At 46.9% G+C, this 205,505-nt stretch overlaps 2 protein-coding genes and 1 long non-coding RNA gene across 4 annotated transcripts; 1 reads left to right on the forward strand and 2 right to left on the reverse strand.

The window, feature by feature from the left end:
- The first annotated feature begins 310 nt into the window (after positions 1-310).
- TBXAS1 (thromboxane A synthase 1) lies at positions 311-158,097 on the forward strand. 2 transcript variants are annotated; one of them, XM_036123789.2, is made up of 14 exons: positions 311-444; positions 9,001-9,252; positions 45,430-45,523; positions 48,141-48,193; positions 78,750-78,846; positions 89,451-89,567; positions 104,257-104,345; positions 106,084-106,232; positions 108,379-108,509; positions 112,287-112,601; positions 150,131-150,222; positions 153,911-154,048; positions 155,443-155,605; positions 157,854-158,097. In XM_036123789.2, exons 2-14 carry the CDS (start codon positions 9,164-9,166, stop codon positions 157,926-157,928), a joined length of 1,602 nt encoding a protein of 533 aa, XP_035979682.1. In that variant the 5' UTR covers positions 311-444; positions 9,001-9,163; the 3' UTR covers positions 157,929-158,097. The 2 variants fall into 2 exon arrangements, with proteins under 2 accessions (XP_035979682.1, XP_035921062.1); XM_036065169.2 differs by lacking the exons at positions 150,131-150,222; positions 153,911-154,048; positions 155,443-155,605; positions 157,854-158,097 and adding an exon at positions 129,539-130,727.
- On the reverse strand, positions 99,088-134,672 carry LOC118521277 (uncharacterized). The gene is made up of 3 exons (XR_013442897.1): positions 130,975-134,672; positions 102,754-102,956; positions 99,088-99,992 (listed from the first exon to the last, which is right to left on the reverse strand). It is a non-coding gene; the product is annotated as an uncharacterized LOC118521277 (long non-coding RNA).
- Positions 158,098-160,996: 2,899 nt separating the features above from the next.
- PARP12 (poly(ADP-ribose) polymerase family member 12) lies at positions 160,997-198,797 on the reverse strand. Its single transcript, XM_036122776.2, has 12 exons — positions 198,454-198,797; positions 194,741-194,876; positions 191,731-192,031; positions 190,001-190,102; positions 183,706-183,829; positions 179,277-179,472; positions 175,528-175,669; positions 172,642-172,738; positions 166,256-166,331; positions 164,295-164,425; positions 163,317-163,468; positions 160,997-162,108 (listed from the first exon to the last, which is right to left on the reverse strand). Exons 1-12 carry the CDS (start codon positions 198,780-198,782, stop codon positions 161,786-161,788), a joined length of 2,109 nt encoding a protein of 702 aa, XP_035978669.1. The 5' UTR covers positions 198,783-198,797; the 3' UTR covers positions 160,997-161,785.
- Between the last annotated feature and the right edge of the window lie 6,708 nt (positions 198,798-205,505).

Raw genomic sequence — 205,505 nt, forward strand, 5'->3', positions numbered from 1 at the left:
CCCTGATCCTGAACTGACTTTGGCTTTTTGCGGGGGCCTCAAGCAGGCCACCTCCCACCCTGTTCTAGTAGCGGGCTTCCTATGCAGGAATCACTGGACTGAGAACATACCCAAGATGGGACCTACCTGTGGCAGGAATGCTATGTGCTCGCCAGACTTCTTTTTCTCCATTTCCAGCCTCCTCTGCAGGTAGGTGTGGCCGCGTCTGAATTCTGGCCAAGGGTATCAGGATGGCTGATAAACATGCCACTCCCAGGCCTGACCTGTAAAAACCTTCCTAACGCCCTTTCTTTTTCCTTTTCCCCTTCACCAGCTGGCTGCAGGATGATCCAGCAGAGGCATCTGCAGGGGAGTGGATGGCGGGGCCCCAAAACTAAAGGAGCCTGATTCCCCAGATCACTGCGTGGAAGGCTACCTACTGAAAGCCCACATTTGGACTGTCCGGTGAGTGAGAAATAGAATTCTGTAGTGTTAAGCCCTTGAGATGCAGGGGCTCCTTGTTACAGTCCCTATTTGATCCATTCTCTTTCCATCCCCACCCCCACCAGGACTCAGATCTTATTTCTGTATTGCTATTCTGGGGCCTGGGCTCCTACAACTAGCTCATGTATGTATTTCCTTGAAAGCACTGTTGCCCAAACTTCTGATTATCTTTTGCTTTGGGATCCCCATTATTAGGCCCGTGCATATGTCCCAGTGCCCTCTTTCCTCCGTATGGGGACTTCACAGTACTGACTTGCCCCGAATACCATTGCGGTTGGCTGTCAAACTCTGGATTCTGGATTCTGCTTGCTGGGCATGCATTCTGCCTCCACAAGGCCTGCCCCACCTCCAGGGATAAGAGGTGGAAAATGGCGCATCTGGGCACTGGCTTGCCTGGAAGCTCCAAGGCTCGCCTTAAGGCAGTCAAGCCATCTGCTGACTCTCCACGTTCACAGACAGAGCACTGCGAAACCATCAACATGTAGCCACATTCAGCCACGTGGCGTGCCAGGAGAGAGAGATTCGATGATAATTTAGAAAGTGCTAACATCTGACAAGCTGAGATCATGGGTGACATAAATTGATAGAGAAGCTGAGATGTGAAGGACATAGGGTGGGTCATGTCTGATTAGCAATATCAAGAGCAGCCTATGGTCAAGTGCATCTCCCGCCTTCTGATGAAAGGCACAGTCACGGTCTGAATGGTAGCCCGGCTTCAGGGCCCCCACTGTGTGACTGGGGCATCTGGTGACCTGTGGATGTTAGACTGTCATCTGATGAGCTCCACACTCATTTTAATAGTGAAACCAGATGGGAAGAGTCGGCCCGAATAGCATTATGTCACTTCCCTGCTTGAAGCCTTTCCTTCAATGGCTCCCTGTTCCTTTTGGAAAGAAAGAGTACATTTTTTACAGGGCCCAGCAGATCTTAGGTGTTCTGACTGCTAGCTAGCCTCCTACATCAGCCAGCCTTCCATTGCCCCTTGCTCGATGCCTCCCAGTCACGCTGGCCTTTACGCTCTTCGGGCATACCCAGCACGGTGACAGGCAGCTCGTGCAGACTCGACAAATAAATGCTGATGGATGAACGAGAGGCATGGTGCCCCTGAGAAGACTACTGCAGTCTAGTGGGCGATCAAAGAGCTGCGACTGGGGTGGATCCCTCTCTAGATACAAGCTCTATGAGATCGGAGACCTAGCTTGTTTGCCGCACCAACGCATTCCCATTGCCTAATGCCGGCTAGCTGCCGGTGCGTTCACCGAGCCAGGGAAATGAATGTAAGAATGAACAGATAGGGCGCCTGGGTGGCTCAGTCGGATAAGCGGCTGACTTTTGATTTTGGCTCAGGTCATGATCTCAGTGTCCTGGGATCAAGCCCCGCCTGGGACTCTGCCATCAGTGGGGAGTCTGCTTGAGGATTCTCTCTCTCCCTCTCCCTCTGCCCTCCCACTGCTCGCTCTCTCTCTCTCAAATAAATGAATCTTAAAAAAAAAAATGGATAAAGGGAGTAGTGACCGGAATGAGAGAGACTTCACAGGTGGAAACAACAGGGCTTGGTGATTAACTGGACGTGCGGGCGGTGGGGGGCTAGGAGAGAAGGAAGAGTCAAGGATGAGCCCCAGTTTCTGACTTGGGAGCTGAGTGGAAGGAGGCATGATTTACTGACACGGGGAACACGGGACGAGGGTGAAGAGTTTAATGGAGGAAGGAGGCTGTGACCATGAGTCCAGTTTTAGACGTTTTGAGTCCGTTAGCATCCGTGGGCTACCCGTGAGAAGAGAAGCAGCAGGCCGCTGGATATACGTCTGACCCTCAGGAATGAGAACTGGGCTGGGGAGAATAGATCTGGGAGTGACTGGCTCATGGATGTTAATTAGAGCCGAGCGAGCATATGAGATCGCAGTGTGACAGACGGGGCGGTGGTGTAATGATATATAAAACACGGTCCCTGCCCTCACAACCAGTACAAAGTCAAGATGTGACATAGACCTGAAAACTGGTCACGAACCCCTCCATGTCTCCATAGCAACCTTGAAGAGAGGAGAGAGTTCTGTCCCCATCGCGGGAGGGGGACACACCCAGATGGTTGCTGTCCCCCACACATCTCTGAATGCGGGAGGTGGGTCCCCCTGGAGCGGCACCGGGAGAGTCTGCTCTAGCCAGTGCAAGCCTGCATCTTCTCCCACCTCTCAGCCAAGGGGCCGGAGAGATGACGGAGAAGGCTGAATCAGCCCGTTCCAAACCTCCTTTTCCCTGGTTCTGCCTCTCCACGCTCACCGCTCCGCCACAGCCATTCTGGGGGTGGCCATAATGACCCACGTGCCGAATCCAAGGATGCTTCGGTAACCACCTCACTTGACCTTTCGGCAGCATTCACACCCTTGGCCGCTTCCTGCTCCTTACAAGTGTTCTCCTGTGGCTTCGGTGAAAACATTCCCAGACCGCATACCCGAGTGTTTACTGGGTGTCAAGAGCTCTGCTAAGCAGCCACATGGGCACCCTGTTTTTCTTACAACAACCTTGTGAAGTGCGTACCGCTATCCCCACATCACAGATGACAGACTGCTGCTCGGAGGGGTTAAGTAATTCCCAAGCTAGAGAGCTAAGGGAGCCAGGTCATTTGAAAACAAAAAGCTGCATCCTCATGCAGGAACATAGGGTCCCTCTGCGGGTTTTCCTGCTCTCTCAGACCATTCCTCCTCAATTTCTTTTTAAGCTCCATTTGGCACAACCCACCCACCCCCCCTCGCCGCCCCCATGTCCCCTCTTCCCCCAAAGCTGCTGTTCTTGGTGTTCTTCCCATGACCCGCTTTTAAACACTCCACTTTTTCTCTGTGGCCAGTTTATCCTATGGCGTCACCCCCTCCATATACAAATGGCTCTCAAAACCAAAAGACTTCCCCGCTTCAGATTTCTCTCCTGACCTGGCTGCCTTCTAAGGACCTTCACCTGTATGGCCACTAGGGGCTCAGCATGCTCACCCCAAGCCGCACTAATTCTCCGATACTCATTCCTCCTCCCAAGTCCTTCTTGTGGTGCATAGCACACATGGGCTCAATCAGTGGAGCTAGAGATTGGGGCGTTATCCTCAACAACCCTTCTTCTTCATTCCCATACTCAATCAATGACCAAATACGGTTGATCCTGCCTTCCCAGTAATCCCAAAGCGCAGTCTTCTCTTCCCCATTTCCAGCTCTATGGCTTTATTCAGGCCATAATCTCTTGTTTAGATGGCCAAGCAACCTCTTCACTGGTCTCCCCATCTCAGGTCTGACCCATCCAATCTGTCTCCTGAGGGAAATTTCTAAAAGCAAATCTAATCATGTTATTGCTCAATTTAGGTCCTCCTCTGGCTTCCCATGGATCCTAGAATAATGTTTAAACTTTTTGGCATGGCCCACAATGGCTTGCATGACCTGGCCTCTGAGTATCTGCCCATTCTCCCTTCTTCCTGCCAGCTTCTGATGCCTTGGAGCAAGAGTGAACTGTGTTCTCTCGGCTAAGCACATCTGTCCCATTCTCATCTGCTCAGTGACATCATCTGTCCAGTCTAAGCTCACGTGTCATCTGTTCAAACTTTTTACCAATCCTCTCCCTCCTGTTTTTGCTCCCTCTGTGCCCTGTACATATTTGTTGTCATGGTACCTATCACACTGAGGGCACTTAGGTTCTTACATTTCTGCTTCCCTATCCTCGGAGGAGAGTGTGTTGGTGGCGAGACCTAGGTCTTATACGTTGGGATTCAATCCCTGGTGCTTAGGGCTTAGCAATTGTTCAATAAACGTTTGTTGAAGGAATGGACGAGCCCTCATCATCTGACCTCAGTCTCAGAAAGTGGACAGAGAATCTCTTAAGATATTGGATGGTGTTGAGGAGCTTGTTGTTTTCCCCTTCCAAAAGAGGCCCTAGTATCTTCTGCAAAGAGATAAAAGCAGCTCACAGGCCAACACCATCCCTCCATCTTCCCTAACTATAGCAACTCTGTGCCCCAGGGGGGAAACCTAAAGATAAAGTGTATCACAACCATGGGCTGGCTTGGTGAACTATGCATTTTTAAGCCAAAATGTGACTTTAGATTTAATGGGGAAAACACTAGGTTTCAAACCAGAAGATTGGGGCCTGAGCCTGGCTTCCGGAAATTATTAATGCATGATTTTTGTCATGTTACATCTCTGAGCTCCAGCTTCCTCCTCTCAGAGCCCAGGAATGAAAGGTCCTGCTCACCTACTCCTCAGGGTTGCTCTAGGCTGAAAGGAGGTTCTGTGTAAATGTTCTCTGAACTTCTGTGGTGCTGGGTAAGCCCCATTGTCCTTTCACTTGGGGCCCTACTTGGCAGGGAGAATGTGCCCAGTGCCTCAAACCTCCCTGAGACATCAGGCTTCGGGCAGGCCAGCTGGGAGCCTTCAGCAGAGAAGGAAGGCACCACTTAGACGTCTGCATAGGCAGTTTTTAAACACAGAGAACATGGAGGAAATACCACAGAATTTATGGAGTGAAAGCTTTAAAAAGAAACACAAGACTTAAGTCAAAACAGTTGACTCAAGTCTGGGGGAGGTATCTGCCTGGATGTAGGAGAAAAAAGGGATGGACTTGGGGTGGGTTGAGACAGAAGGAGCAAAGCTCTGTGGGGTGTCCTACCAGGTGGGGTAAGTGGGCACCTCGACACATAGCTCGAGGGAGGGAAAACTGAAACTGCCTTTAGGGATGGAAGCACCCACCAGCCTTTTTGGAGTGCATATCTTTGGGTGCCCCACTCCCATTTCTAAGACTTTCACTTGGGATGTCCTTCCCCAAGGCCATAGTGATATGTACAAGGATGTTCACTGCAGCCTCATTTGTGGATGGGAACGCTTGGAAGCAATTCAGATGCCATCCGGTGAAGGACAGGCTAAATGGGTCACAACACATCTGTACCATGGGATTCTAGGAAGCCAATGACGTACCTCTCTAGGTGTGGCGTAGAAGGATATGCACGCTACAGTAAGTGAAAAAGACCGGTTGTGGAAGGGCATGGGTAGGATGATCTTGTTTTTATAAAAACTGAGAATATACCTACTACATTTGTATTTGCAAAGAAAAGAATGTGAGAGGATATATGCTAGTTTGTTGACAGAGTTTATCTCTGGGAGTTGGAATTATAGAATGTTTGTTATAAAGTTCTAAAAATTTGGTTTTTTGAAAAGAAAATATTCAGGGGCGCCTGGGTGGCTCAGATGGTTAAGCGTCTGCCTTCGGCTCAGGTCATGATCTCCAGGTCCTGGGATCGAGCCCCACGTCGGGCTCCCAGCTCAGCGGGGAGTCTGCTTCTGCCTCTCCCTCTGCCTCTCCCCATGCTTGTGTGCTCCCTCTCTCTCTAAATTATAAATAAAATCTTTAAAAAAAAGAAAATATTCAGAGAGTAAAAGCCTGATGTTTAATTATGATAAACATCATGGCGACAGTCTGTCCTCCATTGTGGAAAAACCCCAAAATGTCCCTATATTGCATCATAGATTTCAAGATTGTGATACATTCCTAATCATGTTACTCCCTGATAAAAATCCTTAATATCTTTCATATCTGACCCTCCCACTCCATCTTGGTTAATTTACTCTCTACAACTCACTGAGTGTTATCTCTGCTTTGATGCTAGTGTGGGAAGGGTGTGATGATCTCTCCACAGCATTCGCAGCTCCTCCAAATCACAAATCACATAGAAAGGGCTCCAAAAATATTAGTCAGAGGAATGTATGAGTGAACTCAGTCACTTGGGGAGCTGGCAACCCCTCAAGGAAGTCAGACCTCTCAGAACTGGCCGCTAACATTCAGAGGTGCTCTGTGAACAGGGCAGGCCTGTGCCAGGCACAGGCAGCGACATGAGGAGCGTGTTCTAGATGAAGAGCCTGAGGCGGGAGATGGGAGACCCAGGTTCTATCACTAGGCAGCAGTGGGACTTTGTACCAGTCACTTTCCCTTTCTGGGTTTTTATTCCCTCCTCTGTAAATCAGAGTTGGGTTCAGTCAACATTTCTCAAAGCACATTCCTAAGAACACTACATCTGGGATGTGTTCATAAATGACCCTTAACAAGAATTCTGTGGTCAAATACGATGCTGCTCTCTGCATGCCACTCTCTGAGCTTCACAACGCACATTAGCAAGTTCAAGTCTCCGAGGGGTCTTTCAGGAAATAAGCTTACTTATCGATGCTTACACCAGCATTTTCTTGTATTTATTTCACCTTGGAGTCTTTAAAAAAAAAAAAAAGTTTTTTTCATGAGCATCTCTCTGATACGTCCACCGGCCTTAGTAATAGCTGAGGTCCTTCCAACTTTCTGAATCCGTGGCCATGATGATTTGCTTCCTCCCCACCTGGTAGCTCTGCCCCCAGGCCCCATCCTGTGGCTCCTGTGATTGAAAGCATTGTATTTCAGATGACCCTTGATGAAGCATAGCTCTGTTTTGTAAGCAGGGAATACACAGATCCCTTACCATCTCAGCACAGTCCTGGTCGCATGGGACAGGGGAGATACAGAATATGGAGAAGGGAGGGGACATCCAAAAGGGCTGGGCTGGAGTGTGGGGCACTTGGGGTGCAGCTGTTGGGGGCACCTAAGTAGGAATGAAAAACAGGGAGGCAGGGCAGATGGTCAGAGAAAAGGGAAGTATTGAGAAGGTACTTGGTCCTTGTGTGGTTTGCTATCCTATTTGTGGCTGTGGTTCATCTCTTCCTCTGGATTTAAATACCATTTGTATATTGATGCCGTCCATATTTTAATATAACCTATTGATTAGGAAAATGGACTTTGGAATCATACATCCCATGTCTGAGTTTCTTTTATAAAAGGGGGTTACTATAAAGCTTGGCCACATAGTGTTGTTTATGAGGATTGAATGAGTTAACACATATCAATGCCTTTAGAATAGTAATTGGCCCGTAGTTAGTACTCCATTAATGGCATTGTTGTTATTAATTATTATTTATGTTTTCAGCCAAGATCCCTCTCCAACTTGACAGTTCCACTCAGATGTCTCCCAGGCATTTCAGACTAAACAGGACCCAAACTGAACTCTTGATTTTTCCCACCAATACCCCATCTTCCTCATCTCAATAAATGTCACCTCTATACATCAACCCACAGCTCAAGTCAGGAGCCCAGGAGTCAGACTTGTTTCCTCCTTCCCCTTCCCTGTCACATCCCATCCACTGGGAAATTCTGCGGTCTACTCCTAAATATCGTTCAAATTCATCTATTTCCTTCTACTTCCATCCCTGCTCCATCCGAGCAGGCTCATCTTGGGACAAATGAATAGTCTTCTAAGTGGCATCCCTGCTCTTCCTCTTGCTCCTTTCCAACAAATTCTCCACACACAGCCAGAATGCTTTTACCAAGCATAAATACGAGCATGTTAAAACCCTAAGTGGCACGTAAAATGAAGCCCACGCCTCTCATTGTGGTTTTGTGCTGTCTAGTCTCTGGTGATGGTATCCCTCTCTTAGGGAAGAGAGGCCTCCCCAAGCTGGTCCGCTCTACTCCAGTAGGACTGGCCTCTTTCCAGTTCCCACCATGGGAATTCTTTCCCACCTTAGAGCCTCTGTCTGTGTCACCCTTTTTGCCCATGGCTCTTTACATGATGGACTCCTCTTCAACAGAGAATCTCAGCTTCAAGCTTTCCCTTTCCAGACATATTTCCCCTGCTACACTCCCTTAGTGGGTCTCCCCAGTTCTTAGTCCTAGCCCTGTGTCCGTGACCTTCACAGTACGTCTCTCAACTTGCAATTACTTATTTATTTGTCTACCTGTTTATTGTCCTTCTCTCCCCCGAGACATTTTCCCAAAGCCTGGTACAACTTCTATTTTTCAGACACTGTCAACTCAGCACAGAGCCTGGTCCCCCATATATATTGCATGAATGGATGAATATCATGATGAGTGAATGACTCACTCTCTGATACATCCTTCCTATTACTAAAAGTGTAATACGCTAATAAGCAAAAAATGATTCAGTCTACTTCAGTCAGATAAGCTCAGAGCTGGAACAAAGGACCCATGCATGAGCCTGCGGATGCACTTTTAGACATGGGAGAAATCCTTCAACCCATGATGAGAATGCTGATGCAAGGCAAGATCTTTGGTCTGTTCCATCAGCCAGTTACCAAGGAGCCCTCAGACCCCAGGAACCAATGAACTTTGTGGGATGGGTGTCCTCAATGCCACCAGCATTTTCCATCAGGCTGGTATCTGACCCCAATTTTTTCTGGGACATTCAGAGTCTCCGGACCCCATATCTTCATTGAGTTATGAATTTATTTTTTTTTGAAGGGGAGTCTTTCTCCAAAGACAACTGGTTGGAGTAGAAATCTATGGTTGCAACTATTTAGTGCCTCAGCAGACATGGGACCCGTCCTTCTGCTAATTCCCTGGGGAGGTAACATAAATGTTTATTGACAGTGCAATCCTCAAGAAAATAAAGTTGCTGATTCATCGCCTTACGTTGAAACCCTGTGTTTTTTCCCTCCCTTCCTTCCTCTTTATAAGGAGACACTCTGACGCAGAGCACATTTTGGGGACCCACTTGACGTGTCGTGGTCTTGGTTGCCTGATCCTTCTTCCATCTGCGGATCGTGGTCCCTGTAACAGCAGGGGGATCAGCCTCCCTCTTTCCTCTGGAGGATCGCCCTTCTAGAGACTCTGAGGAACAATGGAAGTCTTGGGGTTTCTCAAACTGGAAGTGAATGGCCCCATGCTGACAGTGGCCCTCTCAGTGATCCTCTTGGCCTTCCTGAAATGGTAAGTCAGCCAGCAAGTTCCCATGACCGTGACATTGTCGGTAACAGCAGCCCTGGAGCTTTGCTGGAGCCAGGGTGGGGGATGTGGGAGTGTGTTTTTCTTCTCTTCTAATCTAGAGGGAGTTGAGTATTAACACAGCTTCAGAATTAAAAGCAAACAGCCAGGTTAATCTTTTGCTAAAATGCATGAGATCGAGGTGTCAGGAAAGGCTGGTGATTCAGTGACTGAGAACGCTACACATAATTAAGTTTGAAAGATGGAAAAAGAAAAATATTGGAAAGGTTTGGGGAGAAGTTATTTCCTCGTACGTGTAGTATCTTCTCACCTCGCTTTTCTGAGATCCGCTCCCCGTGGTGGATGTACTGTGGATTCAGCCTCTTGGTTCATATGACATTAAAAACAAGAAGGACGTAGGAGCTGTCTGGCATCGTGGGCCCCTTTGCAGGAGGCCACTGGCAGGGATTTCTGTAGGTTTAAGGACAAAGTGGTGGAACTAATTTCCTAGATTTCTGCTATTTGATAGAAAGGAATGGATTCTGATGAACAGAGTGCATGAGACCTTGAAAGGATGTCAGATTTGAACTGAGAGTAGCTCCCTGTTATCTGGTTAATTCCACAGGAGGCTTTTCAAAGTTTGGCTCTGCCCAAGGCCTGTGTCTGTAGATGGAAGGACCCACAAGATGCTCCATTTATGCATATTCACCTGGCTGGTTAAACTTACTATAGTCACCCACTCGATCCAAAGCACCTGGATTTATGTTGGCTCCAGTTTTTGAGGGGAAAGTGGAAAAATTAATGGAGAACTCGAGTTTGAACAGAATTTCAATTTATGTTTCCGGTGGTAATAAATCCTCCCCTAGATTAATAACTGGGAAAGCACTTTGAAAAGCATCAAGCATTATGCAAATGTGAGGTATTATTCTTTTGGAATTTGCATAGCTGAAAATGGAGTTCACGTTTGATGTTCTATGATGATGAAATGACTTCTTGGAAATTGGCTCTGAAACTCAGCTTCAGTCCCATTGCTGTTTTTGCTTTTTAACTGGTTTAATTATCTTTTGAACTTTTCTCAGTATAGCTTATCTTGCCTTGAAACCAGCCATATACAAAACCAGGAGCCACGAGTAGCTCTCTTCCCTGCCCCACCCCATTCACCCATCTCAAAGTGTTCCTATGCTCAGGGATGTACACACCACAGTGCCTACACATAGTAGGTGCTCAGTAGATGGCAGCCACTATCATTAACTGCCATCTATGTAAGCTAACTGCAGAGGAAAATAAGTCTTTAGTGCTTCAGGTATATTTTAAATTTCTTCATATGGTTATGAATCTATTTTCCCATTGATAGCTATGCTCTGACCATGGTTCTCAAAGCGTGTCCCACCTGAATCCTCCAGACCGTTTCACAGCATTAATGTTGGTATTAGACACTTCTCTACACGTTTCTGTCTTTGTTTTGTTTTTTTTTCATTTCTGTGTTCTCAGCTCCCAGCCCAGTGCCTGACTTATAGCATGGCCTCGATAAATGTTTGATGAACGAATGAATGAATGACATACGCTAATGTTGCTCTGGTTGTGGAAAGGGGCATGTGTCCTGATTGGATGGTTATAATCAGTGTAGATCAGGAAGTAGCCGACAATAACACCGCACCATTCAGCAAGGCAGCTGTGCATCTGTAATCCACTCCCAGGGCCATATTAATAACCTGGGTCAAAGACACAGAGATTAGATAAAGGCATGAAGCAGAGGTGGTAAATAGGAAGTGAAAGCTGACTTCCATTTGTTATCTCAAAAATATTTGTTGATCTGTTAATGTATGCCAGGCATGGAGTGGAGGCTCTCTGGTACAAGGTCAGGAAACAGGAGGTCGGGATCAGATGCCCAAGGCAGGGGGATACATGGAGGCTCTGGGGTAAGCATGGTATCTGGAGGGAACCATGCTGAAGGAGAGCAGGCAGCAGAAGACGGTGGCTGTGGCCGTGGCTCTGGAGCTCCTGGGTCTATCCCTTGATCCAGCTCAAGGTAACCATTCTCGGGCTCTCAACCCTCCTCTTCCAGGCAAGGCTCTAGGTAGCCTCTGAGCAACAGACTCCTGCTTGAATGAGGTTGGGCCTCCCCTCCTGCTTCATTCTTTTGAGAGGACTTGTGGGAGAGAGAGGGGTGCTCAGGGAAAGCTGGAGGTGGACAGATCCCCATAGCCATCTTTCTCCTAAGAAGAAACTGTGGAGGGCGGCATGTCCTCACCATTCAAATTCCTTTGTCTTTCCTTTGAGAGTCATCTTGGCCATTGGGCCAGGTAAGATTGTCATGGAGAGCCTAAACTCTGAGAAAGTAAAATTAGGAGGACTGCTTCTTGCCTCCTCAACTGGCCTGAGAGTTCCTGCCAGGGAGGGGTGAAGTCTCATGTCTCATGGCAATTCCAGAAATCTCTATCCATGGCACAGATGTCCTTCTAGCATTTGGTTTAATGGGGGTAAAGGTGAGAAGTACACATTCATCAGCCCAGCACCCAGGACTTAGGGTTTGGCTCCTGCCTCTTTCGGCAGACTCCTCTCCCCCATCCTTCCCCCATATCCTGTTCTCAAAGTGGTCATGTTGCTGCATGCGTCCTTTCTTTGCCCTTCCATGCTTGCAATTCCCTTCCTCTTCTCTTTCCTTCAGTGCTCAGCTCAGGGGCATCTCCTCATGGAAGCTTCTCCTGTTTGTCTAGGGCACTTACGAGCCCCCACTCAGTGCTGCTTTTATCATATCTCTCACCAAGCCCCCACCCTCCCAATGCCCAGCATGTGGCATTGGTGCATAGTAAATGTTAGCTGAAGGCTAATTCCAGCCTCTGATCTCTGCTGGTATTTTTCTTGCTGGTTCTTCTCTTACCCCTCACAGATCAGTACAGATCTTAACAGTTGTGCCTACTCGAGTCACCCCTTTTCCTGAAAGCCTGTTGTGTTTTCAGTTTGTACCAACTCGGTGACCCCTTTTTAAATTGTTGCAGGCTTGCTGTTTCTGTCGCCCCAGCCACGTTGTAGAAGAGACCATGACGTGTACTCAATAAAGGCTTCTGAATTATGACGTGTATATGTGAATTTGGAAAGAAGACAAAAGAGTCAGTTTCATTTAAAAAGAGACCGTTATAAAATAGGCATAGCATCTTGCAATAGTTTTCCTCAAGGTGCATTTGACACAATTTTCAACAACACTTATTTAAATCTACCGTTGATGGGGTATCAGGAGATCAGAGCTGCTCCACCGGGGCTGGAGATGGAGCAGGCATATAGAACATATTAGCCAGAAGTACGTGGAGCACATACAAAGGTGATTAACACACATGGCAAGACATTTTCAAAGCTCATTTTTCTGGGTAAAATTGTTTGAAAGTCTTACTTCTGGAAGAGACTTGATATACAAGAAATAAGTTGTATGAACTCAATATTGCTAGAGGCAACCTTAACTTCTAGTGTATTTAAACTTTCAAGCACACCTAATACTTGGCAGCTGGATTCCCGTTGGCAAAGATTGCTTGATTCTTTAAAAGAGTATAAGGAAGTGGCCCAAATATTAACAGTGGTTTTTCTTCCTTGGTGGGATTACGGATGATTTTATTTCTTTTTTTAGTCTTTCAACAGCTTCCACATTTCTTTCATGAGTATGAATTACTGAGCAAAAAATACAAAATAAAAAAAGAGAGAAACTTTATTAAAAAGAGGGGGAAATTGCTCTTCTCTACTAGTGAAGAGGAAACCAGTTTTATGCTTTGGGTGTGGCATTTTTAGGACTATAATCTCATTATTTCTACCAATAGAGTAGAATGTACAAGGGGAATTTGGAGTAATGGGAGAACTTCTTGGCTAATGAGGCAGTGCAAAAAGTACTCCATTAAGTAGCTAAACAGTCAAAGAAGGTAAATATATGAATACACTGGAAGTTGAGAACTGCTATCTTGGAAAGATGCAAGGGCTTTTAATGCCAGGCTGCATTTAAAGGTCAGGAGCCTAAGACTCAGAGGGTAAGAATCAACTGGTTGTTAAAATAGGAATCAGGCTGCTTTAGGGCTCTGATCAAGTCTCATTCTAAGACCAGGCTAAGATTGGTTAAGACCAATAAAGTGTTATTGGTGATTATTAAGACTTATGACTATAATGAAAATCACTGTACCTGGAAGTGTCTTTCTCAGAGAGCTTGCTTTATGTATGGGAGGACTAATTCTAAGCCCAGACCATGTCTAGCAATCTAGATAATCTAGTCCTAAACTATATTCAAAAGAAACCATTGCTCTCTGGGAGGCAAGGAAGGCTTAATATCCACCAATCACTCAACATGATACACCGCACTAATAGAATGGAGCAAAAAACTATATAATCATCTCAATAGATGCAGAAAAAGCACTTGACAAAATTCAACTTCCTTTCCTGATAAAAATTCTCAATGGATTAGATATAAAAGGAATATAACTCAATATGATAAAGACTGTATATGACAAGCCCACAGATAACTTTATACTTGACAGTGAAAAGATGAAAACTTTTTCTCTAGGATCAGAATAAGACAAGGATGCCCACTCTCACCACTGCTATTCAATATAAAGCCAGAAGTCTTAGCCAGAGCAATTAGGCAAGAAAAAGAAATAATAGGCATCCAAATTGGAAAGAAGAAAGTAAAACTGTTTGTAGATGACATGATCTTGTGTATAGAAAATGCTAAAGACTCCATTAAAAAGCTGCTAGAGCTAATAAATGAATTCCATAAAGTTGCAGAATATGAAATCAAACATACAAAAATCAGTTACATTGCTTTATACCAGGAACAAACTATGTGAAAAGAAATAAAACAATCCCAGTTACAACAGCATCAAAAAGAATAAAATACTTAGGAATAAATTTAACCATGCAGGTAAAAGATCTGTACACTGAAAATTATGACATTGATGAAAGAAACTGAAAAAGATACGAATAAATGGAAAGATAGCCTGTGTTCATGGATCAGAAGAATTAATATTGTTAAAATGTCCTTGCAACCCAGAGTAATCTATAGATTCAATGTAATCCCTATCAAAATTCCAATAGCATTTTCCATAGAAATAGGAAAAAAATCCTGACATTTTTATGGAGCCACAAAAGCAATCTTGAGAAAGAAGAACAAAGCTGGAAGCATCACACTTCTGGATTTCAAACTATATGACAAAGCTATAGTAGTCAAAATAGTATGGTTCTGGCATAAAAACAGACATATAGACCAATGGAATAGAATAAAACATCCAGAAATAAACTCATGCATATATGGTCAATTAATTTTTGACAAAGGAACCAAAAACACAATGAAAAATGGATAGTCTCTTCAATAAACAATGTTGGGGAAAGTGGATAATAACATGCAAAAGAATGAAACTGGACCCTTATCTTATATCATATGCAAAAAATAGCTCAAAATGGATTAACAACTTAAATGTAATACCTGACACTGTAACACTCCTAAAAGAAAACATAGGGGATAGCCTTTTGATATTGGTCTTGGCAATGATTTTTTTGGATATGATACTAAAAGCACAAGCAACAAAAGCAGAAATAAACAAGTAAGACCACATCCAACTAGAAAGCTTTTGCACAACAAGGAAAACAATCAACAAAATGAAAAGACAACCTACAGAATGGGTGAAAATATTTGCAAACAGTATATCTTAGAAAGGCTTAATATCCAAAATATATAAGAAACTCACACAACTCAATGGCAACAAAACCAAACCAAAATAACCCGGTCAAAAAATGGGCAAAGGAATGCAAGAGACTTTTTTTTTTTTTTTAAAGATTTTATTTATTTATTTGACAGAGAGAGAGACACAGCGAGAGAGGGAACACAAGCAGGGGGAATGGGAGAGGGAGAAGCAGGCTTCCCGTGGAGCAGGGAGCCCGATGCAGGGCTCGATCCCAGGAGCCTGGGATCATGACCTGAGCCAAAGGCAGACAACGACTGAGCCACCCAGGTGCTCCAAGAGACGTTTTTTCAGGGAAGACATACTAATGGTTAACAGGTATAGGAAAAAGTGATTAACATCACTAATTATCACGGGAATGCAAAGCCAAGCCAAGAGCAATCACCTCACACTTGTTAGGATGATGATCATCAAGAAGACAAGAGATGACAAGAGTTGGCAAGGATATGGAGAAAAGGGAGCTCTCATGCACTGTTGGTAGGAACATACACTGGTGCAGCCACTATGAAAATAGTAGGGAAGTTCCTCAAAAAACTAAAAATAGAACTACCACATGATCCAGCACTCCCACTCCTGAGTATATATCCAAAGGAAATGAAATCAGCATCTTGAAAGGACATCTGCACTCCTGTGTTTGTTGCAGCATTATCCACAATAGCCAAAAGATGGAAACAATTTAAATGTTATTGTCCATGAATGGATAAATTGTGGGTCTATATGGACAATACTATATTATTCAGCTTTAAAAAAAGAAGGAAACCCACCATTTATGAGAACGTGGATGAACTTGGAGGCCATTATGCTACATGAAATAAGCCAGGCACAGAAAGACAAATATGGCATGATCTCACATAGATGTGGAATCTAAAGAGTTGACTCATGGAAGTAGCGAGTAGAATGGTGGTTGCCAGGGGCTGGAGAGTGGGGGGCCTGGGGAGATGTTGGTCAGAGGATACAAACCTTCAGTTATAAGATGAACAAGTTCTAGAGATCTAATGTACAGCATGGTAACTGTAGTTAGTAATAATGTCGAATATGTGAAATTTGCTAAGAGGGTAATCTTAAGTGTTCTCACCCCCACAAATGGTAACTATGTGAGGTGATGGATATGTTAGTTAGCTTAATTGTGGTAATCATTATACAAGGTATACTTATCTCAAACACCCCAAGTTGTATACATTAAATATATACAATTTTCATTTTGTCAGTCATACCTCAATAAGCAAAAAAAAAAAAAAAAAAAAGCAAACACCACTGGGCTGGTATAGAGCCCAGCTGAGACATCTTGAGTTTGTCAGAGCAAGGAAGCCACATAGGTGTTCCCTGGTATAATCAGAAGGAGAGGGAGAGGTATCTAGCTGCAGAATGAGGGTATTTGAAGATCAGTTTGGCCACCATTTCCCAAGTTCTGTTCCTAAAAGTGTTTGGGACATTAAGTAGAAGGCAAGCCTTCTTAGAAATAAATAGCATATCAAAGGTCCATAATGTTCTGCAGTAAAGAAATCTGTTTAACTTCATTTAACCCAGTTTTTCCTGAGCTTACTGGATTAAGAAATGCAGCGTATGGACGTAGTGAGAAGGGCGATCTCAACCAGCTGAGACATTCCCTTGAAAAGAGTGGTCAGACGTGTTGGTGGTGGTCAGGCAGCTGCGTAGCCTGGTGGAAACAGAGGGGCTGCTGAACAGAGGAATAAAACATGCGGAAGATCCTTTTGCAAGCTTTGAGGCTCCAGGGTTGATGATGGTTACTTCAGGGCACAGAGGGTGTGGAGCCTAGAGGGTAAAGGAGGGCCAATGTGCAGGCTGGTTCCAGTTCAACATTGAAGTAAACGAATAACCCCAGCTGTCTGACAATGGCAGGAATTCCGCCCTGGGAGGTGGTGAGCATCCCTCCACATCCACCAGGAATGCCACCAAAGCACTTCCTGCATGGTGTGGGTGCTTGGCCCATGTGACCACTGAGTGCCTTCTGGATCTAGACTCTGTGCAGGGGCCAGTCTGTACGGAACCAGCCACTGCTGGTGAAAAGCAAGTCAGATGAAATTCAAGTGGTCCACTAGGAACTGCTCCCTCTTCTGCCCAGACACCCTACTCATCCTCAGCAGTAGTGCCAGGGGAGAGGAGACAGTGTCCCAGGAGCCGGGAAACACTCTCACAAAGCAGCCTTTTGGGGCCTCATTATGGCTTCCTGAACGACTCTATTCTTGCCTTCCGGCCATCGCTCCTCAGACTTTCTGGGTCGCCAGCTTATCAGAGGTGGCTTTGGGAAGCAGAAGGGTCTGGGGCTGGGGCGGGAAATATAAGGAAGAATTTACGTGGCAGAGGAAAGGAGGGAGAAAATTCCGAGGGAGGAAGTGTCACAATGTCAGGGTTTGTAACATTTGGTGGAACAAAACATTAAGGGTGTGAATAATGGACACATTTTAGAAATACATCTTAAAGGCCATGGACAATTTCCAGTGCCCCAGAGCGTCTAGAGAAGGATGCGTGCTATTTCCCTTTTTAATTTTTTGTACTTTTTGTTTAGGATATGATGGGCACTTTGGTTTAATAACTCAGTGATGAGCTTGGAGATAAAATTGAACCTGCTTAGGAAAACTAGGTCTGTGCTTCCTCAAGGACCATTTTCACAGAATATTATTTTTTTGTATTCTCTCTTTTAAATAGTTATACACAATATCCCTAGCCTTCCCCTCACTTTATTGATTTTCCAGAACGAGAGTACGAGGCGTGACTATAAAGTAACGTGACTGATTATTTTAGCATACGCACCAGAACTTAGATAGCCAAATGAATTTTATGACCCTCAGAGGCATTTTCCTGATAGGCTAAACCTTTGCTGCAGATACGCAGCTATCAGAAAACACCTGCTTAGCACTTTTCTTTAGGAGTGGTTCTTGGTGTCTAGAAGCAGTCTTTTGACAGCCTCAAGGCAACCAATTGTTATCTTTTTGAGAATGGATTGATTTTTTTAAAACAGTCCAAATTTTGGCGGGTAAGTGATTAGATTGGGCAATATTATTTTTGACTCAAAATAAAGTGTGATTATAAAACAATAAGGCTTCTTGTTGTTCACTCGAGAGGTTTTTGAACCAGGAAGCCCGGGGATTCTGTGGAGGGGCCACACTCATGGGGCATATGCATTGTTCTTAGCTTTTTGGTTTGTTTTGTTTTAAAGAAAACAACAGCAATCATCTTAATACTTGTGGTCATACTTCCTCTTATCTTGCGAGGAGTTCAGACTTCTTGTAGCATCTACTCTTTGGGCAGAGATGAAAGAAGAATCTCATTCATTCTATAGACAAAGCAAATAATCAGATTAATGTTAGCGCCTTACTGGGGTGCTTGAGTATATGCTTGGTGCTGCTTGCCCTGGGAGAACAGTGGCTCTTCCAGAAATAAAGTTACTGAATGAACCCTTCCCTCCACCCCTGGATGCATAATAACAGCCATCTTCATAGGCTGCCATTTGCCACTGAGGGTAAGTGTCCTGTCTTTAGGAACCTGAGCAGTATTGCAGGGATTTATATGTATAATGTATATCTGAACATGGGGACAGAACTTTGGGGAGAGAAGGAACAGGGGACAGTTGTTCATGCTGCTGTGCATTGGTGCTTCCGTTATTAAGAGCCACCTCATTCCTGGTTTGCCAGAAATATGTGATGTTGCACAATTTCTCTGGGGTGGAGTGTTGGCTGAGTGGGGAGATGCCGGAGCCCTGGGCTCTTGGCTGTCTTTGGTCTCCTGGCAGAGTCTGGCACGGGGCCACACTGCCGGGCCATCCTCAACTTCCATATGTCCTTGCAAAGGTATGTCTTAGGTTTCACCTTAACAGACAGCAATTCCTGAACATGGTCCCAGAAGGAGGACAGCCCTTTCTTTGCTCAAAAGTGTCTGGAAAAAAGGTGTCAGAGATGCCCTGAATGCAAAATCAACCTCAACAAATAGTGGCTTCAACCAAAACCCTCTTTTCTGAGCACCCCTCATAGACACCCTGGGGAGAGCCAGTGCTGTGCACGAAAACCAGCCTCTGCCCCCACATGTCAACCCAAAGGTGCCCTCAAATCCTCCCCCACATTTCCCTCCTGCCTGCACATAATATGCCCGTTCTTCTCTCTACTCTTGTTCACTCATCAGTCCCTGCTGTCTGAATGTCCTCCTCTCTCTGCTTAAATCCTAGCCATCCTTCCAAACCGTGCCAAATGTCATTCTTCTTGAAGGTGACCTTAACCAAGCCAGCCCTCAGGAGCCCTGCCCACCTTGAACTTCCGTAGCGCCCCCCTGTGTCTATAGCCATCTTGGCATTTACCGTATTATCTTATTGTGTATGCATGTGTCCTATCTTCCTAGCCTGACTCTAAGCCCCTGAGCGCAGGGCTGAATCTTAAGCCAGTGAGTGCCTTGTGCACAGTAGCTGCTCAATAAACGTTAATGACCGTCACCATGCCTCAGGTCACAGAGATGCACGTGTGGGCATGTGAGCACCGGGGATGGCAGGATCAATCTCCCTCTGACTTGCTTGCACGCTAGTGGCCATGTGTTCCCAACACCTAGCAGAATGCCTTGCACATGGCTCACTGAAAGAGTAAATAAATGACTTCTTAGTTCACACGCTCATTGAATGCTGAAGGTTTTCAAGGCAGTGTGCTGGTTCTCCCTCATTGATGTGCAGTGGCTCACAGTCTCATGAATGCAGATAGATAAAGTAATTGTCACACGAGAAATTGAAGAGCAGGGCTCTGAAGCGAAAGCAGAGGATAGGACAGAATACAGGACACAGCCATGTAGAGGTGACATATGGGGCATCATAGAGCTCTTGGGGTCTGAGTGGGGTACCCTGACAATAGTGTAGGGGGACAGGAGGCATCCAGCCCTCAGAAGAGAGGCATCAAAGGACAAACACCTCCTCTTTCACTGTTCTATTGAACACTAATCCCCACAGTTTGAAGCAATGCTATCTAAACTCTTTACCAACGTCCACTGTTTATATTATTTCCCCATAGGTCCCATTGTCTAAATAACAATGCATATTTAAGTAATGATTGATTGATTTTCCCATTTTAATCATTCTAAGACAATGATAGAAGTTCTGCCAATGAGAATAGCTGATCAATGAGATAACCAGCATTAGCGTACCAAGTTATAATTCCACTCCAAAGCAAAGAAACTTGACATTTTCGTTAACCTGCACCATTTTATTGTCAGTAACTGCACGATTTACATTAGACTCTTTGAAATGTTGAAAATATCTCATGTGCCCCCTTCCTACCTTTGCAAATCAATAGGCATCTGGGGAACCCAGGCTATAAGCATTGTAAAGCATAGTCAGTTTATACATTTCGGGGTTTGAACTCTACTCGTAAACAGAGAGTGACCAAAATTGGGAGCATCATCTCATGACAAAAGGGATGATAAAGGAAGGTAACTGGGAAATTCTCAGGAGAAATATGGTACCATGGAAATCAGCTAGGCCTTTACAGTTTAGGACAGATACACTTTTTCCACCAGAAAAAGTTGCTCCATCCTTGCTAGTTTCCTCATTAATAAGAGAGGGCTGAGAGTCCCTGCCTCTCGGCATATGGCACCTTGCCACCTGGCCACCTAGGCCAGCTCTCACTTACCCCTAACGGCCAGCCCATCCGCATTCTTGCCAGTCTTGTTTCCTAAGTGGTCTTTGAATTGTTCTTTCCTCCCTCTCTGCTCTTTTACTACTGTAGGCCAGGATTTCAAGAGCATCCCTTGGCTGGAAATGGCCTCCCAACTGGTTTCCCTGCCTCCTGCCTGTGTCCCTCAACTTTGTCCTGCAACTCTGTAGCCAGAATCACACCACAGGAGCTCACCATTGTTCTGCAGAAAACCCTTCCATGGTGCCCTCCCACCTAGGGAATGAAGTCTCCCTGGCCTGCCACCACCCCAGCCCCCTCTCTGACCTGGTCCCTTCCCCCTCTGCATGTTCAGCTCCCATTGCTTCTCGCCTGACACTCTCCTCTCTGGTGCTCACAGTTCCTTCCAGACTCCATGCTGTGTACCACCCATTTCCTTCCCTCTATTGGGGTACCCTCCCCACCTTGGTTCAGGTGAGAGCCTCTGCATTCCCTGTGCTCCTGGCCCCGCTGCATCTGGTCCCTTCTCTCGCTTTCTTTCCACTTATCTAAGGTGAGCTCCCCAAAGGCAGGACTTGGCCTTACACACCTTCCATCTCAAGTGCCCAGCATTGTGCCTGGGTCACTTAGTACACTTCTATTGGGTAAATAGGCACTCAATTTCTTGTTGAGCCAAACTGAATTGGGAGATAATATATATAGAATTCTGTGTGGCATGGGTTTGGCATATGGGGACTCCCAATACATGCTAGTTGTTCTTTGCTGTCAGGAATATTATCACAGAGAATTTCCATTCATTTCTGGCTGCGTACCACTGCAACCAGCTACCACTCTCATTTGTTATATAACAAAATGTCATTGACCTGAACTCTGGATCTTGGTAAAACATTCTCTCTTTATAATTCAGGCGAGCCTGGGGTGTGGGTGAAGTTCATCTCTGCACTATTGATAAGGGAAGGGTTGCTAAACAAAATCACCGTGCAAAGGTGACCGCGGCACCCATCTGGGAAAGCCAAGGACCCTCAAGCACTTGAGCAGTGTGTCGGTTCTTCAACACCGTCTTTGAAAACTCACTAAAACTCACTTCACTTTTGGCTGCCTTTCTGCACTTGTGCAATGGTCCAGAGCGTGAGCTTTGGAACCAGATTGCCTGGATTCAAACCCTGGCTAGCCTTGCAAACTTAAGCAAGTTGGTCAGGTCTCTGCATCTCAGTGTCCCCATTTATAAACTAGGGACAGTAACCATGCTTGCCTCCTAGTGTGTTTGGAAGAGTCAATGAGTTAAGACATGGAGTAGACTGGCCAGTCTCAGTAACGTTCGATAAGTGATAGCTAGTTATTATCTGATCGCTGCAGGCTTATACTCAACAATAATTATGTAGATCTGGGTGAGATAGCTCACGATTTTGTTTTCAAGCTCAGTCATTATTAATTAATTTTAACACCATTTGGAATTGTCCCATGCTCTTCAGGAATGCACTGAAGTGAAAAGTGAGGAGAGCTGTATTTCAAACAAGTGGCCTTGTTTTGAATAATCTTGGGCTTATATGATGAGGTTGCAAAATACTTGTTGGATTTAGTGACTAAGAAGTCTTAGGTGCTGTTGGAGATGGCCACTGATGGAGTGGTGGGGACAGGAGCCAGAAAATGCAGCAGGCTTAGAAGCAACTGGGAAGGAAGGCAATGGAGAGGAGATGGACTTCTCCTTCAAGAAGGTCTGAGATGTCAGCTGCCTTCCTGAGCTTCAGTTTCCAATGATAAAGTAGAGACAGAAACAACCTTCTCTTGTCTCCTTAAAAGGGAGTAGGAGTACATTGTGATTGATAAATCTTATATCCACATATATTATTATTAGCCTATTGATGGCAGTGTGTACCTCTTAGTTGTAGGTGTTTAAGAAGAAAGGAAAATCTATTTCTTGAAAAGTGCTTTATAAATCACACTTTAAACCCAATTCACTTTCCAGAAAAATGTAAAATTTTCCTATGACAAAATTTACATTTCTCCTCCAATTTGAACCGTAACTGCACAATTCTCTTTGCCATTTGGTCACTGTTTCATTGGTTGACACATTCCTCGCCCATGGGTTTGAGAACTGGAAGTGTAAATGAGGCATATCAAATCAGTACATAAATCCCGGGAAGGCTTCCTCTACTCTCTCTCATAGACCAGACCTTTCGTTTCCTGCATACTCCTGTCTCAGCCCTTACCTCCATTACTCCTTCACTATGACAGCATAAATATTCCTTTGAAGATTCTAATCCCTCTCATCTTTTTTTTTTTTTAAAGATTTTATTTATTTATTTGACAGAGACAGAGACAGCGAGAGCAGGAACACAAGCAGGGGGAGTGGGAGAGGGAGAAGCAGGCTTCCCGCTGAGCAGGGAGCCCAATGCGGGGCTCAATACCAGGACCCTGGGATTATGACCTGAGCCGAAGGCAGACGCTCAACGACTGAGCCACCCAGGCGCCCCTAATCCCTCTCATCTTAAAACATCCACATAAGCCAGCCAGCCCACCAACTAATCGACTAACCACCTCTTCTTTGTCTGTGTGCTCCACTCAGCTGCCATTTCACTCATCCTTCTCTTTCCAGCCAAGAGGTCAGAAAGGGGATCCCTCACTTTCTTACATTCTCATCTCCCATTTACCCTTCAGCCCCACTGAAATGACTCTCTCCGAGGCCACTCCTAAATGGAATTAACATCTCCCCATCCTTCTCTTTCTTTAGTGATTTGTAATATTTGACTCTGGTATGTTTAAGCTCTATTACTGTTGGGTGTGTTCCAGAGACCTCAGTAGCGTAGGTGTAGAAAAGAGGTAGAGTATCTTGATTATAATCCAATGGCCTCATTTTACAGATGAGGAAATGAATGTGCAGAGAAGTCAAGTGAATTGACCTGTATTAGCTACTGCTGCAATGTTGTGTAACAAATCACCCTAAACTCATTGGCAAACAATGTTATTTATTTTTCTCACAGTCTGTGGGTTTGCGGGGGTAGCTCTACTCTAGGCTGTGGATGGGGTTCAGATCTGCTTCATATGTATTTGTAATGGGGCCCAGGCTGAAGAGGATACTTGGGGAAAAAGCTCTATTCCTGACAGATCACAAAAATGCAAAAGATACCAGAGGAAATAATGTCTCTTGAGGCCTCAGCCTGGAAGTGGTTTAACGTCACTTCTGCCCATATTTCTTTGGACAAGGCAAGTGACATGCCCAAGTGTAACATTCATGGGATGGGGGTAGGGAAGAGAAGACTCCACCCACCATAATGGGAGGTACTTGAAAGTCATCAAATAAAGGGCGATGATGTAGAATTTTGATACAGGGAGGGCATGAAGAATTGCAAGCAATGATTCAATCTACCATATGCTCCAAGATTTCACATCTGGGTTCTGATCTCTTGCAAAGCAGAAAGAGGCCATGAATGACAAAACAAAATAAAAACAAAAATATAAACAAACAAAGAACCAACAAACAAAACCTTAAAGCTATTAGACACCTGGATTTTTACTGTAAATGAAAACAGTGATCGCTGAAAAAAAGAACAGACATTGATGGGGAATTTGGCAGCTGAGACACTGACAAGGAGGATCTCAGCAGGTCTTGGCTGTGGGGTGACGAGTGAGCACCAAGAGTACTAACATGGGGTCACGAGCTCAGGGGAGGAGCTCAGGTGGACCTGAACTGAGCCCGGGGATGTGCCCGGGAATTTCTAGCTGAATAAGCAATGGAGGCCAGGGGCTGACTGATGACAGTACTGGAGCATACTCTGAGAAGAGCAAATATTGATTCAGGACATCGATGAGGCGGGAAAGGGAGTAGCTGACTCCTCGAGGACCCAACTCCTGTCTGGAAAAGCAGGATGGAAGGGAGGCATTGCTGAAGTCCAGAAGACCCGAAAAAGCCTGAGAGCAGAAAACCAAGTGTGTCCACCCTATCCTGAAATATATTACAACCAGGGGACATCCTTGTAGATTGTGAGCTGGATTGTTCAGGATAAATTTATTGTTCTACACTGGGCAGTAAATTTATGGATGCTGTTATGCCAAGAAATGGCTATGGCTGAAAACATAAATAGCTCCAGAATTGTTTTAAATATTCTCATGGGTGCTAAGGCCTACTGTGTTATTAAAAATATATATATGTTTTAGGATTATCTCTTGCCCTTCAAGAAACTACCCTTTGGTGCTGGCTGGTGGTTATAAGATGAAAGGGCGTATCCCAGTATCACGGGGCCTGTTACACAGGGTGAATTTCACTTAGGTTTTCAAAAACAAAAAGAGACTTTTAACTCACTTCCATGCTCCTCCCTGTCATATACTTGTGTACACTGTCTTCTACAAAGTTGCTGGCAGATCTGAACAGGGGCCTGCTCTTGCAATCCAAAAGCAGCCACAAGATTTCATTTCCTTTTTCCCTATAAACCGGGCGTGCTGAATAAAACAACTAAACATAGATGAGTTCACATAATGATAAATACGAAAAGAGCCAGGGTGCCTGGGTGGCTCAGTTGGTTAAGCATCGGACAGTTGGTTTCGGCTCAGGTCATGATCTCAATGTCATGAGATCAGCTGCATGGGGCTCCCTGCTCAGCAGGGAGTCTGCTTCCCCTTTCCCTCTGCCCCTCCCCCCACTTACATCCTCTCTGTCTCTCTCTCTCTAATAAATAAACAAATCTTTAAAAAACTACCAAAAGAGCCCCCACACCCCAGCAGGCAAACAACAAAGCCTAGCATTCAGAATGAGCTGGGAAAAAATTGTTTTTGAATTAGCGTCTTCTTTCATTAGGGTCAGTTTCTTTCTGTCTCCTCTTTTCTGTCCCCAGAGTGGCCAGGAAGACCCCTCCCCACCAATCCACACATACCGGGTTACTCCCTTCAGGTTTTTTTTCAGGGCTCCTCACAGCTCTGATGGTCTTTGCCCTGGGTTGAGTAGTGTCCCCCCAAAATTCATGTCCACCGGGGACCTCAGCATGTGGCCTTAGTTGGAAATAGGGTCTTTGCAGATGCAAGCAAGTTCAGATGAGGTCACAGTGGATTCCAGTGGGCCCTAATCCATGAGTGACATGCTTATAAGAAGAGGGATACTGGAGGCAGACACAGGCAAAGCAAAGATGATCTGAGGTCACAGACACACAGAGGGGATGCCATGTGACAACGGAGGCAGGGTTGGAGGGACGTGGCTGCAAGCCAAGGACTCTAGGGATTGCCAGCAACCCCAGAAGCTAGGAAGAGCAGGAAGGGTCCTTTTCTAGAGCCTCAGAGAGCATGGCCCTGCTGACACCTTGATGTCAGACTCTGGCCTCCAGAATGGCAAGAGAATACATTTCTGTGGTTATAATCCTTCAGTTTGGGGTGCTTTTCTTTTCTTTTGTTCCTAGGAGACTCTTATAGTCTCCTTTTTCTCATCGGCCTTGCTGAGCCAGAGCAGACCCATCAGAGGCCTGGCTGGAGGCCAGGCCCTTCCGTCAGTCAGACCAGGCCTGGGCTGTGCCCCTGGGGCCAGCCTCTAAGCTTCAGTTTCCCCATCTACATGGTGGACATAAGAAAGATGTGGATGGAGAGGAAAGGGCACAGTGTTTACAAAGCATTTGGTACAGTGCCTGACCCATAGCAAGAGTTTAGGAGATGTTCGCTATCATTAGCCATGTCTTTCTGATGGCTCTACATCCATTTTCATCCTCCTTAGCTGGAAATTTCCCTTGATTTTACTCTTCAGTAAAAACCAAGAAGGTCCTATGTATTCTCTTGGTGAGGTACAAGGGCATCTGGCCCAGTGCCCAGCACAGAGGCAATACTAACTACATCTTTATGGAATGAAGAATAGAACAACCAAATCTTGTTTCAGTACCTCATCATAGGAAGGAACAGCTTACAGACAGCCTTTACAAGCACAGTAACCAGCTTGAAAAACCCAAGGTGAAACTTTGGAAGAAGGATATACCTTAATTAAACTGGCTCACACTGGGGCAAGGGCAGATGTGGTAGCCAGCTCCCAATATGGCCCCTAATGGAAATCCCTGTTCCCCCAGTTTTCAAAGCCTTGCATAGTCCTCTCCCCCACTGTATCAGGGTCAGCCATGTGACCAATAAAATACAGCCGAGGTGACGATCTATCACTTTCCAGATTAGGTTGTAAAAGATTGAGGCTGCTATCTTGGGCTCTCCCTTCCTCCCTTAGACTGCTTGTTTAGGGGGGAGTCAGATGTCCCATTGAAGAGCCCTACAGAGAGGCCCGTGTGGTGAAGCCTGCCAACAGCTACATAAGTGAGCACGGAAGCAGATTCTCCAGGCCCAGGCAAGCCTTAGACCACTGCTGCCTCAGTGGACAGCTTGACTGTAACCTAATGGGAGACCCTGAGCCAACGCCACTGGGGGAGCCCGCTCCCAGATTCTTGACGGTCACACAGAGTCTGTGTGAGATAATAAATATTTGTTGTTTTAAGCCACTTAGGTTTTGGAGTGATTTGTTACACAGCAACAAATGGCTAGTACAAATGATGAGCTAAGAACGGCCAGGATGAGCCAAGGCTAGGGCAGGAGGCAGTAATTATACAAGAGATAGTAAGGTGCAGGAGGCAGGCAAGAGGCCAAACCCAGATGGGTCGACCATGGGGAAGGTCAGGCTGGTTCTGTAGGTCTGCACATCTGAACCAGGGCCCAGAGGCATAAACGCCGGAACCAACCACACTGATGAGCAAAGGGCATCAGGACTCTCGGCGATCTTAGACTGGAGCTATTATTGCCTTTTGACCTTTTCCATACAGTTTCCAGTTGGTCCTGCAGTTGATCACTGTAGCTAGGAGATGAGCAAAGGCCACAGGGTCAACTTGCTAAGAGTTAGGTCAATGCAGAGATTTGGGGATTACAGTAACAAACAAGATGCAATGGGATTATAAATATTTTGAAACACTCACAGTATCCTTTTGTTATTTCGATTGCCTAAGCATTTTAAGCCATCTGCTAAGCTGGGAGACAGAACTGGGTTTCCCTGGCCTGTTCCAGGCTATTGGGCAGCTCACAGTTCAATAGAAAGATGGCAATATTGGCTGGGTTTATGAAGACATAACCTCAAATACAATTGGCAGATATTTTTTGAATGCCTACTAGGCAAGATACAAAAGAACAGAATCATTCTGTGCACCATTACCCAATGCCCCTGCGTACCAACCTTGGCTACTTAGAGATATTGAAATTCGGCTGGCCAAAGAACTCATGTACCCTGCACAGGCCAGGCTTCATCGAACTCACCTGTCCTTATTTCAAGTCTTGTGGCCCTGCTGACTCAGTGGCCAGTCTGATCGATTGATTTGATCCTGGGGGATAACGGAGTCCTGTGAATGGCATCTGCCTTTTCACAGGGGTCTCAGAGTCCTTAACCCACTCTGTGCATCTCCCATCTGGTAGACGGGTTGGGTTGTAGGCAATCGGCTGCTCCGCAAACATAAAAGGAGAGACAGCAGAGGCTGCTGGCTAAGAGCACAGACTCCAGAACCAGACAGCTCAGCTACTTACTAGCTGTGTGACCTTAGGTGAATTACTTAATCATTCTGAGCCTCAGTTTTCACATCTCCAAAACGAAAAGGATCATAATAACACCACTTGCACAGAGCGTGGAGAGGAATAAATGAGTTAACATGTGTGAAACACTTAGACCAGCTCCTGGCTCGCAAGAAACATTCTGTAAGTGTTCGCTATAATTATGCAGGACACAGAGACAAGAGTAGCCCCCTCTGTCCTCTCTGGGCTCTCATTTAATTGTCTGTTAGGGTTTACCCAAGGCAGATGTCTCTCTCAACAACATCTAAAGGGTTCTTTAAGGACTTCATAAAAACAAAAGGATTAACTACAGATGACTAAGCCCACATGATGGAAACAGAACCAGGTACAGTAAATAATGAACTTAGACAGGATTATATTCCTACAAACAATACACGGAGCTTTCCTGCTCTTCATTTGCATTCCTTCCGCATTAGGGAGCTGGTGGCCAAGGAGAATGTGTCTGTGTGCCGAGGACAGTCTGGGCTGGCTCCTGGAGGATCTAGCCCTCTGGCAGAAACCTGGAGAATGATCAGGACTTTCCAAGTGGAGAAAGAGGGCAGACACACCAGGCAGGGAAGAGTGTGCTGGGACCAGGGTGAGGTAAGCAGGCCTCTGGGACACAAGATTTAAGAAGGCACTCACTCTCAGGTTTGCACATCCATGAGAGTGAGTGCCTCCTTAAATGTTGCACCCTAGATCCCTAACTTGTGTCATCTTAGTCCTGGCCCTGAAGAAGAGCATGGGGAAAAGCCTAGAAGGGTAAAACAAGTCAGCATAACTAGAAATGTTCTAAGTCATGCAAGATTGCTGGAGTCTAAAGGCAGGGGAGAAGAGACCAGTTGGAGTGGCACTGAAGAGTCAGGCCAGGGCCTGATCATCCAAGGCCCTATGTGCCAGATAAAGGAGTTGAGTGTGTCTTGACAGGGAGCCAACAGAGAATTCTGAACTGGGCTACAACATGGTCAGATTTGCGCGTTAGCAAGATTCTTCTGGCACTGGTGTGGACGGCAGATTGTTGGATGAAGGGAGAAACCAGAGGCTGGGAGGCCAGGTCAGGACATGAATGAAGAGCCCATGCCCCAGGGAGAAAGTGAGGGCTGAAATAGGGCAGTGCCAGTTAGAAGAAAGGAGAACACGCCCGAGATGTTTTGAAAGCAGAACTGACAGTACTTGAGGATTGATTGCAGATGAAGATTGATGGAAAGAGTCAAAAATGACACTGAGGATTCTAATTGGGGAGTTATTAGGTAAGATAAGAAGTACTTGGAAGGCTGTTAGTTATCAGGGCTTCCCTGAGTCCAGGGGAAATCCCCCATTCCCCCATTTGTTTTCCATAGGATATACTCTCTGGAGGCTAGGATGTCTTACTCATCCTTTGTATGGTATCTACGCTCTGTAAGGATTGCTGAACTGGACCCGGGGGGCTTCTGGACCCCATCCCCTCACCCTGCTCATTGGCTTACAAGTAGCCTTGGGGGTGTCTCTGTTCTTTTAAAGATGGGTGTGCAGCTGGGATCAGGCCAACCCAGCAATGGGTCCAGCCTCCCATTCTGGAGCTGCAGGATCTCGGGGCTCTGATCTTGGCCTGCATGATCTTGAGTTGGGGCTGCAGTGTGACTGGATGCCAGGGCTGGACCTGGGCTGGTCTGGGGCTCTGGGAGGTAGGGGGAGAAGGAGGTGAGGCAAAAGGCAGTGGGGCCTGTGGGGAGGCTGGGGAAGCTTGAGCTTCAGGTGGAGAGAGCCATTTTGAGGTCGGAAAGTTGGCCAGAGGGCAGACTGAAGGGCAGCTGGGTTGAGGAGAGCCCAGAGAGGCCGAAGCAGCTGAGCTGGGGGGAAGGGGGAGGTGTTCAGTGGCACCCCAGAAGCCAAGCCTGGGCAGGAGGAAGTGCTGAGGCCACAGGGCAGCGTTCGGAGGCAGACACTGGGACTGACTTCCTCTGACCCAGGCTCAGCCCCACACATTGACCCTGCGGTTAACAAAAGCCCCCAGATCCTTTTCTAAGAAGCCAGTGAGGCCAGGCCTCACTCTTCCTGCTCTGCATGCAGTTCACCCCATTCTCATAAACATAAAGTGAGTAAAAAAAGCCAGTCTGAGCTCTTTGAAATATTAATTAAAGACACCACAGTTTCCTTATTTAACTGAGGGTTGCTACCTCATTTGGGATTATTAGCAAAGCAAGACAGCCTTTGTTGTGCTTGACAAAGTGATTAATTCAGACTCTAGGTGAATTTTGGCTTTCTCAACATCTTTTGATGTGCTAAGATTCCCTAGTGAGGACAAACATCATCAATTACTTAAACAAGCCATTACCTTGAGAGCACAATTAACAGTGAGGCCCAGTCTCCTAATTGGCAGATGGAGAGATAAAAATAAACTCTGGGCTCTGGCTGGACCCTTACCTGTCCATGAGGAGCAAGAGTTCTTTTTCCACCTCTGCAAAAATACATCATCTCGGGTGACTTGTGTCTCTAGATCTAGAAGCTGCCTGTGTCTCTCTGATGAGAACCTCATTCTTGTGGTCGGGGCTGCAGAACTCAGCAGGAGGGCCACTCAGAAGACTTGAGTTCCCAGGAGCAAAATTCTTTCATGACGGGAGTTTGGAAGAAATGTGGGGGGCTTGCTTTTTTTTCTCTCTCAAGAGCCATATATCCTCCAGCTTCTGGGTGAAGCAGGATGAGGCAGGGGCTTTTGTAGGATGCCACATCTGGGCCTACGATCCCCTGACACATAAGGAATTCAAGGCCCAAATACAGGAGGCAGCATTTCATTTTCAAATGTGTAAACATATGAAGTTATATGTGAAGCGCTCTGTATTTAAAATTTATAAATTTAAATATGTCATAATAAATTTAAATGTTGTATTTAAAAATATTTACTATAAATATTTTTTAAATGCATTAAGCCATTAGTCTTTTTTTTTTCCTCCTTCACACTGGAAGAGAAGTTTGAGGGGAAGATTTTATGCCTGCATTTATATATGTCATTGTTTTTTCTTGTGTGTGTGTGGGGGGGGGGGGCTCAGACCAGTTAAATTCAGTCAAATAACCAACACTTAAAAAAAAATCCGGATATGTTTAATAAATATCAGTCACTTAACTGGTTTTATGACATAATTCAATTGCTTTGCACTATTTTTAAAACAGAAAGCTAGGTTGTGTGTGTTTTCATCTTGTGAAACTTCTCTGCGCTACCTCATCATTCTCCTTAATTCTCGCTGGCGCCCAGAAGGGCAAGGCCCGCTCCCAGAATCTCTCCGTGGCCACCCGCGTGGCCTGGGGGACAATCGTGGAACAGAAGCTGAGGTGGCTTCACTGAGCCCCTCCCTTCCTGACTGCCAACCCCAACTCCCTGCCCTTTGCTGCCTCAGCCCCAGAGGTGCCGACTAGTCCCTGCCAGTTGGTTTTCTTGGGGCAGGATGGGCATCGGAAAGCCTGAGAAAGCAGGACCCCCTCAGTGCTCCCGGACCTCCTGGTTGACCAGCCCTTCCAAAGCAGCACTCTCTTCCCACGCCTTCTCCAGCTTTGACTCCTCTGTCCTCAGTTTAATGGTTTTCGAGAGACTGGTCCTCTTTGGAGGGCCCTGTTGTCTGAAAACTAGCCCTGAGGGGAAGTAATAAGCATAATGACCGCTTGTCATTTGTTTTCAGCTTCGACAAATACCATCCAGTAGTCAGACAGAGGAAGAGCTCTTAAGTTATCAAAATAACAAAGCGTACGTTTCAACTGGCACAGGGTGCTTCTTCGCTGTGAGGATCAGAACATAAATGCTTAATTAACTGCTTGTCATGAGCCACTGAAGTCTGTCTGGTCCACTAGGCTGTAAGTGCCACGTCCCTGCAGCCTCCCTGGCACCCAGCACCGGGTCTGCTATGAGACATGCAGTGAATGTGTATTGACCCAGTGATACTCTTCATTTGTAACATGTCAGTTCACATTAGCCCTAACAGTGATAAAGCACTTCACTACGAGGACCTCTCCCCTTCGGGAGGGTAAACTACTATCATAGTTTAGAAGAAATGCAATGGCAGAAGCAGACCAGCTCTCTTCGGTTCTGAGAAAGGGAAATACAGGACGATGATATTCATTCCCTCTAATTCCGCATGTGTGCCCTGAGAAACGGGCTTCAGCATCCTCTGGCCGTGCTGTTAAGCTATCAGCTGAGTTGGGGCAAACTTGACAGAGCACATTAAAAAAATGTGACCTGCTTGGACCATCCTCGAGAGCCGGATCTTTCCAGCAGTGGCCTATGGACCGTCCGCGGCATGACAATCCTTCTAAGGGGTTCACAGACTTCAAAAGTTTTCCCTGCTAAGGTGTTGATTTTTACCATTACTTTTTCTTTATGGAAGTGGTAATGGTTTTCATTTATGGTCACAACATAAAGTTTCCTTTTAAATAAATTTATTATTATATTTTACATTATTATACAATTTTAAATAAATGCATTTAAGCTTATTTAAAGGAAATTGGGAAGCAAGTAATAGCAGAGGAAATTTGCAGCTATGACAAAAATTGTAAACATGTTATACAAATGACTGAATTTAGAAGATTAATGTCTTCATGCCGATTGAGATTTATTGACTCAATTGACTCTCCTGTTCTGAAAAGTTGGGATAAAAATGGAAAAGTTAGCTCTGTGTGCTATAATAGTCATCAACTGGACGACTTATTCTTTGTTAAAAAAAAATTGTAGCAGTTTCTTTAAAATATTTATCTGTTGGCTGTTGAGGTGGTAGGGCCAGCAAAGCCTAATTCAGTGATGCCTGAGGCAGAGGCTGAGTGTCACATGAGCTTTGAGCTTGCCTCTGCCCCATCCCCAAGCAGCTGTACCACCCAGTTCTCTCTAAACAGGAAGCCCTGATGATCTCATAGTCCCCACACAGACATTTCCCCTTTTCAGGCACACTCCAAAATAAAGTCAGGATGTATACACAATATAAGGTGGTGTGGTAACTGAATAATGACTCCCAAAGACGTCCATGTCCTAATCCCTGGAACCTGTGAATGCCACTGTAGATGGCAAAAGGGACTCTGAGGATGTGATTAAGGCTCTTGAGATGGGGAGGGTGTTCTGAATTCCCTGCGTGGGCCCTAAATGTAATCACAAGGGCCCTTATGAGAGGGATGCAGGATGAGTGAGAATCAGAGAAGTTAATATGGTTACTGAAAGTAGAGATTGGAGTGATGTGGCCATCAGCCAAGGAAGCAAAGAACCAGTATTCCCCTGGACAGAAAGAATGGGCCCTGTTGACATCTTAACTTTAGACTAGCAAGATTGATTTTGGACTGCTGACCTCCAGAACTGTAAGATGATACATTGTTTTGTTTTAAACCATTAACTTTGTGGTTATTTGTCATAGCAACAACAGCAAACTAATACAGCTGGGAAAGCTTACTTTAAAAATTTCCTTCACTTATTTTATTTTATTTTAAAATTTATTTTTATTTATTATTTATTTATTTTATTTATATTATTATTAGTTTCAGAGGTAGAGTTCAATTCCTTAGTCTCATATAATACCCAGTGCTCATTACATCAGGTGCCCTCTTTAATGCCCATCACCCAGTCACTCCACCCCCCACTGCCTCCCCTCCAGCAATCCTCAGTTCATTTCCTATGATTAAGAGTCTCTTATGGTTTGTCTCCCTCTCTGATTTTGTCTTGTGTTATTTTTCCCTCCGTTCCCCTATGATCCTGTTTTGCTTCTTAAATGCCACGTATCAGTGAGATCATATGATAATTCTCTTTTTCTGATTGACTTATTTCACTTAGCATAATACCCTCTAGTTCTATCCACAACATTGCAAATGCCAAGATTTCATTTTTTTGATGGCTGAGTAGTATTCCATTATTTATATATACCACATCTTCTTTATCCATTCATCTGTCAGTGGACATCTGGGCTCCTTCCATAGTTTGGCTACTGTACTATTGTGGAGATTGCTGCTATAAACATTGGGGAGCAGGTGCCCCTTCGGATCACTACATTTGTATCTTTGGGGTAGATGCCTTGTAGCGCAATTGCTGGGTCATAGGGTAGCTCTATTTTCAACTTTTTGAGGAACCTCCATACTGTTTTCCAGAGTGGTTGCACCAGCTTGCATTCCCACCAAAAGTGTAAGAGGATTCCCCTTTCTCCGCATCTTTGCCAACATCTGTCATTTCCTGACTTGCTCATTTTAGCCATTCTGACTGGTGTGAGGTGGAAAAATTCCTTCATTGAAGAAATCCTGATAGGATTCACCATATTGATCTTTTATGTAAAGTACCACTATACATTTAAAATAACACTAATTACAGAGGATTCAATTAAAACGTTTCAAGATCTGTTTAAGTTTTTGACTAGGCATCCATGTGATTGAAGTATCAAAATGGTATCATGAAGTATCACCAAGAAGTACAGTGAAAAGTCTTTCTCCTCTAATGATCCCTAGATATCACTTTCCACTAAACAGAACCATGGCTTCTTGGGAAAGTGGCTAATCTAGGTCTGGGGCAAGAAATGCAAATGAACCTGGAATATCTTGTCATTTCAGAAAGCAAGAAAGACATTCTATCAAAAATACTCGGGAGCAAACTTATACATGCTCCCACTAGCCAAAGATGGGACAATTTGATGAATAAAATGATCATTGCAGTGGATCAAAACACATCAAATATATTTAAATCCATGAATTCATAAGGATACAAAAATATCATGATACAGAAGCTATAAGATGATACAGAACCAACTCATTATTTTGAAAACTAACAATAAAAGGAAAGAATTGAGCACTGATCCTACTTTTCTTATATGAACTGTTCCTCAGAGTAATCATAGCAGACGAGGGTAAATTCAGAATTATTCCAGCTAATAAGTGCAGAAGGAATATCACTGTTTTGCATCCTAATAAATTAATAGATGTCGGTGATAATCCTCCCAGCTGCTAAGATCATAATAAAAGCAAAAAATAGACATTATCAATCTCCTCAAAAGCAGTCTTGCAGAAAAAGCCTCTGGATCAGTGTTTTTCAAACTTGGAACACTGCAATCACCTGAGGATCTTTTTAAAATTCCAAAGCCCAAGCCACACCCTAAATAATTAAGTCACCATCTGGGGGTGGGGGTGGAACACAAACATGAGAATATTCTGAAGGTCCTCGGTGCGCAAATTCAAGAACCAGTGGTTAAGATCTCACTACCAGATTGGGACTGAAGAACACGTTGAACTACACCTGGGGATGCAACCAGTGAAATTCAGAGTTTGGGAAACCCTACAAGACACAACCTGTTTTGTTTATAAAAAATGCAAGAGGGAAAAAGGTGGCTGGGGGGAAGTTGAGGGGAATTTAGAGACTTAGAGATACTTAAAAGGCATCTGACCCAATTACAACATATAGAATTTATTTAGATCTTCATTCAACAAACATACTGTAAAATTATGAGACAATTGGAGAAATTTAAATGCTGACTATGTGTAATATTGTATCTTGATGACTTTCTTTGTTGCATAGTATATTATTCAATGGATGCATAATGATTTATTTAAACAGCCCCAAACTGACAGGCATCTAGGCTGTTTCCAATCTTTTGATGTTGTAAAAATGCTGAAATGAATACCCCTGTACATATGTATATGTTCAAGTATATGGGTAGAACAAATTTCTAGATGTGAATTTACTGTGTCAAAGGGTAAATGCATATGCTAGATACTAGCAAATCGCCCTCCTAGGGCTTGTACCAGGGTAGAAGCAGTGGAGATGGAGAGAAGTGGGCAGATAGGGAGAAGGAGCTAATTTGAAGATGGAACTAAAAGGATTTGCTGAGAGAGTGTATGTAAAGTCTGAAAAATGAAAGAGAAGGCTAAATCAGGTCTAATATCAGTCAGCTTCAGGTAAGTTTCACATGGATAGCAACTGCCTCCAATCTCAGTGATTTACATCAACAAATATTTATTTCTTGCTCATACTAAATGTCCAGCATGGATCACTTCCAGCTCTGCTCCTCATCATCTTCATTACAGGACCCAGGCTTCAGGAACAGCTCTCACCTGGGAGACTAGTGGTCTCATGACAGAGGGAAAAATATCAAATGGCTCACCATGTGCTGCTCTCTTGGCTTTTGCTTGGACATGGTACACATCGTGCCTGTTCATGCTCAGTTGGCCAAAAAAAGTCACATAACCAAGCCTATTGTAAATGGGCTGGAGATGTATAATCCTCCAACTAAAAGGGGTAGTCATATTTTAAACAATCACACACTCGACCACGTCTCAAATTTTCTGGCTTGAGCAATTGGTGGATTGTGGTTGCAACAGTGACATAGAGATGACTAGGCAGGATGAAATTTAGGGGGGAAACTGAATTCAGGTTTAGATGTGTTAAGTTTAAAGAGTCTAATAGACATTAAAAGGGTGCAGCCAATTTGGCAGTGGGATAAAGATGAGTTCAGTGGAGAGAATAGAACTAGAGATAGAAATGTGGAAATTATTGATGTATAGGTGGTATGCAAAGTGATGAGACTATTAGAAGGAAAGGAGCCAACAAAGACACCGAGGAGCAGCCTCTGAGGTAGGAGGAGTGCTGACAGGGAGCACAAGGAGGAGAGTGTTTCAGGAAGAAGAAAGTGTTCATCTGTGCCAAATGCTACTGAGAGGTCAAGTACAAAGATGGGCAAGAAATCACTGATTGACAAGGTCAGGATCATGGACGACCTTGACAAAGGCAGTCCCAGTGAAGTGGCGGGTACACAAAACATAGTTGGAACAGGTGGAGAGGAGACTAGGGGTGTAGAAGGGGAGAGAACAAGTCTAGATAATGCTTTCAAAGGATGTTACTGGCAAGGAAGGAAGAAAAATAAGGCAATAACTGGAACTAAAGGAGTTTGCCTTTTTCCTTTAAGATGAAAGACACTGCAACATGTCTGTATGTAGACAGGAATGATCCAGTAGAAAAGGAGAAAGCAACACAACAAAAAGAAGAAATAGTTGAGAATTCTGAGTAAGAAACAGAAGTGAGGGGGATGGCTTTTAGAAAAACAAAAGCTCTCTCATCATGATCATCAGTTAATTAGTATCTGTTATTATTATACCTTTGGTTTCTAATAAGCTTGCCTTTGTTCTCAGCCTATTCACTGTGTGTTCTCATGTGGTAGCTTATCCACAACATCCTAGCCTAGAGGACAAGAAGGAACAGGTTGGTGGAGTTGGTGCCTACCAGCACTTGTTTGAAATGTGGCAGACCTGGTTTCCACTCTGACTCAGTTACTTAGCAGCATCACCTTGGGTACATTCCTTAGCCTCTTAAGATTTAATTTCCTGATCAGTAATATGAAGATAATATTGATTTCTATCTTTATATGATTGTTGGAAGGCTCATGTAAGACAACGTATAAAAAGTTCTTAGCATGGTGCCTGGTACATAGGAAACATTAAAAATTATTATAAATTATAATAATAGTAATGACTGTATAACTCTCTTTGCATGTCTTTATAAATGTATTTTTCTTGTGTTGTGACAAGGCTGTCATCAGGTTAATGATTACAGTGACTAGGCTTTTGTGGTTTTTACATTTTGGGGAAAGAAGTGCACATCAGTCAGATACTTAGGTATTTATTCAGTACTCCTTCATTTTTTTCTCCTAGAGGAGTGAAGATTATAAGCAGTTCCCTTTTCTGGGTCTTTGGATTCAAATTATAATGAATTTTACTTACTATGTCTTGTGAATAAGGCTGGGCAGAATTGGAAAACAATAGGAAGTTCTTATAATTCTAAAATATCTCCCTCATAGTTTTGCTTGTGTGCATTTTCTAGCACATTTTATATTATATTCAGAAGTTTCCTATTAGAATGTTATTAGATAATAGCCAAACTATGGAAAGAGCCTAGATGTCCATCAACAGATGAACGGATAAAGAAGATGTGGTATATATATACAATGGAATATTTTGCAGCCATCAAAAAAAAAAAATGAAATCTTGCCATTTGCAATGACGTGGATGGAACTAGAGGGTATTATGCTAAGTGAAATAAGTCAATCAGAGAAAGATAAGTATCATATGATCTCACTGATATGAGAATTTGAGAAACAAGACAGAGGATCATAGGGGAAGGGAGGGAAAAATGAAACAATGCGAAACCAGAGAGGGAGACAAACCATAAGAGACTCTTAAACTCAAGAAACAACCTGAGGGTTGCTTGAGTGGAGGGGGGAGGGAGGGATGGGGTGGCTGGGTCATGGACATTGGGGAGGGTATGTACTATGGTGAGCACTGTGAGTTGTATAAGACTGATGAATCACAGACCTGTACCCCTGAAACAAATAGTACATATGTTAATAAAAAAAATTTTTTTTAAAGAATGTTATTAGACAATGAAAGCACTACATTTCAAAATGTGTGGGATGCAGGTAAAGAAGTACTTAGAGGGGGGAAAAAGGAGTACTTAGAGGGGGATTTACATCCTTAACTGCATTTATTTTTTTAAAATATTGAAAATAAGTGAATTAAATTGTTAACTTAAAAAACTAAAAACAAAGAACAAAGAGTAAACCCAAAGAAAGTAGAAGGAAGACCATATGAAAAAAATGAGTATAAAATAATGAAATAGAAAACGAACAAACAAAAAACCTAGAAATGATCAACAAAAGCAAAACTTGGTGCTTTGAGAAGATTAATAAAATAGATAAGCTTATAGCAAGACTAATCAAGAAAAACTTCTCTAAGCAAACTAGGAATAGAAGAAATGTCCTTAACCCAATAAAGTGTATCTATAAAAAATCTGCAGCAAGATCTCACACTCGATTTTGAAACGTTAGATACACTCCCACAGTCAGGAATATGAAAAGGATGCTCTCTTTTATTGCTTCTTTTAAACATTGTACTAGAGGTCCTAACCAATGTAATAAGGGAAGAAAATGAAAAGTGAGAGAAAAGGATTAGAAAGAAAAGAACTGGGACACCTGGGTGGCTCAGTCGGTTAAATGTCTGCCTTTGGCTCAGGTCATGATCCCAGGGTCCTGGGATCGAGTCCCACATCAGGCTCCCTGCTCAGCAGGGAGTCTGCTTCTCCCTCTGCCTGCCGCTCCCCCACTTCTGTGCTCTCTCTCTCTCTCTTTCTGTCAAATAAATAAATAAATAAATAAATCCAAAAAAAAGAGAAAGAAATAGAACTGATGTTATTTGCATAAAATACGACTGTCTGCATAAGAAATCAGATATTCCACATGTGAATCAGTAGAACTAACAAGAATGTTTAGAAGGATCCTTGCTTATAAGACTGGCATAAAAAACAAATGGTGAAATCATATGGTATTTGTCTTTCTCTGACATATGTGGATTTTAAGAAACAAAACAGATTAAACATAGGGGAAGGGAAGGAAAAATAAAATAAGATGAAAGCAGAGAGGGGAAAAAAACTATAAGAGACTCTTAAGTGTAGGAAACAAACTGAGGGTTGCTGGAGGGGAGGTGGGTGGGGGGGAGGGGTAACTTAGTGATGGGCATTAAGGAGGGCACTTGCAGTGATGAGAACTGGGTGTTCTAGGCAACTGATGAATCACTAAACTCTACCTCTGAAACTAATAATACACTATATGTTAATTTAAAAAAAACCCAAATGGTGTTTCTACACATGAGCGATACCAATAACAAATATATGTAGATGGCAAAAAGATACTCTTCTGTGCATAAAATTAGAAAATGTTATTGAAGGACAGAGATAAAGGAATCATTGGAGAGATATAATACATTCCTAGGTTGAGAATACTCAATGTGGTGATAATGTTGGTACTCTAATTTATAAATTTAATGCAATTCCAGTAAAAATATCTCAACAGAATTTTTGATCAAACTAGACTAATGAATTCTAAAATATGAGAAAGTAAGATATGAAAAAGTATTACAGAATTATAATAGTTAAAATAGTGAGGTATTTCCATAAGCCAGACAAATGGATCAGAATAGACCCAAGCACCTCTATTACTAAGATGTGTGATAGAGGCAGCACAACAAATCAGTGGGGAAAGAGGAGTGAGACAGCAAACACACTGTCTCTTTGCTAACTCGTTATAGGGGTATGCTTGGCTTTAGGGCAGGATTATTTTACCAGGGTCCCAGTGACATACTTGTTCTGATGAGCCACCTCTCATTATAGAACCTGGCTCAACACATTACCCTCTGAGGATTGATTTGGTTTCTCAAGTACTTGGAAAGGAGGGGCTCTGAGTAGGGACATCAGATTTTTGTTCCTGGAAAATGACATCTACTCTTATAGGTTAGTGAATGAACATTCTGGTTTACAGGTTATCTTGGTAGATAATCTAACTACTACTAATTGAGACACGAATTAATGTACACTAGATATTTCCAGCCCTGAGGGCAAGCTGAGAGCAAGGTCTTGAGGGAATGGGCTCCAGGAAAGGGGACTGAACATGAGGATTAGGATGCTGAGACAGAGATGAGGTGCTAACAGGGGAACTGGGATGACCTCATCTAGAAACTCAGTATTTCTAAGGAGCTCCTGCCTGGAGGCATGACTGATGCAACTGCTATGCTTACAGTGTCTGTAGTATTAATGGGGCAAGGAAGGAGAAGGAAATAGAATTTAAAATCAACTAACAAGGCTGTAGGAGTTGTTTTCAAATAACAACTATTCAGAATTCATTTGCTTGTTTTCCTATCCCTGCCCAAATGTGTGCTTCGAGTCAGCCTGCAGTCACCTATCAATGACTGCTCAGTTTCCAATTAATTATTTAACCAGTCAGTGTGGCACAATTATGCCTGCCACCTAGATAAGCCATGGTAGGAATGAGGGGGGAAAGGAAGAGTCATTTCAAAGTTGGGTAATATTTTTGAAATCAGAGAAAAAGAGATGGCAAAATGTTATCTCTCCCCTCTCTCTCTCTAATAATGAAAGAAATACAGACATCAAGATACATTGATGGGTCTACAAAATTAGAAAAAAATTTTATGAGAGCCTTTGGTGAAATGGATACACTGACAGTGAGACTTGCTGGGACAAACTTTCTGGAAAGCATTATGTACCAGTGTTTGAATCCAGTGACCCATGGATTTCAGGTCCGGGAAACCTCCGTGCATAAAGTGCTGGAAAAGCTTGATGCACAGAAATATTCATTACAGTAGCATAACTTAAATTAGCTAAAAATCAAGAACATTCTAAGTATTTAATAATAAGAATAGTTTAGTATATTATGATATGTCCACAATAGGAATATTATATGGCCATAAGAATAATATTCATAAAGGATTAATAACATGGAGATTTTCCCCTTATATTAAATGAAAAAAAGTAGAAATACCAAGAAATAGAAATAGAAAAACAGTATAGAGGATATAATCTCAAAAACAGAAAAAATCCTCAGAGAAAAAGCTAGAAAGAATTAGAGTAAAATGAAAGTAGGCTTTGTCTCTGATAGTTGTAAGTTTTTTTGCCCAAATTTCTGTCAAAGCTAGCCAACCTCATATTCTGCTCCCATGTCTTAAAACCTTTTGAGAAGGTAACAATTTAAGGCCTTGTTTGTAATAACATTTCCAATGTGGCCACAATTTTTAATGGAACTGATGGCCATACATGTCACAAGGGTAGAGAACCATGACAAAGGGCTTTTCTTCTCCAAAGAGCAGGACAAGTGGGTTACCTGGCTTCACTGGAGAATCACAATTTCTACCCCAGGAGATGTGCTATTTGCCAAAGGAATCTTTCAGCATTTCAAAAACATCAACAGCCTCTGAATCTCACCAAGGAGAAATTCTTTGATAGTGTTGGTGAGAACATAATGGATGAACCAAGAAGTTGGCTGTTTCTAGAAGCACAAAGCAGAGAAACCACTTCCCCTATGGCTGCTTAAGATATGCAACGAGGGAAATCCTGGAGGGCAGGCCATCATTTGACTGTCTTCTCTTGCTCCAAACCTCAATCAACTTGACTATCTCTTTAATGAATGATTCATCAAAATATCCCCCAGTTTATCACAAGTGGCTTCTTTGGCTCACCAACAGGCTGACCACTTTTGTTGAATCCATCAAGAAAGGGCTTTGTCTTGGGGGAAATGAAATATTGGGGAATTTCTAGGCTTTAAAAATTGAATCTTACTTTGAAAATGATCCATATGGTTCAATTTAATTTGCAGTATAAGGCACACTACTGACATTACAGGAATGTGTCTGCTGTAGCAAGAAGCAATGGCTTGAGTTGTGAAATGAAACCGAAGGATGCTATCTGAAGCTACTACGTACACTTTCTGATGTCATTTTCCAACGTAAGCATCCTTAATGTAAACAATGATAGATGTCCATAATCATAATTAAGGGATATCTGCATTAATTCCCATCAAAGAGAAGCTGTTCTAAATATCACAATATGCAACCCTTCATGAGGGTTGCCTATCACCTGCTTTCCATAGTAGCATCCCAGGCCACCTGCACCTTTTTGATGGCACAGGACTTAATGGCACAATTTGACATAAAAAAGAAATTTCCTCCGCAATGATAATTTTTAGAGTAGCAGGAGGAAATTTTTTTAAAAATCTTTTTTCATTGACTCTTTAAAACTCATTCATGGGTATTCTTGGTGTGCCAGTTTCCTAGGGGCTGCCATAACAAAGTACCACAAACTGGGCTTAAAACACCAGAAATGTGTTGTCTCACAGTTCTGGAAGCTAGAAGTCTGAAATTATGCTTATTGCAGGGCTGTGCTCCCTCTGAAACCTGTAGGGGAGAATCCTTCCTGGCTTCTTTTTAGCTTCTGGGGTTTGCTCACCATCTTTGGTGTTCCCTGGTCTGCAGCTGTGTAACTCCAGTCTCTGCCTTTGCTGTCACATGGAATTTCCCCTGTGTCTCCATGTCTTCATGTGGCCATCCTTTTATGAGGACACCAGTCATAAGGATTAGGGATCCACTGTACTTGAGTATGACCTCATCTTTTTTTTTTATGATTTTATTTATTTATTTGCCAGAGAGAGAGAATGTGCACAAGCAGGAGGAGCGGCAGAGGCAGAGGGAGAAGTAAGCTTCCCGCTGAGCAAGGAGCCCAATGTGGGACTCAATCCCAGGACACCGGTATCATGACCTGAGCCGAAGGCAGCTGCTTAACCAACTGAACCACCCAGGTGTCCTGATCTCATTTTAACTAATCACACTAGCAACCACCCTGTCTCCAAATAAGATCATATTCTGTGGTGCTAGGGGTTAGGACTTCAGTTGATCTTTTTTGGGGTGACACGATTCAACCCATAATACCTGGGGTCCATGGGTTGTCCAAAGAGCCTTTTCGAGACAGAGAGAGGGCAGTGTGGGAACACTGGAACCAGGGAGTATGAAACAAGGGTGCAGAGAAGGAAGTGGGAGCAAGACAAATGGAACCCACTTTGCAGTTTTACCCGCAAGTCTGGTGGCAGTGATCTTTCCCCCTGCTGATTTTGGTGCAAGGACTCTGGTTACTGATGGCAACTTTTGGCCAATTCCCAGCTGAAGATGCTCAAGTTCTATACTTGAGTATGGGTTGCAAAATGAAGTTTATGGTTGTGTCCAGAACATTCTCCGCTGATGCCATATGTTTGAAAATGTCTAAATTTTGTGCAGAGACACACAAGCAAGTGTTTTTGTAAGTGGAGTTACATAATTAGGGCATGGACTTGCATAATAATTAGCACATGTAATTAGGTACAGACTTCTTGTCCTTTAATTAGACAATCAAGACATCTAATTATAAAATTAAGATGTAATTATATGGCCCAAGATCTACATATTTCCTTCCATCCATTAGAGATCACATTTAGAAAATAATTCACAAAAACTGATGGAGAAATGAACCTAGAAACCAGATTCAAGGATGTTGAGGGAAGTCTTAAGTGGACTGGTAAGTCTTCTTTGGTCTTCCCTCCAGGGTGTGAGGGGAGTTATTTAAAATATCATAGTCTACTGGTACGAGTAACTCATACATACTATGCTGTTGACCTTTGGTACACATGCTAATGAAGAAGAATGTTGGCACGACTAATCTGTGTAATTCACACGTGGCTCCTGAGTGCAGTTTGTAATCACATTTGAACATGGACTTACGTGTGATGTCCTGGGAATTCATTCAAACCCAATAAAGCAGCCAGATGGTGGAAACCTCCTTCCCATTCTTGGTTCTCCCTTGTGACTACTTTAAAAATAGACCCATTGCTCAGAATAATGCAAACCAACACTTTGGTCGGATTGTCCTTTCCCTGAATATTTGAACATTTGATGAAAAGTACTTATTTTAAGTGCTCCTTATTGGACTACAGGTTGAAAAGGGGAAGGTCAAAGACTATAGCGAACACTCCATCTTTCTAATGATGAGTGATTTTTAGAGCAGCATTTTGTTCATCTAAATTCTAATGCTCCTAGGAAGCTTGGCTGTAATGATATGCTCTATATTTTTCCTTGCTCCTAAATTGAGATTTGGCTGATCTCTGCATGATGCTAAACACCCAGTTTGACTCATTAATTTTTCTGAACTGACTGAACTTTTGACCTAATTGGCTGGCTGATTAGGGATTACAGCCATATGTCCAGGTTTTTCTAAGCCAGTTCTGACTTAAACTGTGTTATCCCTCTGTTCCCATAAACTGGTGAAATATCCTAGTAATTCCAATGTTTTGACAGCTATGCTGCACTTCTCAGACTGCTGCTTTCTCCTGGAAAGTGGCACCAAAATCTGTCGGGCCACGTTTCCTGATTTTTGGTTAAGAAAATATGCTTCCCATATGGTTTCAGGCCATGAAAACAAAGACACGAAGAGGTTATAAGCGGTTGGCAATGAGGTCTTGTCTCCATGGTGTGTTCTCTCCCTCTCTATTTTTGTGTTTCTCTATTAGGCCATGGAATGTGGTGAGGGACAAATTATGTGCAGGGGTCAGTTTTGACCAGCAAAACACACAAATTTGCACAGGGAACTTATTTTTGCCATTGTGACTTTTTTTTGCCTTGCCTTCTAATAATTGTTCATGGTTGATGTAGAAGCAAAGGAATTGAACTGGGGAGAGGTACATTTTTAAAAACAATGTATTGATGGAAATTTTAGGTGGGGAAGGAGCATTTAGAAGACAGCATCGCCAAGATCTCTTCCACCTGTGAGATTTTAGGATTCCTCCATCTCCAGCCCGTCACGGGATCAGGAGGAATTTCCACTCACTCATCTCTACGCTTCGATCTCTTCTGTCCTTAGACACTGTCAACCGGAAACCACTCCTCCCATCCTTCCTTGAGGAGAACTCAGTAATTCTGTTTCCTAATAGGGCCAATGTATGAATGAAAACTTCAGTTTCTTGATTTTTAAGATTTGCTTTTCCCCTCAGGTACTCCACATCAGCGTTTTCAAGACTGGAGAAGCTGGGCATCAGACATCCCAAGCCTTCTCCTTTTATTGGAAACTTGACATTTTTCCGCCAGGTAAGGGCAGTCTTCCATCATCTTCCAGCATAAGATATGCTGAGCCCAGGGCAGCTGTACCCGTGAAGCACTGCTTCCATCTAGGTCACCCACACTGGGGTGGTCTATATGTGAAGGAGCTGTGTGATGAGCCTTCCCCTCCTTGAATGAATTATCACGTGATGACAACGATCCATTGCTTATCACTCATCAACATGTGTTGAGTCCTATCATCCATTCATTCATCCATTCACCCCAAAACCCACTGACTGAGTATCTAAACATGCCAGGCCCTGGGATGTGGAAGAAGTAGAAGTTACTTATACCCTCAAGTGTGCACACGAAATCACGGTGTTCAGCACCAGATGGGATGTACCCTAGTGCTAGATTAGGCAAGAGAGATGGTAGTTGTTGTGTCCTTCAGAGGAGAGGGAGATTTATCAGGGCTAGAATCATCCTAGAGGACTTCCTGGAGAAGGAGGTCTGGCAGAAGCAATAAACACAAGGGCAAGAACACAAACCAGGTGGGGAGCAACAATGTGTGTGATTGCACTTAAATGAGAATTAGGGCAAGCTTGATTAGCAGCCTGGATTGACTAGAAGCCAAAGATGGGGAGCACTAGGGGAAGCAATTATGTGAGAGAGTGACAGGCTAGATGGTTGGCAGTCTAGAAAGGTCAGTGTACTATCACTTTGGAGTGGGAGAGGGACCCTGAAGTGGATGATCACTCTTCAGGGGAGATTTAGTTTAAGAAGTCTAGGTGACATGGTGAGGGCTTGGCCCAGATGGTGAGGGTGAAAAGAGAAGGACATTGGGGGCAAAGTTAGTAAATCCTGGGACTAATTTGTAGTAGAGAATTCAAGACAAATGAGCCAAAGCACCTCTAAGTGTTGAGCCAGGTTCACAGGGAGAATGGCCATGAGTTGACAGAAATAGAAGGTCTGGAGGGCAGCTGGTCCAGGGAGATACCTTTGATTGGCCGGAGTGACATGCAAGTGGAAAGGTCCTGCAGGCATTTGTAGATAGAAGCCCAGGACACTATCTTCTAAGAGTATATTTTTTCTCTTCATTGGGTTTTCTCAGAAGCCAGATGGTTTAATCTGCGAACTCATGGTGGTGCTGCCACCAGACCCTTCATCAGGAGCCGACAGATCCCGTGTGTGAAGAACCGCTGAGCTAAACAGAGACATGCAGGGCTAACTGGGCCAATCCTGGTCATATCTGTTCAGCATCTCTCTAGGATTTCCCCACCCCCAGCCTCAGAAAGGCTGGCCCTCAGCATGACACAGATAACAACTTTAGCTATTTCTATCCTTTTCCCTCTTCCTCAGTTTCTTTTCTCTTCCTTTCTGTCTCTTTTCTCTGTCCAACACTCTTTTTCCCCTTTATTGTTGTTGTTGCTCTCTTCCTAGTGTTTTAAATACCTTCTCCTCACCTCTGTCTCAGGGGTGGCGCATTCACAACACTAAGCCCTCAAACAGCAATCTCATTAAGGCTTCCGGTGAGTCCTTGAAGCAAGTGTGAAGAAATTTCTAAGTGTCAAAAGAGAACACGCTGGATAGGAAATTCAAAGTAAATAGATTTCACATATTTCTGGGGGAGGGGGGAATGATCAGTTGTATTCAGTTGAGTAATTTAGTATTAACATTTTGAGGAAAAATTGTAGAACTGTCGATACGAAGAGAACACTGTGCTCCTGCCTCTGGTTAATTTCCACATATGCTCCTTTTCAGCTCGTCATCCTTGTATGTACAAACCTTGCCAAGTTCCTTCTAGAACATAGTAATTTCAGCGACTGTTTTTATATTCATAGAAGCTTTCCTTGATGTATGGCAAGCTTAGATTGTGAAAGTAGATGTAATCAGAATGGGATGTATTTCCATTAAGGACATCCACCTCTTCTATCCCCACCAACTCTTTCCTCTCCCCCACCCCTCAGATGTCTCTCCTGTATACTGCATTCCCACAACACAGGGATCTAGCAGTTTCCAGCCTTTCACCCCTACAGTTCCTCCATCTATATTTGCACACACACTCCATCCCCACTACATTACCCCAACCCTATAGTACAATGGGTGTGGCCTTTTCTGACCCCTCCACCCCACAGCTGTCTCCAGGTATACTCGTTTCCCATGACAAAATGTGTCTAATGTTTTGTCCTATATAAAGTTACGCTAAGGTTCTTATGTTTTGACTACATTGATTTTAGTTAAAAATTTCACTTGGATCATGATAATTCAGAATTTACAAGCGTTTACATATAGAGTGGCTGTCAAAAGAGGCTTTGCCAAAATTAATAATAATATAAACCAAATTGCCGAGGGGAATGTTAACATAGTTGAGAAAGCAAACCGTTTTCAAATATTTTAGCAGCAATTACACACAAATACTTTAAGTACAGATGATCTCTTTCCATCCATTAAAGCAGAGTTGACTAAGATTTTTCCTTGGCAATATATTTTTTAAAGCTACTTGTTTATTCTAATACTTCAAAGTACTTGAAAGCAATAGAACTTGAATTCTTTTTTATTGTTTATGTAATTGTGTTCTCACGGTTCCGGACTTTTTCCTGAATAAATGTGAATACTTGAAATTTTGTTTAATCTTATTCTTATGATAGTCCTATGTTTTCCACAGGGTTTCTGGGAAAGCCAAATGGAGCTCAGAAAGCTATATGGACCTCTGTGTGGGTAAGAGAGAAGTCCACTTTTCTACCATTTATCTTGATTTCTGCATGTTCTGATAAGGAAGTAATAACCAGAATGGGGATGTTGCATGTGTTTAGGTCTTTTAAGGATCCACAAAGAGAGGGCCTAGCTGTACAGATAAGGCTCCTGGAGGAGTGGAGGAGGCCCCAGGGTTGCCCAAGGGGGCCCTATGCTAGGCTGAAAGAACACCACTTCCCAGCCTTTAAGACCCTGACCAGTTAGGTCAGACCCTGGGTGCCTTGACCATCTCGCTCTACTGCTGCAATTGGATACAGTGGCCCTCCATGCCTCAGTCTAGTTTGCCTTGAGAACCCACAAGTCGTCTTTTCTTATGAACTTACCGAAACCTTACTTGGACCCGTTTTGTTCAACTCTGTGGGAAAACATGCTGTCAGCTGTATGACCATATAATCTACCATCCAATACAATACACTGTGTTGAACGTGAAAGGGGATGCTATTAATAATTACCCCAGACAACAGTGGACACAATGACTGTCCTGGATATATTGGGACATCTGGTCACCCTAGTTCTCAGCCATATAAAGTACTAGAGCCCCTTTTTTTTCTTGAATTTTCCCTTTTTATGCCTCAGAGAATGCTCCTTCTTTTTAAAAAAAAAAATAAATAAAATTCCAGAATCTGGTGAACAAACATATGTTAAGACCATTTATTCTATTCAAGATTTGACAGACTTGAGTCATATTGGTTCTCAACATGCATCTTTCCACATTGGAGTCCTAATCGTTTTAGTCTGTTCTCGTATCATTCCTCCTCAGCCATGCGGTGATTTTTAGCAGCTCTTCTCCAGACCTCCAGGTCTGTGATCACTGTTTTAGGTGCAGTAAACTTCTGTTGTGTTCCTAATGTACATGCTAATGGGGGCCCATGGTTTGTGAACCCTTCTGTCCATAGGATCCATGACGCTTATTCTCCCAGTGATGATTTTCAAAAGATTGACTTGTACTCTGTGGAAATGGCCCTACCTGGGAGACCCATAGTTTTGGCCAAGTTGTTCTCACTGCTCTTTAGTTTGCTATATGATCCTGCAAAAGTAATAAATTGTCATACTAGATGCTGTCTGAATTAGTTTGTTATCGCTGCATAACAAACCAATCTAAATTGCAGGGACTTAAACAATAAATTATTATTTATCACATGTCTAAGGGGTGGCTGGAATCAACTAATCTAAGCTACCCTTGGCTCAACTCAGCTGGGCTTTCTGGTGCATCTGCTGGTCCTCTGGGCAGGAAGGTCATTTAGGACAGGCTCAACTGGGGCAGCTCTGCTCCACTTATCTCTCATCCTTCTTGGAATAGCAAGCAAACCAGGGAAGGCTCTTCTCAAGGTGAAGGCAAATGTTCAAGAGAGCAAACCTAATAGCACAAGAACATCTTAAGTTTCTGCTGCATCATGTCTGCTAACATCCTATTGGCCAAACCAAGTTATATGGCCAAACTCAAAATCAGGGCAGGAAGCACATCTGCCCTCAGTGAGACCAAAGCAAGTCACTTGGCCAAGCCTGACATCAATGGGGCAGGGAGGTGTGTTCCTCTGATGGAAGGGCAGGGAGGTGGTACACATCTTTCAATAATAAGCAACTCTACCTAATTCTCTAAGATATCTTTTAGCTTGGTCTTAACTTACTTTTTTTTTTTTATGTGCATAGCTTCTTGCTTTAAGTATGATAGATACTTAATAAAGGCTCAAGGGATTGACCCATTTACCTTTCTCCTACTCTTGGGCTGCTCTATTGCTTTTTTAAAAGTTCTCATTCCAGTTCTCTCTTTCCAATAGCCTCATTCTGTGGTTGACTTGACACTGACCTTGGAGGCTGTCCCATATATTACTGAGACATCGCACTGACTCAGAATGACAGTAGCTTCCCTAGAATTAGGAAAAGGCCTCTCTAAGTTTGAATTCTAGGAATCCATTCCCTGGAGTACTTCTTGTACAGATTTTTCAGAGTAGAACACTTGGGTATTTTAAAATAATTTAAAAATGTCAGATGAAGAGTTTAAAGGGCACTGTATTAACTGGTGGGTGGTGTGGTGTGCATGCGTGTGTGAGAGGTGGGGGACAAAGAGAGAGAGGGAGGGAGGGAGAATTAGTTTCCTTGACGACAGGATGTCTAATAAACTACCCCCCCCAATTTTAACTAAGTTAACTCCATTTATCCTTTTCATTTCAAGAAAACGTAAATCAAAGAGAATGATTTCAAATGAGGTTATAGAGATAGAAATTGCAGTATCATCTCCACTCTTTGTTCCCACCTCTGGTGAAAAGGGGAAAAAAGAAATGGTGATGGCATAATTTCTTCATACAAAACTGTCAACCTTTTTCTGCTTTAGAAAAAAAGATGAGCCATAAAATGCTGACTTCTTTTTAAACATGTCCATTCCTGGATTTGGAGGCAAGACGGTGGTGGGGCAAAGTCCTGACTGAGCTCTGTAATCTTGATGAGACTCAGTGTGCTCACCTTTTAAAATGAAAGGGATGAACTAGCTTCTAGCCCTAAAAATTATCTTGTTACTCCTTAAATTTTACCAAAATGTTTTCACTGGTTGGGAATGTCAAGGATGAACTACGTTCAATAAAAGACCCTTCCTTTACACAATGATTCAGTTTGAGTTATTTAATTTTTAGACTATTTTTATTTATTTTTTAAAATATTTTATTTATTTATTTATTTATTTATTTGAGAGAGAGAGCGTGCACACATGAGCAGGGGGAGTGGCAGAGGGAGAGAGAGAAGCAGGCTCCCCACTGAGCAAGAAGCCCGACTTGGGGTTTGATCCCAGGACCGTAGTATCATGACCTGAGCCGAAGGCAGACGCTTAATGGACGGAGCCACCCAGGCGCCCCTGACTACTTTTATTTTTTTAGAAAATATTATCAAGACCAGATGGTCCTCTTAAAAATTAAAATGATAGACTGATTCACCATTTGACAAGGGAAGCCCCACACTGTTGATGCCATATAGAGATGCACTGTATCGTTAGGTGGCAGGACAGTATTCCATGTTGGGAGAAACATGCTGCTCTGGACCTGAAAGCCAAATATGGGGATCATGATGCTTATTATCTGGTTGTTATCATAGCAACCCAGTCAGAGTTTGGGTCCCCAAACTGGAGATCGGCTCCTTATCCATTTTCCCTCCCACTCACTGCTATGGGGAAGATACTGCTAGAGAAACTTTCTGCCAAGAAGGGTTGACAATCACTGTTTATTGTCACCACCACCACCACCACCACCACCACCAAGAACAAAATGTCTTTACCAAGTATCTAATTACATAGCCTGCTTTGCCACGCGCTGTGCAGATAAAACTACACATGTTGTCTCTGCCTTCCTTGAACTTGACTGTAAAGCAGATGGACTGGCATGCATACCTATCCAGATTTATTCACAATACTTGATTTGAACTCTTTTGAATTGCACAGTAGTACCCCTGACAACATAATAGGAAGAAAGCGAAGCTTTACGGCTTTAGACAACCTGCAGTCAATTAATAATGACTGGTTAGCTCCTTCAGTCTGAGCAGGAGCCCCAAGTTGGATTTATATTCCTTCCTAAACCCTAAAAGAACAGCATCAACATAATCATCAGACATTTGTGACTGGATATAAACAGGATGGATATTATTTTCCCTTCCAATTTGTAATTGACTTTATAATCCAGTGGATGACAAGCCTTTATTATACTATTACTATTAATTACTTATAAATACTTATGGCACCTAAGTTCAGCTCATTTGTGACTCCTAAAGGCTCCCATCTAAAGCTTCTTTACCTTTCTCTTGTCTGTCTTTTAAGTGATAGTTCTATAGCTGTTCTTTTATTTAGCCCCATCCCCATCTCTTCTTGCTCTCACATCACTTTGACCTTGATTTCTAGTATAAACTTCGCTCCCTCTTGTTGAATTTGATTCTCATGCTTCTCGGCCTCCATCATTCTCTGCCCCTCCATTTGATTAGTGGCCCCCTCATTCCTGTATCCCTCTATCAAGACAGATTTGTTCAATGATCTCATATACCCTCATTAGAACAGTAAGTTGTAAGTAGGTAAGCATGCACATTGTATATAATTCATAAAGTACAAATAAGTATTCAGCAAAAAGTAAAACTGACTCCCTTCTTGGACCCTTAGCCACTCTTCCCCAGAAGCAACCTCTGTTATCAACTTTTTAATACTCAGATGGATAGTATATGATAGATGCTGTTCTTTATCTTGCTTTGTCCATTAATGATATTTGTGAAATTGTCCCATTTCAATACATTCATTCTTATTAAATGCTATTCTATTTTTTTAAGGATTCCATTGTATGGATGTATCCTAGTTCTAAAAATAAGTTCTCAATTGATGAACACCTTTTGCTCTTATAAATAATACTGCAGTGAATATGCTTGTATATATATCATTGCTGTCTTATGTTAGTATGTCTGTAGGATAAATTCCTAAAACAAATTATTAGGTCAAAGATTATCTACATTTTTTACTTTATTTTAAATGGCTCTGTCTAGGACTTATATCAACATACATTCTCATAAGTATATGAGGGTACCTGCTTCTCTCATGTGATTGCCATTAAAATGTGGTGGTCATGATTTTAAGTCTTTACCACTTGATGGTAGTTTTGATTTGCACTTTTCTAATTATGAGCAAGCTTGGATATCTTTTCATATGTTTAAAATCCATTGCATTTTGTTTTCTTATTCTGTTGGATTAGTGATCTTTTCCCAGTTTAGTTGTAGAAGCTCTTCATATATTAATGAAAATAGCCCTTTACATCTAATATACATTGCAAATATTTTCTCCTATATATTGTTTAACTTCGTTTATTGTGTATTTTTTCCAATCAGAAAACATTTGGTTTTTTATTGTTGAATTTAATCAATTTTAATGGTCTCTACATTTTGTTTTGTTTTGTTTTGTTTTGTTTTTTAAAGATTTTATTTATTTATTTATTTGAGAGAGAGAATGAGATAGAGAGAGCATGAGAGCGGGAGGGAGCCCGATGCGGGACTCGATCCCAGGACTCCAGGATCATGACCTGAGCCGAAGGCAGTCGCTTAACCAACTGAGCCACCCAGGCGCCCTGGTCTCTACATTTTGGATCTTACTCAAAAAGATACACTTTTTTACCTTTCATTTTTCTGGTGTTTTTTGTTTCATCTAAAAAATTTAGATATTTAATACATCGAGAATTTATTTGAGAGTAAGGATAGGAGGAGGCATTCACTCTTATTTTTTTCAGATGGTGGTGTTCCATCTGGAAATTCATCCTTTTCCAACTGAAATGAACGCCATTGTTACCATTTATTAGCTCCCATATATATCTCTGACTTCTGTGTGCCATTCCCCTGCCTAATCACATGCCAGTGCTGCACCAGATAACCTCGTGTGGGTATCATGCATGTAGTACCTCCTGGTACCTAGCTGCAGTAGAATGTTCTCAGAACATCTTTGCAAGCCTCAGAATCTGAAGCAATCTCTCAGGGAACCTTGAGTCCCTGAACTGGAAAAAAAAAAAAAATCAATTTAGCAAACAAATGAGGCTTTGGTATAAAAGATCTGGCACTTAGACACAAGGTTCATGCCCACAGGAGGTGGAGGTGTCTCATCTGCCTCCGACTTGGAGGTTTTTAGCACCATTTTTATTTAATTAGCTAGCACACATGAACTAATAGCACCTTGTCACCAGGCAGTGAGGAAGCTGAGAACTCTGGGAGGCATGTGGAAAAGCAATGAAAACAGGAAGGTCATTTCACTGTGTTTTTAAGCTCAGATTCCACTGCGCCGTCCATTAGGAGAGTGTGCGCTCGGGAAGAGAGTACGGTATGGAACCTTCTCCCGTGAGCGCTCACGTGCTGGGCAGGTGCGGCTGCAGGACCGCACCGAGATGGTTTGCTTTAATGCAGTCGGATGGCTGTGTCATCAACGTGCGGGACCTTTGTGGGCCTACCTGCATGGATCCCGAACTCTGGGAACTCTCGGGCTCTGAAGGGCTCAGCCCGCTGCAGCCCTGTGCCCCCTGCTGTTCTCTAAGAAGACACAGGACCCTTGAACACACTGGACTTGAAAACGTGGCCGAGGATGGGGCGGGCTGAAAACTGCCGCTGCTTTGTTCAAGAAAATACAAGCATTCAGACTCACGCCTGGGCAACTGATAGGGGGAGAGGATTCTCCTTTTGAAACTGGACTGAGCTCAAGAGAAGCGCAGATGCTGGAGGAAGGCAGAACTCAGGTGGGAATGAGGCCACCATTGCAGCAAAGCCGTACAGATGCTGGTGCTTAGGAGTCAAACGTGTGAGTTCCTGCGGCTGGTCCGGGGTGCATGCCTTGGAATGGGAGTCCTTTACTAAGTGTTGTGTGCCCTGAAAATGTGACTCAGTTTGAAGAACAATTAATGAAAATGAAAACTACTCTGACCTCAGAGAAGACACGATATCCCTGAAACTATGGAATGAACTACAGAAATCCTAAATTATTTTAACATCTCTGGCCATGAGGCCAGACCGGTGGGGGGGGCGCAATATTTGGGTCTCCTAACTTGGTAAAAGTTGAATCTTTCATGAAAGTGTGGAAAACAAAGCTTAGAATCACCATTTTCAAGTGATATGAGTCTGAAACCAAAATTAATATGAGACCTGGTGGTCTGTATCCATAATTATTGAGAATCATTCAGTGAGTTAAATATCCATATCCTCGCTGGTCAAAAGAGATCAATCGCTAACACTCAGCTTGCAAGGGCACATTTTTAAATGAGTGATTAATTATGCTGGTATTGCATTTTAGGGGGGGTGCATTTTTTTTATAAAAATGAATATAATTGGCTGATTTTTTTCTAGGAGTCCTTTAAGAGTAGGAAGAAAGTTGTCAGCAGGAAAATACATGATAATTATCACCCATTGAAACATGTAGCCCAATAGGTAGAATTATCAAAGGAACAGTTGTCCTAAGATAAATGGGCAATCTAGACCAAAAAGGACAGGAAGAATTCTATTAGCGTCCCACTTATCTTGAATGAGCCTTGCATAGACCCTTCACCTCTCCTATTCCTATCACAGTCTCTTGTTACCTGAGTTACTACAAGGCTTCCATTCTTCCTTATGGTTTAAAAATCACCCTTTTTTCCTAGTCTTTATCCAAAGACCCTTCTGATGTTTACCCATATTTTTTCTGGACTTCGAATCTCTTCTTTTACCCACCATTTCTCACCACTTCCTTTCCCCTGTTCTCATTCTATGACAGCCTATAGGTGGTGGTTGCCGCCTACTTGAGGGACTCCTACTATCCAGGTCTTTGGGACCCACACTCCTAAAGATCGAGAGCCCATATGAATTCCTCTTCCTTGGGTAGAAAAACATCAAACAGAGCATGCCAACTTACAATAGGAAACTGGGGTTCACATTCCCGCTCCAGCTCTCCTATCTGCCCCTTGAGAGCTTGATGGATTTAAGCCAATCTCTTCCCCTCTTGAAGCCCCAGATTTCTCAAAATAAAATGAGGGATGTGGACTCTATCAGTGACGTCGACACTTGAATTATGAGCCTCGGTGAATAATGTATTTTACATGGTGATCCAGGAAACACACGCACTTGAAATAAAAGTCTTACAAAAGAATATCTTATTTACTGTAAGATCCACATTGACCTATTCTAACTCTATTATTTCCCGGGAAAAAAAAAAAAAAAACCAGCAAATACAAGCTGGTCACGACATACTAAGTTGGTTTCATAACCACTAGTAAGTCAAGATGAGCAATTTGAAAAGCAAAGGGCCAGATGATATCTGAAACCCTTGCCAGCTCTAAATGAGGTGGCTGCAAACCGATGGCTCAACCCCAACAGTCTGCACTAGAAAATTTGTATAAGCCCCTGTTTTTATGGTGATTTAAGACTCTGAGAGATCCCTGGACAAAATCGGCAGCTAAAACCGAATATAAGCTGAAACCATCCCTCCGGAGGTGGGGCTCCTGCATCTCATGGCAGAACCAGCACTCGCTGCCTAAGAACACCTTGCTCCTGCTTCTTTAAAATTACAAGTTCAGGCATTATGACAATTATTGCCCAGCCTTAACCCAGAATCTTTCAAGCGAAAAAGCGTTAACAAAATATATGGGTTGGCAATTTAAAACATCTGTCAGTACGATTTTTGCATTGAGGGTCAATATCTAAGTAATTCATGGGAACACCCTGTCTCAGTGAGGTATGGCCATCATTGCTTACTTCCAAGGGATGGGGCAGGAGAGGGAATGGCCTAGAAACTGGAAGGAGCCCCATTCACTGGGGTGGCCGGGTATGGAAAACTGACCAGGCTGGGGTGCCGACGGAGCGGGTTCCAGCCGATGAGCGAAGCACAGTGTTTAAAGGGTAAGAAATTGGCAGCTCTCCATTCCAGCAAACACTGGCCATTGTGAATAGTCCAGGAGAAGGCTGCCCACGGAGAAGGTCGGCTGGACAAGATTCAGGCATCCAGAAAAGCAGGAATCAGGAAGGCCTGTCAGTGGATGTTAGGGGCCAACAACAGGGGGTTCCAGGCCCTGATATGAGCTTCTGGGAGGAGGACAAGCAGGGCGTCAGGGGGAGAGGCCTGGGGACAAATCCCTCACAGGCACTGAGTCCTCAGACTGGGACCCAGGAAGCAGAAACCAGACCTAGTCCCTGCTCTTGGCTGGGGACAAGAGATCCATCCTGGCTGGAGCAGATCAAGGCTGAGGACGGGACATTGGGGGTTGTTCTACTTCTGGGGACAGGCTGGAACTGCAGCTGAGGGATGAGCACTTGGCTGGGACGAGTGGAGGGCTCAGACGCAGGGAAGTCAGCCTCAGTTTTTCAGTTTTTCACTCCTCATTGTGTGTTCCCCAAATCTACCAGTATAGCAGGTTCAAGGTGGAAGGGAGCTCATCCTCCATCAGTGACAACTGCATAAGGCATCGATAACTTCTTTATCCCCCAGGCGACAGCCGTGCACCAGTGTGCCCCCAAACAGTAGAATATCTCAAATTAAGATTGCATAAAAGCTCTATTTCCAGCTAATATTTTCAAATAATAAATTCCATATTTAATTGAATTGTACCTGCAACAAATCCAAGTTGTTCAACCCAAAATGCAAAATAGAATTATGTAACCTAGTCATGAATCACTGTGGCATTTGCCAAGGCATTCTCCCATCTGGACGCAGGTCCAGATAACACATGGCATTAGCAGACATCTTCTGTCGAGAATTCTTTTGCACAGATACTCTCAAAAATTGCACACGCTTACCCAATTCTTATGGCTCTCAACCCTAATTAATGAGAATGCAAATAGCATCCCTATTCTGTCCAAAAAGAAGACTGACACACCATCTTTGATTTCATGATGTAAAATAAGTCATTACTAAATTCAAAGGAGCAACTAATTCCCAATTCACGCAGAGTTTAAAGTTCCTCTTTATCCTGATTTTGGGAGCAGAGAAACTTTTTTCAAGTTCCTGGAACCCTTGAATGATTAAAAAAAAAAAAAGCAAATAGTTTTAAATCTTGTTACTCACATAGGGCAGAAGTCAGAGGCATCTAAATGTCTACACCGAATTAACTCTATGTATATAGTATAAACTTTCAAACAAAAAAAAATCATGTATCATCACAGACATTTGAAATTCTACTAAGTTTTGAATTACCAAATTTTATCTTTAAAATGGACCATATAGGGGCGCCTGGGTGGCTCAGTCCATTAAGCGTCTGCCTTCGGCTCAGGTCATTGTCCCGGAGTCCCAGGATCGAGCCTCGCATCGGACTCCCTGCTCAGCGGGGTGTCTGCTTCCTCTGCCTCTGCCCCTCCCCCTGCTTGTGCTCTCTCTCTCTCTCTCTCTCTCTCATATAAATAAATAAAATCTTTTTAATAAAATGGACCATATAGGGGCGCCTGGGTGGCACGGTCAGTTAAGCGGCTGACTCTTGGTTTCGGCTCAGGTCATGATCTCATGGATGGTGGGATCAAGCCCCATGTCAGCCTCAGCTCTCAGCATGGTTGGGGGGGGGCGGTTCTGCTTGAAGATCTCTCCCTCTGCCCCTCCCCTCTCACACGCACTCATGCACTCTCTCCCTCTCTCTAGATAAATAAATAAAATCTTTATTAAGCAAATAAAACAAAATGGACCATATTCTCCTTTCTTCCTCAGGACCCCTAAATCTTTTAGAGTTTGGGTCATTTACTATGCGCCGCAATTATTCCTGGCCAGTCTTAAGTGTGATACTTCCACCGCTGTGCACACGAACTAAGTCCTAGCAAGGGGCTGCCAGGTTTTATGATGCCTGCATGCCTGGGGCAGATCATAGCAACTTAATTACTAAAAGAAGTTGCTTGATTATTGTTTGCATCTCAAGACCATGCTTCTCACAACTTCTCCCCCATCACACCCCCAAACTGTAAGAATTTTGCAACCTACTATATGAAATTTTCCCCTCCGAGTGAGGCTCGCAGTGTACTGGCCTACTGACAAAGGCCTGACTCTCTGACATGCTCTCCAGGCTCCCCACATTAACCACCAAGGAGGCACTGTTACCAAATGATGCTATCTCTGCCCCTATTTAAAGAGGAACTTACAACCTTTGGCCTGGGTCTTTGGCTGGTGGATGGCCCATCACCATGCGGTAGGTGGATGTGATGAGTGTGGTCTTTTGTGTTCCAACACCCACCAGCACCTCCTGATACTACTCAGGCTACAGGGGAAGTGGGCATCTAGGTATTGATCAAGACTACTGCCCTTCCCAACAGGACCCCTGGGGAAGGAAATCCGGGTCCCATGGGGGTCATCCCCCTCCAGCTTCTCCATTGCATATTAACCACAGAGAGGCCATTGTTGAGTGGACCTTCCAGTGTCCTTTGAAGGGTGTCTGTAACTCTCTAAGTTCTCTTCTCAGATTCACTGCCAGACTATGGCTTGTGCCTTATGACTGACATGGCCACTGGATCCTTCTAGAAGACTCCAGCCTAAAGATTCTTAACTGCCTCCCCAAAGTCTTAGATGTCCCTCAGACCATCCCAGTTCTTTGTCCTCTTTAGCCTGGGATCCCACTAGGATGCTATCTCCTGAATGGACACTTAACATCCTGAGTTCTGCCCTCCCCCCAAATCCATACTCGTTAATGAGCAACGGGCTTCAATGTCTGAGACTCCCACAACAGACACCCACAGAATAAAGATTTCATCGAAGTAGGTGGAACGGGCTTTCATGCCTCCAAATCCCATGGCTATGGGATCAATGGGTGCCCTGATTCCTGGTCAGATCCAGGTGTTGAACACGGCATGCATGAAGGACATTTGGCTGGAGGGCTTTTTTTGTGTGTGGTAAAATACAACATGAAATTTACCATCCTAATCCTTTTTAGGTGTACGGGTCAGTAGCACTAAGTACATTCAGACTGTTGCGCAACTGTCACCACCACCCATCTCCAGAACTCTTCTCATCTTGAAAAAACAAACTCTATACCCATTAAACAAAACCTCCCGCTTCCCCCCTTCCTCCAGCCCCTGGAAGCCACCATTCTACTTTCTGGCTTTATGATTTCGACTGCTCTAGGGACCTCAGATAAGTGGAATCATACCATATTTGTCCTTTTGTGACGGACTTATTTCACTGAGCATAATGCGCTCAGGGTTCACCCGTGTTGTAGCAGGTGGCAGAATTTCCTTTTTTTAGGGCAGATCCCTTTCTCTGTCTGGGTCCCTCGGGCTATTGTGCACAATGCAGCTATGAACGTGGGTGTGCAAGCGGCTCTTCGAGACCTCACTTCCAATTCTCTTAGGGATATATCCAGAAGTAGCATTGCTGGATCATATGGTAATTCTCTTTTTAGTTTTTTGAGGCCCTGCCCTACTGTTTTCCGTAGGGACTGCACCATTTTACATTTGGACAATGCTTTGTGACAACGCTTTATTATTCCCTTTGACCGTGGCTATGTGGCCATTACTTCTTGCCTTCCAACCTTGAGAGTGAACTCCAGGAGAAATGTAAACTTCCCCTTGGGCTCTGGAATCCAACTGGTCAATGTGAACCACACATTTCTAATTGGAATGCATGGCCCCTGTCATCTTGCCCCAACTTCCTGTTGACTATAAGCCAGCGAGCACATTCTTTACCAGACTAGTCCTGTTATCAACTAATGCTTGAACTGCACCATAAATTCAGTTCGTTTTAATAAATTCCCAGTAGTCCCCTCCTGGAGCCCCTTCTCCTCTTATCTCACTCTCTGCCAAACCCTTTACAATTTATGTGTTTGCTTTTCAATTCTGCTTTCAGCCACTCCAAGCTTCCTCCTTCCCGCCAGGTCACTGTAGCCTTTGTGTCTGATATAAATTTAGTCCTCGCTGTCTGGGACTCCTGTTGACATCCACTCTCTTGTTCACGGGGCCACATCTCCTCTCCTGGGCACCGGCCCTTCACTCTCCGGGCTTCCCACCTCAAGGAACTTGTCAAGATCATGGCTTTGCGACGGTTTGCTGGAGGAGGTACACCGAAGTCCCCCCCCCCCCCCCGGTCCTTGCAGCCTCTGCACCGAGTTGTGCTCATGGAGAGAGGCTGATGGCATTCACAGCTGGTCCCATCAAGGAAAGATGGTGGGTGGTCCATGAATAGCGCGCCCAGGCACATAAGCTTGGGAGGAAGTTTTGGGGTTTGGACTGGGATAAAGAACAGGCCGAGGGTGTGCTAGGCCAATGGGATCTTTGGGGCAGCGATAGAGAGCACGATCTTGGCAGTGGGGGAGAGGAGACAGCCCGAAGCCATGGTGCTAAGGAAGTGGGTTACTCGAAGAAGTTGTGCAGGTGCACGGAGTCGTGGTGGGGGAGGAGAGGATGGAATTTATAAACAAACAATCCTTCTAATGGCCCAGGTGAGCAATGACAGTGATTTGGCTCATCAGAAATGTAAGGTCTAAATGAGAGGGAGAATTTTATCCAGGAAACGTCCTGTAGCAGCAGAAGTGAACAACTTGTCCATTCTAAGGACTAAGACATGAGTCGACATTCATCCCTGAACACTGGCTTTGAGTTCTGGAGACGAAATGGTCCTTCCCCCCATCCTGAGGAGGGGAGCATGGCAGAGGGGAAGGCAGTTCCATCTCTGCTGCAATCAGTGGGAGCTATGGATGAGACATGGGGTCCCCGGTGGCTTAGGGACAAAGCACCCTAAGGATCACGGAGCCACATTAGGAAGGTGATGGGAGGGTTTGAGTCCCAGAATATGCCTGGAATCTGGAGTCTCTGGCCTCTCATCCTTCAACAATCTAACGTGCTGTTTCCCACAGAGCATCCTTTGGACCATTTCCACAGACAATAATAATTGTTACATGGAAAATAAAAAGGGGGCGTTCCCCCGGTCAAATGGTAGAAACACTAGGTTAGTCAAAGGAACACAGGTCTCTTTATTGTGGGACTTCTCAGAACCTTTCATGAAATAACGTGCTTGGAACATCTCCAAATGAGACATTTAGCTGCAGGGTTTATTTGACCACAGAACTTTTTTTTGTTGTTTTCCAGAATATCTCTTGGAACTAGAATATGGAGAACAGGCTTTGAGAGAAAACACTGATCTAACAAATAGCAGCATTTTACTCCCAACGTATTCCCCATGAAACACAGCCATTGATAAGAACAGCTTACTTCACCATGGTGAATTATCAGTGTTGCAACCAGTAATTACTAATTACCTCCATTTCAAGATTTCCTCTCTCTGTCTCTGTCCCTATCTCTGTCTCCGTCTCTGTCTCTCTCTCTGTGCGTGTGTGTGTGTTCATTCTGAGACACTGTGGAGAATAGGAAACACATTGCCACTTGTTTTGCATGCTTATTTATTCCCTTTTATCCTCATACCTTTCTCTCCCCAACAGACAACCATTCCATTGTCCTTACCATGTATTTTTTTTGGCACACGTTCTTGTAAACTGTGTATTTGTGTGTATTATCCTTAGCTTATCCCGATGGCGGTGTCCTCGTTCCCTGCTTTGGTTTTCTCACTGAGAGCTCTGCTTTGCGGACCCTCACGTCACGGGGCTCCCATAGGGTGTATGGCTCCACCTATTCTGCCCATCCCTGTCCCCGCTCTGCGGGGGGGACACCCGTGGCCTCCAGCAAGCAGCGCTGCCGTGGACCTCCTTTTATGTCTTATGGACCTGTGTGCGCAAGCTATGGGCATATATCTTGCTTTTATGACTGTAAGAAACATATATCTTTGTTTCCTGGGGCCACTGACGTGGTAAATACCCATCCATAACTGTTTTCTGGTCCTCTATCCGGATCTTGTCCCTTCAGGACAGTATCTCATGTGACCATCCCAACAACCCTACGGGTTTGGCTGGGCTGATTGCATTATCCTCCATTTATATGGAAACAGATAGGACAAGAATAATATGTGGTTAGCAAGAGGTGAGTGCAGGGCTGTGCAGGTTCTCCTTTTTTTTTTTTTTTTCCAAATTTTAAGTACACTCCATGCCCAATGTGGGGCTTGAACTCACAACCCTGAGATTAAGAGCTGCATGCTCCACGGACTGAGCCAGCCAGACGTCCCTGGTTCTCCTTATTAATCCAAAGCCTTTTCTGTTCCACTGTCCCCTCTTGTTGTTCCTCGGATGCTCCCAAGGACATTGGCCCTAATGATAGGTCACTTCATTATTTGCTTACTGCCCTCCTCGCTTGCCAGAACGCAAGCTCTCTGAGGACGCGAAGCCTGTCTCCTCTGCGGGGATATTCCCGGTGCTCACACCGGTGCCTGACGCATAAAAGGCGCTCAAGGAGCATTTGTTGAGTGACCAGAGAAATCACCTCCGAGCACGTGCCTTTCAGGACGAAACCTCAACGGGAAGGTCTTGTGATTTTGCTGATTTTGGTAATGAGTATTATTTCCTTGGGACATAATGAAAGGAATTGGGGGAAAGTCGCTTATATTAAAATCAAGGTTTTGGGTGGAGGGGTCTATAGTCTTTCCCCATCAGTGACTATGCTCCATCAATTCAGAGGTGAGCCCATGAAAGTACAAAATTGATTCTCTGCCATGGCAGGCCATCTTGAGATCCACGGGATAAACAAATAAGGGAAAGGTGATGCTCTCATCACACAGGAACAGGGCTCCCCTCACTCAGGTCATTCCTCAAGCTCTTCTGGGGCTACTGACCCATGTCCCCCTCCCAAGGGGCCACCCTCTCCCCTAGCCTAACCCCTTGGGGGTCTGCCTAGGGTGCCCGAAAGAGCACTGGATTGCGAGCCAGATCTGGGTTCTGGTCTTAGCTTGGCTGTTCCCAGCTATGGGAGTAGAAAAAGTGACTTAACCATCGTCCCCAACCTTTAGTTGAGTGAGTGCCTGCTATCTCCCAGGTCTGACATGAGAATCAAAGGAACCGTCAGTGCAGGCTGCCCAGGGAGCGGGGATGATTCCTCTGCTCCTCAGGTCAGTCCTTGAAAGGTCTTCTTACACCAGCAGGTGCCCCGGGAGAGTGCCAGCTTCAGGAGCCGTCCCCAGACGGGTGTGGGATGAGCTTCACTCCTCCCTGCTGCGGGTCCTCAGGAAAGCTAGGCAGTGTCTCTGGACTGTTGTGCCTCCCGGAGAATTCCTGTCCCCACCCCTCCTCCCGGCCATGGCAGGTGTCCAGGCGGTGCCCACGAGTCACCTCAACTCTTGGGACCTTTATTTTCCTAGCTATGCAGTGGGGGGGGGGGGGGGGGGAAGGTTGGGCTAGAATGATTATCTTGGAGCTTCTCTCTCTAAAACACTATGATCTGGGCTTAAATTTTTTTTTTCCTGTCCCTCGCCTCTCCCCCACTGTGCCTGAAATCCTTCTGCCACTGAATTCTCCTGTCTTTGGAGTCACACACCCGCTCTGCTACCTAGCCCAGGCCCGCACGTGCGTCATCCTGGCACTGGGGCTCCTCCCCGACCTCCCTGTCTTTTTTAGAACTGACTCCAGCGTTTGTGAAGCCCCACTATTCATATTCTGCGTCCACATGGCATCTGGGGAGAGGAGATTTTGCTACGAGTCTCACACAAATATATGCCCTCCACGTCCTCTCTGCAACAGGACACACACCCACTGGAACACACACACGCAGCCCCCTCCAGGACCCAGGAATCTACATGCCTGGGCATCACTGTGTGGGCGCAAATATTCAGGGACAGCCAAAGGACTGTTTTAATGTTTCTTTGTCCCCGCGGTGCCATCTAACTATTTATTTAGTAGCCTGATGTTGTTTGCATCAACAACTTTGCCTTATAGGCTGTTCTTCACGTTTATGATTCTTACTGTGAGAAAAATTGCTTGCCTAACATCTGTTCTGAATTTGTTTTTTCTTTATTTTTATTTATCTATTCCCTATTGAATTAAATTTGCACCAAGGACAGTAACTTGAATTGGACTCTTCAGTGTCCTTCAGGATTTCTATACACTTCAATACATCTCTTAATTACTCTTTTTTTTATTGTTATGAGCTAGATATATATACCCATGCTCACTCAGGCACATTGGTTTGTAGCTTACCTCTGCCTATCCCCCTCTGGGGAATAAGTTTTATTAACTGAATAAATTAGATGGGCGGGTATATTCAATAGACTAGAGAGGTTTATCGTTGTTGGTTTGTTTCAGATAATTTTCCCCCCTGTGCTGCCCATTGCCCTTTTTCCACCAAATCTCTGTTCTGGAGAAAGCCCGATGGTAGCTTGACAGAGTCACAACTCACCAGGACTGGAAGGATCCCTTCATCTTACAGATGAAGAAGCTGAGGGTCAGGGGAGAGGCTAACTTCCTGCCCCAGAGCCAGAAACTCCTGAAAAGTGGAGTGCTGCTTGAACCCAAGTCTCCTGGCTGCCAGGCCTGGGATTGTTCCTAGGCAGCGTCGGGCCTCCCGGTAGGACCCTGCCACCACGCACACACCATGACGGCTGTGGGCCTGGGCCCCTCACGAGCACACATTGCATGTTTTCCATGGGTGTGGCTGATATGGGTTGGGTGAGGGACGAACAGGAGATGGCCTGCAGGCAGGGTGGGTCACAGGCGGGCCTGGCTCTCATGGACTCCCCTGGGGGCTCTGTGGTTCTCCGGCCTCTTCCAAGCTGGCTTGTGTGAACTCAGTCGAGAGTCCTCATTCACCCCCTATTGTCACCACTAGAAATCCACCTCAGGACCAACAAAGCGTATTCCAGGCAGGAGCCAAGAAGGTCCCTAAGGAAGGGTGGTGAGACCTGCTTTTCTACTTGATACCTGGGAAATCTGCCAGGTGTAGGGACTGTGACCTCAAGACTCAAGGGACCAACCCACAGTCACAACATTCTAACTCCAAATGCAATGCTCTTTCTGCCATCAGTTCTCAGCTCATCCTGGGAGGGGCGTTCCCTTTCCCCCTGCTTCTTTACGACCTTTCCCACACTCTTTTCAGGGTCTGGGTCCCTTTCTTCCAATGGCACAAAGACAGAGGGGACAGTTTTCCCCACGTCTGGAAGAACTCACTGCTGGCTCCACCCCAGGCGTCGTGCACCCAACAGGTGTTTTAGTCTTGGTTGTGCGGATAGCACTGAGCTGATGGCAGTGGGGGACCATCCTGCCCTTCCACACACACACACACACACACACACACACACACACAAATAGTATCACTCATTTCTTGTTTCCTGAAGAAATTTGGCATCTAATTTAGAAGAAAAACACAGACCTGGGCCAAGTTACACAAGAATGCCAGGGAGTAAGTGACTGAATACATGATTAACCAGACATCCTGAAGCCATGAACTGGGTAGAACCATGGGCCCATAAAGGCAGGGAAGGCTTCCAGGGGGAGACAGTACTTGAGCTTGGTCTTGAGGGATGATAACAGGGAGATGAGGAGGAAGAAGGAAGAGAGTTTTACGCAGTAAGAACAATTAGAGAAAGATCTTGGGGTGAGAATTGGAGCAAGAGAAGTTGACCATCTGGACAGGGGGACAAAGATGGAGCAGCATCCTGGTCCGTGTTGACCCATGACCCTGAAGTGAGACTGGAGGCTCCCTGCTGACTACACCCTCAGTGGCTGGACAAGTCCTCCCCTAAAGGGGGATCTCAGCAGCTCACCTCAGTGTCACCATGTCATGGAACCTCTGATTCCAGTGAAATCTTTGCCAGAGCCACTGGGTTGCAGTGGGGAGGTGATCTCAGTGTTCTGCGTGCTCAGCGCACCCCCCCCCCCACCCGGGTGACTGCACACAGCCCGAACTGAGATCACCAGCACCGGCCACTAAGGCAGACACGCCGGTGAAGAAGCCCACAGAGCAGTCCTGCACGTGGATGCCTCTTCCATAGCAGTGGGAGAGAAATAGGAGGAGGGGGCCACAGGGACTACCAGCTGGCTTTCGGAATGCAGGATAAAGAGAAACAAGGTTCTGAGGTTTCAAGTCTGGCTTCAAATGGGCCGGTAGCAGGAATTGGGAAGTCCAGAGGATACCAAGTGACTTCCTAGAACGAAAAAGACAGATTCCGAACCATCCCGCCATTTACTCCTATGTATGGGGTGCTCTGCCAGCTTCTCAGGGATGCAAGGGAAAAATAAGAATAAGGCTTTATCCTCAAAGAATTCATAGTAGTAATGAGCCTGTCCATAAATAAAACAGAATGAGGGGCAAATCAATGGAGGAGTGGACCAGGCGCTATAGAAACTATAAGGAGGGGTCTGGGAAGGCTCCACAGAAGAGCGGACAGGTGACCCGACTCTCAGAAAGGGTTTTCCAAACTAACAAGATGGAGACCAGGATATCAGAGGGAAAATTGTGAGTGAAAGAACGGGGCATGGAGATATACTGCGAATCTGGGGAACCACAAATAATCTTTTTTTCAGCAACTGCATGTGGCTGTGGGTTCCCAAACTGTGTACTAAGGCAACCCAGGGTGCCACGGTGAATTTGCAGGGGCTTCCTGGGATATTTTAAATATTCACGGGGAACACAGTGACATCTGTTGGACACTATGAGAAGTACTTTCAATTTATGTGTATTCCTTTTTCCAATGTCCACTAAGTTGTTAGAACACGAATAATTATTGAGTTCTTTGGACTTATGTGCTTAAAAATGAGACTGTTGGATACTTCCTTTGGCCTTGGGGGGCTCTGAAAAGCTACTGAGTCACTAAGGGTGCCATGAATTGAGAAAGTTTGGGAACTTTGGTGGAAGAGGAATAGGGTAGGGAGAGAGGTTATGAGTTCCCGCAGGGCTCCTCCTGACAGGCCAAGAGGCTGGACCTATTACTTCAAACAACGGAGAGCCATTACAGGCTTCTCAGGCATGGGATGACATAATCAGCTTCTGTTTTCAAAGGTAGATTTGGTCTTGAGGGAGGAGTTGGTTTGGAGGCAGAGCCCATTAGGGGCTACTGCGGTGGTCCTCGTGAGAGATGGGGCCCCTACCCAGGAGCCATAGAGGTTGGGACTGGTATACACATGCTCCGTTAACATTATGGAACTCCTACTGCATGCCCACAACTGTAGTCAGTGCTAAAGGCAAAGATAAATAAAATAAGGCTCCTTGGTTTAAAGCACTCACAATGAAATGGAAAGACAGCCAAGCACACATCTAACTAGTTAGTGGAGAATGACTAGCAGCTAACCAGGCAGGAAAACGAGAAGGAGGGATGCGGTTCCAGGAAAGCGGGGGGTACAGCCTGTGCAAAGGTGTGGAGGTGAGGGATGGTGGAGGGTTTCAGTGAGTCAGGGTGATCATCAGTCCTGGCTCTTGGGGTGATGAGGAATAGGGAAGGATGAGGCTGAAGATCAAGGCAGGGGCCAGGTTGTGAGGGATGCTGCAGTCCAGGCTGAAGACTGCCAAGGGCCTTGAGGGTGACCAACCTTTGAAGGGTTTTAAATAAAGGAGTGGTACCATTAGGTTTGCATTTTACAAAGTCCTAGGTGGATAACTGAGTCGGGACCCATGTATAGACAAGCAGTAGGTTGGGAAGACAAGCCAGAATGATGGAGACATACATCTCTGAATGGGAGATCCAGAGTCCAGCCAGGAAGTGAGAGGCCAGAGACTCTACCAGGAGGGAGAGGGCAGGAGGAAGAGGCTGAGCAGGCCCCAGGCCCCGCCAAGAGGGGCCGGTTTGGTCCATCAGGCTCCGTAGGGCTGTGAGGTCAGGATCAGCCCCCGGGCATGTGTGCACTGAGGTGTCCCCACACAGGTGGCACACTCCCTGGTCCCAGTGACTCCAGACCCCACGGGCCTGTGACTCGGTCACTGCTCCTCTAGAAAAGTGTCCCTGGCAGCTTGAGTCTGCTCTGCCTCTCTGCTAACTCAAGCCTCCCGGGCTCTCATGCCAGATTGGATAGCGAGATGCCCCAGTGAGCTGAGCTGGGACAGACCTCCGGGCCTCCTAGGGCCATTCTTTCTCCCAGTGCCATGACAGCTGCCCAGCCCAGAAAACCAAATGCCCTAGTACAACTGGCACTGGACTTCTACTTGGCTTTTCTCAGAACTTTCTGGAAGGTGAGAGTCCTAGACTCTCACCACAATGACCTCCTTCAGGCTCTTCCCCACCCCCCCACCTGAGCGCCCTACCACTTGCACATCTACAGGGTGGGCCAGAGGTTAGGCTTAAGGCCAAGCCAGTAGTTAGCCTTCGGCATCCTCCACCCCCCGGGAAATCACACGGTCACCGAGGCAAGGATTTATCAGATGCTTAATGCTTAGCAGCTGCCAGAGAAGCTGAAGGCCCCCATCCAGTCTTCAGACTCTACCTGGAAACCAGGAGTCTCTGGACGAGCATCTAGATTCCTTCTGCAGATGCTGGGGGGGTGGGGGACCAGCATATCACCTGCTCCCGCAGGGGCACCCCTCACCCAGCCTCTTCACCCCCTACAAAGTGGCTCTAGCAGCTTCTGCTCGTGCACCTGCTGGGGCACGTGGGGGGGGGGGTGGCTCACACTTCTGATGGAGAGGTGATGATGACCAGTGCTTACCTAAAACTTTACTGTGGGCACAACAGTTTCATGTGTTTCATCCGACCCTCCGAGCCGGCCTCTTTGATTAGAGAAGCTGGCTCGGGAAGGCTGTGGTTTGCCCAAGGTGACACAGCTGTGAAATCACAGGGCAGGGCCTTGAACCCAAGTCCCGGCAGGTACACCACTGCCAACCCCCAGCCCCCACCCTGACTCTTGAAAGACACCGCGGGGCCAATCCGGTGAGAAATTCTTTTTTTCCCCCCTTTTGTCTTTTTCTTATTAGAAAAGTCACACGCAGTCATTATAAAATACTGGAACGGTAAAGAAAGAAACACAACGTGACAAGTCCAAGTCCCCCATCATTTCCTGCTCCGGATACCAGCACTGTTGGCTAGTATAGCTTCTTCTAGACTTTTTCCAGGGATATTATTAGCATGCCCCAGCATAGTACCTGACACAGAGTACGTGCTCCGTAAATGCTTGTTGAGTGAACTGATGAAGAGTCAGATGGGCTATTATTTATTTACCCAACTCTACATACTAGTTTACAACATGCTTTTCCGTTCGGTTATGTCACCTGGCCATCCTCCCGTGTCGGGTCCTGTAGGTGCCTCTAATGAACAGCCTGGAGAGCCTGGCTGCCCCTGACAGGTGCAGGCCTTCTGGAACAGGCCCAGGCAGCCCACAGGCTAATAGCAGCAGGTTACCCAGCCTCGGTGCCCAGAAGGCAGTTACCAACTATCTTGATTGAACGGACTGGTCAGTTAAAAAAGAAAAAGAAAACCTGCTATTTAAACAAACAAGTGGGTTTTCTTGTTTGCACAATACCTCACTGATTGGCCTAAATTTTCTCTTCAACCAGTTGCTCTGGAGTTCAATAAGCAGATTCTTATGTGCATAAATAAATATAAATGAACATAAGTGGCTAAGAACTTTTACTAAAAGATGAAGCAAGAACTTACCTTTGTAATTGGGCTGGCGGGTGGGGGTGGGGGTCTGGCCCGTGAAACAGGAAGCTAGTCTGAGTTCCCTCCTTGAAAAGACCCTGTCGGCGCAGCTGGTGGCCTGGTGGCTTCCGCTCGTGCACCTGCTCAACGCTGAGCCGCTCCATAGACCAGGCAGCCTGGGAGAAGCGCGTCCTCGGGCAACTTCTTTCTCTCAGCCTCAGTGTCCTATTCTGAAAAGTGGGTATAGTAACTACCGCATCCATGTCCCAAGACGATGAAACGAGATCATACGGGCAGCGCACTTAGAACAAGGCCTGGCAGGTGGTAAGCACATAGTAAATGGGGACAGCTGTGGTTCACTCAAAGGGTCTGAGGACGGTCCTCAACCCAGTCGAACACTTCACTGGCTCATTTCACTGATCTAGGAGGTTCCTTCACACCCTATAGAAAGGAGACTTAAAATTCAAAGACCATGATGTAATTTCCTTTTTAATTCATAGGAATTACAGGATTCAGAGGCACACCAGACTGCAGAGATTGTCATGTTTTGCTTCCATATTTCAGAGGCGAGGAAGCTGGAGCCCAGAATTGGGCTTTACAGAGTTTGCCTGCCGTGGTCGTCTGAGCGAGTCGCAACGCTGGCTGATCCCAGATACAACGTCCCGGGCTCTAGTGCATATTACTTGGCAGTATACCACCCCATCTCAGGAAGCAGTGAGATGCCCCCATAACTTCACACTGAGATCAGACCCCTTAGGGAAGTATATTTTGAGAGGCGGAAGGGCATCAGGTATTCACAAAGTTGAGGAGGAAAGGGGGCACCATATTGGTTAGGACTTCTGATTTACAAAGGATAGAAACCCAACTCAAATGACCTGAAGCACACAAGCTATAACTGAAGTGGGGAGGACCCGGGAAGGACAGCAACAGGCAGAGCCTCAAACCAGATTTGTACTTCCTTGACACCCCGTTTGTCTGAAATCTCTGCTTGTCCCAATTAGCTCCTTCTGCAGGCAGTTCCTACATGTGGTAGAAAGATGGCCGCCGACAGTCCCGTACTCATATATTCCCAGTTTAGCAACTCCAGGAGAAAGACAAAGCTTTCTCCCTGCAGTCTCCATGTATATATCCAATGAAGGTTTCTGACTGGCCCTAACTGGGTCATGTGTCCACCCCAGGACCAGTCACTGTTGCCAAGGAGATGAGGCACTGTGACTGGCATGCCTGGGTGGCGAGTCCATCCCCATGACCAGATGCTGGGGATGGACTTGGTGGGTGGAATGACAAGGTGTTATCATCAACAGCTCCTCAGTACTGCACGGAATGGGGGAGGGTGCTTCCTGGCACGGGGCTGGGCGGACAGGAACACTGGAGGCCTCCCAGGCACCCAAAAGGGAAGCCTGAAAAACAATCTTCATTACATTTTTCTCTGTTCGAAATCTTTCCAGGACCTCCTCAAACTACAGATGAGCGTTTGTGTAAATATAAATTCATAAGATTACACAATTTACATGTAAAATGGGGCCAGTTTTCTCACGAGGTTCATAAACCAGTTCTGAAGCAATTCTAAAGGAATTGTGACAAAATTGTTTTTAGCATTAGCAATATTACTAGAAAAAAGCACAAAGACTCCCAAGGTGCCCACTTGGAAGGACAACTTCCATTTGAATGTAGAAGTATTATTTTGTTTTTCGGGGTTTTTTTGAAAAATCCAGATCACATGTAAAATTATTTTGGTAATAACTAAATCAGTACAAATATATTACCAAAATATGTGTACACCCTAGTGTAAATGCTTTTGTTTTAGGCCTAAGAATATAGGGAAATGAGAATGAGTACGAACTTTGGTTACATATAGAGCAGGATTTTTAACTTGGGGTTTGTGGGTCCCCAGCCTGGTCACCATCAGTCACATCAGGACTCCCTTGGGAGCTTGTTAAAATTAAAGGGGACCAGGTTCCACCCCAGAGACTCTGGTCAGGCAGGTCTGGGTGGGGCCAGGCATTATTTTCTGAGCGCTTAACAGATAGTTCTGATCAGCCATTGAGGCTGAAAATCACTCTCTCAGACAGCATTTCCCAGAGCGTGGGGGTTGTGTCTCCTGGCATCAGAATCTGGAGAGCCTGTTAAAATGCAGATTCTTGGCCCCTCCCAGGCCTACTTGATCTGACATAGTGAGGAGCAGAGCTATGACTGTGTAGTTCATTAAGCTCCCAGATGACTTAAAACATTTGTTTTGAGAGAATTCTAGATTCATAGAAGCTGCAAAAAAGGTACAGAGTGGTCCTGCGTACCCTTTACCCCGTTTCCCCCAGGGATGGCCTCCCACATAGCTATAGTACAATATCAAACCAGGAAACTTACTGGTATGATACACTGGTACAACCCACAATACTTCTTCAGATTTTATCAGGTTTACACGCACGTGTGTGTGTGTGTGTGTAGATGTATGTGATTTTATCACATGTGTAACCACTACCACAGCCAAGATACAGAACTGTCCCATCACGACAAGGCTCCCTGGTGCCACCCTTTGGAGCCACATCGGTCCCCTCACCACTCCCATCCCTAACCCTGTGACAACTGCTCATTTCTTCTCCTTCTCTACAATTTTGTTATTTCAGAAAGGTAATATAAACAGAATCATATGTACCTCTCTAGATTGGCTTTTCTCACTCCCATAATTCCCTTGTGATCTATGCAAATCATTGCATATATCAACAGTTTGAGTTTTTGTTGCTGCGTAGTATTCCATTATATGGATATACCACTGTTTGTTTAACCTTCTATCTGTTGAAGACCATTTGGGTTGTTTTCAGTTTTTTGCCTATTATAAGAAAAGCTGACATGAACATTCATGAACATGTTTTAGTGTTAACATAAATTTTCATTCATCTGGGATAAATTCCCAAGAATGCTATTGCCAGGTCATATGGTAAGTGCATGTTTAGTTTTTTTAAGAAACTTCCAAACTGGGGCGCCTGGATGGCTCAGTCATTAAGCGTCTGCCTTCGGCTCAGGTCATGATCCCAGGGTCTTGGGATCGAGCCCCACATCGGGCTCTCTGCTCCGCGGGAAGCCTGCTTCTCCCTCTCCCACTCCCCCTGCTTGTGTTCCGTCTCTCGCTGTGTCTCTCTCTGTCAAATAAAAAAAAAAAAAAAAAAAAAAATATATATATATATATATATATATATATATATATATATATATAAAAAGAAACTTCCAAACTATTTTCCAAAGAGGCTGTACCATTTTACATCCACACCAGCAATGCATGAATGATCTGGTTTCTCCACATGCTCATCAGCATTTGATGTTACTATTATTTTATATTTTAGCCAATCTGATGGATGTATACTGATGTCTCATTGTGGTTTTGATTTGCCTTTCCCTAATGACCAATGATGCTGAACCTGTTTTCATGTGCTTCCTTGGCATCTGTATATCCTCTTTGGTGAAATATTTTTTCCTGTCTTTTTGCCCATTTTGGGGTAAGAGTCTATTTATTTATTTACTTACTAACTTAGAACATGCACAAGCAGGGGAGGGAGAGAGGGAGAGAGAGAATCCCAAGCCGATTCCCCGCTGAGTGAGGAGCCCAACATGAGGCTCAGTCTCATTGACTCTGAGATCATGACCTGAGCTATAATCAACAGTCAGACGATTAACCAACTGAGCCACGCAGGCACCCCTGCCCATTTTTTATTGGATTGGTTTTTTTTAAACTATTGAGTTTTATGAGTTCTTCATATACTCTAGATGGAAGTCCTTTGTCAGATATATGGTTTGCAAATATTTTCTCCTAGACTGTCAATTGTCTTTTCATCTTGACAGGGTTTTAAAAGAGCAAAAATTTTTATTTTGATGAGGTACAATTGATCAATTTTTGTCTTTTATGGATTGTACATTTGTTAAGTCTATGAACTCTGCCTAGTCCTAGATCCCAAAGATTCTTCCCTTTTTTTTTTTTTTCCTAGCAGCTTTATGTTTTACATTTAACTCTGTGATCCATTGAGTTGATTTTTGTAGGTGTGAGGTTTGGTTTTTTGCCAATATATATCTAAGTATTCCAGCACCACTTGTTGAAAGGCTATCCTTCCTCCATTGTGTTGCTTTTGTATCTTTGTCAAAAATCAGTTGAGGATATTGTGCGGGTTTATTTCTAGGTTCTCTATTCTGTTCCATTCATCTATGTGTCTATTTCTCTGCCAATATCACACATTCTTGGCTACTATAGCCAAGTCTTGGAATCTGGTAGACTGATTCCTCCCACTTCACCCTTTTTTTTCAAAATGGATTTAGTTATTCTAAATCCTTTGCCTTTCCATATAAATTTTAGAATAAGCTTGTCTATGCCTACAAAAATGTTTGCCATGCTTCTGATAGGAATTGCACTGAACCTATGGATCCATTTTAAAAGAACTGACATCTTTATAGTGTGGAGTCTTCCAATCCATGAACATGCTATATCTATTTATTTCGGTCTTCTTTATTTCCTCTGCATTATAAATGGCATTGTATTTTAATTTTGAATTCAACATGTTCATTGTTGGTATACAGAAATACTATTGATTTTAATGTGTGTATGTATTGATCTTGAATACTGCAACCTTGCTGAATTCACTTATTAGTTCAGGATCTTTTTTTTTTATTCCATAGGATTTTCTATGTGGACAATGATGTCATCTGAGAGTAGGGACAGTTTTGTTTATTCCTTTCAATCTATATGCTTTTTATTTATTTTTCTTGCCTTATTGCACTTGCTAGAAGTTCTAGTACTATGTTGAATAACAGTAGAGAGGGTAGACGTCCTTGTCTTGTTCCCAATCTTAGGAAAAAGCACTCTTTCACCATTAAGTGTGATGTTAGCTGGGGTTTTTTTGTAGATTTCTTGTAGATACTTTTTAGTTTAAGGTTGAGGAATTTCCTCTCTTTATGAGAGTTTTTATTATGAATGAGTGCTGGATTTTGTCAAATGCTCTTTTCTACATCAACTGAATGATCACATAATTTTTTAATGCAACTTATATGTGGATCATATTGATTTTTAAAAAAATATTGAACCAGCCTGGGGCACCTGGGTGGCTCAGTCGATTAAGCATGCGACTCTTGATTTTGGTTCAGGTCATAATCTCAGGGTCATGAGATGGAGCCTGGTGTCAGGCTCCACACTCAGTGGGGAATCTGCTTGAGATTCTCTTCCTCTCTCTCTGTCGCTCCCCCCACTCATGCTCGCTCTCTCTTAAATAAATAAATAATTAATTAAATAAATAAATTTTTTAAAAAAATATTGAACCAGTCATGTATACCTAGAATAAATACCACTTGGTTGTGGTGTAGAATTCTTTCTAAAGATTGCAGGCTTTGACTTATTGATATTTTGTTGAAGATTTTTGTATCCAAGTTCATGAGAAATACTGATCTAGTTTTCTTTTTTTGTACTGTCTTTTTCTGGTTTTGGTATCAGTGTAATACTGGCTTCATAAATTGAGTTGGGAATTGTTCCTCTTTTATTTTCTGGAAGAGAGTGTGTAAAATTATTAATTATTCTTTAAATATTTGGTAGAATGCTCCACTGAAACCATCTGAGTTGAGACATGTCTTTTTCAAGAAATTTAAAATTATGGATCCAATTTGTTTTATGGTTATGGGATTATTCACATTGTTTATTTCATCTTGGGTGAGCTTTAGTAGTTTGTGGTTCTCGAGGAAATGGATCGTTTCTTCTAAGTTGTCAAATTTATTAGTGTAAAGTTGTTACAGTAGTCCCTTATTATTTTAATGGCTGTAGAGTCTATAGTGATATCCCATTTCATTCCTGATACTGGTGTCTTGACTTGACTTGTCTTGACTCCAAGATTTGTGTCTTGACTCTTTATCTTTGTCAATCTTGCTAGATGTTTACTAATTTTATTGATTTTTTCCAAGAGCCAATTTTTTTCATTAATTTTCTTTTTTCTGTTTTCAATTTTATTCATTTCTGCTCTTTTTTTATTATTTCCTTCCTTCCATTTGATTTAGGTTTTTTGCTCTTTTTCTAGTTGCTTGAAGTAGGAACTTATTCACTTAAGATTTTCCTTTTTTTCTAAGATAGCCCTTAATGCTATAAATTTCTGTCCTAATACTATGTTAGCTACAGCCACAAATTCCAAACTGTTATCTAATCATGGTATTTATAACAGAGTAATGTACTTGTTTTCTTCTATTTCTTGTTTCACTTGTCTTTCCTTCTTTTGGGTTACTTGAACATTTTTTAGAATTCCTTTATGACATTAAAAATTTTTTTGTATATCACTTTGTAGAGTGTTCTTAGTGGTTGCATAAATATACATATGTAATTTTTCAGTCTACTGGTATAGATGCTTTACCCCTTTGAGTGATGTGAAGAAACTTTACTTCCATTTTGGTCCCTTTATCCTCCTTACTTCTTAACTATAATTATCTTAAGCATTATCGCTAAGTATATCTCTAAGTATACCGAACCCCACATCAGATGGTGTAATCATTTTTGCAAGCATCAAGTATGATTTGAGAAACTCATGAGAAGCCTAGTCTTTTACTTTTTAGGCATTCCATAGTATTCTTTCCTTTCTGAAGTTCTAAGTTTTCTTCTGTTATTATTTCCCTTCTGTTTGGAGAACTTCCTTTAGCCATTCTTTAAGGGTAGATCTGCTAGTGACAAATTCTCTTAGTATTCCTTCATCTGACAAAATTGTTATTTCTTCTTCTTCCCTGAAATATATTTTCTCCCGGTATAGGACTTGTGATTTACAGTCCTCTTCTTTCAGCATTTGAGAAATAGGCCACTTTCTTCTGGCCTCCATGGTTTCTGATAAAAAATCTGCTCTCTTTTGAATCAGTGTTCCCTATAAATAATCCCTCCCTTCTCCCTGTATGCTTTCAAGATTTTTTTCTGTTCTTGGTTTTCAGAAGTTTAATTATGATATGTCTTGGTGTGGATTTCTTTGGGTTCCTCCTATAGGGGATTCACTCAGCTTCTTGAATCTGTAAGTTTATGTTTTTTGTCAAATGGGAGAAATTTTCAGCAGTTAGTTCTTCAAACCCAGGTGGCTTTTAAGCACATTTTATATTTGAGAAGCTTTGCTCTAGAGTGGGTTTCAGGGGTCCAAGAACCCCTCAAGTTGTATATAAAATGCTGTGAATGTCCATGTTTCTTAGGAGAATGTCTGCAGCTTTCACTAGATTCTCAAGAGTTCCATGACACACCCCATAAATTTTATGAAAGGATTGGTTTATTGCCATATTGAGTCATTTGTGGTCTTCTTGATTAAAAACAATAAAAACTACTTAGTATCGTTTCTTCCCTTCTGCCATATCTATTGAATTCCTGTTTCCCAAAGATTTCCCCCACAATTTTGGAAGATATGATCACTCAGGTGAATATTTTCTGAGGGCCTAATATGTGCCAGCCACATTTTTTTTTTTCATTTTTCCCCTAGTCAGTGAGAAAAGAGTTAAAAAAAATTAAAGCCATTTTTAGGTTTTGGAAAGTTCTTCGTAACTAAGAATTAAGAGTAAGCTTTGCTGTTTCATATCTTGTGACCTTACCCTTTAAAATCTATTCTTTACTGCTCTGAGCTAGATATGACAGTGATCACATTACATCCTGAAAGTATAATTTCATAGACTAAAGACATGCCATTATGCAGTGGACCCATTCATCATCACCACATGGGTTTGCTTCATGTAGCCAAGCACTCCTAGTTCCCCTAAGCAGACTTGTCCCCGGACAGTTGCACAAACAGATTCCTCTGCCTAGTATAGCCTCACCCCCTTTGCCACCCACTTTACTGAACTAACTCCTGCTTATCTTTTGGAACTCAGTTTGAGAAGCACCACCTCTGGGAAGTTGGGTGTGCCTCCAATGTTACCCCTGCTTGTCAGATGCCACACTGGGTGCTGATTACCTAACTTTCACTCCCATCAGACTCTGTGACCCTTGAAAACTGTGACTGGGTCTTACTTGCTTTTGTGCCCCCAGTACTTAGATAAATGTAACCAGACATGTACTCAAGTGCTGCCTCCACTCAGAGTTCACTACCACCAGCTGACCGGCTGCTCCTTTCCTCCATTTCTTCATTAATGTCAGAAGTATCTGTTGAACTTCTTCATGCACAGGTGTGGCAACCAGATGTTCAGCCCTTCACCAGCAGGTTTGATTTTTGCTAAATTTGCGCAGCATCTATTAATTCACTTTAGACTTTCTCCAAGGATCAACATATAAAAGTTTTGGCTTCCTTTTGCTAGAATGCCTGTCTCCCCATTTTTGGACAATATGGACAATGCTGACCACTGCCATTTTTACTTACTACTGGATCTTACGAATTCCTTAATATTTACAGATCTATCTTTTCTATCAGGCCATGAGCTCCTGGGGGCAGGGACTCTGTCTTATTTGTCCCAGAATTTCCAAGGCCTGGTGCACGGTAGGATTCCAGAAATGTTTGTGGAATGAAACTTGATGCTAGATCATCACAGCTATACTATTCCTCACGATTAGCACACACATTTCTACATCTTCTCCACATCTTTACTTCCTATTTTCCTTTTATCCTTCATTCTAAGCACGGTGAATTCTTTTTGGAAAGGAGAAATGGGTAGATAAATACAACACATTTTAAAGTAATTTTCTTATTCCCCCAGGTACTATCTTGGTCGCCGGATGTTTATTGTTATCTCTGAGCCAGACATGATCGAGCAGGTGTTGGTTGAGAACTTCCATAACTTTACCAACAGAATGGTATGTCGTTTTCTCTCTGCGTATGGATGAATGGGGAATCATTTCAAAGATTCAAAGACTGCACATCACATCTAATAGGGACATGATTGGGTCTCTTACCAGGTTTAGATCAGTTCCACTCAAAACAGCTCTCCAATGAATTCAGGTTTTCAAAAGAGACATGCAGGACTGGTAGAAAAGAATGGCATTTGCATTTAAGAAAGACTTCAAGAAAGCTAAAGCTCAAGAGAAGTTCTGGCTAATAAAAATGCTAAAACCAGAAGGGTTTTTTTTTAAAGCTTGTGCTCAAAGCTAGAGGAATCCAGAGGGTGCAGGTCAAGTGACTGAAGAAGACAGAGGAAGGTTAATAAATATCAGAGGGAAGGCAAAATTTCAAGCCTCTTGTGCTTACATCTTTCCCAGAGCATATAAAAGTCTTAAGGCTGGAAAGGGAAGACAAGCAACATTACAAGGGAAATTCGTCCTCTTGTAGCAGGAGAAGCCTGTAAGAGGGCTCCCCGATGTCAGTTCAATCCAATCCACTAAAGAACGTGCACATTCCATCTTTTTTAGAAAGTACATATCCTACTTTCTATCTTTGACAAGAACTCCCAAAGAATGAAAGAGGTGACTGATAGAGGCAGACGTCAGTGTTGTCCCTATTTTACAGAGATGGGGAGGATTGGAGTTCTAGCAGAGAAGACCAATAACCTTTATGTTGATTCTTGGAAAGATTCTAAAGTGAATTAATAAGCATTTGCTTATGAGAATTCAGAGAATCACAACTTTTTGGGGGGAGGGGGGCAAATTGAACTCAACTTCCATTCTTATGGGAATAGTAGGTAATATATTCACTTTTCTTGGCTATTTGGCAAACTTTCGCACACCCACCATATGCCAGGCACTGTCTAGGTGCTGATTTTAAAGAGATAGAAGATGTGGGCTTGCCCTGAAAGAGCTTGCAGTCTAGTGACAGTGGCAGACGGGCGAAGAGACCAGTACAATATGGTCTGGTACTTGTGCTGTAGTGGGAATCGCTGTGCCATCCGGGATTGGACCAGGGGAAGGCTTATTAGATAGATCTCTGGGGCTGAGTCTTAAAGATATTAGCATAGCTCTCCTGGGTTCTGTGCTGGTTGAGCCACCCAGAGTGGTTTTTTCTCATTAAATTTCATGAAAACTTAGGAGATTGGTACAATCTCTATTTTCCAGACAGGGAAACTAAGACTCAGGGGTTAAGTGACAACCCTGGTCACATGACTAACAGGAGGAAGAGCAGGGCTTCCCGTGCCACCTCCCAACTCAAGTCCTTACTGCCACCACTATTAACAGCTGCCTCGGGTGACATTTCTGATCATCAAGGTTTCACTGAGTAGTTGGTTGCTCACCCCAAACGAGCTCATCTTCTGTCCCCAGAGTGTCAGGCCCAATGCCAGACACCACATGGCCACTAGAAGGAGGTGACCGCCTGACCTGTTAATGCTGTCTCCTCAGGGTGGCTGAAGGAATTGCAGAAGCTTAACTTCTCTGCTGCCTCTAGATGTTCCTCCCCAAATGTGATGTTGCTTCTCTGCCGTTCAGAGTCCCCTGAAGTTCTCATGTGCTGCCGGGATCTTAGGGACGGAGTCTGATGTAGCACACAGTTCTGGCAGACTCAGTAAGGAAGGTCAATTAAAGAAATGGGGGAAGCCAGTGCATCACAGGGCCCGGACCCCCAAGCTGCGTCCCAGCAGGTGAAGGCACCTCTCGAGCCACCTGAGCCCTCCCCGCCCCCCAGCAGTGACATGGGACGTGGCAGCCATGTGACATCAGGATGTCACCAGGGCACGAGACCCTGAGAGCTGACCTGGAAGACGGCTGTGCTCTAAGTGATGTGCTGGGGGGCAGGCATACACTCAGCATGCAGGTTTAAGCAGGGAGCACAAAATAAAGCTGCCTCAGCTTCAGCCAATTTCTCCTCCAAGCCAGTTGTCTGTCCTTTTTCCATCCCCCAGATTAACTTTTTGCTACTTCCCAGACTACCATCCCCAGAATATGGTTCCGTTTTCCTTCTTCCACTCCACACAGTGCCCTGGGGATAAAGTTCAAGCTCCCCAGATGAGACTGAAGGGCCTTTGTCATTTAGATCATTACATATGCTCCACCCTCCCCCAAGACAGGCTGTCGCTCCAGCTGGACCGACCCCTCCATTCTTTCTCTAACCTGCTCTAGAGAGTCCTGCCCCTGTGCCTTTGCTCATGCTGCCACACTCGCTGAACTGGAGGCAGCTAACAGCGGGTCTCACGGTCTCACGTTTACTAGCCATGTGAGCTGGAGTAGATCATTTACCTTCTTGAAGCCTCTCATTCCTCCTTTGGAAAAGGAGCATCTGATCGACCTCACTGGGTTGCTGTGAGGCTAAATGAGATCACGCAGACAAGCCCCACCTTCTATGCAGGCGAGACAAGCGCTCCACGTGCATTAGCTGCTGTCGACAGCAAGACCCTCCACTTCTCCTACAGCCATTCAACCCTAGCTGTTCCTCAAGGCTCTCCTCAAATGCTGCCTCCTCCAAGAAGCCTTCCCTACTTCAATCCACATTTACCTTTCCCCTTGTCTGAACCCTCATGGCATTTGTCACGTACAGAGACATCATCATCATCACTGACCCCATGGTGCCTTCTGCTATTTACAGTTAAACAAAGGTGTGGCTTTCATGCTAACTTGATTATTAGCTCCTTCAGAGTCTATGTCTTTTGAATACCTCATGGCCCAAACACACGATGACTATTCAGTACCCAATATATTCTTGTTCAAACCGAAGTGAATCTCCATCAACTTAACATCCTCCCCAGAAGAACCATTCTCTGCTACCTGACCCTGGAGATTCGATCCACACTTCTTCTATGATCATTCACAAACATGTAAAAAGACCCATCAAAGATGAGATCTCTAGGAAACCCCAATGTTTATAGTTTTCCATCTGGGAATGTATTCATTTATCTTTAGCTTTGTTTATGGTCTTTAAGCCAATTCCATATTCATGACAAAACAATCCTTAGTGACTCAATTTTTTAAAAACCATCTTTAGAGTGGGATTTTCTCACAGGTTTTTGAAAGTCAAATTAAATCGGGTTCTGTGGTTCCCTCTTATCCATATGCTTATTTATCTGCTCAAAGAACTCAAGGAGATTAGTGAGGCGTGCTTTCTTCACACTGACACCATGCTGCCTTCCCTCTAATAAGCCATGTTTACTTAAGTGTTCAGCAATTCAGCTTTATTATACATTCATTCAGTAAACATTAAATGCTTACTCCATGCAAGCTTCCACCAAATGGTCCCTTGTGATACAGAAAATACCTCAGCATATTAGTCTGATACATTAAGTGAGAAGGAACTTAAATAACGCATGGTTTCATTTTTCAACTGTGAGAGCCCATCTCTGCTCACAAATCCAGGCTTGACTTACGCGTGTCCCAGAACAGCCTGGTGCAGAATGGCTGTGATATGGGAAGCTGGGTTTGGCTCTAGAATTTGCTGTGAGCTGTAAGCGTCCTGTGAGGGACTGACGGAGCCGAGCGGCCGGAGGTGGAGTGACACCACAGGGAACTCGCTGACACACATCTGTACGGAGCAAATATTTGAATTCAAACTTGTTGAGTGAAATATTTTTTCCACCTCGAGAAGCCTGGGCTGAAGATACCGTGAGTCAGACCCGGGGTGGCAGTTCTGGTATCTCGCCTTCCCACTCGCCTTCCTTGAGGCCCTCACTTCCGCGTGGCGTCCCGGCCGCGTCCTGCCCCTTCTCCACGTGGGCTCCGTGGGCCGCTATCACAGCCCTCAGCGCTTCCTGAAGTACCTTCGTGGGCCTGCAGCCACACCTCACCGTTAAACCCAAATCAATCTTCTCGCATTTCTAGAACCTCAGTTGTCCGAGCACCTCAGGATCTGGGGGTTTTTATTTAGATATTTTTAACTAGCTCCCCTTTGCTATCGGATACTCAACGAAGCCATGGGGCAGCCTTTTTTTTTTTTTTAAGTATCTGTGGAAACTGGAGCTGGGCTCACGTGACTCCACAGAAATGGTCAGAACCAGCAGTGGGACTTCTTATTCCTGGCCTCCCCTCAGGGCCTGGAGTCGGGGAAGCTGTGGGAAGGTTGATAAGAGGTAGAGCGGTCTGTGGCTCGTGTTAGAGTGGTGTAGTTGGATGCGGGCATGGAGACAGTGTGGTCGATCACTAAGCTGCTGCCAGGAGCTCTATGTTCTGGTCCAAAATGACAGCATGGGGCGCGGGTCAGGCCGCAGGCCTGCCCACCCCCAGTCCTGCTGCTTGCGTGTGGAGCAGAGGTGAGAGGTGGTGATAGTTGTATGTGTGTGGGGTGTGCGTTCCAGCCCTCAGGTCCTCACGGGCAACACAGGAAGGTGGGGGGGTCTCCCGTCCAGGCACAGGTCCAGCCCCACCACTGCCTCACGAGAGTCGCACCTATAGCCACGTAATGGATTCGGTGAATGGTTTTATCCAGAATCATGGAGACCCAAGGGCCTGGGTTGCCGCACTGCTGCCTCTGCCCACACGCACATGGGCATCATTGGTTTCCCTGTGAAACCACAAGCTTTGGCTGCTGGCAAAGATTATGAAAGTTCTGAGGCAAATGAGTCACTGAAAACCTTATCACCCCCAGCATCTGCTGCAGTGCCCCGTCCCAGAGAACAGGAGCGTGTGGGCTCCTGACAGAGCGCATCAGCTTGGAAAGCTCTGACCGGGGCTCCAGGTGGAGCGGGCCAGCTGTGCTGGGGCCCTGGGGGCCTGCCTGCGGGGTCCACGGAGCTGGGGGGGGGGGCGCTCCATGGGTTTGCCATCAAATGGGCCCCTACACCTCCAGCTGGTGACAGCTTTGGGAAACTTGCTCCTCTAGAATTTCTGATTCCCTTTCCCTTAAATAAAACGTCCAGTAAATGAAAACATTCAGGTTTTCAAATGTGAGCAGTAAGATTTACGCTGTGAGAATGTCAAACCCTGAGCGCTCTTTTCAGCTTTGTGGGTTTAAGTTTTAAATCCCAGGTAGTTAACGCACAGTGTAATAGTAGTTTCAGGTGTACGATTTCGTGGTTCAACACTTCCGTACAACACCTGGTGCTCATCACCAGTGCACTCCTTTTATGGTTTTGTCTTTTTTTTTTTTTAAGATTTATGTATTTATTTTAGAGAGAGTGTGTGGTGGTGGGGAGGGGGAGGAGGGACAGAGAGAGAGGGAGAGAAGCAAACTCCCCTCTGAGTGTGGAGCCCAACGCGGGGCTCAATCCCACGCCCCCGAGACCATGACCTGAGACTAAATCAAGAGTCAAACACCCAACCGACTGAGCCACCCAGGCACCGCACAACAACACAACAGGTGCACTCCTTAATCCCCCATCACCTATCCCCCATCCCCCCACCCGCCTCCCCTCTGATAACCATCAGATTGGTCTCTGTAGTTAAGAGTCTGTTTCTTGGTTTGTCTCTTTCTCTCCTTTTCCCTGTGTTCATTTATTTTGTTTCTTAAATTCCACATATGAGTGAAATCATATGGTATTTGTCTTTCTCTGGCCAACCTATTTCACTTAGTAGCTTTGTCTTTCTTGAGAAGAGTCAGTGCACATGATTGGTCCACAGCTCTGAGCAAGGCAGAAATTCATACGTAAAACCCAGACCGCCAAAAGCCAGAAACAGATGTGTGCAATCTCATTTGCCTGAGCCCTATTTTGAGCCAGGACGCCCTGACTTCTATGACACACTGTGCTATGCACCGGAAACCCTCTAGCCTGAGCTGGGAGTGTCTCATCCTGGGATGGGCTGCCCATGGGAAGTTCCCAAGTGACACCCACAATGGGATGCCCACCCCCTGTAGGCCTCCCCTTTCACCTGCTTTTCTCAGGTCTGGACGTGGCTGGTCCTGAAAAAGCCAGGCCCAGGGAAGTGCATTTGATCTGTGAAATACACTTAGCTTCATGTTTTCAACTTGGTAAGTGTGAACTCTAACATTTTTAAAGGTGCTGAGTGCATGATGAAGCCTGAGGAAGGTAGGAATAGTGCTAAGTGGTATTGATTTCAATGCTCAAATTCTCTTCTCTCAGTGCCCTGCAGAACTTTTTAAAACTTCAAAATCTTGCTGAAAATGATTTCATATTTCATGTCTTACTAGACCCTTGCTTCGACAGGAAGCCATCTTTACATTTTTCAAAAAAGACGAAGTAAAATCTTGTTCTTGTATTTATACCTCCTTTCTTTAACTTTTGTGGTGGCAGAAGTAGAAACAAGTGTGTAAACCAAGAGATTAATATCTAGAATTTGGGGGAGAGAAGAGTCAATAAGCCACAGAAGCAATTCTGGTGTCTCAGTAGTTGTATTCCTGAACATCTCATGAAGTCAAGTCACCGTGCCCGTGAGTCCTGACCCTCGTGCTCCTCCATTGCCCCAATCTCTTTTAATAACACCCAGTTTCTTCCCATTCTCCCCCACCTTCTACAAGCCATGGCCCAGCGGTATGGTGAAAGGCACATGGCTTAAAGAAATGAAATCAGATTCTGGATTTCCTGCCTTTTATTAGCTGAGTGACATGGACCAGTCCTTCAACTTCTCTGAGCCTCTTTCCTCTTGCATCAAGTATGAGCGTCAGAAGAACTAACCACCAGGTGTGTTTGGCTCCCAGTGCAGGGGGCAGTCAGCGCCAGTGGGTAAACCATGGCATCCCGCCAGCATCCCAGAGAGCCGTTTTGAGCTTCAGATGCAAGGGTCCCTCTCAGGGCCCACCGGGAGAATTTCTTCTCCCAGTCAAGCGTGACAGGTGCTATATCCAGAATACCTGTCTCTCCTTAACACTGTTTCTGTCAAGGAACTGCTGGGAGCTTTTGAAGGTGTTCCTCCGACGACTTCACAAGCCCCCCGGACCCCTCCCCCAGTCAGGAGGAGCCCGCGCTGTGGGGTATAGGGCTCACAGAAACACAGTTCCAAGCCTGTGGTTTCCTCCTCTTTGGTGGATAAAGTTCTAGGAACTATATCAGACAGGGCCACCAGCGCCCATATCAGGACTTTGTCCAAATTAAAAGAGGTCCCCTTCCTTCCAGCAGCTGACGCCGAGTTGGCAGATGGAGGCTGATCTGGGCTGCGCCCCCTAAGCCAGCCCCCTAGACCAGTCCCAGTCTAAGGCAGAGCGAGGGACCAAAGTGTGTCCCTTAGGGTCATTTTCTACTGGCCAAGAGTGAATGGATAAAAACTCCCCAGTGGGGACAGAACACTTTTTCTACATCAAAGCACCAAATCCAAGCTGTTTGTTTGAAATCTTTGTCCAGCCGGATAGCAATCGTCATATGGTGAAAATAACATGTTTTCAGGTATAGAATTGGGGCTTATCCAGGTGAGAGAATTCTAGAGCTTTTGTTGAGTCATATAATAAGGGGCCGAGCAAGAGGTTTCACGGACGCAGATGAGGAGAGAAAGAGGTGGTGCCGTAGAGCTTCCTCATCTGGGCAAGGTTGTGTGAGAATTCGAAAGTTTGCAACCGCGGGCCCAGCATCTTGTGATCGTGGCACACTTTGATATTCATATTTTTGCAGCGTACCTGACATACTTTACAGTGAACGGGTTGGCAACACTGGCCTCATGACCGGAGATCTGTAACAGTACCTTGGAGTCTTCAGAAGCACCTCCCTCTGTAGATTGCCTGCAGCCCTGTGTGGCTGTTGGAGGATTGCTGACTGCCCTGCCAAGGCATCACAGAGATCATACACATCTTAAGTCAACGTTCTTGCAGGTGCCAGGACACAAGAAACCTTTTTTTGGTGGGGCGGGGAGGGCTCCAGCTTCATATTCTATTAGGCCTCTTACACATTTTTCATCATGACACACCTGCTCAGTGATAGCAAAAACATGCACTGCATGCATTTTGCATTTCGCAGCATTTTCCAGAAAGAGTTGGTGGTTCTCGTGTGGCTCTCTCAGGCCACGGGTCTGGCCCACGCTCAACCCCCAATGCATGGTGCTCTCTTCCTGGGAACACGGAATGCTGAGGTGTTGGTTTGCTTTAATAACTCGTTCCTCCGGATGGTGTGGTTCTTCAAAGTTTAAAGCTTATGCTTGGCGGGCCTAATAAGAAGCTAGACTCCATTTTAAGAGATCTTAATGGAAAAGACAAGCACATTCAGCTGTCCCAGGGGAACTTGGCCACAAGGCCACTATTGAACATTTGCGGCTTGCCAAAGCAGTGTTTTCATAATTCCTGGAGAATCACCCCAAGATTAAGGAAATGATGTGAAAAGCACTTTGTTAGCGGTAAGATCAACATATACTGGTTGTAAACCACCCCATTCCCACCCTCCAAGTCAACTGTGAGCTCCTTTGAGGGCAAGGATTCCATTCTTTGTCTTGATAGTTTCGGTGCTGACATAGAACCTGGCACCTAATAGTGCTCAATAAATGGTCACAGCTTGGTAACTCCGCAACTGGCAGGATTTTAGTCGAGGGAGGGGGAAAACTCCCAGTTTTGGGGTTTAGGTTAGAGTAGGCTTTTGGAAATTTTTTGACTGTGTAAAAACACATTTCACATTATGACACAGAATACACACCCACACACTCTCCCACACACATACACTCTCACATGCTCTTTCTTACACACACACACACACACCCCTATCTTGAAAACAAAATACTTATTCTTACTTTGAAATGCTCCTCAGAGTATCTTCTACACTGTTCTATTCCTTGTTTCCCTTAGCTTTTCTTTTCTAAAATGCTGTTTGCCATCCGCTACCTTGATTTCATGGCTGGTTATGGCCTGTCCCCTCATCACCCCACCACTCCTCTGAAGGGACCAATCAGCTGCTCTCCCTCTCACAGTGTCATCTCTAGAAACGAAAACACGACTCTAACCAATGCCCTGAAATTTCCCATCACGAAATGGAGAATTCTAATGGCAGCTGTAGGCTGAGAGGAGAGTGTTGGCATGGCAGGCTGATGAGGAAGATATTTGAGGACAACGCTGACGTATTACGTGGAAGATTAGATCTGTCCTCTGGGTGCAAGATTAAAAAAATCTCATGGATCCAATCCTTAGGTCTGAAGGACAGATGCAAGATCCAATCAACCATGACTCTTACCTCTAATATATTCTGTTCCGTCAGAACCCCATAAACCACCACCCAGCTCTCCTTGCACTGAAATGCTTTATTACATGTAGCGTGGCCCAGGACTGGGTGTTTGCCAATATGCAAATTTACATAATGTACCATTTCCTCCTTTGACTCTGGAACCCAAACAAATGGGTCATGTTCCCAAAATTCCATAAAAGTACAATTCTGTATAGTGACCACGGCACTCCTAAAGAATTTCATTCTAAATAGGGAGAGGGATTTCTCTGCAGAAAAATATCTCAGCAGCTTCATTCTACTATATAATTAAATCCCCCCTAGTTACTTTGCAGTTACGTTTTATAGCTTATTTTGAATGTTCATATTTTATCAGAAAATTATAATTTTCCTCTAAACACGAGTTTTTACCAGGCTTTTGAATTATGATGGCTGGCTTCATATTTCAACTCAAAAACAGTGAAAAGAAATAGTGAAAGTGTCCATCAAACAAGGTGCCAGAGAGTGCTTGGTCTTCCAATCCCCCTGCCTTCCTGTACTCTGGCGCCCTGGGTCTAGGGGCACTCCGACCAGCTTGTAGGACCCCAGTTTGGATGACCAGGTAGGAGTAGCTGCTTTCAAAATGGAACAGAATGGCCTGGGAAGAAGGGTGAGGAGTGTTGTGCGGCTTTCATGTTTTGCGTGCTTTCAGACTCAGTTTGAACAGCTCCCCTCAGAGCCACCTTCCTGGCCAGTTAGGCCTATCATTCTCTCACCTGGCTCTACTTCTCTCTCATAACACGCATATTTGTTAGTGTAGGGGCTTCCTGTCTGCATCCCCAAGAGACTGTCAGCTCCTTGAGGGCCACTGCAATGCCTTCTTTATTCGACACTGTGTAGCCAACTCCTTGCACATGAGACCCAACAAATGTTTGCTGAATGAGAAAAATGAATGAATAGAAGAACCCAGAAACACAGTGAAGGAGTCGTCTTCGAAGCAGCTCTGTTGAGACGTACTTCTGAAAGATTCTCTTGCTTTTCCCTGTCCTTCCCTCCACACTCCCCATGTTCTCTCCCCCTCCACACCCGTGTCCCCAAAGAGCCAGAGACACGAGTCTGTCATCTCCCGGCCCAACGTAACCAATCCAGCCACACAAAACCTCTTGCCACCAAGTTCAGACATGAACCTCAATCCCAGGAAAGATGAGCCCAACTCCAAGAAGCCTTCTGTGTGGTCCTCAGGGAACTCTCGCTCCGCAGGGGGGCGGCAGGACCCATAGAAGCCGCTGAGTCACTTGTATGGTGAGGACCGCATTGTAAGAGGGTAGAAGTGGGTCAGCAGAGCCTACCCATTTGCTGCCCCCGGGCCCTCAGCCATGAATCTTTGGACCATTATCTGTGAGCCTTTACATGCTTCCTCCATATCCTTGTGAGAGAATTCTTCTAGTTTGGTGGACTTTAACCAGAGTGTTTGTCATAGACCCGTATTGTCACCAAGGTGGCTTTGCCTCCCTCGTGTCCTAATCTTCTGCTTGTTTCTCTCAGGTGTCGGGTTTGGAGTCCAAACCAGTAATGGACAGCATCCTGTTTTTACGTGACAGAAGATGGGAAGAGGTCAGAAGTGTGCTGACTTCGGCTTTCAGTCCTGAAAAGCTGAATAAGGTAAGATGCAGGAAATGCAGACTCACCCCTTACGGTTCCTTCTCTCCAAATCATGATGGAGAGCGGGTTTCCGTGGCACCCCTTGTCCACGCGGCACTTTAAAATGCCCTGCCCACAGGGGCCTTCAAACCTCCCTAGGACGCAAAAAAGCCCAGGGGAGTGTACTGGAGTGGGTTCCACTTCCTCAGGCTCCCCCATCTCCAGTTGCCACAAAACAATTATGAGTGTACAAGTGCGTCTGCCACTTCTGCGAGGTCCCAAGACTCTGCCCCGGGCACTTTGAGGCCACCCAGGAGAAAACGGGAGCCGTGCCTCTCCTCCTTCCATGTCTGATGGATCGCCTGGGGATCTTGTTAAAATGCAGATTCTGATTCAGCAGATCTTGGGGGGAGGGGGGCTGAGATTCTGCATTTCTAATAAACTCCCAGGTGAAACACCTTTTCCATAGGGAGGAACCAGAGAACCCCTTGAAACAAAGGTAAGCTGTGGATCCAGTCTGAAGGAGGGAAGAGAGGGCCGTGGACCGCGGGGGAGGAGTGAACGCCAGGCACACAGGCATGCCCAGGGTAACCTTGGAGGCCGCGTCAGTGGGATAGGAACACAACATGCTGCCAGCTCTTTAAAACCCTGGGCTCCCTCTTTCCCCCACCCAGAGACCCACCCTTTTCTTCCGGCCCTTGGTCCTGCCTCTCGGCCAAGTTCCATCACACATGATCTTCACCAATTGCTGGTCCGGCTTTGGTGTTTGGCCTGAATTCTGCAAGCATTTGGGGGACCGAGCACTTGAGCCCTTCTGATGTGAAGTGCTCAGGGACTGACTCAGAGTCCCAAGTACCTGGGCAACTCCAGAAGAAGCATCCTTCCAGAGCCATCCACCATGTCTAGCTGTTCCAGACAGCCTGGGCTCCGAGCAGTCTGTCTTCAGGTCAAGAAATGAAAGCTACTCTTAAACTCAAGATGCTCACCCATACAGTCCTGTTTAATTCCTATAAATCTTGGGAAGTCCCCCAGAAGGGGAGAGGTCCCATACTTCGTAATTAATCCCATCCAATAAAATGCGCTCAGAAACCAGTGATCCTGCCCACGTTTGGTGAGGTTTGGTGTTGGAGGGCGGCGGGTGAGCTCGGCCTGTAGGCACCAGCTGAAACTCACTGAGCTCTTCTCTGTGCCCTCTGTCTCACCACACTTCATCTCCACCACATCCCTGGGAGGTCAGTACTATTAGGGTCACCCTCACTGCACAGGGAAGGAAACTGAGGCACAGAGAGATTAAGTAACACGCTCCATGTCACACAGCTTGTTAAGTGGCACAGCCAACATCTTAATCCAGCTCCAGAATATGCTTCGCCTCTCTTACCTTCGTGTGATTTTCAAACATTGTTCTAAGGCTCCTTAGGACCGTCCCAGGGGCCATCTGGACGGCGGGGGGAAGGAAAGGGTAGCAAACGGGGCCTCTGTGGAAACCTAGGGGGATCAGAAGCAGCACTTCTGTCTTTTCTGCCCAAGTCTGGAAGCTACTAAGGTATGGAAACACGTTTCACACAGAGGAAGTACACATTTCTCCTTTCTTACCTGTAAAGCCCTTTGAGAAACGTCGCTCCACCATCTGGTCACGTGGGCCTGCCACTGCTTCACCCAGATGGGACACGGCAGCATGAGAACGGACCCAGATCCTAGTAGGGCTGCCCACGCACGCTCGGTTCCCTCCTCGCAGGCCCCAGTCTGACCCGGGAGGGCGCGGAGAGCAGGAGACACACCGCCCTCCTCAGCCGCAGGTACACATGCGAATCACCTGGGAGCTTTGAAAACCAGGACTGAGGCCCACGTCGACCAGTTCTGATTAAATCGGTCTGGTTTGGAAGGCAGCCCGGGTCTGAGGGGCTTTGCGGCTCCCCAGGTGATTCCCATGTGAAGCCAGCGCTGGGTAAGATCCCCTCAGGGAAACACAAGGACGGGCGGTCTCGCTTCAGCTGGAGGAACGGGCCCCGCTCCACGCTTCGCTGTGCTACATACCGAGATTTCGGGTGAGGATCTGTTCCAAGGAAGGGCCTGCTTCTTTAAAAACTGCAAAGCAGTAGGATGACCACCCAGACAAGGTGGGGGGAGTGTCACCTTTATTACAGGCAGTCACTAAAATGTTGAGGTAGCCGAAAAGAGGGGTGGGGAAGAGAAGTAGGTAAACCGAGGGTCGACGTCACTAGCTCAAACATGTCGCAGCAAATTTCTTTGATCACGAGTAAACAGTGGTTTCGGGCAGCACGGCAGATGCAGAATCTCAGCACTTGTTGAAAAGAAATTGATGAAGGGTAGCTGATTTTTTTTTTTTTAAGTAACCAAGAAAGGGGAGAAATTTTTCTCGACAGATTTGAGCTGTTTCTTTGGGGAAAAAAATAATAAATCTGGGTCTTTTTTCAAGGTCTAGATTTCTTTAGCACTCTATAGGGTATACTCCAAAAACTGATAGAATGTCGTTTCCCAAACAAATTCAGTGCTCCTAGGTTCAGAAGGAGAAAATGCTTTGGATTCGTTGCAGAAAATAGAGTTCCTCCAAGTGGTTTATTGCACTAAGGTACCTAGGGGAAAGCGGGAGGTCATATATGACGTGAAGGAGTAGGGAAGAGGGGAAGGGAGGAGGGAGAAATTTCATAGACCAGATTCCCTGGGTTTTGCTTCAGTTCTACCCCATTACTTAACATATACTACCCGTAAACTTAACTCTATTGAAAAATCTTCCCACTCAATATAGTTGAATTTAAGTTCTGGGGTTTCCATTAGAAAGGATGCCATTCCAGTGGCAGCAATAGTCACCTCTCTCCCCACCTCTGGGGCGTTTAGACTGGGTGAGTTTGAGGTTCTTGGGTGGGAGGGGGCATCTAAATAGATATGTCAGGAAGTAGTTGACTGCAGGTCAGGAGCTCAAGAGAGAGGGCAGGAAAGATGGTCATCCAAAACAGACATGGCAAGGTCACGCCCAGCGTGCGTGCAGTACAGGAAGAGAAGAGCGTGGTGGTGAGAACCATATTCAAGTGAGCGGCGGAGGAGAGACCTACGAGTAAGACTCAAGAAGAGCAGCCTGCAATAGAAGTCCAGGAGAATGTGGAAGGGAAATGTATTTCAAGGAGGAAGGAGCAGCCAAAGGTGTTAAATGTTGCTTAGGTAGAAAGGAACACCAGCACAGAAAACTATGTGACAAAGATAATATTTTCAAACATTCAAGCAATGTCTGTGTGTGTTGTACCCTACAAATCATGTCCCCTGTGGTCTTCCTTCTTGCACTGAATCAGTGGTGCATGTTGCTTCAGAAGGAGGCAGGGGAATGCCTTCCAGAATCAGGAGGTCGGTGCTCAGTTTTGACCTGCACGCACATCAGGCTTTCTCAAGCCCTATTGAGACAGTGGTCTTGGAAGCTAAACATTCTTGGGAAAGAAAAGATTTTTCTAATTTAGAATTTTAGAAATTCTAATCTTAGAATTTCTAATTCTAAGAAAAGAATTTTCTAATTCTACAGGCAGCTTCCCTTGGAATCTGAAGAGCAAGGTTTGGGACTCTGAGCACAGAGCATCACTCTGCACCAAAGTACAGACAGGGTGGAGGCTATGACAAGGGCTAGTTGCTACCCTGTGGAAGATGGGTGAGGGGGGGAGGGAGGGAGGGCAGGGTGCCAGTCTTAGTGCCCCTGACTACCTCCTCCCCCAGCCTAAGTGACCCTCTAGGTTTCTAGATGCTTCTTTGGTCTTTAACCACCCATTGCCCTTTGCTCTCTAGGTCACTGGTGCTCAAACCCTATGTGACCAAGGGTTGCACCAGAATCACCTAGAATCCTTGTTAAAATACATAATTCTAGCCACTCTAGGACCTCAGAATGAGACCTTCTACAGGTGACTGAGAATCTGTATGTTTTGCAAGGTCCCTGCCATAATTCTGGTAAGAGTCAGAGTGGAAAGCACTGGTGTGAGTCTTCCTCTTGGTCCCTCACCTGACCATCAGAGACCCGGGGTATCCCCAGCCTTGCAGGAGCTGAGCCCCAGAAACTTGTCTCCCCTTCCCTGCTCTGTTTTTCTCTGTAGCTTTACTGCCGGCTAATAGCCCATTTACTCCTCTTTTCTCTATCATTAACTGCATAGCAATAGGCACATAATGTGTACTCAGTGATGATTTGCTGGATGAATGGATGGATGGATGGATGGATGGGTAGGTGGGTGGATGGACAGATGGAGAATCAAAGAGCCGGGAAGCTTTCTACTGAAGGATATATGTTAAGACAAAGATAAAAGTAAAACAAAAGGGAATAATTTTATCAAGGAAAAGCTAAATAAGGGGATGAGGCACATCATTGGCTTTCTCTTTGGAGAGTCACAGGTATATACATGCAGAAATAGAAAAAGCAGTTCCCAAAGACAGAGAGAGGAGAGTGAGGCACACAGGGACACGGGGTGGAGGAGGCAGAAACGACGAGAGAAGCTTGGACAACAGACCCGAGCCTGCCCTCCCCTCGATTATGGACACCTGAGTCCGTCCTCCCCCGAAATAGCTTTGAAATATCAATATCTCCATTCCTTGCTGAATTCATAAATAGCTTGGGGACTTCTGTTATCAAACTTCAGAATTTATTCTTGAAATAAAGATTTGTTTTCCCTTGGAATTCTGCAGCTTGTTTCCATTAGCACCTTGGCAGTCTACGCCCTCTCCTACCTGTGTCTGGAAGTGTCATTAATATTCAAAGGGCCGAGATGGCCCTGTCTTTATCCATGTACATATTAGACAGCCGTGTCAGCAATGCTTGAAAGTTACTTTAAAATCAGCATTAAATCACAAAGCCGTATTTTTTATTTAAAATAAAACTGGGTTGGGCGCCTGGGTGGCTCAGTTGGTTAAGCGACTGCCTTCGGCTCAGGTCATGATCCTGGAGTCCCTGGATCGAGTCCCGCATCGGGCTCCCTGCTCGGCAGGGAGCCTGCTTCTCCCTCTGACCCTCCCCCCTCTCATGTGCTCTCTCTCTCTCTCTCATTCTCTCTGTCTCAAATAAGTAAATAAAATCTTAAAAAAAAATAAAATAAAATAAAATAAAATAAAATAAAACTGGGTTTTGGCTTCATATTTGGGATGACGTAGAAAGATAAGGCACTGGTGAAAATCTGGTTGCTGCATTCCTCATTCCAGAAAAAGAGACCACCGAAATCATAGTCCAGTGACAGCCAAGCTATTGAGGTCTATGTTACAGGATTCCTGAGCGCTGCTGGGAAAATGATGGATTTTTTGTTTTTATTAGGAAATATTTTGCCCAGTTGACCTGCCAGAGTGTTCGCCCTGTCCCCTAAAAGAGAATTTTTTAAAAAGGGCAACCAGTAGATTTATTGAGATTTTTAGAGTCTTATGCTAGATTCTCTACCAAAGACTATTAACGAGTAACCCTGGGGTTGTATAAAACTTTATTATGGGTCAGAAAGTAAATAGATTTAATTTTAGGAAACAAAACTGGAGCTAAATTAATTCTCTCTGAGGGAAAAATATAAATAATGGGGAATCCCTGGGGACCCAGGTTAGCACTAATTTTATTTTTAAATTTTATCATTCATCTGAAAGAGGGAGCATACCGTGCAATCTACACATTTGTAAATTCCTCTAAGCTCTTCTGATTTTACAAATATTAAGTCAATTAGAGTAAGTTTCTAAGACTCTTCTAAGACTATGTAAGTCAGCACAAAAGTGGCAGCTAACTTTCAGTGTAACCAGGAAGAAAATAATACACTTAAGAGGAAAGCATCAAAACTGTACTTACATGATAATGAACTTTCAAGCTATGAATTACTACCAAGGAAAAGGACTTAAAATTGTTGAGGTCTGAAAAGGCCCATGGTCATACAATTCCGTAAAATATTGCCAATCATCTTCTTTTTTATTTTATTTTATTTATTTATTTGAGAGACAGAGAGAGCACAAGCAGGAGGAGGGGCAGAGGGAGAGGGAAAGGGAGTAGCGGACTCCCTGCTGAGTGGGGAGCTAGAAGCAGGACTCGATCCCAGGACCCTGAGATCAGGACCTGAGCTGAAGTCAGACACTTAACCGACTAAGCCACCCAAGCACCCCTGACAACCATCTTCTGAGAGATTAGCTATGTACCTTAGTATATGAATGGGTTGGGAGAGTCTGCAGTGAAGAAATCTGTTTAACCTTGTTTGTTCTGGGCTCACATAAGTTTTTAGTAGGTGAAAACACGGGTCGTTAATGTCAAAGCCAGCAACTGGGAGAAATGAGGCCACAGGGCACTGTGACTTTGGTGGTCCATGGGGGACGCCATTTTTAAGTGCCTCTAGCAGAGGCCAGGCTCCAGACTGGATGGACCATGGATCCTACCCAATATGGTGGCTCGTGTCTTCTCAGTCCTCAAAGCACAAGAGAAGGAATGGGATTTCCTCATTCACCCACATCACTAAGCTGATGGTGACCCGCTGAGCAGACACAGGAGAGCTGGAAGCTTCACACAGGAGAGGCTGAGCCTGGCTGGTCGTGTCACTCAGCAGCAAATGAGCCAATCATATCTCTGGGCATAGGGACTCAGTTAAAGAAAAGCCAGACTGACAGGGAAGGCTGGTGTCTCTCACAGTCGCCAAGAATCCAGCGCTCTGCCTAATTTTTCACTTTCATCCAGATGTTTCCTGTCAGAAAGGCACAGTCAATAATATATGAATCTTAAAGGCGGAGACAGATGTGGTTATTATTCCCTCTAGGCCTTTCCTGCCTTGGAGAAGACATATTACTCCAGAATGACTACAATTTTAAAAAATTTAAGTTGATATAGCCAGCTTATGAGTAAATGCATAGCTGCGATCATTTCAGTGCAAAAGTCTTCGCAGGGTTACAGTCTTCATCACGGTTTGGCTTGGCCTTTAAATTTTCACTGTACACTCTTCAGACGATTGTGCACGAGGGCTTCTAGAACAGAACCCGCTCTCCCAGTAATGTTGCAGTAAGCAGCTCTCTCTCGGCTGCACGAGCCTCCAGCAGTCTATTTTTAATATTTGCTTTTATTTCTTAATCCTTCCGAACAATAAAAATGAAAGTCATTACAGCCAAGTGTGGCTGTGGTAATAAATACTTTGGAGCCCAAAAATACATTGTCTCTGCCTGACCAGTTGCCCATTTTCCAGAATGTCTGGGTATTTCTCTAGCAGCAAGGGACCATTATCCTTCGACACAGTTGTATTCCACTGACACCTAATCTCCTAATTAAAATTGGTATAATGATGGACTGTTTAAATTCTGGTTAAAATGTTCCTTTTCCGTTTGCATTTAAAAAAAAAAACCACACTCCTCATCACGGGTACCCCATCCTGGGTTACAATTTGGCTTTCCTTTGCCAGACTCATAATGTCACTCTGACTTGCCACTGGTTAAATCTAAGCGAGCATCTAAGTGTGCCTCCCAGCTGGGCTGTTGCTGGGCAACCCCAGCAGCCACCTCCTCATCGGGGTGAGTTCTCATTGGTCACAACTCTTGACAGGAACCACTGACTTATTAGAAATGACACTTGATTATTCACCTAGATGGCTAGAGCTGATACTTATCAGCAGGAAATTCTGCATAAAAATAAGTCGTGGATGTTTCTAATATCTGGGTGGCAAAAGGAGGTAATAAGTTTTGTTAACTGGTATTAATTTTACATTTGTTAGCCACCCATTTAAAGCACTTTAAGGTATTATTTTTTATTATTTTTGAAGTCAACAATATGTTTAAATACCATCTCCCATCCCCATTAGCTGACTCTTTATTTATTCAGAAAATCCCCCTCTGACATCAGTTCCAAAACAACATTGCCCACAGGTCTAAGAGTGCCAAATAGAATGAAACATTAAATTCATAAAATTCAATGAAGATTTATTAGTCCCTGTCTTTAAGGGGGTGTTTAATGTACAAGGGCAACAAAGTGCACAAATCCTACGTTATTACCGAGTAGTGGAAAACGGTGACAGAGTTCACGTCTTCTTTCGAGCATCAGAAGCCACTTTGGGGGCAGGGGATAGCATTGGAAGCGAGTCCTGAAGATTTTACTGAGCTTTGACAGAGGGAGGAGGTGCACTGCAAGTAGAATGAGCTACGGGAACAAAGGCATCTGGACGAAAAGTACAGGATGTGTTCAGGGAATAGAGGAGTACAAATTGGCTGGAACACAGGGTACATGTAAGGGATTAGTGAGAGAAAACTGGAAAAGTAGGTTGAGGCACAGAGAGTTCTGTGCCGGGGGAGTGTTTGGTGTGAGCTTCACTGGAGGGCGAGGAGCTATTAAGTACTTGAAAGTGTGGGAGTAAGGAAAGGGGTTTCAGCCATTTAGCCTGCAGGATGCGAGACTTCCCCCTAGATCCTGCGACAGACACTTCCGGAACAGATGAGGACAGCTGCAAGTCATACCTTTGGAGTCTCCACTTTCCATGGCCCTGGGGTGGGGGGAGGGGGGGCGGGGGGACACAGCTCCCGGGAGCCACATTTTCATCTTAGGGTGGGGCCCTCTGCTCAGGCTCTTTTCTGAATCCCTCTTCATATGTAGACCATGAGTCACCCTGCCTTTACACCATCAAAGTGTGGGGGGCATCTCAGTTTAGAAGTACGAGATAATGCAGAAGGGACCTTCTCTTTCCCTCTCCCTGCTCAGGAGCCTTCGGGCTGACTCTGTTCTCCAAAGTTCCAGGGGGCGCCAAGGGTTTAATGGTGTTTGTTTGTTTTCCAAGTTCATGGCATCAGAGCTGCATTAAGTGAAATTATAACCTAGAAGTCAGTTGACTGAGGAACAAAGGGAATGTGGAGGCAAAAGCAACAAACCAGGAGTCAGAGGATCTGAATTTCTAATTTTCACTTTTACTAAATTATTGAAACATAAAAATAACCAGATTTAGGTCTTTATGTAATTCTGAAGTCAATGCATGAAAGAGATATAATAAGACTTTCTTACGGGGTCTTGGGATGTGTTGGAGCAAGTAGAGAGGCTCATGCATCCAACTCTTCACTCTGCCAAACTAGGAAGTTGCCTGCTCTTTCCATGGTCCCTAAGTAACTGTCTCAATCTGTTGCTTAGTGACCTCATTCAGATCCTAGAATGTCCATGGAAAGGGACTTTATAGTGCACTGCAATTGGCCCCTCGTTTGGGGGTGAGGACCCCAGTTCAGAGAAACTCAAATGACTTGCCCAAAGTAAGAGGTAGAACGAGCATGGGCACCAGATCTTTCACACAGAGCCAGCGCCCAGGAAACTGCACTGCATTCGTGCTCAGACAGAAAGAGCTCTTCGATCAATTAACATTCCTTCTATGTCAAGGCCCTCAAGGAACATTCAGTCAACCTGTCATCGCATAGATATTTCTAGAGATGCAACTGCATGTGTTGCAGTGAACTCATTCCTGATAGAACAAATACTGAAAACTTCAATAATACATGACAACACACAAGAGTTGCCACAAGAGGGTGACATTGAAAGTATATTAGTTAGTTACCCATTGCTGTGTAACAAATTACCCCAAAACTTAGCAGCTTAAAACAACAAAACTTTATTAGCTCATGGTGTCTGGGGGTCAGGAATCTGGCATAGCTTTGCCAGGCACCTCTGTTTCAGGGTCTCTGCATGTAGTCGTCAAACTGTCGGCCTGGGCTGTGATCTCATCTGAAGTCTTGACTGGGGGAAAATCTAAGCTTATTCACATGGTTATTGGCAGGATTCAGTTGTTAGTGGGCTTTGGAAAATAGGATAACAAGCTTGTTCTATGTCCTTCAATCAGTGTCCCCACAAGTATTTTCATTAGACCAATCTGGTGACTGAGCACAGAATGGATTGAAAGTGAAAAGAAAGAGGGCTAGGAAGCTCTTTGAAAATTGTTTTTTAGTCCACCTATATGTCTGGCACTATACAAAGTACTGAGACTACAAAGATGCTTACGCTTCTTTGTTCTCGAGAAGCAGGATGACAGCCACATTCCAGGTGACAGGTGGCAAAGCCTGAATTAGAGTAGTCGATGGGGAGGTACAGATGAAGGGAGAGAGACAAAGAACTAATGATAACATGGTGAGACAAGAACAGGTGGATCCAATGGGAATAAGAGGAAAGAAAATGGTGCCAGGCATCCAAAGCAGTCTGGGAGCGTGAGGGTCCTCCAGAGGACAGCTGGCCTGCCTTCTAGTGCCAAGCCTTTTACATATTTCTAATTGCTGTCACAACTCTTCAAAGAAGGTCTTATTATTCCCATTTTGCAGATGAAGAAATAGACCCACTGAAGTTGAGCAATTTGCCCAAGGCCACACAACTAAGAAGTGCCAAGCAGAAGAAATCTAACAACTGGCAGTGGCTTTGAGAATTTGCTCTCCCAGGGTCAAGTTTACTTAACAAGGTCAGCATCTTAGCCTCAGAGAAGGAAACACCACTGAAGAAATTCTGGGAATCACCTAGAAGGAGAGAAGAAAGCCTATGAGCGGGAGAATTTCTTAGCCCTTCTTTGTCATTACCCCATGAGTTGTCTCTTTTGATCACTCAGAAAGCTCTCTCCACCTTGTTAAATTAATTCTGTTGCCCTCTGTCTATACCTTGACTCAGAATTCCTCAGGCAGTCTGTAAAAAAAATCCTTTTTTTTTTTTTTTTTAACTGGGTGATTTAATAATACAGTCAACTCCAGGTAGAGAGCAGTCCAGAGCAAGGACTTCCTTCCTTCCTTGAAGAATTTCTTCCCTAGGCTGAGGGTGGTACTTTACCCTTGATGGTGACTGCTAGTTTCCAAATGGCTGACCAGCCGCACACTCAGCATCGTCTAGAATAAAGCCAACCCATGTGAGAGGTGAGAGGAGCAAAATGGGAACCCTTTCTCCTCGGGTGTGGCTGTTAGACTGTCATCCCCAAGAAGAAATCATTCTTTTAAAACCTAATAACATTAATATTTTATCTGATGATAAGTATCATGTCCATACATTATGAAAGCTGTGGGAAAAAACCAAAAATAAAAATTTCTCATTCTCCTACAAAGATGAAATGTAACAATCAAATGAGAATCTTTTATTAAGATCTGACGATAGCATTGTGTGCTCATCTGTGCGTGTGTGTTTGCACAAGCCACCCATGTCTGCTTGTCTGCAAATCCAGGGGAGTAACTGCTGGGCTTGTGGATTGTATAAAGATGATTGCAAGCCCATCAAAGAGAGCTTTTGTTTGTATGCAACTCATGTGAGAGTGAATATTCCATAACTTCTTGTGTATAATGCAAGGAAGAAAGCCTGAAATGACGCCTATTGGCCAACATACAGATCATGCTCCACTGTCTTATAATATTTTCTCTGCATTGCTTCTTAAAACATTTTTCATATTACATGCCCCATCTCATATCACATTAACCCAAATAAAAATGTCATCATCCATTCAGTGCAACAGACAGCAAGCAGAGCATGGTAGAAAATTACAATCATGCCCGTCAGCCACAAAGCATTCTAGTTACAAGCTCGTAGAGGAACCAAGGGTGGGCAGTGGGTCCAGCCCCCCTTTGCACTGTCCAGCATATGACTGGATTGAGTACGGGTGGACCCCTCTTTATGCAGAGGGCGTGCTTCTGAAGAGTTGAGTATAAATCTAATTTTATGTTGCACACCATTTTTGTTACATTAAGGGAGCTGTAAGCTTGATATCTAAAAAGACTTCCTTTCGAACAGCATTTTTCTTTTTTTACCACGTTCTTACTCCTCTGAAATAAATCGAAGAGAAATTTTGGTATATGGGATTTTATTAAAATAGAGTTCACTTGTACCACTAAGTTTATTAAAATAATGGAAGGATATAGCCAGCGAAGGCAGTTGCAGAAATGTGGATGAGATAGTAGAGTTCTCCAAACACGAAGGTAGTCTAAGATTTTTTGAGAGTGATGGCCCAGAGGCCACTAAAAGTGACCCATTTACACGCACTTTTGTACTGAGAGATTATTAAATTGACAGTGGGTGAACATTTAGAAAAGAATGCAGTTGTCATGAAGAGTCCACCCAGAGTTACGAAGAATAAATCAGGATAGCGATTCTCATCCCTGTTTTGAGCGGACTTCAGGATAGGCATATGAGGTAAATTCCATTCCTATTTTGGCAAATCATTTGACAAACTTCCCCAGCCAACTTATTGATCAGTTGCTGCCCGGCTGAATATTTACTTAGGTTCACGCACAGCTAGCCAAAGAGCCAGAAACCGAGATGACTGACCAATTCTGTAGCTACCTAAAGTAGCAGTCTAGTGGAGGGCCACAGGCTCTGTGTTTGCTCCTGGATACACATTGACAAACCGAACGAAGGCTTAGAAGGCACACTTACCAAATCTCAGATGGAACAAGAAGGAATCGCCAATGTTACAGGAGAGGAGATTTGAATGTGTGAGTACACCCCGTGGCCCACCTACACTGAGTACAAGCACTCTGGTGCTCTCAGCCCTTGAAGCTGGATGAGCAGAAAGTCCTTTTTATCAGAATTTTCCTCTCCTGGTACTTCTTCCAGAAGTCTTGGCAACAAGGAAGAATCTCAGATGCTCTGCCATCTCTCCACTGAGTGCGGGGGTGTACTCTGCTCTGAACGTCTGCTCCTTGACCTGCCTTTAGGTGCTGCCCAGGCCACCGTCCCCACTCTGGAAACTCACACGGCCCTGAGCTTAGCCTACAGCTCACTCTTACTCACCAGGGGTGTCCTTCTGCTTCTCAGCACCATCTCCTCCAGGGAGGGCTCCCACAGCAAACAGTTGGGCCCCTGGTATCACAGTTCTGTCCTTACACTCCAGAGCACATGGGGTGACTGACTAGCAGACCTACAGGAGGGAGGGGTCCAACAAAGCCATGTGTCCCTCCAACATCTGGCCAACAGCCACCCAGGCTGTCCCACTGTGCCAGGCTTCTCCAATCACCTGAATGTTTTAGGGCAGTTAAAAGATTGTCCTGCTCAGAACACATGGCAGGACAACTTTTTACAGCAATAAATGTAACGTAAATATAAAGCTTTTCTAATGAATGGAGTCTGAAGTGTCAAAAACTCAATTGCATATGGTGATGATTTGTGGAAAAAGATCTTGTAGCTTTTGTTGACCCGAACCTCCATATTTGCCTGTCCTACGTGTCTTCTCTAGAAGTCCGCATACACCTGGGCTTGTGATTGGCAGGCAGGGAAGTGATCCAATTACGATTTGTGGGATCTTACCTGAAATATTGTGTTCCATTTATGGAGCTGCCTTTTAGGAGTAACACTGATGAGAGAGAGAGCGAGTGATAAGAATGGAGAAGTGTGCGCAGACCATGTTGCACGAGGAGCGGTTGAAGGGACGGGGACGATTGTCTAGAAGATGAGGAGGAGCAGTGCTTGCTGTTGGAGTATTTGAAGCACCACCACATGGAAGAAGTCAACTGAAACCAGTGAGAGGTTGTTAGAGGGGCCAGATTTTGGCCTCAGCACAACATACCTTCTAACAAGTAGATTAACATCCTATAACTTTCCCTAAAGCCTCCAGACTTTTAAGGGCAAAGACTGGGTCTTAAGTATTCATTCAAATTCATTCCCTCGTTCAACAAATAATTACTATGTGCTAGACATCGTTCTAGGCTCTGCGGACATAAAAATGAACAAAAAGACAAAGAGACAAAAAGACAAAAATCTTCCCTGCACTCAGGAAGTTATATTCTAGTGTCAAAATCGTAAAATCTGAACATATTTAACATTTCGAAAATGTTTTCCATAAGAAATGCTCAGAACAATGTTATGGCATGTTGCTTTAGCTACGGTGTCATTCTAGAACAGACACTGGTTAGAAGGATTCCCCTCGACGTTTCCGACTTGGCTTTGCAAACATATAGGAGGAAATAGAAGATCACATGGGTGGCCATCAGGCTCCGCAAAGAATCCCACCCACTTGAGCCAGCCTGCTGGGGTCAGAGTGGCGGCAGCCAAAAATGAGATCCAAACTTGATGAAGCTGGACAATAATTACATGAATGTTCACGATACCATTCTCTCTGTGTGTGCATATGCTAGACGTTTTCCATAATGAAAATATTTTAATATAAAAAAAAGAAATTCAGCAATTTTTCTGGGTGGGCATGGAAGGCGTCTTGAAGTCAAGGGTTCCCTTACATGTACGTATTCAGAGGTTTAAGCAGCTGAAGCAGAAGTGAATAGCCATCCCTCAGAAATGCTCTACAAGTGATTATTGTATTGAGTAAAAAGTTGAAATGGACGACCTTACGTTCCTTTGGAGACTACGATTCTATATTCTAGCAGAAGACCTAAAGTATAATTGGAACCAAGCAAACATGGATTTGGGCTAATTCCAGAGAGAGTACATATGGATTGTGGTCTATTTACTCTCTAATGCTAACCAAATGTCATGAAACCGAGTACTGATTCTCATTTCTGTCTAAGCACTTAATGATCATTTTTGTAATTATTTCACAGTATTTACTCTAAATCCTTTCTTCTTTTTGCTTCCAAAAGAACAGATTGTATAAGCTAAAACAGACGTTTACAGCTATTGTATTTTATGATATTTGTGAATTTCAGACCCTCCCCTTGAGTCTTAGCTGCATGAAAGTTACCTTGAAAACAAGGTCTGTTTTCCCAGGAAGCGCCACACATAACCTCTTTATCTGCAGCTAATTTAGGTGTGCTCCCTGCATGGTGTCCTAATTACCCCTTTGTTATCTGCTATCAGATGATGCCCCTAATCAGCCAAGCCTGCGATCTGCTCCTGGCTCATTTAAAACGCTATGCGGAATCTGGGGACGCTTTCGACATCCAGAGGTAAGGTGCTATGTGGATACAGGACAGATGAGAAATCGTGCTTTTGAATTGCTGCTTCTTGTAACTGTACATAATTGCTGGACAATTACCTCGGGACCAGCAAACTGTGGAAATGCTAGAAGCTCATAAAAAGCATGGGTGGACTGAATAATAAGAAGAAATGAAATCCACGTAAAATGTGAAGAGAATGTGAACAAAGCCCAGGGTAGGTGTGGCGTGGTGAGGGAAGCCTTGAGTGGGGAGTGGTGTGTGGGTGGACACGCCCTCTGACCTCTGCAGATGCAGGAGGGGGCAGAGAGGACAGGGTTCTGGCGGGGGAGGGGGGTGGTCGCGGGGAAAGTCCATGCATTTTTACTGCAAGAAGAAGTGTGCTCCTCAGTCTAGAAGCCATTACTTAGCGGTGGACACCAAATTTAAATGGCTGATTGTCTGGCTTCCCCTCCAGTTGTCCTAGGCTAAGTTACGGCTTACAGCACAGGAGTAGGGTGAGAGAGGCAGGTCAGCCAGAAGCCGACTTGTTCCTATTATCATTGCTAATAAAGTAATAACATAACCATCACCAGCATCCAAATTCTGCCGTGGTGTTTACAAAATCCTCGCACACACTTTGCTCTCTGGTCATGAGCCGTGTGAGCTGGCTAAAGAGCAACTACGAAAGCAAAGTAAATAACTTAAAAACCCTGAACTCTTGGGCCGCTAGGATCAGAAGCAATCACATTCAGTAGGCAAACTGTTTTCGCTATAGTGGGACATGTGTAATCAATTGTAGGAATGTTTTCAATAAAGCAGTCAAAATAAAAGAAGTCATCTGGAGACGTCTTTTATTCCTTAACGATAAGCTGGTGGTGATAGAACCTGGAAGGAAAGGAGCTCCGTGTGTGCCCCCCATCGAGCCACAAAAATAAGAACTTTTCGTTATAAGAGGATATGCATACCCCGTTGGTAGCTTTTTTTAGAAATAACTTCACCTGACTGCTCCCGCAAGATACCAAAATGGCCCTTTGAGGGCAGGTTTCCTGGAGCTGAAGAGGTTAATTTTTCTGGAGCTATTGCCAGACACTTTTCCTTCTGTTTGTTTCTAAAGTGCAATGTGTGTTTCCTGTAATAATATACATATGTTCATGAAGCTGGTCCCAAAGTTTGTCTTGTATTTATTCGAGTGTGAAGGGCCCTTGTTTTTGGTTTGTTACTCTTAGAAAAACTGTACAATCATTAGGAGGAAGAGGGGGACAGAGCTTATAAAACTAGACAACCAGGTTGCCAATTCTTCAGTCCCAACTTGCTCTGTAACAATTAACCACTCGATCCTGGCTTTGGACGGACTCTGCACAGCTTTGGGACGATACAGCATGGGCTTTGGGTCATCTGTTTCCCTCCTCCACGGGGAGGGAGATTTAGAGCATGCTTCTGGGAATGTGACGGTGGCTGGTTGATTCAGGCTGCCCGAAGCCGGAGAGCCGAGGAAGTGATGCTCTCCTCGCCTCCCCAGGCTTCGTTGGCATCAGCCATCCGAGATGTTTTTGTGTCTCGTCTGGAATTCTGTTGCCATGCTCAAAGGATCCCATCCCGGGGCCGGGGGGGTGGGGGAGCTCCTCTCCCACCCCCTCACTTCAGCTCTGCAGGAAGCTTCCCTTTGCGGCAGGGAGACGGTGGAGAGCGGTGCCTCTTCAGGAGCGTGCACGACGGCGAGGCCAATGGCAGAGTCCTCCCCAAACCCAAATGGCTCCCTCTCCCACAGGTGCTACACCTGCTACACCACGGATGTGGTTGCCAGCGTCGCCTTTGGCACCCACGTGGACTCCCGAGGGGCCCCCGAGCACCCCTTTGTGATGCACTGCAGGCGTTTCTTTGCATTCTCCATCCCCAGGCCTGTCCTGGTCCTGATCTGTAAGTACAGCTCCTGCCCGGGGCCGTAAGACCGGGGTCGGGCAAGCTGGCCGGGCCCCATGCCTGCGGGGTGGGCCCAGGCAGCTCTCGGGGCTCAGCCCCCACCACGAGCAACGGGCACTCGAGGGGTCTCTGAGAGTTGCCCTGCAGGGTCCACCCCACAGAGGCCTCATGCTCCTGGAACCAGCCGGGGCCGCTCATTACCAAGGCGGGTAGCGCGGGCCTCTCTTGCCACTGCCGCAGGGAGGACCGTGCTGGGCACTTTGCTCGCACTGCCTCATCCCCACTTTGCAGATGAGAAAACTGAAGCTTAGGAATGCAGAGCCAAGGGGCGCCTGGGTGGCTCAGTCGTTAAGCGTCTGCCTTCTGCTCAGGTCATGATCCCAGGGTCCCGGGATCGAGCCCCGCATCAGGCTCCCTGCTCTGCAGGAAGCCTGCTTCTCCCTCTCGCACTCCCCCTGCTTGTGTTCCCTCTCTAGCTGTGTCTCTCTCTCTGTCAAATAAATAAATAAAATCTTAAAAAAAAAAAAAAAAGGCAGAGCCAAGATGGGAGCCCAAAGCCTTTCATTTTCTTATTTATTTATGTATTTATTTATTTGAGAGACAGCAAGTGAGCAAGAGAGAGAGAGCACGAGAGCAGGGTGAGGGGCAGAGAGAGAAGCAGACTCCCCGCTGAGCAGGGAGTCCGATGCGGGACTCGATCCCAGGACCCTGGGATCATGACCTGAGCCGAAGGCAGACGCTTAACCGACTGAGCCACCCAGGCGCCCCCAAAGCCTTTCATTTTCTACAACATATTCCTCCCCTCCAGCAAAATCCTCTTCAGAAGTCTCCTCCGCTGGAAGCCCGGCGCACAGCAAACTAGAAATCATACGTGAAGGGTGACTGGCAGGTTACCTAATGCCGTGGGGACGGGTCGATTTATTTTATTTTTATTTCAGAAGTGAGTTTTTGCCCTCTGGCCAATTCCGGCACCTTCTTGCTTTTATGGAAGTATTGAAGTGCTGCTATTGCTGTTATTGATTATTGCCCTAACTTCTAACCTTTCTGCTGGGCTGCTAAATTGTATTCATTCCGTGGTCAGTTTCGTTCCCATTTCTGAGTCCATTTCTGTGGAAGTCCCCGGCACCTGCATCAGCTCCTCACTGAAATTGTGGGAGGGGTCGCCAAGGGGGTCAAAGCAGCCTCCCTTTTGTCCTTCACCCCAGCCACCCCCTGGGAGCCGCTCCCCCGAGTCAGCTCCACCTGCCATGGACCACGAACACGGACACGGACGCGCCCTGCGGTGGGCGGCTCCGCTGTCCCGCCCCAGCTACCCCTCCTCTCTCGGCCACTCTGAGCCCACCTCCCTGCTGCACCACAGTGGTTTGGACTCTGGCTCTTGAAAATGGGCAGAGTGTTCTGGGAGCTCCGAGGGTCCAGAACTACCCTCCCGATCCAGGTTCCCATGCAGTGCCATGCACGGTGGGCCCATTGTCCATGCTGGGAAGCTGAGCTGACCTGAGCCCCCCTGCAGCGGCTCAGCCCCTCGACATAGACCCCGATCCATGAGAGGATAAGTGTCCCTGGCCCGGGGAGCCCCGCCAAGGCCGTGGCAGCAAAGGCACGGGGCCGCGCCTGGCACAGCAAGGGAGGTACCGAGGGGCCAGCATTCTTGCCAGCAGCGGCCTGGGCAGCTCTTAGGGACCGTTCCGGTGGTAGCTCCGGGGACAGTGACCCCATGCGAAACAAATGCAAATGGCCAGAAAGTTAAGAAAGTAGATGAGCTTCCACCACTTGCTCAGATGGGAAACGTGGCCCATCATCTGTCCTTTCTTGATGGAATACGAAGACCTTGGGCCCTCCTATCTGGGACCTGGAAAACTAATTTCTAAGTATGAGATTGACTTCCTGGGGGCGAGAGGGAAGTGCGGATTCAGTTGCGCAGACGCGTATGGAGAGCTTACAACGTGCAAGGGACGGTGAGGCGTGGGGAGGTGGAATCAGGCACGGGCCCTTTGGGAAAGCTCGGACCGAGGGGAGCCCCCGTTGCCTTCGGGTGACTCTTAAGTCAAGGCCGCGGTCTGCCTCCCGGGCAACAGGCATTGGATAGCTCCGGGTTACTGCCGCCCTGTTTTCAGCGTAGCTTTTGTTTTTCTCTTTCAAGTATCATTTCCATCCATAATGGTCCCACTGGCCCGGATTTTGCCCAATAAGAACCGAGATGAACTGAATGGCTTTTTTAACAAACTCATTAGGAATGTGATTGCCTTGCGGGACCAGCAAGCGGCAGAAGAGGTAAGGGATCTTAATAGGACACGGCGTGGAAACGGAACGGGGCCTAATTTGGCACCGCGCTCTCTTCCCTGTCTCTTGCCTCCCAGCCCCGCACACCACAGCACGCTGGCCTTCAGCAGCCACTGCTTAGAGCTTTCCAGGGCACTTGAAGGAAAGGAGAAGGGGTGAGGAGGGGCGAACATGGAAGAGAAAGGTGAGGACGGTTGGGGCGGGGGGGCGGGGGGGGGACGGTAGAGAGAAGCCCAGAGCAAATTGTCCACATTCTGACATGGATGCCCCCCCAAATTCATGGCCTCTCTATTTCAAGCACCGGCAACATCAGCCCCAAAGAATTTTCTAGGTAAATGTGCCAACATGGACTTTTCATAAGCATATTCTTTCTACTGAAAGTCGGCAAGGTGGAGTTTTACAGCTTGAAGAGCGTCAGCAGTAGGGAGGAGCCTGGGCAGCGGGCAATTAACCCCCCACTGGCTTTCGGCATGGAGGATGTGGCTACAAAATTTGGGGCGGAGGGCTCGCTCGTGCGTCATCCGAGACCCAGAGATTTCTTTCCTCCTCAAAGATTTGCACCATGCTTGGTGCATAGTGGGAATCCAGGAAATATTTGTTCTTTGAACTTGGCTGAGAACAGAAATAGGGCTTTTCAGGGTTTGGAAAATAATTTCACTGTTGGATACACTCATGCATGTGTAATGCTATTCTTTAAGGGCCTCACTGCATTCAAGAAAGTTGCTTCCAAAGGAAAAAAGAGGGCTAAAATTCTTCTCAGGAATTGACTTGTGCGAGCTTTGAGAGAGTAGCTTCAAAGACTGGCTCAGAGGGATCAACAAGGGACGCCAGTGAGGTCCCGTAGTTGCGCCAATGGGCCCAGAATGAGATCGGGGGGTCAATTAGTGGCTGGATGCACCAGCAGCAGCCTCGTCCAGCCTGGCTTCCCCCTCTGGAGACTGGGAAGCAAAGGTGTCCCTGTTCAGAAGGCAGGGCAAGGTGTATAGAAGCTCCCGGCCCCTTGGCGCACACACCATCGTCAACTCCACTCGATGCCCTTGGAGGTGTGGGAAGAATCCCCTCACTGGTATCCCTGGCCCGGCTCTGCCACCTAAAAGGACAGAATGTTCTCATCCGGGTTCCTGCATCTCCAGAATGAGGATGAAGCCTGGGGAAGGAGCGGTGAGGAAAGCTGCATTTTCAAAACCTCAGCATTGCTCTGAAGGGCTTCCCGATGACAGTTTTCTCACACACACCCCCGCCCCTCCCCCAGCCTGAAACCCACAGGCTGTGGAATCAGGCTGAAAATTCTAAAACTGTTGCGCCGAATGGCTTACTATGAGGTGAGGGGTTTATTAAAGATCCAATTACTAGGATTGCCTCGAGCTCTTCCTTTTATAAACTCGAGAGCTGTTTGTTTCAAACAATGAGCTGATCTGAGAAAAACCTCCCAACCACAAATCCAGGACTGCCCGTGTCAAGACAGAGCTATATGGTTACTAAGAAAACTTGCTTTAAACCCATCTAAACTCTGTAGACATTCCATCAAGCAGATGTGTGTTTGCGCAGTGGAAAATGCAGCACAGATGTTAAAAGGTAAATATTTTTCTAAGCTCTAGCTGATGGGTGGATTAGACACCTACATCTATCAGGGTGCGTACTTTTCTTGGGTATAACCATTATAACCATAAAGCAGCTCTGTTTCGGTCCTAAATGGGCAGTGTTCAAATACCGTCGCTGATGCAGTGCAAATACAAGAAACCCATCTACACTAATGCTCTTCTCCGGCGCCCAGGCCCCAGAGAGCAGCCCTTTCCGCCGGCCTTGGTAGCTGGAGGTGAAAACAGATTTCTGCCATGCCCGATGGCCCTCTAGCAGCCTGTCTGAGCAGGGATGAGGGGAAAGGGTGCCAGCCCCGGCTCTACCACTGGAAAAAGCTGCCGGAGCTCTCCCACCCGCCATCGTCCCCGTCCCCCTCCAGCAAAATCACAGGGGGAGCCGGAGGGACAACTTCGTGGTGCCCCGAGGAGATTAACACTCCCCCAGCTGACAGGCCTGGCAATGCTCACCCAGGAGCCAAAGTAACAGAAGGTACTCCGCTCACACATGGTGCCCTGCCCTGTCCCGACTCTGGCCCCTGGGACCAGGGCTGGCAGTGGAGCCCCAAGAGCCGCCCCGATGTTGGCCAAGCATCAGGAGCGAATAGGGGGAAAGCCAGCCCTTGAGGATGCCGCCTGGAAATCGGAGTGAGCAGGGCCGGGGTGGCAAGAGACAACCAACTGTGGCTCAGCTGAGCCGGCCGGCAGGATCCCGAGGCCTTCGCTGCCGAGACGCAACGTTCTTGAGGCCCACAGGCTTAGCTGCGAGAACCTGCTGGAATCTCAGGCGATGTCCTGCAACGTCACAGAAGCTGGGAAGCAGTCAAGCTACAAAGGCCTCACGCCCCAAGGCTCCCGCCCCAAATAGCGTGCGCTCGTAAGCAAATCCAACACAGCCTTTCTCAAAACGCGTTTACTGCGTCGCATTGTTCTTCGCGGGGTTGTTTATCACAGGCCTAACACGTGCTCAGCACCACACCAGGCCAGGGGTGGGCCACACGGTCCTGCCCTGGACGTGTTTATATGCTCACGGAGGAGAAAAAGCAACAACACGTAGCAACTATCTTACGAGATGGGATTCAGTGCTGACGGGTGGGCCATCGATTATTAATGCGACAGAAATTCAGAAGCCCATGAATTGAGCACACGCCGCACCAAGTAAAGGACTTTGAAATCACAATCTGTTTCTGCTGGTGGTTCTGACACCCTCCCTTTCCTGGTCTGGTCCCATAAACTTCAGAAAAGAGTAACATACTGGTTGTCACTCATCACATTAACACGCTTTTCGAAGAAGGGATATGCGGGGGGTGCGCTTTGTCAATGCGAAAGCAAGACGTAAAGGCTTCTATTGTTACAATTAGTGGTAGTGAAAAACATAAAGAATATGCAAATTGCTGATAAGGAAGGTAGGGGAAGACGGTAAGAAAGCTCTAAGCACTTAAATGGGGTAGGGGATCAGTGGGGGAAAAGGGACCCGAGGGCGGGGGTGGTCTTTGAAGACAAGCTTCCCCAAGGAGCAGCTCTGTCAGCCTCCTGCTTAGTGTGAGGGGTGTGTGGCCACCCGTCCGCGCCCTGAACGGTGCATAAGGGAACAAGGGAGCACGCGCTTTGGTTTAAAGCTGTACGATGTTTTAATTGTTTTATTGTTGGAAAACCAAGCAGCCAACCAACAGTTCAAACATGTACAAAGTAAAAAAAAAAATCAAAGCCCCCCCCCCCCCGCCCGGTTTTCCCACCTCCTCCAGCTCACTGTGAGCCTCCGGGTATAGATGTTGCTACACATTTTCCATGCATGAACAAATACGTGTAATTATATATATTGCACATGTACCGCTTTTACAGAAATGAGATTCCACTGTGCGTATTGTTCTGCAACGTGCTCTATTTTTTCTTTCCCAAAATGGCTTAACACGTTTCCCAATCAGCCCAGATAGAAGGGCCTCATCCTTTTTAATGGCAGTGTCACCCTCTGCGGTTTGCTGCACCAAAGTCTGAGAACCGGTGCCGCGTAAGGGAATTCGGGGCTGCCAGGTTCTCGCCATCTCAGAGAAGCCCGCGGTGAGGGTGCTGGTTCCCATCAGGCTCAAGCCCATTAAAGGCTATGCGTGCAGGTCTTCTTCTTCTGAGCTCCAAGAAATCTCACTCGTGTGACTCAAAGGCTGGAATGGGTATTTTTCCTTCTGTCCCGTAGAGGCGGAGAGATTTCCTCCAACTGATCCTGGATGCCCGACATTCTGCCACCTCTGTGGGGGTGGACAGCTTTGATATGGTCAGGCAAATCTTCTCCTCCACCGACTGTGCCGCGGGTCCCTCCCAGCCACACCAGCCCGGCCGCCTGTCCAAGCCACTGACTGTGGACGAGGTTGTAGGCCAGGCCTTCATCTTCCTCATCGCTGGCTACGAGATCGTCACCAACACGCTCTCTTTTGCCACCTACCTCCTGGCCACCAACCCTGACTGCCAAGAGAAGCTTCTGACAGAGGTGGACGGCTTTAATGAGAAATACGTGAGTACAGTCATCTATGCGAAATCCGTAGGACACATGATTTTGTGTTGGTAGAAGTGAAACTTAATGATATTGATAACTTCCTCGCGAAAACCACATTCTAAGTTTATAAGATGAAATTGGGCTGTTTTGCACACATTCTCCACCTCTCTGGGTTAGCAAGTAAAAGGACGTGTTCAGAACAACAGAAAAAAAGAAAAAAGAAAGAAAAGAACGTGTCTTGTACATATACTTCACTGTCTGGGGCCTTCCGTGAAACCAGGCCTGGCTCGGGAGGCTCAGAGTCTTAGCTGCAAGGGAGGGAGTGAGGGTCACGGGGCAGGGACTGGAAGGAGGTGTGGTTTCCCAGGGCGCTGGCTGTGGAGTCAGCACTCTCTCTGCGGAGCAGGTGTGAGGCAGGAAAGGGAACCAAGTCCTAACTTGCAGGAGCAGACAGAAGGATGGCCAAGCCAAAGCAGGAATGAGGAGGAGGGCTGTAAATGGAGTGAGGTGAGATGGGGCTGGTCAGCGCTGAGTCTAGATTCTGGATATTCCTTCTAGATGAGCCTCCTCTTTGGAGAATTTGAAGCAAACTTTCAGGGGTGCTGAGCGAGGCAACTTTAAGACCTCATATTTTTCCAGATGCTTTTGTGTGTATTGCTTTGACTTACTAGTTGTTAAAATCATTTTTAAAATCTGTGCTTTTAAAGGGAAGACCACCCTAAGAGACTTTTTTCTATTCCATTCTGGTATAATTATTACACTCCCAGTTTGGGGGAGGTGGCCTGTTGTTAGAATCCTTAGAAACTTTTTTTAGATATTGAGCTGAAAACTGCTTTCCAGTAAATTCTACTTCTTTATCCCACTGGGGAAGTAGATGTAAGGTCAGCCTTTCTTCACCAAGGCATTTTTCAAATATTTTGTTATCTCAAATATTTGAAAACTTCATTAACTGTGTTCCTAATTGCCTCAACTTTGGGCTCATCACGAGCTTATAGTCCACTTCAAGTTCCACACTGTTGTGACATCTGCCAAGCCAGGTCTCCACCATCCACTGCGTATACAATTGATTTTTTTGAGCCTAGATGCAAGAGTTTGTATTTATCCTTATTATTGCTCAAGTCAGTCAAAATAATTTTGAATCTTGATTTTGCCATCTGTCATATTAGCAATTCTTCCAGCTCTGTGTCATCTGAGACTTGCTAAGCATGCCTCCAGTTCCATCCAAGTCATGGATTAAGATGTTGAACAGAACAGGGCTTCCCTCCAGGTTGACATTGATCCATTAACCAATATTCTTTGGGACTCCATAAGCCATGCATCCAAATAACACTACTACCTATTCCCACCACCCATCTTATCCTGTTTCATGGGTACTTGTGGTGTTTGTCTGTTTGTCTGTCTGTCTGTTTGTTTGTTTGAGGAGGGACCCAAGATGACAGGGGTACATGACTGCAAGAGAAATAAGGGGAGCTAAAGGGCATATCTATGAGGATACATTTAATGGCACATAACAAAACCCAACGCAAACTGATTTAAGCAAAAAAAAAAAAAAATGGCAGCGGGGGTAGGGAGGGAGTACTTATCAGTACAGATCACCGAACAGCCTAGGAATAGATGTGGCTTCAGGTCCCAGTGTCTTCTTGGTTGTGCATCCTTAGTCACGGCCCCATTCTCGTGTGCTTTCCTCTCAAAGTCCAGGCAGCCTGCCGAGAATGTCTAGGACTCCAGCAGGCCTCCTTGCTCATTACCAAGAGAGAAAAGAATTGGTGGCCCCAAATTCTCAGCAAGAGTCTTCAGGTTCACTCTCGTCGGGATGCTTAGGTCACTGCCCATTCTGGAACCAACTATCATGGCCATGGGAATGGGGGCGTAGAAGGGCTTAAGCCGGTCAATCCCACCCCTGGAGTCAATCATACCCATGTCATAGGACTGAGAACTCGGGAGAGCACATGCCAGAGGGAGCTCTGGCTGCTATCCCAGGAAAGCAGTAAAGGCAATAAAGGGAATTCGCCCCCTGGTCTCAAACAAACCAGGACACAGGTCAAACTAAAGACTTTCAAGCACCTAGAGAGTGGTCAGCAGTGAGGGAGACAGGGCAGTGGGTTGAAGAGGGGGCAAGAGCTCTAGGAAGTAGAAGTTATCCTCACCTTCAGGAAATCTAATCACCAATTGAAAAAAATAATAATAATGTCTATGAAAACAATACCTCCCTCCCAAATGACACCCTCCAGGGCAATAGAAGGCAGCAAATGATCAAGTCTAGAAAGTGTGGTATCATTTAGAGAGCTGTGGGGCTCTAGGAGTCTGTCCCACCAGCTACATCATAATTGTATCTGGTTATGTTCCTCGACCACAAGGACACAAGGACTGTTACTGGCTTCCATTCAGAGGCCCTCACTCATGCAACCCCTTACCTCTGACATAGCCTTAACTGACCATGACCTCAGGGAGGGTGATACTTTATCACCAAACCCCAGCTTCCTTCCAATCCCCCTCAACCCCGGGAGAACCACCTTCCCTGGGGCTGTGCAGAATGTCGTCAGGCACTGAGACCCCACAGGAAAATAAACAGATTCTGGTAGGTACAGTTTCTCAAACGTTCATGTACAGAAAAGCCTCTGGGAAGATGGTTTAAAATGCAGATGCCAGGGCCCTTTCCTCATAGGTTCTTATTCTGTAAATCTGGGCTAGGGCCTAGGAACCTGCGTTTTTTTTTTGTTTTTTGTTTTTAAAGATTTTATTTATTTGACAGAGAGAGACACAGTGAGAGAGGGAACACAAGCAGGGAGAGTGGGAGAGGGAGAAGCAGGCTTCCCGCTGAGCGGGGAGCCAGATGCGGGGCTCGATCCCAGGACCCTGGGATCATGACCTGAGCCGAAGGCAGACGCTTAACGACTGAGCCACCCAGGCGCCCCTGGAACCTGCGTTTTAAATAAACATAACCAGGTGACTTTGATACACATGGTCCCTGGTTCCACCTTGGGAAGTCAGTCCTAGACTCTCAGGGTCCAGACCCCTCTTCTAAGAAGAAACAGGGTCCAAAGCCCTGCCCCAGCCATGAAAGATACCCCCCCCCACCACAAGCCAGGTCATTTTCTTTCTCCAGGTCATAGTTGGGACTGTCTCTGAGAGATGGGAATACATAGGTGTTGTCTTTTTTAAAAAATTGATTTGACGGTTGTTTTAATAGTTAGGTGTTGCAGATGGTACCCACTCAATGAGTATTTGTAGGTTCTTTTTTTCTCCTCCCTCCCTCCCTCCCTCCATTCCTTCCTTCCTTCCTTCCTTCCTTCCTTCCTTCCTTCCTTTTCCTTCTTTACTATAACCAGAGTTCTGTTAATATGGGCCATCTGTCAGGACATGGAAATGCAGATTAGATGTTCACACATTTGATATTTTCCTGAAAATTTGCATGTAGAGTATGACTTTTTATAATTTTCCTGTTGCTTTTCATGCAACAAATATTTCTTGAGTGCCAGTTAATGCCAGACTCAGGCCCCAGACCCTACACCCAAGGATGCTCTGACCTAGCTCTTCCACGATGCCCCTGGAGAGCCCCACACACCTCATCCAATGGTTTCCCTTGTATTTGTCAATGAGATCGCTGGATTTCAGCTCCAGAGTTTCTTTCCTCTGAGCCGTATCCTTTTATAGCAATGCCCTGTGAGAATCCAATGAAAGCTGTGTCCCTCTCCCCAAGAACAAAAGTGTGTATGCGCACTGTATCAGTCGGGATTCTTTCTGTTAATAGTGATAGAAAACTTAACTCAGATCAGCTAGGGAGTTTATTGACCCACATAACAGAAAACTCCAAAGAGGAGATCTACCTTCAGGTATGGCTTGATACAGGGGCTCAAACTCTATCACTGGAACCCAGGTTGTTCTCTCTCCCCATCTTTCAGCTCCATTTGCTCCATTTGCAGACAGGATCTGCCCTAGTGGTCTCAAGACAGATGTGGAACCAGTATTTTGAACAGTCTTGACTTAAGTGAGGTACAAACATGGAAACATTTCGTGTTTTCTCCAATTATTTCTTTTAAATGTGCTCTGATGAATCTCCTTTTCCCTTTCCTTGATGATACCTCCAATAGATCTCAAAGATTTCTGGTCACTTTTAGGCATTGAAAAGTCCAGACTAGTCTGGTCCAGTTTAAAACTTCAGTCTCAGATCCAATTTCATGTCCTTCCATCTCCTTAGCTCAGGCTGACCCGTGGCCTGAGGAAGCTGCTCTGGGGAGGGCCAGTGGTCTGTTTTCTCACCCTCCTTCCTGTCTTTGCCCTGCCCCACCTGGACCCGTTCTCCCAGGGTTGGGGCCTTCTAACAGATGCCCCATTGCTACGTAACGGAGGCTTCTCTCAGCACCTCCCCCGCGGTGGCCTCTGGGATGGGGCCCTGGAGGGGTTGTTCGGAGTGCTCCTGGGACCTCCCCACTACACAGCTCACTGACAGGGTGGGGCTGCCAGTTCCTGCCTCATGCCTCCGGGTGCTGGCATCTCCTGGCAAGATGGCTGCTCTGAGCTTCCATGCCTTCCTCAGCATCCACGTGGCCCACGGGGACGCACACTTTGGCCACACCAACGGGGCTGCCCCCTCCCTTTGCCCTGACATCTCTTTCCAGTTACTTTTCCTCTGCTCAAATAGGTTGGGGGGGGGGGGCGCAAATGAGCAATTCTGCTGCATCCTCAGGTGAACGAACTGGAGAATGGAATGCCAGGCCCAGGCTCTATGGGTGTCCTATCCCAGACCCCGTCCCTTGGCGGGCCCAGGGAACTCTTCTCTAAGCTGATGACTCCTAGCTCTGACGAATGTTCCTTAAAACCCTCTAATCTTTCCATAGGCTGATGGGGGCGGGGGAGGGGGCTATTGCAGAGCTGGTTCAGGTCCGGCAGGAAGCAGCGAGAGTCTCCTTCTCCTAAGTCTCAGCGGAAGTCTCCTGCATCTCATTGAGAGCGACTGGGCTGTGCCCACCCCTCAACCAATCACCGGGACCGAGGGGAATCGGACGCTCTGATTGGCGCAGACCTGGGTCCCCTGTCCCGTCCCTGGAGCTGGTGCCTAGGTGTGGTCTCCTCCAACCACTCAGACCACAGATGGGGGAGCGGTGGATCCCCGAACCCTTTCTCTTGGGACACGGGGAGAATGGCTGGCTGTTGGGTGCAGAAAACAGTGTGTCCACCCAAGTACACAGAATCCGCGGTCCCCAGATTAGAGGCTCCGAATTTCAAATCTCTTGTTATGCAATCACACACTCCTTCCCGCTGGATTTTTAAAACCCAGCTTTCCAGAGTCACGGGTGTAAGTCCAAGAGCACCTAGAGCCGCTTGCTCTTTCGGACTTCTGAGTCATGTGTCCCGCCTGCTCTTGTGTACTTCTTGTAAACGGTGTGGCCGCTTCATACCAAGCGTCCTGTGGTTTCCACGGAGCCAGTCAATGCTTCCTTTTCGGTGAGAATGAAGTCCTGGCTGGCGGCTGGCCTCACGGCATCCTTTGCCAGTCAACACTCGGCTTGTAGCGGAACTAAACTTCTGGCAGGCATAAGGATACTGGAAGGTCTTCCCTCACTGGTGAAGATGATCTTGGCCAACCTTTTACAGCTCACACGCTCCATCTCCCGCCACCTGTTCTGACCCAAGTGGCCTTGATGTCTTTCTCCTTTTGGGGTTCGGATTTCTGTTTCCATTTATAATATGGTTATAACCCACTTTATAACTCATGCCTCTTAGGTTGCTTCATTCCAGGGACACATGTGTTTTCTTCCAAATCATCTGGCATTGGAATTTGGTCTGGCTTCCCTCTCATCCCACCACCGAAATCCAGCTTAAAACTTGCTCTCTCAAGTCATCCGATCTCTTGGAGAACTCTCTCTCTCTCTCTGCCCCCATGATTCCTTCGTCATACTGAGGGGGAGGTACCTTCACTAAATTCAGGCATTGAGGAGCAGGGAGGGGTTTGTACCCCTCGTAAAATTGAGAAAGCACACCAATTGTTTAATAAGGCCTTCGTAATGTAGATGCTTCATTGTGTTCTCCAATATCTAATTTTGAAAAGGACGGGAGGAAAAAAAACCAGCTTCTTTCCATATAAATGGTTTTTGCTATAGCTTTAGCACTTTATGTGGAAATTATTGACTTTTGATCTGGCCAAACCATTCTCTTTTCTTCTCTTTGGTGCTGGACTGTGCCAGCCAGAATTTATGACCCATTTTCCTTCTGTTTAATTGTTGTTATAAATCTGCTGTGCAGAACCCAGTTGTAAATTTATCACAAATTGGGCTGGATTGATATACGACCTCTCTTTAGGATAATCTGAACACAGCTATGCCTTAGAAGGAAGGCCAGATTCTTAAAACTTCTCTTGAAGAGCTGCTTTGTAACCATTATAAATATCTAATTAAAATACAACTTACTCTTTCTTTTTCTCTGAAGGATAAAAGCATTCCATGCTGGGTATTTCAGCTGATTAGCTCATGCTGCTAATGTGGAGGATTTGTTCCTTGAAACAGCCAGGGGATCTCAAGGGGTAAAAAAAAGCATATTCTGTGGCCACACACACACACACACAAAAAGCCATTTTGCCCCCAACCAGCTGTTTCATAAATATACATCCTTTGTCACAGGAGGAGGGTTGGGTGAAAAAATGTGAGTAGCTTAACACAAATCTCATCCTCACTATGGGAAAAAAAATGTCTCCCAATTTGGATCCTACCGAGGGTGAATACTCAGGGTCATCTTCACACAAGGAGTAGGGCATGGTTGACTTTAAGATTCAAGTGAAAAACTCAAAATGGGTTTTTCCCCATTGGGCAGGTTTCTCCCCTTTGCCCAGGTCCTGCTCTCCAACAACTGAGGAGGAATAAACTTAGGTGTCCTCTTCAACTCCCTCACCCGGCCACGTGGGGCTTAGTGGTGCATCTGAGCCCTTCCCTAGAGATCCTGCAATAAACAGAGCACAGAGCCAAGAGGTACAAGGAAAGAGGCAGGAACTCAGGACAGCCTACAGCCCTAAAGTCGAACCAAAATCCAAAGACCAGAGCAGAGACACCAGCACGGCGAGATTCGTGGTAAGAGACCACTAAAGTTTCATGGCAGGGCCTGAGACTCCGCGTTTCCGACAAGCTCCCAGGGGATGCCAATGCTGCAGTCCGCGGCCCACGCTGCGAGCGGCCAGGTTCCAGAGCCCATATCCTGCGTCTCCCCCAGTTGACTGGAGGTGGCAAGTCCTTATTCCTCAGGAGAAAGCGCGGATACTCCCCAATAATTTGCCTTTTGTTAAGAAATTCAAACAGTTGCAAAAGCATTCCAAAAAAGAATGATGCCACACTCACTTTACTGAGTGGGAGAGAAAGTGACGTGGGGTATCACCCAATCCTGGGAATGTCTTCAGAAGTGTACTGCCTATAATCCTAAAATCAGCTTGCTTCCTTTAACAGTTTTCTCCAGGCTGGGAAGCTAGGGGGAGCGTCTGGGTTGATGTGAAGTTATTTTCCAGGCAGATGAAGGGAGTAACCAGAGCCCTCTCTCAGGATGCACGTGTAGACTGGAAACCTATCATATCCAACAGTTCCCGTCAAGCTGGATCTTTTAGGGAGGGAGCTCCCCTAGACCAAATGGTGAGTTAGTGGATATGGTAGCTATAAGAGTCCCCAGGTAAGAGTCCATGTAGAAGTATTACAGTCAAAGAGAACCTCCTCGATGCTCTTCCCCCGGGGCCTGGATTTCACGGCAGGTGCAGGAGCTGTAGTGGGGGGAACCTTGGAACGTGTCCAACCTGTCCACTTCCTGTCCTCCGTTCTGGAAGCATCTGACCTACAGAACGAGCTCCTCTCACCCTTCCCTGGCATCCCTATAGCTAATATTAGAGCCCAGAAGTCTTGGTGGCCTCCGAGAGAGGCCTCTCTGGGCGTGTCCCTAGAACGCCATCCCGGAAGTCATCATTTGTGGCCACTGCTGGGAGAGTACCAGCTCTGGGAAGGAAAACAGCTCAAGACAACTCAAGAGTCACCAGAGCAGGGGGACCCATCACCCTGGATCAGGTGGCAGGCCCAGTTTTTAACTGCCCATGTGATGGTTGGGTACACACAATGATCTTCGTGATCCAGGTCACCTGCCCACGTCTGCCCTGGGGACACCTGCAGGAAGGCAGGGACCGTGTGTGCCGTGTACCAGTGCTGCCCAGTGCCAAGGCCTTCCTGCACCACCCGGGGCTCCAGGCTCTTCCCCGCGGCCTGGAGGTGCCCCCAGCCCAGGCCCACGCGCCACCGAGGAACATCACCTGCCCTGACTTTGAGCTGCTCCCCTGAGCCTCAGCAGTGACCACCGAGCGCCAGGCCTCGTGCCATCCAGAACTCCGAGAAGCTCCATTGCCCCTTCCTGTCTTTCCTCCCCTCTCGTCCTGCCCCTTTTCTGTCTCCTCTCCTCTCTCTCCAAAGTTCACAACAGCATTTAATCTCCTTGCCCTTGTCCTTATTCTGGTCCTAGTCCCCAGATCAAGGAGACACAGAAGCTTCCCTGCTCCACCTCCTGACCCGCTGCCCACGTGGGAGCCCCTGGCCACCCCTGAAGCCTGTAATTTTGTACAGTGATATCCCGAATGAGGGCAGTGGGGGCGATCAAGTGAGAGGCAGGTTGGAGAGCAGAAGGGACTTGCAAATGTTTTTCCTATGCTGTCAGGCTTAACACTTCAGCATTTTTAATTTTTAGCAATTAATGCTCCAAGCCACCACCGCCCCCCACCCCCCACTGCTCCCACCCCCCTCTTCCCCCACCCCCGAGGCCCCGCAGAGCGATTCTGTCTTGGCAGAGGGAGAGGCGACCTGCAAGGAGCGGCTCCTCAGGGGACAGGCCACACCAATCAGCATACATTTGGTGCCTTTCATGTGGCAACTCCGAATATTTTATATTCAATATCTGGGCCTCTGGAGGGGCCAAGCTTTGCTAAGCAAATAAGCTGGTGGGGTCGGTGCACATCAATCCAGAAAAGCAAGAATTAAAAATAAACTTGGGAAAGTGGACTCCACAGGTGCAGCTCGGCGTTCTGTGGGGTCCTCTTGGCACTGAGCTAGATTCTCAACTGAGTGGCTCGTTTATGTAACTATTGCTCACGTTATGGGCTCTTCAAACATCAGAGGGATGGGTTGTATTCCCAACAATTAGCTTTTGGAATAAAAGAATAAACACACGCACTTTTTTTTTTTTTTAACTTCACTGGACTCTATCGACCAAAGCCTCTTTGACGCCCATGGAGCAGGGACCTCAGAATGGTATCCTCCGGTGCAAACTTAAAGACTTCTGCTCCTTTTTCCATCCACCCATCACTAGGCTTAAGACCTCACCATTTGGAGGTCCTTCCTTTGTTCCAACACAGTATCCGTTATTAAAATGCCCCTTACTCTTGGAAAGAGGCGGTATGATCAAGTCCCCACAAGGATGGGAGCCCCACGAGAGCGAGGACTCGTCTGCTGGGCACAGTGTACCTCCCAGAGCCTCCGACAATGTCTGGCCCCTAGTAGGCTCATGACGGATAGGCGTACGACGAATAAATGCACCAACAAATGTCATGACGTTTGCCCCTTCTTTTCTAAGTGCAGATGAACTGAAAGCAAATTTGAGTGGCGGAAGTGTAGGGAGGTACGCGGGAGGTAACGTGGTTATTTCACCCTGGAAGGGAGGACGTAGATGGGAGTCAGAGAGACAAGGCCACCACCGAGGAAGATGCAGGCAGATGAAGGCAGCACGAATGGAAACCTGCCTTGGTTCATTGCCCACCCGCTTGCCTACTTGTTGTCTCTCAGCTCATGGCCTTTGTCTACTAGAGTCAGCGAATCAGTAGCTTCTGCCTGGGGGCTACTTCCACACTCACTAGTCGCCAGTGACTGGGCATCTCACAGATGGAGAGAGAATATGGGAAAGTGGGGAGTCAGGAGAGAATAGGGACCTTTCTAAACGGTTTGCTTGCGGCCCAGACATTCAATTTACTCTGTTTTCTGGTAAAGTCTTTGTTGCCTTGGCACTGTAGGAAGCATTATGTTTTATTTTGGGTGTTTTGCATGTGTTGCATTTGTTTTTTGGTTTTGGGGGTTTTTTTTAGCATTTTTGTTTTACAGTTGAATATGGGATGTGTGAAGATAGCAACCACACGAGCCTGTTAGCCCAAGCATATGAATATGCCAGATCAGAAGGGAGGCTTGACTCCCCTATGAATTGCAATGGGTAAGGTTTATAAAGTTAAGCACTTAGAATTCTGTCTTTAAAATTTAAATATTTAGATTGGGTCTCTAGGACACAAAAGGCAATGCCTGTTTCTCACTGGCTTAATTTGATTTTTTTTTTCTTTTTCGTGGCACAAGTTGTTTTTCAAAGCCTCGTTCCTTGAACGTTCCCTATAGGAGGAATGTAATTAAACTCCACTGGCCTCCCCCTGCTGGGACCGAACTGGGGCCAGAGCTGTAGGAAGCATAAAACAGATACCCCGCGAAAAGAATCCTTATTATAAAGATGAGAAGAGAATCAACTTCCCTCTGGTTATGAACAAGCAGCTTTAGAAAGCCACCCAGGCTCTTTTTTGCAATGGGCTTAGTCTCCAAGACATTTTAATTAGTAATTTAAAACTGGAAGGCAGAGGATAAACTCACCTCCTTAGCTATAGGCAAGAACTTCAACTCGTTGAGAAACTGGTTCAAGCGGCTGAGGAGGAGGGAGGTCTGGGGGTGGAGGGGAGGATGCTTGGTGGAAAAGCACAAACTTTTTCATGAAAATGGCGTAACTAGGTATCCTGGCCTCGTCAGTCACTATTTGGGGGTCCCGCTCCTCAAAGGCAGTTCTCACTGCTGGCTGGCGACAGGTGCCGCATCTTGGTGGTTCACCTGCTTGGTAGCAGAGTCCAGAAGCTCTCACTGGGGGCGGGGGTCTCCCCATCACATTCAGACTTTTCTCTGACCAAGGAGCCCAAAAGAGGGGACCCCGGGACCTGGGTGCCAATGGCACACATGGAAGCACCAAGCTGCCACCCCCTGGCAGTGTGACATGGAGGACTGGCATAATAATCTCTGTTCCTCAGTCTTCCTGTCTGTAAAGTGGGGATAACAACAGTACGTAGCTTGTAAAGTTGTCTCGGGGATTAAGTGAATGAACCCAGGTATGATTCTGGGCACAGGGCCTTTGGACAGACATATTCTACTATCATACCCCTTTCTGTGCCTCAGTTTCCTTATCTGTGAAAGGAAGAGACCGAACCAGACTTCTTTGCTGTTTATATGCCATACAAAACTCGACTCTCACAACTTTATGAAGTAGAACTACCACCATCCCCATTTAATCGATGGGGGGAAAGGGGCTGGATCAGTCAGGGATCTCCAGAAGAGCAGAACCAATGGGGGAAGAGGAGAGACAGACAGAGGTCTTAAGGAGGGGACTCATTTGACTGTGGGGCTGGCAAGTCCAAAATCCACAGGGCAGTCTGGAAACTCAGTCTGGATTCGATGCTGCAATCTTGAGAGAGAATCTGTTCTTCTCCAGGAAACCTCAGTTTTTGCTCTCAAGGCCTTTAACTGATTGGCTGAGGCTCATCCACATCATCAAAGGTAACCTTTACTTCAGGTCAGTTGATGGTACGTTGTCAGCCAAGAAAATCTTCACGAGCACACTGAGATTCGTGTTTGATTAGATATGGTGCGGTGGCCTGACCAAGTTGGCAGGAAAGACTCACCATCACAGAAGCATCAAGAAGATAACTTGTCAAGGGTTACACACGGGGAAGGGGCCTAGCTTGGACTGGAACTCGCGTCTCCCGACGACTTAGTCTCCGTTCTCAGCATCGTCTCTCGTGTTCAGTACCTCTGAAGGAGTTGCTCGATCCTGGGGTGCCCTCCCTGAAGGCGTGGGTCAGTCATGGCTCCAGCCCTTCTAGAAGGGGGGACTTCTGGGCCGCCTCTTGAGGGGGAGGCTTATAGCTCTGTCTGCCACTTTAATGGCGCTGAGATGTCAACTGTCCGAGCAGATGGGGGCACACACCCCCATCTGGCACCTTCTTTGGCCTGTCATCCTGGCTCTCTGCCCTAAGAATAAGTTTTCCTGGAAGGTCTTGGGTTTGTGGTGGCTTCCCCCCTCATTCTGGGACTTTTTCAAGGCCCATTCTCTGAGTCCATAAGTGCTCTTTCTCCGTGGCCCACACAGTGCAAGATGAAGAGTATACCGGCAGCTTCTTCGCTGACCTGCCTCCCTGGATGCCCACCCCCTGCAGCAGGAATATTCCTGAAACAAACATCGTATCCCAGGGCTTCTCTCTCCCTCCACAGACACCGTTCTTGGTGCTTTTCTCATATTTTTTTTTGACACTGATCCTGTCTCCTTTATTGTAGAAAGTTCTCCAGCCATCCTAGGCTCTCTCTTTGGGCTCCATGGCCCTGGAATTTTTCCATTAGTTGCATTTCCTTGTGGTTCATTTTCGTTGTGTTCTTTGGTGAAGAGCATGAAATGTGCATCTGAGACATCTGTCTTGCAGCCTAATGACCAACCTGGCCCTCTTCTGTTCTCGACTGTGCCGCAGTCTCCAGACTTGCTGCTCTCCTGGCTGGGGCCAGCCATTAGCTGCTGCAGAGTGCCATTTTCCTCATCCTGAGACTGAAGGTACTGCCTGCCCTCTGTCTCAGAAGGATGCTCTCCTTGCCCGACTCCTCTGTGATCTGCAGTTGCTCCCCCCTGAGGCCTACAGAGTGCTCCCCAAATTCCCTGAGTCTCTGAATGAAGTAGACTGAGGCCTAGGCAGAATCTGACTTCAGGCAACTAGAGACCTCTTAGCAGTTCCTTCTCCTATCCACGCGGCCACTGGAACTGAGGGCCACATGCGAATCAAGGCCCAAGAGCCGCCAGGGGTATTCCCTGTCCTTGAGAACTTACTAGAAACCACAGATGTTTGGGATCCACCCCCAGTGATTCTGATGTAGTTGGCCCGCAGCAAGGCTGGGCATCATGCTTCTTTAAAAGTCCCCAGATGGGGCGCCTGGGTGGCTCAGTTGGTTAAGCGACTGCCTTCGGCTCAGGTCATGATCCTGGAGTCCCTGGATCGAGTCCCGCATCGGGCTCCCTGCTCAGCAGGGAGCCTGCTTCTCCCTCTGACCCTCCCCCCTCTCATGTGCTCTCTCTCTCTCATTCTCTCTGTCTCAAATAAATAAATAAAATCTTTAAAAAAAAAAAAAAAAAGTCCCCAGATGGGGGGCTTCTGGTTGGCTCAGTCGGTTAAGCGACTACCTTCAGCTCAGGTCATGATCTCTGGGTCCTGGGATCGAGCGCCGCGTTGGCCTTCCTCCTCAGTGGGGAGTCTGCTTCTCTCTCTCTCCCTCTGACCCTTCCCACCACTCATTTTCTCTCTCAAATAAATAAAATCTCAAAAAAAAAAAAAAAGTCCCCAGATGATTCTAAGATGCAGCCAGGCTGAAAAGCTGGTGCCATATTCCCATGAGGTGCATCTGCAAACTTAGCTTTAACAGTGACCTTGGGTTACATAATTAAGGACAGGACTAACTTTGTAAATACTCTGCATAATTACTGGAGTTGCTTTTTACTTTTTTAGAAGTCACTCATTTGGTCACCAGGAAGTAGTGGGTTTTCTGTGACTGTGTTGCGGTATAGACCCGGCCCATCCAGAGAGCCCAGAAACAAGGTGCTGTTGGCAAGAGCCAGAGGTGCTGGCCTCGAACCCTCAGCAGCCCGGCCTCTTTGAAGGCACCTCTTATGATTATGATCCTTAGACCTGGAGGATCCCAAGCTGGAGGTCATCGGGTCTGTGTCCCACCTCCAGGGGCAGGAGGGGCTGTTTCTCCATCTTCTGGACAAGACAAGTGAGGCCCAGGGAAGTCCCTAGACCACACATTATCTCAGAATAGAGGGAATGTGTTTCTGACTGCCCAGAGCACGCCTCTCTCCTCTCTCTCTCTCTCTCTCTCATCCTCTCACCTTTCTCTGAAAAGCTCCTTTAATGATTCCCTAAATCAATGATTTGTAGGCCAGAAAGCTACTAATGATGTGGTCACCACCATCATCATCCTAACAGTAACCATTTATGGAGCTCCATAACTATTCATAATCATTTTCCGTGTTAAGTAAATCTGACCTAACTCTGTAAAGAAATGGGCCTTACGAATCAAGATTATTACGTAAATTAGAAATCACCTACAAACAGCAAACGCAAGTGTCTCAAGTTCCATGACACGAGTCCCCATCTGGCAGTTTTGTTTCTGGGCTTGAGTCACTGTGAGTCACTCACACAATTTTAGGGGGTTCTGTCTGTCTTCCTTAACTCAGTCTCGAACCTGCGGCCAGTTGTAACTGTCTGCTCTTTATGTGAGCTACGTTAAAGGTCAGCTTCAGAAACGCCCCGTTCCCAATTTGTTTTCACCAAGGAGTGATCCTTTGGGATCAAATATTTAATATCAAGTAATATTGATAATCATGATGGATAATAAGAAGAATTACTATTCATTGAACACATGTTCTGCGCCTGGTCCTGGGCCAAGCAATTCTAACAACCAGTTCAATATGTCTAAATATAGAAAATATTTCCTTAAAGATTAGGAAATTGAAACTCGGAGATTAAGTGAATGGCTCAAGGTGGAAACCAAGTCTAAATCTGAACTCAGATCCACTAGCTCCCAGTTCCTTGGTGCTGTCTTGCGAACGACCAGTAGGTCTGTGGTAGATTGTTCTATGAGAGCAGATGGTTGTCCAAAGTGGGTTAGCACACATTCGGACACATTTATGACCATCGTGTTCGCCCTGTGATAACCAGGTCTCTCTCAGGATGTCGCAAAGTTCCCAAAGTCCTTTCTCCTCCTCTCTTGGGTGGTCCTCTCCTTGTCTTCTGCCACCAAGTACCTAAGGTCATTATCAGAATAAATGGCATTTTCTACTTAGATCTTTGGCTTTGAGGAACTAAGAAATCCTAATAAATCAAGATGTGTCAGACTTCCCCATAAAAAATTAATTAATTTACTTCAACAACCAATAAACAGATCAAACAACATAAAAACCTATAGCAAAAGAAAGAAAACCCTAAGCCAAGAAGTATATGGTTTCTTTTTACTTAACATCTGATAAATTTACATTTTCCTCCTCTGCCCTTGGGTCTCTTAAACTAAAATTCTGTTGATATTTCCATGTAAAACAATTTTTTTCTACGGAAAATGCACCATATCAGAATCCCTCTATTCATTCTGTTTCTTGGGTTTCAGACAGACAGTTTCTCCCCTCGGGAATAATTCGTATGTCACACCTGTCATTTAACATCGTATCTGGTAGCATTTTTCTCCCCGCCCCTCAAAATTTAGCTTAAGGCCCACTTAATAAGGTTTGTGGGTATCCTGACAAACACCCTTCTCAGGCTCCATGAGATTTCTGGTGAGGCAGGCTGTGATCCAGCAAAACAAACCCTGTCCCATTGCTGGCATCTAAACAGTGTCCGGTTCCATGTCCAGACCTGCTCTTCTTCTCCACAACAGGAGGAAAGGATGAAAACACCACCCATGCCTCCAAATCTGACTTCCTATAGCAAACTTAGCCTTTGCAGCTGCAACACCCGTTTCTTCTGATTAGTGCGTTCACTTCCGTGTGAGTTAGGTGAAGGGGTCCGTCAGCTTAATCCCTCCCTGCTGGTGCTCCATCTTGGATAGTAATTTCCAGAAAGGAGCACCTCCTCCTAGTTGTCCGGGTCGGCCCATTAGAGACCTCTGCCTTCTCAGCCGGGAAAGCCAGTGACCAAGAAAAAGCAACAGACTGCCCCTCTAGGGATCTGTCTTTCTCAGCCGTTTTCAGAAAATCGGGAGTCAGCAACCTTAGAAAGAATTCCATATCCTATCGAGTCCTCCCCCTGCTCTTCCTCCTTCCCCTTTGGCTGCTCTTAGGCAGATGACACGCTTCTGCTTGCTGGCCCCTAGACAAGCTCAGCTGTTGGCACCATGAGAACAGTGATCTGCCATCATATCCAAGCACATAGTAGGTGCTCAATGCTGGATGAATGAATGAATGAATGAATGAAAGCTAAAGCTGAAAGACACTTAGAGACCATGCAATCTAATCCCTTTGTTTTGCAGATGAGGAAACTGAGGCAGGGGGCTTTAGGAGACCACCCAGGATCACGCTGTTTGGGTGTGGTTTCCTGACTCCAGGCCTATGCCTGTCACCCTCTCGGCTAAGACCAAGCGTCGCCAGGGTGCCTTGCCCCTAACCAGAGTCTGCATTTGTGGTGGGAGAGCAAGCATGGTGTAGGCCCCCCCACCCCCAGCACGACAGTGTCTGTATTTTCTCTTCGGGATGAACAAAGAGTCCCCTTTTAACTCAACAGACCTCACCTGCCTTCCTCCCGGTCATTCCTGCTGCAAACAGCCTGTCTTCCAAGCCCAGCCTGGCATTCCTCAAAGATTCCTCAGGGCCATCTGCTCCCTGGCCTCCTCTAAGCTTCGGCTCTGGGGATGTAATGTGCCCTTAGTGAGACTTGACGCCTCCCACCTTTCCAGAACAGACACCAGCATTCCTTCCACAGACAATATCCCACAATTAAAAAAAAAAAAAAATTATAAAAGCTAAAAAGAAAAAAAAAAATGCTGGTGGCATACCAGAAGTCTCCAAGAGGGTGACGGTCATCAGTGACAAAATTAAGCGGATCAGCCCAGAGATAAGGCATATCTATTATACTGTAAATGTTAAATTAGTCAAGTGGTGGGCATTTGTATAGCGATGCTATAGAAAGGGAACAGCAGAAATTGCTTTCTTCCCTTTGCGTATAATCACCCGGAAACATGAAGGCCAACAGAGATTAAAAACCAAATCATGTCCCTCCGTGCTTGTCCAGTGAGGCAAACCTTCATACTGCACAGTGTTTACTGGTGGGAAATGGCCAACTTCTAGATGAGAGGAGGGGGGTTCTTTCCTGCTATTTCGCCGCTGACCTGCATTTCTTCTGAAAGGCAATGAAAATGGAGGGAAAGCAGCTCCTGGCCACTCCCTGGGATTGTTCTCGAGGATCTAGACAGACCATAAGTAATTCGGGGAATCGCTCACAAAGACCCCGGCCCTGCACGTCTGTGGCTACGGCATTCAGGCGAGCGGAAGGTAATCAGCGCCACCAAATGCAACACAAGACTCTTATCAGAAGATGCCATTTTTTCCTAAATGTCATATATACAATTTTTATTGGAGCGTGATGACAGATAGTGAATAACTTAACATAAATTTGCATAATACAATACAGCTGTTAATTTATGATCATATTAAAGCACAAACTTTTGTAGTTTGGGTGCTTAAAGTCATAGTCTTTGGAAACTTTCCCTCCTGTTTGCTCTTTATTTATTACTTATTTAGGGTTGCCAGATAAAATACAGGTGGCTGGTTAAATTTAAATTTCTGATCAACACTGAATCATTTCGTAGTGTAAGTATTCTCGTGCAGTATTTGGGACATACTTATACTAAAACATGATTCATTGTGTAGCTGAAATTCACAGTTAACTGAAGGCTTCTAGTTTTATTTGATAAATCTGGCAACTCTATTCTAACTTCATAAACACCTTATCCCCTACTGGCTCTGTGCTCACAGCGGGGAGGGGGGAGGTGTTGTGTAGAGAAGGGTGCTGGCCTCTGGGCCCTTGGTATCTTTATGCAAAGTCAAAGGGATCGGATTATAAAGGTACCAGTGCAAAGGGGGAAACTGAGGTAGGCAGCATACCTGAGCTTTCCTGGCAGCACCGAGTGTTACAGAGCTGGTTTTCAAACTTTCTGACCACAACGCATCATAAGAAATATATTTTATAAATCAACCCAGTCCAGACATACCCATGTAACTGAAACAAACGTTCTATGAAACAACATGTCGTCTTCTATGTGTGATACACTCTATGTTCTATTCCATTCTATTTCCTTTTTTAAAATGCTGGTCTTAATCCCCTAAATTGAATTCACAGTTCCCTAAGGCATCGTAGCCCACATTTTGAAAAACACTGGGTTAGAGGGTTATAGCTCAGGAAAGTGAATGAAGAGATTTCTTAAAAACCCACTATACAAATGAGGAAATGTGTCAGATCAGTTAAGAGACTTTCCAAGTCCATTTCACTAATTTGTGGCTAAACTAGGAATAAAACTTGGGTCCCCCAACTCTCAAGCCTGTGTTTCTGGTTTCATTCTACCGCACTTTCTAGTGTCTGCTTTCTTGATCTCCAAGTTACAATGAACATTCTGGGAGCCACATTGTTTTTGTTTTCTTTTACCTAATTATATTACTTCTAAACCATTTTGTTATCACTTCATATTCTTCTAAAATCCCCAAGATTTACATCATTGCTGATCTAAAAGGATTATATTATTGCTTTGACATAGCAACATTTAAACTAATTCATCTTGGCACTTACCATTTGATCTTTAGCATCTTCCTTCCCTTCTGGCCCCAACCTTGTCTCACTATTCTGTTGCCTCGGGAGATCTTTACAATGCATATTCCATGTGCTCCCCCCCGGGACAGGCACTGTAAGAGGTGTAAGAAAAACATAAAAACAGTAACTGTTGTTTGTTACCATTTGTTCTCCCTGACCTATGAAGTTGACAGAGTATCTCTTGTAAATAATCCTTTTGGAGTTGAGAAAACATCGGTTCAGAGAGGCTAAGTGTTTTTCTCAGGGTCACACAGCAAATGCAGACTGGAAGAGCTCAAGTCTTCTTTCTCTAACTCCTATGCTCTGCCATCAGGACATGGAGGTCTGCTGAGCTGAGGGCCCGCAAACAAGTACACTGGCAGGAAAAAGACATCAACCCAGGAGATATCCATGTGTATTGTATACTTTTCTCACACACTCAGTCTAGATTTTCAAACTACATTCAGAACTTTCTGGGATCTGATGATCATTCAGTTTACTATCCTCTAGATCCTCTCTATGGCCATCCACTCCACAACATACTTTTTTGCTAGTTGTGATGACAAATTCCAAAGTCATGCATGGTCCCCAGAGCACCTTTCCCGTTTCTTTTTTTTTTTTTTTTAATATTTTATTTATTTGTTAGAGAGAGAGAGAACATGAGTGGGGAGGGCCAGAGGGAGAGGGAGAAGCAGAGTCCATGCTGAGCAGGGAGCCTGACATGGGGCTCGATCCCAGAACCCCAGGATCATGCCCTGAGCCCAAGGCAGATGCTTAACCAACTGAGCCACTGAGGCACCCCTCCCATTTCCCCTCTTGTGACCCTACAAGAGTACATCCTGGCCTACAGAATCCAAATGCAGGGCTCCTTCTGGTATTTTTATTAGCTCAGTAGTCAGTCAGTTTATGCAGAGAAGTCGACCTGGTGCTTTCCCTCTACCCCACAGAATAACCTTGCCTTTGGTTTCCTCTTGGCCCCAGCAGAACTCACAGGGCTCGGCACAGGGAGCCACAACCCACCTCCTCAGGGACGCACGAAGCAAGATGCTCATAGCATGACTCACAGACAGCATTTTGCAGCTCCCGTGGCCCTTTCCCCAATTTATCTTCCTCCACCCTGAATGGAGCTGGGCTGATGGCGAAGGCTCCGGGTTGGATTCCCTGCCTCAAAGCCAGGCTGAACCCCCGAACCAGCTGCATGAGCCTAAACCTCAGTTTCCTCAACTGTTAAAAGGGGATAATAAGCATATCTGCTCCCTTCTGTTGGGGCCAATTAAATGTGGTGACAAACATAAAGCACTTAGCATGGGTCCCAGCACCTGTGCTCTCCAGAAGCATATGTTTCTCTTCTGCCGTCGTTTCGATTCTTCCCGTTATTCCCATAGTAAAGATATCACCCCAGAAGCCTTAAGTAGACACGTGTCCCTTCATGTGCCTCTGGTTCTCAGCATCCATGCCCCTCAGCCAGCGGTCCCTTCCCTGCCACTCCGGGGTCCCCTTTCAGCCTGGAACTTTCCCTACCCTCCTTCCCTTCCAACAAACTTGCTCTTTTCACATCCCATTTCCCCAGGATACTGTTTCCTGCTAGAGACCAACAAAATAATGGTCGAATTACCAAGACCTGAGGACTTTGAAGGATTTCAGCGATTGCAGGTCGATCCCGAAGGCCCTCTCCTAGGCCTATCATCCAGCAGTCACTCCAGGGATGAGGGGCTCCCCTCTTCCATGTTTCACACGCTGGACCAGACCATTAATCCACAAATCCATCTCCCTACAGCTTCCCCTCATCGCTTCAAACTCTGGGCCCCCATCAAATGACCCTTTACAAGTTAGAGACTACACCCCTCTGGCTTCTGCAAATGTTCTCCATGTGGCAGAGGTTCAAGTGCCCCGGCCACCTGAGTCCCGCTCCAGTCTGTGTCCCTCTAGAGGGTGACACAGCCAGAGTGGTGGCCAGCCCAGGGTGTGGGCAGACGGGCAGAGGAGAACGCGGCAGCTGCATCTGTGATAGTGGTTTCCAGTAACCGGGTGGCCCCATTAATAACCTGTTCTCCGGTAATCTTCCCTGAATGTGTCAAAATAGATCTCGGTTATTGTAACCCTGTAGAATAATAAGTCCTACAAGTTTAAAATATACTAGATAGAAAAGGTACTTCCTTTTATGTGCTCCAAAAAAGTGAACTCCTTCAAGCATTCTGAAGCATGGTGAACAAAGTCATACTTTACCCTCTTCAAACCTTTCCTTCCAAACACTTCGCTCTGCGGTGCTTTTCTGTGTCTGGGATTAGTCTGTGTCTCCCACGGGACCGGAAGCTCCACAGGAGACAGACTCACCATAGTAGCCCCAATGCCCATGGGCCTCCCGGGGGGCCCTGAGGAATGAGCAGATGGACTACCCTTGCAGGCTCTGATCCCACCTCATCTCATCCAGCCCCTTCTCCTTTCCTGTCATGTGCCAGACAATCGGGCGTCCGGGCACTGAGGTCCTGGGTGGGGGCAACAGGGCAGCCTGTTCCCAGCGTGGTGTCATGGCAGGGGCTGGTCTTCAGGTGTGGCGTGAGACGCCAAGTGGGCATTCTGGGAGCATCTCCAAGGAGAAACCAAGTCAGAGAGTTGGTCGGGCCTACCAGAGGAGTAGTCAGTCTACACAGGCTGGCCAGAGGGGAGGAAGCCCGGGCTGAAGACGGCGGGATGGATGGGGGGGGGGGGGCACACACAGCTACAGTCGTTAACAGCCGTGCACACTCACCAGACTTACTGCCCGCCGGGCGTGGGCAAGTGCTGGCCGTGAACAGGCTTTTTGCTGACTACCCACTTTTTGGAGAAGTCAGGATTATCTCCATTCTGCGGGGTGAGAAACTGAGGCTGACCGTGAAGCTGTACACACAGCCACTGTACGATTCTGGCTCCCAAGGCGGAAGTGTGATGTGGAAACAGGGAGCAGACCCTGAAAGAATTCCCCGGGGTCGCGTGTACAGAGCTAGACTTTATAGAACCTTCTGGAAGCTTGGGGCTTAAACAATGCCCTGGGAGCTTAAAGGTACAGCTCAGAGCTGACACTGAGACCCTGAGCGAGGCAGGGCTTCTCGAAGGGATATCACAGGGTCCCCGGTGACTCCAGGGTGCCGCTCAGCTGGAGAACCAGTATGAGTCAAAACACTAGAGGAAGCAGCTCTACTGTGCCCTTTCCACGGCGGAGCCCAGGGGCCAGGGGGACCCCAAAACTGGAGTCTCACTTCCATCCCCCCATGGGGACTGGAGTTTCAAATCCACACACCCTGCGCGAGAGGCCAGAACGGGTCAGGGCAGAGGGACCGTGCTCCAGCCAGAGACCAACCGACAGTCCGACACGCGGGGACAGAGACCACACGCGGGGACAGAGACCGCACGCGGCTCTTTCTTTGACTGTGTTGTGCTGTTTCCAGCTCGTCTGGCCAGTAATCGTACAGGAATGTTCAGGCCCGAAGCCCCCTTCCTTGGCTACGTCCATGTAAAGCCTCACCCGTGTTTCCCAGCGTCACTCCCCCTAAATCTGTTTCCAGGATTTAATTATTTCAGCTATATACACGATTATAACGTGGCCCTCCCACTAAGAGTATCATCAGAAAGAAAGGTAATGTGCAGGTACATGAAGAGCCTTCTGAAGTGAATTCTAGGCGCTTTTGCTCTAAATCCATAATGATTGTTGCCCTGTTTCATTTACCTTACACACACACACACACACACACACACACACACACACACATCGGGAAGCTAAGTAATCTGGGGGTCCCAAAGACCAGAGCAGGCTGCCCAGGCCAGCCTGGCATTGGCCTAGAAGACGGTGTGGGTCACGGGCCCCCTGGAGCGCAGGGCACAGTGACAGCTGTCGTAACAAATGGTGCTTTCTCATCAGGCAGATTTGACCAGTTTTACAAAATTCAGCTCCCAAACTGGAAGCCCAACCCTAGGTACCATTAGTCTCAGTTTTTGGAAAAGACTCTCTTTCCTTAGATCACTGGGGGAAGATCACGGCATAGCACGGGCTGGGCCAAAGGGAGCGGACACCAGAAGGATTTCTGTGGAAGGTGATGGCTCGTTGTGGGGTTAACGAACCTTGAGAAGATCCCACAGGGACCTTCCTCCTGCTGTCATTTAAGCCCATTTCCTCCTGCCCTTCCCTTAGAAAAAAAATTAAGAACAGCTGGGCACTGTGCTATTTTCAGTCAACTTTGCAGATAGACTTACTGGTCTGGCCAGGACCCTCAGGGGCGGCCCCCACTGGCCCAGGGACAGCCTCGGAGCAATTGCTCTTCGTGAAGAAGCCAGAGCCTGCTGGGGCCAGAGAGAGGAGAGGGGTAAGCAGCCTGAGACGGGGAGCCCTGAGCCCCCTGCAGGTCCCCTGCGAAGACCGTAGGGTAGAGCAGTGATCTCGTGGGCCCGGTGCCGGGGAACGCCCCAGACGCTCGGGGGGTGCTAAAGGTCCAAGGCTCAGGACTATGACAAGGCAGAAACTCTGTATCTACCACACCAAGAGCAGGGCTGCAGAATTCTCTGAGGCTCCGTCTTCTTTCCCAAGGAGCACCCCCTACACCCTCGCCCATCCGGGATGAGACGGGCCGTCGCCAGCCCGAGCACTCGGCCGGGCACCCAGGAGGACCCGTGAGGTCTCTGTCAGGGCTTCTCCGGGCTTCTCGGGGAGAGGCCCCACTGCATACTCCCCGTCTCCCTGGCTGGGGTTCCTGAACACTCAGGACCCACAGAGTCCTGTCCTCCCACATCGACCCCAGGTCCTCCTGCTTCTGGAGTGCTCCAGTCCCAAGCTGGCCCTTTTACATGCTCCTGCCGTTTCCCCCGAGGGACAATCAGAGGGCGCAGCGCATCCCTGCGGGTCCTGCTTGGATGAGGACGAGAAAAAGGGCTTTCTTCCTCGCTTTCCTTGGCTTGGCCTTGTCAGCCTTTAGAATAGGGCAGACTTGGCGTTTCCTCACTCAGCACTATTTCTGCCAGGCTCCATCCTCTCTCTGCCTCCCGACCTTGCACACAAACCCCTCTGAGCCTCAGTTTTGTCCTCTGTAAAATGGAAACTCAGTGAAATGATACGCGTGACACTCGCCCTGTGCCTGCCCCGCAGGATTGGCCAATAAATACTCAGTGTAGCTGCGAACTTTCCTTTCGTACAAGGGCATAGCTGGTTCCACTCTCTAACCGCCCCCCACCCCGCCCCTGCCCCAGGCCAGGCTTCCTTTCTCTTATCCCCAGCCTTGTCCCCACATCACCTGGCACTGGCTTCCCTGCCCCTCGGTGCACCCGGGCTGCAGCTAGCAGTTGGGGGGTCCTGGGGCTGTGCTCGGGCCCAGCAGCCCCCTCCCCTTTCCGAACCGTGCAGGTGGGTCCAGCACTTGTGGGCAGGATACGGCAGCCCCAGCACGAAAGCCACCAGCAGTCTGTGCCCCCGGTGAACGCGGCAGCTCGAGAGCCTGGTGCTCGGGGTGGCAGCTAGCTTCCCAGATCGGTCTCTTGTGTGGCAGGACGTGACCCTCATGTCCTCTAGGGGGTCCGGCCTCCTCATGTCTGCTGGGAGGTCATCCCACCACCTCTGGTCCTGACCCCTGGGGGCCTCCTGTCCAGGACCCTGTAGAACAGCCAGGCCCTTGCCCCAGAAGCTCCTGGGGCCACCTGCTGTCACCCCCTGATGGGCAGGAAATACAACCTGGCAAACGTGCCCAGCCCAGCTCAGCCGTGCCCACCTCCTTAGGGCTGCGTCTCTGTCCCCAAGGGACCCCTGCTTCCCTCCCTGCCCACACCTCCTCCCCTGCCCTGTCCATGGCTGTGGCCTTGACCCCTGGCTGCCTGGGCCTAGGAGCCTGCAAAAATCCCTCAGCCTGCTGGCCGCTGCCCAGGGCCTCCTGCCGTGACACGGTCACCTCCCGCACCTCCGAGGATGCCGGTCTGCCCCCACCTTCAGGTCAGGCCCCTGTGAGAAGCCTCGCCGGGTACAGGGGAGCTGCACCCCCCAAAACAAATGGCCGTAATTAACACGTGCCAGCTCCATGCCCCACGGCCATGAGGCAGAGAGCACGCGCTCCGATCAAACGGCAGTAAACGACGTGCCTGCGAAGGAATTCGGTTCAGTGCTGCTCCAAGACCTTGTTTAAGTGCTTTTATTGTTTCTGTGCGAAAGAACACAAAAGCTTTTGGAAAATTGCTTCAGCACAAGCCTCCCCTTCTCCAGGAAGTGTTTCTGATCCCCCCCATCCCCGGCCCGGGCAGGTTGGGTGGCCCCCACAGTGCCCCCTCCATGTCCCCACTCTGGGCTTCCCGCCCTCCGAGGCACAGCAGGGTCCACAGGGCTCCTTCCCCTCCGGGGCCCCCACTGGCCCGGCGGCACCCCATCCCTCTGTCAATGCCCACACACAGCAGGTGCGGGGGACTTGCTCCCAGTACAATGGTGGTCTAGAAGAGGTGGTCTGCAGACATCCCGGGAGCCTCAGACGTTGCTGAGAGAACCCCTGTAGGACAGATGAAGTTCTTCTTAGGAAAGATATTACAAAGATCTTTAAAATAAATATGTAAAATAAAAGCATAAAGATCGGAACACAGAAACAATCATTTTTCATAGAGAGGAGGGGAGGGAGAGGTAATGTCCCCTCATGTGGCCACAGTCACCCTTTTGGGGTTTTGTCCTACATTAAAGGAACAGTCCAGTATCAGATAAAACAAAAACAAAAATGGTTAACGAAAGTTACGCCCTGAGTGGGGACTGGGTTGAAGCCCCTGAGGGCTCGTGCTCGGCAGCTCTGTCCACAGGAGCCCTGGCGGAGCCCCTAACTAAAGCCTTTGTCGGATGCCTCAGGGGTCCGCAGGTCCAGCTTGCCCAGCAGATGGGGGGATGGGAGGGGAGACCTGGCTGGGAGCACTCAGCCTCCCATTCCATGAGGGATGGGGTGCGGGGCTCTCATTTGCAGGGCAGTCTCCCTGTGACCCTCCCTCCCCACCTGCAGGCCTAGGAAGTGCACGTGGGCAGGACAAGGATGGCAGAGTGACTGCCATCTCCCCCCACATCCACTCCAGGGAGGTGAGCCCTCCACATCTCGAAATGTGGTATGAGGGGAGCATCTGCCAACATCTGCCGTTCCGAAGGCCCGGTGGGGGCCACCTGCAGGCCGGCCGAGCCTTCCCTCTGGGCCTCGCGGCCCCCCTTCACCGAGGCCCAGCCCCCTCCCAGCAAACCAGAGGCTGAATTCAGCGTCTCAGCTCCTCTGAACAGAAATCACTACCAAGGCTCTGAGGCACGCGCTATCTGTGGTTCAGTGAGTCTCCTCTCACGGCCAAATTTAATTACAAAGAAAGGGGGGCCTTTCCCCCAAGAACCTCATTCTTCTATATCCAAGCCCAGTCCTCCAGCTCCAGGGGGAGGGAGGGACACTCTGTTGTGTCTGTGGGCTCGGGAAGCGCATGTCAGCCGTTACTCCGGCCCATGTTTACTTAGCTTCACCACCACCGCCACCACCGTGGAGGCCACTCCTGGCAAGGAATCCTTTTCACTAAAAGACGCCAGCTACAAGAGAAAGGGCAAGGGCTAAAACTGCGTCAGGTGGGAGAGCTGGGGAGGCAGCCACCGTGGAGGGTACGAGGCTGAACACCAGCTCTCCCAGCGTGTGGCCCTGGCACGCAGGCTCTGGGCACCTCCATCTCCTCCGGGGCAGAGTGGGATCTTACCAGGGGACACGAGGGTTCTGGGAGGCTCTTGGCTCAGGGAAGAGTTGAGGCAGGTCACCAAGTGCCTCTGCCCTGTCTTCCAGCATCTACCTTCTAGCACCTTTCTCCCTCCTCTGGTCACAGGAGTGGGGAGGCCTCTCTCCCCGGCATCTCCCCCAAGGCGGCCCCACTGAATTCTTAATTCTCACTGGCACAGCTGTGTCCTTCTCTGCTGGGACGACCCCACGCCTGCAGCTACGGGGGTCTCACAGGGTCCCTGACCAGCATTTGTAGAAACAAGCGAATCTGATTCATGCACTCCCCGCCTCATGTCCCAAAGCAAGGGAATTACAAATGGAGAACTGATTATAAAAGAGAAAGACAGTGAATTGTTCCTTCTGTTTTGTTTTGTTTTCTTTTGTTAATTTTAACTTCAAAAACTTACTCACAGTGAGGGTTGGATATATTTTAAAGGGTAGCTGGATTAGGGGGATTATTTTTTGTAAGAGCAGTAAATGAGTATTTCTGCGTGGACACGGGCGGGGGGAAGTCACCCCACCTCTCTGAGCTGTGGGTCCTCGTCCGTACCGTGGGGGCTGGGGGATTGAACTCATGGACCTTCTGAGGCTCCGAGTCTCTTTATGGTCCTGGGACTAATCTCCCACTCACGTGCCAGGGGCCAGGGTCGGCCACTCTTTTCCCCCGAAGCCAGCCAGCAGACATACTGCCCTTCTCCATTAAAATCTGGTATCAGACTCCACTCGGGCCTCTGGACAGCAATCGTGGGCAAAGGAGACTTTTTTCCTTTTTTTTTAGCTTGGGCCTAGCCCTCCCCACTTATACCCTGAGATGGGAAAAATGGACTGAGCAGGCAAGAGGGAATTTAAAATGAGCTGAAAAAAAAAAAGAAAAAAAAAGAAAAAATCCTGCCACAATAAATCACATCACAGTGGAGATCTCTATCTAACCAGAAAATTCTCAGCCCAGACAATGGCTCATTTATTTCCAACAATATTCAATACAACAGAATTCCAGCCCGACAAAAGGATTTCTACAGGTTCTTGGAGTTGGTTGCAAAGGGATTTAACCTACATAGAAAAGAGAGCTGTTCAATTATAGATTCCCAGGCGTGAGGGAGACCTTTGTAAATAAATTGTAAGGGGGTCTGCTGTAAATGTGGCTGCTTCCCTGGGGGAGCATCTCGCCTCCAGACAGCGAGAGGCAGAAGCACTGTGGCCCTGCCTGGAGGACGTTTGGGTAAATATTTGGGTAGAGACGGCTGCTGCTGGGATGGTGAGGAGAGCTGGTGATCAGAGGGAATGGCCCTCTCTCCCAGGCCCGCAGATGATACATTTCTATAAACATCCAGGCAGGCAGCCTCCAAAGACTCCTGAGCTTTCCAAACACATTTCCTATTCCATGGTCAGCGGGACTGCGTTGCAAGCAGGGGCGGTAAAGAGGAGGCAGGAAACAGGAGGGTGGGGAGGGGTCTGGAAAGCCAGCTTTCTAAATTTAACACACAGTGGCTTTTAGGCCGAGTGGATAAAAAATAAATTCCAGTGCTTAAAGCTCTTATCTTTGTTTACCATTTCCCCAAACAGTACATGACCTGGCCTCAGACTTCTAGACGGAGCAATGGAGATGCACACAGGAATGAGGGACGGGGCTGCTGGGGGCGGAGGAGGGGGGTAAAGAGAGCAAGCGGATCACCTTCCACCCTCACGTGACATTTCCTCGGCCGGCAAGTGACCCAGGACCTGCTAGTGTCACAGGCTGTCCCTGACTAGATGGGGTGGGGCTGAGGGTGCTCGTGATGCTTCGGACCATCCTAGCTGTGGAAGGCACCACGGGGTTGCCCACGTCCACCTCCTTTTGATGAGGGACCCATGAATACCCTCCAGCGACCTTTTCAGATGCTTAGTGACAACTTTTGACAATCTCCAGTGGCCAAGGGGCCTTGCCTATTTCATTAAGTTCTAGTCACTGGAAAATCCTTCCCTATATTGAGTCAAAATCGTTCTCCCTGGGCCTTACACCATTGGGCCTGGGTCCGCCCCACTAACTAGAGGGGCAGCACGTGCTTTTCCTTTGTCGCGTGTCTGCTGCTCTCATTTCTGCCCTTGGCTTGCTCGGGTCCCCCCGCCACCCAGATTCTTTCAGTGTGCCTCTGGGAGGGGTGCGTCAGCCCCAGCTCGCTCCCACTTGCTCCATCCCCTCTCCCGGTGCTCATCTGGAGCTGGCTTTGGTCTCCCCTCCCCCACTCAGCTGACTGAGGCAGTGTCCTTTCCTTGTCCCTAATCTCTGTGGCTGTGTCCGTGGCTGGTGTCCAAGACTCCGTCCAGAGTCCCTTCCTTTCCAGTCCCTCAGCCTCCTTTCCCTGGGTGGCCCTGTGGTTCAGTCCTCAGTGCCCTGCTTTTCTTTCTGACCCCCATCCCAGGGGACTCATCCCCCTCTGTGCAGCTGAGCTGGGCCCCATATCCCCTGGGGCCCCCCCGCACAAGCCTGCCAAAGCAGAGCTCTCCTGGAGGGGCAGCCTCGCCTGGACCCGTCCTCCTTCCAGCTTTCGGCCACCCAGGAATGAAACCTAGGGATCGCTTTCATCACTTCACTCCCTGCCTCCTTACATGTGAAGACTCACCTCCCCTGGCAAGTCTTCCTTTAAAATTATGGGGACTCGGGGCGCCTGAGTGGCTCAGTCGGTGAAGCGTCTGCCTTCGGCTCAGGTCATGATCCCAGGGTCCTGGGATCAAGCCCCACATCGGGCTCCCTGCTCCGCGGGAAGCCTGCTTCTCTCTCTCCCTCTGCTGCTCCCCCTGCTTGTGCTCTCTCTCTCTGTCAAATAAATAAAATCTTCAAAAAATTAAAAAATAAATAAATAAAATCACAGGGACTCTGTCTCAGGCTGCACATGAGAATTTCCCGGGGAGCTTTTAGAACACTACCAACCCCTGCACACCAATCCACCAATTAATGCTGAATATTTTGGGGTGGGGCTCCGGCCTCAGTGGGGAGCAGCCAAGATGGAAAATCACTGTTTATATAGCTTCCCTTTCAACCCCATGCCCACTCTGACTGCTGTACTCTCATCAGAGCTCTTCATTCCTGCCGGGACTATTGCAATAGTCTCCCATCTTATTGTCCTATTGACCAGCTCGTCCAACTGTCCTCTTGTACGTCATTGTCAGAGCACAAAATACCATTTTTCAGCCTGTCACCTCTGCTCATCAAACCTTCAGTGGCTCCCTATTACCATAATAATATATCTCTGAATAAAGAAGTAAATGGTTTCCCAAATACATAGTGAGTTGAATGTATGGGATTGGGTCTTGTCTCCTCTCTTCCCCCCTCCCCACCCCCACACGCTGCTAAGGACATGCCACACCCATGTCATAAACGTACTCACTGTCTACGTGGGGAGAGAGTGAACAAAAAGAATTTCTCTGCAAATTAAATGCAAAACTCTCCCCAGTGCAGAGAAGGTGAGCAGGGTGATTTAACGGTCATTTACTTAGGGGCTTAGTTCTTTAAACATCATATAAAATCGGCTGTTAATGGAGAGAACAGAATCCTAAATATTACATAACAGCAGATAATCCAACGACTCGAATCTAGTTGATCTGGGAATTTTATGCTTATGAGTGCTTATGTCTGATAATTGGGACAATTTTGAAAAACCAGGTGATTAGAAGTGTCTTGTTTGTCCCTGCCTCTCCTCTTCCCTCCATGCCCACTATAGGGATAAATAACTCTGCTCCCCCAATAATACGCCATTTTTTCTCTCAACCCTTTCCTGGAATAGAGACAGTGGTTGGGTTTCAGCATGTTGGAGGGGCAGGCGGAGGGAAGCAGGGGCTAGGGGGAGCCCACAGTGAGATGTGATCAAGGGAACGGGCGTGTGTTCAACAGGTCAGCCATTAAAATTTCAGGCAAGATGTACACCCAATATGTAAAACTGCCCAAAATATCTACTAAAGCTGAACATACACATTCCTTGTGACCCAGCAAATTCGCTCCTAGGCATAGACCCTGCAGAAGGGGGGACACATGGCCACCAAAAAACATCTGCAGCAATGTCCAGCTTTATTTATAATGGCCCCAAACTGGGGCAACTCAAATGTCCACCCACTGTTGAACACGAGAGTGGACACACGTCAGTGCCCCGCCTCACATGTGGGTGAGTTGCCAACACACGCCCAACAAAAGCCTACATCGTGCATATTCTGTTTAGATGCAGATTTTTTTTTCTTTTTAATGTTATTTATTTATTTATTCATGAGAGTCAGAGAGAGAGAGAGAGAGGCAGAGGGAGAGGGAGAAGCAGGCTCCCCGCTGAGCAGGGAGCCCGATGCGGGACTCGATCCCAGGACCCTGGGATCATGACCTGAGCCGAAGGCAGACGCTTAACCATCTGAGCCACCCAGGCGTCCTAGATGCAGATTTTTAAAAGGCAGAGTAATCTCTCGAGTTAGAAGGCAGGATAGTGGTTGCCCTTGAGGGGGGCGGGGGCTGTGACTGGATGGGGTCACGGCGGTGATCCAGAATGCTGGCGATGTCTGGGGTCTTGAGCCGGACGCGGGTACACAGGTGTGCTCGCCTTGTGAAAAGTCACTGAACTCTGCGCTTTAGTTTGTGCGGTTTTTTTTTCTGTCTGCATGCTATTCTTCCAAAAAACATACATAAGGAAAGGGAGGGAGGGAGGGAGCGAGGAAGGGGAAGAGGGAGAGAGGGGAGCGGGAGGGAGGTCGAGGCAGTACAGCATGATGGACAAGTCATGGGATTTGAAGATCTGGATTTAGTTCTGACTCTGCCATTCACCAGCTGTGTGACCTTGGATAAGTCACTAACCTCTCTGAATCTTTTCTTTTTTCATCTATAAAATAGGCAATAAAAACTGCCCTACCTCCCTACCTACCGCACGGTGCAGTTGTCAGGACCCAATGGTATAACAGATGTAAAAATCCTTCTGTGCACAGTCAACTACTGCGAGAGACAAAGCTATTGCTATCTTAGATCTGTGAAGACAGGAATTCCTGGGGGAAGTCAGGGACATCAATAAAGCTCCAGCCAGGGCCATCGGTGGTGAAGGGCTAGCACTTGCGGGGTGTGTGCTTGCGTGTGTGTGTGTGTGTGTGTGTGTGTGTGTGTGAGTGCGCACACAGGCAGGGTTATGTTCTTTCATTACAATCCCCTCACCTAATCCCTTAATGGCCCAGCCCTCAGAGTACAAGAGCTCCTGGAATAATCCACAGGTTTACGTGACATGGGTTCTGTCTCCTTTCCTTTAAAGTGGGTGTAAATAGATACTATATACACTCTCCTAATTACTTTTTCTAAGGTATGGACGCATGGCTGCATCTAAGTCTGCCACATTCTTTAAATTAGCACGCAGGACTTTCTGGGCATCGGCGAGGCAAGGCAGTGATGCTGAAAGATCATCCCTCCGACCCCCGTTGCCTCTTGCCCCCAACCTGGACCAGCTCACACGGGCCCATTGCTGGACTCTCAAAGACAGCAAGTCAGAGCCTCTGTTTAGAGAACCGGTCAGCGAGGAGCCCAGGTCCCCGAGGAGCCGAGGTCCCCGCTCGGGCCTCGCCCGCGGGACTCAGTGCTCATCTCAGGAGACTGGTCACAAGGGGAGGGGCTTTTCTGCTGGGTCAGTGGTCAAAAGGGCAAATCCAGGGTTGCTCCATTTTCCATGGTTTGGTTTCATATTGTCGTCTTATGTTCCCCAGAGAATGAGAGCGAATGGAAATCTTTATTCTTCCTATGGGCTGTATGAGCCCTGGCTGTCCCCAGGCTAGAGTGCCGGGTCTTAAGGGATTTCAAGTTCCCCGAGTCTGGAGGGCAGAACGGAGCCCACTTTCTGTAACACCGCATCCGGCGACAAATGCCCCATTACCAGTCCAACTGCTTGGGGAGGACAAACCTGAAGCCGCCCCCACTTCTGTTTCCTTTAGCAGAATAAGAAAACGTCAATTTTTCTATTAGGTTCCCTGAATCTCCAGGAAAAATCTTTTTGAAAGCAGTGACATTTTTGTTTTCTTTTTCTCCTTTATTCTCCACATCCTATCATGTGCACACACGCAGCATGTGGTGTATGTGTAGGTGTGAGTGACTCAGGGAGGGGGTGTGTGTGTGTGTGTGTGTGTGTGTGTGTGTCTAGGTCTCAGAGAAAATGGCACACAAGAATCTAAATGTGGCAAAATGACATTAATAGGTCAGGAAATAGTATTATTTCTTATTTAAAAGGATTTACCCATAGATTTTCCACGAGGTTCCCTTAACCATCAGGTTTATCCATCACATTTAAATATTGGTTTACAGATCTAAGCTATGTGATAAAAAGACTAAGAGACCAAGGACCTTAGAAATAAAATTAGAAGTTACTGCCCACTGAAAATCAAATATAGATGGAAAAAAATCTTCTGGGAAATTAGGGAACTTTGGATTGAGAATGTAAACCATGTGGCAAAGATTCAGTTTATGTTTTAATCTCTATTTTCCCCAATATTTAGCAATCAAATATTTACTATTTAATCAGTATTTCCCACTATCGGATAATAATAAATATTTAATATCTATTTTCAACCTTCTAAGAGCGCAGTTACTTATTTTATGAAATAAGTCCCAGCTGAAATAAGTTTTATAGGATTTTAAAATCACTTTCTTCCTTAACACGTCCTTATAGAGTCATTTTAATACGTGCCACGGAAGGCCTGGTGGTGAAATGAGCTCCCTGCCACGGAATACATTCAAACAGAAGGATTATCTGCTCATTTGGTGCATTACGGTTTCCAGAGACCCGTCACCTTACCGTCTCCTTCGCCCTGCCCTGCGAGCTGGGCATGACCCCAACTTACAGGCCCGGTGACCTGTTGATGTTGCCTTGGCAACCGGCCCCAGGCCACAGCTGCTGGGTGATGGATCCAGGACGGAGACCCTGGCTGGACCCAGTGACCACCCCGAGGCATGGCCAAGGTCAGGGAGAGAGGCTGCAGCAGCAACCATCCCCGTTGGGTGGGAGGCAGGACAGGTTGATTCTAATTCTGAGTAGTATGGCCCATGCAACAGGAGTCAGGGAGAACCCTCAGGGATCCCTTTTTTTAACGTTATCTTCTGGAGACACAGATGCTTAAAGTGCTTCCTGGCTTGAAATGAGAGGATACTCTGCTCAGAAAGCCCCCTGGGTTCTCCTGACATTCCAGGCCAAGCGGGCCCTCCTCAGCCCTTACCAGCACAGAGGGTCTGAGCACCAAGGGCGACAGCAAGGGAGGGGCTGGGCCAGAAAGCGCAGCTCCCGGCTCCCAGCCTCCTGCCTGCGAGGATGGCGCTGCTATTTTAAACATGTTTAATTCTTTAGCGCAGCTCCAAGTCTTTGCATGGAGCTACTCCACACACTACTGTTATTTACATTGCTATTTAGTGTTTCAGCTTTTTTTCTTTCTGAAGGAAAACTTTAACCTAGACAAATTAGAAGACCACTTGGGAGAACTCTGTCCCCCTCACCCAGCGTCCATGAGAGTCCACTGCGACCCCTCTGCTTTCATCCATTTCCCCACCTTCCCTCACTTCCAGGTTTTGTTTTTTTTTAAATCCCAGATGTCCTATCATGTCATCGGTAACTATTTCATTCTGTATTTCTAAAATACAAAGGCTCTTTTCTAAAACAGGACCACCATACCATCATCACACTAAATACAAATGAACCATAATTTCCTAAGTGTATCGAATTGAATACCCAGTCAGGGGTCAGGGTCCTGTGATGGACCCATGGATTTTTTTTTTTTTTTAGATTGGTTTGTTTGAACCAGCATCCAAACAAACCCACCCACTTTTCACTGGCTTCTTCTATTCATCCTAAAGATCTCAGTTTAGGCATCACTTCCTTTTGTCAGCTTCCCTGATCCCAAATGCCTGGGATGTCTGTCCTCTGTTCTCTCACAGAGCCTTGTGCTCACCACTCTCTAACCCTCCCCATTGCTTTGCGTCCTGAGATGGACGGTGAGGTCCAGGAGGGTGGGGAGGGTCCCCATGTGTCAAAGTGATGTGCCCTGTGCCTAGCACAGTGCCTGGCCAACAGTCTGCACCAACTCGGCACATGTCCAACGAATACATGAGTGAATGAGTTCTCAAACAGAACTCTGTTTCCCATTCCTCCTAAGTCTGTTCTAGAACACGTTCCACATTCAGTATAATGATTTGCATAGAAGGCAGCTTCACCAAAGAGCAGAGACTTGATCATTTTTGGATCCTCAGCACCTTGCCCTGCACCTGACAGGCTAAGTAGGGGCTTATGGAGGGACTGCTAAATGAATAAGGACATGGGTTTTCTACTTCAGGTTCTATCTGTGTGCTTTTGGCTTCGAAGGCTTCCCTCTCTGGGTCTCATTTTTCTCATCTCCATAATGAAGAATTTGGATTCACGATTCCTAAGTCTTTCGGGGGTATAATTTGTGATTCTGAGTAGGGGCCCAGCGTTGCTGGGGAGTCCCCATTTGCCGTACACTTGCTGCCCTCTGCTGGCGGGACTGGTGCAGGACCCCTTTATCCCCAATTTTCCTGAAAAGGACTCAGGGAGCCAAAGGTCCAGATGGGTGGATGGTCTGTCAGTGGGATAGGGACTTGAATTTCATTGCCTCACCTGGGTTTGATTAAAATGTGCAGGCGTGAGCCTCCCTCCACCCCATCTGCCCACTTCTCCCGTGGGAAGGATCCCTGGGGTAGATCACAGAAGGACTAAGGCAGCGAGTGGTCTCTCCCCAGGGCTCACATTACAACTGCTGGGGGGGGGGGGGTGTTGGGGGGAGGGCTTCAAAGGGAGAACTGGTGCCCAGGCCCCACTTCAAACCAACAGATGAATCCTTATATATTAAAAGCCGTCCCACTGCTTCTAATGTTCAGCCACACTGAGAACCACTGGACTAAGCTGATATTTACATGTGTATCTTGAGCCAAAAGCTTAGAAGTACAGTAGAAAGCTCATCCAGAGAAAGAATAAATGAAGACTTTGACTTTATAATATCAAATTCCCTTAGCCTGCTTTTAAAGGCTTTCTTTCTCTGACAAATGCTGATAGCTTCTAAATCACAAATTTTGTCTGGGGAACCAATACCATTTACTGCTAGGGACGCTGCTTGCAGATCTGTTTTTTTGGTTTCTTTTTTTTTTTTCTTTTTGAGATTTAGTTCTATATTTTGGTACACAATACCACCATTTCTTATTTATTTATTTTACATGTTCTGCATTTGGTAAGTGTCCTTTGGTGGCAGGTAACAGAATTCAGCTGTTGCTAACTGGGGCCATAAACGAGAAAGTGCTTTAAGAGTTCTGATCCACCACCCACGGGGCTACTTGCAACCAGAAACCGGTGCTCTAAGGGACACCAGGATATGGTGTCTCTCTCTGTCGTTTGCCTCTGCCTCTCTGCACATTTAATTCATTTCTTCTGTCTCACAGCCAACTGGAATTTTCTGCTCATTCATCCACAAGGCAGAACATGGTCACCAACAGATCATGACTCACCAGTGTTCAGTTTCCACCCGCTGGACCAAAAACTCCTTTTTCTCTGCACTAGATCCAAATTTCCAGACTGGTGCCCTTGGGTCAGAGGCTCACCCTCGGGCCAATCAACCGTGGCCTGCATGGCCAACTCCACCATTCTTTGACATAAAACGGAACTATGGGGCCCCTCACTCAAAAGGCAGGGGCAAGTGCCATTAACAGTAGATACAGAGGTTCTCCCTTTTTTCTTCTTCTTTAGCATGAATCTTACCATTCACCTTTACGTCACGCAACGCCAGTTTTAAATGTAAATATCAGAGCATTTAACTCACATGCAGAATCACTGAAATTACACAATTTGTATTTTGTGACTCACAGGCCAGAAGAAACAAGCACAAATCAAACTACTAAGCATTAGAAAGAAGAGAGGTGCCCCAGGGTCCCCAAGGAGGCACTCCCCCATGCAAGGGGGTAGTGCGTGGGCTGGGGAGCCAGGCCCTCACGCGTGTCTGGGGGCCCTGCCCCCTTCTGCTAGCCACTAGACCCATGCAGGGCATGGTGTGGCCAGCTGCAGGCCCGAGAATGGTTCTCTGAGGCGGGGGCCACTCAGGGCCCCTCCGTGGACAGCTGGGGGCCTGCAGCCTGGACTTGCCCCCAGTGCTGCCCTCTGCCGCCCTGGGAAGGGGGGGTCAAAGGAAGCGAACCTCCAAGCTGAGGATTGCTCTTGCAGCAGCACTATCTGGTTGAGAGAAAGAAGGTGGTCACCAACCAAGCAGGTGATGCACTCTGGCTCTGTAGGGAGTGGGGTGAGCGGGAGGACTTGGGGAAACCCAGCAGAGCCGCGAATAAGCCTCCATGACCCCATTCTAACCCTCCCCCCCCATCCTTCTCCCCAGCTCACATCCCATGTGTCCCTCCTCCCCAGGCCAGGGGTGACAGCGAGGGTGACAGTTTCACTCCAGTGGGCACTGTCCAAGGGACCCTGGGGTCCCCCCAACACAGGGTGCTGGGTCATGCTTCTCCACGCCTCCGCCCTTGAGTATCTAATCTGCATTTCCCGACCTTTCCTAACCTGACTGAAGAGCAAAATCTCCTTGTCTTCATTTGTATTTTTCATCACGGCAACTTTATTTCTCCTTCTATGCTCTGCCCGTTCATATCCTTTGCCCATTTTCCTAATGAGTTTCTTTTCTTACTGACTTAGAACGGCTCTTTGGGTTTTGTCACTATGCGTCTTTTATTTCACTAGAACTTTTTTCTTTTTTTTTTTTTTTTAAGATTTTATTTATTTATTTGACAGAGAGAGACACAGCGAGAGAGGGAACACAAGCAGGGGGAGTGGGAGAGGGAGAAGCAGGCTTCCCGCGGAGCAGGGAGCCCGATGCGGGGCTCGATCCCAGGACCCTGGGATCATGACCTGAGCCGAAGGCAGACGCTTAACGACTGAGCCACCCAGGCGCCCCTAGAACTTTTTTCCTTTATCTGCGATTTCACGCTGCATTTTTTAACTTTATGATGTACCAGTTACTGCCCCCGTGGTCACCCCTCCGAGGCTCGGTTTTCTCATCTGAGAGATGGGAGAGCGGCTGCCTCGTGGGTCTACAGGGAGGATTAAGCCAGATCGTGTCTATGCAGTGTGTAGCCACCACGCCACCCTCTCTCCATCAATGCTCGCAGCTACGCCTGCCGCCGTTGCGTTAGAACCAAACTTCTCTGTAGGACACTCCAAGGTCCCCAAGTCGCAGGCTGGCCGGGCTGGTCCGCGGTAACATACAGCACCACGACACAAGTCCGAGGGAACACGCGGGGTGCTGACCTAACGCAGCTTGGATTGTACTGACTGCATTTTGCCGAGTCTCCGTTTATGAGCCTGCGAAGTTGGAGCAGGACTCTAAAGCTAATGGAGAAGCCAGAAAGCTGTGGGACTCAATGGGACTCAACTTTCTTCATTTGTCACGACCCCCCTCTCCCCCAGACGGCCCCTGACTACAGCAGCCTCCAGGAAGGCCTGCCCTACCTGGACATGGTGATCGCGGAGACCCTGAGGATTTACCCACCGGCTTTCAGGTATGCCTGAGCTCCCCCACCTCCTCCCCCTGCCCAGGCCCCCGCAACCCAAAGGCCCTTCAGGACATCACTGTCTAGGCTCCTCACCAGTCCTCAGTCTGTCACCACCTGCGTTATCGAGAATGCTGGACTCAGGTTCCTGGAAGGCAAGGCCTGAGTCTTGGGTTTCTTGGGTTTCAGTGGCTTCCACAGAGTGACCATAGCAGTAAATGTCTGGCTCATTTTCCTCTACATTAACTACCTTCTCAAAGGTTCACTGGTCTGTTCTTAACATGACCTTCCTCCCCAACCCAAGCCAATCTCCTTGGCCTCGTAGCCTTCAATGGCATTTGCTAGTCCTCCTGCCTGTTCGTCCATTTGTCCATTCTTTCATTTGGCAACTATTTGTTGAGTCGAATGCTGGGCCAAGCATGGGGAAATCGGCCGTGTACAAAACAGATAAAACCCCTGCCCTTGGAGTTGATGTTCCAGGGGGAAAATTCCAAAGTCTGGGAGGCTGCTCCTCACTCTCCAGCCACCCACCCCTGCCCCATCCTTCGAGCTCCAACCCGACCCTCGCTACCCCGGGCAGTTTGCCTCTCCTCCCCCAGCATTTTCGAGCAAACTGTACTTCCTATTACATTCTTGGACACTTCTCACCCCCTCTGGAACATCTCGCCCGTGGACATCTGCTCACACCACCAACCTGTAAGTGCCTCGAAAGCAGGAATCTGGTCTTCTGCTTCTTTCCAACTCCCCCTAAACAAGGCAAAACATGGAGCACAGGATCTTAACTTGGGCCCCCAGGCCTTTAGGGAGGGAAACAGTGACCAGATTTCAGGTTCTAGAAACAAGAAGCAACACAAAGCATTTAACCTATCATAAGTTCCACTCTGCAGGTCTAAAAATTAGTATACCCCATCATCCATATGGAGGTACCTTTTGCCATTCTAAAAGAGAAAATGTGGATGCTTTGAAGATATCTCATTATATTCCAAACCAAAAACATCATACAGAGTGTGATTATAGATATTGTCCAAAGTGTTTGGACCCGGAGCAAATACAGAGAATTCCAGAGATGTGAGTGGAATCACATGGTCCTCAAGCACACAGGGTTTCAGGGCCCTGAAACCCCAGCACTTGCCGGGCCGCTCTCCTGACGCCGGCGTTAAGACCGATTCTGTGGGCCTTCCCTGATTTCCTTGGGAGCCATGGCACTGTCATCCAATCCTGCTTTTTTAATGATTTATATCCAGCTTCCCTCCAAGGGAACTGTGGGCAGCTGCTATACACATTAAAATGAAGCTCAAAATAAGACATTCAGTGATAGAACAAAGGCCATCCAGGGGGAAGAAGACTTTACAGGACCCCAGAGAGGGCCGATAACGGGGGTCAGGTCCCCGCTCGGGTGCGCGGCTCCTGCCAGAGAGGAAAACCAGCTGAGTTGAACAGGCGCGTTCTCTGGCAGGAGGAAAGTCTATAAAGTGATCAAAGACAGGTCCTTTCCTGGATCTAAACCCAATCAAGAACTCGACGCGTGAGACCTTGTAGCGGAGATGCGCTGAGTGACAAAGTGAACAGGCTCTTCAACACCCAAATGCTCTGATCGATTCTCCGAGTGACCCTTAGAAACAGTACTGCGTAAAAGGCGGCCACACGGCTCCGGGGAACCAGCAGTGGGTGATCTCACTCGAAGGCAGGACAGAAATGAGGGAACTGGGATGAACTGGTTGACTCCCTCATCAAGTCACATAGAGTACCAGTGCTCCGTAATCGCAGAACAAATTCAGACAGAAAGTCGAGAGTCTCACACCTCTGCCCTTCGTGGGCTGTGTGACCTTGGGTAAGCGCTGTGCTGTTCTGTGCTTCTGCTTCCTGGGTGTTCAGTGGGCACACAATGCCTGCTCGCCCCCCCCACCCCCAACGAGTGGTGAGAAACAGTGGGACAGAACTTCTGAAAAGCTGCACACTCTAAGTCATATGTCACCTAACGTATGAGGTGAAAGCAAGAAGGACTGCCCTTCCAGGCGAAGGGCCAGCTTCCAGCCCGCTCCGGTCCTGGCAAGCCACGAGCTCCTGGGCCTCACCCTCCTCCATACCTACTCTGCTGGAATTTTTTTTTTTTTTTTTTTTTTTTAAAGATTTTTTTTTTTTTTTTTTTTTTTATTTGAGAGAGAGAGAATGAGAGAGAGCAAGCACATGAGAGGGGGAGGGTCAGAGGGAGAAGCAGACTCCCTGCCGAGCAGGGAGCCCGATGCGGGACTCGATCCAGGGACTCCAGGATCATGACCTGAGCCGAAGGCAGTCGCTTAACCAACTGAGCCACCCAGGCGCCCTCTGCTGGAATTTTTAATCCTATCAGCTCTGCGGACTTCTGTTAACAAACAACAGAAAGGAGAGAGCCAAGCCATCATTATTCTCAGCCAGACGAGAGGCCAATTCGCTTCAGCCCAGGCAACAGATTTGGGGGTGAATACAGATAGAATGCGAATTTTATTTATTTTATTCTACTTTATTATTTTAATCTCAGAAAAGTGCATTGTCTTTTCCCAGGCCCTGACGCACCTTGACTGATAACCATTATCCACCAAAAAAAAAAAAACTCAGAATGGCCCCTGTAGAAAACTTACCAACTCTTGTTGAAGTATTATTAATGTGAATCCAGGATTCCATGCAGTATACATATTAATAGCATTGGTAGCTTAGGATCCGAATGGGGGCCCCCAAGTCCTGGCTTCTCTTGTTACATTAAAGGTTCCTGACAGAGTAATGAAGGCTGCCAGGAGCCTCGGGTTGCTCTTAATTCTTTTTTATAAGCAAGAACAGAATATAATGGTAATTAGTATAATAACTTTATCTCCTCTGAGATATTTAGGAAAGTCCAGCCCTACAATTTGAAATAAAAGCCAGCATAATTTTTAATTTTTAAAGTAATTATCTGTATTACGAAAATAGTAGGCTTGTACTTAAAAAAAAAAAATACAAAAACCAAAAAAGCCTAAACAATACAGAAGGATCTGAAGAAAAAGTTGGCACCTCTGGTCCCCTGCCATCCTCCAGCCCAGTCCCATCCCTTAGAAGAAATCATGGTGGAAGTTCAGGTATTCTTCAGAAATTTTATATTTGTGTGCAAACATCTATAGTCTGGCCCTTAAAAATACAGTGTAAAACGGACTGTGCCATGGCATTTGGTAAACAATCTGACCAGAAGTTTTGTCCTCAGTAGAAGTTATCCATAGTGACACAGACAATGAATGGAGATCAGATGTTCAAACCCAAATTTCCTTTAGGTAAAGCGAGGGGGTAGGTGAGGGCCATTTAAAGAGGCTTAGCCATGGACAGAAGATGAGGGAAAGTGTGGCCAGGGTCATAACCCAGCAAGCCTCCCACAGGGAGAAGCCCTTCAAAGGTACCCGTGGGTTCCCCCAGGCAGGCCTAAGAGAACTCTTCAGGCTTGACGGATGAATGCATATTCACTGAGGGCCAAAGGAGTCTAAAGAGCTTGGAGGTTTCAGGGTTGTGGGCAGTAGAAGGTTAAGGGGCAGGGGGTAGAAACCATCCTGGTCACCCCTGCAAGAGGGCTGGGCCTCCTGTCCCCCTACCCCCCATTCCACACTTCAGGCTCAGACCCCATTTGCCCCAGCGCGCTGCCGGCAAGCTCTGCTTGTTGCTGTGCATCAAGGCAGGGGTGACCGACATGTCCCCACAGGTTCACGCGGGAGGCGGCGCGGGACTGCGAGGTGCGGGGGCAACACATCCCCGCGGGCACCGTGGTGGAGGTGGCTGTGGGCGCCCTGCACCACGACCCTGAGTACTGGCCACAACCGGAGACCTTCAACCCAGAGAGGTGAGCTCAGTCCCTTCAAATGGGCGACGCGAGTGTAAGGCGCTTGGGGGAGGCGGCCAAGGGGAGACAAAGATTTAGTAAAGTTGTCCCCAGTTAAAAGTCATGGAAAATAGATAGTCGAGAGACATAATTTCCAAAGGACATAACTGTACCATTTTTAAAAGGCCCGAACAGAATGCAGAGTTTTCGCATTTCAGCAGCCCTGAGTGCAAGTAACAGGGCAATTTCTAATGGGTGTCCTCTGTTCAAGCCAAGAAACGGGACACAGGATCGAATTGCTGGTGTGCACTGGAACGTAACAAAACATCATTTCCTTTTTTAAAAAAAATCGGGAGCTTGTTCCAAAACAAGAGTAATCACAGAAATTTCTCCCCGAACTCAAGAGATCCAGCTATGCTAACAAGGTCGACCCAGATCCCCACTCCTTGGTCCCCTATGTGGATTGGGTCCCTTGTCTACATTTCATTTCTAGGCTCCCGGGTTGAAAATGTCTGAGCAGGCATCCACACCCTCCTCATCGGAATCGATGGCTACCCCTTCCTGGTGTGATCTGGCAGTGGGGAGGGCTGGGCAGACAGACCCTGTTTCCACCTTGAGGAATTTCAAATTCCCGTGGAAAGAGGCCCCACCCCTACGACCCCGCCCCGGGGAAGCCATGGGCAGCGGGACCCAGATAAATAATTTCCGGCTGAACGCGGTGAATATCGAGCGCCAGGGCTGAAGCCGAAGTGAGCTGGCTATTATAAGACAGTGTGGGCACCCAGCTCTACTGTCCCGGAGCACAGGTGGCAAATGCTATGTGACAGCAGGTAGGAGAATTCCTGCAGCGGCCCAAACACAAAGCCCCCAGTGGTTCCAGTTTCACCGCGGGAACCGGAGAGGCGGGTGTGGGCAGGGGAGCCGGCGGCCAGGGTGGCCTCCGTGGATAAACCCGCACGACGCCGCCTCCAGGCAGGGCTGGTCCCCAGGGATTCTGCTCAGGGAGCTGGTGACGCCTGGTGTCCTGTTCTGGCTCATGGGGAATCTGGAGCCACCTGTGGATTCTTAAGACTTTTATCCTGGTGGATCCTAGTGAGCCTTCAGATTCATTAACAACACAATCCGTTCTGGGGGCGGGGGGCAAGAGGGCCTTCCAGGTGATCCTTCTCCTCCGCAGTCCGTCTAGGGCTTTGCGGGATTGAGGAGAGGGCGGGACGGAAGCTCAGGGACAGCGCGAGGGCCCGAGGGGACAGGAGTCTGTTGACGGAGACGGGGTTCAGGCCCACGTGCTGGGAGCGCGGCCTCAGATGAAGGGGCCCCTCGGCCACTGCGAGCGGCTGACGAGGCCCCCCCGGGAAGGGAGGCGGGTGTCCCGGGGCCTACCCTGACCGCCCGCCCCCCCCCCCCCCCCGCAGGTTCAAGGCCGAGGCGCAGCGACGACGACGTCCCTTCACGTACCTGCCGTTCGGGGCGGGCCCGCGGAGCTGCCTCGGGGTGCGGCTGGGGCTGCTGGAGGTCAAGCTGACGCTGCTGCGCGTCCTGCGCCGGTTCCGGTTCGAGGCCTGCGCGGAGACGCCGGTGAGGCCGCGGCTCGGGGCGCCGAGGGAGGGGGCGGTCCTCACCCCGGCTCTCAGTGCCGGGCCAGTTCCTCCGGATCCGCGTGAGGGGGGTGGGAATAATCACACCTTCCCCCCCTCCCCGCCCCGGTCCTGTTGTGTGAGGGTTGAATGGGTCCGCACAAGTGCTCCGGTACGCGCCTGGCACAGAACCCGAGTCTGCGTTCCTATTACTACGACCGACCTCCTCTGTTCTGCGAGGCTGCGCCTGCGAGGCTGGAGCTCTTCCCTGTTCAGCGAAGAGGACCCAGGGATCCCCCAGAGTAGGTTGTATTATTCCCATTCTTCAGGTGAGGAGCTAAAACAAAGCTCAGAGAGGTTAAGTCACTTGTCTGAGGCCACGCACCTGGGCTGCAGGCTCTGTGAGGGCAGGAACCAAGTCTGTCTGTCCTATTCACTGTTGCAGTCTCCAGCACGAGGAACGGCGCAGGTGCTCACGCGTTCACTGAACGAATGTTAAAGAGCAAATGAACGACTAGCCAGGGAGCGAAGAAACGGGTTCCAACCAGATGTGGCGCGCCCCCCAAACCTCCCTCCTTCCTCTCCCTCTAGCTGCCTCTCTGCCGTGTCTGTGCCTACACAGCCTGAACATGGTGCCCCTCCATGCCTGTTCAGGAGGCCTCTGCACAGCCGGACACGAGCATGAATGGGGGCAGGTACTAAGTACACAGTGATGAGTGGACAACTTCTAGAGTCCGAGAGTGACATTGCCTCTGACAAACAGAGACTGGGTTCAAGGCTGGAGAGAGGGAGGGGCAAATTGGAAACACAGAGCCAAACCAACAGAGAGAAGGGCAGGCCCCCAAATGACTGAGGTGTTCCGTGTGTGCAGGACTTCCTTTTGGGGTTTGTCTCATTTCCCCTTGATCTTGACAAACGGTACAGCAGCCTTTGTCCCAAAACCCTGCTTATGCCTGGCATTCCCCAGCTCAAGAACCAGGCATGAGTCCCTGAGCCTCCTGGATCTACGGAGAGCTCGTCTGAGCCCACTTTGTGTTTTCTGCCCCAACTTCCCACTCTGGGAGGGTTTACCCACTCCTCCCTAGCTGGAATGCCATCCCCCGCCTCCACTTCCCTGCCCCCAGCCTAATCCCATCTTCCAAATCCTTTAGTGTTCCCTCAGATCCCAAAGTGGCCCTTGAGAAGTCCTGCTTACAGGGCTTCTCCCATTCCTAGCCCCACCTCAGGTGTCCATTCCTCCAGGAAGCTCTCCCTGACTTTGCTAGCTCCAACTGATTCCTTTTTGGAAGTCCAATGGTGTTTCCAGTTTGTCTAGACTGGTGTTAATACAGTAGCTGCTAGTCACATGTGGCTATGTAAATTTTAATAATCAAGTAAAAAACTCAGCCCCTCATTTGCGCTAAGCATATTTCTAATGCTCAGTTGCCATGCGCGCTACTGGCTACCATACGGGATAGCACAAGTTTAGTTCATCTTGTTTCTTGGTGATATAACTTGTCTCCCATTTGAACTGTAGCCCCCAAAGACATCTGAAAAGCCCACCAAGACCCCAACACTAAGGCCCGGTGATTCTTCTTTCCCTTAAATCGTTCATTCACATTAGCCATTGAACCATCATTTTACACAGGACTCAAGGGGACATGCTGCTTCTTGAGTAATTCTTTGGCTTTTCTTCCAAGTCCCCAGTCCACCATCAATCTGCCTTGTAAGTTAATGAGGAAAGCTTTCTGAATGGCGGTGAGGCTAGACCACGGCACACATGAGAAGGGGACAGTATGAAGCCACTCTCCCAAAGCCCCTTGGAAAGAGAGGGGGCTGCTCAGTTACCACCAGGGCACCGGGGAGTGAGAGGAGGGGAGGTGAGAGAGTTTGAGGCTTTGCTCTTCACTTTCCAGTTGTGTGACCTTGGACGAGTCACTTGGCCTCGTTGAACCTCCATTTCTTCTTTTGCAGAGTGAGATACTACTACTTCTTATGCAGGCTTCTTGGGAGGATAAATGCTAAGTTCCTTACTCAGCGGCAGCATTTTATTAACATGGGAAAGAGGGTCAGGCACCAGTGTGCTGCTGGGGCCCCAGCCCCCAGTGTCCCAGAGATGCAGCTTTGCCGGCTTCTCAGGGCCATGCTAGGGAGGCTGCTTTGCTCACTCAGCCCTGCTGTCCCTCATTTCCACAACCCCAGGCCCAGTTCCAAAGAAGTTTCCCTGTAGATGCAGTTAGCTGTAACCAGTCTCTTCATCTCTCTTTTAGGTACCACTGCAGCTAGAATCCAAATCTGCCCTAGGTCCAAAGAATGGCGTCTACATCAAGATTGTCTCCCGCTGACAGTTAGTGTTATGAGGACACTCCCAGATTCAAAGAAAACCTTCATGTGGAAATTCAGATTTTGGGCAAAAACATCACTGAAGCAATTGAAAGAGTCCCTGACATGCAAGTATAAAAGAGGTCTTTATATAATATTTCCTAAATGCTTAATAAATGTTTGTTGCACTTAGTTTTGACTTTGCTGATGATGTACAAACCACTGATCCACCTCTCTCCATCAGGGATTGCTGATAAATAAGCAAAAAATGTACTTTTGCCAAAATGACTGAGAACTCGGGGTTTTGAAGGAAGTCCTGGCCTCAGGATGGAAGGAATCTATAGGGCAGAGGACACGGGGACGCTCAGGTGAGCTGCCCTGGATGGCACCAGCTCCTGGGCCTCTTCAGCTTCTGGTGCACTCGGGGTGTGTGACTTAAAAAAATGACATTTATCAGAAGCCCAGCTTCAACAGTAGCTCAAAAGCTTTCTTATGCTTTGATTTTCCTACGTAGGATAATACTAACTTTATAAGGTTTTAATACACAGAAGAGTGAGAGAGACTGAAATGTAGTCATCAGACGTTCTCTTAATTTTGATCAAAGAGTCAAAATATAGAAGCGAATTTGTTAAAACTATCATGTTGCTGAGAAGGGCTCTCAAGTTGAATCCCACATCTGCCACCAGCCACGTGGCTGCTGGTCTTCCCACGTCCTTGTGCCTCTGTGTCCTCATCTGTAAAACGGGGCAGCTGACCTCGATCAAAGCCCCCTCCTCTGCACCATCTGAGCAGCATGAAGGGGCTGAATGTCCTATAGATAGCATTCCGAGCAGGAGTCGGGAAGCATGGCTACCCAGACACTGACCCATCTTTAGGCTGTTTCAGGAGAGCTGGCACAAGAGGTTTCCACGTATCCATGGCTGTGGATGCTGCCTCTGCCATTGGGTCCTCTTCCACTCCAGCCCAGAAGACCCCATGCTTCCCCCAGAGTCCTTCCCCAGAGACAGGAAGGCAGCCTCGTCCCCCAGCGCTGTCCCAGCCAGCCCATCACACAGCTCTCTCTCCACCCTTGCTCTCACCACTTCTCCTGCCTGGGCCCCAGCCCCTTCTAGATGTCTGGTCCTGGGGCTCAGACTCATCGGAGAAAGCCACACGTTCCCATTCCTGGTGACCCATCTGCCCTTCCTGACTGGCCTGCCCATCTCCCAGCCCCCGACCCTCTATGGCCATCACAGAGCCTCATCCTCGAGAAGGGCCCAACGGAGCAGCTGGCTCCCTCCTCAGAGCACAGCCTGCACCCAGCGCCCCTGGCCTGTCAGCTCCATCCATTGGCTTCCCTCGCCTTCTCTGTCCAGGTGCTTCTCATCTTCAGACACAGCAGTGAGGCTTCCTCATGTTCTAGAATTGCTGGACTCGGCCCTTCCACTGTTTCAACCCACAATCCCTAGCTCCCCTGAAATCCCACCATCCGTGTGCAATGCCAGCTACCACGGGGCAGGAGATGGCATGGACTGGACCCTCCACAGGACCCTTTAGCTGGATCTCAGCCAGGTCCTCGTGACTAGTCGGTCACACACACTTGCCCTGGGTGCCACCGCCTCTTTGCACCAAGAGAGTTACCATCATTTTGACTTCGTCCCATCACATGCCCACCCCCCTGATCCCACAGCCTGGTCACACGGACCCCGTCCGTCTCTCAAATTTCAGGTCCAAGTGGGTGTTCTTCCTGGCTTGCTTTCTGAAAGGTGAGCAAATCCAGGGCCCCTGCAGTCTTTGTAGCTCAACTGCCTTTTCTGGAGCATGTGATCACCTCCCACACCAGGTTTCTCCAGCCATCCGTCCCACCCACACTCCCCAATGGACCATCCTTGCTGCCCATCATTCAGCTCCCAGCAGCCAGATGGTTAATGAGCATGGGATCATTTACATTTAAGACTTAGCAGGCAAGCACCTGATTTGATGGTTCTCCCTGACACCCCTCTGCCTCCCCGCCTACACTGTAGTAGGACCATGACTCAATCAAAAAGCAGTGAATAAAATTTCATCAGTCAGGGTATGGGGTAAATATTTTGGTGGCTCTGAAAATCATACCATGTCCAACCAGGTGACGAGCCCAACAGGTTGGGTAAGATAGTACTGCTGTTGCTACATTTTTCTGGTCATAGAATTCAGTTCTTCTCTGCCTTGATTAGCTGACCTGTGTAAGGTTCCAGGGCATTCCCTACACCTGTTCCAAAGATGGAAAAACTCAACAGCCTTGGATCTGAGAACTTGAGGCCAAATGACAGAAGCGGAGGCGTCCCATGAAGTGGACACACTGTATTAGGAAGGTGGGGGGATGGGCAAGAAGGGTGTAGGGGAGGAGGAGGAGGAGCCCATTGCTGAGGACTGAACCCGGAGACCAACAGGGAGAGCCACCTCATGACACAGAGCTGCCCTGCCCGCCCCTCCTCCCTGGAGCAGAGCCAGCCAGTGCCCAGCAGAGACTCCCATCGACGGGGTGCTTGGGTGGCTCAGTCGGTTAAGTGGCTGCCTTCGGCTCAGGTCATGGTCCCAGAGCCCTGGGATCGAGCCCCACATCGGGCTTCCTGCTCAGCGCGAGGCCTGCTTCTCCCTCTCCCACTCCCCCTGCTTGTGTTCCCTCTCTGTCAAATAAATAAAATCTTAAAAAAAAAACAAAAAAAACAGAGACTCCCATCGACTGCTATGTGTGCAAGACACACTCAGAACGCACCCACCCCTCCATGTCCACAACACACGCTGCTCAGTAGTCAATCTGGGTTTTGTGGAACTTGAAATTCATAGCGGTTGGGGGAAAGAAAAAAAATATGAATATGTAACTTTTGCAAATTTAACAGAGATGTAGGACCATGTGGCCATATAGTTAGGGCCCCTCTTATGGTTGTGGAAGAAGCCCCAGCAAGTGAGTGGCCCTGAACCTTCAGGTTCATCAGCTTTAGGATAAGTCACACACACAGCCCCCAAGGCCAGTACTGGGGGCTCTGTTATATCCCAACACCCAGAAAAGTGTCTGTACCCCGCAGGTGCTCGATAAATAGATGCTGAAGAATGAGCTTTGGTTGTCGCCCACTTCAGATAAATATTCTTTTATTTCCATTCTCCGTTGTGACATTTGCAGTACAGGTATTCAAATCTCACAGGAACAGAAAACCCACATTCAGAGGGTGTCCAGTGTGCTCAGATGTGGGAATGGGCCTTCGTGGGCAGAGCCCGGGGGTCCTTGGCAGCCACTCATCCCTGTCACCTTCCACTGAATGGTGTGGACCCCACGACAGGGCCCCAGTGACGCCACACAGTAGCCACTTGCTCTCACACCGTGATTGATGGGCCGACTCCAAGGCCAGAAGCCCAGGAGAAGAGCTGCCTGGATTAGAGCCAGAGCAACAGACAGGGAGGCCTCCTGCACTGATGGCTACTGTGTCATTTTGACAAAAAATTAAACAAGATGCCACTGAGACCCTGAAAAACCAAATGACTCACGGCAGAGATAGAAACTTAAATTTAAAATCAATCCATAAAATAGTATCTAGAAACTCTGTGCCTGGTGCTGATCAGCCACAAAGTCAACAAAGAGTGTAAGTAATAAAACTTTAACACACTAGTAAAAGGCAATAACAGGACCACCTATAATCACTTCTGGTTAGTCTAGTAACGAGCCCAAGAGTGGCTTAAAACCGAAAACCATTACCAGTGCGAGATTAAGAATGTAACTTCATCAGGAAGTCAACGTTAAATGAACAGTTCATTAAAAGTTTTTGTTAAAAAAACAACAAAAAAAAACCCAAAAACCACACCTTCCTGAATAGCTACTCCAAGGAAGACAGGCCTGAAAGGCATTAAAAACACCCTGGCGGGCTCACTACCAGCCCCCAAAGAAAGATGCCAAGGAGAAGAGGGTGGAGGCCCCCACCATGGGCTTGGTGGAGCTGACGTACTGGATGATGTACTCCGGGTAGACCTGGTGCTTCTCGAAGACCACGAAGATAGAGGGGTCAGACATGCTGTTCACGCAGCTGTCGTAGAAGACGTTGCCAAGGCCCTCCTTGGCCGGGGGGCGGACGAAGGCGGCGTTGCCTCGGATGAACTCCCCCACCAGCACCCGGGCCAGGAACATCATGTGGGACTTGGTGTCGGATTTGCTGTAGTGGTGGGAATATGCGGCGTCTCGGGCAAAGTAGCTCCCTGCAAGGACACACGTGGGCTCAGCTGGGCGGCGGGGGTGGGGGGTAGCCCGCAGCCTGGAAGGGGAGGCTCGGGTGTCCCGTCAGCCAGGTGACACCCCTGCCTCCCTGTCCTCCCATTTCTCCAGCCTCTTCCCTCATGAAGGGCATCAGAGGCATCACCAAACTCTGAGAAAACTCAAGTTCTGACTTGGTCCCTCAAATCCTAAAGGTCCCCTGGGCACATCACTCCCTAGCCCCCAAACCTCAGCTTCCTCAGCTCTAAAATGGGGCTGTCATGCCAGCCTCATAGGGTTGGTGCGGAAAGAGCATAAGATCCCATACACGGAGCACTGTAGCCACCAGCAGCCCCGCATCGAGAATTCCGAAGTTCGTTGAATGGGACCTGCATTGGAGGCTGCCACGCACACATTTGGATATACGACCCACCACTGGCTTCCGTCCATCCTGCCCCTGCAGCTGTTGCCACACCTGATTAAGGCTGATTGATGGACAAGTGATGGAGTCGGAAGAGGAGCTGCTGACTACAGCATCACATCATATGAGAAGTTTCAACTTAGCAACCATGTCATGGTTACAGCAAAGAACGTCCTTGTTCTTAAGAGGCACTCAAGGAGGAAAGGGCATGATGTATGCCACCTACTTGCAAATGGGTCCAAAGAAATAAAGCCAATGCAGCAAAAGGTTAAAGCTGATGAATCTAGGTAAAATTTATGCAGGAGTTTTAAAAATATTATTCTTGAGACTTCCCTGTGAGTTTGAAATTATTTCCAAATAAAGCTTAAAAATAACACAGGAAAACAGCTAACTCCCATTCCAGCTGGGATCTCAAGTGTTCAGATCCCCATTCTGATGATCACGGGGGCACAGTCCGGGGCCGGACTCGGGGTTGGGAAGGCACCTGCTCTCCTCCCCCCACCCATGCTCACCATCTCCAGGGCCTCCACTCCACAGGGACACAAAGCCCAGCCTGAGCAGGGCAGCTCCTGCTGGAACCTTGGGTGAGGCTCCTGGCTGCACACAGAGAGGAAGGGTGCCACCAGCTGGGCATGCCCCCCAGAGGGCCAGGAGTCCATAACTCATGGAGTTTGACCCAGTTCATCAACTCACACAGGTTCCCCCATGCCCTCCATCAATTTGCTTTAAAAGGGTTTCCCAGCCCCTGGGAGGAAAGCCGGGTTCTGTCAGCAGGGCCACCTTTGCCCTTACCCTTGCCGTAGGAAGTACCATGAAGACCACAGACCCGCCAGTCAAAGTTCTGCTGGCAGATGGCATCGACGAAATTTGCACTGGTGCCATGGAACAGCTGCCTCTCATCGACCACCTTCCCTCCGCTTCTCTTCTGCATCTGCCCTTTTTGCCTAGAATCATGGGACAGGAGGCAGAGGGTGCTTGGTGCCAAATACAGGCCACCTGACCCAAGAAAACACATTGTATTAGAAGCATCCTGAGTCCAGGCCCGTGAGACCAGGGTGAAAAGCACAAGGGAAGCCTTTGCCTCCACAGCTCAAGGCCTCTTCCACTTCTTGAACTCCCGAAGCAGACGAGACCCACTTCTTCCTCACCACCTTGCTTCCCCTGGAGCTTAGCTAGGGAAGCTGGGAAGCTGGAGCATGCTGGTCAGTGGGGGGGCCATCCCTCTCCCCCTCAGTTACCCTGATTTCATCACTGGTCCCAGAGTACAGATGATGCTGCTCCAACCCCCTCTTCTGGGGACAGGTCAGCAGGACCCCAGGCCTGCCTTGGTGACCCGCTGCAGATCTCCTCCCTACAAGGACAAGTTGCTAAGCACCCAAAAACATGCTAGTCCTCAGGCACAAAAATGAGGCCCGGCTCCCTGGCTATCAGGACAACAGCTCTATCTTCCTCTGGGCATGGGTGGCTGACACAGACCAGTCTGCTGATCTTCAGGCAGGGAGGCAGAAGGCACCAGCCCAAGTGCTGGCTGTCACCAGGGCAGCTTGAGCCCCCTCAGCTCTGAGGGATGTGCCAGCACTAAGCTATAAAGATGGAGAGATGGGGAGGAAAGCAGGGACACAGCTCCCGATGCCACTAGCACTGGGCAAGCAGTGGCTGCCATCTCAGATTGTCCCTGAAACCCAGGACACGTTTGGCAAGCAGCTAGCCTCCCATGTCTGTACTGGAGGGGACGGTCACCAGCCCAGCAAGAGTGGGCCCCTCACGTACCACTGGTAGACTTCCCAAAGGGCCAGATTCTGGACTCGCTCAATCTTCTGAACAAAGTAGAAAGGCAGCGTACGGCTGAATAGGTTCCAGACCTTTTGATACTCATCTGATGAAGAACTGAGGGTTATCTTCTGCAGGAAGCAAATATTTTTTGTCTGTTACCCTCAAAGTGTAAAATATAGATCAGTCCCTTCCCAAGGCTGCTCATAAAATGCTAGAACTGCCAGCAAGCCCAGACAGTGATCACCACTCTCCCTTCGCCCAGGGGTGTAGGGGTGTAGTCTCTCCAGCTGTGGGGTGTATGCAGTTTGTGGTCACTTGTCTTTTGTTCACTATGAAACCCTCCTAAAGGACAGGTACGTGATGCTCACGTCAGCACCACTCCGGGTGTCCCCAGGACGTCCCCGCTCCTCCTCTGTACCCACACAGGGCAGACTACATAGTCTACAGGATCAGAGCTGGTGTCAGTAAATGTGGAGTGCACACGTTTGGCGGAGGGGGGCAAACCCCGCTACAGCAGGTTCAGGCTCACGGGCAGCAGTGCGTGCAGCAGGAGCACGCCTCACTGCGAGTGCTAAGGAAGAGGTCAGGCTGGCAGACGGGCACGGATCAACTCAGGAGCCCGAGGAGACTTGCGGGACGGTGCCTGGCTACTGCATCCTCCCAGCCGAGCCCACCTCTCCCTCAGTGCCTTGCTCTGGGAAATAGCACCCCCTAGGGGCCGGGAGGGGCCCTGACCAAGGGCAGCTGACCTTTGCACAGTGACAATCCACAAATTCCTGCACTTGCAGCCTGCACTTAACCAACCGCCCTGTTCCCTACTCTACAAGGCTTGGCCCGATGACAGCCTGTTAGGGGATCCCTGGGAAACCCCTCTGTACATGGCCTTCCCCTACCCTGAGTGCAGTCTGAACGTCCACAGGGCTCCTGCAACTGAAACTCTGACTCTGGTTTCCTTGCTCCCATCCCATGGGAGGACATCAAACTCCTCTACCTCAAGTGGGGACCAGCCTGCCCCCCCGGACCAGACTGTCAAGGGCTCCCATACCTGTCATGGCCTACAGCTCAGCCCCACAACCAAGCGCTCCACAGCACGGCCCTGACCTCCCTCCTGTTCCCCAGCATCCTTGCACACCCTCCATCCTGACCTGGGCTCCTTCCCTATGCAGTTTCCATTGACCTTTATGTTCGTCCCCTACTTCTGCATGTACAAGCATCGGCCATCACTTAGGTGTGGACCCAGTGAAGCCTTCCCTATTCCCCTTAATATGGTCACCTCATCCTGTGACACTGAGTACTGCTGTTCAGACTCACGCAGCCCTTCGCACGTGTGTCTGGGCTGCTGGGATCTGGGTGCATGCCGGGGTCTGGGTACAACTCAACGAGAGGAGTGCTCTCAGGGCAGACAGACCCAGAGCCCATCTGCACAGTGCTCGGCAAGAAGCCAGCGTCAGAGGGCAGTCTGAGGGCCCCACATACATGAGGGAGTAGTGGACAATGACCTGAGTACTCTACAGAACTCAGTGTAGCTCTTGTCAGCTGGCAGGCCTGACATGAGCCATGTGAATTGGTGTTCCTATCTTCTGGTATCTGGCACTTTCCAACAGGAACTCCCCTCTACATGTCCCTCATCATATGCAAATCCTCCCCTGGTTTTGTTTTCTTGCTTAGTAAAACTAATACTTATTGGCTAAGCAGCTGTTAAGCTCCTATTTCTGCCCTTTCCAGAAATTTCCAGGTCATCATCCTTCATCCACAATACATCCTTTCCCCTTGGGGCCACAACCATCTTCCTGGTGGTCATCCAGCCTTAAAATCCCCAAGACCTGAAAATAAAACCCCACACAGCTCCTCCCTCCAGCCCCAGCCTGGCCTCACAGCTTCCTCAGTGGTGGAGTCTTCTCACTCACTATGTCTAAGAACACCCTCCTCCATGGCCCAAGGCAGCGCAAGTCCCATACCTTAAAGCCAGGGTCTGGCAGGGCTGAGGGATCCCAATGGTCTGGGATGCTCTTTGGGCCTTGAAACTTGACACTGCTACAAAATGTAAACAAAAACACTGAGATTTTGTTCTTAGACTCAAGCAGATCTACTATCAGCAGCCGCCACTAGCTGGTACCACCAGTCTGGGGTCTCAGCCTAACATTTTGTAAAAGCAGGTAAAAGGTGAGGAAACACCTAAGCATACTATCCACCATGTAGGAGCACGTCTGTCTTTGCCCACGTGGCCAAACCCTAAACAATCAGGCACGAGGGATCCATTTCTCACCTGTATCTCAACACTTGCATGGAAGGCAGAGAGTATCTGATAAAAGGAGCACACACAAACTTTCATCCACAATTTAAAAATTCAAAGAGCTCTTTTTTCAAGCGGCCTCAATGAGGTATAATTGGCATACAAAAACATTTTAGAAAATGTATGTCAAAACTCATTTGGCAGGAGCACCTGGGTGGCGGTCAGTTCAGCGTCCAACTTGATTTCGGCTTAGGTCATGATCTCAGATTATGAGATCAAGCCCTGCATCAGGCTCCGCACTCAGCAGGGAGTCTGCTTGGGATTCTCTCTCTCCCTTTCCCCCTCCCCCAACACTCATGCTCATGCTCTCTCTCAAATAAATAAATGAATCTTTAAAAAAAAAAAAGAAACCTCGTCTGACAGTAGAAGTTTGACTGGAACTGCTAAGAGGCTATTTGCAGTCTGTATATATCCTATTTAAAGGGACTAAGCTTATTTCATACCGCTGCAATATCAGCATGTTTAATTACAGGTTTCACATAACATAAGCACCATATGATCTTTCCAAAAAATATAAGTAAAGAAAGACTGAGTTCTAAAAGACAAGGGACACAACAGGTCTAGGAACAGGGACTACATCCCTGTAATTCGAAATCCTTCTGACTCCATTTCAGAATGCTCTGTTCTTCCTACAATAGATCTACCTTCTGTTTCCACTGGCATGAGACATGTACCTTCACCCTAAGCCTCAAAGAACTCCCACAAATAACTCTCCTAGGAAAACAGCACAGTTATAACTAACCAAGGTCCCACAAGCAAGAATCAGCCAGAAACAGACCGTGGAGACTGAAGATGCTGAAATTATGAGGCAAGATCATAAGATTATAACACAACAATTATTCTTTCTGCGTTTAAAGAAATAAAAGACAAACTTCAAAAATATATGCAAGGAACTGAACTATAAAAAGATGTGGAGGGTTTAAAAAAGAACCAGAAAGAACTTGTAGAAGTGAAAGAGACACTCTTTGCAAGGACAGCCTTGCGAGCAGGGCAGACCACCTAAGGAGATAAGGAGTGAGCTGAACAAGAAGGGAAGGGCAGTTATCCAGAATGGGGCCCCAGCAATGAGGGGATGGGAGATGTGGGGGAGAAGCTGGGACATAGAGAAGAGAGAGAGAAGGCCTGGATCTGGTCAGAACCTAACCAAAGCTCTGAAAAGAGAGGAGAGGAAAGGCTGAAGGCTATTTTAAGGAGAACAAAGGAGACTCACTGACACAAAGTTCTAAGAAGCCCCAAGAATCTCCAACAGGATAAATAAAAGCACATGCCCAGCCACACCAGGGTGAGAGTGCGTAACAGCAAGACCAACACAATCTGAAAATCAGCCAGAGGAAGACAAGAGTGAGTCTGGAAAAGGGGCTCCGGTTAGACTGACAGCTGATTTTGCAACCGCAGCAATGGAAACCAGGGGACAGTGGAATGACCTCTTCAATGTTCCAGGAGAAAATAACCACACCCCAAAATGCTATAACCAGTGAAAATATCTTTCAGGATTGGGGGCAAAATAAAGATGTACTCAGGCAAACAAAAACACAGTTTTCCAACAGACCTTCATCTAAGAAAATCTGAAAGGACAAAGCAGTAAAATGTGGGTAAATCTAATGAAACATTCATTGTTTAAAGTAACAGTACCTCATGAAGTTAAAAAACAAGAGAGGAAATTAATGGAATAAGGTATATGGGAGCTCTTACATTATTTGATAGGAGGACAAAGATGCTGACCAACTCATACCTAAGAACACGTTACAATTTCTAGTGTGGCCTTTAAAAAAAAAAAAAAAGTAATACAGTGTATAACTTCCAAACTAGTAGAAGGGGAAAAAAAAATGAAATGACCAAAAATATCCGTAAGTCGGCAAGAAAAGAAAAAATAGGACTCAATCACATGAATAAAACATTTTTATAGAGGCTAGGAGGACAGTAAGGAACTAAACCAGAGAGCTGATGTGTAAATGCCATTTCAAACTTGCCCTCAAACTCTGGTATTATAACTTTGGAATGTGGAGATCATATTCTGTGACCCTGTCATTTGTGTAAACAGAGAAGTTGTTTCTGAAAGCGACCCACTCTCCAAGTCCCAGCTGGCCACAGAGGCCCCAGCAGCCTTGCTTGCTAGAGTTACGACAGCTGTCTGCTGTCACCTGGGTTGCATGGACACTGTGTGACTCTCAGGTCAGTGGGGAGATCCTGAATCAGTCATATCTTAGTCTGAATTTGACCAAAATGATCACTTTTATTTCTGATGTGTGGTGTCTGTGGCCCCCTGAAGACTACGTTACAGTAATAACAAAAGACATGCAGTCTCAGAAAGGCGACAGACATATTTTTCCAAACTGTATCTAAGGTAGGCTCTGATTAGGGAAAAAATCAAAAATAACTTCCAGAAGTAGAAGCAGCCACAGTTAACTAAACTCTAAATCCAGAAGCAATACACAAGAGAGATGGATACATTTCACTAAAAAATAAACATTTCTGCATGGGTAAAATACTCTATAAACAAAGCTGACAACTAAGAAATCAAGAGAAAAGGTTTGTGACTTGTATAAGAAACTGAGTGCTCATCTCCCCAGTAGATAAAAGGCTCTTAACGTATTAAAAAAAATACCAAAAGGCTGACAGAAAATTGAACAAAAAGACAAACTGTCCATAGAAAAAGGCAAATGGCTGTTACAGTTAGGAAAAAATACTAAACTTCACTCAGAAGAGAAAGCAAATCAAAATACACTGTTAACACCCTTTGCTACCCATGAGAAGAGCGAAAGTCCAAGAGCTTGATGACTCACTTGTTGGCAAGGCCAAGGCAAACAGGTACCTCAAGCATCTTGAGGCAAAGTGCATAATGGTTCAACCCTATTTAAGAGGAATTTGCATTCACCTTCTCGATCTTTAACCTCCATGAATATGAAACAGCACGTATACCAGATCATCCACTGTGGCGTTTCCCTTGTAACAACAAAAGACCTAAAACAATGCAAAATATCCCTCCAAAGGGGACAGATTCAATAAAACAGGGTATGTACTGGTGATGGAGAGCTATGAAGACTGACAGATTTCAGAAGACTTCAGTGTCCTGAAAGGGAATAAGTATTTTTTTAAAAGATTTTATTTGGCTGAGAGAGAGAGTACAAGCAGAGGGAATGGCAGGGAGAGGGAGAGGCAGGCTCCCGCTGAGCAGAGAGCCCGATGTGGGGCTCGATCCCAGGACTCTGGGATCATGACCTGAGCCAAAGGCAGACGCTTAGCCGACTGAGCCACCCAGGTGCCCTGGGAATAATTATTTTTAAGTAGAAAAGAAAAGGTACAGAACAGTATATATAGAACGCTACCTTTAGTGCAAGAAAAGGGAAATCAGAAAATACTTTTATGTATATGCATTTGCTCGTTTTTGCAAAAAGAAAGATAAGGATAAATCCGAAATGTACGTAAATGGCTACTCATTGTGCAAACATTGGAGACAACAGGGAGGAAGATACTGACTACTGAGTATACCTTTTTCTTGGACTGATAGTATGGAACTCCTTTAAATGACCACGCTCCACAAACACAACCAGTGAAGTCCATCTGCGGGGCCCCAGAAGAACCAGCAGAGAAACTATCGGTTCGCCGTGAAACAGAAATGAGCCCGATTTCTCTGGCTAAAGGAAGGTGTAGCTGGCTGACGACAACAGCTGAGGCTGTGACACACCCAAGTGTACCTGGCGCTGTAGTACCCGCTGCCATCCAGGCCACTCTCCCCCTGTATGTGGCCATGTAGATTGGACAGGAAGGACCCTTCTCCCAGCTCCAACCCCAGGACATCTGCACTCAGCCTAAAACTACTGGTTCAGAGGGGGTCTGATCAGAACCAAGCTCATAAATATGCCCCATCAGCTGCAGGAGGGCCCTCTCCTGCTCCTAAATGCTTACAAAGACAGGGGCTCCCCTCGTGGCTTCTGGTAGTCACACGGGAACCCGCCCTGAGGATGAAGCTGGCCTCTTAGTGCCTGCAGCATCCATTTTTGGGTTTTTGGTATCCCATGATATTCAAGTACATAAAACCATGAAATACAGGGTTTTGTTTTTTTTATTGGCATATAATTCCATTATTTTTCTATTACTTCAACATTTTCAAACACTCAGGTCTATGATTCAACTATTTGACTGAAAATACAAGCTGATGAGCCAGCTTCAAGCCTAGACTGGCTTGCAGATCACAACAAGCAGCCTTATAATTGTGTATCACAAATCTTTTACCCACAAAGATGATGCTCTGGTTCCAAACCTTTCCCAGCTCATGGCACATGGATGCCAGCAGTCAAACTGCCACAGGTGACTTGGCATCAGAGCTGGCATTCATTCGTGATGCAACCAGAGCACAAAGAGCAACATGCTTTGTTAGAAGCCAAGACCGCAGCTCACGCTACCAATAACAAAATCTGACTCTAAAAACAAACAGAAAAACCCAAAGAGCTACTGAAAAGATCCCTTCTAAGTTATAAAAAAGATACAATCACTTGAAGATGGAAACAGAGAGAAAATATGAGAAGTGAGATTATTACTGTTCCCTAATCATTCTCTAAATTATACCCTAAGTCAGGAAGCAGTTTTTTGGTTTCTGGAAAAATCTGCAAAAGAATACCTTTATGACTCAGTAACACCCTCGCAAACTTACAGTTAAAATATCTAATTATACGGGGCATGCCTGGGTGGCTCAGTCAGTTAAGCGTCCCACTCTTGATTTCAGCTCAGGTCATGATCTCAGGGTCGTGGGATCAAGCCCCATGTCGGGCTCTGTGCGGAGTGTGGAGTCTACTTGAGAGTCTCTCCCTCTGCCCCTCCCCCCTCCACAAACACCCTCTCTCTCTCAAATAAATAAATCTTTTTTAAAAAATCTAATTAAAGGGGAACCCTCTTACACTGTTGGTGGGAATGCAAGCTGGTGCAGCCACTCTGGAAAACAGTATGGAGGTTCCTCAAAAAGTTAAAAACAGAGCTACCCTATGACCCAGCAATTGCACTACTGGGTATTTACCCCAAAGATACAAATGTAGTGATCCAAAGGGGCACGCGCACCCCAATGTTTATAGCAGCAATGTCCACAATAGCTAAATTATGGAAAGAGCTAAAAAATGGATAAAGATGTGGCATATATATATATGTGTATACACACACACACACACACACACACACACACACACACACACACACACAGAGAGAGAGGAATATTATGCAGCCATCAAAATGAAATCTTGCCATTTGCAACAACGTGGATGGAAGTAGAGGGTATTATGCTGAGTGAAATAAGTCAATCAGAGAAAGACAATTATATGATCTCACTGATATGTGGAATTTGAAACAAGGCAGAGGATCACAGGGGAGGAGAGGAAAAAAATGAAACAAGATGAAACTAGAGAGGGAGACAAATCATAAGGACTCTTAATCTCAGGAAACAAACTGAGGGTTGCTGGAGTGGAAGGGGGTGGGAGGGATGGGTGGCTGGGTGCTGGACACTGGGGAGTGTATGTGTTGTGGTGAGCACTGTGAATTGTGTAAGACTGATGAATCACAGACGTGTACCCCTGAAACAAATAATACATTATATGTTAATTTAAAAAATCTAATTATACGATTTTTTTCCAGTGTCTTAGTTTTTTTTCCCTTTATTTCATGTTGCATTTGGTTTGGCACCTTAATGCTTTAATTAGAAATTAATTAATCTATACCACAATTAGAATAATACTCTGACATCTTTCTCTCTATAAACCTGCATTATATTTATCATCTTATGATCCATGCTAATACTTCTCTCACTGAAATGTGCTAAGTGTACCCTGATTTTCCAGTTTCATGAATTCTCAGACCTTTTCTGGAACACTGATATTAACACCAGCACTATGGTATTAAGTTATGGAAAGTACAAAGGTACTGGGGGGCGGGGCTGGGCACTTGGAGACAGAGCACTGGCATATTCAGTGACACAAGCCAACAAACCCTCTTACTGCATTAGCCAGTCTGAGGAGGCTTTCTGTATGTGCAGCAGAGCACACCCCACCCGGTACACATGCCACCTACCAGGCTTGTTTCACCTTCACCTCCTGCGGGGACACATATCTGGGTCTCCGGCAAACCTTTCTGACTGTGCCATAGACCAGGTTTTTCTGAACAAACACTGAAAAAAAAAAAAAAAAACCACCAAATGCATATACACACACAGGACAGCAATGTTTTATAAATACAAGCTAAATGGGTTGGAAACTAATCCAAATGTGTAAAGCCTAGAATCAGTCTGTTAAAAAAAATTAGGCAATTTTCACATTTCAAATATTCATAAAGAAAATAGGTATCCTTAGGAGACTGGGTTTAATGAACACATGAATGATGAGTAATTGACGTATCAATTATACATGAGTACTTTTAAATTGTTCCTTCCAATCTTGTTTAAACTATTATTTTGCTTAGCAATTTTTCCCAACTTGGATATAAAAAAAGCTTCAGCCCAGCCTGAGACCAAATTACCACATCTTGAGCCAGTGGGATTTAGAATTAATATAGTAATTTTACTCTTACGGCTTTTTAAAATTTGACTAAACCGACTCCACAGCAGTATTTCCCAACCTTTTTAAACCTGTACCATCTTTAATAAATAAAATTCTTGCCCCATGCCCACCCCCAAGATCCTGAGGTTCATTCTAAGGGTTGAGGAGACACTGACCCCGAGATGAAAAATCACAAATACCTATGAGCTCAATTACGTGTCCCTAGCCACCAGGAAAACCCTGTCACGTCTTACTTTCTGCACTTGGAGTACAAAACCAGTTTTTTTTTCACTTAAAAAACATTTTAATATTAATTTGTAGGTTTCTGTAACTTATGTTACTGCATTTGAGCATACACTGTGCGATCACCGAGGTGTGTGTCCCTCATGCTGTCGCCGAGGTGGTCATCAAGATCGGCACTCCCAGGGGTCCTCCACATTCTAATCAGGAGCCCATTCACCAGACATGGCTACCACAAGCCCTACTGTTGTCCACCGCTCAAATCCCATCAATGATTAGCACACTTACATGGGTTTTTATTCGCCTGTTGACTGACATCATGATAAATCTCAAATGGGTTTTCACTGGTGAAACTACTTAAGACATGCAGACTGGCTAAATATAAGTAAGACCCACTCCCTACCCTTCCACAGACAGGAAAAAGTGAGACTTTTCCCCTAATTTACCCCCAGCAGGGATACACTAGGCTACGTCCCTAAACAAGCGTGACCTTAGGGATTCTACCCTTCTGATGCCAGCTAACAGATGTCAGAGTTCTGCCTCTGGAATCTTGGCACTGACAGTGGCCTTGAGTGATGCTTGGGACAAGAGTCCCTAAAATGACAGCACTGAGTCTTCCTCAATCTTACGGAACCAATCATTTGACCTGCTGTGTGCATTTCTTAACTGTACTTGTTTCCTAATAATATTTAGTTCATAAATGTGTCTGGCAGATTTGGGTCTGAGACTTGCTTTCACTACACCTTTCAGTGAGATGGGAACCTAGCTCACCTCAAACTACTTCTATAGCTGCTGGGATCCACCACCAACAAAAAGAATTGAGTGAGTCTGGGTCAGGTGGGGTGAACACACTTTTTCCTGCAGTTTGCAGAAAACTGTATGCATGTGCTTTTCCCCCACCCTTATCCTGATTCTCTGTTATGTCCCCTGGGGATGCAGCCTAGGTTGAGAATGATAAAGGCTGCAACTGACATTTCTGGATTTGATATTTTCTAGATGTTTAAAAGGAGTATTTCAACCAGTTGCCAGCCACAGTCCGATCGGTGCTTAGACTCGATCCTCGTGTAGCTTGCCATCCCCTTTTGTGCATTTTTATCTATCAGACTACGGACTGCAAACCACCTGACCTACAGCTGGTGTTCTCCAGCAGATGCCGAAAGCCGGTAAGCAGTTGTCCCTGCGGAGCAGAACACACTTTTACGTTCTCTCGAAGGGCACACTGAGGGGGCAGCGATCCTACCTTCAGCAAGATGATAAGCACTACAAAACCACAGCAGGGCAGGTCAAGTGGTTTTAGGATAACTCACCACATATACTTTGCTGCCCTCCACACAGAAGAAGGTCCACAAAAATAGAGAAAACAGCAAACCGCACTTACAGGAAGGCCCAGTGAATTCCCTCAAAAGGTGCTGAACGTTCAGAAGGATTCAGAGTTTAAAAGGTAAGGCAACACTGAGTTAAACAGAGCTGAACTGATAAATCCATAAGGAAACGGCTTAAGAGAAGCCACAAAAAAAACTAAAACTTAAGAAAAAAAAAAAAATCCTCCAAAGTCAGTCACTAGATGAACTGGCCAAAGGGTATTTGGTCTGTTTCTATCTGTCTGCAAAGGCAACCAGGACAAGTCACTGAAAGCTCAGTGTCAGGACACCACAGGCACAGGATAATCTGCTTCCAGCAACTTTGAATCAAAGTGTGTGTCTAGCACATGTCCCATCCGCAGCCCACCTAGGCCACAGGTGCCGACAGAGGACAACATGGAGCTGTCACGCTGGGAGAACGAGGCAGAGCGCAGAGCGGAACGGCTAGGACATCAGTCAGGGACTGAGGTTAACCCTGGGACCAGAGGAACTTGTCCATGGCCTACAAGACCAGCACCACAGCACACACGCAGACCCGGCCTGTTCCTTCACACTTCGGGCTCCTGTCCTTCCTCAGGCTCCTCTCCCTTCACCTCCCCCTCCCCGGGCAGATTCTCCTCCACCCCCCTGGGCTGCCATCATTGGTTATAGGTCTGTCTCCCCTTCCAGGTGGACAGCATTTCAGGAACAAGAACCCCCTCCCCTTCCTTTTCTTTCCTAGTCCTCAGTGTGTACATGGACCTTCTCCAGGGCGAAGGCAGAAAAGGCGAGCCAACAGATGGCCAAGCCCTGCTGGGTGAGGGCAGCAGGTCAGGACGTACCTTTGAAGTCTAACTCGTATCTGTGCTTTCCAGCCTGGAACTTCAGGATGGCTGCCTGGGCATCAGAGCCCGGTGCACAGTATGCCAGGTAGGCCTTCTCCAAATCGCTGCTGCTGACAGTGGTCACGGGGTGCTCCATGCCCTACAGGGGAAGCCAGAGACTTCGTGAAGGCAAGACCCTACAATGATGAAGAAAGCTGCTGGGTGCGATCCACACCACACTGCAGACATGCCCACGGTGGATATCCGTGTCATGGGGGAGGCAGGGGAGCAGGGAGAGAGGAGCCAGGGAGCAGGGGTGTGGCAGGAGAGGGAGGCACAGAATAGAAGCCAACACGAATGCCTCCTAAAAGCTGCCCAGGAAAATAGTAAACGCAGGTCCTACTAATCAGGATAAGTGTATGGCAGCAAAAGAAGAAGGAGCATTCAAATTACTCATAATGGATGACATAACCATTCGAATAAAGGTGGGCACCAACACTGAATTCTCCAATCCTCTTGGAGGGATGGCCTGAGCACGGCTGCCCCTTCTCTACCCATTCTTGTACCCACCACCCTTTAGAGCGTAGTCCTCCTCTGTCCTTTTCCTGGGCCCGTGGAGAGCTCTTCTATTTTTGAATTATCCATTTTGATCCATACCTTCTCTCCAATTACCTATAGGATATCTAAGATTTGGGGATGACTGAGTTTGAATTCTGGCTCCTCTATAACTGTGACAAGTTATTTTAACCTCTCTAAACCTCAAATGATCTCAACAGAACAGTAACAGGAACAGTAACAAACTTAAATCATACTCCATCATGATCCAAGAGTGCCATCCCATCCTTAAAGGGCTGGGAGAATCATTAAAACAAGGCATGCAGAGCACTTAGGACAGTGCCTGGAACAAAATGCAAAGGTGCCACAGAAATATCAGGCGGGTACTAGATATACCAGCCTGAAGTTCGAAGAGGAATCTGGTCTGGAGACAGAGGTGTAGAGATCACTTAAGGTGGCCACTAACGCAGAAGAATGGGGTCTTGGGCTGGACTCTGGGACACCGCAACATTCATGAAGGAGAGCGAAAGCAGCAGCCCATGAAGGAGACAGAAGGAGCAAGACAGCCAGGAGAGTGAGGAGGGAGTGGGCGAAGTCTGGAAATGCCGCAAGATTTGGCACCTGGGCCCCTGACCCTTTGCCAGCGTCTATAGCACAGCAAGGGTTGTGCCCGGCAGGGTCCCACCTCCTACGGGCACTCCATGAAAAGTGACAAGTAACAGGAACAGAAGTCAGATCCTGGCAAGTAGAGGAATAAACAGGGGTCTTTCCTTTCCAGTAGAGATGGATGGGTTGTTCAGGTACCAAAGGGTGAGGGCAATTGTAGAGTGTTTTAGATCAAGGCAAAGATCACAAGAAAGGGGGAAAAAAAAAATGCCAAATATCAACTGGCATGAGAAGCCTGTTGAGAATGATCCAAAGAGGATACAGGTCAGGGTAAGGCATCCTGGAGCCCAACACCTCAGGGAGGTCAAGGTTAACACAGGAAAATTCAGTGGGCTGAGAACAGTAATACCTTTATACCCAAGATTAGGCTATGAATTGAATTGTGCCACGCCCATCGCCAAAAAAGATAGTCTTAACTCTAGTGCCTCAAAACTTGACCTCACTGCAGGTGTAATTAGTTAAGATGAGATCATATTGGAGTAGGATGGGCTCCTAACCCACATAACCTATGTCCTTGTAGGAGAACGGCCATGCCATGTGCAAACGGACACAGGGAGAAGGCCACTTGATGACAAGGCAGAGACTGGACCGAAGCACCCACAAGCCAGGGAAGCCACCAGAAGCTAGGAAGAGGCAAGTATGATTCCTAACAGGTTTCAAAGGGAACATGGCCCTGCTGACACCTTGATTTCCAGTATCTAGCTGTGAGACAATGAATCACTGTTGTTCCAAGCCACCCAGTTTGTGGTACTTTGTTATGGCTGCCTCAGGAAATTAATATAGGGTGGAGGCAATTTTGGACCTGAAATTGGGCTGTACATCCTGAGCTCAGGCAGAAAAGAACCTAGCTTCCCTGAATCAAAAGAAAATGATCCTCAATTGGCAATTAGCAGAAAACTAAGAAAAATCCAAATATGGGGTGACACCAGAAGTGTGTGAGGGAAAGGAAAAGCTAGAATGGACAGGCCACCCTATGAGAGGATCCAGCTGATGGTACCAAATGAGACCACACAACCAAAAGTCACTGAGTCCACACATGTGCATCTGTACCCCAGCATCATGTGATGCATCCAGGTCATTCCCAGAGATTCTCACTGTTCTAAAAGAGGTTATATACTGACTATACTTCAAGAAAGAAGTAGCATAGAAAAGAAAAAGGGAAAGCCCTAAGTATGGGTTGTTTCGAGGAGAAAGGCCTCCACTTCCTAAAGTCGTGACAATCCAGTTTGCAAAGTCACCCAGGGAAACATACTTTTGCATAGGTGTCCGTAGGGTCTCGTGTCATCCCACTCAGCTCCCCAAGAAGGGGGACAAATCACAAAACGAAATGTGAGACGTTCTCACATTTGCTAAGTGCTTCTCACCTGCCATGGGCTCCTCCATGATGTCACCATTCACAGAGCATAACCAGCCCCGCATTCTCTCCTGCTCCTCCATGCCAGGAACGACCTCTCCCCTCCTGCTCCTGACCAAACCAAGAGCAATGCCAGGGAGCCTCCTTGAACAAATCCACATGGCAAGGAAGCTGGAAGAAACCCCAGGATGCTCAAGAGGGGGAGACGGGTGGGAAAGAGGGCAGACGGAACAGCCACCAAGGAAAGGCAGGCACTGGAGGATGTAGAGGGGAAGCAGATGAGGGCTCAAGTGAGGCCCCTACTGAGAGTGACCATGACCAACTATCTAGAGGGCAGCAAATACTCTGTCCTTCAGCCAGCCAATGTCTGTGCCCTGAGGACCTGCTAGGTACAGGCACTATCCTCCACACGGGGGCACACCGGTGGCACAAGAAAGACCTAACTCCCTGCTCTCATGCAACTCTCATTACAGTGTTCCCAGGCAAGAACAAGAATCTCAGGCTTTTATATAGCCTCTTACAACCTGGAAGAGTATAAATGTCTATCAGACCACATATCCCAATATTCATTTTGGAAAGCTGTCCCTATAGACGTGGTGACCTCCCTATCCTTGTACCTCTACAGGTGACCAGGGGGCTCCCTCTAATCTGATCCAGCCATGAACATCTTCAAATAATTGACAGCAGCAATTAGATCCAGATTCCAAATCAATACCTGAAATAAATCCATTTTCTTACACTTGCCCATGTCCTGTGAAGTTGCTGCTACAGAGAAGGCAGAAAGCCACCTTCAAAAAGCCTTAAAAGTTTATTGTGCAGCTACACAAACTCTCCTGCACACACAGGCACTTCCTCTGGAGCTACCTGTTCGACAGTAAGAGAGGCATCTTTCTTTGCCATTTAACAAAACCAATGAAGAAAAGTCATCTTACTATAATTTACAGTCACTCAGTTCTCATGAGGCCAACAGATACCTACACATTCAAAGACAGAACCTCATACAAAGGAACAATTCACTAGTTTTGCCCTTATTCCCCCAAAGCAAGTGAGTCATAGGGGGATCTGGGGATCTCTGGCTCTGTCAAGGACTCTCCAAGGACTGTCCAGAACAACCCTCATGCTCATGTCTGGAACAGCTCCTCCATCATGGACCCTTGGGGGAAAACACTTGCCCTCTTTCCATGACACTTACTTGTTTTCCATATTCCTGCCAAGAACCAAACTCGTCAGTCCAGTACCAAACCCAGTCGGTGGTGAGGATGAAGTGTGGAGGTTTAGTAACTGAGGAGGCTGTGGAGAGGCGGCGGGCTGGGGCAGCGCCAAACATCATGGAGTCAAAGTCTAGACAATCGAAGTGAAAGTTGCTGGCTGACTCAGCACACAAGATCCTGCAAAAGAACGTGAGAGGTAAACCCGAAATCTCCACCAGCCAAGTGAACACTCAGGTTCCACCTGTGGTCTTCTAGAGGCTCAAACGGTAGATGTGAACATAAATGTGACACACACCTTAAGGGGAAAAAAGGTTCCACGTGGGAGGAGGGGAGGAGAGTTGGTTCTTATAAAAAATAATAATACTAATAATAAAATTAAAATTCTCTGAAAATAAAACTAATCTCTACATGACTGATCAAGAAAAAAAGAATATTAGAAATACAGAAGGTAAAAAATTAAAAATGCCATAGATACTAAAAGGGATATTATAAGCAACTTTATGACAATTAGTTTGACAATAAATAAAATAAACAAACTCCTGAAAAAAATCATAAATTTACCAAAACTGACTCAAGAAAAATAGAAAACCTGACTGATCCTCTAACAATTTTAAGACACTGATCAGTGGTTTAAAATCTTCCCATAAATTAAATATTGCTCCTAGATATTCTTAGAGACACATGGTTAATCGTTCAGGAAAAAATAATTCTAACTTTACATAATTTTTTTCAGAGAACAGAAAAAGAAACCATCCCAATCCCATCCTTATGAGGTTAGATACTTCTTAATATAAAAACCAGGTCAAGATAATATGAAAAAATTATAGACCAATCTCACTCAAACATGGATGCAAAAATCTTAAATAATACTGGCCATCCAAATTCAGCAGAGAGAGAGAGAGAGAGAGAGAGAGTGTGTGTGTGTGTGTGTGTGTGTGTGTGAGAGAGAGAGAGAGAGAGAGAATTGCATTAACTATGACTTAAGCCTAGAAATGTGGTGGACTTATCAGAAAATTAATGTCATTAACTGCATTAACAAGTAAAGGAGAGCAAAACATGGGCTCTTAATACAGAAAAAGCTCTCAATAAAATTCAATTTTTATACACAATTAAAAAAAAACAAACAAACCTCCCAGAATACTAGGAATAAAATTAGGATTTGTTAGCAAGGCCAAAGGTTCCGAACATTCACTCATGCTTAAGGTGAAACATTTAATAATTACTCCTTTTAAAATCAAGGGAAAAAATAAGAAAAAATAATATTCCAGCTGTCACCACTTACATTCAGCATGGCACAGGAGGTCCTAGCCACTACAATAAAGCAATAAAAAGAAGATGCATAAGAATAAAAAAGAAAGAAATTAAAATGCTATTCACAGGGGCGCCTGGGTGGCTCAGTCGGTTAAGCCTCTGCCTTCAGCTCAGGTCATGATTCCAGGGTCCTGGGATCAAGGCCCGCATCAGACTCATTATTCAGCGGGGAGTCTGCTTCTCCCTCTCCCCCTCCCTCACCCTCTGCCCCCCACTTGTGCTCACTCTCGCACTCTCAAATAAGTAAAATCTTTTAAAAAGTGCTATTCACAGAAATTAATTTCTAGGTAGACATGAAGAGTAACATAGACAACTTTGAATTATAGTTAATTCAAATTATCAGTAGAGTCTTCTGAGTTAAAATATTTTAGTAAAGTTGCAAGATACAACAGTTGACAAAAGTTTTGTCATTTCTGTGCATCAGCAGAGAGAAACATAAAATTTTTTTACTGGGGATGCAATGTACAACATGATGACTATAGTTAGCAATGTTTTATGGCATATTTAAAAGTTGCTAAAAGAATAAATTCTAAAAGCTCTCGTCGTATCATAAGGAAAAAATTGTTTTTGTAACTGTATGAAGTGAGGGAGGTTAACTAAACTTATCGTGGTGGTCATTATGCAATATATACATCTATCAAGTCATCATGCTGCACACCTTACACTTCTACACTGCTGTAGGTCAATTCTATCTCAATACAACAGGAAAAAAAAAGTAATTCTCTAACAAAAGATATCCAAGACCTTAATGGAGAAATTACAGAACTACTGAAAGGTATTTTAAAAGATTTAAATAAATCAGATACTATCACGTAAATCAAGAGAAAATCTCAGCATCATTATGATGTCAATTCTTCTAGGACTGTCAATTTCAATTTCAAAATTGAATGCAATTTCACTTTCAAAAATCACAACAGGATAAACCAGTGAGATTTAGAAATTTCTAAAGAGGAGCAAAAGACCAAGAGCCTGGGCAGTTCAAAGACAGATAAGATGGGAGACTGCCTTAACCAGATGCCAACACGTCCTCTAAAGCTCCACTAGGTAAGACTCTGGCACAGAGAAAGACAGACCAACGGAAGAGAAGAGGCCAGAAACAGACTTGGGTGTATTTGCTAATTCCGCACCTGCCACAGGTAGCACTGGAAATCCGTGGAGAAGAGACGGCTTACTTAAACAAGTGGTATTTGGCACATGAGTCTGAAAATAAGCTATAAAATGTGTTAACATTTTGCCAAATCTGGTTCAATTCTGATGGGTTTAAAAATAACTGCTGGCAATGGATGGTGGGGATGGCCGCCCAACAATGTGAATTTAATACCATTGCAGCGTACCCTTAAAGATGGTTAAGATGGCAAATTTTATGTTATGTGTGTATTATTGCCACAATTTTAAATTTTTTAAATTAAATATGTTTTTAAAAAGCAGTTTTGGCAAAACTGGTTAATTCATCTGTGTAAGAATGAAAGTGGACTCATATTTCACCAGTGAAAGAGTAAACACAGTCCTTAAAACACTGAGACTTTTTAAAGAAAATTTAGAAAGATTTTCTTACGGTCTTGGGATAAGGAAGGATTTCTTAGGACTCAAAAAGTACAAAACCATAAAAGAAAAAGATGGATAAGTACTTCTCTATATTAAAATATACCATAAGCTGACAGGAAGAGTTTATTTTCAATGCACATTTAACATCCAGAAATTTAAAGAATTCCTAAAACTAAATAACTAAACACACAACCTTCCCCTTCAACAAAACAAGCAAACTACAAGGACAGACACTTCAGAGGAAGCACAAATGGCCCATAAACATGCGAAGAGATACTTTACCTCATTAGGACCCAGAGATATGCAAGCGGAGGCACCACTTGACATCCCCAGGCTGGGAAAAGTTCAGATGGCAAACAATACCAAATGTTAGGGAGACGGTCACCACAGACTGTGAATGGGGGTGGAAAGCGGCGCCATCACTTCAGAAAACAATTTAGCATCACCTGGCAGAGCTGAAGGTGGACCCAGCCCACCCCCAACCCCCCCCCCCCGTTTCATCCCCGAACATCTGCCCAAAGAAGCCCTCGTGCATGTGCACCAGAAGACAAGCACAACGTGGCTCAGTCTTGAGAACAGAGCACTGAGAGAAAGGCACCAGACATGGTGGAAGAGAGGGTAAGGCTCCATTTAGATGGGGTTCAAGAGCAGGCGAGACTAATCTGTGGTGACAGATGTTGGAACAATGGTGGCCCATGGGTGGGCACGGATGCAAAGGGGACAGGAGAGGACTTTCTGGGGTGATGAAAATGATCTCTATTTGGATAAGAGTGTCCCGCTACATGAGCACATGCATTTGTCAAGACTCAGTGAACTATACAATTACTATCTGTGCACTTTCCTCAGAAAAAGAGAGAGGGGGGAATATGTGAGCCAATTCATCTTCCAAATGGGAACAATTTGTTTCACATACTTTACCAGAAGCCATTTGTGCATAACTGCACTCTAAGCACAAATTTATTTTTCCCCACTTAAAAAGTAGGCTTAAATTCTCTTCTTGGCAACATATTTTAGCAAGTTCAATCCACAATATGAGGAGTATTTGAAAATAAGCCTCCCCGGGACTTGCCAATTCACTCTGAATTGACTAAGTGAAAATAGTGAGACACACTTAGAAAAATTACAAAGTTAAAAGCCGAACAATAAACAGTAGTTCAGCTGCAGGACTTTACACGAAATGGCTAAAATTTCACAAATGAATGCCTCTCGCTTTTCTGCAGTAATCAATGTGGATATAGGTATATGATCAATCCCAGCAGCAAATGATTCAAAACTTACTTGGTACCACCATCTCCTTTCCCCACAGCTCCTCCCTAAAGGAGAGAAAGGTGGGAAAACAGAGGCACCAAACTGCAGTGTGAACATTAACTTCCAGTTTCCAGCCCAGAGCTGTCACCTCTGGACCAGGCTGGGGCGGAGGGAGGTTGCTGTGTGTGTGTGTGCGCGCGTGTGTGTGTGTGTGTGTGATCAAACCTCAACTCTGCTGTGTCTAAACTCCCCACACTGCACACAAAAGCCCAGGCACACAGCAGACCCAAGTGACATATTTCATACCTGTCTTTTCTGGGATTGCTATATGCCTCTTCAATAAGCTCCATCTTGTCCAAATCCTTCCACTTGCCTCTGTCCAAGAACTGCCATCGATACGGCAAATGGAAGTGAACTTTATTGCACTTATCTAAAATAAGAATATAAAGAAGTAAGACATCTTGGCAAGACACAGCGTGACCTAGTGCCGTGGTTCTCAACGGAGGTGGTACCGCCCACTGACCTAGGAACACTTTGGAGATCTGTGGGGAAGTCATTTTTAGTGCAGCCATACCTGAGCATCTAAATATTGAAATACTGTGTTTTGTTATACACACTTCCCTTTTATGCCTCCCCTTTTAACAGGACATTACGTCAATTTTTAAAAACACGTATGTTGGTAGGTTACATCATGTATGAATTGCATCTCACCAGTAAAGAAGCTGATAGTGAGAAGGCCAATCAGACTTCAGGGGGCAGTCTGATGACCCATTATCACTATACATGTAGCATGTGGACAAGAAGCGGTCACACCAAAAACGGAGCCAGATTCATCTCTACTAGAAATCCATCCAAACCCTGACACATCTGACCACAGGTAAGTCAGCAGTGTGGCTCCAGCCCACCTTGATCTTCTGGCTGCTAACACACCCCCTCAACACACCTCCATATCCCTGAAGGTGTTTATACATAATGCCCTACCCCTGCCAAAATACACAGAATGGCCCAGCTCTACAGTTCCCAGCCAGCCAGCCCCCTACATCTTCCCTGTGCTCCCTGGGACCTCTGTCTCTCCTAGCACATCCTGCCTGTCTCATCTGGAATGCACCCAACACTTTCTCTCTCCACCTTCCATTATCCTACACGAGGTGCTGGTACATCCCCAGAGAGGAAAGGCAGACTGGAGACAAAAGCGGCAGGAAGCTCTCTGTACTCTGGACCTACCTCCAAGGTATATGCTATTAGGTAGAAAGATACATGACAAGGTGCAGAATGCCTCTATTTGGGTAAAAAACAGAAAAGAAAAATTAGAGATACTCTGACTGAATACATAGATACACACATATTATTCCTTGCCGAGGGGAATTGGGTCACCAAAGTTACAAGGAGAGATTTCTGTTGTTTTCTATGTCTTCGGAATTCTGAACCACAAGAATATATTCCAAAAAACTAAATGTCTAGTTAAGTGGAAAAAGGTAAAAAACAGTGTGCGTAGTGCACTTATATGAGAAGGAAACCGACGGGACATACATACTTGGGCATGTATAAAATCTTTATGGAAGGATAGTCAAGGAACTGGTTAACAATGATTGTTTCTGGAGGGGATCTGGGTGCTAGAAAAAAGAGGTATGAAGGAAACATTTCTTACTGGCTGTCCTTTGTGCATCTTTAATTCATCTTTCAAAATAATGACAATGAAGCATGGCTAATTTGACACTTGAAAAAAATTAAAATTTTCTAAAATTCTATGTAGGGGCACCTGAGTGGCTCAGTCATTTAAGCGTCTGACTCTTGATTTCAGCTCAAGTCATGATCTCAGGTCATGGGATCGAGCCCACTTGGGCTCCATGCTCAATGGGGAGTCTGCTTGAAAGATTCTCTCCCTCTGCCCCTCCCCCCACTTTTGCACATGCACCTCACTCTCTAAAATAAATAAATCTTTAAAAATAAATAAACAAATAAAATAATAATAAAATTGTATGCAGCCTTTCAGGCACTCTCAATGCCACTTCTTCCCCACAGACTCTACAAAAGTTACCTTGGTTGGGGAGGACCATGGAGGAAGGTGAGCAGGCTGCCTGGGGTTGTCAAAGCCCAGGCCTGAGGCCAGGCAGGCAGGGCAGACAAGAACACCCAGCCAAGAAGACTCAGAGAATAAGAGAGACCCTAAGCGAGGCAATTCCCAAGTTCACCAAGGCTGGGTTCGGCCACTCTGGCCACTCAGGACATCCTGACTTGTCCTGAGTTACCGCATGGAGGGCTTACACCAAGCCAGGAGACCTCTTGGACTCTCTACCAGGGGTATGTACAATAGGATGATGATGAAGGGCCCAACCTGGATAGATAAGGCCACAGTCATGGTCCAGAGGTCATAACCAAATAAGATTTCTTGTTCCCTCCCTGAAGGGCACTAAGAAAATGATCAGGGTTAATAATCAGTGTTCAGTAACTGCACCTATAGACCCCGGCTCAGGTGAGTCCCGGACAGCCTAAAGAAAGACTCTCCCCTTAAGAAGGCCCCCTTCAGGGAAAGCACATCACCCACTGCTCTCCAGGCTGACACTTCCTTGGGAACGACACAGGGTCCTGGGGCCTCCAGTTCTTATTGTGAGCTCAGTGTGGAGCCCACATCACTCACAAGCCAGAAGGTGCCCAAGAAAAGAGGGTGCCATACAGGCCAACACAGCCATGGTGGCAGGTGAGAGCAGAGTCCCAGCTAATGAGGCCCCTTCTCTCCCTGGTCCTCTTGTCCCCTTTCTCAACTTCTTCTCCCTCCTTTTCATATTCCCTGCTTTGTTGTGGCATTCTAGAGTCTAGGCTTTCTGGAAGGTGAGTTGCACAAAACAAATTAATTTGGGAAACAAAGTACCACATCCACATACCCCTCCTTCCTACATCACTTGAAAGGACAGGCTGGAGAGAAGAACAAATCCAAAAATGCTGGAAAACAATAAATAGTGCCATCAAAAGACCAGCATCATTGAAGAATTCCTAAAATATGAAGCACACAGAATCAAACTGACAGAGTTAAAGAGAGAAAAACACACGTAAAATATGCAGAAGAGAGCTGCTATGGAAGTGGGAAGTATTGGGGGGGGGTGTCCTTAACAAACTCAGAGTTATATGTAACAAAAAGCAAGAAAGACCCCAGGCCAGTCACAATGAGAGTAACTGGGACCACCCACTTGAGCAGGCAGTCTCTCTGCACCCTGCTTGTGCCCAGCAACCTTGTTCTTTGCCCCAGTGAACATGTGGGTGTGGACAGAAGTGCTGGAGAGAAAGAGAAGCCATCAAAGCCCACACCCCATGGGCGCCTGGGTGGCTCAGTTGGTTAAGCGACTGCCTTCGGCTCAGGTCATGATCCCGGGGTCCTGGGATCGAGTCCCACATCGGGCTCCCGGCTCAGCGGGGAGCTTGCTTCTCCCTATGACCCTCTCCCCTCTCATGCTGTTTCTCTGTCTCTCTCTCTTTCTCTCAAATAAATAAATAAAATCTTTAAAAAAAAAAAAGCCCACACCCCACTCCAAGGATACAGGCCAGCAGCCCACGCCACCAAGCAAAACATGCTGTCTCTTCCCCACTAAGCCTGGATCAGAATCCGCATCACCAGCAGACCCCACGATTCTCAAGAATGTCTCCAAGGATGTCTCCAAGAGTAACCCAACACGTGAGGAAAAATAACACAGACGAGAAGCTAACTCACATAGAAGAATCAATACCTAAGGAATAATTAGAGTAAACAGATCAAGAACAACAGCTAGACCTAAACATGAAAGTGAAACCTATAAAATTGCTAGAAAAAAAACAACATAGAGCCATTTTCGGGGGCTTGGAACAGGCAAAGATTTTTAGGACACAAGAAACAAACTATAAAAAAAAAAAAGATACTAAAATAGTCATCGATATTGTAACTTTTATTCTTCAAAAGACACCATAAAGAAAATGAACATGAAAGACACAGACTGGGAGAATATATTTTCAATACCTCTAACAATGACTTGTATAAACAATACTCAAAACCCTCACAACTCAGTAATGAGAGATCAAACAATCCAATTAGAAAATGGGCAAAACAGTCACAAAACACCACATATTGTAGGATTCCATTTACATGAAACACCCAAGCAAATCCATAGAGAGAGGATATAAACCTGTAGTTGCCAGGAGCTGGGGGGCGGGGAGAATGCAGAGGCTGTTAATGGGCACAGCACCTCTTTGGGCTCATGAGATGACCTAATATTGACTTTATGATAGCTGCACAATTCCATAACTATGCTAAAAAACATTAAATGGGTGAATTGCATGGTATGTGAATTATACTTAATACCTCAATCAAGCAGTCATATAAAAAAAATTAGCAAAAAATTTAACCAGATACTTCACAGAAGACATACAAATGGCCAGTTAGTACATGAAAATAAACATGAAATATCATTATCATCAGGGAAATGTAAATTAAAACCACAATGAGATATCATTACTCATTAATTACAATCGCTAAAGTTTAAAAGAGTGACAATACCAAGTGTTAACAAGAACACAGAGCAACGAACTCCCCTACATTGCTGGTGGGAAGGTATACCTACTTTGGAAGACAGTGGCAGTTTCTTACAAAGTAAAACACATACTTACATGTTCCAGTAATTCCACATCTAGGCCTTCACTCAAGAGAAGTGAAAACAGAGATCCACATGAAAACTTGTACATATTTATAAAAGATTTATAAAAGCCAAAAACTTGAAACCCCTCAAATGTTCATCAAACATATGAATGGATAAACAAATCGTAGTCAATCCATGCAACAGAATACTACTCGGCAATAAAAAAGAATAAACTACTTATTTCCCAGAGTGGACAAATCACACAAACATGCTAAGTGAGCGAAGACAGAGACAGAAGAATACATGCTGTATGATTCCATTTATATGAAATTCTAGAAAGGGCCAATCTACAGTGACAAAAAGTACATCAGGGGCTGCATGGGGTAAGGAAATTGGGGGGTGAGGATTAACTGTAATGGGACAAAGGGACACTTTTAGAATTAGGAAACTGTTCCAATCTCTAAATTGTTATTATCAGAACTCAGTGTACACTGAAAAAATTTAAATATTTAAAATTTTACTGTGTGGGGGCACCTGGGTGGCTCAGTCATTAAGCGTCTGCCTTCGGCTCAGGTCATGATCCCAGGGTCCTGGGATTGAGCCCCGCATCGGGCTCCCTGCTCTGTGGGAAGCCTGCTTCTCCCTCTCCCACTCCCCCTGCTTGTGTTCCCTCTCTCGCTGTGTCTCTCTCTGTCAAATAAATAAATAAAATCTTTTTAAAAAAATAAAATAAAAATAAAAAAATAAAATTTTATTGTGTGTAAATTATAGCTCAATAATGTTGATTTTAAAAACATACATGTAGGGTCACCTGGGTGGCTCAGTCAGTTAAGCGTCTGCCTTCGGCTCAGGTCATGATCCCAGCGTCCTGGGATGGAGCCCTGCATCGGGCTCCATGCTCAGCAGGGAGCCTGCTTCTCCCTCTCCCTCTGCCTGCCTGTCTGCCTACTTGTGATCTCTCTCTCTCTGTCAAATAAATAAATTCTTTAAAAAAAAAAAACAACATACATGTATATATGACACACATATATGCTTGAGCTAGCATTCCAGCTTCCAGGAATCGAGGTATGGAAATACACATGCGTACTCAGATGCTCAGTGGAATATCACTCTAACTGGATACTACAGTTGCTTTTTAAAAATAAGGTGGACTTACACATACTAAGGCGGAAAAAAATCCCCAAGACACAATGTTAAGTAAAGAAAGCACGTTAAGGAGTACCTATCACATGTACCCATCTGTTGAAAAATATGCAAAACAAGCACCATGACCACACAGCACGTGTTTACCTTTGGGGAAGGCTGAAGGAGGGCTTCAGACTTTACTCTGTATTATTGGACTCTTTTACAAAGTGAAAGTAGTCCTGAATTGCTTGGGTGGCTTTTAAAGACTGAAAACGAAACAAGAAGTTTGGTGGTTGTTTTTTTAAGAGTCACCAAATTTGAGAAGGAAGCTTTCTTCAGTCAAAGCCCAGGACAAGAAGAAGAAGAAAACAAAGGTTTAGTGAAAATACAGATACACATGTACACACAAGAATTGCTACTTCTGATAAAAGAGGGACCATGGAGAGAAACCCCTAACTTAAGTTCTTGTTCCCCAAGAGCACACAGGGGCATCTCCTCCTCAGGGAGGGCTTTCTGGGTTTCTGAGGCATTTCTAAGTCTACAACTACCCTTTAGGAGGGACACTCATATTTGTTCCCACTAGACTGTTCCCACTATCTGTGCAGGTCTGTGACCTCATGCAAAGCAATCAAGGGTCAACAACACTTGACACTTTGCTGCATGAATCAGGTATGTTCCCAAAAACTCACCTATAGTCTGATTTCCAGAAATTAAATTCTTACCATCCTCAACTCCCCAACAAAATTGCTTGGCAGAAATGCCACCCCAGCTCACAATTAAGAAGGCCCTAACCCTCTCAGGACGGGGGAGAAGACCTTGAAATGAGAAGCAGCTGTCCCGCCTGCAAGTCGATGAAGGGGCTTCCTCTGACTTACCTTGAAAGCTACAACTTTTTCGGATGTGGTACAAGCAGATCTGATCACTCTCCTCTTGGTTAGCTGTGTTTGGGGACACAGAACCTGAACTATCTCTTCTTTCTACAAAGAAACATCACAAAGACGTATCAGCATCCATCAAAGCTTCTGATGTGGAGTCAGCATAGTTCAAGATACAAAGGAGAGAAAAGAGAATTCATTTCTCTGCAGAAGACAACAGTGGGCGAGGCAATCCTACAAAATCCTATGATGTTCAGGATGAAATTACCCTCAGACATGTAAGTGGACCCTCTGCTTTTTAGGGAGGAGCCAGGGAGCCCAACACCACACGGCTGCTTTCCAAATCCAGGATGCCGTGGAGGGACCCTTTTTTCTCAGCTCTGGCTATGCTCCTAATCTTAAAATGAAACCTCCTGAAGTAACTTTACGTTAATTATAAGAATTTTAATATAAAACAGGCACAGAGGTGATTTCAAAGTTTCTCTCTCCTAGTAGTGCTCTAATGAGACTTTACCTAACAATTACATTTACCACCGCGCCCCGCACCATACAAGCACATAAAACTCATTCGTAAACCTTCAGTATTCAGTAACACCTGTTATTTTGTTATTCATTTCCCTTTTTGTTTTTATAGGCCCCTCAAGACACCCACAGGGTGGGACTCAAAACCCACACCTTTGGAGCCTTTGAGGTCACCTCCCTTGCTCCCCAAGGGCAGGTAGCTTTCCCTCCCTTTCTAAGGCCATAATCCAATTGACACTCTTAAAGATATATTTAAAGCAAAACCTGTCTACCTCTAGCTTCCCACAATTGAAAGAAATTAACCCAAAATAACTGAAGAAAATGTAAAGAAAAAAACACATATGGCAAGGACAATTTTTAAATATAATAATCAGGTAAGATTAGAGTGTTAAGTTTGTTTGCTGGTAGTCCTAGCACTCACCTGATATTTTACGAAGTGGTCTAATAAAAATCCTAGATAACCCCTATTAAAGGTCTATTAAAATCCTACAGCCAACAAATGGTTTGATTGTACATTCTGGGGGTGAGGGGGCGGGGGGAAGCCCTGTGTCCTAGTCTTCAATGTAAAACCAGGGCCCAGGCCAGTGGCTAGCACGTGGCAAGCACACAAATTTGTTAACTGAAAGAATGGATAACCAGAATGGCCAGCCAACAGCTGATACTGTGAAATTCAAAGGACCCCAATGTGTCATAACTTCTCCAATGGACTACATTATTAATTTCCCACATAATAGGTAAAGAAATGCTTATTTAATAAGCAATCTCTGCTCAAAATTTCCCCATTTGCCTGTCACTAAACCTGATATTCCTTAAAAAAAAAAAAAAAAATCTAGACTCTTGATCATTCAACAAATGCCTGAGTGCCCATTGTGGGCCAGGCACTGTCTAGATGCTGGAGAGGAGTAGTGAACTAAGCAAATTTACAGGGACTAAAAAATTCCCTTTATTCATGTCAAGAAGAGAGCTGAAATTAAAATAGGCTTCATTCACTGCAGATCAGACCTGTCGGGAATTCATTCATAGTCAACATGAATTGGCATTTGTCTAGAATATCTTGCTTGTTCATGGCTATGATTTCAACTCATCTTCATAATGCCCACTAGCTGGGAAGAAATCACCAACTGCACTTTACTAAAAGCAGCACAGACTAGCCCGAGGTCACACATTCCATTAATGTGGAATCCAAGCGTCCCAGTCCAGAGCCTTACCAGAAGTCCCCTGTGGGCCCGGGGTAGGAGGGTGCCCTCTGCTGGGGGTGGAGTTCTTATTCTTGATGTCATGAGCATTTCTGTAAATGGAAGGCAGCCTGCTCACCAGATCTGAGCTCATGCCCAACTTCTCCAGTTTTTCCAGATTCTCAGCATTAGAGATATCATGTGATCTCTTACAGCTAGTGCCAAACTTGCATTCGCCCTGTAAAAAATACTGGCAAATATGGAGTTTGATACACTGCTTTTGAAAGGAACAAGAGCCGTATGGTCCATCTCCTTTGTTATAATGAAGGCAGATCTGTTGACAGAAAAGGAAAAAACACCAGCTTAGGAAGGCCTCACAGGACACCACCCTCCCTCCTGACCAGCGCACAGTCACAAGAGGTTCCTCTAAAGACCTAGCCAAAGCTGTGATTCTGTCCTCCTCACAAGCCACAGAGCTATGAGAACATCCCCCACTCTAGATGGACAGCTGCTAATGTATGCCCTTGGATAAAATGGGAACTGGGTAGACAGCAGAATGTACAGAATAAGCCCTTCCACTGGGAAAATCCAAAGAACTTCCAACTGATCAGAGCTGCTCCCTTCATAGGAGACATTTCAATGTAACTCATATAGCAGCATGCTAACAACCCTCATACTCCACCTACAACCTTCCCCCATTGACTCACCAACACTCTCTAAGCCAGGCCTCATCTCACCATCTTCCTTTTTCTGAAATTCAGGGTCAAAGAGGCTCTGAGTATTTAAAGCATCTTAGAGAAGGCCAAATACAGTCCTTGCATTTCTCAGGAGCAAACGGAAACTCAGAGAAGTTCACCAGCTTGCCCTAGGTCACACAGCTATCTACATTTGGCATGTACAACGTCTGTTGAATTGGGTTGTTGGTAAAGCTGGAACTTGAACTTGAACCAACTGCTCCTTCTCTACATTCCAAATTCCTGGAGATGAGAACAGGCCAGAGACCACCAAGGGCCTACTATGCAATTCACAGGCATTACACTAAACAAGAGGTAGAAATGAAGCAGAGGGCTGCAGAACCCAGACTTAAATCAGTAGGAACTCTACTCTGGGGATGGAAGCCCCAAGGGAAAAGGCCCTAACATTGATTTTGCCACTTACAAGATGCCTGACCTTAGGCAGGCCGTTCACTAGCTCTGAGTTACAGCTTTTGAATCCCTAAAATGGGAATAATGCCACCTACATCACTAGGCTATCATGAGGATTAAATGGGAAATACACAAAGTGGCTAATACAAATGTCCTGGAACATAGCAGGTGCTCCATTCATGGTGGTAGCCCCTGACTGCTCATCTGATAAGGTGACTAGCCTGAGAGCAGAAGGCCTGGCAGGAAAGCTGCACTGGGTCCGAATTTATGGTCACAACTCCCAGTTGCTGGCACTGTGTTCTGAAGCAACCTGCACACCCAAGTACACAAGAGGCTACACACTCCAGACTGGTCACTTTCTGATTCATTTTTCATACTGACAAGATGATCTCTCCAAAACATTAATGCCCACTCTCCAAACACAACCCCCAAACCCAACTCCTTCCCATGATACTGAAGGCTGCATGGATGAGTCTCCATTCACCCATTTCTCCTCCTTCCCTCTCCCATCCTAAATCCAAGTTGTGCTGACCTACATGCTGTCCCCTGACCATGCCAGTTCCATCCTCTCTGTGCCCCCTTCTTCCCAGACCTTCATCCTTCATGCATCCTTCAGCCTTCAGAGCATGCACCATCTACCCAGGACGCACTCCCAGGCGCCCCAACTGTGCCCCAGGGACCAGAGTGCTGACTTCTACTGCAGCATCTACAACAGCACCTTGCAATCACATGCTGACTTGTCTGTCTCACCCAGTAAATGTGCCTCCTGGAAGGGCAGCACAGGGTCTTTGCTCTCCTTTTCACCAGTGCCTAACCCATAGTGGATAGTCAATAAAGTTTAGCTGAATTAAATCAATACTAATTTTCAAAAGGCAAAAGGAAAAAGTTAATACCTATTATGTGCCCATCACTAAGCCATGTAGCGCCTTTCTCAAATGGGTGGTTTTAATTGAATAATATGGAAGCATTTTCATTAAAACAGGTCAATCTAATCTCTGTAGCCTTACCCCAGAAACAGTGCCAGAGCATCCCACAAACCTGTGCTGTCCACAGGACACACCACTCAGATCTGCTGCTGCCCTTGGGAGCCACCACCTTATTCACACAGAGACCATGCTCCCATAGGCTGCTGCCAGGCAACGATGAGCTACTTTAGCTCAGAACTTCCCGCTGGCCAGGCAGAAGCTCTCCTGAATTGTGCTACAGTCAGGGTCTCTTCCTACCCAGGCCTCTTCCTTTCCCCAATCCTGCCACATCACTGCCCAGAGGCTCCCCACCTTCTGCTCCCTCTCCACTCCATCTCTTGCACTTTGATCCCATCTTGGTGTCTGCTTCTCAGAGGACCCAAACTAGTACATAGTCATTGCAGCAAGATTTGGGTAACATCTGAAATGCATTATGAGAATCCACATCAACAAAAGTTCCAAATTCCCTAGGTGCAACTGACTTAGTAGAGAGAGCATCATCTGCCTGTCAGCATCTCTTAAAAGTTTCCTCACAGACAGACCCCCTGGGTCTGGCAATAATACGTGGTTCCAAGTCCTGCTAGATGGGGACGAGCCGGCTGGAGTCTCTCATCCCCTCATCCCTATGCAAGGAACACCTTGCTGCAGCCACCGGCCAAACAGACTCCCCCAACCTCAAAGAAGCCCGGCAAAGGAGGTGCCAGCCCAAATGCAATAGAAGGAAAGGCGGCTTCTAGACGGGCCAAGTTTGGCCCAAGGTCACAGGTATAAAAATCAGCAGAGCCACGAATGCAATCCAGGTCTCCTCCAAGCAGATCCCAGTGGTCACTATGGGGTCCTTGGCTTCTCTTCTGCCATAATATTTCCTATCTTCCAACCTTCTGGCTTCTCCCCCATCACTTACACACATACACACCCCCTCCTGGAACTCACCTCTGGCAAAAGCCAGGGGTCATTCTGAAACAAAAGCTGGCAAAGCTCACTGTAGCTGAGGTGGTCAACACCGTGAGTTCTCAGCACACTCAGGTTGTGATCTGTCGTCAAGCTGTGACTGTTTCTACAGTTCTTCCTGCAAAGAAGCAGAGCTGGTATCACAGTTCAGCTGCGCCTCCCCAAAATTCTTATGCTGGAGTTCTAACCCCCCAGTGACTGTATTTGGAGATAGATTATAAAGAGGTAATCAATGGGGTGCCTGGGTGGCTCAGTTGGCTAAGTGTCTGCCTTCGGCTTAGGTCATTGTCTCAGGGTCCTGGGATCGAGCCCCAAGTCAAGCTCCCTGCTCAGCGGGGAGTCTGCCTCTCCCTTCCCTCTGCCCTTCCCCCCTGCTTGTACACTCTCTCACACATAAATAAAATCTTTTAAAAAGTTAAAAAAAAAAAAGTTAAAAATATCAAGTTAGAAAGAGGTTGCTGGGGTAGAGGACCTAATCCAATCTGACTGAAGTTTTTCTAAGAAGATGAAATAAAAACACAGGTTCACACATGTAAGGACACAGGAAGAAGATACCATCTGCAAGCCAAGGAGAGAGGCCTCAGAAAGAAATCAATCCTGCCTTGATCTTAGACCTCCAGCCTTGAGAATTGTGAGAAGTTTCTATTTAAGCCCCCAGTCTGGGGTACTTTGCTATGGCTGCCTGAACAAACTCATACAACTCGTAAAATCAGTCTTTAAGATAATTTTTCAGGAACAGTTCTTGACATTGCATAGCAGCACCAGAGAAAAATCAGCATGTTTATACAATGAAAAAACCATAATGCTTATTTACAAAGGAAGAGATAGTACCTTGCAAGTTCTAGGGACCAGGACAGCACCTCTTATCAGTGTCTGGTAAGAATGACAGGGCCATTCCCCAAGCAGTCACAGCATGCCAGTCAGTGGGCACTTAGCAGACACTTAAACAATGGCTGAATAAATGCGCGTGGACACCTATGGTTAAAGGTATGTGTACACCCACTGGTGCCTTGAGGCCCAGCCCTCTTCTCTGCTTCCCTCCTCTGTTCTTTCCATTAACAAGCCCCTGTTGAACATTCACCGTGAGTCAGGCCCTGGCACACGCCCTGATGATCCAAAGTCTTCAAATGATCACCCAGGTCACCAGGACGCGGACGAGTTAGGCAAATATCATTTGCTTTACTCAGACACGGCCAAACCTCAAAGGTCATGCTTATTATAAGCATTTCAAAAGAAAGCCGAACCCCTGATTGACTCCCCCAAGCCAGCACCTTCCGTAGGCTCCCCCATCTCAGTAAAAGACAACTTCCCTCTTCCACGGCACAGCCCAACAACCGTGGAGTCATGTGGACTCTTCCCCTTTTCTACTCTAGCGGAAGTGACAGATACGGAGAGGATTCTAAGATGGCTGGGCAAGTGCAAGGTCAGCCGTGCTCAGAATATATCAGTGCAGACAGGAGGTGCCCCTCCTGAGCCTGAGAGAAGTGGAGAAGCAATCAAGGGACAGTGCCTGGAAGGTGTCAAGCCTGGGCCAAATATTTAGGTTGAGGAACCAAGCAAGGAAAGAAAAGAAAAACATTCTAGGCAAACTTGCTGCCACCAAGATTACGATGACGAGGATGGTGACAACAGCTGCTAAAACTTGTTGAGCATTTATCACAAACGAGGGATTACCTGAAGGTTTTATAAGTCATTCAGTCCTCAACAAGCCCATGAGGTGAGTTAGATATTATCCTCATTTTGCAGATGAGGGAACTGAGGCTTGGATATAAAGTCGCTTGCCCAAGATCATGGAGCTAGTAAGGAACAGAGCCAGGATTGAAACAAGGTAGGCTGGTCTTGGGATTGTGCTCTTAACCACCATGCTCACTGCCCCTAAGCACAGGACAGAAGTCAGGGACCTGGGACCCTTCCCAGCTGTCACCAATGAGCAAAAACAGGAGCCATGATCTGTTTCTGAAATAGCTGACGCTGTGGTTCAGAAAGACAAGCAGAGTAATAGAGAAAGCATCGAAATGGCAGCCAACCACACCCACTCTCCCTTATGTGACCCAAAAGCAGTCAGGGAAGGAAGGTTCAAGAAACCATCCTAGGTGAACCAGAAGGAAAATGGAACCGAGAAGAATGAAAAAGAAAGCTCAGAATCATCTAGGCCAGTAGGTATCAGACTTCCAGATTTCCAAGACAAACACAATCCAACTCCAAATTTTGGGAACTGGCTGGAGAACAGGGCTTCTGTCTTTGTTTTACCAAACACCGACATTAACAAGATCCATCAGTTATCCCCATCATTCAATCCATCTATCCATCACTTATCATGTCCACATTCTTCTCCAGATGCTGCTCCTCATTCTCCCCTGAGGGGACACTTCTCCACCAGTTCCTGAGGGCCCAGTTGCCCTGAGGTTCCACCCTCAGCCTCCACCTCAGATCTGGCCTGCTCCTGGGGCTGCAGCGTTGGCATACACCAATCAATAACTCCCAAACCAGCACCTGGGACCCTGACCGTGCTCCCAGGCTTCAGACTTGGCTAGCTGTCCCTGGGCACACTTCTCCTGCTCTCTCAGCCAATAAGAAAGAAAAGGAAGAATCATCCTTCAGTCGGTAATAAGGGAAAAAAAAGAAGTATGAGTCATCTCTCAGTCAACAGTAAGAAAACAGCCATCACCTCTCTCCCATCCTGTCACCACACTCACACCAACTTCCCGTCTCTCAAATTTCTCACAAACACATCCCTCCCTCTTAAGGTCTTAGCTGGGCCTTGGAATATTCTAATCAAGCTATTTCTGAGCAGCTGCCTCCCGGGGGGGGGGGGGGGGGCACATTTCCCACTCTCACCTCCTTGCATCTAGGCATGAGGGGGGTCATGAGACATCTCGTGGTCCAGGGGATGTGTGGAAAGATACCTACCACGTCCAGACCCGGCCATATAAAAACCTCCCACCAACCCTCCACCGCCCATCTCCACCTGCTCCCTGTAACCTGATAACCAGAATGGCCGTAAGAGCCACGCTTGAGGAGGCTGAGTCTAGGTCCGCCAACCTGGGTCCCTGAAGGACTGCATGGATCAAGACCCCGACCTCATGCTGACTAGTGGACCTGATGTGAGCAAGAAACAACATCTACTGTGTTAAGCCAGGAAAAAAAAAAAAAAGAAAGAAAGAAAAGAAAGGGAGGGAGGAGAGAGAGGGGAAAAAAGTCAAGAAAAAAGGAGCCAATTCTTCTACATAAATGGACTAGCTTCTGAACAGGAGCACGCATTTTCTTCCAAATGCTACAGAAGCCACTGCCAGCTTGGAAGCAGGTGAGCAAGAGTGGAGACAGGTTTGAAGATGCCTCGGCTGCCGGGCGGAGAGAGCCCCGGCTGTGTGGCCCTCAGACTCCGCTCGCAGAGCGGGGCCTCGGGGAGCGCCAGAAGCCAGCCGCGGCCGCCTCTCCTCTGGAGAGCCCCCCCCACCCCCGCCACACCCCGGGTGTCCCACCGGCTACCGCACTCCAAGTCACTCTCTGCGGCTGCGGGGGGGGGGGGGGACACCGTAAACCCCGAGTCCCTCACACAGCGCCCGGTATTCAGTAGGTGCTCAATAAACGTTCGCGGACGAGAACTAAGGCGGAGAGGCCGGGGAACGGCCCCCTCCTGTTGTCCCCACACTTTAAGGGGGGGCCCCTCGTCGGGCTCCCGGAGCGGCGCTTACCCGGCCCTCATGAACTTGCAGGCCCCGTAGACCAAGAACTTGCAGAGGTGCAGCTGCGCGCACAGCCCCACGCAGCCCGCCTTGGGGCTCTGGTGCGCGCGGCACAGGCGCAGCGCCGAGACGGCCAGCACGACGCGCTTGGCGGGCAGCACGCCGCCCGCGCCCGCCCGCGTCGCCACCGCGAAGCGGCCGCGCTCCCGCAGCAGCTGCTCCAGCGCGTCGGCGCCGACGCCCTCCCGCAAGCGGCGCCGCAGCTCCTCCAGCTCCAAGGCGCCCCCGGCCGCGCACAGCACCTGGGTCACCTCGCCGAGGACGGCGGCCTGGGCCATGGCCGCGGCGGCGGGGGCGTGCTGCCCGTCGGAGTGCGGCTGAGCGGACGCCGGCGGCGGCCGACGCGGGCTGGGCGGGCGGCTCCCGCGGGGTGCAGACGCCAGCTGGAAGCGAAAGCGAAAGCGCCCCGGGGCCCGAGAAAACGAAACCCGTGCCGCCTCACCACGCCCACCGGCCCGCAGCTGAGGGGGCTCGGCGCCTTCCGGCCTCAGGGCCCCCAGCTGTGCGCAGCCGCCGGGCTCCGCCGCCCGGCTCCGGGGCCCGCTCCTCCGCTCCGTCGGCGGCCGGGGCGGGGGGCGGGACGAGGGAGGGGGCGATGCGGGGACCCCGACAGTGGGTCTCCCGCGCTTGAGGCAGAAGCAGGCACGTCCTTCGGGGCAGCGCCTCGCGGCTCTCGAAGCGCCTTCACCTAGTGGCCGGGGGCGGAGACGCCCGGGCCGTGCGCAGCTCCCGCTGAGGCCCCGAGCGTTTGGAAATCGCGCGCTCGCCAGACCCCGGTACCTCTCCGCCCGCGCGCTGGCCGAGCCGGCCGGGACGCCCGCCCCCCTGGCGACCGAGTCGGGCAGCCCCGACGGCTCCCGACGACGCGGGGTGGGGAGTGCGGGGGCCATGGGCCTGGTCTCTCACACGCGCGCGCGCGCGACAGCAATCACGACGTGGGGTGGGGGTGCGGGGGCCACGGGCCGGGTCTCTCTCTCACACACGACAGCAATCACGACGCGGGGTGGGGGGTGCGGGGGCCACGGGCCTGGTCTCACACACACACGACAGCAATCACGACGCGGGGTAGGGGGTGCGGGGGCCACGGGCCTGGTCTCTCTCACACACACGACAGCAATCACGACGCGGGGTGGGGGTGCGGGGGCCACGGGCCTGGTCTCTCTCACACACACACACACGACAGCAATCACGACGCGGGGTGGGGGGTGCGGGGGCCACGGGCCTGGTCTCACACACACACGACAGCAATCACGACGCGGGGTAGGGGGTGCGGGGGCCACGGGCCTGGTCTCTCTCACACACACGACAGCAATCACGACGCGGGGTGGGGGGTGCGGGGGCCACGGGCCTGGTCTCTCACACACACACAAACGACAGCAATCACGACGCGGGGTGGGGGGTGCGGGGGCCACGGGCCTGGTCTCTCTCTCACACACACACGACAGCAATCACGACGCGGGGTGGGGGGTGCGGGGGCCACGGGCCTGGTCTCTCTCACACACACACACACACACGACAGCAATCACGACGCGGGGTGGGGGGTGCGGGGGCCACGGGCCTGGTCTCTCTCACACACACACACACACACGACAGCAATCACGACGCGGGGTGGGGGGTGCGGGGGCCACGGGCCTGGTCTCTCTCACACACACACGACAGCAATCACGACGCGGGGTGGGGGGTGCGGGGGCCACGGGCCTGGTCTCTCTCACACACGCGCGCGCGCGCGACAGCAATCACGACGCGGGGTGGGGGGTGCGGGGGCCACGGGCCTGGTCTCTCTCACACGACAGCAATCACGACGCGGGGTGGGGGGTGCGGGGGCCACGGGCCTGGTCTCTCTCACACACACACGACAGCAATCACGACGTGGGGTGGGGGGTGCGGGGGCCACGGGCCTGGTCTCTCTCACACACGCGGGCGCGCGCGCGACAGCAATCACGACGTGGGGTGGGGGGTGCGGGGGCCACGGGCCTGGTCTCACACAAGCGCGTGTGCGACAGCAATCACGACGTGGGGTGGGGGGTGCGGGGGCCACGGGCCTGGTCTCTCTCTCACACACACACGACAGCAATCACGACGCGGGGTGGGGGGTGCGGGGGCCACGGGCCTGGTCTCTCTCACACACACACACGACAGCAATCACGACGCGGGGTGGGGGGTGCGGGGGCCACGGGCCGGGTCTCTCTCTCACACACACACGACAGCAATCACGACGCGGGGTGGGGGGTGCGGGGGCCACGGGCCGGGTCTCTCTCACACACACACACGACAGCAATCACGACGCGGGGTGGGGGGTGCGGGGGCCACGGGCCTGGTCTCTCTCACACACACACACACGACAGCAATCACGACGCGGGGTGGGGGGTGCGGGGGCCACGGGCCTGGTCTCTCTCACACACACAAACGACAGCAATCACGACGCGGGGTGGGGGGTGCGGGGGCCACGGGCCTGGTCTCTCTCTCACACACGACAGCAATCACGACGCGGGGTGGGGGGTGCGGGGGCCACGGGCCTGGTCTCTCTCACACACACACACGACAGCAATCACGACGCGGGGTGGGGGGTGCGGGGGCCACGGGCCTGGTCTCTCTCTCACACACGACAGCAATCACGACGCGGGGTGGGGGGTGCGGGGGCCACGGGCCTGGTCTCACACACACACACGACAGCAATCACGACGGGGGGTGCGGGGGCCACGGGCCTGGTCTCTCTCACACACACACACGACAGCAATCACGACGCGGGGTGGGGGGTGCGGGGGCCACGGGCCTGGTCTCTCTCACACACACAAACGACAGCAATCACGACGCGGGGTGGGGAGTGCGGGGGCCACGGGCCTGGTCTCTCTCTCACACACGACAGCAATCACGACGCGGGGTGGGGGGTGCGGGGGCCACGGGCCTGGTCTCTCTCTCACACACACACGACAGCAATCACGACGCGGGGTGGGGGGTGCGGGGGCCACGGGCCTGGTCTCTCTCACACACACACACGACAGCAATCACGACGCGGGGTGGGGGCTGCGGGGGCCACGGGCCGGGTCTCTCTCACACACACACACGACAGCAGTCACGACGCGGGGTGGGGGGTGCGGGGGCCACGGGCCTGGTCTCTCTCTCACACACACACACGACAGCAATCACGATGCGGGGTGGGGGGTGCGGGGGCCACGGGCCTGGTCTCTCTCTCTCTCACACACACACACGACAGCAATCACGGCTCCCGACGACGCGGGGTGGGGAGTGCGGGGGCCACGGGCCTGGTCTCTCTCACTCACACACACACACACACACACACACACAACATGGGGTGGGTGGTGCGGGGGCCACGGGCCGGGTCTCACACACACACACACACACACACACACACACACAACATGGGGTGGGGGGTGCGGGGGCCACGGGCCGGGTCTCTCTCACACACACACACACACACACACACACAACATGGGGTGGGGGGGTGCGGGGGCCACGGGCCGGGTCTCTCTCACACACACACACACACACGACGTGGGGTGGGGGGTGCGGGGGCCACGGGCCGAGTCTCTCACACATATACACACACACACCACACGCGGTGGGGGGTATGGGGGCCACGGGCCGGGTCACCTCCACCTCCCCCCCACACACACACACACACGACAGCAATCACTCCGAATTGCCGGTGGGACTTCGGTGCTACTTTTCTTCTTCAGGGCTTGCAGTGAACCTCCCCTTTTAAAAGAGTCTGTCTCTCCTTCTAGAAAGCAGATCCGTTTCTCCTCTTCTCCCCTGCCGAATGGAGTGACGAAGTGTTTAAAGAGCATACGGAGCCTAGGCACACACTCGGGTTGTTGACAGAAATGTGAACTGTTAGAGCCCTTTGCAAAAGGAGTCCGGGAATAGCTATTAAAATTTGTAAATATGCATGACTTTTGACCCAGCAGTCTGTCTTCTGGGAATCTTCTAGAAGTACAAGCAACAGTAGATAGGTTATGTACGGAAGTGTTTATGTGGGGGGAGACATGGTGCCGGGAGCAACGTGGTTGATCCTTATCCAGACTGTTACACAGCCTTAACAAGCATGACCTAGAAGGATGTCCATGATGCGTTAAGGGAAAAAAGAAAACCGTATAGAAATGTCTAAATCAATAGCATAAAGAGCATCTATGTGTGTGGGAATGTGGCTATTTTTGAATGAGCAAGGAGAAAGCTGAGGAGAGACGCACACTGTGCCAGAGTCTGCACTAACGGGCTGTGGGGAGTATGCAGTAAGAGGTACTAGGGAAGTGGAAAAAAGATGAGGGACAGAAAGATTGTGGGGAAGGAAAACAGGTATGACGTTAAAATTCCATATAATATTACCATAAAACCGTAAAAATCTGTTAAGTGTAGTAACGTACAAATGAATTAGGGGATGGGATGAGGGGCAATTTTCTCTTGGCTTTTAATTGTGGATTTTTAAAAATTGTGTAAAAAAATTTTTTTAAGATTTTATTTGAGAGATTGATAGAGAGCACAACGATGGGGGGGTGGAGGGGCAGAGGGAGAGGGAGAAGCAGGCTCCCCTGCTTCGACAACATGGGGCTCAATTCCAGGACCCCAGAATCATGACCTGAGCCCAAGGCAGATGCTCAGCCGACTGAGCCACCCAGGTGCCCCATAAAGTTGTGTGAAACTTTTTTGTTAAAAATTTAATTTTTAATTTAAATTTAAAAATTTTAATTGTGGTTTTGATATTGAAGGGTGACATCAGTGAAAATGGCGGAGTAAGGACCTCGGAAAGTTTGCCCGTCAGTGGCAGTGTGGCCGCAGGGAAAAACTGGCAAAAATGGTCAGAATCCATGTTTTCAGAGCTCTGGAAATTAAAGTCTAGCAGCAACTCATTTAACATTTAGTCAAGGAAAACAGCTGAATCTAAGTGAAAACATCAAGCTTTGTAGCGTTTTAACTTACCCTGGTCCTAGCCCCTCAGCTCCGTGGCAGCCTTGAAAACTAACAGCCCACACTCCTGGTACCAGTACCAGAGAGGGCAGAACGGGGCTGGAGCTTTCTCAAAACTGCATTGTTTGACCCATCTCCTGGTTCCCTGGAAGGCCCTCCTGAAAGGGCTTGTATTTATTTGTCCTCACTGGAACTAGCCCAGTCCCAATGGCTTCTCCCCAGGGGTGGTTTGGTGTTTTAATATCATGACTGGGGGACTGACACAATGGATAAGAGCTGAGGCAAACAATAGACTTAACCAAAAGTTTAAAGGAAAAGCTGAAGGATGAGATGTCCACTGGGGCTTTGAAAAGCTCCCGCATATTTCTAGGAATCTAGAAGGCTGCATGCACGCCTCACTGGGTGCTTCTCCCAGAAGTCACAATAAAGGTTCTTGCCCACATTTTCCCCACTCCCTCTGCCTCCTGGCAGGTGTGCTGGCCTCCTGTTACTAGGGATCTGTGAGTATAAAAACATCTTCCTTCATAACAGACATCTTCATGTGTGCACGTCTTACCATACCTGATTAAAACAAAGCCCGTTTAAAACCCAGGTCATGGAGGGTTTTAAGGTGGAAGAAGAGTTAGAGGATTCCTACAAGACATCCAAGTGGAAATGCCCAGCCTGCACTTGGATCTGTAAGTCTGGCACTTGTAGAAGGGGTCAGAATTAGGGCTGTGAACAGAGATGGTTAAACCCCCAAGACTGATGAGATCACCCGGTAGGGGTATAAAACTGAGAAGAGAAGCCCGAGGATCTGCCTCTCTGATGAAGACTGAGCTGAGGCTGAGAGGGAGCAGCCACTGAGGTAGGAGGAAAACTGGAATGAGGGAAGGATGAAAGCCAAATATTTAAATATTTCAAGAAGGAATGATCAACTACACTGAGTGCCATCAAGAGACTGAGTGAAAGAGGGTAGAGAAATGTGTTATCTATTGCTATGCAACAAACCACCCCAAAACTTAGTGGCTGAAAACAATGGTTTATTTTTCATGATTTTGTGAGTTGACTGAGATCAGTTGGGTAGTTCTGCCCTGCACAGTATAACCAGTCATTCCTGGACCTGCATCCAGCTGGGAGCTCAGCTGGGGCCGGAACATGCAAGATAGCCCCTCATCCCCCAGGGTCTCTGTGGCTGCTTATCACTTGGTAGTCTGTCCTGAGCTTCTTCCTAGTATGGTGGGTGGCAGAATGGTGAGAACAAAACTGGAGGGGGTTGAAGCATGAATGGGCAGTGAGGACATGGAAACAGCGAATGGAGATCGTATCTGCAGGAAGTTTTGCTGTAAAGGGAAACAAGAGGTGGTGGTTAACAAGTGACCTTACTACAGGGAGGAGGGGGATGTGGAGTTAAGGAAGCTTTTGTCCACATTTTGTTCTAAGATGAGGGAATCATAGCTAATGCACAGTTTCATTCTGTCTAACTTATCCAGTGGGGAGATTGTTGATGTTAAGTGAATCACTGGTTGGGGTAGAGAGAGGGTCAATTTGAGGACAGCATCCAAGAACCTGGCTTGGGAAACTGAAGTTGGTGAGGCCATTCACCGAGGAGCCTGCTTGTGACTGAACGTGGGATTTGGGATCTGATACAGGAAGTGTAAGGTGTCCACCAGGTGGAGTTGATCTGGAGTTGAGGAACTAAGCCTGGAGCTTGGGTTCTGTTGGTCCTGCTCTTGACCAGGCTCCTCTCTCTGACCAGGAATCTTTAGAGCCCAAAGTCTCTACTGGGCTCAGCGTACTTACACGCTCGTCCGTGGCCAGGCCAGCGGTGTCGCGATCTGCCTTCCAAGATGAGCCCTGCCGAGACCCTGAGCTGTCCCCTTTCCGACCATCACACTGCCCAGGAATAAAGCAGAGCAACAGCACCCATGAAGGGTCCTGCTTCAAAGCTCTAGAAATACTGCTCTGTGGAATCAAGTAACTTTCAGCGAGCTCTTTTTCCTCTCCTTTAGATAGAAAAAAGCCTTTCATAATTACGTACCACCCAATTAGTTTTGTAGTGTTACACATTAGCCATTACTATATAACCACTGCTA

The sequence above is a fragment of the Halichoerus grypus genome, chromosome 12 (genome assembly GCF_964656455.1).
Source record: "Halichoerus grypus chromosome 12, mHalGry1.hap1.1, whole genome shotgun sequence".
NCBI lineage: Eukaryota > Metazoa > Chordata > Mammalia > Carnivora > Phocidae > Halichoerus > Halichoerus grypus.

What these genes read in the sequence shown, in the direction of transcription:
- TBXAS1 (XM_036123789.2), top strand. Translation starts at nt 9,164, where the DNA reads ATGGAAGTCTTGGGGTTTCTCAAACTGGAAGTGAATGGCCCCATGCTG. An exon ending in CTCTTGGCCTTCCTGAAATG is followed by an intron (nt 9,253 to 45,429) that starts GTAAGTCAGCCA and finishes TTTTCCCCTCAG; the next exon opens with GTACTCCACATCAGCGTTTT. An exon ending in GTCCTGAAAAGCTGAATAAG is followed by an intron (nt 89,568 to 104,256) that starts GTAAGATGCAGG and finishes ATCTGCTATCAG; the next exon opens with ATGATGCCCCTAATCAGCCA.
- PARP12 (XM_036122776.2), bottom strand. Translation starts at nt 198,782, where the DNA reads ATGGCCCAGGCCGCCGTCCTCGGCGAGGTGACCCAGGTGCTGTGCGCG. An exon ending in GTGAAGGTGAAACAAGCCTG is followed by an intron (nt 166,332 to 172,641) that starts GTAGGTGGCATG and finishes TACATTTTGTAG; the next exon opens with CAGTGTCAAGTTTCAAGGCC. An exon ending in TGGTACTTCCTACGGCAAGG is followed by an intron (nt 162,109 to 163,316) that starts GTAAGGGCAAAG and finishes GTGTCCTTGCAG; the next exon opens with GGAGCTACTTTGCCCGAGAC.